At 46.1% G+C, this 281,452-nt stretch overlaps 2 protein-coding genes across 4 annotated transcripts; both read right to left on the minus strand.

Moving 5' to 3' along the window:
• Nucleotides 1-9,001: 9,001 nt before the first annotated feature.
• SFMBT2 (Scm like with four mbt domains 2) lies at nucleotides 9,002-211,656 on the minus strand. 3 transcript variants are annotated; one of them, XM_024106345.3, is made up of 21 exons: nucleotides 211,293-211,656; nucleotides 181,090-181,247; nucleotides 162,746-162,840; nucleotides 158,673-158,913; nucleotides 115,269-115,357; nucleotides 111,684-111,930; nucleotides 101,963-102,060; nucleotides 78,654-78,755; nucleotides 75,714-75,861; nucleotides 68,220-68,302; nucleotides 59,944-60,070; nucleotides 50,305-50,418; nucleotides 47,693-47,735; nucleotides 46,195-46,265; nucleotides 44,433-44,572; nucleotides 30,954-31,063; nucleotides 18,689-18,864; nucleotides 16,085-16,257; nucleotides 12,251-12,499; nucleotides 11,954-12,082; nucleotides 9,002-9,836 (listed from the first exon to the last, which is right to left on the minus strand). In XM_024106345.3, exons 2-21 carry the CDS (start codon nucleotides 181,193-181,195, stop codon nucleotides 9,696-9,698), a joined length of 2,682 nt encoding a protein of 893 aa, XP_023962113.2. In that variant the 5' UTR covers nucleotides 181,196-181,247; nucleotides 211,293-211,656; the 3' UTR covers nucleotides 9,002-9,695. The 3 variants fall into 3 exon arrangements, with proteins under 3 accessions (XP_023962113.2, XP_065409034.1, XP_023962112.2); XM_065552962.1 differs by lacking the exon at nucleotides 46,195-46,265 and adding an exon at nucleotides 46,049-46,152 and having other exon boundaries at nucleotides 211,293-211,431; XM_024106344.3 differs by having other exon boundaries at nucleotides 46,195-46,268; nucleotides 211,293-211,431.
• Nucleotides 98,020-100,315, minus strand: LOC135972845 (uncharacterized). The gene is made up of 2 exons (XM_065552970.1): nucleotides 99,593-100,315; nucleotides 98,020-98,598 (listed from the first exon to the last, which is right to left on the minus strand). The coding sequence occupies exons 1-2, from the start codon at nucleotides 100,167-100,169 to the stop codon at nucleotides 98,123-98,125; spliced, it is 1,053 nt and encodes a 350-aa protein (XP_065409042.1). The 5' UTR covers nucleotides 100,170-100,315; the 3' UTR covers nucleotides 98,020-98,122.
• Nucleotides 211,657-281,452: the final 69,796 nt, after the last annotated feature.

The following is a 281,452-nucleotide window of genomic DNA, read 5'->3' on the forward strand; positions in this document are numbered from 1 at the left end:
TCATTAGACTACAGAGTGTCTCTCTCTGGGCCAGTGCTCAGGGTACCCACCTGGGAGCTAGGAGACCTTTGGGCCAGTCCTCTTGCTCTGATCACTCTGACATTATTTAGCCACAGTGGAACAGCTTCAGTGGGAGAGTGAGGGAGCCCCACATCAGACTATCCCACAGCTCAGTGAGAGGTGGGCAATCCCTGTTCAAATGGGCTTAGCACATACCCTTCTCCCCGGCATCTCCCACTGGCTAGCTTAAGTGGCTCCCTGCTTTTGTGTGCGGACTTTTGTGGATTGCATGCTAATGTGCCTCTCTCCCCCCAGGCATTGTATAGGAGCCTGGGCACCAGCTCAGCTTTGTGGACAGCAGTGTCCTCCTTGTGATTTTCTAAACACCTAAAAGTTTGGTGTTCTGTCACCATGTCTGATTAAGAACATAAGACCAGCCATACTGGATCAGACCAAATGTCCATCTAGCCCAGTATTCTGTCTTCCGACAGTGGCCAATGCCAGGTGCCCCAGAGGGAATGAACAGAACAGGTAATCATCAAGTGATACATCCCTTGTCGCCCATTCCCAGCTTCTGGCAAATGGAGGCTAAGGACACCATCCCTGCCCATCCTGGCTAGCCATTGATGGACCCAACCTCCATGAAATTTTCTAGTTCTTTTTTTAATCTTGTTATGGTCTTGGCCTTCACAACATCCTCTGACAAGGAGTTCCACAGGTTGACTGAGTTGTGTGAAAAAATACTTCCTTTTGTTTGTTTTAAACCTGCTGCCTATTCATTTCATTTGGTGACACCTAGTTCTTGTGTTATGAGTAAATAACACTTCCTTATTTACTTTCTTCACACCAGTCATGAATTTATATACCTCTATCACATCCCCCCTTAATCATCTCTTTTCCAAGCTGAAAAGTTCCAGTCTTTTTAATCTCTCCTCATATGGCAGCAGTTCCATACCCCTAATCATTTTTGTTGCCCTTTTCCGAACCTTTTCCAATTCCAATATATCTTTTTTGAGATGGGGCGACCACATCTGCACTCAGTATTCAAGATGTGGTCTTACCACGGATTTATATAGAGGCAATATGATATTTTTGGTCTTATTATCTATCCCAACATGCTGACTGCCACTGCACATTGACTGGATGTTTTCAGAGAACTATCCACAATGACTCCAAGATCTCTTTCTTGAGTGGTAACAGCTAATTTAGACCCATCATTTTATATGTTTAGTTCCTTTTGTGCATTCAGGCCTAGGCACCTATCTGCCTCTTTGGGCTCCTAAATCTAGCCCTTCAGCACCTCAATCCCACTTTCAGGCATCTAAGGCACTTTGGAAAATGTTCCCCTAGTGGGAAGAGGAGTGATGTATGTTTCATGTGATCTTTGTACCACGTACTGCAGTATGGCTGCAATCTCAGGGCTGGTCCACACTAAGCCCCCAGTTCGAACTAAGATACGCAACTTCAGCGACGTGAATAACATAGCTGAAGTTGAAGTATCTTAGTTCGAACGTAAAGGTACTTACCGCGGGTTCACACACGGCAGGCAGGCTCCCCTGTCGACTTCGCCTACTCCTCTCACGGAGCAGGATTACCGGCGTCGATGGCGAGCACTTCCAGGATTGATTTATCGTGTCTAGACAAGACGCGATAAATCGATCCCAGAAGATCGATTGCTTGCCACTGAACCAGCGGGTAAGTATAGACGTACCCTCAGCCACCAGCTCTGAGTGTGTTGCCTCTTATGCCCCTTCCAGCCCTGCTCTGCCAGTGTTGGCGTCCTCTGCGTCCTCTCTAGTTCCTTCTCCTACTCCTTGCCCTTGTTCTATGCTGTCCTCATGTATCAAATGCTCTCCCAGCGACTTTTTGCCAAGCCACTACCCAACCCTCTTCCAGCCCTCTAAAAGCTCATTTCTTCCACTGCTCATGAGAAGTGAGGAATTTTAAACATACCCCCTCCCAACACAAAACAAAATGATGAAACCACTAAGACGCATACACATAAAGCTGACTAAGGGCACAACCCTATTGTCACAACCAACCTCCCTTCTGACCCTATCTCCTATTGTTACACTTATTCATTGTGTCATGTACAAAACCGGGCCATGATCCTGCAAACAGCTGTGAGAGGATTAACCCTCGAGCCTCGCCAGAGCCCTGTTGAAGTCAGCGAGGCTCTGCATGGGTGTAGAAGTCCCATTACAGGATCAGGGCCTTAGACTGCACAGTCTTTAGGCTGGGGGACCGTGTCTCTTTGAAGAGCACAGCAGCCTCTGGGGAATGGCATAAATAATGGGCCGTGTAACTGGAATGGCGCTAAGCTGATTTAGAGCAGCAGAGGGTCTGATCCAGTATCTTTTAGCATTACCTCCCCCAGAACGAACGAACTACATGAAAGTATCATCCCTCCCACAAAGACCAAAGAACAACCAGCCAAACAAGACCTAATTTATTATTACTTTATTAACAACGCGGCTTACAGTTCTTCAAGTAAAAAGGGGATTTCTTTCATTTCGAATAAAAATTAAAATATAACTCTGAATATAGATTTTCATTTATTTACATGAAAACATATATACAGAATACAATCTTACAGCAAACTAACAACATGCCCTTTGCCCTGTTGAATTTTAAAAAGTAAAAACACCAGTAAGTTGGGGGGAGGGGGGGGTTGTTACACACCAAAGGGGCTATATACATAAGATCTGAATCAAATCTGCGATATAAACTGGAATGCAAAACGGTCAAAGGACTTCCCACGGACACCACTACGAAGGGGTTATGCTGCTGGTCGCCATGCTATTTCCCATCGTTATTTGCTTTAAAGGGATGATCGGGTGTAATTGGTCATCTTTTTCTGATTTTCTTTTCGTTCTGAATTTACTAACTTAAGGGTTGGTCCTATCCAAACCGTACAGAAATGTCTTGCCTCCGTTGAACTGTTTTACTAGTGACACAGTCCAATGCCCGGAAGGACGACTAACCCTGCTTGTAGTCTCAATGGTGGCAGTTCTTAAATAGCCACACAAGCATTTTTCCGGCAATCAGGTCTATACAAAGGAGAGAACTTGGTTTATGTCCGTTAATATTTACCATTGAGAGCCAAGGGCCTGATCCAGCAAAACACTGAAGCACGTGCAGGGGAGCCATCACTTAGGTTTCCATGGAACTGCTCATATGTTTAAAGTTTAAGCACGTGCTTGAGGGCCTGATCCAATGTCTATTTAAGTCTTTCTATTGACTTCAATGGAAATTAGACCAAGTCCTAAAGGTGGGATACACAAAGGTATTTAGGCACCTAACTCCCTTTGAAATCACCTAAGGGCCCAAACTCAGACGTTCTCACCCTAGACCAGATCCCCCCGATCCCAAAGTTGGAGACTTGAAAATGCCATAAGCTTCCTCCCTGAGGGTTTCTTGGGAAGCATCCCCTCCGATGGAATGAGTTTGATGGGGAGAGGTGGTCTCCTGAACCCACAAATCCAGGGGGGGCCGCAGGAAATGGAATCCCAGAGGAAAGAACAATCTTATTCACTGGTCCCTCCTGCCCCATGAGTGCCCAAAGCTGTGCTGCTAGTGGCCAACTCCCTTGGCAGCCACGGAGAAAACTAAACTCCTATCTGCGAACATCTGAAAGCTACAGACAGAGGACCTAGCGTTGACTGTATTTCTATTTACTGGCATGTTTTTCTTTTTTGGCACTTGAGTTTTTAGCCACAAGGAACAATCTGAGCCACATCTATTTCAGAACACATTGCACGAGAAAAAGAAAGAACGTTCGAAACGACCTGACATTTCTGAACTCCAAGAAACTGTAATGGGAATTGGCTCAATTCTCAGAGACACTGAGCATCTGCAGTGCCCACTGAAGTCAATGAAAAGGCTCCAGAAACCATCGGGCCGCCTTTTTTAAGTGGGTAAAGACTGATTTAGTGGCCTGGCCTTGGCCAGCTGGGTTTGAAAGAGCTGGTGACTGGGTTTGCTAAGGAATGCACTGACTTTCCAATCAAGACGGGTTTCAGATTAAATTTAGGTGGTGACAGGACAGATTTACGGGGATTTAGGCACCTCGCTCCGGTTCACTTTCAATGGGAGTTAGGCGCCAAGCCTGAGGAGCTTTTGTAAACCTCACTAGGCACCTCTCTGAATCTTTAGGAACCTGTGGCCCTGTGTAAATGGACGTGCAGGTAGTAGTGTAGACAGTATATCACTCACCTTCTCAATAAGGGCCCCGTCCTGCAAAGCGCATCATTGGAAGTGCTGAGTGCCATCAATTTCCATTGGGTGTTGAGCGTACTCAGGGTATGTCTACACTTCCCGTGGATCGATGCTGCGGTGATCAATCCACTGGGGGTTGATTTAGTGGGTCTAGTGAAGACCCGCTATATCGACCACAGATCTCTCTCCCGTCAGCTCCGGGACTCCACCAGAACGAGAAGTGTAAGGTAAGTCGACAGAAGAGTTTCTCCAGTTGACCCAGCAGGGTGTAGACAATGCAATAAGTCAGCCTAAGCTACATTGACTCCAGCTTTGTTATTCGCGTAGCTGGAGTTGTGTAACTTAGCTTGACTTAACCCCGTAATATAGACCTGCCCTCAATGTCCCCAGGATTGGGTTCTAGGGCTCCAGCCTGCTTCTACCAAGGCAGAGCTGGGAAGGGGTGGAATGTCAGAAATGGAGGCCAAGTGTCAGAGGAAGTCTTTCTTTAAAACCAAACATCAGTGCCCAGAGGTTATTATGCCTCTGTCAGATGGCTTGCGGAGGTGACAGAGGCCAGGTGCAATGGCTTCTTGGCACAGAACTTGGGAGCAGCCTAGCGGTGTTAGGTGGGAGGAGGGAGCTCTCTACCTGCTGGGAGCATTGGGGGAATCTTCTAACACTTCTTGTAGAGAGGTGGGAGGAATAGTGTTCTGGAGCTGGAGTGGGAGTGAAGGGGCAGGGAAATTAGAAGGGAGAGGAACAGGAGCTGAGACTTTCCTCCCCACCCCCTTTGGGTTCTAAGGATAAATATATTTCTCCTTCAGGTTCTAAGGGGTGATCCAAGACGTCAGTGAGGAGAGGGGCTTATTAGCATGGGACCATGGATATTACTTTTGCATCACATTTTAAATGCTTTAATAAGACACCAGAGAGTAGAGCTTTGCGGCCTATAGGCCAGGAGCTGGATCCAGGCCAGGGTCTATGCCAAGGGGACACTGGAATATGGTGCAAAGCTGCTACCATCTTCCCTGCTCTAGGGGCATCAGAATGGGCCAAGCACAGACTCCAAAGTGGACCGTGCTGGCTTGGATGCACTGATTCAGCACATTCTCCTTCTGCCAGCGGGGCTTCTGCAGAGCTTTGACTGTTGTTTAGAGTTGACCATCCATGGTGGTAAAACCTAAGGGAGGTCAGCAGCAGGACCACCGCATGCTTCCTTCTTGGAGCATAGCTGCTCTCAGACCCAGCGGGCTGGGCTAGCACAGTGAGGCTTAACGTACGTCCTTCTCAGGGAAGGCAGTGGAACCAGAGTACTTGGTCTTAAGGAATGACCTGTCATGGACAATAATGTTCCCAGCCTTCGACCAGAGTAACGATGTTCAGGCCCTTTAGCTCTTCCATCTACATTGTAAACCTCAGTCCCCTGTCTAAGAGCCTAATTCAGAACTGGGATAACAACATGCAGCTTCATCAAGAGAGTCTGCACCTGACTATACCCATTCTGAATTTGACCCAATAGATATTAAGTAAAAATGTGTCTGTTTATAAGTATTTGACCTAGCAACTTTATCCACATTTCACCCTAGAGCAATCTTCGTTCCATATATGACCTTAGCAACACACTATTCTAAAACCTTGTTCGTTTTCTGGAACTTGAATTACATGCCGGAAAGAGACATCCGTCAATTCTGATGTCTGCTCAAATCTTTACGTGACAATCCGAGCACCTTGTACAATTAAACTGTGTTCAGAATGGGTTTTCTTTTACATACAAAAAATTGGTTAGGAAATTCAGCTCCACTTCTCTGCAAAGGCAGTTGGAACAACAGACTACGTACATCTGTTTGACACCTTCCCACTCACTATTCTAGGTGTCAGTATAACAACACACCTGCCACACAGGCCAATTCAAGGTAATTTCAGAATAACTAAGGACTGGAGGTCACAGCTATCAGCTGTCTCCAAAAGGAAGCGAGAAAATAAATGAAGACGGTTAAGAAAAACAAGCTGAAGGTGGAGAGTAGAAATATACAGCTTATATCGGCTAAAATTAAACTCTGCTTTTTTCATAGATGTGATTTAAATCTCACTGATTATTACCATAAAGAAACAACCAACAGTAAAAGCTCCTCTTGTAACTTTCATGAGACTACGTCGGTAGCCAAAGTACCGCCTCCCACACGTGCTGACTTTTGTTTTTGCCGGTGGGTGCTCCTCTCTGCCAACTCCCCCTCATGCAGGCCTCGGGTGGGAAGAGGCCAAGCAGAGGTGGGGCCTTGAGGGGGGGAAAAGGCTGAGAAGGGGCAGGGCTTTGGGGCGGAGCAGTGGGCAGGGCCTTGGGGGGAAGATGCTGAGTGGGGGTGGGGCCTCGGGGCAGAGCATGGATGGAGCAGGGGGCGGGGCCATGGTCCAGGTGCCGGGGCCCACAAAAGATTAATCCAGTCCTATGGGTGCTGAGCACCCCCTATTTTTTTTCGATGGGTGCTTGAGCCCTGGAGCACCCATGGAGTCGGTGCCTATGCTGCCACCCAACATCTGGACATAGCTTTCAAGACTGGATATTATCCTGTGTGCAAAGTATGCAGCCGTCCACCCCCCCGATTCATTCTTACAGGAGTATTTCACTGCCCCAGAAATAGCTACAGTTAGAGGGCTTTCACTCTATCAGCACTGTGAACGATCCTAAGTTCTTGCAGTAGGTAACAAGGAGCTCGGATGCATTAAACTCTCTGGGCCAGGTTCTCTGGTGAACTTCCAAATGAGGGGCTGAAAATTCACTAGTATCAGGCAGCCCTTAGCTAGGGCAGCTCAGGTTTGCTCAGCTCCTGTGCCACATACCTCCCTGCCTGGCCCAAGCGTGTGTGTGCGCACTCTGGCCTTCCTTTGATAAGATACAGTCTCTTGGGACGACTGCTGGCTGACAGGTTAGAGCAGCCCTGAGGTTGCTCTAACCTATGCCAGGGTGGGGAATAGTCTCAGCTAGACAGGAAGCGGGAATAGGCTCCCTGCTGCCCCTTTTGGTTGTCCCCTATGCAAACTAGGCACAGACTATAATCTGGGCCCTCTCTTTATATGAGTTTAATCATAGGAAATTTTAAAAGAGAGGGCGGATATTTAAAAAAAATGAGGACGTTATAAAGGGATCAAAAGCAATTATCAAAATGATTAGAGTGACATGGGCCGCTGCTCTATGTCCAGTAGAATTTCCACATCTCTGATGACTTGTAGGACAAATTAAGGGTTAATTCATTTAGTGATCAAACAAAAACCTCAGCACAGGAGCAGCCACTTTCTCCTCGTCCTCTAAATAAAGATAATTTAAACTTTAATACGAGGATCTGCAGGACAAAGCAGCTGAGGCGGATTCTGCCAGTCCCCCATGTATGAAACGTCTATCAAAATCAATAGGTGTCTGGCAGGATCCAGCCCCATTTGCAACAATTTCTTTGTATCCAAATTCCAGAAGAATGAAATTAATCAAGAGCAGAAATAATGGCACCAAAAGGCAAACTAGAAAGACTCCTTGAGAATCTATAGGGCCATCTATATAGAATCTATACTGAGTCAATAGTTCTTGCATAAAACATTCTCCTAAGCAAATTTTGATACAGTACGTAATGGATGTTTCCGAGTCATTACATTGCACCAAAAATCCATAGAATTTAAGGAGTCCTCAAGAAGGAATTTGTCTGATTGAACCCAATGGCAGTTAATGGTCAGTGGGCTTCTCTGAGCATACCTAGTCTTCAGGATAATCAGATCCAAGTCAGCTGCAGTGAGACAGTGTAAACCAGAGCTTTAAAGTAAACTCCAAAAAGAATTGAAACCAAAAGTCGATGTTGACGTGATAACGTTTGAGATCTGGGTCAAGAGGGCAAAAGCTCTGGCATTCAGAATGAAGACAAAGATGACATTTCTGTCTCCACCGGAGTGTGATTTGACATCACAACACCCTAACAGCGCTGTGCAAAATTTTCATAACAAACCCAAGATTCGGGCAGAGTTCCCTGAGCCTTGAGGACAATGGCTTGTTTGTGGCTTCAGAGGACACCATGTAAAAGTCTGTGGCTTCCCCGGAACCCAGGATAAATGTGATGGTTTGGGCTGAGTTTTGCCTTTTTGGGGAGATTCATTCGAACCTTAAACTCAAAGGAAAATACCCTCAATCTTGGTCCTGATTCTGATCCTGCTTTCGGCAGTTTTACAAATGGAGTGAATCCTGATTCACAACAGGCCCAACGGGGGGCAGGAGCACATGAGAAATGGAAAAAAGGTCACACGAACCCCAATGACCCAAACCCTAGGTGTTTCACACAACTCTTTATCCTCGTCACAAGGACACGCTGGGCCAGGTTCTCTGGTAGATTCCAGCTATTTTGCACCACTCCAGTGACACAAAGGAGTCCCACATCCAGTTGAACTGGCCAGATTGGCACAGAACAGCTGGTGTACACTGGTGAATCTGGACCTTGATACACATAGGCACAAAAGGATGGGTTGGGCCAGACCCTCAGCTGGTGTAAATCAACATCCCTCCTCGCTGAGGTTTTGGGCCAAAATTCTGATCTCACTTATCCCAGCATAAATCCAGGTGACACAGCTGACTTCAATAGATTTACGCAGGTGAAGATGAAATCAGAATTTGCTCCAAAACCTCATCCTTAAATCTGAATGTCCTTGTTTTTTGGGGGTTCAAAGTCAGACCTTGAATATTAAGTGACTATAACTTAATGGGCTTTAGAATAAAATACTTCATGCATGCTCCATGGCAAGAATGAAGGAAGTACTGTACAGACCCAACCACAGAGACAATCCGTTTACTATACATAGCTATATTGGGCTTGGGAAGAGTTCCTGGGTACTATGCACGCCTTTTAGATCATTGTATTTGTGACTAATACAACAGAGAGCATGGTTTGGATTTCCCATTTAAAAATCATTTGATAATGTGTTCCTTATTGCATCACTGTTATATCTCTTTCTTTGTAAGACTGAAAAGAAAAAAAAAACACATCAATCATTAAGATCAAAGTTGCAGGAAGCCATGGGTCACTTGAACAACGATCACTCACATTTCAATATGAAAGAAGTGTTTTGGAATCACCGAAGGGATCGTTTATGTCCAGCAATTGACCTCAAGACACCACAATCAGCGATAAATGCTTGAACATTTTCCCTATGGAATGTGTTTGCCGTTTGTAGGAAAGCTTGTTCTTTTTTTTAAAAAAAAGATAAAACCTTCTGCTATATTATGGCCTTGCTCCCCCACAATATAACACTCTTGTAGAGTTTCACAAGAAGAGACGGCAGCAATACTTCAATGTGCTTTACAAATACGGAAAGATTCATTCCACTTGGATTTTTGTTTGTTTTTTTAACAGGAGGTGTCTCCGAGCTTCCAATTCCACGTGTTTTGAGGAAAAACCCAAGTGAATTGTAACGTTAAAAATAAAAAAAAAGAGAGAGAGGAGAAGGAAATGCAAGGAGCAGTAGAGTCAGTTGGCGTATTGTGCATAGAAAGCAACTTTTACTCGCTCGATCTGGTGACACAACTTGATGGCTGGGCCAAGTTTCAGCTCCATGCATTCTTGCACTGTTGGGAGCGTCAGTAGCAGGAGTGCTTGGCCGTCAATGTCCTAGGGAAAGAAGAGAGAACGAGAAGTTGCTGTGTTCAGACCACTACGCAGAACTTGAAAACGTGGAACAGTCGGTTTTGCTTTAGGGCTGGTCAAAGCAGGATTGACGTTCTGGGAGAGGAAGGCGTCTAGCTACACGGCAGCAGCAGCATATTAGTATGTATGATTTATCTTACATCTAGAGGTTCCAACTGAGATCAGAGCCCCACAGAGCTCAGTGCTGTCGAGACAGTTCCTGCCCCATACAGCTTACACTCTAAATCGACGTGGATGAGAAAGAGGAAATACTATCCCCATTGTACAGGTGGGGAAGCAGGCCCCAGAGAGAGGCCTTAGGTCAGACAGGACATGTGAGGCAGAGCAGGGAACTGACTGCAGAATTTCAGAGTCCTATTCCTTAACCACAACGCCATACTTCCTCTCTATGCTGCGTTGGCCCCTGACCTGGAAGGAAAATCTCTAAGGAGTAGAGGGCAGTTCAAAGCATGCCCCGTTCAATCTTTGGCTTCCCTGCTACTAACAAAAGTGTTAATTTTGATCTCGCCACTGGAAACCAATTTAGGCCACTCGTGCACTGATACCACTGTTTATGATTGCTGATCACTACGTTCTCATTCCCTCATCGGTCTGTCTTATCCACCTGTTGTCTTTAGTCTTATACTTAGATTGTAAACTCTTTGGGGCAGGGACTGTATTTTTGCTCTGTGTTTGTACGGCTCTTAGCATATCCACTTCTGGTTCATGAGTAGGGCTCCCAGGCTCTCTGATATATATAATAATTAATAATAAAATAACTCATTTCACACAGGCCACTGAACCGCCATCAGATGGCAATCATTTTCAGACACAACCAATGGGGTTTGGCTTTGAACGGCAAGTGAAAGATTCCTATAGTTCTTCACTGGTTCCCTTAGCTACTCAGTGCCCCAGATGAAACAGATTTTATAACCATTATCTCCTGGTTTCCTCCTTGGTTCCGCTGGTTAATTAAGAGTTGAAGTCTTTAAGAAAAACAAAAACCGACCAGATTTAAAAGCCAACAAGCAGAATCTGAACATATGATCACAGGGGAAAAATAAAGGAGTCAAACTGCAGTCAAAGAAATTCACAATGTAGACAACACAGTAAAGGTCAGAAACAGCACAAACTAATTGTGTCCACAACTAGATTATTTACCATCCTCTGGACTCCTAAACACGGATGATACATATACATGGTAAGCACTCTTCTGATCACAAACACCTACTCATGTTTTTTTTATATTTCAACTCAATGAACAGGCACATTACTAGGGGCCCCCAGGTGCTGTCTTGCAGATAAGTAGAGCCAAACCATTGCTCACGTGCAGTTAGTTGAAGATCGATCCCATAGCACTTTAGGCAAGAGGAAAGGGGTTAGCTTTGGTGTCTTGACAACATTCCAGTCTGGTTAATATCTGATTTCATAGACTCGTAGGGCAGAAGGGACCATTGTGATCATCTAATCTGACCTGCAGAGAACCTCTCCAAAATAATTCCTAGAGCATATCTTGAGATATCATTGACTAGAGATTCCCCTCTTGAGCATGAATTCGATAGCAGTGGATGTTATTCATTAGTGGAGGAGGGACTATTTCTATCTATCTAGGGCCCATTGAAAGGCACTATTAGCTTGATGACAGCAGTGCTCAGCTCCTGCAGATTTAATTGCCTTTAATTGGAAGCGTTAAGAACATCTTAAAATCAGGACACGTTTTTAGGAGCCTGCCTATGGATTTTGGTGCCTAATGTCAGTCAGACAATTTCGACCTAGCCCGAAGCCATCCACTGATTCAGAATCTGGGTCTTCTGCGTCCTGGTCCAGTGCTTAATCTAATTATGGTAGCTAGGGTGACATTCACACTTGTGTCATCAGACATCCTACGTACCATTTAAGTGCCACCTAAGCCCGATTTTAGGGGTGCAAGTGATGCATGGGCCTCGTACTGACTCTGACAAGGGTGAATTTCACCCTTAATGAACAAGGAAGATCTGTTCTTCACCCTTTTCATAAAGGCTCAGTTGCACTTTCCTGTGCTGTGAATAAACACCATTAATACAGTGTCTGCACCCAGAGAGAGGTAAGATGCGGCAGCATACCTGTTCCTGAAATATTTTGGCTAGGGGAGCGCAGTCTGTCAATTTAATAAACCTCACAACGTCAGTCACTGTCCACTCCAATGGATTGCTGTCGAGGATGAGTTTCTCTTCCTCTTCTTGCTTTATTTCCTGCAAGAGCCAAAACACTTGTAAAGAAAAGGTTACAGTGCCCAGAATGACTCATCTGTAGATCATGTGGCACTCTCTGCAGATGATTAACACTTGATACAGAAGGTTACATCAATGGAAAAAATATTGCCATTAATTGGGAGCTAAGTAGTCCACCAATATACTCACTTCCTTGACTTGAGTGCACTTCTCTCCTTCAGGGTACGAGAGAGACTGTGTTTTGCGTCCCCTTCTAGCTCTCTCGATGGGAGCGGGTCTGTCTGACTCCGTGCTGCTCCGTAATGTCACTGATCTTCTTGGTCGGGCTGAAGGTACCTCAGCAGAGGAGGTGTCAGTCTGGTCATCACGTAGCTCTGAGCTTGTTTCTTCGCTCCCTGTCTCATCTTCCATAGCATCTGGCTCCTCCTCTTCGCTTTCCTAGAGCGAGATCGTCATGGAAACATTATGACATAGGGATTAACATGAGGTCACATCCTACTCTCATTTACACTAGTGTCAAACCAGAGTCACACCACTGACTTCAGCTGAATTACACCCCTATATATGCCACAGTGTCATACCATTTAGGCCCCCAAGTTTAGGTTCGGTTACAAAACCTAGTATTAAAATGATTTTGTAGTCCTATTTTTTTTTAAATGTCAATGAAAACAGGTTTTCGTTTCAGTGTGAATGTCCCTCTGCTGTGCTTGCAACTCTAACATTGCAATCTTGTGCTAAGGCATGAGAACTGGGAAGTGAAACTGACTAGAAAAAAAAAATGAAACTGACTAGTTTTGTTTTCATTGTCCAAGCTGAGAGACGGTAAAAAGCAAATTAGATGTTAAAGCATTCTTCTTTTGAAGTCCTCAAAGTGATGGAAAAATGTACCACATCCTTTGATAATCTACTCCAATGATTTATTACCCTGACTGTTAAAAAAAGAAGCACTAAAGCTTGTCAAAAAATGTTTCGTTTCAAGTTTTTTACTGGAAAATACCATTTTCACTGAAACGGAAACATTTAGAAAAATGTGTCAATTTTGATGAAATTTTGTTTAGGCAATAAAAACTGAAACAAAGCATTTTGATGATGTTGAAATGTCCCACTTTCATATTTTCAGAATGGAATATTTAGATTTTTCATTTCAAAATGGCGTTTCCAAATGATATTCATTGTTTTGATGTAAAAAAAAAAAGGTTAAAAAGTTTTTTACAAAGTGAAAAATTGGAAATGTTTTTATTTTATCCAAAGGAAACATTTTGATCGATCCGACACAGAGTTTTTTTCAGAATTTCCTTTAGTGGGAAATTGACATGTTCCGATTATCATTCCATTTTGGAATGGAAAAAAATTAAAATGTGGAGAATTTCCTGCAAAACAGAAAATCCAGCTCTGATAAGCACAGTATTTCCAAATTTGTAACTCTACAATGTCCCTCATAAACAAAAAATGCTGGACACTGAACACATATATGTAAATGCACACAACAGATGAAATGCTGCTCAGAATTTGAGCTTCAGTAAGTGTCAGTGCATCGTTTTGCCCACATTTGGGTTTTCTTAACGAGAAATCAGAATTTGACCAAGGATGATTATACTTTAATCCTGCCATCATTTGCAAACATTCAAGCCCATTAACTTGGAAGGGCTTGAGTGGGTATTAAGGCTGCCCAGTTTGTCTTGTCTTACATTTTATGGTTTTGTCTGTTACCAGAAATCATATTGCACACGTGAACTGAGTTAATAATGACTATTAACTGCACCATCCAGGGGCACACAAATCTTACCCCTCCAAGGGTAAATGTACACAGCAAAAACTGTGCATGGGCTAGCCTACCTGAGCGGGATTGAATCCAGCCATTGTGGGAACAATATCGGCGAAGACGGAGCCGCATGGGTCTCAGGGCACGTTGTACAACCCTGGCATGAACCCTGAGTACATACTTGCCTCACTAGCGCACACTGAAGCCTACGCTTTGCTGTCTTCATTACTATAGTTACCCATGCTAGCTGGAGTTAAGCTAGCTTGGGCAGGTTAGCCTGTGTGCAGCTTTTGCTGTGTAGACAAACCCTAAACATCACCCAGCCTCGCCACTTTCTTCCACTTCATAGAATCATAGACTTTAAAGTCAGAAGGGACCATTATGATCATCTAGTCCGACCTCCTGCACAACGCAGGCCACAGAATCTCACCCACCCACTCCTGTATCAAACCTGTGTCTGAGCCATTGAAGTCCTCAAATCATGGTTTAAAGACTTCAAGGTGCAGAGAATCTTCCATTTATCTCACTTGCTTAGGGTATGATCCAAAGGTCATTGGAGATAGTGTAAAGGCTCCCATTGACTTCAGTGTGTCTTGGATCCACACCTGATTTTGATGCGTGTATGATTTGGGCCCAAGTCCCACCAACACTTGCTCCTTGTCTACACTCAAAGGGTTTTCAGCTATAACTATACTGGTATAGCTATGCTGGCAAACCCTCCTAGTGGAGAAACAGCTTAGACGGCAAAAGAATGCTTTTGTAGATATCCAGTAGAACCTCAGAGTTACGAACCCCAGAGTTACAAACTGACCGGTCAACCTCACACCTCATTTGGAACTGGAAGTGTGCAATCAGGCAGCAGAGAGAAAAAAATAAAAGGCAAATACAGTACAGTACTACTAAAAATAATAAAGGGAAAGTAGAAACAAAGATTTGACAAGGTAAGGAAACTGTTTCTGTGCTTATTTCGTTTAAATTACGATGGTTAAAAGCAGCATTTTTCTTCTGCATAGTAAAGTCTCAAAGCGGTTTGACGTCAATGTTTAGTTGTAAACTTTTGAAAGAACAACCAGAACGATTTGTTCAGAGTTACGAACATTTCAGAGCTACGAAAAACCTCCCTTCCTGAGGTGTTCGTAACTCACAAGTTCTACTATAGCCTATAACAGTTACCTGAATGAAATGAGCAAAAGGCCTTTTTTGCCAGTATAACTATGTCTACACTAGGGGTTTTGCCAGCAAAGCTCTGCCGGTTAGAAGCGGGAATTTTTTTTCACACTCCTAACCACCATAGCTATGTCAGGAAAGCTTTTAAGTTTAGACCAGGCCTTAATAGATGCTTAACTTTACCCATGAATAATGCCATTGGATTCACATGGTCTACTCATGTGTGAAAAGTTAAGGATGTGGATAAGGGCTTGTCCACACGTGTTGTTGCATTGGTTTAACTGCAGGTGTTATTTCAAACAAACTTAGTTAAACTGGTTGCAAAGGTTGGGTGGACACTTATTTCTGTTCAAGAGTACTTTATCTGGGTTTAGGTTAAGTTGACTACACACGTTTAAGCTAAACCAAAATAAGTCACTTTTAAACAGAAATAAGAGTATCCACATGGGACCAGTTTAACAGCACCAGTTCACGCAAGTGTGTAAACAAGGCCTACATCTCTGTAGGATTGAGGCCACAGAATGTAGAGTCGTTGGGACAGTCTCGTCTTTCACTTGTTCTGTAAAGCACCTAGAACAATTTTAAGTGCTGTGAACTTAACATATTAAGCAATAAGTAATGAATAGAGTACTGGAACCCATGCTGACTCAAGTGTGACTTATAAATGTCCTTTCCGCATCTAGCACTTGTATTGCAGTACTGTCTCGGAGCGCTAGTCATGGCCCAGGACCCCACTGTGCTAGGAGCTGTACAAACACAAACAAAAAGACAGCCCTTGCTCCAAAAAGCTTACAATCTAAGTAGAAGACAAGAGACAACGCATGGATATGGACAGACAGATCACGGAGCACAAGGAAACAATGAACATGCCAGCTGCTTAACTAGTGTCAAACTTTTGTAGGCATCACAGCAAAGCAGAGCTTCAAGGAGAGATGTGAAGGAGGACAATGGCTTTCAGGATATTTATGGGGAGCTCCTCCCAAAGGTGAAGGGCAGCCCTAGGGTGCTTGTTGAAAATTTATATTTCCAAAAAGCAATGTCATGTGCTGAGCACCGTTCTATAGCATGGCGAATGAGCACAGTCCAAGGTGTACCTCTGCAGATCCCACAGCGTTAAAATCGACAGCTGACGACCTCCTTTTCTTCTGCACAAAAATGGATTTCCGCCTCTTTCTGCGTCTTGCTGGTTTGATGTGTCCACTCTTCATGTTGTTATTTTCCCCAATTGGAGGCTTAATGATTTTTTTCCTCTTCCCATAATAATAGGCTGGAGCAAAACATACAGTAAAAACATAACCACAAAGAAAATTAAGCTTTTGCTTGTTTTATGCTATCGATCCAATGTAAAACACCACTACTTCACAGCAGCTTTCATAGGGAACTATAAAGAAATCTTGATTGTCAGATAATATCCCAAGGAAGAATGAAATACCTGATGCTATCTTGGCCTATTGTCACAAAATGGGCAAAACTATTATAATTTAGATATCTATTCATACATATTTATTCACTATAGCTTAAATCCTGAAGTCCTTACTTAATACTTAGGCAAAACTTTTGCTGTACAGGCTGAGAATTTTGCCTGAGTAAGAACTGAGTAAGAATTCTGATCTGTTGCACCACAATAAATCCGGAGAGTATCTGCTAAAATCTATGGCGTTGCCCTGGATTTATATCTGGGTGGTGGAGGCTCCAGTTGGGTCAGATCTGAAGTTCATAGCATGAAAATTACAGGCCCAACTTTCAGAAGTGCGGAGAGTCTGCAGCTGCCATCTGCTTCAATGGGAGCTTTCGGCATTCAGCTAGGGTGACCAGACAGCAAGTGTGAAAAATCAGGACAGGGGTGGGGGGTAATAGGAGCCTATATAAGAAAAAGACCCAAAAATCGAGACTGTCCCTATAAAATCGGGACATCTGGTCACCCTACTCAGCTCTTCTGAATATCATGGCCAAAGTATCCGTTGAGTCAATGCAGCAAAGATCTGACTTCTGTTGACTGCAGTGGGCTTTGGCTCGGGTCCTAAAAGAATAAATATTTCTCTATATAACGACTAGTCCCAAACTGCATATTAACTGTATATAGAGACACAGGGCCTGATTCTCCCCTCACTGTGCTGTCAGTCAGGAGTGACTCATTTGAAATCAATAACATTATACTAGTGTAAAATTCGTGTGAGAGGAGGATGTAACCCAATTCTACCTTCAGGACCTGATTCAGCAGTCAATTGCTGTTCAGCAAACTTGACTTCAGGGAGGCGTCAGCATGTGCTTAACTTTAAGCGAGAGCCTTCCTGAATAAGGATGCACTTGAGTGCTCAGTTGGAGCGTCAGCTACCCAGATGTAAACCCAGGGCAGTGCCATAGATTTTGGCAGACACACTCCAGATTTCTAGTGGTGCAACAGATCAGAATTTGACTTATTAGCAATGAGTAATGTGGTCCAAAGAAGTTACTCCTTTAAAAGTTAAGCAAAATACAGCCTATGCAAGATCACCACCAACTAGATGTTGGTGCATATTAGTGAAAGTAAACACCTGATACTGCAGAGGTTAAAAGAACAAAGAATGGCAAATAGTGCAGTAACCAACCCAGATCATCTTCTAAGGATGCGTACCACAGGATTTTTCTGACAGCGTGGCGTGTACATGTACACACAGCACACGTATAAATAGCAGTGCAGATGATGAGGCTGTAAAGACACACCTAAGGGGTGTGGCTATGTACCTGGACCTGCACCATGTGTGCGAGATCACGCCAGCGGGGGTGGGGTGGCACACTCTTCAAAATGCCTCCCCCCCCGGGTGGTGTGACCTCACGTGATGTCATGCTGGTGGGGACAGGGTCATGCAGGCGGGGGGAGGCCCACGGCTTTTCACTGCAGCCTGTAGCTGTACATATACTCCACTCTGCCGAAAGTGGTGTGTTGTTTACACGTAGCCTTAATGTAACAGGTGGCCTGAGTTGGAAAATATTAGATCAGGGATCGGCAACTTTTGGCACACGGCCCGCCAGGATAAGCCCCCGGGCCAGGCCGGTTCATTTACCTGCTGCGTCTGCAGGTTCGGCCGGTTGTGGCTCCCACTGGCCAATGGGGGCTGTGGGAAGCGGTGGCTAGCACATCCCTCGGACCGCGGCCAGTGAGAGCTGCGATCAGACGAACCTGCGGACGCAGCAGGTAAACAAACAGGCCCGGCCCGCCACGGGGCTTACCCTGGTGGGCTGCAGGCCAAAGGTTGCCAATCCCTGTATTGGATACTCCAACTGGCATCCTTTTATAGACAGAGAAAACGTAAAGAGTCCATGGGAAAAAAGCGAACCCAATGGCAGGCCAAGCAAAGATCCTTGGGGCATGAAGTTGGAGGGAGGCTCTAAACTGGAGACCATGGAGGACTGGGTATGTGACCTCCCCTGCACATATTCCACTGTGGGTCTGTCTGGCTTGGTGCAGAGTGACCTGGTGAGTGCTCAGTTCCCTGTGCTAGAGAGAGGAGGCGTAGGGTGCTGAGCACCAATCAGAGAGCTCAGCCCAAAGGACACGCTGCATTTTGCTGCATTAGCGTTACTATCTGCAATATCTTATGCTACAGGTCAGAAAGAAAGGTATCAAATTAAGTTTATTTTTATAACTATATCATGAACATCCTCCCGCCGCTCTGATTCCTTTCTAGCGACAGAGCAATCCTTTAGCTGATACTCACTGTATTTCGTTTTGGTATGAACGGAGCAGTTCTCAGGGCAGACTTCGGCGACCAGCACAGGGCTAAACAAATTTGGACAGCACTCCAATTTTGCACAGACTCTTCTGCAGAAATCTGCCACTTGATCAGACGTTCGCACAATCTTGACTGTTGCCCTGTACGTTTTCCCTCTGTATCTAGGAAAGAATATTGCAAGATCACACATAACTAATGAAGTGAGAACAGGGGATGCTATAAACCCAGTCCTGCCCTCTATTACATAGATGCTCCTCTCACTAACTTCAAGGGGGGAGGGATAGATCAGTGGTTTGAGCATTGGCCTCCTAAATCCAGGGTTGTGAGTTCAATCCTTGAGGGGGCCACTTAGGGATCTGGGGCAAAATCAGTACTTGGTCCTACTAGTGAAGGCAGGGGGCTGGATTCAATGACCTTTCAAGGTCCCTTCCAGTTCTAGGAGATAGGATATCTCCATTAATTTTTGGGAGGGATAGCTCAGCGGTTTGCGCATTGGCCTGCTAAACCCAGGGTTGTGAGTTCAATCCTTGAGGATTTGGGGATTTAGTTGGTCCTACTTTGAGCAGGGGGTTGGACTAGATGACCTCCTGAGGTCCTTTCCAACCCTGATATTCTATGAATGTATTGAAGGGCAGAATTAAGAAATACCGGTTGTAACAACTGTATTTCAGATACACTAAAATGAGAATAGGCAGCATGCAGTAAAGCTGGCGGAGGAGGTTGCAGTACTCAAGGTCAGAGAGACCACAGGGTGGAAAAGGTTTTGAGCTGTGGGTTTAGGGAGGAAAGGGCATTGGAAGACTGGCTAGTTGGGGAGAAGGCAAGAGAGAAGAGAGTCCAAGATGACAGCAAGGTCACAACTGTGGGAGCTGTCAATGGGATGCTGTATTGCATTGCATTTTATTCTATGGTTCTGCACCTGCCCAGTCTGCAGACCCTTGGGCTCAGGATTACGATCTCTGCCTGGCATGCTGACCGGCCATAAAAAGCCGTGAGCACTACGGACTTACGATTGTACAGTTGCAAGCACAGGGTGGCTTGCTGAAGAAATGTCAATTCATGGGCCTAGCTGAGACCTGCTTCACAAGCCTCCTCCAAGTGGGTAGGTGCTCTCTGGGGTCACCTGTCTTTTAGGGGGGCCAGCACTGAACAAGATTCTAGAGTAGTAGCCACAGCATGCAGAGATTGCTCCTGCTGGACCTCTGTCTGAGACCATCCATTTCTGCTTTAACCTGGAAGCTCTATCTTCCAAGGGGTTTTCCCTCTGAGTCACCATTTGCCTGGGTGGTAGGTCCCCTGTTTAGTGACACCACATCATTTCTCTTTTTACTATGATGGGTTTGACTTTGTTTATTTTCTGGTGTTCTTCATTGTGCCGTAATTTAAACGGCTGGTTCAGCACCTGAGGGGCCTGTCCCAAAACCCACTAAAGTAAATGGGAATCTTTCCAATGACTTCACGAGCCTTAGGGTCAGGCCCCCAAAGATCTAGATCCTTGACGATATTTAGGCACCTAACTCCCATTGGAACCACTGGAGATGGGGACCTAAATCCCTTTGAGAATCTGGGCCTAGGCACTTTGCTGTGAGTGGAGAAAAGTAAATGTTAGAAGAAAAATTCAGCTCTCAGATCTGTGCAGTGGACTTTGACTCCAGTATTCTGCTCTTCTTCTCTAGGATCTGACCCAAAGCCCATTGAAGACCACGGGAGCCTTTCCATTCATTTCGTTGGGCTTTGGTTGAGGCCTAAGTGCCTGGAATTCCTAGGGGAATATTCGGAGCTCAGATTTATAAGGCAGTGGTTAGCCCAAAATCATGTGCTATTAAATCTTTTGTTATGGTGTTTTATACAGAGCATTTTTGAGAGAAAAATGGCTGAAGGAAGGTAGAGTTTCATACCTTGTGTGATATACCGGAGCGGTGAACTTTGAAAAACCACGTATCCACATAATTTATTAAATAGCAGCATAAAAGCTAGTGTAAACAGCGAGATACCGGTTTTTAAAGCACATCTTACACATTGTGCATAATGCCAGCAGGAGAGACACGTGAGCAGGGGTAGGCAACCTATGGCACGCGTGCCCAAGGCAGCACACGAGCTGATTTTCAGTGGCACTCACACTGCCTGGGTCCTAGCCACCAGTCCGGGGGGTCTCTGCATTAATTTTAATTTTAAATGAAGCTTCTTAAACATTTTAAAACCAGTATTTACTTCACATACAACAATAGTTTAGTTCTATATTATAGACTCATAGAAAAAGACCTTCTAAAAACGTTAAAATGTATGACTGGCACGCGAAACCTTAAATAAATGAAGACTTCTGAAAGGTTGCTGACCCCTGCACTTGAGCAAATGCATGGTAGAGCAGTGGTTTGGTACTATAAATATGCGCAGAGGAGAGAAAAGTAGAAAGAGCTCGCTGGACTGGAACTGAAGAAGAGCAAAGATACTGTAGCCAAGATGCATGGGAGAAGGGATGCAGGCAGCATGTGTGACAGCAGCACTGAGGCCAGGAGCTCTTGAACAGGAGGCAGATGCTACCAGACAGACTTGGACCAGGGCAAAGAAAGGAGAGTGGGATGTGGAACAAAGGAGAGATGACCAGACAGATGTGAGGAGAGGCATCCTTAAATGACCTGTCACTCTAAGACTGAAAGTTATGCCATAACTCAGAGGGTAACTGTTAAAGCTTAACTTCCTTCTTTAGTCCAACCATCACAATCCTGTTCTGCAAATGTGGAGGTGCTTTACAATGAGTATGGAGATATATACCCATCTCCTAGAACTGGAAGGGACGCTGAAAGGTCATTGAGTCTAGCCCCCTGCCTTCACTAGCAGGACCAAGTACTGATTTTGCCGCAGATCCCTAAGTAGCCCCCTTCAAGGATTGAACTCACAACCCTGGGTTTAGCAGGCCAATGCTCAAACCACTGAGCTATCCCTCCCCCCAATAGGAAGAGCTATCCCTCCCTGAGCCTCAGAACCATTGCAAGTTATCAGTGTCTGTGATGCTCAGAGGCCTTTATTCAATGGCAACTTAGGCGGAAAACTAAATATGATCTGAACTTTGTTTTTACAAAACCACAAGTGATCAAGGGTCAGCAAGGTGCAAATGATACTGCTCATTACCACGCTAACTGCAAACGGTGCTAGGGTATAATTAGCAATCACACAATGCTTTACAGTCACTGTACTTTAGGTACCTAATTCCCTCTGAATTCAATGGGAGTTAGTGCCTAAATACCTTTAAAAATCTGGTCCTATCTCATGAGTATTCCCATGTGTTTTCAAATGATCTGATTGTTTATGAGTCGAGAGAGACTCCAATAGGCGTGCTGTACAAAATGGAAAAAACGCTCCCTTTCCCCTCCCAAGAGATAAGAGAACATTACTGTCCCACTGCACAGATGGCATGACTGCCGGGAGAGCAGAGAAAGTCATAGTTAAAATGGGTTCTACAAAACCTAATATGAACAGAAATGATTATATAGGAAATAACACCAACAGAAACCAGTCCTGTCTAGGGGACAAATCCTTCCACCTTTAATTCATAGATGCATAGACTTTAAGGCCAGAAGGGACGATCAGATCATCTAGTCTGATCTTCTGTGTAACTCGGGCCAGAGAATTTCATCCAGTTACATCTGCACTGAGCTGCAATAACTTGTGCTTAGCTAAAGCATCTTTTCCGGAAAAGCGTGATTTGAAGACATCAAGTGATGGAGAATCCACCACTTCTCTTGGCACTTTGTTCCAATGGTTAATAACCCTGTTAAAAGGTTGTATCTTATTTTTAATTGGAATATATTTGGATTTAACTTCCAGCCATTGGTTCTTGTTGTACCTTTTCCCACTGGGTTAAATAGCCCTTTAGCATCTGGTATTTTCTCCTTGTGAAGGTACTTCTAGTGCTCAAACGAAGTTACCTCTTGATCAGTAGCATAGTCAAGGGTAAACATCAGATAAACTGAGTTAATCCACTTCTCACTGGGCGAATAGGGAGTTTAGGTTACTTCACCCACTTCTTTTTCTATTGCTACACCACTGCTCCACATCTTCTTTTTCACAAACTAAACAGTTTGAGCTCAAAGTCCTACATGCACCATTTAACGTGAGTAAGAATGGCAGAATCTCAACCTTAAATGTGTACTATGCCCTGTGGTGCTGTGATCCCGAAGAGGACAGCATTGTACTACAGGGCCTGCAAAAGCAAAAGGTGGAACTAACAAGAAGGGGAAAAAAAGCAGACCACATTGTTCAGGTGAGATACAAAGAATGAAGAACCAGCATGGATGGGGAAACACAAATGTGAGTTTTATAATTAAATCTGTCTCGGTGAATCAAGTTATTAGTGGCTACAGGTATGGAATATAATTTTAAACATGATTCTGGTCTTGGCAGTATCTCTGTAAGCTGTAAAACAAGATTTACTAATATTTTCCATACATACCACTCTTTAAACCTTTTAACTCTAAAGTCATTAATGTAATCTGAACTACTCTCTGACAGCCTCAGGAAAAGACCTACGCTGGCTACAATTAGAAAACCATTTTTCCATTAGTGTCATTAAAATATTACTGTTATTGATATTATATTTTCCATCATGATAAGAATCTCATTTTGCCAGCTACTTTTAAGTAATAAGCATCCTGCACTAATAACCTGTAAGACTTTAAAATTCAGCAATATCAACTGTAGCACAAAGCTCGGTTGAACAATCTTGCTTTTCTAATTACATGTTTTACATCTAAAGCCAAAGGAAAAAGAATCTTCAAAGATCCCCACAGTAATGACCCATATAGGAGAATTTACTAGGAAAAACAAGCTAAGGCATCCTCCAAGACATGAAAAGCCTAGTGCTAAATAGATATTTCAAACAGCAGGAGCTCTCAACAGTCCTCAAAGCACTTAACCGTTTCAGAATTCAGCCAATAGTCCCACTGGTCATTGGGGCTATTTTGAATAGTCAACTGACTAGCGAACTTGAATTTCCTTCAACAGTTCTTGGACTCTGCCCCTTTCCTCAGCAAGGAACTCACTGCTTACCTCACTGAAAAGAATAAACAATTGTATATGAGGGAGTGTCTTGCAGACACAAAGTATGCACCACAAACACCCCAGGCCAACCCCCACCATCCCTAAGAGAAACCGCAGCTCTCACAAATACAGTACTAGAGGCTCTGAAGAACATCTGAGGCCTGATCTACACTGGGGGGGGGGGGGGGAGGGGGAGGGATCGATCTAAGATACACAACTTCAGCTACGAGAATAGTGTAGCTGAAGTCGACGTATCTTAGATCGACTTAGAATCACTTACTTCGCGTCCTCGCAGCACGCTGCAGCTCCCCCGTCAATTTTGCTTCCACCTCTCGCTGAGCTGGAGTTCAGCAGTCGACGGGAGAGCGATCGGGAATCGATTTATCGCGTCTACACTACACGTGATAAATCGATCCCCAATAGATCGATCGCTATCCGCCGATCCGGAGGGTAGTGTAGACGTAGCTTGAGTCACAAAATATGAGCTGGACCCCGCCCTTCATGGCTGGTGAAATCCAATGCAGACTGGGACTGCTACTGATATAAACCCTCAATGTTTCTCTCCGAGATCCTGACTCCTTGAAGCATGTGGGTTTTTTTCTAGAAAATTCTCCAAAAATAAATAATCCTGGAAGCCAATGATCTCACAAATTACTGCCTCCCTTTCTAGGCAAAATCAATGAAAATGTGGCCATGACCTTACTCTAGCGGTATCTAATCTTCCACCAACATCTTAGACTCCTCATAATCAGGATTCAGTCTGGGCCTTGGGATTCAGTCTGGGAGCACCCCTGACATGGCCTCATCATGGTTATGGAGAGAGGTTACACTTCTGTGCCAGACCCATTTGATCGATCTGCAGCCTCAGATGACCAAACAATGCTACTCTGACCCGCACATGGGACATCACAGAGGTGGATGGTGTAGCTTGAAACTGACTTTAGTAATTTGAAAGTTATCTAACAACCTAAGCCGTTTCCAAATATGCACTTTACACACCCTGGTTCGTTTTAAAAATGGCCAAATGAAATGTTATCAAAAACTTCCCTGAAAAATATTCACCGTTGGGCTAAGAATGAGCATGAGACATTTTAACCAAAAGTAGCTGTAAGTATGTGGGTGAAATGAGACAATCGTCATGCTCCTGAATGAATTCACGCAGAAAAACAGTAGAAGACAACGACATCCTATCGCCCGTAAGTGAACATTTTCCACAAATCACTCTATAGCTGACCTCTCAGTCCTCATCCTCAAAGGAACCCTGCTCAACACTTTCAAAAGACGAGCTTGGGAGCTTAAATTCATAACTTTGCTAGACACTAAAAATCATGGACTGAACAGAGACACTGGATTTATGGCTCATTACAACAATCTATAACCGACTAACCCTCCTTTGTCCTACAATTACAGAGATATTTACTGCCCACTTCACCTTGAATGGCATCTTACCATGCGTCTTAACTCCTTATGCTAAACAATCTGTTCCACTTCGTATTTAGCTGCGACGCTCGGAGTACGTTTCCCAGGGCTGAAGAAGAACTCTGTTTAAGCTCAAAACCTTGTCTCCTTCACCAACAGAAGTTGACCCAATAAAAGCTATTAACTTACCTACTTTATCTCTCTAATATCCTGGAACCAACACGGCTACAACACCACTGCATACATCTTTAACCATAACATTATTATTGCTGAAATATTAATGGCCTGATTGTAGAACCGGTATGTACACTGGTGAGCACTTATTTGAGTTGGTAACTCCATGAGCACCAATGGGACTTTTCCAATAAGTAAGTGTTCACCAGGGTTAGTGGTCCACAATTGGGCCCTAAATTAGTATATTATGACAAAATTATAGATTATTTAAACAAAAGCAAATTATTTTAAGAATTGCTCTTCTAAAAACCCATGTTGATTAAATGTTAGAATAAAATCTTTTATCGATTCAGATATGCATGGAACCTAGAGACGGATATGATCTACTCGATCTGTCTAGTGCAGCGGTTCTCAAATATTTGTACTGGTGGCCCCTTTCACATAGCAAACCCCTGAGTGCGACCCCCCCTTATACATTAAAAACACTTTTTTATATATTTAACACCATTATAAATACTGCAAAGCAGGGTTTAGGGTGAAGGCTGACAGCTCGTGACCCCCCACACACACATAATAGCCTCGTGATTCTTTGAGGGATCCCGACCCCCAGTTTGAGAACCCCTGGTCTAGTGTACCCCCCTGCCAGGGCAGGGTTGTTGCTCATCGTAAATGTAAATTAGCATTTTGTCCACTCTGGCTTTAAATCTACCATGCAATGGGGCTTCTACTACATTCCTCAGGGGACAATTCCACAGATGAAATGTTTATTATTACTATGTTTTACCATCATATCTAGATGCCTCAATGGAGACCAGGTCCCACCCACCATGCACATAGTGAAACACAGTCCCTGACCTGAAGAGTTGGCAATGTAAATAGATGGGACAGAGAAATGAAGGATTGTTACTGCTATTTTACAGATGGGGAACTGACATACAGAGAGACTAAGTGACTTGACCAAGGTTACCCAAGAAAGTCTGTAGCACAGCAGGAATTTACCTCAGCCCATCTGCATTTCTGTCAAGTGGCATAACCCCAAGGCCATCCTTCCTCTCTGCTCAGGTTACTCAAAAGTTCTTCCTGACATTCACCCAGCTACTACAATGCTCCAAGGCCACCGGGGTGACCTAGGCTCAGGCTCAAGGATGTTTGTAAGAGGAACTTGAAAACTTTCAACAGTGTCACAAGCTAGGAAGATGGGGCTAGCAACAGGCTGCACTGAAGGGCTGCGCTGCACCTGGGAATCAAAGAGGCTGAAGAGAAGTGATTGAGAGAGAGGAAAGCAAAGGGCAGCAGGCCTCAAATGTCAATCGTGACCCGGCTTCATCTCCGGGCCCTGCTGCTTACGCCTGCATTATCTGTGGCAAGGACCGTCACTTGAGAATTGGACTTTTGAACCACTTGCGATGCAGCAGCACCATACCCAAGAACTAAATCGCTGTGGGGCGTACAGCATTGTCTTCTAACTTCAGTGCTGTGCATGAGGTAAGAACCTGTCCAGAGTAGAAAACACTTCCCCTTTCTCAGTTTCACCCCACGACTCCATGTTAGAGCTCTTCGTACCAAAGGCACGGGAGTACATGTGGAGCGTGCCCGGCTGACTGTTAACATAGCCTCCTCTTTGAAACTCAGCATAACCTACTTGTGCGGTATAAATGAGCAATGGATTCAGATTAGAGACAGATTAACAGAATCCTACAGCTGCGATTGGCTGCTAGAGCTGGGCAGGGCACATCTTTTCTCTGGTGTGGCTTCGCCACGGGTCATATTCTTGAGTTTCTAGTTTAAACAAGCCCCAGACAGGCGCGTATCTGTGCATTTTTCATCCATGGATCTCAAAGCACGGTATGAAGCATGATTAGCCCTATTTTACAGGTGTAGAAACTAGGGCACTGGGAAGGTTCAAAGGCCCAATCTTTCAAATCTAGGTGCCTAAAGTCAAGCCCATAAATCCAGATTTAGGCACTGAAATAAGTGTCCTGATGATCAGGGCGACTGAGCACCGGCAGCTCCCGTTGACCCCGGTAGGGATTCTGAGCATGGAGGACTCAGGGGATCAGGCATGACATCTCTAGCTCGTCACACCATTGTCAGGGAATACTGATGGGGCTGGGGGGTGACTGTGATCTCGCTGTGTGCATGCATCCTCTTGGACCCTCTCAATTCTCCGTCTTCTTTGCCAGGCTCTTGTAATTCATTCCGTGATGGTCGCTGCTGACAGCAGAGTAAACTGAATACAGGTTGCCCGGCTGCTGAGTTAATTTATTCCTGGTGGGCAGTGTTTCAGCTTTCAGGCTGGTGGGAAGGCACATCCCTCCCTTTGTCTCCCTCTCCCCCAAGACTAATAGCAACACCATCAAGATCGAAGGAGTTGTCACTTAACATCAGAGGGAAGGTGGTGACGGGCCGCATCACACTACAGCACGAACATTCCAGCTGTCATCGTTAGCAGTCTGCTAGAAGATGCCATTGCGGTCCAGTGTTCTTGAAACTTGGCTTAAACACACATATTCTCGCTCTGAGCAGCTCTTTAGGATTCAGAAGTGGCATGGGCTGTCATATCTGATGCGACGTGTCGTGCGTCGCCTTCAGAATTCTGAGGCCTTTGATTTCACGAGTCTGGTTTTGATTCTGTTCAGCCAGATTCAATAGAAACATCGGCAGAAGCCCAAGCAAACTCAAAATGAATAAGCCAAAATCAAATCAGTCTTGGGGCTTGTCTACGTTACCGCTTAAGTCATTGTAATGTGCGTCGCTCAGGGGTGTGGAAAAGCCACTCCCTGGAGCGACGCAAGTTACGTCGACTTAAATATCAAGTATTGGGGGTTGCCGTGTTAGACTGTATCCACAAAAACAAGGAGTCCGGTGGCACCTTAAAGACTTCATGCATCTGAAGAAGTGGGTTTTTACCCATGAAAGCTTATGTCCAAATAAACCTGTTAATCTTTAAGGTGCCACCGGACTCCTTGTTGTTTTTGTCGACTTAAAGTGTTCTCCACGCTGCGCTACGTCAGCAGGAAAGCATCTCCCGCTGACATAGCTTCCAGCTCTCGTTGAAGTGGAGTAATTACACTGACAGGAGAGTGCTCTTCAGCAGACGATGTTGTGCAGTAGTGTAGACTGGCCCTTAGTTTGCAGTTCTTGGGGCTTTAATCTGACTGTTTTTATGGGATCTGGACCATGGCATTCTGTACACTTCATGTATGGCTGGGTGTACAAGACACCACTGCTATCTTGTGGAAGGAATGTCAGTCCAGCTCAAATGTTTGATTATGTTACCCTCTGCTGGCTGAATTTCAAAGGGCCTATAAGTCCTACTAATCCTGTTTTAAGGATCTGATTGTGCACATATTTCTATATAGAAATCATAGAAGTGTAGGACTAGAAGGGACCTTGAAAGGTCATTGAGTCAAGTCCAGTCCCCTGCCTTCACAACAGGACCAAGTATCATCCCTGATAGATTTTTGCTCCAGATCCCTAAATGGCCCCTTCAAGGATTGAACTCACACCCCTGGGTTTAGCAGGCCAATGCTCAAACCACTGAGCTATCCCTCCCCCCCATACATGGGAGTAATTTTGCTCAAGCAAGTCATCCCAAATGGGACCATTCAGCAGCAAAGTCTCTTGCAGGCTTAAATGTTTACAGGATTGGACCCTAAAACTGGACAATTATACCCTGATTTGCAGATGTGCTGAGCACTCGCAGCACCCACTGACGTCAGGAGGAACTGCAGGAGCGACGCACCAATGAAAATCAGACTGCTTATATCTTTCTTTTTACTGAATTTAAAAAAAAAATCTGAAATTTTGCATCTGCCAAACTCCAGTTGATGCAAAATTTCCGGGAGATGGGAATGTTTTCCAGTGGAAAATATACAAAAAATGCCAATGTCCATGTTTCCAATGTGACGCAAGCGTCATTTGAAATAGGTTTCCTTTTTGCTCCATAAAAGAATCCTATTCCCTTAGTAAAATTGTGTGAGAAAACCACGTCTTTCTTGAATTCACAATGAAATACAAAAAGCTAAGACTTTTGAGTAGTTTTGCTTTTCTGACCCTGATTCCTCCTTGGGCCAAATGATACAAGTTCAACGACTTTAGAGTAAAAGGGTCCTAAATTCTGCACCTCACAATCTGAGTAGGAAATAGCTAACCGTGGAATCTGTATAGCCAAAGATTCAATACAATAGCCAACCATAGCACTGTATTTCAGAAACCAACTATTTCAATACATATAATGACAGTGTTCAATTATAATGGGGGAGAAACAGATGAGTACAAACAACTGTCTACTATTATATAAAAGAGGCATGAATGCATAGATTTTAAGGCCAAGAGAGTCCATTACATCATCTAGTCCAGGGGCGGGCCAGCTTTTTGGCCTGAGGGCCACATCAGGTTTCCGAAATTGTATGCCGGGCCGCTTAGGGGAGGCTGTGCCTCCCCAAACAGCCAGGCGTAGCCCAGCCCCCGCCCCCATCTGATCCCCCCTGCTTCTCGCCCCCTGACGGCCCCTCCTGCCCCATCCAATCCCTCCTCTCATTCCTGACTGCCCCCCCGGAACCTCTGCCCCATCCAACCACCCCTTCTCCCTGACCGCCCCCTCTACAGGCACGCCGCCCAGAGCACCAGGACAGGCAGCCGCGCCGCCCGGCTGGAGCCAGCCACGCCATCGCACAGCACAGAGCACTGGGTCAGGCTGCAGCTCTGCAGTTGTGCTGCCCAGAGCATTGCACCGGCAGCGCAGTGAGCGGAGCCTGCAGGGGAGCGGGGACAACACGGGAGGGGCCAGGGTCTAGCCTCCCGGGCCAGGAGCTCAGGGGCCGGGCAGGAGGGTCCCCCGGGCCAGATGTGGCCCGCGGGCCGTAGTTTGCCCACCCCTGATCTAGTCTGACCTCTTGTATAACACAGGCCTTAGAATTTCACCCAGTTATTACTGAGCCCAGTAACATATGTTTGGCTAAACATCATCTTCCAGAAAGGCATCTAGTCCTGATTTGAAAACTTCAAGACATGGAGAATCCACTACTTCCCTTTGTAGTTTGCTCCAATGGCTTATCACACTTACTGTTAAAAATGTGTGCCTACTTTCTAATCAGAATTTGTCTGGTTTAGCTTCCAACCATTGCTTCTTGTTATGGCTTTCTTTGCTAAAGGGCCCTTAAATTAGAGATTAAAAATAACAAATGTATTTTATTTTATGAGACCACAAATTGGATTAGTACCATTTAAGAATAGATAAAGTTTACATCAAAACAGCATTTCATAAAACTCAGCACTTTCTGAAGCGACACTTAGATCTGGTTTTCCCACTGCAAGTTATTTCTCAAAAGAGCTGGTTGAAAAGGATCAAAATTGGAAATTTTCATTACATTTTTTATCAAACGCTGCCCTGCTCCCCAAAATCCCCCAAACCAACCTGAAACGAAATATTCAAGAAAATTTTGTTTCAATGTTTAAACTGTTATAGAACTGGTAAAAAAATAATAAAAAAAAAAATTGGGGAAAAAAAACCCTAAATGAAAAATTTCATGAAAATATCCCTTGTTTTTTCCAACCAGCTCTGTTTATTCAAAATGGAAAATAAATGAATGAGTAGGTAACACATGGAAATACTGACTTTGCCTTGAGTGTTTCCTCCTGAAAATTCCAGTGCGGGTCTTCAACTAGCTGCAGTTCTCGGAGAACGCTGCCTGGTTTGTAAGCTGCGTTGATTACCATGCTAAGAACCTAATGAAAGACAAAAGTAAACACTGATAGCTTTAATAGAGTGACCACATAGTCACTATCCTCATATCTGCACTGAAGTAGCATCTGGAGGCAACAACTGACTCAGGGCCCCTTTGTGCTAGGCACTGTATATATTCACAATGACAGAGGTCCCCGCCTCCAGAGAGATTACAATCTAAGCAGTGCTTTAAGTGTAATGCAGGTGTTGTCAATGTGCATGTTAACATTCTATGGTATTTACACGATTCTATGGGGGGGGGAGGGTGAGCTGGTTTTAACACCCTATACTTAACTTGATCCTTCACAGATTTGCAACTGACTCTAAACACATCTACTCCCCACCCCCACTGCAGTCGCCTCCAGACGTTATTACAAGAGAGAAGCTGATTAGATCATAATAGCAGACAGTAGAGATGATCTCTTGCATCCTTTCCAGTCATGGGTAGGGCCCTACCAAATTCACGGCCGTGAAAAAATGTCACAGACCGTGAAATCTGTTTTTTTGTGTAATTTTGCCCTATAGTATACAGATTTATGGGGGAGACTAGTGTTTCTCAAACTAGGGGTCCTGACCCAAAAGGAGGTTGCAGGAGGGATCTCAAGGTTATTTTAGGGGGATCACGGTATTGTCACCCTTACTTCTGCGCTGCTGCCTTCAGAGCTAGGTGGCCAAAGAGTGGTGGCTGCTAACCGAGGGCTCAGCTCTGAAGGCAGCAGCGCAGAAGTAAGGTTGGCAATACTGTACCACGTCATCCTTACTTCTGCGCTGCTGCTGGCAGGGCGCTGCCTTCAAAGCTGGGCTCCTGGCCAGCAGCCGCCACTCTCCAGCTGCCCAGGTCTGAAGGCAGCGCTGCCACCAGCCGCTGCGCAGAAGTAAGGGTGGCAATACCACGACCTCTCTACAATAACCTTCAGACCCTCCCCCCCAAAAAAATCCATTTTGGATCAGGACCCCTACAGTTACAACACCATGAAATTTCAGGTTTAAATATCTGTAATCATGAAATTTATGATTTTTAAAATCCCATGACCATGAAATTGACCAAAATAGACTGTGAATTTGGTAGGACCCTAGTCTTGGGAGTTTGCCATCATTTTTGGAAACCAAGTTGGATAATTTTCAGTCATGAATTTCACTTAATGCTACAGATTACAATGTAAAGCAGGCATAATTTGAATAGCCTGATGGGTTTGCTTCTTAGTGGAAGCAAGATATTAATTCGTTATTAGACCTTTGTAGATTTCACAAGACCGCTCATTAAAAGAAATGAACTTTGAAATACTCAAAACAGTGTACAATAATAATACTCCCAGGTTCTTATACCATGCTTTTCACCTACAGATCTCAAAGCACTTCACAAAGGAAGATAGGGATCATTATCCCCATTTTACAGATGGGCAAACTGAGGCACAAATTTGCCCACAGTCACTTAGCAGGCTAGTGGCAGAGCAAAGAATAGAGCTCCAGTCTCCTGAGTCCTAGTCTAGCATCCTACCCAGTGGCTCACACTGCCTTCCAAAAAAAAAAAAAAAAAAGGACAAATCCGTATGTTCTCAGCCAATCAACGCTCATAACTGTTCCCCTCCCATCACCCACTGCAGAACTGACAGGGGCACTGGCCTGTGTGACTCACAGCCATAGGAGTTGAATGGCCTTTTGAGTGCTCCCACCCTCGCTGGCCTGCGTAGCTGCATCTATTACACTAGCCTCTTTTGGGAAAGTTCCCTCATTTCACTTCCAACAAGTACAGAAAACACAGCAATGTGAACACTGGTGCCCGGTCCACACTGACACTCCCATAATTGCGACCACCAGCACAACTGCACTGGTGGTCCTGAAACAACGCATGGTTTTCCCCAAAGACCTAATGTAGGCAAGGCCAACGGCAGAGAAAAGCCACTTGGGATGGCTGCGAGCAGTCCCCAGTATGGTTCAAGGATGCTCCTTCCAGATATGCTACCCTTGGCATCTAGGCTCCAATTCAGCAAAGCACTTAAGACTTGGATGTTTTGTTGAACTGGTGTCCTACCCAGCCTGTGTCTAAGATGCCCCATATCCCCTTCACATTAATGTGTCTTCTCAATCCAGCACCAGCTGGAAATAAACAATTGCCTGTTAGAGAGAGCTTGATCAATTGGAGTGTGACCTCCCTTACTTCCTAATGCTGCGGGCTACTGAATTGCAAAACAGGATCCTCAGGGTAGTGGTGGCAGCCAAACTGTTTGACATATTAAAAACTAGACTGGACACAGCACTAGGAAACGTAACACGGGGAAGTGAACAATCCTGCATTGACAGGGCGATGGCCTCTTCCACCTCTAATTCTTATGACAGCCTATAGGGAATGAGGCAAATCACCGGTAACAATTGTTTCTCCTGTATTTCTATCTGCAGGTCACCCACAAATGACCGCATGCTTGCTGTGCTGCAGCATTGTCTTCTCCTTTGCATGCACTTTGCTCTCATTTGCTTCATGAGGTGCTGCCCGCTCCTCACGTTTCATCGACTGTCTGATTGTGCCCCTGGGAGCTCTCTTGACGTTGCTGATTTCCATTGGGACCTGGAGCCTGCTTCTTTTGGCCCAGCTAGACACTACTCCATCCACGAATGTCACGAATTAAAGAATCTGACTTAGATCAAGAACCGTTCAGTCATACAGGTCCCATTCCTGCAATCTTTCCCCTCCATGCATTCACAAGGACCATGGAGCAGGTGAATAACACATCTCCGTTGTTCAGCAGTTGTAAGGGAAAGGACAGATCGTTCTTTAAATGGTTAGTTAATCCATAGATAATAAAACTTAGCACTCAAACATTAACTGAACAGCACACAACCCCTATTTATTTTCTCCATTTTGCAAATGGAGGCAGAGCCATTACAGGCCAGATCTTCAACAGGGCTAAGCTCATGAAAATCTGGCCACTCATTTTGATGTCTAAATGGAACCAGAGCTGTTTTGAAAATGTGTCCCTAAGTGACTTGCCCAGACCACGCAACCCGTCAATGGCAGAGCTGGAAATGAAGTATTTGATCACCAGAAACAACACGTCCTAGGAGTGAAAAGACATTCAGTCTGTAGTAGGGTAACCCGGTTAAATAGAGAACTCTGATGATTACATTGCGGCATAATGTTTCTCTAAACAAAAGCGCACTGTTGTGATGATTATTGTTTCATCTCCGATATGCACATGGCAATGATCTGTAAACCTGTTCAAAGCTTCCTACCTAAATAAAAAGATAAGAAAGAAAGACAGAAATCAGGCATTTGTGGCCTGACTGACTCACTTAGACACCATTGCCTTGATCACCTATTAAAGTGATATCTGTTCCAAGTACAGTTGGAGGGACAGAGTTCCACTGCTCAGTCTGTCTGGGTTTTACCTTAGACACCCAATTTATTTCAGTCCTGTACCGATGCTAACAATACCAGCGTTTTTCTCTGAATTGGCTTGTCTCCACCGTGACTCTTAGTCATCTAAGCTCACATTGGAAAATAATGTTTTGACGGGATAATAATTTCCCTTTGGGAGGGAAAAAAGCGTTAGCTTTGTCTCTGTGTTTATTTCCTATAAGTCCCTTGGCTTGTCACTAACCTTCCAGCAGGAGTCCATTACCATGTTAACAGTGTTCTCTTCCAATGACATTATCTCTTAATCTCACACACAGTTCAACACTACTTTACTTCTTGGGGGAAAGGGAACTGGGTTTTAAAAAGTTCCCTAAAAGGTATTTAGGCATCTAACTCCCATGATTTCAATAGGATCTGGGCCCAAATCCTGATCTCATTCAATTAAACTTCCACTGGTTTCAGCATAGCTAGATATGATCCAAGTAACTAATTTTGGGCAACTTTCTTGAATCCACATGTATTTCTCTTTTACTATGCTTTCCAATGCCAGTGAGGACGGATTCCATTTTTGGCCCATGATGTCATAAATACATAGTCTATGGCCTTGGCTACACTTGCAGATGTACAGCGCTGTGAGTTAAACCTGACTTTGTGCAGCTGAGTAGGGAAAGCGCTGCAGTCTGTCCATACTGACAGCTGCCCAGCGCACTGTCGTGGCCACATTTGTGGCAATTGCAGCGCTATTGGGAGCGGTGCATTATGGGCAGCTATCCCACAGAGCACCTCTTCCCATTCTGGTGCCATGGGTTGTGGGAAGAGGGCGGGGGTGCGGGGCATTCTGGGTCCTGTCCCAATGCCCCGTGATGCATCGCTTCGCATCCCAGAAATCCCTTTGTTTCCGTCCACCTTTGGCGCCATCTTTCAACGGTTTCTGTGCAGCGCGATCTGTCTGCGGGAAATGGAGCCCGAACTGCTGAGGCGTATGCTGACGAGTCTCGCCAGCACGTCACATTTGGCTGTCAAACTATTCCTTAAGATCCAAAGTGACAGTGAGAGTGAGGAGTCCGACGATGCTATCGAGCTGCGTAACACGTACAACACGAAATTGCTTGTGGCATTCATGGACATGCTCAGCACCGTGGAACGCTACTTTTGAGCTCGGGAAACAAGCACCGAGTGGTGGGATCACATCGTCATGGAAGTCTGGGATGACTAGCAGTGGCTGCAGAACTTCAGATGAGAAAAGCCACTTTCATGGGACTGTGTGAGGAGTTCGTCCCCACCCTGCAGCGCAAGGACTCGAGATTGAGAGCTGCCCTGCCAGTGGAGAAGCGGGTGACTATTGCAATCCGGAAGCTGGCAACTCCAGACAGCTATTGGTCGGTCACAAACCAGTTTGGAGTGGGAAAGTTGACCACTGGAATCGTGTTGATGCAAGTTTGCAAGGCCATTAATCACATCCTACTCAGAAGAACCGTGACTCTGGGTAAAGTGAAGGAAATAGTGGATGGCTTTGCACAAATGGGGTTCCCTAACTGTGGAGGGGCGATAGATGGGACGCACATTCCTATTCTGGCACCACCCCACCTAGGATCCGAGTATGTTAATCGGAAGGGGTATTTCTCTATGGTTCTCCAGGCGCTTGTGGATCACCGTGGGCGTTTCATTGACATTAACACAAGCTGGCCTGGAAAGGTGCATGACGCACGCATCTTTCGGAACACTTGGCTGTTCAGGAAGATGCAGGCCGGGACTTTTTTCCCAGAGCAGAAGATCACGGTAGGGGAAGTTGAAATGCCCATTGTGATCCCTGGAGATCCACTTACCCGTTAATGCCGTGGCTCATGAAACCCTGCACAGGGAGCCTTGACAGCAGCAAAGAACGGTTCAACTACAGGCTGAGCCAGTGCCGAATGACTGTGGAGTGTGCCTTTGGCCGTTTAAAGGCCCGCTGGCGATCTCTGTATGGGAAGCTGGACTTGGCCGAAAACAGCATCCCCGTGGTTATATCCGCGTGCTGTATCCTCCATAATATTTGTGAAGGGAAGGGTGAAAACTTCACTCAGGCATGGACCTCTGAGGTTCAACACCTGGCGGCTGAATTTGCACAGCCAGAGAGCAGGGCTATTACAGGGGCCCAGCGCGGGGCTGCAAGGATTAGGGATGCCTTGAGGGAGCAATTTGAGGCTGAAAACCAGCAGTGATATCTGGTGCCCTGCATGGGAGTGAAGTGCAGTAGTTCCAATCTTTAGGAATCAGTGTTTGCTAAGCAGACAAGCAGACTTGTAGTGCCTGTTTATTTCCTGGGCTAAGGAGTCTTTTACTTTATGCAATAATAAAGAATGTTTTCAAAGCCAAAAAATCCATTTATTGAAAAGAAAAAAAATTATTTATTGAAAAGAAACAAGAGGGTGGAGTGGGGAACGGTACAATCACCGATTCGCGTATGTCCTGTCTGGTGTGCTGTGCAGTGAGTGCTGCACTTCAGGGCAGCTATACTGCATGGTGATGGGGGTTGAGTGCAGAGGGTAAGGGTTGTGGTTTTCAGGGCTGGGTGGTGAAGATACTGGTGTTGGAGGCAGCGGGTGGCGTGAAGAACACGGAAGTTGGGGAAAGTGGGTTGGAGGTGGCAGTGGGGCACAACGGAAAGAGTTTTGGGACAAGGGGGGGGTGGCGTTTGCATTATTGCTCCTCTTTCTGCATGGCTACGAGCTCCTGGATAGCGTCTGCTTGGCGCTTCAGGATGCTTATGAGCCGATCCGTGCTTTGCTGCCGGTGCGCGGTGCTTTGCCGCCGGTGCGCTGCATTTTCCTGGCGGATCCTGCTTTCTCTCTCCCTCCAGTCCTGTGCTTTCTCATTCTCTTTAATAGATTGCCGCATCACTTCTTGCAGCATGTCTTCTTTGCTTTTTCGCGGTCTCTTCCTGAGTCTTTGTAGTCTCTGAGCAGGCGATAAGAGGGACGGCTGAGGTCTCAAGGTTGATGCAGCTGTATAAGCAAAATGCAACATTTAACAGAGGCAGCATTGTTTATACCAGACAGTAATGATTCCCCCCGCACTTAAGGAGTAGAAAACACACAGGGTCTACACAATAGCATAATTTTCCCGTCCGAAACAGAGCACACATATCCCACGGGAGCCTCAAAATGGTGAGTAAGGGGGACTGATTGTTTCAGGGCTGTACTGTCCTCTGGGTTTCTGTGTCTTGGGGAGAGCCAACAGCTGCAGGGGGCACCTACACTGAACACTGTCCCAACATTTTCCACAGGAATTCGTCCTGGACGATATCTCGCTGCTGAGGGTGACCTGGGAAGCAATGGAGGGTCTTCTACTGCAAAGCGGCTTCCGCCCTGGCCCATATGCAGCTTGCCTGTGTGCAGCAATGGTCCCCCCACCCCTCGCGGCACAGTGGCGTGGACACGTTAGCCTGGCTGGGACAAGGACCACGGTGGCTCTCCCTATAAACCTGCGCAAGCGCATTGCACACGTTCTGGATGAGACATTCGAAGAGATTACTGCGGCCGATTACCGCGATGTGATAAACCACATCGATGCACTATTCCACATCTAGGCATGCATGCCTAATCCTCCTCTCCCAAAGAATCCGCACCAAAAAAATTCCTTCCCGAAAAAAAAAAAAACGCTTACCGGGAACCTGCTCTTCTGTTTGTCCTCCACCAAGTACCGGCCACTGCGACTGGCTACCTTCCTCCTGGCTCGAGAAGAGCTCCTGGCTGCATGGCTCCAGGGATTCTGGGGTGTCTCCATCCGGCCCACCACCATCACTCCCGTTTTCCTCCTCCTCCTCCTCCCCCCTCCCCACACCGGCTCTGAAGTGTCCATGGTGGTGCTTGGAGTGGAGGTGGGGTTAACCCCAAGTATCGCATCCAGCTCTTTGTAGAATCGGCAGGTTGCGGGGGGGGAGCACCCGAGCGGCCGTTTGCGTCGCGGACTTTGCGGTAGGCACTCCGCAGCTCCTTCACTTTAATCCTGCACTGCAGGGCGTCCCGGTCATGGCCCCTTTCCATCATGTCCTTTGATACCTTCCCGAAGGTATCGCAATTTCTACGGCTGGAGCGCAGCTGGGACTGGACAGCTTCCTCCCCTCAAACACTGATGAGGTCCAGCAACTCGCCATTGCTCCATGCTGGGGCTCGCTTGGCGCATGGAGGCATGGTCACCTGGAAAGATTCGCTGATAGCACTCCACGCCACGCCGGGCTGAGCAAACAGGAAGGGGATTTTTAAAATTCCCGGGGAATGTAAAGGGTGGGTCACATGGTTGGTTACCTGAGGCCAGGGCAGTAGAGTTTGAACTGATGACCAGAGTGGCTAGAACAGGCATTGTGGGATACTGCCGAATAATTCTGGAGGCCATTCACAGCACATTGGGCGGCCACACTGGCGCCGCAGTGGCAGCGCAATACTCGTTATTCCTCTCGGGGAGGTGGAGGACATGCAGCGCTGCAACCACGGAGATACAGTGCTGCAAATGCCTTGCAAGTGTGGACGGGGAGTGAGTTACAGCGCTGGGGGCGGCTTTACAGCGCTGTAACTTGCAAGTGTAGCCAAGGCCTATGAGAACATAAAGCAACTGTGTAGACTGGAATAGCTCAGTTAAAGTCAGAGCTACAATGATTTATACCAGCTGAGGATGGAGCTCACACTTGCTCCTATTGAAGTCAATGGTAAAAATTGGCTTCACCTGGAGCACCATCAGATCCATAAAGCTTATACAGAGAGTACAAACACCATATCAGATAGCTCATGATAAATCCATCAGCCTTGCTCAATCAGGTTTAAAATTCAGTCTAAGCTGCTTCATTCTCTGAGCACCAAGACTGAGACATCTGATTGAATTATGCAACTTTCTCCATGCTCCTAAATTTTAAATGAAAAAATGAGTGCAATAGTTGAACATTTTTTTCCTCCTGTTTTTCAAATACTGGCTTATTCCCCTTTTGTGTGTCAGGAGAGGAGAGTCACCTTATGCCAAAGTCCAAAACCAACTAAACAACATGATTTTTTTTTTTAAGACAGTGAGGGTAATTAATCTCTGAAACAGATTATCAATGAACGTGGTCAATTATCCATCACTTGGAGTCTTAAAAGGAAATTGTCTGTCTCTTGGAAAGAGATGGCATAGTGCAAGAATCTCTTGGACTAGGTGTAAGGATCGTGGATGGAATTCTATGGTCTGTGTTATGCAGAAAGTCAGACTAGAGGATCATAATGATCCTTTGAGGCCTTAAAATTGACTAAATCTATGAATTGTTAAGCAGAGTTGCTGTGAAAACAGCTGTCATGTCCCACCCCAGAGGTAGCTGCATTGCCGTGATGGCTGAAGTCTTTGCCATTTGTCTCAGTCCTGAACCCCCCCCCCCTTTTTTTTTTTTGGCGGACAACACTCCCATCAAGGTTTTACAGGTGTGAAAGAGTTCGTTCTACAAGAAAATGTACCATTTATAATTTGCACAATATTGATATATTGTTTAACTAAATACAAATAAAATCAATGTTAATTAATATAAATAAAAGGGCAAGTTAAAGAGATTATTTGTTCTGCCTAGGGGAGCTATGTGTTAACCACTATCTGTAGCACCCTAAGAAATGTTAAATAAGGTAAAAATTCCCCAACATTAAGGATAAACAACTACTTTTACCTGATATTGACCACAGTGCATTTCTAAATTTGGTAAGGAAAGGAATCATTGTGTCAAACCCTGTAAAAAGTCCCTTTTTGCACTATTAGAAACTTGGGGTCAGGGACACCACGTTCAAATCAAGGCTCATGTAATTTTAAAAGGTCATGCACAGTATTGGCTTCCCTTACGTACCCTTGCAGTGCGTTTGCCCAGATGAGACCCTGACACTGCAGTATTCAATACACTGGCAGTGGTCTGTTCACTAAGTTTATCGCTAAGGGCTGATCTACACTGGGGAGGGGGGTCGATCTAAGATACGCAACTTCAGCTACGCTATTCGCGTAGCTGAAGTCGAAGTATCTTAGTTCGACTTACCTGGCCATCCTCATGGCGGCAAGTCGACCGCCGCGGCTCCCCCGTCGACTCCGCTTACTCCTCCTGCCGAGGTGGAGTATGGGCATCAATTCGGGGATCGATTTATCGCGTCTAGACGAGACACGATAAATCGATCCCCAATAGATCGATTACTACCTGCCTATCCGGCAGGTAGTATAGACGTGGCCTAAGACACCTCCGACAGGAATGCCTGGACCTGCCACAGTTACTGGTATATCCTAACAGCACACAGTCATTAAGGACTCCGCACATGGTTCATTCTGTGAAGGCAGTGGTTCTCAACCAGGGGTATGCAGGAGTCTCCCAGGGGGTACATCAACTCATCTAGATAGTTGCCTAGTTTTACAACAGGCTACATAAAAAGTACTAGTGAAGTCAGTACAAACTAAAATTTCATACAACGACTTGTTTATACTGCTCTATATACTAGACACTGAAATGTAAGTACAATATTTATATTCCCGTTGATTTGTTTTATAATTATATGGTAAAAATGAGAAAGTCAGCAATTGTTCAGTAACAGTGGGCTGTGACACTTTCGTATTTTGATGTCTGATTTTGAAACCAAGTACCTGTAGTTTTTAAGTGAGGTTTAACTGGGGGTGCGCAAGACAAGTCAGACTCCTGAAAGGGGTACAGTAGTCTGGAAAGGTTGAGAGCCACTGTGCTAAGGGATAGCGATACAAGTGTACGTGTGATGTCTTTGACATCGTCACTCCAGTGTGTAATCATCCTGGTCTAGACCAATTGAGTGAGCCTGGGAAGCTAGTTGCTACAGTCTCAAGTTGGTGAAGTGGAGAGGATGATCTATATGCCACTATTCCAAATTCTGTTGTATCCTACAAAAACGCACTGTGATTGGACAAACTGTTATACCCCCCAGTCCAGTTTTTAATGATGTGTCTACAACCCACAGTGAGCCTGACCGTCAGGATGAAATTGAGGCGATGGTACCCATTTTTGATGCATGCATTACCCCACTAACCTTGACTATGAAGATTTTGTTAAATCAGAAAGATACCCATGTTATGCAAATTAGCAACAGCCTGGGAAAAGCAAAGTGATCTCAATCAGTTCTTTCATGATGGGGATCTCAATATTCTATTGTCGCATACTTAAATAGAAGTAACCTTCAAGGGTTTGATTGTGTTACAAATAATTATCATTGTCATTATGTTAATTTTATTTTGCCACTTACGTCTGGTTAAAGAGCAAAAAATTTAAACAAATGCTTTACTTGCTAATCCTTTTGTAACTCTGAGGAAACAAGTTACTGTTACTGAATATCTTACTTACAGCTTTCTGCTTAAATAAGTGGCACCATAAATAAATTTAAAGTGACAAGGCAGGGCCTATGAACCTATGAACCAGACTTTTGTAAGACCTTTAGCTCACTCATGAACCAGACTCCCATAATCCTCTTTGGTCACGCTAAGAAAGGAAAATACAAGCTTGCTGAACTTGTTAAGAAAGAAATAGTGACCTTTTCCTGCTCTTTTGACTGTGCAAGCAATGTCTTCAACTGCAACAGACAGGAATATATATATAAATATAACGTACCAATCCTAAAATAATGAGTAAGAAGGGATAAGCAATTATCAGAACCGGGCCGGCTCTACCATTTTTACTGCCCCAAGCAAAAAAAAGTGCCGCTCAGACTGCCGCCCAAACTGCCGAAGCAAAAAAAACCAAACAAGCAAACGGCTCGGATTGTGCCGCCCCAAGAATGGACGGAATGCCGCCCCTTAGCATGTGCCGCCCCAGACATGTGCATCCTCCGCTGGTGCCTGGAGCCGGCCCTGTATCAGAACCAAGACAAGACTGGGATCCGCTTGTCATACTGCAGGGTCAGTTCTACGGATTGTGGTAACTATGATTGATACCTATTTCTGTCGGGCGCTGTTTTGATATCTAATCGTTTAATAAATTCAATCACTCTGACTTATCCAAGGTCTTTTAAAATTTCTTAATACATTCGAACTATATTAATGATAAGCTATTGATTAATTATTGACTATTGGTTATTGATTATTGGAAACCCGAAACCCGAACTTATATATATATATATATATATATCTAGTGGAGTTATTCCAGCTGCAGATCTGGAAATTCATATATATATATGACACACACATGTATATATGATACACACACATATATATATATGATACACACACACACACACACACACTATATATATACACCACATCTTCTATTTCATTCAAAACGTTGTGGGTTATGTAACTGACAAGCTGCGGAGTTTTCTTTGATAACAATCGGGCTCCTGCATGGGAATGAACTAGGACTTGAAGGCTGCAAAAGGCTTTTCTCCCCCTCGTCTCTCTGCTGCATGGATTTGGGCTGTGAGGACCGCAACGTGTCACCTCATGTCAACTGGTATCTCCATTCCTGCTCATTTCTCTGCCAAATCCACAAAAGATCATTTATTTATGGGAAGAAAGCTTTCTGGACAGCTGGGAATGGATGTTTCACACCTGAGTGCTTAGATAGAAATCAGTAAACCACGGATCTTCCCCTTAGACACTCGGGGTCTGACTCTCCCCTACCCTGCACTTTCTGAAGTCATTCACACCTGCGAGTGTAACATACGACTGTTCTAATTTGGTGCTTCCACTCTGCCCTTGTGTAAACGATGACACAAGGTGCAGAGCAATGGAAAAAATCAGGCCGTGTGTGACGGTATTAGAGGGCTGATCAGGATAGTGTCCTTGTATGGAGTAAGGTCCTCAGCTGGTGTAATCACTACTGACGTCAATGCCGCTATGTCGTTTTACACCGACTGAGGATCTGGCCTCTTTCAACTATCCTCTCTGCTTTAAAAAACCAAAATGTTCCACTGATCGAGGGGGAAGAGCATTAGTCTAAGTACAAGCTTGGTGCAACTCACGTTTCTCTTCCACTTACAAAACGGAAGCGGATGCTCTTTCTTTTGTCCCGTGCTCTCTTTCAGAAGAGCAGCAGACAGCCAGATCCACCGTCAGCACAAGGCTCGGGCCTTGCTTTCAGATCTGGCAACGGTCACCTTTTGCTTTGCAAACGCCGGATCCTGCTTTCTGCGGGGACTCTTCTGGATTCCGGAATTTCCACTCAAGCTATCGCCCCTGGAAACGCAGCTTGAGCTTGGGGCTTTTTGCAGTGCTGCCTCCCATACTGTGAGACAATAGGCTGCAGCCTTTCCAACAGCAACCGAGATTTTTAAAAAATGGGTAAAAGAGAGTCCCTTGTCAGTACTAAACGCAAACATGTCAACAGTGATCTGTGATTCTGGGCGTCTCCGATTTTAGTGCCCAATTTGAGACTGATTTTCCTGATCATCCAATGAAGCGGAAGTCAGTTAGAGAGAGCGCTGAAAGTGCAAGACCACTGCTTATCCTACAGTATCGTCTTAGGTCTTGTCAACACTACGGGGGTAAATTGATCTAAGCTACGCGATTTGAGTTATGTTAGTAGCTTAGATATACTCACTGCGGGGTCCGCACTACGCGATGTTGACGGGAGACGCTCTCCCGTCGACTCCCCTTACTCTTCTCGTTCCGATGGAGCACTGGAGTCGACGGGAGAGCGCTCTGCGGTTGATTTAGCGGGTCAGACCCGCTAAATCGACCCCCGGTGTATTGATTGCCACAGCGTCAATCCTCCGGTAAGTGTAGACAAGCCTTTGTTTCCTTGTGCTCCACTGTCTGTCTAACCTACCTGTTGTCTCTTGTTATAAACTTAAATTGTGAGCTCTTTGGAAGAGAGATCATTTTTGTTCTGTGTTTGTAAGGCGCCTAGCACAGTGAGTCCTGGTCCATGCTGCTCCTGGTTCTCTGTCATGGACACAGTTACTTGTGTCTGTCCCATGCCTGAATGCAAGTGAGGTGCCTGTTTTGAAATTCTGGTCCATATTCCCCACAATCCCTGTTTCCACATCGTTACACGGACATCCAGTCCCACATTGCAGACAGATGAACCGTACCTCTTTAAGCACTAGCACACACTTGCCAGGCCCAACAGACTGAGGTAGCTCTGCTATTCTCCCTTTGTTTAAATATGGACCTGAGAAGCAGCGATGATTGATGAAGAGCTGGGGGCAGCAGTATCGCCCATTGACGGTACCTGCAAGAAGAAAGCGATGTTACCAAGTCTGCAATTGTTTTCCTGCAGCAAACCTAAGAGTCTCTTCTTTCTGCTAGATGCTTGCAAAACTACCAGCAACTATCCTGGCGCTAGGATCGGGTCCCTGGTAAGCACAGCTCAGTGTCCAGAAAGATCTCATTCACGACACCATCAATAGTACTTATAAGGCCCACGTTACCAGAGTATCTGAGTGTCTCATAACTGTTAACCCTCCCCTGAAGTGTTATTACAGATGGGAAACTGAGGCATAGAGAGGATAAGTGACTTTTCCAAGGTCAAAGAGGAAGTCTCTGTCTGAGCAGGGAATTGAACTCAGGCCCCAAGAATCCCAAGGTAGCATGTTAACCACTGGGCATGCCTTCCTCTAAGCACATGTGCTTAAGCCTCCTTTCCAGCTACTATGAACAGTATAAACAAATGGTTAATTTCCTGGTACAGGCTTCTGTGCCTGGATTGAAAGGCCTGGATGGTGTTGGCATGTAACCATGTGGGTGAACTGTGGACCTGAACAACAACAGAGTGTTGGAGAGTTTAAGTGCCCCACAGCTTTGGCTGAGAGAGAGAGCCACTCAACTCTGTGGGGAATGGGGCAGTCCTCGTCATGTTAATTTGAGTCAGAGCCCATTGCTTCTTTAAATCATATCCAGATTTCCACATAGCTTTCCTGGCCCTTTTACCATTCTTGATGTCTTCCCCTATCCCTCTGTTGAGGAATGGGGCCTATTGTGATCTGACTATAATGCCAGGAGTGGAGACTTAGAGCTCTAATTGAGTCTCTGACACTACCTTCTTTTGTGGCCTACGGAATTTGCCTCAGTTTCCCCACCTGTAAAAGGGGAACGATAATATTTCGCTCCCTACTGTATCATTGTCACAGGGATGGTGTGAGGGCTAGTTAGTTCATGATTTTAAGTATTATTACTTCTATTATCTCTTCAAGCACCAGTCACAGCAAGAAAAGCTGGTGAACACCCTGTAATCTATACTTTCAAGAAACCAGGACAAAAGCAAATTTTAAAACGTGGCCTTCAAACAAAGGGGTAATCCCAATTTAGATTCCTGTGTAATGAACTGTCTAAATATTATGACCTAAAATGTGCGACCTTCATTAAGGGGGAAAACAGAAATCACTTTCGGTTGTAATAACGGTTGATGTGCTACGCAGCTAGGCACGCGGAGGGATAATGAGGCAAATTTAGTTCTGATGTAAACAAGTTCAACGCCGCTGACGCCAATAGAAAACGGCAGTATCGATTTACACCAGGACACTGCCTGGAATGGAGCGCTTCAAGGATCAGACTCTCAACACTTTTGACGCCCACCGGCAAACCCAGGTAACTTGAGACCGAGAGAGAGAGTGAAAGGGACAGACAGACCCACACAGGTGCACACAGAGCCTCCGCTGATGTAAATCAATAACATTCTATTGACGTCAGTGGAGCTATGTGGACTTACCCCAGCTGAGGATCTGGCCCTGGGAGTACGTGTAGGTCTGTGTATAACACACACACACACGTCTACACCTCTGGCTTTTCCACCACACTTTTGCCAGATGAAGTCTGAAATGATAAAGGAGCTTTCTGGTCGCTGAGCAGACTCACCTGTTGTGTCTGGCTGAGGGACTGGGCAAAGGTCATGAGGTATTTTCTCAACAGGCACTGCGGATGGCAACCTGCTTAACGACAATACGATGCACTTAATACCCGGAACCTGGGTGATGGATCAGAACCTGAGTAACTCAGGGTTTTGCATCAGTCTCATGAAAGTGTGGTCGTCATTTAGTACCCTGATATCTGCATGGAGATTATAATACTGACATTTTGCCTCAAACGGTATGTCTATACTTACCTCCGGGTCCAGCGGTAAGCAATCGATCTTCTGGGATCGATTTATCGCGTCTTGTCTAGACGCGATAAATCGATCCCGGAAGTGCTCGCCGTCGACGCCGGTACTCCTGCTCCGCGAGAGGAGTATGCGGAGTCGACGGGGGAGCCTGCCTGCCGCGTGTGGACCCGCGGTAAGTTCGAACTAAGATAGTTCGACTTCAGCTACGTGAATAACGTAGCTGAAGTTGCGTATCTTAGTTCAAAGTGGGGGGTTAGTGTGGACCAGCCCATAGCCTCAAAAGGATTTAGGTGACTGGCTCCTATTGAAATCAATGGGAGTTAGATAGCTAAACACCTTTGAGCACCTGGGTCTTTAAACACAACACTATTCCAACTAGAATGACTCTGCTATGTCTTACGGTCAGGGATCCGTGCATTTGGGTGCTTTCACTGAAATTCACGCTGGCTGCAAAATGGTGCTCCAGCATCTGAACTTTAATTTTTTTTTTTTAAATTAAGTTTCTGGCTTAAGGAGGCAAAGATAACGTTAAAAACATGAACCAAGTGTAAACGGATGCAGCATTGTCTGCAGGAAGCCAGAAACCGCTTGTAAAGGTATGAGCTACTCCGTCGATCCCAGTCAGGGCGCAGTGGGCAGCTCGATTTTGTGGATTCTGGAATTTTTTCCCACCTGCTGGAATTCAGCCTTTCTGGCATGAATTCGCAGAGTCAAATTACAGTGCAGACCCAACTGAGATAAGATTCTGAAATGTCCTGACTAGTTTAGACTAGTGACTGTTTTATTTTTGAAAGGAAGCCCTGCAAAAAGATTCAGCCGCAGGACTGACACTGTAGTTACGAATATGATGTACAGTAGAACCTCAGAGTTAAACACCGCGGTTACGAACTGACCCAATCAACCACACACCTCGTTTGGAATCAAAAGTACGCAATCAGGCAGCAGTAGAGACCAAAAAAAAGCAAATAGGGCACAGTACTGTGTTAAACGTAAACTATTAAAAAACTAAAGGGAAAGCAGCATTTTTCTTCTGCATAGTAAAGTTTCAAAGCTGTACTAAGTCAATGTTCAGTTGTAAACTTTTGAAAGAACAACCCGAACGTTTTGCTCAGACTTGCGAACATTTCGGTTATGAATCACCTCCATTCCCGAGGTGTTTGTAAGTCTGAGGTTCTACTGTAGCTGTTGTACACCATTCCCCATAGAGAACTGAATTAATCTACATAGTGAAACTGCTTTTAAACAGAAACCTACTGCTTTTCTGGTTGCACCACTGCGATCTTCCTCTTCTTTCGCACTGCAAAATGAGAGAGGAAGAGAGAAATATATGGTCTGTTGTATAAATGGCTGGAATATAAAATCACATTTAACACAACGAAAGGCTCTTCCACGCTCAGCCCCGCTTTCTATATTTTTTTTTTAATGAGCCGCCATACCATTAAAAAACGAGTGTTTTAAAGAGACTGTTGTACATTTAATCTTGCTACTGCAAAGCAGATATTGATTTTCTGGGATCTGTACTTAACAAATATTAAAATAAAAGTAACACAAATATTTTTCCGTGCAGAAACACACGTGCAAGATTGCATTTTGCAAGCGTGACTACCCCGGCATTGTTGCGCCCCATCTCTAAATTGTGACAAGGCTGCTCAATGTTGCCATAGCAGTAGTCTTCCACATTAGGTCTGGCTGCCTGATTTTTAACTCTGATATATTTAACTCTTCAAAAGGATTTGACACATTTAAAAAAAAAAAACCATTTGCCTTTCAAATGTTAATGAATATAAACAGACTGATGATAATTATTTCAGCTGGAGATGGGAGATTTGTGTCCATTACACCCCACGAATGGCTTGATGATACCCGTTCTTGGGATCTCAATCTGGGGTCATGACCAGGCCCCAGGGGAGGGCAGGATTGTGCCGACCTTCCCTTTCTGTATTGTTAACTGTTCTCAACTCGTTCTCCCTCCTTCCCTTGGGAGGCCGGTTTTCATCCTCCCTTTTTTCTCCTCCGCACCGAGGATTGCCGCATTCCCCCACTGATCAGATGTCTTCACCCTGTCATCAGGTGGAGTTGGGAAGGGTGAGCCTTCCAAAGAGCTTCCCGGCACCTCCTCCACTCGCAGGGCGGCGGTGGGAGTGCTTCTGCAAGAGGCGGTGAAAGCTAACACATCCTCCCGCTGTAGCTGCTCCTCGGCCCTGGCCTTGCCCGACCCCCGCCTTCTCCCCATCCCCTTCCTCTCTTCAGGTCAACCACACACCACAAGGGAGGGGCACTGCTTGGAGTCTGTTTTGGGCTCCGCTTCTCGGGCTGGGTCTCCATTCACCAGAAGGGCTGCAGCGGCGGTATATATGGCCCTGGATGGAACCCACCTTGACTCTGGGGAAGCTCAGACCCAGATCTCAGCTTTGTGCCTGGCATCTCTCTTTCGAAAGGGCACATGGGTCCATCCTTGGGGTTTAGGTCCCTCTCTTAATGGGACTAAGGAATTTGGGACCTGCTCCTGCACAAGAATCTCAATGGGGATTGTGCAAGCAGAAAGCTTGCAGGATCTGGGTCTTTGGACATAAACAGCATCTCTCCTCTCCGGTGTAAGGAAATAGAGAAGCTGGTCCTATAACATCCCCAGGACAATAACGTTTTTTAAATACATGGATACTTTAGATCAGCAATACAGAGGGTTGGCTTAGGGCCTGAGCGTAGGCTGATCCCTCGGGTCCGTACTTGCTTGCGCAGCCAGAGCTGAAGCCCCTGGGCCGTAGCATCCTCATTTCTATTTGTAGTGAGCAAGCTAGAGCCCAGCTAGCACCGGATCCGTCTACATGAACTGCCGTCCACACCCGCAGCTGCTATGTAGACGTACCCTTAGCGTTGGGAAATGGTGCTAGGCTGCCAGATCTGGAGAGCGAAGCCCTCGGTTTTATTGACCATCTGGGTACAGCACGGACAGTGGCAGTACTGGCTTCCCCACACGTGTTCCTCAATCCTGATCTGGAGAGTAAAAGCTCTGCGGTGGCATGCCCCTAAGTGAGTTAGGAGCATACATTCCATTGAAAGTCAACAGGTCTTGTGGTCCTAACTCACTTAGGTGCTTTGGCCTTGCTGTATCCCATGATCAGTTCCCTGTGCCATCCAGTTCCTGTCCCCTTTGTTATCATAGAATATATCAGGGCTGGAAGGGACCTCAGGAGATCATTTAGTCCATCCTCCTGCTCAAAGGAGGACCAATCCCCCAGGCAGATTTTTGCCCCTAGATCCCTAAATGGCCCCCTCAAGGATTGAACTCACAACCCTGGGTTTAGCAGGCCAATTCTCAAACCACTGAGCTATCCCTCCCCACGATGGCTCTCACTTCGGGTATGTCTACACTGCAATCATGGGGCATGACTGCCGCATGTGTCGACGTACTTGGGCCAGCTTTGATCTACCTAACTTGGGTACAAGAGCAGTGAAGCCATGGCACCACGTGGTTCAACGCAGGCTATACAGACCTGACCAGAATCCTGAGTAATTACTCACACATGCAACTACAGCTTCACAGCTCCGGCACCTGAGTTAGCGACATCAAAGCTAGCTTGGGTATGTCTACACAAGCTGCAATTGTGGCCCGGGATTGCAATGCACCCTTAGAGCCTTTGTCACGTATTCCTAAGGGACTGTGTTCTCCTTAAGGTCTTGGTCGGCTGAGAAATTAATTTCAGAGTGATAAACCCAGATACCACTGTTACTCCATCCAAGGGTCGCAGAGTCTGACCGCCATTTAAGCAGGTTGGTAGGTAGGAGGAGCAGATTAGGTATATGTGGCTGCTGACTAAGAAACCTATGTGTATGGTGTCTATTTGCTTGTGGTTTCATGTACTTACAAACTGCTTTGTGGGGCGGCGTGAGGTTGTAAGCATTTGCTTCACACCAGCCAACTGGGAAAATGTCCATCGACTCTACATCAACTATATACTCCGGAGCAGGCGTCTGTAAACCTAGAAACACAAATTTATACTGCAATTTACACACGGGATGCCTGAGGTCGGAGCGGTTCCGGCATTCGTCACAAACCAAGGCAAGGAAACGATGGCGCACGTACAAATAAATCGGCTTCCCTGCATCGAGATAAGGCATAGTTTTGTCTTCAGTTTCCTACAGGGAGCAACGACAAGGCTGTTGCATTTAAAGCGCATTGTGATTCCACAGCAAAACGGCAGCAAGAGACCATTAAAGATGTACGGTCGAGCAACTGAAAGTCAGCAAAATGGCAAGGTTAAGGCTGTGTGAGCCCTTCCCCATCCTGACACCACAGGGCGCGATGAAGTAAGCCCTTCGCCTACGGATTCATTGATTTTAAGGACACAAGGACTCATTATGATCATCAAGAGACCCCATGAAATCCACTAGGGACTTCGCTATTGCTATCAGTTTTACGTGGAAAGTGCTCAGAGAGTACAGTGGAAGTGACTGGCGGGGTTATCAAATGCTCACGTAAATGATCAGTAGACTTTGCTCTCCTGTATCCTTGCCTTTGCATCTGTTACAGCATCCTCGCCTCCTGCTTAAGGCAGCGCTATTTGACAGTGCCCAGCCAGGGAATTTTCCACTAATGAATGTTCACCAAGAGCCAGCGGCCAAACTGAAACAGTAATTGAACTTTGTGAGGGCAACACAGTCCTTCGGTGAGGAGGTGCCTGCAACAATGGACTCTCCAGCTGAGCCTGGGAGCAGAAGGTCTAGCGAATACGCAGTTGCAAAGGCATAAAAATACGCCCGGGAGCTCATAACACTGGAAGAAAGGGCAAAGAAAATGACGCTGTGTGTCTCTATGGCCCTCATTAGAGTAATAGCTGAGCACCTTGACATCATTAATGCATTGTATCCTTACCACTCTCTTTGCGGTACCATCCCAGTTTTACAGGTGGGGAACTGAGCCATATTGCAGATTGCAAGACTTGCCCACCAACACACAGGAGGTCTGTGGCTGAGCCAGGAATCGAATCCAAGTCTCTCGAGTCCAAGACCATCCTTCCTCCCTTGTAGGAACCTCACTAAAAATGTTGTCAATGAGGAACGGCCTGTTTTTAGGCATGTAGAATTTTAACTCCTTATACTGCAAAACATCTCATCCCAATTTCTGTGTTCGACTTCAGCTAAAGACCTGGTCCAAAGCCCAGTGACGTCAATGGAAAGATTCCTATAGAAGTCCATGGGCCTTGGATGAGGCCCTAAATGCACAGCAAGATGCAGGAAATCAACTCAACTCCAGCACCAGTGTCATGACCAGGACGTGGGCAGTCAGACCTAGTGGTCAGAGCAGGAGTCAGGAACCAGGAGATCAGAGTCTGAGACAGGCTTGTGGGCAGACTGAGAATCAGGCACCAGGAGGCAGGCAGCGTCAGGTGCCAGGTTACAGACAGCAATCAAATAGCAAAGTCAAGGACAAACCAGGATGGGACGTCAAAGTCTAGGGTCTATCACAAGCAGGGTCTGGAGCAGAGAGAGACAAGCAGTCTCTGCTGCTCAGATAGTGTCCCTTCATGGTGTCCTGATTTAAGTACTGGTACTGGCCAATCAGTGGGCTGCGAGGGGCCGCCACTCAAGTCCTGCTGGGCGGTACATCCTGCTGAGCCCAGCCTCACAGGATCCACCCATGGGAACTGACATAAGCCTCCTGCGGTGGTGCAGAGGTGCCAGCAGGCCAGAACCTCCATGGGCCCACATTCCAGGTTCTAATACAGTGACCAAAATGGCCCAGGACATCCTTTGCTTTCATTATTTCAACTGCTCTATGTTACTGTTCCGATCCAATGTTCTTTTCTTTTTTCTGCTTACAATGACAGGTGCAACATTAAAGTTTGAGCCTAAAATTTTACAACTGCAGCCACTCCGAATGGCAAGGATGCACCAAAATGTTTATTTTCTCATCCTGCCACACTGACTCAACAAAGAGATATACATCCAACCACGCTTACATGGTACTGTTTTTTACGCGAGCATCTGATAACCCCACCAGTCACTTCCCGCATCTGATTGCTGCACTTAGCTTGAGCCATATAACAAACTGGAAACAGCTGGTTTGCAATTTCTGTTTGCCTGATTTATGCATTTTACATCACTGTCTTCACGGCCCAAGAAATGGCCAGACGAATCGAGACATTAGGAATAAAAGTAGAATGCGTGAAGAATGAAAAATTCCATCTCCCATTAAATATATTACATTATTGCAACTTCAGCAGCAATTCTTGAAAATATAAACCCAATTCGTCCCTGGAAAATTACTAGGGTTTTTACTTCACCAAATTCCTAGCGTAGCCTTACATATTATGCAGAGGGTATACATTATTACTTATATAAATGCAAACCAGAAAGCTTCAGCGTTAAAACCTAAAATGAACTAGTAAAAATTTACAATGCAGATCCTGAGTAATAAAGTAGCAGAAAGCGATGGGATACACACACACACACACACACACACAATCTCATATCAGCCCTATGCATCTTTCCCGCTTTGGGTGAGCTATACTGCCAGTCATTAAATGCTCCCCGTGAAGTTTACAGAGTTTTGCTACTGCCTGAAACATGATTTATTCAGCAATGGTCCCTTATGTCTAACTCGACATGGCTTAACTACTGCAGCCTGTTTTACAGACAGTTTGTGTTGTCAAACTGCATAACTGGAATGGCACAATCTGCCTGCTGCTTGGACCCATTGCCTAGCGCTACAGACTCTGACCTGCCTAATGCCCGGTATCCTGACCTTGGCCTGACCCCCTCTAGGTTAGTTCGACTGGCTCCTGCCTGGTCACCTGAACACTGCTCTCCTGAACCAGGTCGCTAACCACTAGACCTGGCCGCCTATGTCCCAGCTCTGACAGCTGCTACCAAAATCTCACCTGAATCCCCAATGCTTACAGATTTAGCTGAAGCGTGAAGTTTTATGTCCCTTCCAAAACTTCCTTTAGCATTAGCTATTCTAAGGACGTAGCATTCACTATAACAGTAACTGTCACAGGGCCAGACTGTGATGCTATTGCTTACAATGAGTAGTACCATAATCTCCAATGGGACAATCCAGGGTGAAAGATGCTTTTTGAGGGGATAGCATAATCTTGCTCATAATTAGAGCCAGTCAGGAATTTGTTATGAACCTTTTTTTTTTTTTAAACCAAAACCCGATGAGTTATAGAAACCAAAACTGTTTGCAAAACAGCATCAGGGTTGACAAAACGCCTGACTCAAAAACTTTTGGGTAAAAAAATGCTTTAAGGCAGTTGAACTGAAAAATTTCGGTTCTTTGAATTGAAGTGACTTTTTATTTCAAAATTTTAATAAATGTACACTAAAAAGATAAAAGGCACCATGTTACTTTCGTTTTACACCTCTGGGAGGCTTCCACTATGTCACAGCTCAATGAGTTTCCTCACAAGGTACGTCTACACTGGAGCTGGAGCTATAATTCCCATGTACCTGTACAAACTCTGATCGAGCCAGTGCGCTAGAAATAGAATGCAGCCATGTTGGCAGGAAGGGCGAGCCGCCCCGAGGACATAGCCATCGGAGACGCTAGGCACGCTCTGAGTACATACCCATCGGAGACGCTAGGCACGCTCTGAGTACATACCCATCGGAGACACTAGGTACGCTCTGAGTACATACTCTTCGGAGACGCTAGGCACGCTCTGAGTACAGACCCATCGGAGACGCTAGGCATGCTCTGAGTACAGACCCATCGGAGACGCTAGGTATTCAGGAGGCTTGCCCCTCCCAACACTTGCACTGCTGAGCTACGCTGCTATTTTTAGCGCACTCGCTCAGTTAGAGCTAGAATGGGTATGTCTCCTCAAGCTGGCATTTACATCTCCATTTCTAGTGTAGACACACCCACCATGTGCTGGGTTGGTGGAGATTATTTTTATGAACACAACTGGAACATTTGATCTGTTTGGTGTTATGAAATATCTTGATTATATGCTTTGGTTGTCTTATATACTTAGGGTTTAAGCCAAGCCCTGAGTATTAGAAGACAGGGTGAGACCTCGTGTGAAGTATCTGGTACTGACCACGGTTGGAGAAAGGATAGTGGACTAGAACTAGTGGATTGGTTTTAGATCAAGGCTCTAGTGTGCAGATGAATTTCAGATAAAGCAGGATTCAAGGAAAACTGATTTCTGATTTGGATAAGCAGTTAGAAAGTCAGTCCAAAATGTTGCACCTCGAGGTGTATAACTTGAAACAATGCGTATGTTAGAATTCCTCACTGAACTTTGGCTTTAATACGAATCTATGCTACTTTTTATTTATACTACTGCAGCTCTTAAAGGGGCCAACTGAGACCAGTACGCCGTCAGGCTCAGGGTTGTACATAAACACAGGTTGTGGCTACGCCAAGGTTTTAAGCACAACCTTGGACCGAAGGTTTGTGGAGGGTCCAGATTAGCATGTACAATCATGTTAGCTAACTTGAGTTAAAGGCAAGTCAATTAATTTGAGTTAAAAAATTCCAGTGTGACAAAGCCATAGTGAGACAATCCCTGAACTAGAGCTTACCGGGGAAAAGGAAGGAAGCAAAGATGAAGTGAGTTGCTCAGGGTCACACAGTCAGTCAGTGGCACCGCTGGGAATAGCACCTGCGTCTCCCGAGTCCTGCTCTAGTGCCCTGTCCATTGCACCCCATTGCCTCTCATCTGCGTCATGCAGCTTTTGACTGTGCCACCTTGAGCTACGATTTCATCGGCTCTCACATGCTAAGCAGCATTTGGCATGGAGCAGGGATGTAGCAAGAACAGGGTACGTGCTGCCTATTTTACGTCTAGCTAAAACCTCCCTACCAGGGTTCTGGTCAAATGGAATTTCTATTTAGATACCAACTGAGTTATAAAACACTGACAATGGGATCAATCAGAGTGATACTGACATGGCCTTGACGCATGATGCTACTTTCTCTAAACTCCACACGGCCTCTGCCTTCACTGTCCCTTCTACAGCGAGCTGTCAGTGCAACGACAGAGGCACTTTGGGTTATGTGTCCGTGTTTTCGTCAACTTTAAGGGGTCTACCTGAGTCCATGAGGGCACTTCTCACCACACATCACAGGATGCCATGTGAAACAAAGTGGCAGGTAACCCACAGTGACAGGGTCAAACAACCAGGAAAAGGTTATGGGCCACCAGCGGGTCACATGACCCAGTCGAGGATTTAAAGAAGGGTGTATTCTCTTTCTGTAGGCTGCAGACCCCACAGGCTTTTTCCCATGCCTCCAGAAAGAGGGCACATCCTTCCCTTAAATCTCCTGCTGGGTCATGCGACTAGCCCTTAACCCTTTCCTGGCTGTTTTATCCTGTCACGCCCCCAACTGGCCAAAAGAGTTTGCATGAATTCATGAGACCTAGAAGAGCCCAGATTCATACAGCTCTAGCACAAACACAAGCTCACCTTTACTGTACTGGTACCTGTGTGATACTGTAACCCAGCTTTGAGAAATAAACCAGCCAGGCACTAAGAAGGATATTGATCCACCAGTGCATGTGAGGCTTTGGGGGTGAGGGGCAGATCCTTTCATCCTTCTCTCTTCTTACTTCTCCACCAGCTGAGCTCCTAGGCTCTGCAGCACAGAAGCAGATGCAGGTGTTCCTGAGCTCTGCAGGAGAAAGCTTCCTCCATTGCTCCTGATCTCTGCAAGACACATCCCACCCCCCTCCGTGCTTGAACCCAGCCAGAGATTGACTCCCATTTCTCCCCATCCCTACCTTCTGCTAGGAGGGGAGAAGCTCAGGACCCCACGACACTGAGCTCCTGTGATGCACCACTCACCATCCTTGGTTTTTAACTTGCGAAGTATGAGTAGGCCAGTGGAGTTCTTGAGGGTCACTGGAATAAACCTGTGGTTGCCTGTATCAAGTATCTGTGATTTTAAGCATCAGTTCGGGGATGCTGTACCATAGTGACATCATAGAGTCCTTCTGGGATTTACTTAATGCCTTGACACGCTGAATGGCACCTGACCACAGTCATAGAAAGGCACAGCTACACCATGACTGGGTGGTATTAACACAATCACAACACCAAGGAGTCTATCCTGAAAGCTCTCGGAACAAAGAGCTCCCAGTGATATCGAGCAGAGCACCTACCGGGTCAGACTTCAGGCCAGAATGCTCATGCTGTTGCTATTTCATAATATATTTACTGTTGCATTGCACGCTGTCTTTCAAATGCTACTTTTTTTTCCACCCTGACTGAATTGGCCTTGTCAGCACTGGTTCTCCACTTGTGAGGTAACTCCCTTCTCTTCATGTGCCAGTATTTATGCCTGTACCTGTAATTTTCACTCTATGCACCTGAAGTGGGCTTTTTACCCACGAAAGCTTATGCCCAAAAAATCTGTTAGTCTTTAAGGTGCCCCCGGACTCCTTGTTCTTTTTGTGGATACGGACTAACACGGCTACCCCCTGATACTTTATAAGACATTTACTCTGTATTGTACAGCACCTTTCAAATTGTGAACAGGACCTTCAGAATCAGACCCCCTGAGAAATCAGTTCTATGGAATCATGACACCTGGGACTCAGTTTGTATGTGCGGTTAGGGGCTGCCCTTTTGATTGTTTCAGTTCGGGCACCATAACTAACTGGCCACACCTTGGCCTCCTGGAATGTGCCAGTGGTGAGCTGCAGAAACATAAATCTAAGAGGAGCCGGTGAAGGCAGGCCCAATGGACCGTCAAAAGTGCCTTAGATGTTTTCAGGATTCTCAGAAAGCAAACAAAGGTGTAGATTCCACCCTTAAATACACTCACCCAATTCCCATTGCCTTCAGTGGGGGGCTGCACATGTCTCTGAGGGCAAAACCTGGCCATGAAATTAGTTCTTAAAGAGCCTTTTCCCTTCCCTTTGCCATGAAACACCACTAGGCACAGCTGATCTTACATGGGTTCTGCCATGACAACAAACCCAGTAGCTGTAAGTACAGCAGCTTCTGACTTCTCTTACACTAGCTTGGGCTTAGGTGGTGTCTGGGTGAGATACCTCCAAGGCAGGGCAGTTTTTATTCTGGAAGCGGCAATCTGTCGGTACTGAACAAACACCCCAGCCCAGTGTACGGGGGCTTAATACTGCACGAGGTGGCACCTTTCAGCTATGACATAAAACCAGGATCCTGGCCTTTTGTGATCAATAACGATCCTAGTACACTCTTTTGAGCTCCAGTGTCATGGCCAAATTCCAAGCTAGGGGCTTGATCCATGGCAAGATTCAAGGAGGGATGGGACACTTATATGGACAAGACAACGACCCAGAGTTATGATGATAAATAGTTTGGAAGGGATATTAAACCTCATGCTTCAGAGCTTAAACCAATCTCTATTAGAGATCAAGATGAGACCCATGTAGAGGGGAGATTATCCCTCATCTGCCTATTGCGGTGTTCTTACACCTTCCTCTGAAGCACCTGGTGCTGGCCACGGTCAGAGACAGAATTCTGGACTAGATGATCCAGTCTGGCAGTTCCTTTATTGCTGCGTGCAGAGGAGGGTGTGGCATGCATAAGGGTGCAGTGGGGAGATGCAGCAAACACAGATGGTGATGAAAAGTGCAAGATACTGAGCACAGCTCACTTTGCCTGCTCTGCTCCTATGGGTGCACAGCCCAGAAAGGAGTGGGTTGAGGCACGGAGACAGAGGGTGCTGGGCCCTAATCCAAAACATGTAAATGAATTGCTCAGCCGCCATTGGTTAGAATGCGGAGTTGCTTCTCTACCCATCTACCTGGATGGAGAAGCAACCCACCAAAGTGAGTGGCTCTTACACACCTGTCCTGTTTTTCCTCGCACCTTTGCCTCTGCTTCCATTCAGGATCAGGACCCAAGTGATTACATGGTATCAACCTCCCTTCCTCATGCACTTGTCAGTAGACATTGCATCTTTCTTTACTTCCTGTTCTACACCACTGTATAGGGTTGCTGTGCACTCGAATAATGGCCATGTTCCACCCCATCCTGACCACCAGTGCAGCACATTTTCAAACACTTTGAGATCTCGGAGTACAAAGGTGTTACTGAAGTACAAAGCGCTATTCACTGTCCAGAGCAAAAGCGCAGCAGAATAAGATCCCGTACAGTAATTAGCTAAACATTTCTCTTTCTTTTTGTCACATGGCTTTAACAAACGTCCTTGCTTGGTGCCCAAACTATGATTAACGTCCCACTCTGAAAAAATAGAGCTACGGCCTTTATTTTGGACTCCAGGCCTGCAGCTTCTATTTATAGGTGATCACTGAACCAACACCATGTGCAAACAATACAAAATGTTACACGCACCTAATGGAAACCCCAGATTATCTCAGCACCCATCAAGGCACATTTAATATATCCACTTCCCTTGTTTCAGTGACTCATTGACAATAATTTTAACAGCACATGGAAGACGAGCACTGGGTTCTGAACATCGGTCCTGCAAAGCTGTACTCATTCCAGGAGTCTGTATTCACCCAAGCGCTGCCCTGGAGAAAGAACTACTCAGGTAAGCGTTTGTATAAACACCAACGGACGCTGGTTGACAGTAGCCGGGATCAAACTTGGGACCTCTAGAGCTTAATGCATGAGCTTCTACTGCCTGAGCTAAAAAACACATGGCTGTAGCAGGCTCATCAAACTCTAGCTGCCACTAGAGGGGGACAGAGTGCCACACCAAGCCGGCATGGGTTACATAGGCATGATCCGGTCCATAATTATCTCATCAGCATCTCATTTCAGGAGAGGATTAGTGGAAAAGAAATTCTTTTGAGATGAATGTGAGCCCAATTAGTTATCCCTACTGCAGAGCCACTATTACTTGTAGGGTGGTGGTGCTTGCAACGGCAGAGTGCTTTCCAAAGGCTATAGACAGTCCCCGCAGGAAGAGCGTGTGGCCTAAAATGAGAAGTGGCAGACAAAGAGCGGGAGAAGGGGCTGCTATATGCATGCCGCTGGCCAGGGGGAAGGCTGGCACAAGCCTGGTTAGTTCCCGGGCGTTAGGTGGGTGGGTGCAGGGAGGAAATGGAGTGAAAGGGAAAGGCGAGGAAGAAATGAGGTTGATTGGGTCAAGCAAAGGGGTCAGGGAGGTGGAAAGGTGGGGGCTATGAGAGTGCATGGCGGGACTGGAGCAGAGTTCCAAGGCCAGTAGAAGTCTCATTATGTCATCAGCAGGCCAAAGCTCTGATGGCAGCTTCTGCGGTAGTGAGGAGACCTTTCAGAGGCTGCCTTGGAAGCTTCCCCCCACATCGTGTTCATTGTTACTGGCCATGTGGGTTTAGAGGACCCTGTGAGCTAGTGTCCTGGAGCCCTGTGGTCTGGGCCGGGGGGGAGCAGGGAGAAGGACAACATCGGATAATTTAGTCCTTATTGACTATATATAAAAAAGCAGGTGGTGGGGGGGAGGAGCTGCAAGGCATGCAGGGTGGGGGACAGCAATTGACAGGGCCGGAATAAACATACCCAATAACACAAAGGCATTAGGCCTCTATGACACTGCAGTCATTTCAACGTACCTTCCAGGTGAAGCCACATTAACCTTCCTTTAACTGAGGTGATAGAAGCAACGCATATTTCAGCAGGGTTCCTGGGGTTCACAGCCTCCAGCTTCATATTCTTAGTAAAGCCCCGGCTGAAGGATGTCTGAAAGAGGTCAAGCATCAACATTGAAACACAGCACCACAGCACAGAATGGCTTTAAATAGACTCTCCCTTAGTTTCCATGGAGAACACAGGAGATGTCTAGGACCGCCTAGGCCAAGAACTCACCAAGATTTGAAAAGGGATTTAGATGGGTATGAAGAATATCCAGCGTTATCATAAAGACAACTTCTGGAAGAGATATTCAAGCTTGTGCTTCAGGGCTTAAGTCAAATTTTGACCGTCAGAGACCAGAATGAGATGTGTGTGGGGGAGGCAGATTATCTCACATCTGCCTATTGCAGGTCTCTGCACCTTCTTCTGAAGCATCTAGTGCTAGCCACTGTCAGAGACAGGATACTGGACTAGAGGGTCTATGGGTCTGACCCAGTCTGGTAACTCCTGTGTTCCCAGAACCAAATTTCCAGAGCAAACCCTCCATCTGCATGTACAAATTAGAAAACCGTGTACGCATTTACTCACAGAGTTCCCCAGTTTGACTGTGAGCTTGTCTGCAAGAACAATTAGTTCACGGCAAACTGGGGTGTGAATCTACATTTTAGGTGTTTTTTTTTTTTTTTTTTTTTACAGATTTAAAAAATTTATTAAAGCTAATGTTTAAAATCAAGTTTACACAAGTTTAAGAAGGAAGATACTTTACATCTGAGGTCAGGCTTGAGTTATGGGAGATTACAAGTATTGGTTACAAGGTTCACAAGATACATACCTATTATGTAACCAGCATAGACCCAGATTGGGGTGTGGGAGTTTTAAAGCACCAGTGAATAAGTGTTCTCGGGTATGCTACCCATAGACTGTAGTTAGAGTCCAAGTCAGTATTGAGTACACTTTGAAATAGGACTAGATCAAAGCCCATTAACAGTCTGTTAATGTGCGTCAGCTGGGTCCATGTGGGCAGTTAGTCCACAGAGGCTACTGTAGGGTAGATTCACACCCCACTTGCCACAAACTAAAACATTCCTGTAGATAAGCCCTTAGTTCAGTATAGAGTGCCACATCCTCATCTGGTGGAAACGGATGTAGCTCCATTCACTTGAACACAGGTTGACTTCATGTCAAACTGTTGAGTTCTGTTGATGTACATCAGATAAGGATCTGGCCACAAGTTGTAACGGCTCATCTATACCACACAGTTCTGAGAACATGGCCCTTGCCAATTTTTCAGCCTTTTGCGAATAAGCATGTATCCGTCAATGCTAATTACCACCAAGATCTATCCTAGTGTATTACTAAGGTTTGGTTTATCCGGAGTGATATCATAAGTTTGAAGATTTTATTTTATGTGTACTTTATTATAGGTGGGGCTGGCAGCACGGCCGATTATTAAGGTTGCCCAACACTTCCATTAGAAGACCCTGTTTTCAGTTGTTTATAACTTTGCCGGACTTTAACCGCTTGGGCTGAAATTTTCCATGCTGGGTGTTTGCATCATGCTGAATATTTTGGAAAATTTCAGCCAAAATGATTCGGATGTTTCCGAGAACAAGACCATGTTAAACAATTCTGCTGGTCTTATCTTTGACAAGCTCTAGCTTCTCCATGATTTGGCGCAGAGAGCTGAAATTTAGCAGGCGGGCCTTTGTGTCAGGGATGTGCCTTTTGGCATCCCTGTAAAAATCTGCCCAAATTTAGCCAACTAATAAGCCTTTGAAAAGTCACAACGAGCACATGCTCAGTAGAGACTTGTTAGAGATTGGCAGATTAATTCCCCAAAGATTCCACCTGCACTGGGCGTGCTCCAGCTGGAGTTGCAGGGGGGCTAGAAGGACACTCCCTGCAGTTGCAGTTCACAGCTGCTCCAGGCCAGGCCAGGTCTGTGTCTCTGCCTGGGAACCGAAACTGAAGCAGGGAAAATGTCTCTCCTGTTCTGTCAATGACATTCCACCTCCCCACACCTTGCCCCACTTGCCCCAGGCACCAGGGAAGAGGAAGCCACCTAAACTGAATGCAGAGAGGACAAGAGCCAGACTTGGGATGGAGTGGGAGAAGAGGGAAACTGGGGCTGGGAGCTGAGTGGAGGAGACTGGGACTGACTGGGCAAGGAGACTGGGAGCCAGGAAGGAAATTGGGAGGACTGGAAGCCAATGAGTGGGGGACATACTGAGCTCAGACAAAGGGCTGGGGGGCAGGGGAGGGAATAGGATTGGCTAGGCAAGGAGACTGGGATTGGGAACCAGTAGGGAGGGGGAAAGCAGGAGAGAGATCTGGTGAAGAGCTGGAGCGGGGAAGAGAATTGGAACTGGCTGGGTAAACAGACTGGGACAAGAGGCTGGGTGCTGAGATTGGGCTAGAAGCCCAGAGAGGGAGACTAGCACTGGGAGTCTGTGGGGAACGTGGGTGACTGGAGGCGGGCGGGCGGTGGGGGGAGATGAGGGAGAGAAATAGAATGAGGAGTGCAGAGGGGAGAACTGGGACTGGCTGGGCAAGGAGACTGGGAGTAGGAGTGATATTGGAGAGACTTGGACAGGGAATCTTGAGAGGTGTGCTTATGACTGGCTGAGCAAGGAGACTGGGATGGGGATGAGAGGCCTGTGGAGCGGAGACTGAGATTGGCTAGGTGAGGAGAATGGGACTGGGACAAGGAGCCAAGGATGGGGAAGAGACAGGGCAGGGACTGGTTGGAAGACAGAGAGCAGATGGGATCTAGCTTGTAGGGAAACAGGTAGAAGAGTCTGTGCCCACTAGGGCACTCTCACCTCCACAGGATGACAACCTACTACTGCTATCAGTTTCTCTGTTAGGTTAAGTGGCAGAGGTCTGTGGCACAGATCTAAAGATTCCAACCCTGCTGATGACCCATGTGGGTGTCAATATGATGCCACATGATAGAATTCCTGGGGGGGATTCACTTTGCTTTTTTAAAAAGCTAGGAAATTACACACAAAAAACTATGTTAGAAGAATGTTATCATGGGTGCAAAATCAAGCCATCAAAATTTAGGAAATGCCAGAATTAAAGCTGCCTGGGGCAACCTAAATTTGGCCCCTTCGTGCATTTGCATGATGATACAATCTTTAATTACACAACCACACACTAGTTTTTCTGACTCAGTCAGTGTACAGGATGGACCTACTCGGGGATGAATCAGGTTTGAGTAGTGAAGGCCTGTCGTCTGTGGGACTCCTGCTTCATCTGTTGCCGAAGTTAAAAGGTGAAGTGAATAAGCAGGGGATTGCAGGAAGAGAAAAGATGGTCTCATGATTAAAGGCAGATGACTGCTGCCCTGGAGAATTGGATTCTATTCCTGTCTCTGCCACAGATTTCCTATGTGATACTAGGCAGACTCTGAGGTCTGATTTGCAGAAGTGCGGCGCACTCACAGCTGCAGCTGAAGTCAACAGGAACAAACATATAAAATGCTAGTGTAACCCACACACCTCCTGAGTGTGGTGCATCCGAAGAAGTGGGCTGTAGCCCACGAAAGCTTATGCTCTAATAAATTTGTTAGTCTCTAAGGTGCCACAAGTACTCCTGTTCTTCTTTTTGCGGATACAGACTAACACGGCTGCTACACTAAAAAACATGTGGCTCCAGAGGTCCCAGGTTTGATCCCAATGACCAGGTTTGTCGGTGTTACAAGCCGGGGCTTGTCTGGAATTTCAATTGGGAAGTCTCCAAAACTTGGGATGTGATTCCTCAGCTTGGGGAAGAATGTAACCCACGCACCTCTGGGGTGTGGTGACCTGTCCCCTCTAGTGACACTGAGACCACTTAGAGCAGGGGTTCTCAAACTGGGGATCAGGACCCCTTAGGGGGTCCTGAGGTTATTACAGGGGGGGTTGCGAGTTGTCAGCCTCTACCCAAACCCTGCTTTGCCTCCAGCATTTATAATGGTGTTAAATATATAAAAAAGTATTTTTAATTTATATGGGGGGTATCGCATTCAGAGGCTTGCTATGTGAAAGGGGGCACCAGTACAAAAGTTTGAGAACCACTGACTTAGAGCTTAATGAGTCTGCTATGGCCTTAGCTAAGAGCCATGTGGCTTTTAGCTCATGCAGTCAAAGCTCATGCATTTAGCTCCCGAGGTCCCAGGTTTGATACCGACTACCGGGGTCTCTCAGTATTGCAGTAGCCACTGCTGAGTACTCTGAAAAATCAAGTTGTTGATGTCTCAAATTGAGTACCCAAAATTAGTGGAATTTTGACCATTGTCTCTTGGTGTCTGTGTGTCCCATCTGTAAAACAGGGATAATACCCACTCATTTCACAGGGTTATTATGAAAATAAATCCATGAACGAAGCATACAGATACTATAGCGATGTGCACCATAGAAAGACCAGGAGGCAATTAATCATTCTGTCTTCAGATTAGGCATGAATTGCGTGCAGTAAATAAGGGATGGGGGCCACACATTGAACAATAAGAAAAACAGCTGCTCATTAAGTGAGCACCATCCATCCTGTGCACCAAACCAGGCAGTGGAAAAAATAGGATGCGATCACGTTATTAAAGAATGTATCAGAATCCATATGCACAAGGGAGGTGAATGAAGGTTGCATGGGCAACCTTCATTCTGGCATTTCCTAACTTTTGGGTGCTTAACATTGAAACCTGACTTTTTTTTTTTTAAACAAAGGGTTTTATGTGTAATTTTGATTTCAACCGATAAAAGACACTGAATCAAAGAGGTCTCACACACCCTTTGGGCCACATCCTCAGCTGGTGTGAATGAGTTCAGCTCTCTTCACATCAATGGCTGAAGCTATGTTCGCTTCAGTGGAGATTTACACCAGTTGAGGATCTGGTGGGTCATGATTTTGTGAGGCACTCATAGACCATAGCGACAGGGATCCATATAAGACCTTAGCTAGACAGACAGGCATGTGGGCAGAAAATTAAAATCACAATTTGCAACAATGCACACAACAGCGGCAGACCATTCGCCGATCCCCCGCACAACCCCAGCAACAAAACAGCCACTCACCTCACAGAGCAAAGAAGGATTCCCACTTTCGGTTCCCATCGAAGCCCCAGGACCCTATAAAACCTCCTCAGATTCCCAAACCCACACGCATCAGCCTTTCCCAATGCCCATCCCAAGAGTCTTCTGCTCACGCATGTACATTCCCCCCTGCCCTGGCCCCAGTGTTCCCTTTCCCTTCACTTTTTCCCCCCCATTTAGCTGACCCCCTTCCTAACTAACCCCCACTCCCTCCAAACGAATTATGGAACTAACCTAACATTTGCCTCCATCACACAGTTCACTCTACTTATGTGTTATACTCCTTTCCTCTACGATGTGTCTGCCTTGTCTATGTAGACTGTAAACTCTTTGGGGCAGGGACTGCCTGCTACTCCATGTTTGTACAGCACCAACTACAATGGGGCCTCGATCTTGGTGGGTCCCTATACATCACCCTAATAAACATGATTATTAATCATTGTCATTAATCCAAGATATTCTTGGGTTCTATCCGGCATGCCTTACACACGAGTCATGGAACAATGGCTTTCATCTTGACTAGGAAAAGTGGACACCTTTCGGTCAGGCGTAACCAATACATGCTAGCTAAGTCCAACCTAAACTCGACCTCTTTTCCTCATCAGGACAGAGCCAATGAGCGTTGTCATTAACTTCCCTGGGGCTACGCATGTGACTAAAGGCTGCAGGATGAGGCCTTTATTTCATTAAGATTTCTTGCAAAAATGAAAAAAATGAATTGCACACAGGAGCTTTTTCTTCCTCTCCTTATCGCTTAGACTATTCAAAGCCGTGCCCAACACTCAGACAGGCTTCCCGCTTCTAAAAGCAGCTAACGGGCCATGTTTACAAGACATCAGAGTGAGTTTGCTGAAATGTTTTTTATGCCAGCTAACAAGGAAACACCATCTATCATCAGTCTGGCTCCTTTTGTTGTGATGCCGCGCCGGAGGCTAATTTATAAAGAATCAATGGCAAACCAGTTAGCTGGGAGTTTATTTTCCTAAGCATTTGGCCACGTCAATCCATTTCATAACTACCTCTGCTTGCTAAATAGCCCCAAGGGAAATGGTTACAATGTATCCACTTCGCTGCCACCTCTCCTTGTGGTAGGTGGAAGATGTGTGATTAAAAAAAAACCAAGTTTGTAATAAACATTCCATCAAAGAGCCGCTCTTCGCGTGGTAACAAATGGACTAGCCTGGTAGGGATGTCAGGCAGATGACAATGGAGAGACGGCAGTTCTCTGTAGAGAACTGTTTTATCAGGAGTCAAATAATAACAGACACGCGTTCGTACAATGAATGTTTAAAAAAAAAAGTTATTAGAACTGATTTAATCTTTGAAGGACAATCTCGGGGTGGCTGGCATTGTGAGCACAGCTCCAGTGCCTAATGAAAAGGAAAAAAAAGGAAGGCAGATAAAAAGAAGGGAAGAAAGAAACAAACGGAAAGGAAATGTGACAATCATCACCAGGTTCATTTATTTGCACGTTATCATATCCCTGTCTCCCACTCTCCATCAGTTCCTGTGATTTAGATTATAAATTCTGCCAGGCAGGGCTTTCCTTTCATACAGGACAGTACAATGCAGGACAGTATGGGGACTCCCCGTCCTGAGGTGAGACGTGATCCAAATCCCACTGATGTCAATGGGTGTCTTTCCAGTGCCTTGAATGGGGTTTGGATCTGGCTTTGGGGCCCCGGAGCTCTACCCTAATAAGAAAGAAAGAAGGGTCACCTATAAGAATTCTAACATGAACGTCAGAGGACCTTTAAATCCAGTCACGCTGAAGGCATATAAGAAAAGCCACACTGTACAAAGGGTGATGTACGGTTCCCGACCCTGAGCATTCCATCGGCAGCACAATGCCGCTGCGCAACGCCAGTTTAACACGATGGAAGATGCACTGCAGACTCGGGAAAAGCGTGCAATGTACCTGAAACAGTAGCAGCATCGTGCTGCTCCTAGGATCACTCCTGCTCACCGGCAGCGCCCATCTCCAGTACACATCATGCCGGTAGCAGGGACAAAGCGGGACAGAGAACAGAAGAAAGTAGGTGTGGCCAAAGGGACACTGACCACAATGTATGCGCCTCACTACAACACTTGGGCTGTGACCCAGTTCCGTGCATCACAGCAGTTCCATGGTGGGTGGGACTGCAGAGAGGCTACCCAGGGGAAGCCAGGCCCACCCTGCACTTCGCTCTACAATTGTCCTCTCCCAGAATAGCATAGCAGGGGAATGACAGGTGGGGGAATAGCTTGTGCATCTTCTGGCCGATGAACGACTGCTCGTAAGTGACCACGAGGAATCAGCTGCCCTCCTGGTTCAAACAATGTATTATTTTGTACAGTTTCAAAGGAATGTTGGGCCCGAATTGCTGATGGGCTCCATGCTCCAATGAAGAAGGCAATCATTTTCTCATACGGACACCAGGCAAGAAGAGCGCTGAACGTTGAAGAGACAGAAGGTTAATGCTTTGCTTAATGAGTGGTGGACTCCTATACATCAAGATTCATAGACGCACAGCTCCTTTCCTAAGAACAGCCCAGCTAGGCATAGTGTCCAAAGCTTTTCTGAGCCTGCAGTGTCACGATGTATAGCACACTCACACACAACTCCTGCTGTATTAGGGAAATTCAAACACTCCCAAATGGTGGAGCTTCCACCTGGCTCAGTCAATGTCCTACTTACTTATACCTCAATGACTTCACTTAGCCTTTTAGTGCACTATATTAAAAACAAAACCCAGAAACAAGAGAAACACTCCAATGAGCAAATCATCCCCACAAAGTCAATAGGAGTCTTTCCATAGACCTCAATGGGCTTGTACAGTATTATTAATTATTTTAATCATGGTAGCACCTACAGTTCTCAACAAAGATCAGGGCCCATCGTGCTGGGTGCTGTACAAACATAGTAAGAGACCTCGAGAGCATGCAATCTAAATAAGCAAGACAGATAAAGAAAGTATTATTGCTCCCATTTTACAGATGGGGAAACTGAGGCATGGAACAATTAAGTGAGTTACTTAGGCTCAGACAGGACATCTGTGGCAGAGCTCTCATCTCCCAGCCCAGTGGTTTAACTACAAGAACATGCTTTCTCACAGAAGGCTTTGGATCAGGCCCTTAGTTCAGAGCAGTAAGTGGGCTTGTTCAAGCTTTGATCAACACCATCACAAAGGGAGAATAAGTCTTACGTTTCTAAAGCAAAAGTGAGGAGCTGCCTCTGCTCCACATTGCTTCTGATAATCTGCCCAGTCAAAGTCCTGGCCAGAGTAACCTGTAGGAGAAGAAAACAGGGAAACATGGTAAGTCATTATTCCATACGGAGGAGAGAAAGAAATGAATATTTCAATGTGACAATAATTTGCACTTCCGTACCGCCTCCTCCCATCTAAGGATCTCAAGGCACTTTACAAACACCAATGAGTTAAGCGCCATATGCCGTTGGGAGGCAGGTAATTATTATCATCCCAATTTAAAGATGGGGAAACTGAGGCCCAGACAGTTTAAGATTACACAGTGAGGGAATGGCAGTGCTAGGAACAAAGACCAGACCTCCCAGCTCCGTGTCAGACACTTAACCCACAAGATCAACCTTCCGGCTTCCCTGTAAATACTCAGGGACTGAAATATTGTATGTGTGGCATGGGTCCAGCACTCAAAGGAGAATAAACGTTGTCACGCTGCTCTGTGTAATGCTAGTTTTATTTGCTATAGTCTATGTGTCATCCAAAATTACTTCTTATTATTATTCTTTGTAGTGGGAGTACTTAGAGGCCCTCATCAAGGATTGTGGCCCCACTGTGAAAGTGCAGTGCACTCACATGTAACAAAAAGATGGCGCCCATCTCAAGGAACTTACAGTGCGTTTAGTTACAACTCTCTATACACACCCGGTGTTGCTGGAACACAGCTGCCTCTAGGGTGGAGGGCAGCCGCTCAGTGGCACATGGCAGTCTACTGGGGGAGAGGAAATTCTTGCCACGTACATCAGGGCAAACCCTCTGAGCTTAATGAAAAGTACCTTAGGATCTTTAATTCTACTCCATTCCAGTTCTAGATATCTTAGGTATTTCTAAGGCCTCCATCGCCATAATATCTCAGCACCTCACACTCGCTAATGTATTGATCCTCCCAACACCCCTGTGAAGTGTGAGTCCTGTTGTACAGATGGGAAACTGAGGCACACAGGATTGATGTGACTTGCCCACGGGCACTCAGGAAGTATAGGTGGAGCAGAGAAATTAACTCAGGGCTCTCAAGTCCTAGGTAGCACCCCAACTTCTGGATCCCTCCTTCCTCTCAGAATGGAGGTCACCTTCATTTATAGGGCCTTGTCTGAAATAGCCCCAGTCCTGAGACTGTATGGAACTCCATGTATCTATCTCGCATGAATGTCTTGTACAACTTGGCTCTTTATACTGTAAGCTCCTTAAGACAGGGCCTGGCTCTGTGTTTCTACAGTGACTAAGAAAATGGGATTCTTATCTTCACTGGGGGCCTGCAGGTGTTACTGTGATAATAACTGTAGAATCATGATCACTGGAAAGTTTCAAGGATGGTTTAAAGCCCAATTTCTCAGCCAGGTCTTCCTCTATGTGGACACAATTTGGGCCCAATCTTACAAGGTTCCGAACACCCTGTAACTTCCATTGTCACACATGGGAAATGAGGGCACTCAAGAACGTACAGGACCAAAATCTTTATACCAGTGAAAGTTATTTCTGTTTTTTCTTTTTTTCTCCTGCAAATGAATTGCAGGTGCAAAAATTGTGGGTGCGAATTACGTCTATAAAAAAAGAAGGGCAAGGTTTTAAAACACGTATCCCTAAGAATCCTGTAGAGAGGCCAGAATTTAGATTAGATGAGATGATCCAGAAGAGGTCCCTTCTACTGACGGTGTACACAACAAATAAAATAGTACAGCGCCGAGCACAGATGGTCACAAAAGGGTCAGCCTCTATGCTCTACAAAAATCAGGATAATGGACACAAGTCAGATATTAGGAATGGCAATATACAAAAACCTGTAGGAGAACACTTCAATCTCCCTGACACACAATAGCAGATGTAAAGGTAGCCATCCTGCAGCAAAAAAACTTCAGGACCAGGCTTCAAAGAGAAACTGCTGAGCTTCAGTTCATTTGCAAATTTGACACCATCAGCTCAGGATTAAACAAAGACTGTGAATGGCTAGCCAACTACAGAAGCAGTTTCTCCTCCCTTGGTGTCCATACCTCAGCTGCTAGAAGAGGGCCTCATCCTCCCTGATTGAACTAACCTCATTATCTCTAGACTGATTCTTGCCTGCATATTTATACCTGCCTCTGGAAACTTCCACTACATGCATCTGATGAAGTGGGTATTCACCCACGAAAGCTTATGCTCCAATACATCTGTTAGTCTATAAGGTGCCACAGGACCCTCTGTTGCTTTTTACAGATCCAGACTAACATGGCTACCCCTCTGATACAAAAATCAAAAAGTTAAAGTCCTATTAATAATTATATAATACCAATACCCGACCAAGAAGAAAGAAATGGAAATTCACGAGGAAACAATCAGAGTTTAGTCAAAAAATGGATATTGTTTTTCATGGAAAATTTTAATTTTCTCTGATATTTTATGTGAAACAGTTTTGGTTTTTCGACACAACACTGATGCCAAAAAATACTCAGATTTCAGAAGTGGAAACAGTTTTGTTTCCCACTCCTTCCAATCCCCTTTTCCCCAGTTTTTCATGCTTTCTTGGTTTTTCATGGAAAATGAGGAAAAAATACAATGAAACAAAACATTTTCTGCAAAAATGTCATTGAGGACGAAAGGCTGTTTTTCATCCAAACGCATTTTCGGCTGAAAAATCTCAACCAGTTCCAAGAAAAAAAAATAAAAATCATTATAGTCAAGTAAGTTTTCTGCGTGACACAGTGGAATGGAAAACAAAACAAATGGCATACGTAACTTCATGTGTTTGTCTTAACGAGAACATCCTACAGACCTAACACTCTCTAGCATTGCTACTAAGACTCTGCTAAAATGTGCTACATCTGTTGAACTTTAGCCCTGAAGCAACAATTCTACCATGGCTGAGGAACAGTAATAAACGATATGTGAAGACAGTTCTTTTGGACACCAGCTGCCAGAATACATTACTGTCAGAAGAAATAAAAAGCTGGATACATTCTAAAGGTTCCCCCATCTCCAATTAAAACCCAGCAGACAGTTTTTGGATCTTTTATTGTGAGCTACACTATAGCTTTGCGGTGAAGATGGGAAAGGCATGTGGCAGTGGATTCACCGGTGGGCCATCTAATTGTCATTCCACAATCATTTTGCGGCCTGATCCTGCACCATTGACATCAGTGGAAATTTTACTGACTTCAACAGTGGCAGGATTGAGCCCTTAGAGAAGAGCTACAAATGAGTATGCCGCAACTCACTAATATTAAGATTCAGTAGCAGAAGGGTGATTACTCCAAGAGCTGACACTCACTAATTCTGCCTGCAAAACACGTTTGAACCCAGGACCTTCTGATCCACATTGCAGACCTCACCTGCGTGAGCTAAATGAGTAGCTCCATTAGCAAGTTGCATTAGTAAACTGTTATCCTCTTGTGGCTCAATGTACATTGACTCGCTTTGCTAATGTGTTTGAAATGCTGCCGACAAAACGGGGGGGGGGGGAAGAATGTGCTATTATCTTGTCTGTACAACACTAGAAGAGCCTAGTGGCTTACTCAGAAGTGAATATAACAATCCAAATGTACTGAAAGTTTTAAAGGGAGTGTTCCCTTAGTAAACCTTACAAATGGTAACTCTACCGAAATGTTTCCCCCTCTCCTAATAGCTCATAAAAAGAAACAATGGCTGTTACTCGAAAGGGAAGTGGTCTATAAATCCAGTTCTAATAAATATAAACTGAGCCTGTTCAATGTTTACACAGAGGTAGGAACTGGGTATTCATTTTTGGCACTATATATAAAAATACTGCTCTATTTCTAGCAGCATATGTTTACAAGTCCAGCACATGACTCATCTACTGTACATTTTCTCTGTCGACCTCTGCTTTACAAAAGATGCGGTGGTGTACATGTAAAAGCGGGATAGATATTCTACATAAAAAAAGCACGGTGATGCCGAATAATCAGACAGGCCACACTATGCCTGATGGAACAAACTATTACTGTCCTAGGCAATGAAAGTAAGGGAACATTATAATCATGGAACCTTATCTCCATTTAAAGTTATCCAGAGAATAGAGTGTAAATATACAAGAACAAAGATTCCTTGTACAAAGAAGAAATTCTCAGCAGTGGCTTTGCTTTCTCATCTCCTCTTGCATATCGATTTGTGGACTTTTCCTACAGATGGGCATTTTGCTAGCAAGTATCTTCAGTGTCTTTTCTACATGGGAAAGATCCTGGCCAGAAACTTCTCAGCACAGTATCATATGAAAGAAGCTAAGGCTCTCCCACCCCCACAGCAGCAGGAGGAGTTTGGGTGTGGGTAGGGGGCTCAGGCCTGAGGGCTGGGGTGCAGGAGGGGGTGAGGGCTTTGGGGGTGCTTACCTTGGGAGGGTTCCCTGGAAGCAGCAACATGTTCCTCCCTCAGCTCCTAGCTCCGCCCACAGCCTCTGCCCACAGGCACCGCCCCCGCAGCACCCATTGGCCCTGGTTCCTGGCCAATGGTTGCTGCAGAGCTGGCAGCATGCGGAGCTAGGAGCTCAGGGAGGGACATGTTGCCGCTTCCGAGAAGCCGGGTAGGGAGCCTGCCAGCCCTGCCAACTCCCTTCCCCCACCACGAGCGGGGGTCCCGGGCTACTCCCACCCAAGCACCCTCAGCCCTTCCCCCCCCCCCAGAACACCCCCCCAGCACTTGCGGTGCCCCCCCCCATGCACCCATAGCACACCACCCCTGTGAACCCACAGCACCCCCCGGGCCACACCCCCGAGCACCCATGCCCCTCCCAGCACCCTTTGCTTCCTCCCCTCCCCCCCAGCACCTGTGGGCACTCCCAAGATTTAGTCAGGGGTACAGTATAAGTCATGGACAGGTCATGGGCTGCGAATTTTTGTTTACTGCCTGTGACCTATCCATGACTTTTACTAAAAATACCTGTGATTAAAACGTAGCCTTAAATATATTTCATCAGTTGCCTGTTCACACCATTGTTGTCTTTTGGAAACAACTAATTTCTGTAGCTCTCCACCCCTTTTATATTTGTCCTGTTTGTTTCTTTAATGTTCAAGGCTGATATTGTCCTGTTCAGAAAGGGCTAGAGAGACATGGGCTCACGTAAGTCCCCCCAGGACTCTTTGCCAGTTTGGTTACATTTTTATTTCCCAGACACTTTTTAAATCAGGCATTTAGAAGTGCTCAGACCTCTGATCACATTTGAGTGACAGACATAGCGCTTGTCAGATGAAAAGGCTTTCGACACCCTGGGTGTTAAGATGTATTTTGGGCATAGAGCCACCAAACACACCAGAAGTAATATGTTAATTTACTCTGTATGGATATCTCCCATCTTCCTCATGTCATTGCTTACACGTCCCCTTCAGGATCCTTGATTCAACAGCCCCACCTAGCAGACTGGAGATTTTCGGTGTGCTAATTTAGCACGGTTTCCATGCATGTCTGTTACTGGGGGACAAGAGGATTTCTAATGATTCCTCAAGAACCTTCAGGAACCCAGATCCCTGGAGGTGATACTATACATCTATTTTCTCCTTAAACATTTCTGGCTCAGGTACAGAAACAAGTACAGTAGTCACCAGAGGTGCAACTATGCTGCTGCCATGCCAAAAAAAATTGGCATCAAATGCAGAAGTCAAGGCAACCTGAATCATAAAATTCTGTATCGAAAGGCCTTTGTATCACCTTAAATTGAAAGTGCGTGGTATGGAACTTACGAAGCAATGGCCACTGTAGAGAGAAACATATGGTCTATCGTCTTAGTTAATTAACAGGCCCGTATGAGATGGATTCTGAATAGGCAGGTTACCTGGTCAAGTATGGGGTGGCTAGGGGCAAATACTAAGATTTATGAGCAATGAAGCTGATAATTGTGGTGCAGTGGAATCAGGGGACCTGGCTTCTAGCCCTGGTACCGCCAGTGACTAGTATGAGTCCTTGGGCAAGTTACTTTGCTGTTCTGTGCCTTGGTTTGCCTTATCTAATTAAACCATAGGCTTCTTGGGGGAAGGCCTAGCTATGTGTCTGTACAGTGCTTATGATGCTGGGTCCTGTTATGTAAACTGGAGACAATGGTTTTGACTCAGGCCCTATATGAAAAGGGATTCATTAGACCATTCTTTGAGGAAATAGTTTTCCTAACAAACATTTGTGAACAGTTAAGCAAGCACCTTGGTTTCAAGCAGTATTGAACTCAGTGTCAAGAGGCCACATTCATTTCTCTAGAACTAGCAGAATAAAAGAGGATAAATTCTGTCTGCAGATGTGAGTATACAGCTGCCACTGACTTCAGCATGGGCTTCAGATTAAGCATATGCTGGAGGGTTTTTGTTGGATATGTGCCCGATACCTTGTATGGGTGAACCCACTAGAAGCAGAGTTTTAATCCACTAACAGTATTAGCGTGACAATGGAATAATAGTTTACAGGCTAGCACGCAGCAGCATTTTATTTCCAATTTAAATAAACTCTCACTCACCAAATATTATTGGGGGGGGGGATTACAATTTTGTTTCAAGTGGCTTTGCTGACACCAGAATATCAATTTTAGCAAAAAAAAAAAAAAAAAAAAAAACAGTAGCATTATGGCTGATCTTGCACTGAAGTAGATGGAGTTTCAAAAATTACCTCCTTTTCAAGGTTTTCTAAAACTGGAACAATTTATCCGAATTGCTCCAAAATGAAAAAAACTCCAATTGGAAGTTCTCAGATTTTGTTGCAAGTGTTTCTTTTGGCTTCCAGTCCTAATTCTCCCACCAATGTATTGGGTGTTCTTGGGCAATAACTTCTTTGTGCCTCAGTACCCCCAGCCCCGCATCTGCAGAATGGCCCCTTTTATATCCATGGACTGCTCATTATCAATCTCCCTTAGCTACTTGCCATATTATCTGAGCACCTCACGTTGTTAAATATATCTTCACTACACCTGTGTAAGGGAGGGCAGTGCTATTAGACCCATTTTACAGATGGGGAATTAGTGCACAGAGATGCTAAATGACCTGCCCAAGTCCAAACAGGAAGTATGTGAGAGAGGCAAGATTTGAACTCCTATTTCCCAAGCTACTGCCCTAGCCACTGGACTATCCTTCCTCTCGGGATACAGTAATGAGAAGGGCACAATATGGCCTTCAATGTTCATACAGCGCCATGAAGGTGCTGAGTATTATAAAGATCCATATTACAAGAATTCATTATTTTCTGTTTTGTTGCTGTGTCAGTCCCAGGAAATTAGGATTTTTAATCAACTTCAGTACAGTACATAATGCACGTCAATAAATAAAACCATTTATAGGACCAGCTCATCAGCTACTCCAATTTATTCCAGCTGTGGATTTGGCCCATATCATTTAGTGTAATTTTTTCCAGACAATTAGCACTTCTATCTTCCCAGGTAAATTGAAACGTCGTTTTTAAAGGCATCAAGAGAGCCGGTTTGTCTTTTGGTAGGGGAAAAACAACAACAAAATACCGACCATCAAAACGCATAATACAGACCCTTGGGAGGTGTGAGATTGACTCCGTTTTTAAGGCACCATTGTACTGGTAAGATCCCTAAGGAATCAGCATGGCAGAGCATTGAGATTTTGCTGGGTTCGGGTCTCAGGTCATCAATGGTCACTTGTAAATAATGATTGTTAAAAACCTGAAGGGCAGAAAACAGGCCAACGTTAATTTATTGTAATGCACGCCACACTGGGGTCAAATAACGTATCTCTGCCTGGTTGTCAGCATAATTCTCCATAGTTCGATGTGCGGGTCTCAGCTAGGAGGGCTCATTTATCAGCTCAGACAGTCGAAATAGGCTCCTGAAACTCCATAGTGAGGAATGGAACTAGGAGTTGTATTGATCATGTCTGCCATGTGGGTGAAACTCATCTATAAGCAGAGAGCCAGCAAAGACTAGGCACCAGTTACCTCCCACTCAAAAGAGGGTGAAAGCAGGATTTAAAGCAGAGGTGGGCAAACTATGGCCCACAGGCCACATCTGGCCCACGGGACCCTCCTGCCTGGCCCCTGAGCTCCTGGCCCGGGAGGCTAGCCCCCGGCCCCTCCCCTGCTGTTCCCCTGCCCCTGCAGCCTCAGTTCACTGCACCGCCGGCACAATGCTGTGGGCAGCAGCGCAGCTACAGAGCCGGTTGACCCGGTGCTCTGTGCTGCGTGGTGGCGTGGCTGGCTCCAGCCGAGCGGCGCGGCTGCCTGTCCTGGTGCTCTGGGCAGCGCAGCTGTAGCGCCGCCAGCCACCGGTGCTCCAGGCAGTGTGGCAAGGGGGCAGAGAGCAGGGGCGGTTGGATAGAGGGCAGGGGAGTTAGGGGTGGTGGTCAGGGGGCGGGGGTGTGGATAGGGGTCAGGGTGGTCAGAGGGTGGGGAACAGGGGGGTTGAATGGGGAGGGGTCCCTGGGGGCAGTCAGGAAGGAGAGGGGGGTTTGGATGGGGCGGTGGGGGGCAGTCAGGGCAGGGGTTCCGGGGGTGGTCAGGGGACAGGGAGAAGGGATGGTTGGATGGGGCAGGAGTCCCAGGGGGGCAGTCAGGAATGAGAGGAGGGGTTGGATGTGGGGGCAGGGGGCAGTCAGGGGCGGAAGGTCCAGGGGCGGTCAGGGGACAGGGAGCGCGGGGAGAGGTGTATGGGGCAGGAGTCCCGGGGGGGCCATTAGGGGACGGGGGGGGGGGGGGGGGGGGTTGGATGGGGCAGGAGTCCTGGGGAGCCGTCAGGGGATGAGAAGCAGGGGGTGGTTGGATAGGGGCCGGGGGCTGGGCCACGCCTGGCTGTTTGGGGAGGCACAGTCTCCCCTACCCATCCCTCCATACAATTTCTGAAACCCGATGTGGCCCTCAGGCCAAAAAGTTTGCCCAACCCTGATTTAAAGGGCCCTGGACCTCGTGCTGTCCTTTGGCACGGGGTGAATTCCACCTGTTGTGTCACATCCTAGTTACAAAGGGACACACTCAGATTGAGAGGACATGCCTGGGACCTCAGTGAGAGTCACATGTGGGCAGAACCTGGCCTGAAGTGTGTTATCTGAAGCACTGTGGCAATGACTTTTACCAGACCAGTTAAGAGGGATGACAACGTACTTGCTAACATTTCTGATGGGGACTCCTGATTTGATGCCACATAAACATGCAGGGCACCACCTAAGCTTCTGGGGCTGCTCACCAATTGAATTTGCTAGAAACAAATCCTGGCTCATCCTGGGCTGGAGGTGAGAAGGGGCAAGGCGTCTCTTTCCCCTTCACGTGCGCCTGGGGGCTTGATCCTGCAGCCGCTGAAATCAATGGCACTGACTTCAAAGGTGCAGGATTGGGCCCTGCCGCACGTTGCCATTAGCTCTGCCTATGCAAAAGGAGTGAACTGGGTAAGGTAGCCGGAAGAGGGTGTGTCCAGTGTGGTTGTGGGCGGGGCTTTTATATCGGTAGGAGAGAGAGGGTAGACCGCTCATAAAGTGTAGTGAGTTCCCAAGCCAGCTCCTCTCGGCTGTTTACACTACCACACACCACCTCTAGCACAGCTCATGTGCAGACAGGCAAGGTTTAGCCCTTCTTTAATTACCAGGCGATGGTGGCCTTCTTGCCTGCTATAAGGGCCATCAGCTAGATAGTGCAGACAGCTGCTCAGCGGGCATGCCAGCTGTTCCTGGCACTGCACAGGTAGTGCAATATTCTTAGCTACCAGTGTGGGCCTTGGAGAACCTCAATGGTGACACAACTGAACCAGAAAAGGCAACGCGGGTGTGAGGTGCCATTTTAACAGATCAGTCCCTGGTCAGTAAGTTGGCCTGAAAAGCACCTGCTCACTGCTGAGATACCAAGGGACTGCAGAACGAATAGGGCCATCTGTTGTTCTGGGACTGTATGCAAGCATGAGGATGTGCTCCCTTTTCCGGGGTCAGAGGCGAATGGATGAAGAAAGAGGTTTTAGCATGATATAGGGGTGCAAGCCCCTACACCTCCCACTCCCTTTCCCTACGGAATGTGTGTGTTACCACCAATGCTGTACCCGCTTTATTGGGCAGGAGGGAGAAAACATGCATACTCCCTGTCCCCGCCCTATCCTGCCCCCTTGTCCCAGGTGGTTATTATGCAGAATAGCTTCTGTATAGCAAGGGAAGAGGAAGGTGAGATGGTGCTGAATGGGCAGCCCAGTCTCCCCTTCCTTGTAGTGGGGGGGAGATCTGCACACAAGATCCCCAGCATGTATAGGTCTAAGGAAGATATCATCCCGCGCCAACTAGCACAATAAAAATACACAGATGATCCACGAGGAGAGAGAGCAAGGTGACGGGCAAGGATTTTTTTTAATGCACATTTATTATTCTGATCTCCAGCTAATGAAATTCCACTGGACAGTCATTTAAACGTGATTATTAACCATGGGTGGTTATTCACCTATAGTTCGGGGCCAGCATGGTATTTTCAGTCCCACTTGCAAGAGCTCACCTTAGTCACTGATGCAGGACAGATATTAAAGGGTTCCCTCATGCCCACCACCTCCAGCTTCATCCCCACTGTGAAGAAGTGGCTCCTCAAATCAGCATGATCCTATGCATATATATGGGAAACAAGCAAATCTGCGTATCAGTGATACCGGCCACAAACTCAGCATTTATGAGAACCAAGTGCCCCAGCATTTTATTTTACAAGAGGTACATTTGCCTGCAGTAATGAATCTGCCTGTGTTGCCTAATTAATACGTTGCTCTGTGGCTTTGATTGTTTTCTCTGGGTGGACAGTTTTCCTAACAAAAGAAAGAAACCAAGTATAAACTTTTAAGCCAGACCAGGATAGGCGAGAGAATAAAGGATCCCATACTAATGCTTGGATCCTATAGGATGGATATTCGGGGCCAAATCTTTCATTCCTTAAACAGCAACAACTTCCACTGACTTCACCTGAAATTTCTCAGTGGATGTTGGCAGCTTGTGACCGTGAGCAGCTAGATTCTCATTTTCACAAAGGTGTTTCTGTGCTGGTCTGACAGCATCACGGGGTCTTAAATGGAACAGAAATGGATAACTTAGAATATCGCTTGTGTAGGGTCCCCTCATCTGGTGTAAGGGATCTACGTCAGCCCTGTTCCTAGCCCCTCAGCACGGGGGGCACACTGGGAGTTGTAACAGGGGAATGTCAGGGGTGTGGCCAGAGTGCACTGCCCTATAGCTATTCTCCATTTCCCAAGGCCCATGGGGCAGATGTGAAGGAGAGCAGCCCAAAGGCTGCTCTACATTTACACAACAGGCGAGGCAGGTTCCTACGTGACAAGAGAACACAGGAAACACAGACACAACTTTAAAGAGACCTTAACCCATCCCCCACTTTGACCCTGACCAAGCATAGGTAACTCAAAATTAGGTCCAGTGACGAAAATCAGGCTCTCTAGCTGTTGAGACAAGGGACAGCACTAGATGTCAGCCATTTATTTTAAAAGCCATGCAATGACACTGCACGTTACTGCCTTAGGGCTATGTTAAGCCTCACAAGGTGGGCGCGAAGGGATCGCACAGAAGTTAGGAGACTCTGGCTGACTCAGCAAAATTGCCTGTGGTCACCAGTGCCCATCCAGATCTCCTGGATGGTACAGAAGAGGGTAGGGGCCATGTCTCTGCCCCCTTGGCAAGCCTAGCTCTGGTGAAGGCATTCAGGGGATGCAGGCCCTGGGATTGTGGCTCACCCCTATGCAGCATCACAAGAGATGGAGGGATGGACGGATCCTTGGTCCCTCCCCCAGCTTGCAGACCTGCACGGGAGTGGCAACAACCTGGCCCTCCAGCCACACAGGATTTCAACAAGGTTTCCCAAAAGTCACCACTCCAGCTGGCCCCCCTCAGACGAGCAGAACAGGCCATGGAGACAGAACAAGTCCTCAGAACCCAAAAGGCAGGCAGCAAGGTTGCACATTTACAAGGCAGTGCGGGGAAGCCGGCCAGCACTAAACCTGGTCTGGGCATAAGTAAAGCGCCCTCCTCAAACGCTAAATCCACTAATGTAACAAAGGGCCAGAGTCTACCAGTCTACCAGGAAGGATGGCGCCAGTGGTTATGGCATTAGGCTGGGATTTGGAAGATCCACATTCAATTCCCTGCTCCGCCAAAGGCTTGCTATGTGATCCTTGGGGGGGAGAGGGTCACCTAGTGTCTCTGTACCGCTGTCCCCCATGTGCAAAATGGAGATATTAGTCCGCCCCTCCTTCACAGGGGTGGTGCGAGGTTTGTAAAGTCTGAGAAGTGATCAAATAACATTATCTTACTCAGGCTGAGCAGTACCTTACGCTGCAAGGAGAAGATTTCAGTGGAAAAAGAGACTATGTGAATATGGGTGGACGAATCTGGACCTAAACAGACACTTTGATCTGCTGGCCTGTGCATGCACGATTAAGGGAAAGGTTTGCCCAACTTTGTAGGGAATTAATTTGGGTGTTCAAATGCCTTACTTGGCTTTTAAACTCTCAGCCTCAGACTCCAAACTGGGACGGTGCTAGCCACGGATTTATCCTTTGCAAGGGGCAGGCAAGTCTTGTTCCCATTATTTAGACACCTGTTTCCTCAACAAAGGACATCACAGGTAGAAGCCCTAGGACCGCATTGCATTAAGGATCACATTTCAGTTTTATTAGCTCAAGAGTGATCTCCTTTCTGTGGTAAAAGAGTATTTCCAAACCATCAATCCATTAGCCAGTACATCTCCTGCGATAAGAGGTATTGTTTCACTTTAAAAAAAAATGCTCTGGACTCCAAATTGCATGGAGAAAACCTACTTCTATCTAATAGTACTTGGCAATGCCATTCCCTTCTACATTCACCGCTACATGTTATATTCCTGTCCTAAAGTGGTTTTATATTGATTCAAAGTAGTATGTCATTTTTCCCCCCTAGAACTGTCTTTACTTACGGATTTAACAGTTTCTATCTTGGGGAACTTCTGTTTCTAGTGACATTGAAGGAAGGGTTTTACAAGCTTTAGTAGAGACGGAGGAATCATTGTTTTAATCTTGCTTTGCACTTCCATTGTACCTTTCATCGGAGGATCTCAAAGCACTCTAAAAACATTAATGGATTTAGTCTCCCTGCAGGGTAGATATTATTTTCTCCATTTTGCAGCTAGGGAAACTGCCGAAGGTTAAGTTAATTGCCTAAAGCGACACAGTAAATTAATAGCAGGGAAAGGAACACAACTCAGGAATCCTAGCCTCTGGCTATATATTTTAACCATTAACAATAAAGCCTAGCGCTTATATAGCACTTTTCACCTGTAGATCTCAACGTGCTTTACAAAGGAGGACAGTATCATTACCCCCATTTTACAGATGGGGAAACTGAGACACTTACTCATGTTTGCTAGTTATCATCCCCTCCTGCTCAGTTCTAATGGCACAATCTAACCCACAAAGAGGGTGACATCTCATTTCTACTAGCCTTACGGTGAGCAGTACTTTATTCTGGGATCAGTCCCATTGCTTAAATGGGATTGCTCATGGAGTAAGGCAACTACTCGACAAGAGTCAGAGTAGCAGAATCTGGGCCTGTGTAAATAGTGCCTAGAGTGTATGATGGATGCTTCAGAAATGCCTATCGTCATCACCATCAAAATCATCAGCTTTGCCACGGAACGTTTCAATTAGAGATGGGGCATGGTTGCAAAATTCAGACCTGAGTCCAGATCTACATTTCAAACCCCCAAAGTTCGGAAGCATTTGGACTGAGGATTTTGATCTGGCTGTTACAGACACAGGGTCCAGCCATGAAGTTCGTTTCTACGTTTTGAATGCCCCAACCATTTGCTTCCAAGTATATAGACAGGGATCATTTGCAAAATGTGCACTTGGGAACTAGGTTTGGACTGCAACACCTTCCCCCAGATCTGGGATATGATCTAGTCTCAAGCGTCAATACATTTTAAAAACCTAGATCCAGCAAAGCACTTAAGCATGCACTTTACTTTAAATAAGTGAGTAGTCCCATTGGCCTCAAAGGGGGTTGCTCATATGCTTAAAGTTAAATCCATGTTTAAGTATTTTGCTGATTGGTGCCTAAATACCTAGACCATATTGCGAATCATTTTTATCTGCATCCATTTCTGGGGTTGAGTTTTCCATAGCTAGTGTTTGTTGTTACTTTCTTAAAGACAAAATTAATTCAACAGAAAGAACAAAACTCTGTAGAAGTCTAACAATACATAGCATGGTTTTGTTTCAAAAGCACATCCGTGTCTGCCTTCGGATCTTATTTTGCAGCCCAGCACCTTAATGTTTTGAGCACCTTGCATGTAAAATCAATACCAAGAGTGAAGTCCCTAGTGGACTTCATGGAGTCTCAGGTATTTCTTTCTTTTTGGGGTCAAAACTCTACACAGGGTAGAGGTTTTTTTGGGGGGGGGGGGAAGCGGGGGCTGATTTGTTTTGTTCAACAGTTGCGTAGGGATTTAGGAGTAAAAAGGGGTGTTACTGTGGAATGTCATTCTTATGACATTTGCTTCACCCCTAAAGCCCGTTAGACTCTGGATTCACCTATTTCTCCTGGAAGTTTGTTACACAATAATATTTATGAAAAACGTCTTAAACCACACTTTCACCTCAATAATGGGGGGGAGGGGGAGGGAAAGGAAGGATCCAAAAACCAGTCCCTCCAGTCCCAGTGGTCTGACTGCTTTGGGCCACTGGGAATTGGCGAGGCTACGGCATATGCTTCTCTTCAAAACTCCAATTAACTGACATCATTTCTAAGAATATGTTTCACTGAAGTGAAAGGAAAGCTTTTAATTAGTATTAGTCTCAAACTGATACACTGCATAATGAACTGCTCTCTCATTCCTGTATTCACACTGCTACATGATATGCCATGTTAAACAGGAAAAAAAGGACTTTCCTAGTCATTCCACATTGTGTTCTCTCTCCTGGTTTATTTCCTTCTATAAGGACGACCAAGTGTTTTAGGCACCTTTCTTATATTTAAATCCTCATTAGGCGCTCCTTGTTCCCCCAAAATGGATACCCTCTGCAGCGGGAGTTTTGGATGTACAAAGAAAGGGCTCGCTTCCTGGAAAGCAGTGGAGGCTAGCAGATCGGGCACTCTGCCGCAACTCAGGAGACTGGTTTTTAATTCCTGGCTCTGCTGGGTTACCTTGGGCAAGTGACTTCATGTCTCTGTTTCCTCTCCCGCCCTTTGTCTGGTTTCGCCTTTGGAGTCTGCCCCAAGTGAGAGATGGCCCATCGTTATGCTGTCCCAGGCGCACACCGGACACCAATGTGATGAAGGGTGGCAAAATCTGGCCCTTTATTATTATTTCACAAGGTTCAACAGTTAAGAATCCAAAGCACATGCTTGAGCTGAGGCGTGAGGGAAGCTGCCAGCAGTCCGGGGGAGCTGGCACACCTTACAAACTCTGGGCTAGTCAGATCCAGGGCTTTGATTCGGGGTCTGCTATAAAGGTAGGGGTCACTTGCAGAATTCAAACTGGGTGTGGATAATAAACACTTTCAAAGTGAGTGAGTGAGTGGATCCAGGATTATCTCCACAATGAACAGGTGGGGACACCAAGGAGAAAATTACGTAATTCCCAAAGAAGGGGACTGGGCATTTGGACTCCTGGGTTCTATTCCCAATTCAGTCAGTGACTTGGTGTGGGACAGGTGACTGGTCACTTCACCTCTCACAGCTATCTACTCAAGGTGACCACGGCTATCAGAACCTGGCCCAAGAAGAGGGGGGCGAAGATGTCTTTGGCAGTTTCCAACATTTTATTCCCCTCATTTAATGTCTGAGCCAGACTGTGAATCTTTACTCCTTGCGGCTGAGCAATTGCTCGCCCCACGGACTGTAATGGAACTAGATAGATGAGGATTTGGCCCACCAAGTTATATGGCCTGTATATAGGGCTTAGAACAGAAACGCCCCCTCAGCGTTAACCACAGAAGAGCGGTGCAGTGTGTGTGGGGGGGTGGAACCGCTAACCCACTAAGATGCTGCAAAGCTCTTTCCCGCCAAGCGCAATTTCTCCTCAGCAGTCTGAACCCAGAGAATTAACATGGTACAAGCACAGCAGTAGCTCATTCAAAGGGGCACGATCTCTAACGTAAGCGATTACGGCCTACAACAGCGTTCCTGAGTTATGAATGGCACATTACAGAACCTCTGCTGAACGAAAGAAAGCCTGTCATCTACAGTCTGGGCCACCTCGGGAGTAGCCAGAGCTGTAATGAATCTCACCGAGAATCTCAAGAAGCAATTAAACTGAACCGCGTTCTCGCTGGCGTCTAGGGCGAGCACAGCAGATGCAATTGCAGATCTTCCGACGTGCTTTTTGCGTTGTTGGAAAGATGGCAGTCGACAGCTACGTTTGAGTAATCATCATAACAGTGGGCTGCCCCTTACTATGAAACACGCTGCCGCAGCACCTCTCAGCGGAGGATCTCAGATTGCTTTGCAATCATTAGCTAACCAAGCCTCTCTGCATTCACATGCAGTATAATCCCTGGTTTACGTGCCCACAGAGCTGCAGGATTCGATGCTGTGAGAGGCGAAGAGATCAGTCACCTGTCCCACACCAAGTCACTGACTGAATTGGGAACAGAACCCAGGAGTCCAAACGCCCAGTCCCCTTCTTTAGGAATTAAGTCATTTGCTCCTTGGTGTCCCCACCTGTTCATTGTGGAGATAATCCTGGATCCAGTCACTCAGGCTGGGTCTACACTACCCGCCTGAATCGGCGGGTAGAAATCGACCTCTCGGGGATCGATTTATCGCATCCCGTCGGGACGCGACAATCGATCCCCGAATCGACGCTCTTACTCCACCAGCGGAGGTGGGAGTAAGCGCCGTCGACGGGAAGCCGCAGAGGTCGATTTTGCCGCCGTCCCTACAGCGGGGTAAGTCGGCTGCGATACGTCGAATTCAGCTACGCTATTCGACGTAGGGTTTATTACCACTCAGTTTGAATGCTGCAAGTAGCCCCTACCCTTATAACAGGAGCCTAAACGATTTAGTGCCTAAGTAAGTTAGACTCCTAATGCCCATTGGAAGTCACTGTCCAATGGGACCTCCAATGGGAATTAGGCACTTAACCTGCTAAAGCACTTTTGTAAACACTAAGTGCCTGACTCCCATTGAAAGCCAGTGACTTTCAATGGGTGTTAGAAGCCTAATTCACTTAGGCACTTTTGTAGATGCCTAAATACCTTTGGAAATCTAGCCATTAGGCACTTGAGTGTCTAATTCTTGTTGAAAGATGTAAGCTCCTAAATCACTTTTGGAACTGGGACTTAAGCACCTAAGCCACTTAGGCAGTTTTAAAATGTTACCCAAAGCCATATTTTGAGCTGGCTACTGTAGCTGCTCCCACAAATTTTGAGGAGTGCACCCATTCTGCAAATACACAACCACATTCACCGTCCTTTCTGCTGCTACCTGGATACAATTATAAACCACAGTTTGGCCTAGCGTTGGGAATAATGGATCCAGCAGTTTATAGAGCAAGCTAGAGATGAGTTCAAAATGCAAAATTCACCTTCTGATTTCAAACACTCCCAAGCTCTGGGCTATTCAAATCCAGGGCTTTGATTCAGGGTCCAGCATAAAGATGGGGCCAATTGCGGAACTCAGAACTGGGTTTTGCTATTGAACATCGCCAAAGTGATTGGATCCACGATGACCTCCACACTGAACAAAAATGAGTAAACAAATGATGAGCCTGATTCTTCTCTTCCCTTCCACCAGTTGCACTGGTGTAAAACACTAAAGACTTCAGCTGTGTCTATACTTTATTGCTACAGGGGCACAACTACAGCTGGACTAATGTAACACTTAAATAAATACCTATCTCAGAGAACTGGAAGGGACATTGAAAGGTCATTGAGGCCAGCCCCCTGCCTTCACTAGCAGAACCAAGTACTGATTTTGCCCCAGATCCCTAAGTGGCCCCCTCAAGGATTGAATTCATAACCCTGGGTTTAGAAGACCACTGCTCAAACCACTGAGCTATCCCTCCACTACCACAATAGCAGGGGTTCTCCCATCATTGTCGTTAATCCCCCTCCATGAGAGGCAGTACCTACGTCGACGAAAAAATTCTTCCATCAACCTACAGCTGTCTACACCGGGGGTAAACTCAGCTTAACTACGTCACTCGGGGGTGTGGCTTTTTCACACACCAGTGAAAGTTAGGTTGACCTAACTTTTTAGGCCTTCAATAAAACCTTGCCTTAGTTTATACTGCTTGGAGGGAGGGGCGGAATTAGATCACAAATTGTATTTTTTGATCACGGATTGTATTTTTTGTTCTGACTTTTCAATAATATGTTCCTCCCAATGTTTTCCTCAGTGCCCGTGGGAACTGGGGGTTTCCAATAGTCTAATTTTAAGCAGACAGTTCATGTGTGATGTTCAGTTCAGGACAGGAGGAAACGTGATAAGAAGGATCTCTAAGCTGTCTCCACAGGAATCATGCCTTTCTTTTTCATTAACAAAAAAGAGCCCTCCCAAATGCAGTTCCCTGCTTTATTTCCACATGAATTGGGCTTGTTTGCAATTCAACTTCCTTTTCTAAACGTGGAGAGATTTCTATGAGGACACACACAGGAGAAAGAGAGACAGCAGAAGCTGGGGCTTGCTGGTTGGACAGGCAGTGTTGGGAAGACACTAAAATTTAGTGTGGGAGGGGGAAATCATTCGAGATATTATGACCCCGCTCCCCAGCAGAAGTAACAGTTAAGCTGTCTGAACCCAATTCTGCCCTCTGATGTGTGACTCGAAATCCGTGGAAGCCCTATGCCAACATCTGAGGGCCGAATTTAGTCTTCGGTATTTTAGGCCTCCCCTGTTCAATAAAAAATAGTTACCATAGAAACAGCCACATTGCAGAGTAGCCATTCTAACTCTGAAATACAAAGCACCTTTGCCTTATCCCTCTGCCTGATGCAGATGGCATAAAATGCAGCCAGGCAAATATTCCCTCACTCCCAGGTTCTAGGATTCTTCTGGATGGTGGAAACGTAGAAAGTAGAGCAAGAGTTAAAAAGACTCTCACCTACGTACATGTTACTGCCTTCAAGCAAAAGTAGAGGGTTAGGAACCTCCAGCCAACCCAATCACTTTACAGCCATTCACTAATGAATCCTCGCTATGTAATACATATTATCCCCATTTTACAGATGGGAAAGTTGAGATGCACAGAAATTCCTGCCAAAGTTTTCTAACTAGAGTGTCTAAAACGAGGCCCCCAAATCCCTATTTAGGTATCTGGGTAAGTAGCAGGACTTTTAAAATGTATTGAGCTTTCACAGCTACTCATGTGGGCCAATTCTTCCCTCACCTCTAAAGGTGTAAATCAGGAGTAACTCTGCTGAAGTTAATGGGACACAGCAGAGTAAGTGAGGTCAGAAGCTAACATCAATGGGAGCTGTGGGTGTTCAGCATCATTGGCAATCAAGTCCCTTATTTAGATGATTACATCTATAGTTAAGGGCCAGAGTCTGCTCTCACTTCTCATAAATCAGAGTAATTCCACTGAAGTCAATGGCTTTACTCCAAATTTACACCACTGTAACTACGAGAAGAATCTGGTTCTAGGTGCACACTGTTAAGCATCCCAGTCAGAAAATGTGTGCACCAGTGACATGGCCAAGAACAAACGGCAAGTCAGTGTCAGAGACTGAACTCTGGAATTTCCCCTGGCCCAGTTCTATCAGCAGTACATTAGGCCATTCCACCCCACTAACCTCTGGCTGGCTGAGCAACCACTGATGTTCATTAGTAAAACAAAAGGGTGTGTGTTAAAAAGCAAAGCCAGGGGGAGGGGTATTTACATGGCTCCCATCCCCACTGCATCTGGGTGCCTCACAAATATTAATGCATTTTGGTAGGGACGTGTTATTATCCCCAGCTGTAAGAACTGAGCCACAGAGAGGTTAAGAGACTTGTCCAGGGTTCCACAAGAAGCCTATGGCAGACGCAGGAACTGAAACCCACATCTCTTGAGTCACAGTCCAGTGCCTTAGCTACAAAGCCGACCTTGCTCCTGGAAGGGATGAAGGGTTGCAAGTTCATAAGGCACTTTAAGATAGTGTGATTAGCCATATTTAAGGCCCTACACAATTCACAGCCATGAAAAAGGCATCGTGGACCATGAAATCTGGTCTTTTGTGTGCTTTTACCCTATACTATACAGATTTCATGGGGGAGACCAGTGTTTCTCAAACTGGGGGTCCTGACCCAAAAGGGAGTTGCAGGGGGGGTTTGTAAGGTTATTTTAGGGGGGGGGGTCACAGTATTGCCACCCTTACATCTGCACTGCCTTCAGAGCTGGGCGGCCAGAGAGCGGCAGCTGTTGGCCAGAGAGTAGCCGGAGAGCGGCAGCGCCCTGCCAGCAGCAGCACAAAAGTAAGGGTGGCAATACCATACTATGCCACACTTACTTTCCAGCTGCCCAGCTCTGAAGACAGCAGCGCAGGAGTGGCCGCCGCTGAATGAAGGCCCAGCTCTGCAGGCCACAGCAGAGAAGTAAGGGTGGCAATACCATACCATGCCATCCTTACTTCTGCGCTGCTAGTGGTGGCTCTGGGATACTCCTAAATCCCTTCAGAGCTAAGCTCCCAGCCAGCAGCCACTGCTCTCCAGCTGCCCAGCTCTGAAGGCAGCGCCGCGGCCAGCAGCGCAGAAGTAAGGGTAGGAGTACTGCAACACCCCCCCCCAATAACCTTGCAACCCCCCCACAACTCCTTTTTGGCTCAGGATCCCTACAATTTCAACACTGTGAAATTTCAGATTTACATAGCTGAAATCAGGAAATTTACCATTTTAAAATCCTATGACCATGAAATTGACCAAAATGGACCATGAATTTGGAAGGGCCCTAGCCAAATTACACACCAAGATAAAGAGATTGAAGGAGCTCAGACAGAAGCGGATCAAACGTAAGGGATTAGCAGGGTGAGTCTATGCAAAGCGTAGCGCAGCCATGCAAATAGCAGTCAGGAAGTTAAGGATCCCACCAGAAGGCGGATGAGAGTTATGGATGCGAAGGAACAGATGGAGTATAAACAACCTGGCAGGCTGTAGCAAAATGGCGACGAGCAGGTTATTAAAGCACAGCATGCATCGCAAACGCCAGCCAAGCAATCAGCGCTTGGGGAGCAGGGAAATGCTTACATTCAAGTTCAGCTTCTAAGTTAAACCAAAGCACGTCCGCTTTAACCAGCAGCGGCAACACATGCCCAGCTATTATGGGAGTCTGAGAAGGAAAAACCTATTAGGTCATCTAGTCCATCCCCTTCTTCCATCCAGGACTGTCCCCCTCCAGACCCTAAACTGGGTCTCGCTTACTTTTCAACTTCTCAAGAAGAGCTGGTCAAAAAAACAAATTGAAATGATCAGATCATCGTGACAAGTGTTGGGATAATTTTGCACCTTTTTTGGTCAAAATCTGGAAGAAAAATGCCATAAAGTTGGAAAAAGGGGAAAAAATATTAATTTTTTACCCATTTTAAAAACATTTAAATTCTAACTAAAAGTGACACTGAAATTCCAGATTTTGGATTTTTTTCAACCAGCTCTCATTATAAGGGGTGGTGCTTCCACTCCTGGCCTTAGGAGAGTCTGAAGCTTAAATGATCCTTTCTTAAAACTTCATCCCATTACCCAAAGTATTGATTATTACCATTGCTGGGACAGTGGTAGTGTCCGAAGACCCCAATCAGAATCAGGGACCCACTGTGCAAGGTGCTGCACATACACATAGAAGAGATGGTACCTGCCCCAGAGATATGACAATCTAACATGCAGCGAGTGAGTATAACCAACAATTGGAAGGTCTGGGGTAGAAGCCCAAGGGGAGCAGGAATAAGACCGTCCAGTTACTGTGGTCTAGCTATGTGCATAATTTGATTAATCCAAATAATTTAAAAGTTTTAAATAAATAAATTCCAGCAGCCTGCCCCAACCTAAATAATCTCTCTCTCCCCCATTTTTAAACACTTCTAGTACTTTGCATCTGATGCTCATCCATCATTTTTTCCAAACTGTACAGATTGGATGTGACTTTTAAAGGGGCTTCATTTTTAGCACTCATAGATTTTAAGGCCAGAAGGGACCTTTATGATCAACTAGCCTGACTTCCTGCATAACGCAGATGGTAAAATTTCACCCAGTAATTCCTGCATTAAACCCAGTAACTTCCAGTTGGGCTAATGCATCTCCGTTTAAAATATATCCCATCTTGATAAAAAGGGGCAGATCCTACAGTGGTATAAACTGTTGTAGTTGTAGTTGTGTGTGTGTGTGTGTGTGTGTGTTTTCCCCAAAGACTTTGAGAACCCAACATATCCCTAGGCAAAATGTTTCAGTGGCTAATTTGCATCACTGTTAATAACGTGTGAGTTATTTCTTGTCTGAATTTGTCTAGCTTCAGCTTCCAGCTGTTGGATCTTGTGTCTTTGTCTGCCAGATTAAGGAGCCAGCTAGCATCCAGAATCTCCTCTCCAGATAGGTACTCATAGACTATTTGCAGGCTCAGCTGTCAGCAAGCACGAATGCGGAAAGAGCAATACTGCTGCTACTGTCCCAAGTTACATGTGGAGAATCTGAGGCACAAGGGGGTTAGATCAGTGTTTCTCAAACTGGGGTCGCCACTTGTGTAGGGAAAGCCCCTGGCGGGCTGGGCCGGTTTGTTTACCTGCCCCGTCCGCAGGCCCGGCTGATCGCGGCTCCCACTGGCCGCGGTTCGCCTCTGCAGGCCAATGGGAGCTGCTGGAAGGGGTGGCCAGTACGTCCCTCGGCCCGCGCCGCTTCCAGCAGCTCCCATTGGCCCGGAGCAGCGAACCGCGGCCACTGGGAGCCGCGATTGGCCGGACCTGCGGACAGGGCAGGTAAACAAACCGGCCCGCCCAGCCAGGGGCTTTCCCTACACAAGCGGCGACCCCAGTTTGAGAAACACTGGGTTAGATTATTTATTATTATTTGTATTAGTGCAGTATAACTTCTTTATACAGCCTGTTCTAGGAGCTGTGGCTTGCCAAGCACTACATTTAGTACTAAAACACTCAGAATATTCACTAGCAGTTATATCTGTTTCCTCCCAAAGGATCCCATGGCATTTTACAAACCACATGCAACATCTGTTCCAAATGACAGTACAAGACGCATGTAAAACGTCACCAGATAGGAAAGGGTAATATTTTTCACCCTACTTGTAGCAGAGAGGCAGTGTTCCCTAGTGAATAGAATACTGCATAGGGATGCCTGAGTTCTGGTACTGGCTCTTCCATTGGCCTGCTGGGTGACCTGGGCAAGTCATTTCCCCCCTCTGTGCCTCAATTTCCCCAACAGTAAAATGGAGATAATGGCACTGCCCTCCTTTGTAAAGCAGTTTGGGAAACTGACGGACGGATGGAGTGTCGTATAAGAGCTAGTAGTTATTAATATTATTGTACTTGTGTGCACTGATGACACCAGGGGCAAGTCAATGGAGTATGAGGTCCCAATTACAGCCTGCTCCTGCCCCACTGAAGACAGAGGAAGTTTTGCCGTTGATTGTAATGGGAGTTGATCTGACCCATACATACAGGAGTCACTTTACCAACCACAGAATGGCACGCATCACTCTGGAATTAGGTTGCAAAGTGCAACAATGGCTCTAGTCTTCCTCTGGAGACTGACATGGGTGGCGGGTATCATAGGCTGGGGGAGATTCAGCCTCCCCAAACAGCCTGGTGTGGCCCAGCCCATGCTCCGCCCCCAGGTCTCTTCCTACCTGCTTCCAGTTCCCTTCCCGCTCTTCTGTAGCCCAGAGGCTGGGGCTGGCAGGCTGAGGCCAGTGCGCGCAAGGCCTGGTGCTCGGGGCACTGGGGCTGCCCCGCCCACCCAGTGCTCCAGGGCTGGGGGCGCTGCGGCTACGCCGCACATCTGGTGCTCCGGGGAAGGGATTGGGGGTGCTTTGGCCATACTGTTCACCCACCCGGCACTCTGGGGCTGAGGTTGGGGGCGCTGGGACCAAGCCGCCCACCTGGCGCTCCAGGGCTGGGGGCGCTTGGGTGGCCTGGGGGGCCAGCGGCTACTGTGGGGGTGCTCTGGGCTCCAGCAGGCAAGGTGGGGGTGATAGCGGAGGGACCTCGGGCAGCGGGTGGGGCAGGGGCTAGTCTCCCCCAACAGGTCATTCACCCACCGTCCATATGTGCGCAACTGAAACTGCAAAAGTAATTTAGACCCCAATCCTGCAAAACACTTAAGAATGCCCTTAACTTTAAGCATTGACTTCAACTGGATTACTTGTGTGCTTAAAGTTAAAGACATGCTTAAATGCTTTGCCGGATCAGAATCGATGGACTATAATTACCCAAACCGCAATTTACCGAGTACAGCAGAGTAGACACTTACACTTTTGCAAAAATGCCCCCGGATCGTTAACAATTGCATGATCTCTGTTTTACAGCTCATTTAAACAGATGACAGCTATAGCCCCCCGGAGCCCTGTTGCACCATGAGGAGGAATTAGTTCTCCTCTGACTTTCAGTGAAGACCACCACCTTCTGGATCACCACCACCACATTTTTGAGTATCTAAGGTTTTCCTTGGAGGTCTCTCATCTAAGGAGCAGCCAAGTCAGACACTGCTTAGCTCACAAGAGCAGATGAGCCCATCATCAGCTGGGGCGGCTGATGGCTTTTTTTAGTTCGTGCCCAAGTCCCCACCAGTGGCAGGACATTTTCAAACCGCACAAACGCTGAGGCCTTATTGCTTAATTAAAAGATTTTTGTGCCAGACATTTAGACAATGGGCCTGATCCGCCTCATTCTTATGCGGGCGTAAATCAGGAGTAATGCCGATGAAGTTAAGCCAGCATAAAAGCAACGTAGGAGAGGAGGATCAGGCTCGGTATGTTTTGAACGAAGGAGTTCTGGACCTATTGGCTGAGTAAATGAAATGCAAGCTTTTGTCAGCCAGGTTCATCTTGTCCTCATGCCCATGTGTCATGAAATCCCAGCTCCAATGAAGTGAATGGAAAAACTCCCCATTGAGTTCAGAGGGACCAGGATTTCAGCCACTATTTTAAAATAATACTAATCAAATAAAACCAAAGGAAAATAATGGGGGGGGGGGAAGAACCAAGATAGGCTTCAAAATACTGCTCCTGCTGAAATCAATGGGAGGTCTGCAATTGACTCACGGAAGCAGAAATGGACCCCAAATCAGAACCTAAACCAGATCATCAGCTGGTCACCAGTGGAGTAACTTCACTGACATAAGTGACTCAACAGAGCTACTCTGACCTGGCCCCTTGCAGTCAAATGTTGCCTCTCACCCCCAGTTTTGGAGACTGACATAAAATGAGACACAGACATGAGTCTCTCTGGTTTTGCAAAGCAGGTGCCTGACTGATGGTGACGTTTTCAAAGCAAAACAAAAATCACTCTGTGCTTTACTAATTTGCAATTGAAACAAGAAATGGGCCCGGAGCAGAAATATTTATCCAACCCCCCCACCATTTAGTGGGTGTTGGTCCTGCTTTGAGCAGGGGGTTGGGCTCGATGACCTCCTGGGGTCCCTTCCAACCCTGATATTCTACGATTCTATGAATAGATGCCCAGAATCAGGGGCTTGGAGAAGACAGGGCTGAGCTGAACCTCACCCCGGATTTGGTTTGACGAACCAAAAAGCACCTGTGCTTTTTGCCCTTCTTCGTGTTCAGTCCCAAAGTAATGCTCATCTTAGTCGATTCACAGTGCTTTGCGCTGCTCTTTCCTCGTAACAGATGAGCAGCCCAGCAATCTCCCACCACAAGGCACCTTAAAAGTGGGACTCACTGAGTCTAAAAACACAGTCCTGATGCCATCATGAAAGTAAGCGGACATAAGTTTGCACGCTGAGAAGAGAGGATCCCACAGCCAGAAGGAGTACATTCAAAAAAGCTTTTTTTATGCCTTGCCAGGAATATTCTGAACTCTTTCAAACATGGAATATGATCAGGAACAGAAATTAAGTATCAGCATCACCTCTTTGTGGGCTAATCCTAGCACCACCATGGTTTGACCTTGAAACAGATAATTGAAATAAAAAGTGTATACTCAGAATCATTAGTAATATGGGGACAGTGACTGGACATCACCTTTGTGCAGACAGCCAACGCGAGGCCTATGCATCCCTTACGTGCTGGTTATAGTCTCAAAATAGGGCATAAATGGGACTTCAATGAGCACGGGCTTTGCATTAGCCCTCTGCCAGACGTGGATTTCACCCAGAGAGTTTTGAAAAAAATTGTTCTAATTAAAGTGCTTCTTAGTTGGACCACAGAGCCCGGAACCCTTCCTAGGGAGTTGGCTACACCTGTCTTTGGAAAGTGAAAATAAAAGATGGGAGATTGGGCAGGGAGAGTGATCTAGTGGGTAGAGCCTGGGACTCACAAGATCTGGCTTCTATTCCTGGCTCTGTCACTGGCCTGCTGTGACATCTTTGGCAAGTCATATCCCCTCTCACTGCCTCAGTCTCTTGAGCTGTAAAATGGGGATAATTATACTGTCCTCCTTTGTAAAGTGCCTGGAGATCTACCGATGAAAAGTGCTATACAAGAGCTAGGTGTTATTGTCAGCAGAAAAGTAGAAAGTGGCTGTCTTTCCTAGCAAATAAATAAAATATAAACCAGGGGTTCCTTAAAGGACACAGAATTATAGAAATGAAGAATTGGAAGGGATCTTAAGAGGTCATCTAGTCCAGCCCTCTGCGCTGAGGCAGGACGCAATAAACCTAGATCATCCCCTGATAGGTTTGTCCAACTTGTTTTTAAAAACTTCCAGTGATGGGGATTCCACAGCCTCTCTGGGAAGCTTATTCCATTCCTTAACTACCCTTCCTAACATCACCAACAACAGAGTAAAAGTCAACCCTGTGTAAGGGGCCAGCACTAGACATCTGTAATTGCTTAGTGCCCATGTAATAGGATGCAGTAGGATGTGAGTGATGCAGTGGTCTTGTACTGACTTGCTGCACAGTGGTGAATTCCACCCCCATAGAGAGTAATGATGAAACCTATATTTAAAATGCTTGGCAAATAGGAAGCAGGGGACTATGCAATGATGAAGGAAGGGATTAATTTATTCATAGAGATATCCGATCTCCTAGAACTGGAAGGGACCTTGAAAGGTCATCAAGTCCAGCCTACTGCCTTCACTAGCAGGACCAAGTACTGATTTTGCCCCAGATCCCCAAGGGGCCCCCTCAAGGATTGAACTCATAACCCTTGGTTTAGCAGACCAATGCTCAAACCACTGAGCTATCCCTCCCCTGATGCAAAAGATTTGCTAGGAGATGCAGTGCACACCTGCTAACGGGCTCCATGAGACAGTCTGACAAAATTCACTCATCAAACGAGCAGGTTATCAGCTGAAGGAAGGCAGAATGAGAAGAGAGGTGACTGCGTGGTCTTGGCACAGGTATGGCAGCACAACCATCTGGACTCTAGCCTATATCTTTCAGGCCTTCTTATTGCACCTATCACCAGCATATCTCTTCCACAGACTTAGGCCTTGTCTACACTACGAGAGTAGTTCGATTTTACTTGCATCGAATTTTTGTAATCGATATTGCAAAGTCGAACGTGTGTGTCCACACTAAGGACAGTAATTCGACTTTGTGCGTCCACACTAACGGTGATAGCGTCGACATTCGAAGCGGTGCACTGTGGTCAGCTATCCCACAGTTCCCGCAGTCCCCTCTGCCCATTGGAATTCTGGGTGTAGCCGGCAATGCCTTCTGGGTAACAAAATGAGTCGAGGGTGCTTTTGGGAAACTGTCGTCATCCGTCCATCACTCCCGCCCTCCCTCCCTGAAAGCGCCGGCGGGAAAACAGTTCGCGCGCTTTTCCAGTCATTGACAGCGCGGACGCCACTGTACTCCGAGCATGGAGCCCGCTGCGACCATCGCTGCAGTTGTGGCCGCTCTCAACGTCTCGCAGCTTATCATAAAGGTTTCCCTGAGGCAGATGCAGAAAAGTCAGGCAAGGAGGCTACGGCACCGCGGTGATGTCCTGAAGTCTGAGAGTAGCACAGACCTGTCAGAAAGCAGGCGACCCAGCGCCGAGGACATCACAGTGGCAATGGGTCATGTTGATGCCGTGGAACGGCGATTCTGGGCACGGGAGACAAGCACTGAGTGGTGGGACCGCATAGTGCTGCAGGTCTGGGATGAATCCCAGTGGCTGCGAAACTTTCGCATGCGGAAGGGAACTTTCCTGGAACTTTGTGAGTTGCTGTCCCCTGCCCTGAAGCGCAGTGACACCCGGTTGCGAGCTGCACTGAGTGTACAGAAGCGAGTGGCCATAGCCCTGTGGAAGCTTGCAACGCCAGACAGCTACCGGTCAGTCGCGAACCAGTTTGGGGTGGGCAAATCTACCGTGGGGGTTGTTGTGATGCAAGTAGCGAAGGCAATCGTTGATGTACTGCTGCCAAAGGTAGTGACCCTGGGAAACGTGGAGGCGATCATAGATGGCTTCGCAGCGATGGGATTCCCAAACTGCGGTGGGGCCATAGATGGAACTCACATCCCTATCCTGGCACCGGACCACCAGGCCACCCAGTACATTAACCGAAAGGGATACTTTTCCATGGTGCTGCAAGCACTGGTGGACCACAGGGGACGTTTTACCAACATCTACGTGGGATGGCCGGGCAAGGTTCATGACGCTCGTGTTTTCAGGAACTCTGGTCTGTTTAGACGGCTGCAACAAGGTATTTACTTCCCGGACCGCAAAATAACTGTTGGGGATGTGGAGATGCCTATAGTCATCCTCGGGGACCCAGCCTACCCGCTAATGCCCTGGCTCATGAAGCCCTATACTGGCGCCCTGGACACTGAAAAAGAACTCTTCAACTACCGGCTGAGCAAGTGCAGAATGGTGGTGGAGTGTGCTTTTGGCCGTCTCAAGGGGAGATGGAGAAGCTTACTGACTCGCTGTGATCTCAGCGAAACCAATATCCCCATTGTTATAGCAGCTTGCTGTGTGCTCCACAATCTCTGTGAGAGCAAGGGGGAGACCTTTATGGCGGGGTGGGAGGTTGACGAAAATAGCCTGGCTGGTGATTACTCACAGCCAGACAGCCGGGCGATTAGAAGAGACCAGCGGGAAGCGCTGTGCATCCGGGAGGCTTTGAAAGCAAAGTTCCTGAGTGAGCAGGGTAACCTGTGATTTTATAGTTTGTGTACTGAGAAGCTAAACCTGCCCCCGTTTCTTTACCCAGGTAATGTTGACTATCCTATCCAGTTACATACCCCCTTCACCCCCCCTCCAACACACGTGTCGAAATAAAAATAGTTCTACTTTGTTAAAGCACACCGTTTTCTTTAATACTGTTTTCGCGGGAATTTTTTAAAACTGGGACGCAGACTGTGGTGCGGGGCGGGTCTAGTGTTGTGATGCGAATGCAGCTTCTAAACTCAAGGATTGACAGGCTCCGCTGCGGTGGGATGCTTGTTTCAACGGAGCCTGTCACCCCTCCTGATCGGGACTGTGTGTATGGGAGGTCTATTTGACTTTGTGGCAGGGGGAGGACGGTTACAGATCCCATGCTGTGTGGCTCTGTGATCCTGTCTAAGGACCGGCGCTTAAGATCTGTAACTGCCCTCCCCCGCCACAAAGTCACAGAGCAACCCACCCCCCCCAACATTACATCAAAACAACCTCCCAGACTAACCGGGGCAACTAGTCACTGCATCACTGCACTGTGTATGTGCCCTGCTGCTGTGCCTGCCCCCGACTATGTACCCTGCCAAAGGAGACTGTCCTGTCCAATTTCCAACCCCCTTTCCCCTCCTCCTCCAAAAGAACATGATTGAAACAGTAGTTAACAGAAACGAATTTTTTATTATCAACTACACATGGCATTGGGAGGTGAAACTTGGACGTGGGCTTGTGTCAGGCGGGAAGGAAAGAACTTTTCAAATTTTGGGAAATGAGAGCCTTCTGCTACTAGAGCTCTCTGCAGGGGTGGAGTGAGAGTTAGCAGGGACTCTGCCGCCTCTCCTTCTTTGCACTTTGGGTGAGGTGGGTATGGGACTTGGTGGCGGGGGAGGGCGGTTAGAGATGGACTGCAGCGGGGCTCTGTCCTCCTGCCTCCGTTCCTGCAGAACATCCACAAGGCGCCGGAGTGTGTCCGTTTGCTCCCTCAGTAGTCCAAGCAGCGTTAGAGTCGCCTGCTGGTCTTCCTGACGCCACCTCTCCTCCCGATCCATGTTGGCTTGGTGCATTCGGGTCAAGTTCTCCCGCCACTGGGTCTGCTGTGCTGCCTGGGCTTGGGAAGAGGCCATAAGCTCAGAGAACATGTCCTCCCGTGTCCTCTTCTTCCTACGCCTAATCCGCGCTAGCCTCTGGGAGTGTGATTCCAGGCTAGGTTGTGAGACAGTCGCAGACGGGGCTGTGGAAATGGGAAAAAGGGAGTGAATTCCTCTGAAAGATAAATGTAGTTGTGAACAAAGAACATAGTCTTTCTCTGTGAACAAGACCATGCACAGCACCTTTCACATGCGCACTCAGCACAAGGTCGAATTCTCGGCCTTCGCATTCTGTGCCTGGGGTCTTGAACAGCACATTTGAGAAGCGAGGCAGCACAACGGAATTTCTGTTGCAGGCAGACATGGTAAGCCGTACACTTGTGGCAGTTTAAAACTTTTATATTACCACTGGCCTCATTTCACATTTAAATCAATGTCAGTCCCTGCTGCCAGCAATCCGGCAAGCGGGAACTCTGCCCCTGTCCCACCCCCTCGCGGCTGTCCCCGGGAACGATCCCTTTCGGCTGCCCCTCTCCCGCCTCCACCGCGTGGCTGCAAACCAGCGGTTACAGTTCTGTAAAGGAACGGGAAAGCAGTCCCAACACTAACATTCCCCTACCTAATTAAAAGCAGGTCACCATGGCCGACATCACCCTGATGAGGATCTCCGAGAGCGACAAAGAGAGAATGCTCCGGGAAAGCCTCCAAAGACCAGGGCCGTATGCCGCCCTGCTGTGCAGAGCAATGATCCCCGAGTACCTGATAATCTCGTGGCGCGGCAACGTGTCGTACTTCGGAGGACCCAATAAGGCCGCTCTCCCCAAGAACCTCATGCAACGGCTTTCAAGTTACCTCCAGGAGAGCTTCATCGAGATGTCCCAGGAGGATTACTGCTCTATCCCCGCACATATAGACCGCATTTTACTGTAGCTGCAGTAGCAGGGAATACACAGTAGAGCGGCTTGTGCAGGACAATCACTGAAAACCGGACATTGCTAGATTTCTTTTCAAAACTTGCACTGCCCCTTACTAAACCGTTAAGCGCCTAGGGCACACTAATCATGAACAACCCATTCTTTTAATTGTTAATATTCCTGTTTTGTTAAAAATAAATGTTTAGATGTTTACAACACTTACTGGCTGATCCTTCACCAGATTCTGTGTCCGGGGTAATGGCTGGGGACGCTTCGTAGGGGATCTCTGTAAGGGTGATGAAGAGATCCTGGCTGTCGGGGAAATCAGCGTTGTGAGAGCTGCCAACTGCCTCGCCCTCCTCATCTCCTTCCTCATCTTCCCCGTCCCCTAACATGTCTGAGGAACCGGCCGTGGACAGTATCCCATCCTCAGAGTCCACGGTCACTGGTGGGGTAGTGGTGGCGGCAGCACCGAGGATGGAATGCAGTGCCTCGTAGAAACGGGATGTCTGGGGATGGGATCCGGAGCGTCCGTTTGCCTCTTTGGTCTTCTGGTAGCCTTGTCTCAGCTCCTTGATTTTCACGCGGCACTGCGTTGCATCCCGGCTGTATCCTCTCTCTGCCATGTCTTTAGAGATCTTCTCGTAGATCTTTGCATTCCTTCTTTTGGATCGCAGCTCGGAAAGCACGGACTCATCGCCCCACACAGCGATGAGATCCAAGACTTCACGATCAGTCCATGCTGGGGCTCTCTTTCTATTCACAGACTGCATGGCCATCACTGCTGGAGAGCTCTGCATCGTTGCCAGTGCTGCTGTGCTCGCCACGATGTCCAGACAGGAAATGAGATTCAAACTGGCCAGACAGGAAAAGGAATTCAAATTCAAATTTTCCCGGGGCTTTTCCTGTGTGGCTGGTCAGAGCATCCGAGCTCGCACTGCTGTCCAGAGCGTCAACAGAGTGGTGCACTGTGGGATAGCTCCCGGAGCTATTAGCGTCGATTTCCATCCACACCTAGCCTAATTCGACATGGCCATGTCGAATTTAGCGCTACTCCCCTCGTCGGGGAGGAGTACAGAAGTCGAATTAAAGAGACCTCTATGTCGAACTAAATAGCATCGCAGTGTGGACGGGTGCAGGGTTAATTCGATTTAACGGCGCTAACTTCGACATAAACGCCTAGTGTAGACCAGGCCTTAGAGCAGCATTTTATCGCTATGTTCCAGTTCTCCTAGCTGTGCAATGGAACTAGCAAGGCTTCCCTGAGTGTTTGTGACATACCTTTTGATCTTCAGACAGAAGATACTTTTGAAATCCAGAGTATTACAATAATGGCACTAATGGCCCCAGTTTAGATCACCAAAACAATTAACGCGGACTCAAGAGAGGGTGAGCACAAAATATTCTTTGCACGACACGTATGGCCAGCTATTATAATCTCTCTGCACGGTCTGATCTTGCTCTCATTGAAATCAATGGGATGTTGCCATTGACTTCTATGGGAGCTGGATTGGACCTGGAACGTGCAGCTTCTTGGGATAAACACAAAAAAAGAACTAAGAGTTTCTGAAAAGATTTTACCAACAATAGGGTGAAACCTACCATAGTGCAGAGGGCCAATGTAAGGACTTTGAAACACTGGTCCTACTGTGTGCTGTACTGGTCAACCCAACTTAAAAAATGGTATTGCAGAACTGGAAGGAGTTTAGAGACAAGTGATAAGAATGCTCCTGGGCTCCTACGAAGAGAAGCTGACAGACTGGGACAGTTCGCCTTAGAAAGACAATGGATAAGAGGGGACATGGTAAAAGTATATACAGTTATGAATGGTCTAGAGAAGGTAGATAGGGAGAACGAAGCATCCAGTCTCGTTACACAAGAATAATGGGATCTTCTATTAAAGTAAAAGGTGGGAAATTCAAAACTGATAAAAGGTGGAACTCTTTGCCACTGGAAGTAACTGAGGCCAAGAATTTAAGAGATTGGATATTTATATGGCAAAATCAAGAATATTCAGAGTTATCATAATCACTGACAACAGATTTTTGGAAGGGATTTTAAATCATGTGTTTTGGGGCTGAAACCAATCTCTGGCTATTACAGACCAAGATGAGACCTAAGTGGGGGTGGAGGCAGATTACCCCACGTCCGCTTATTGCAGGGTTCTTTCACCTTCCTTTGGTGCTGGAGACAGGATACTGGACTAGATGGACCTTGGGTCTGATCCAGTCTGGCAATTCCTATGTTCCTAAGTCCCACTTAAGCCCTACTTTGAAGACATAAGTGGTATCTTTTGCACAAGCCTTACATAGCAATGTGCTTTAAAAAATGATGTGGGAGAAAACAATGCCAAGCACCCCCTACTCCCATAATAATCTTTGACTCCAAGGAGTCAATTTTCCAAATGGAAAATCTGTAGAGCAACAAAACCCTTTTATTTCAGCTTATGCAAAAATCTCACGTGTGACTTTTCGCAGCATGACCTACTAGAGCATCACTCTCCTAGCAGAGTTAAATACAAGATGCTATTCACTCCCTGATGTATTTATTCATTGGTGGCTCTCTAATTAAAGAATAAATGGGTCTCTTTTACCTTGAATACTTCCATTGGAAGAGGAAACTTTGCTGCATCATTAAGGGATTTTTCCAGAGCGCATTTCCACTCAGATATATTCTTCAGAGAATAGATTTCTAAAACAACAACAAAAAAAATCACATAATTGTTTAAGGACCAAACACTCCTGTAGCATGTTAATCTCATACACTATGTAATGCTACAATCCCAGTAAAACCAACAATGCAGCGTATACCCGGACTGTGTAGTTCTGGTAAAAACAAAATAGAAGAATGACTCCACTAACACACAGAGCCGGAGAGTAATGTACTTAATTTCCTGCAGAAACACAAACAAGACAATGAACATTTTTCAGTTTTTTTTTGTCAAAAAGCCAAAACTTGAAGTTTGAAAACCAAAAACTGAACTGGTTTTATGTTTGGCTGCCAAAAACTGATATTTTTGCTGTTTGGGGTTTTACAACCAAAAGCCGAAACATTTTGACAAAAAAAGGGAAATGTTCTCATAAACACTGTTCTCATTGGTAGTAGAAAAGGCACTTTTTGTTATAAAACATAAAATAAAAATTTGCAACCAGCTCTATACACAGACATACTTGTCAATATAACAATCAGAGTACAATAGCAACCCAACAAATAGTCTTCACAACTGAAATCCAGTTACACTACAGAAGCTTCTTTAAATAGATTTAATATCGTTAGTTATATTACCAAATCCTTTAGTGATTCATCCCAGTAAAATGCCTATGAATCATCTACTGTAGGGACAATACAGTGATGGAGAATTTTATATTGGCTGTACTTCTTTTCTAGGAAACATATTGTTATCCAGCACACAACAAGTTATTGCAAAACATTCATCTCAAGCTCTTAAAGTTACGAGATCGACAGATAGAGTGCAACAATTATTAAAATGGAAATGAACAGAATAGGCTCGAATCCAGATAGGGAATAAACAGGGTGCAATTCCAATGGTGTCAGTGTAGTTATGTACACCAGTGCTGCGTTTGGCTCAATTTTCATTTGAAATTCTATGCTTATAACAGCCGCAAAGATTTACGGCTGCATCTTACAATTCTGAAGGAGAGAAGAAGAAAAAAGACGGAATTGGCAAGCACAGTTTTCACCTAGCATTGAAGCTACAAGGGAATGTTATGCTCTGATCTCAGCAGATTTAAGACCTTATCAAAACAGGATTTGCAGAATCACTCACTGGAAGTGAGTTTATACATCCACTATATCAAACTATCCAACTTCAGACAGACATCAAGGGTATGCATATGAATTTAAGCGCACTTAGAGGGACATGTTAACCTTTTAGGGCTATATTTTTAATTTCTTGCCTGTCTGGATTTCAGTGTGAACACCCATTTTGATCCTCTGTTTAGAACACAGATTGCGGACGGAGTCCTCTGTACCAAGAGCACCTTTTAAGCGATTGTTACTCAGGGTGCCTGTTATGGCAGGTGTCCCTTTCCCTTTGGAAGCACTGCTCACCCTCGGGTGTGTTAAGAAAGTGACCCAGTCCTACCACCCTTCCTAGCATGAACAGCCCCGTTGCCAAGGGGAATGCTCACATAGGTAAGATGTATTCACACAGGGTTCAGTCAAGCAAGGGCGAATGTGCTGTTGCATTGCCCCAGGAGCAGACCAGGAAGCAAACACTGTCTCAGACAGTCACAATCTGCCTCCAGGTCTCACCCTGCGCCAAGCCTATCCCTGGGGCAGCGTACTTCCCTGGCACAGCTGCTGCATTGAGTGGGGTGGAGCCATGACTCTGCCCCACTCCCTGCCCCATCCCACCCATGCGTGAGTCGGTGTGGCTGGGGGAATACACAGCAGCCCCACACAGGCTGCTTCCTGGTCTGCTGGTAGCATCCTGCCTGGGCTGTGATTCTGGCCGGCCCCTAGGTATGCTGTGCAAAGAGCAGGGAGTCTCCTTTAGTCTCTCCCCCGCACTCAACTCCCAGCGTGTGAGAGGCAGCTGGCACCCTGCAAGGACAACCCCGTGAGGATTCGAGGCTGGATCAAGGTCAGCCCCGTGCAGATGGGCCGTGTGCAGGAGAGAGACTTGCCTCTAGTGATGCAGCATCACTGAACCTTGGGACCTTCAGCCCTTCCCCACCCACCCACCGCCGCAGAGCCGGCGGGAATGAATGCTTCTCCGAAATGGAGTTGCTCGGAGAGTGCAAGGATGCCAAGGGACCTGGGCTCTGGTCTGGGGTTTAATGGTAAAAAGAAAGGCTCTCTGGGCAGCTCCATGCTTGGCCATTGTCCGACCATCCCCCTCCATTATTCCTTCCCTGTTTTCCATTTGTTAAGCTTCCGGCTAAGACGATTCTCCCTGCCCCTCTTCAGATTGATCTGCAAAAGACAGCTGTCAGCCAGGGGATAGCTCACTACCCAATTCAGCAGCCTCTGGCCCAGGGGAATGGGAGATTTCTCACTTGGCATAGGGATCAGCCTTCCAAGGCCAGCAGCCACTGATTCCTGAATTTCTGGATCCCGAAATCAGTGCTCTTCATCTTGCGGGATATACAGTTTGCAATCCGAGACCGGCACACGGCACACAACACTGTTACCATCTCGATTTTATTTTGAATCGTAGGATATTTCTTTCCTTACAGACCCCCATCCTGGAGGCATTTGATTACGTGGGAATTTCAGTTTTCATTAAGAAAAGAAAAAGTAATTTCTGGCTCCGATAGCTGCTGGAAAAAAAGCTTGAAAATGGGACCCCTAAAGGCTCAAAAAATCAGAAAACAAATAAAAAGAACCCAACGGTTATGATTTTTTTTTTTTAAATCTCAAGGTTTTTAAGCCAATCTTATGATTCTTGGGAGCCGGACTCTGATTTTTAAACACTTGGGGTTGGCAACATTGCAGATGCAGATTTATTGGGCCAGAACCTCGCTGGTGTAGGAGCAATGCCATTACACCAGCTGGTGTAGGAGCTATGCCATTACACCAGCTGAGGATCTGACCCCGGGTGTTTCCTTAGCTTCTTACTGTGTTTTATATTTCCTAATGGCCTGCAATGTTTTACGTTGGACTAGATGACCTCCCGAGGTCCCTTCCAACCCCGATAGTCTATGATTCTATGTTTCCTGCAGTGGCTGCAATGGAGCTAGGGGCGAGAGTAGGCGAGTGGCGTTTATTATTCTTGCATTTGAGTAGGTGAAAATCAGTTGCATGTTTTGGTGCATATTCAATGAGCCTCAAAAGATAAAGGCACATCTCCCAGTTGCAATAACCAGCGAGTGATATTATGAACGCATTTCATTAGATAGAGGCAGTTAAGTTATGTTGGCAAGTTTATGGACACTAAATCGCAGCGTTAAAAGAGCATAAAGCATTCTCTTTAAGTGATAGTGTTGCAGACAATTGAACAAAGTGTGCCGTGTCAATTTGTGTTGAGGGCAACAAGAAATAAGCAATTAAAATGTCTGCCGATTCATCTTTAACTACAAGTTCGCATGAAATGAGGCAATCTCTCTTTGTATCAAAAATTGGGGCCAGATTTTCGAGCGTGTGTCATTTCAATGGCGCTGCGCCAATTTACATCAGATGAGCATCTGATCCCAGGAATCCAAACTCATCTGGGGTCAGAGCCTCGCCCCATTCCAGCTCCTTTGTGCCAGATAAATGGACTTAAGGGGACCCTCAAACTCAGGGGTTCTCAAACTGGGGGTCGGGACCCCTCGGGGGGTTGAGAGGTTATTACATGGGGGAGCTCCACCCCAAACCCCACTTTGCCTCCAGCATTTATATTGGTGCTAAATATATAAAACCGTGTTTTTAATTTATAAGGGGGGGGTCGCACTCAGAGGCTCGCTATGTGGAAGCTTGAGAACCACTGCTCAAACTCCTGATTCCCGCTGGGGAAGGATACCACCCTAGTGCAGGCACTGTGGCAGACAGACAGAAGGGCTGCCTTCTGATGACACCCTTGCAAGTCTTGGCACAGGGAGCATGCCAGGGACGGGGGGGAGGAGGCGTGTTTTGGGGGTAGGCCTGTCTCGATCCTGAGCAATGCTGTGCTCCACAGGGCAGCCATCACTTAAGCAGGTCCCCAGGGCTATCCAAAGTTACGCTGGGGCCTTCTCCAGACCCAGGATAGCCCAGGCTTGGGAGGGCAGAAAGATGGCGTAAAGTCACCTTTGCCCACCTCCCCTGGGATGCGAGTTGTGCATTGCATTGCACAGAACAGACTCTCACTCCTGAAACGCAGTGTAATAAACAGCCTGCCTGCCTCTGAAATAGCCACCCAAGCTGAAACCCAAACCTGCAGTCTTCAGATTGATATTCAACTTAGAAAAAACATTCACACAAGGAAATGAAGTTCATAGCCTGGAGGGACTGACTGCAATGGTGCGACGTTGATTTACACCAGCTGAAGACAGGCCCTGAGGACTTGATCCTGTGAGGTGACAGGCACCCTCACTTCTCACTGGGAGATCAGAGTGGCTGGCATGTCACAGTATCAGGCCCAGAAAGGATACGCATAGATTGGCTAAGGTAGTTGGGGGTGCATACGTCCAACACACCCAGAGGGTGAAAAGAGCAAGGACAGATGGAATCCCTTGGGAAGGAACCAGGGAATAAAACTAGGAGTCACGTAACAGAATGACAATAAAGCGACCGTTGGGGTGAACGCGAGGGAAAACGCCCTGGCAATGATTTGGCTGTGGCACGATCTCCCAAGAAGATCCTCACTTCAGCCCATCTGCACCTTCACTACATTCTTCACATTAGTTAACTGCCTTCCTGGGCTTGCCATGGGCTTTGCTGAACCACCCAAGAGGTGCCGTAGAGGAGATGGCCTCTAGAGGACCACGGGCCGATGAGAAGAGGAATCCCTTAGAAGATCCTGAGGAAAGATGCTCTGATACTGTATGCCATAGGAAGCATGCAGGAGGGGAGCAATGCTATGCTAACTCCTAGGAACCTGGCACCTTGGAAAAATTCACATGCCCTGCATGCAGTGGGTGACATTCATCAGAGCATAGAGAGCTCTAATTGGGACTTAAGTAGCCCATACCTGATGGCCGGTATCTTGACCATTGCAAAGAGGATTGAACTGGGGACCGCCAAAGCTAAAACCATCAGTTACTACAGTATGAGCCAAAGCAGGAGCTGTAGAAGACTCCTATCTTCTGTGGCTCATAAGAGATAGGGACCAGTAACACACACTCACTAGTGGGTGACACAAACTTCGTGCTGGCCCTCTCTGCCCTTGGTGGAATTTCAGCCTGAACGTTTAAAGTTTTGTCTGTGGCCCGAAGCCTCCACTCGCTGAGTTGAGGATTGCTGCCCGCTGTGACGTTGCACTCCATAATGCATGGAGTTATGGAAATATGCTTATGAGTGTAAATATGAGGTAACTGGAATAGGCTTCATGCAAAAGGTCTCTTGTAAGGTATCATTACAAAGTTTATAATCTACTGAGTGTGTTCATCCTCTTTGTATGAATGTATCTTTCTTGTATCTGAAACTAGGAATATGAAGTATAACTCTGAGGTCCTATTGTAATTATGCAAAGTGTGGGCCATTAATGGTGGTTTAGAATCTTGATGGCTCCCATTGACTAGGACAATTGGTTATAAATGGCTCTGTTTACTTGCAAACCTTCCAGGGTACGTGCGGGCCAGCCCTGGAAGAACGGAGACTAAGGGTATGTCTTCACTACCGGCTGGATCGGCGGGCAACGGTCGATCCAGCGGGGATCGATTTATTGCATCTAGTCTAGATGCGATAAATCGATCCCCGAGCGCTCTCCCATCGACTCCTGTACTCCAGCTCAGCGAGAGGCACAGGCGGAGTCGACGGGGGAGTGGCAGCAGTCGACTCACCGTAGTGAAGACACCGTGGTAAGTTGATCTAAGTACGTCGACTTTGGCTACGTTATTCATGTAGCTGAAGTTGCGCAACTTAGATCAATCCCCACCTCTAGTGTAGATCAGGCCTAGGGGTCTCACAGGACATGTGAACATGTTACCTGATACTCAAATCCATCCTAAACCTGGTGCTTTTCCATTTAGAAGGAGGGGTGGGGATCCAGAGAGACAAAGGATTCCCGCCTTGTGCCAAAGCTATAAAAGGGGGTGGAGCAGGACAAAGAGGGTCCCAGTCATGAGAAAACCCCTAGTTTCCACCTAAAATGTCTGCTGGAACTGACAAGGATTGTACCAGGGGAAAAGATTGGGCCCGGACTAGGAAGGAGTCTAGTCTGTGAAAGAAGCTTATTGGAACATCTTTGAGGGTGAGATTTACCTGTAATCAGTTTCTTAATGTATTAGGCTTAGACTTGTGTGTTTTGTTTTATTCTGCTTGGTAACTTGCTTTGTTCTGCCTATTATTACTTGAAACCACTTAAATCCTACTTTTATACTTAATAAAATCACTTTTGTTTATTAGTAAACCCAAAGTAAGTGATTAATACCTAGGGGAGCAAACAGCTGTGCATCTCTCTCTATCAGTGTTATAGAGGGCGGACAATTTATGAGTTTACCCTGTATAAGCTTTATACAGAGTAAAACGGATTTATTTGGGGTTTGGATCCCATTGGGAGCTGGGTGTCTGGGGGCTGGAAATAGGTGACCTGCTGAGCAGTTTTTGGTTAAAGTCTGCAGCTTTGGGGGCATGAGCCAGACCTGGGTCTGTGTTGCAGCAGGCTAGCGTGTCTGGCTCAAGCACGCAAGGTTCTGGAGTCCCAAGCTGGCAGGGAAAACGGGCTCAGAGGTAATCTCAGCACATCAGGTGACGGTCTGTGACCGAACCCGTCACACCCACATCGCCATTTCTTGGCAGGGATCCATAGGAAATACTTGCCCGCATGGAACTGACTTCCTTCTCAGCTGAATGCCGATGCTCAGGGAGTACGAAATCAAATGTTGGGTGCGCTATCTGCAGGCATTTATCTCCAATCTAGGAAATAATTTAATGTGCGTAAAAGGAAATTATGCTGCCATTGGATGGATTAATAAGGAATTACTTACTGGAAATTATATTCAATTTGTGGCAGCCTACATTTTTCTCTCCCAGATTAATAGTGTCTATTTAGTAACAATACAATATATCTAATGGGTCTTGTAATCCTTTGTTTCTCAGCTGGACTTCGAGTGGCCAACAAACTGTACTGAGTATGAAGTGGGACTACCAGCACCTTTGTCTCTGCTCTGCTCCAGAAGCAGAGCAAACATAAGATAAGGGATCTTTAAGGGGCTGGTCCACAATGATAAGACTAGAAACCTAGTCAATTTCACATTGCCATTTGGCTTGTCAATAGAGTGGAGAGCTTGACAGCTGGCAAAACAACTGGGGAACAGTAGGGATTAGGAGGGAACTAATCAAGAAAGAGACGGACAGAGAGACAGGGGCAGAAGCAAGGGCTTTGATTCTCCTCTCCCACCAGTGTTACACTGGTGTAACTCCACTGGAACAGACCCTTAGCTGGTGTGAAGCAATGTACCTCCACTGAAGCCACTGGATGCTATAATGCAGAGCTGGCTTGAATAGTTATTTCAGATTTACACTAGTGTATCAGGGCCCCACGTAACAGTGGGAGGACGATGGGGAGAAAGCAAAGAGCAAGGCGAGAAGGAAAGAGGGCAGGAAGAGAGAGCGAGAGAGAGAGAGAATGAGAGAGAGAACAAGAACAGTGAAAGAAAGCCAAATAACCAAGTTAGAGAAAAGAAAAAGAAAAAAAAATAAAGAGACTAAAACGGAGCCAGAACAAAGGAAAGAGACAAACCCAAAAACAAATACAGTATGAGAATGGAAGCAAAAAGCAGAAAAGACAGAGGTAATCATAGCTGTGTTTACTGAAAATTAAGTTGGCCGGCGAGGTCGTCAGAGGGGAGCAATGAAACGGTGGGTTTTGGTGACCCACAGACTATTACACAACACAAGACTACTCTACCCAACACCAGCTCTGCTGACACAGCTAGACAGGCAGAGCCACACCGGCAGAGCCCCCTAGTAGAGGTGCAGCATATGCCGACAGAAGGAGGTTTTCTGTTGGCATAGCAATATTCCCCTCTCCCTCCCGCCCCCATGGTAGCACTCTTCTGTCAGTACAGCTACAGCTACATGGTGGGGACGCAGGTGGTTTCTGGCATAGCTATGTCAGCTGCAGGGGAGGGGAGGAGTTTAGATCTCTGACCAACATAGCTTTGCTGACAAAAATTTGTAACACTGACCTGCCTTAATGTGTTCACCCTGGTAACTGCTCTAATGATTTGCAACACAGGAGGAAAGCAGCATTAAAAACACCTTCCCAGGGATAATCCCGACTCTCCCACACTCAACATTTATTGAAATCAACAGAAAGACTCCTTCTGTTACACATGGGACAACTGAAGCCCAGAGAAGTTAAGTGACTTGCCCCCAGGGACAAAGGAAGAGTTAGGGATAGAAGCCAGGTCTCCTGTGCCTTAACTAAGAAATCATCCTTACTCCTCAAGGGGAATTTTGCCTGGTCTGGGGTTTCACTACAAGCCATAACTTGAGTTGAGGGAAACGTTTTGATGACGCTGAGTCAAGTTGCTTCGGGACTTGGGGTGGAAACGATAACGCTGAAAAACGTGCTGACTTTTTAATGCCAGGCAAAATGTGCCATTGGCTGAGTTTCGTTTTGAGTTGTCTTCGACTGAATCCATAACTCGGGGCAGCTCTCAGGGGTGCAAATGAAAGCAACTCTAACCCAAGAGGAAAAGCATCCAAAAAAAAAAAAATTCCTTCAAAATGAAACTGACAAGGTTTGCCCAGCCCAGCCCAACTTTATGGGGAAAATTCATCCCACAGGCATGTCCCCTGAAGTCAAATCTGGTCCTACTAACATAGCAACAACAGACACAATTGGTATAAAAATCACACATGCTTTAGGGGAATTGGAAAATATAATCGTGGACTTTCAACTCTAAAAAGTCAGACTTCTACCATTTGCACTAAAAGAGAGCTCCCTTAGCCAGCAGCAGCAGTAGGTACTTTAGCCTCTCTGTGAGTCCAGCCATTAGAGGGCACCACTCAGTTACTTACCTATACAAAGCCACTACACTGTGGGTCTAGTTTTCCGTCTTTTCACTCCAATTTTACACTGCAGTAGTGCCATTAACTTCAGTGGAATTATTTCTAGTTTACACCAGAATGAGACATTATGCTCCAAAACACATTTCTCAGGATATTTTCATTATATTATTGTTATTATTACAATACCACCTAGAAGTTCCAGTCAGGAATCAGGACTGTACAGGAATCAGGACCTACTGTAGTAGGGACTGTACAAACGTAGTAACAGACAGTCACTGCCCTGAAGAACTTCCAACCTATCATACCCAACTTAGACAAAGGGCTGATCTACACGACAAGTTACTACACTGCAAACAAGAGCTGAATCTACAGTGCCCCGGCTTGCCATAAAGCCCACAGGAAGCCACTTTATCCCCATTTCATAGATGAGGGGCAGAGCGCTTAGGGGTTTTGCCCTTAGATTAGATAGAAAATCTATGGTAGAGCGGGGAATTGAACTTAGGTCATCTAAGTCAGAGTCTGAGCCACAAAACCAGCCTCATGCCCTTAACCAAATCCACCAGCCTAATGGGTTTAAACTGAGTAACTCGTGGTCAAAAAAACATGACTGATAAACTAGAAGAAACAAACAGCAGATCCACACCATTCTCAGTAAATAAACAGGTTTCAAATGCAAATGATGAGAGCATATTTTTAACGAGCCATTTTACCTGCAGGTGGGTCCATTCTGTATTTATTCTCTTGACACCAACCGACTGGTCGAAGTCTGCAATCCAAGTAAAACAACCACTGGTCATAGGATTCAGTCTCCTCCAATCCCACATAGCGAAGGCGTAATCTTCCTCCAACATTTTCAACCACACTAACTATCCAGTACTGAAAAGGGTTCTGGGAATCCTGCAGCTCTATTAAGGAATCAACTGTAATGAGGTCTACAGGGTTTTTTCCTCGCAGAGGCTGTTTGAATAGAAGCAAAACTCCTTATTTTAAATTTTATTTGAAGACGTCTCAAGGAAACAGATGACAGCAGAAGATTATTTTTGTTTTTCACACCATCATCCAAGCTATCAGCAAACAGTCTGTTCTCCTCTTTTACCCAACGGCTTCCAAGTGCAAATTCAGAAGAAAACAGAAAACAACAGTTGTGCTAATTTCTCAACCAACAAAAAAATAAAATTGCTGTTGGACATTTTAGGATTCTTAGGAATCCACCTAGTAGGATTCTTCCAAAGGATTCAGGGCCCAGTCCTGCTAGGGGATTTCACCCCCACCGACTCTAACTGGAGTTTGGGGTGTATATCCATCATAGGACTGGGCCCTGAAATTAACCTAGAAGGCATGCTACTCAGAGCATGATCCTGAAAGCCCCCATGTGCACAGAGCTCTCATTCACCATGGACTTGATCCTGCCCCCACTGCCATCAGTGGCAAACCTCCCACTGATCTCAATGGGGGCAAGATTGGGCCATCCAGTGGGAATTTGAAGGCCACTACGTCCATGGAAGACTCCCATTGACTTCAAAGTGCATGAGATCAGGTGCTAAAAGAGAGCGGTTTTCTGGATCAGGCCCTCATAGCCGATTTAAAGTGAAACAAGACGTTCCAGTGACAGTGTGTATTTTCTTACACACAGAGTACGTGCTAAGGCCCCGATCCTGCAAACACATAAGCACAGACTCAGCTTTACTACTGCAGTACCGCCAACCTCAAGCACTCAAAACCACGAGTCAGGCTCTAAAAAGATCCTGTGATTGGGATAAAAAAAATCAAGAGGGTTTTTTTTTTCCACAAAATAATATATTTTGGATTCTTTTTATTTCCCTTCGGGTTTATGAGCTATTAGAGTGCACTTGCCTCACATTTTCAAGCTTTTCTCTGAAATTCATAAGGTCTAGAAACATACTTTTTTTTTTTTAAATGAAAGCGAAGATTCTCATGCACAAATCTCTTGATTCCAGGAGTTGGGGATTTAAGAAACACATTAAAAAAATCATTCGATTCACGATAAAATTCCGAGAGTTGGCAACCCTGTTTCTTCAAGCAGTCCCAATTGCTCACAGCAATGAAATTAAGCACATGCGTAAGTGTTTGAAGGATCAGGGCCTAAATTGTTAGCTGTTTGTGTACCAAGCCTGTTGAAGGAAACACACAGTAAAAACCAATAGCCTTTATAGGGATTTCTAAAACATTTTGAAAATCAGAGAGAGTTCGAAAATGGTTCATACTAGGGCTGGTTGGGAAAAAAAGGGAAGCCGGTATTTCAAAAAAATTGTCCCTTTTTTTCCTCTTTTTTCCCCATTCAAAAAACTGCAAAAATTTGAAATTCAAACTTCAGCCAGCATTAGGGTTGATCAACAAAATGGAGAGGAGGGTTGGAATCACAATATTTCTTTTGTAATTTGTTCCCTTATATTTTTAATATTTAAAAAAATAAGTTTGAAATTGTGTAACATGAAAATTTTCAACCAGCTCTGTGAATAGTTGATACATCTCAGTGCAATACATTTGCTTACAGTATTAGCAACTTTCTTATTGTATTTATTAAATGCATCCATACAATCTCTTAAAGGATCATGTCATGGCAAAATGCTGTTTCTAAATATATCTCTACCCCGATATAACGCTGTCCTCAGGAGCCAAAAAATCTTACCGCGGTATAGGTGAAACCGCGTTATATCGAACTTGCTTTGATCCACCGGAGTGCGCAGCCCCACCCCCCCACCCCCCGGAGCGCTGCTTTACCGCATTATATCCGAATTCGTGTTATATCGGGTCACGTTATATCGGGGTAGAGGTGTATAACAATATCACGGAATTCTGATTTAATGTCATTTTTCTTCCATACAATTGCTTCAGTGCAATAAAACATTCCTTAACATCAAAGGATATAGTAACACCGTAATGACTTAATTTATTATAATAGATGCCTGGCAATTATAAAGCTAATATTGCTTCTCTGATCTGCATGCTAGAAGCTAAGCCAAACAATCAGTTGTCATTTTTCCATGAGAGCAGAATGCTAACATTAACATTTGGATTGTATTGAGTATTCATTTTGAAAGTACAGCAAGAACCCTTTTATGAACAGCTCCAGTACAGAAAATTACCTTGTTAAATCAATATGCAATGATAACAATGATCTGCAGTGCTGATTAACAGTAATTCTATTTACCAGTGGGTTACAAACACAGCATGACGTACTGTATTACCCACATACCTCGCACATAACAGAGCATAACACCATTAAACACAAGATTGCAAACGGTTTCTATCCAAGCTGCTGTTTCCTCCCTCCACACTTCTGCCTTGTTGCCTGCCGGTTTCTTCTACCAACATCAAAGGAGGTAGGGTAGAGCCTACAAGCGACATGGGGGCTTATTCTGATCCCATTCACATGGTTTGGAATTGCACCAGTGTGAGATAGGAGTCAATCCCTTAGGCTTTCGGCATATTCTAGCCGGGAGCGTGAAAGTGACTGTGGATGATCATCTAAGGTTATGTCTACACTATACCTTATGTCGGCATAACTTAGGTCACGTAGGGGTGTGAATAAATCACCCGGAGTGGCATAAGTTACACCAACATAAGCGCCAGTGTGGACAGCGCTGAGCTTCTGCCGCCCACGGGGGCTGGAGTAGGTAAGCCGCTGGGAGAGCTCTCTCCACCTTAGAGCGGCTACATTAGAGACCTTACAGCTGCACCGCTGTAAACCTGCTAGTGTAGCCATGCCCTGTTTCTTTGAATGTTTAGGATTTTTGGCCTTGTGGACTGAAAAACCCTGGCGATATTCTACTAAGTCTACCCTGTGGCTAACTAGTGAAGTACCCGCACTCTTTAAAAATGAATGCATGTGTTTGTGACTTGCACGAGTGGGCAGAAACAAAGCGATCAAAGCGAGGAGTATCTTGAAATGCATCTGCATTGTTAAGCTAGCTAGCTCTCCTTAAGTTAGTGCGCTAAAAATAGCAGTGTAGATGTTGCGGCAAGGGTGGCGGCTCAGGTAGCAGCCCAAGACCATGCCCGCCTGGCCCCCGGGGTCCAAGCTGAGGTGGTTACCACAAGCCGCTGCCCCGCTGTGATAGCCTCACCTCTATTTTTAGCGCGCTAACTTAAGCAGAGCTAGTGCAAGTCTATCTACCTATGCCAGGATCACACCTCCCAAGTGTAGTGCAGACACACCCTAAAGGGATACACAGACATTGCAAGTACAGAGCCCTATATTTTCATGGTTGAACATCGCTATAATATAAATACAGTGCCACGTTATTAAATATAAACTGCAATCTAATACATACGCCTTCCAGTAAATTTGCAGGTGCCGTTCGGGAGCCTGTCAGATCGTGTATAAGAAACGCCGTCCAGTCGGTGTACTTCTCTTTGATTGCTGCGAGGGGGGGAATAAAAGAAACATTTAGCACTGCAGATGACGCCATGTATATTATAAAGCCACTTTCCATGGTCAGGACCAGCATGGCCCTGGGCTTATCGGCTCTGCGCTGTGGTTGTATCCAACAGAAAACAGAGCTAAGAGTTTCAAGTTTTAGATGCAAATACAGTTTGCACTATGAAAGAACAGACCCCAGAGAGTCTACACCACACACACTGAGTCAGATCCTCAGCTGATGGAAGTAGGCGTTGCTCCACTGAAGTCAAGGACATTGATTTACACCAAATGAGGAGGTGGATGACCAGCGCCAGCAGCATCTTCCCAATTACATGCTTCATGTTCCCCACTTAGCCTCACACTTGTATACAAGGTATCTTTGAATGTTTTATAAATCACCCCAGAGGACAAAAGCCACGATCACATCCAATTCATTGACAAGGCATTAATATGGAAACGCCACACAGCATTGTTCCCAGGTAACAGACAAAGCAGCCCTTAGGACAGCGGTAGGCAACCTATGGCACGCGTGCCGAAGGCGGCATGCGAGCTGATTTTCAGTGGCACTCACACTGCCCGGGTCCTGGCCACTGGTCCAGGGGGCTCTGCATTTTAATTTAATTTTAAATGAAGCTTCTTAAACATTTTAAAAACCTTATTTACTTTACATACAACAATAGTTTAGTTATATATTATAGACTTATAGAAACAGACCTTCTAAAAACGTTAAAATGTATGACTGGCATGTGAAACCTTAAATTAGAGTGAATAAATGAAGACTCGGCACACCACTTCTGAAAGATTGCCGACCCCTGCCTTAGGACCTCACTAACTAGCTAGTGAATAAATATGTTTCTGAAAAGCTAAGGAAGGATTGAACCAAATTCCCTGGAACTTCTATTCTGCTTCACAATATCCGAGCCACTATCTTCTAGCCAAACAAAACAAACCTGTATCTTCTTAGGATTCAGCATTAACTAATTTTTGTTACATTTAGGCTGGAATTTACAAAGTCGTCTGTGGGATTTAGATACCTAATTCCTTTTAAAAGGAGTAGAAACCGGGCACTCAAGAGCCTTCGGTAACTCAGAAAACCTCAGCCTTAGTACGAAAAACCTCCTGTAATTAATCTTGTGTGTCTGCAACTGAGGAGCTCTGAGGATACATTCTAATTTCATCTGCCTATAATTGGGAGTTAGAGATCAGATTTTTTTCTCAGACCTAATTTACACAAGGGTTAGATAATATATTGATAAACAGAAATACTGTTATAGTTCTAAACGTAGCAATGTTAGCTGCAAAAGAAAAAAAATTATTGTCAACGGAAAATTGGAAGCAACTGGATAGAGGATTTAGAGACCATGATCCCCTAGCGGCATGCAGTAACTACAGTGCTAAAAATACAGGGTCAGATCCTCAGTAACTGTTGGCTGGCATAGCTCTACTGACATCAATGAAGCTATGCCAGCTTACACCAGTGGAAGATCTGACCCAAACGATGTGGAATCCTTTTGTTTGCGGTTTCTCAGACTAGCCAAGATAGAGCTTAAAATCCCACTTATAAGTCTTGGAAATCATATCATATTCCTTTGCATTTCTGTACAGCACCTTCCACACTGGATTTTCTAAGTGCTTTGTAAATATTAATTAGATAGCACACCTGAGAGGTAGGTATAATCCTACAGAAACTGAGGCAGATAGCTGTTGCATGCTAAGTTTCCTGACAAGGTGCCTGCCCTTTTGCAGGTGCAATATATACCTGCAAAACTTCTACCTGCTTTTTTTTGCACCTGCAAAACATGTCGTGGCTGCAAATCTGAATGCTTACACCTCTAACAAGCCCATCTGCACTTGCGGTCGGGTAGCTAGAGCGGCAAGTATTCAAATTGGTACAGCATGTCAAGTGCAGACACAACAGTGCAAACGCAAACGTTGCAGGCTCAATTTTCATTTCAAGAGGAGGACTCCAGGCCTCAGCCCTTTTAAACAAGTACCCTTTAGTGACTTGCCCAGGAGTGCCAAGTCAGTCTATGCCACAGCTCGTACGAGAAATAACTCAGAACTTAAAGCACCATCTTGGGAGCTGATTTTCTCTTACCCTCCGAGGCTCCGCCCACTTTACGCTGCTCTGGTGGCAGAGAAGGCCCTTAAAGGCTGTTTCTGCAGCAATCACAGGGTACAAGTGCACCTCGCGGAGCTATACCCACACTAGCTTTCATCTAGCCAGCTCAGGTACCAGAACAGCAAAGCTGCAGCAACCCGGCCTTCAGGGGCAGCTCTACAAGCTCGCCTGGAACCCTGGGTAATCACTTGTGGGGCTAGCCTGTACTGAAGCCCATGGTGCCACAGCCTCACCCCTCTAGTACCTGAACTAGCTAGATTAAAGCTAGCTTGGCTAGGTCTCTGCAAGCTGCAATCACATCACAGAATATCAGGGCTGGAAGGGACCTCAGGAGGGCATCTAGTCCAACCCCCTGCTCAAAGCAGGACCAATCCCTGTGACTGCAATGTAGACATAGCCTAAGAGGGCAGAAGTGCTCTCAGGGAAATGCCCCCAGCATACGAAGGCTCCAATGCCCCACACCCAGTCCCAACACAGTGAGCATGTCAGGAGCAGGAAAAGGGTGTGGCCAGAGTTCATTGCAATGTGGCTCGTTTCTTCCTTCTCACGGCCCACAAGGCAGCATGGGTGTCAGAGGAGCTCAGAATCCTCTCTCGCGGAGAAGGCCCGCAGGCTTGTCTACACATAGAGCTATTCCGGACTTGATGCATGGGTGGACACGCTTATTCTAGAATAGGAATGTCCATACATGAAGCTGCTTAGGGATAGTTATTGTGCTTTAAATTCACACCCTACATTAATTCAAATTAGCTTTCAAATGTAGACAAGCCCCCCAAAGTCACCTGAAAGCAATTCTGGCTATTGGTGCCAGGTTCCACAGGAGAGTCAAAAGCAACGCATAGTGATGGGTATTGAAGGTGCTGATCGATTTCATTTTATTTGCATGGATGTACAACCTCTTTCCACTACCCGAAGGCAGTTACAACAATCAAGGCAGTTTCCATATCATATCCAGCTCGGAAGCCCGACTGACTAAGCTCCACAAAAAGGGAAAGAATACAGCTGCTGCAGGAGTTGGCCTGGCACTACCTTCTTCCTGACCTTCCCCACAAAGTGAAGGCTGGACCGTGTGAGATAATTTATGCCACTTCTCTTGAACAAGGGCTGGGCCACCCCCTATTTGAAGATTACTGGGCCCAGACTTTGCTCACAGGCTTTCACCAACAAAGGCAGCACAATCCCCAGCGGCCACCAAGAAGTAAATTTTTTACACAGATTCGCCACTTCCTGCTCCCTCCCAGGGGAAACCACATTGGGTCACCTGCATTCTGGGCCTTCCTCAACTAAAAGGATTTGCTTCTTTGTGATTAGGCTGCAGGATACCTGAACCAAAAGCTTCAGGCAGCCCCATAAGATACCAACCCATCATTTTACCCTGCGCTGTACGCAAGGGAAAGTCACCTGTTAATTCACTGAGAGGAGTGATAATGCTGTTAGCTGGCCTACAGCCAGACTGATGGGAATCCGAAACCTTCTGAGCACTTGCAAATCAGAGCCATTAATTTGCCGTCACGCTCATTTCTCCAGAAGTTATGGGGCTTGAGAAAGCAGCGAAATAGCTCCATAATCTGAAATATTAAGGCTATTGCCAGACTTAAATGTAGGACTAAATTCTGATATTTGGTGGGAACTGAAACGGTCTAGTCTGTTTATCCTGAGTATTTCTGAGACACCTAACGATGCTGCTGCGCTAGGTAAGGACCAACTACCAAGGACCTGATCTAGCTCCCATTGAAGTGCGTTGAATGCTCCGGCTGACTTTAGTGGGAACAGGACTGGACCTAAAAGGTGTCAAAAGATTAAATAATTCCACCAGAGATCCAAAAGCCATGGGCGAGATTGTGCCCTTAGGTACAACTCTGTGTAGGCCACAGCACCCGCAGACTAACCTCTTCTTCTTTCTTGCTCTGAAGGGGAAGTGATTTACTGCAGCCCTTCACAGATGCAACTTATTCCCCCTCCCCAGCCACCAGAGCATTGGGGAAGGAGGAGCGAGGAGCCCTGGCTCCACCAAATCTCCGTCCCTTTGCTAAAGGGAGCAGGTGGAATTCAGCCGCTGCACTCCACACAGCACATGAAGATCTGGGTAAGTCTAGCATGGTAGGCTAGGAAGGGCTAGGGCTACAGTCATGTTAGGGCTATTCACAAGCTGGCCCTAGATCAGTACCGGTTTTCAAGGGCATGGGGGTCAGTGGCATTTCTACCATTAGCAATACAGTGATCCATCTTTCGTAGCCGAGATAATACCTCCAGACGCTGTATTTTTCTAACGAGGGATGGCATTCATGATGTGCAGCATTTCACATATCCCAGGCACCGGCTGAACATTTACCTAACGACTCCTCTCCCCACCCCCATGAGGCAGAAAACATTTATTCTCCCCAGATGACCCGTCCGGAAACTGAGGCATAGAGAGATCAACTCCAAAGTGCCGAACGTGTGCATTCATTTCGAGTGCCCAACGTGAGCCTAATATCCAGAGGCGCTCAGCACCCACAACTCCAAGTGAAGTCAATGAGAGCTGCGGGTGCTCAGCGCCTCTGGGAAAAAATCAAGCCCAGAGGGTCTCAAGGAGGAGAGCCAAAACCAGAGGCTGCTTTTGTCCAAGGGGCCTGATCCCTTGGGGGGGGGGGGGGACGATAGCTCAGTGGTTTGAGCATTGGCCTGCTAAACCCAGGGTTGTGAGTTCAATCCCTGAGGGGGCCATTTAGGGATCTGGGGCAAAAATCTATCTGGGGATTGGTCCTGCTTTGAGCAGAGGGTTGGACTAGATGACCTTCTGATGGCCCTTCCAACCCTGATCTGCTAGGATTCTATAATCCGAAGCTCTTTGAAGCCAACGGGAGTCTATTAACTGATGAGTTTGGGGTTAGCTGCACCGAAGCACTGCCAGGGGAGTCGGCACCGTTTCACGGTCTGAGCCCCATTTCTCAAAGCCTTGGGCATTTGTCGTGGGGTAGCGCTTTGACCACTGACTCTTAAGCCCCGGGGCGCTGATGGGCAGGAAAGCAGGCGTATGGGGGGTGATGGCTGCTGAGCAGCATTGAAAAATGCCAGTGAAGCCTCTGTGGCAGACTTAGGCACCTATCTGCCTCTTTAGCCTGCTAAGGACCTTTCGAAATCTGGCCCCGACATGCCAAAGCCAGTGACAGAGACAGGAGCAAAATTCAGGATTCCCCACACTGGGCTCTTTCCTCTCCTACGCTCCTTTAAAAGCCCATTCTCTAATGGTATTTTTACTATGTAGTCAGTTTTACAGAGCCAAATAGGGTGACCAGATGTCCCGATGTTATAGGGGCAGTCCCGATTTTTGGGTCTTTTTCTTATATAGGCTCTAGAGTGACCAAATCAGGACACAGGGTAATAGAAGCCTATATAAGAAAAAGACACAAAAATCGGGGCTGTCCCTATAAAATCGGGACATCTGGTCACCCTAGCTCCTATTATCCCCCACCCCCATCCCGATTTTTCACATTTGCTGTCTGGTCACCCTAGAGCCAAAGATCTTCCAAATGTATTTAAATTAGCAAAATTAAAAGTACTAGTATAAAATAATGATTAAACTAGTCTCTAACTTCCCGATATCTTATGTAGCACCATTTTTGCATCAATTTCTCTGGCAGAACCAGGAGCTTTATGGCCTTTAAAATATTTAAAGCACAGCAATAACCGGAAAAGACACTACTTATAAATGCCTTCTTTTTTCACCATTCCTGATCTCTGTTCTATTCCTGCCTGCTTGCTTTAGTGTCAGAAACTCTGGTCTAATCTGCAACACCAGTGGGAACACAGGAATTGGCATACAGAATCAAATCAGAACAATGGTCCGGTTGGTCTAGTATCCTGTCTCTAATAACGGGTGAGTGGCAGATTCATCAAAGGAAGCTAGCCGATCTACGGGACAGCAAGCTGGAGTGTATTCTGGCTCACACGTCAAGCAAGTTGTCAGCCCAGTTCTGACTGTCGAAGCTTTGTACTTAGTGATGATGTGGGATGCAGAGAGAGCCCAGTTTGGAATTTTCAGAGCTGGCAGGCAGAAAAAAACCCCACCCAGCGTTTTCCAAATCACCTAGTGATTTTGGTTGCATCAATTTTCCGGTGCCCAGTTTTCAGAAAGTGCTGAACACCCACCCCCTTGTAAATCAAGCCCCTTTTAAGGTGTCTCAAAATCACAACTCGCTTTTTAAAATCTTGGCCTTTGTTTTTTTTACACTGATTCCTACCAACCCAACAGCAGTTACCTGTCTTCCTCACTGTCATCTCTTTTAGGCCTTTGTCCTAACTGCTCTCATTTTCTTTTTTCTAAATAGTGATCCATGGGACTGAGGTAACTTTTTGTGTCTCTTCCTTCGACAGGGACATGTTTATTGCAGACTCTTCTTAGGTTCTCCCATACAGGACCTGTCACGCTGAATCTATCTGTAGGCTCTAAGCCAACTTCTGCCATTTCACGGGAGTCAGATTGAACAAAGAAAGCCAGCTCATCAAATTCTTTCAAACAGCTTTATTTCATCCAGCCTGGTAGTTCTCTACTCATAATTCACTACAGAAGCAATGCATTACCAAGTGATCATTGAAGCCCTTAGACAGAGTCCCACGGATTTTTGGGGGGGGGAAGGGGAAGGAGAGTGTAGCCAACTGATTCAAAGCCACGCAGACAGCATTGCATGTTCACTTTGGTGGGGGGTTTTAATTAACTGCCCTAATCCAAACTCTGATCACAATGCATTTATAGTCTCATCGCCTCTTTGAAAGCCATTCAGCATTACTTCTGTCTGGACTGTGTGCGACTTAGACAGACAAGGTGGGCGAGGTAATATCTTTTATTGGATCAACAGCACTGTATAAGACTTATACCGACAGGAAACATCCTTTGCTTTGTAAATGCAATAGATTTCCGGTTCAGAGACTTTAAGATGGTTTTGTGGGGCTGGAGACTCTGATCCTGTGTTCAGTGTGTGAATTCACTCTAGGTAGGGATGAGCGCCCAAGGTCGTCTGCATCATTTAACCCTCTGCAGTGAAGCTGTGCCCGGGATCCCTCCCAAAGAGACCTATGCACAAAAATGGGGGGTGGATCTAAGTAGGCCAGCAGACAAGGTAGCATTCAAGGTGGGCTGGGGTGGACTACAATGGAACTATTCATGGTACTATGTGTTCTTCGAGTGCTTGCTCATGTCCATTCCAATAGGTGTGTGCACGATCGTCAGAAAGTGTTACCCTAGCGGTACCCATCAGGTCAGCTGTGGAGCCCCCTGGAGTGGCGCCTGCATGGCGGTGTATATAGGCCTCTGCCGACCCACCGCCTGCTCAGTTCCTTCTTGCTGGAATACTCTGACAGAGGGGGAGGCAGGCAGGATTTGGAATGGACATGAGCAACACATCTCGAAGAACAACAGTTACAAGATGGTAAGTAACCGTTTTTTCTTCTTCAAGTGCTTGCTCATGCCCATTCCAATAGGTGACTCCAAAGCAGTTTCCCCAGAGGGGGGGTTGGAGTTCAGAGTTGCTGAATGCAGGACTGCCCTGCCGAAGGCCGCATCGTTTCTCACCTGTTGAGCGATAGTGTAGATGGAAAACCACGCTGCTGCCTTGCATACCTCCTGAAGAGGGACTTGCATGTGGAATGCGGCGGAAGAAGCCTGCGCTTTTGTGGAGTGCGCCCTCAATGCCACAGCTGGGATCTTAGCCAGGTCGTAGCACGTTCTGATGCAGGACATGATCCACGATGATACAGAATCATAGTTACGAGATGGTAAGTAACCGTTTTATAGTCTCAGTGCAGGATCAGGCCCTGAGACGGAGGGTGTGTGCACCATTGCCCTCTACTGGATGGAATGTCAGATCTGTTCAAGCATATGTGGTTTCGTTGCCCATGAAACACAAGTCTACAGAGGATACAAACAGCTATACTAACAGATCTCCTGTAACTCACGTTGTACAACCCTGTGTTATTTGGAGAGGTTTAGCAGGTGACCTTGGAGCCACAGATTGGTTACACAGAGATAGGCTTGGAAGAATTAATTTTTTCTTGGTAAACGTTGATCAATGTCAATTTCACCATAAGCACACATACAAACTGTCGACCGTCATTAAATAATTATCATCTAACCCTCCTATTGTCTGGCATCCCCCCAGCTTCCCACCACTGTGAACATTTAAATTGATAAAAACAAAAACAAAAATGCTTAAAACCCACAATTTTTGCACAACTGAAAATTTAAGTCAATAAAAATTGGAAAAAATGCATAAAAATAAGCCAATATTATCCACTGAAATGATAAAATAAAAAATCTAATTCTGTCAAGTCTACACATAAGTGAATGTGCAAGTGCTTCTTTGGGGCCTTGTTTGCTGAATTCAGGAATCAGTGCAGATGTTCCTTCTTTCTCTTCTGGGGCTAGAAGGCCAGCCGTATTTTCACCTGCACTGAATCCTACATTAAAGCCTTTTTCTCCAATAAAAATGCAACTGAAGCAATTGCAGAAAAGTAAACTGGCTAGAAACATAGGGACAAGTTCTGCTCTTCTTTGCATCCACACACATCCACACTAGCTGGACTAATGGAACCACTCCAGATTTACACCGGTGTAACAGAGAGCAAAGTTCGAACCAAAAGCTTCATCTGCAGAATGCACTTCTTTACTGCATCACTCTTCTGCATGCATCTTCCATGTGTAAAATACAAAGCTCCACTACCCCCTTAAACCAGAGAACATTCATTTCAAACAGTAGCTCCCAATTTGGAAATAAAAAGAAAAGTGAGCAAATGCAATTTTTAAAACAGAGTAAAAATCAACCACTTGAATACGAAGGCTGCATTTATTCCTTGGACCTTACTGAGAGTCTTAGGAGGAATTTAAGGCTTACATAGGGTTCATAGCCACCAAAAATGTGTGCCACGCACAAAAATAATTTCAGAGCTCCTTTCAACTCTTGCCCCTATACAACCTCACCTCACCGTTACCTCTTGTCTTATGTCCGTCCTAATCCCCCACTTGCTCCCTGTACTCCTCTTGACTTCCTTATTCATTATCTCCTTTTCCTGGGCAAAGGATTGTGGGACACACTGGTGAATTAAAGGCTGCAGACAACCACACACAAATAGGGCAGGTGAGCTGCTGAGGGCGGGTTGCTGGGCTAAATGGTGCAGGAAGATGTACATGGTATCCCTAAAGCCAGTTACCACAGTAGCCTTTCTCCCGTCTTAACTGTCAGCTCTAACAAAGGGACTTTGTTAGTGCAGGTAAGACCTCAGCCGGAGTATTGTGTCCGGTTCTGGGTGCCACATTTCAGGAAAGATGTGGACAAATTGGAGAAAGTCCAGAGGAGAGCAACAAAAATGATTAAAGGTCTAGAAAATGTGACCTATTAGGAAAGATTGAGAAAATTGGGTTTGTTAAGTCTGCGGGGAAAAAAAGACTGAGGCGGGACATAACAACAGCTTTCAAGTACATAAAAAGCTGTCTCCAGGAGGAGGGTGAAAAATTGTTCTCCTTAACCTCAGAGGATAGGACAAGAAACAATGGGCTTAAACTGCAGCAAGGGAGGTTTAGGTTGGACATTAGGAAAAACTTCCTAATTGTCAGGGTAGTTAAGCACTTGAATAAATTGCCTAGGGAGTTATGGAATCTAAGTCACTGAAGGTTTTTAAGAACAGGTTAGACAAACACCTAACAGGAGTCCTGCCTTGAGTGCAGGGGAATGGACTAGATGACGTTTTGAGGTCCCTTCCAGTCCTACACTTCTATGATTCTATATAAACACACTAGAGAGCTGGTAGCTAATTGGAAACTGTCATTGCAGCAGTGATGATAAAATGATAACAACAGAGGAGAAAAGACACAAGTGCTCCCATTAAAGGAACAGACTGTAACTCTAGGGCTGAAGAGCAACACATGCTGTGGTCGAGTGGTTAGACCATGGGCCTACGAGCCCATGTTCTATTCGTGCCAGTGACTCACTCTGTAATACAGCGTCAACCTATTAACCTCTCCATGCCTTAGTTTAGCTATTTGTATGATGGGGATAATATTTATCTAGCTCACAAGGGAGTTACGAGACTATGTTTGCAATCCCATGAAATCCTTGTGTCGAAAGAGCTATATTCAGTAAGACCAGGTATTACTACAATATTGCCAGCTCTTGGGAGTTTCATGATCGTTGGTGCTTTTTTGAAAGCCATGGCTCCTGGAGTCATGGGAGTACATGAGGATCCTGGTTTTTTCTTTTTCTTAAAAATAATTGTCTAGCTCTAGAGAAAACCCCGAAGCCTACTGGCTCAAAAACTAGTGGGCCAATAAAAAGATTCCAAATGTTTGTTTAAAAACTCGTATTTCTTATGATTGGGGAGAGGCAGGGTGGGCTGTCTCAGTCTTTTTGAATGCTTGGGAGTGGCAATCTAAGTGATTATTATTCTCCTCCAACAGTCACAGGATCCATACTGTGCTGTTGGTTTCCAGTATCAGCATGTGGGTCAACAATAGCTTCTTTTGGCATCAGCAGTACTGTACAGGAGGCAAATCGACAATTTCTTCCATTAGACTCTCTTATCTGCCTAGGTTCCATTCCAAAGCTTTGTCCTTGAAAGAACAAAAACAACCAGCCTAGAGGCAATGATGATCAAAGCTCAGGTTAAGCGGATGGGTCATGTGATCAGAACGGGTGGTGATAGACTCCTGAAAAAAGTCCTCCAGGGTGAGCTGAAACTCGGAAAGCACAAGAAGAACAGTCAATGTAAACACTTCAAAGACACGCATAAGCAAAACTTCAGCTCATGTGGTGCACTGATAACTTGGAAGACACAGCCAAAGACAGATCTGAACGGAGGACCACTACCGATAACAGTTGTGTAACACTTTGAGAAAGACAGATGCGACAGATTGATTGAAAAAAGGATCAAGCGTCATGCCAAATCTTCAATGGAATCCTAAACTTTCATATATGACGCTTGTTTGCAGTCTTGCTCTGCACAGATTGGACAATACAGCCGCAAGAGAACACACACGATGCCGTGACATCATTGCTGGATACGATGGACAGCTGTAAGGGTACCTCTGTCCATTGCTTCCCTCCTCGATTCTCAAAAATACTTTCTGTGCCATAATAAATGGGGGAAACATTTCCATAAATATCGCGTGGGGTCATTGTATTAAACGGATGTGCAATTTACCAGCACGACAATCGTTCATTTGGAGGTTACTGTAAATCCCACTCTCTTTATTACACACACCGTTCATCTGCATCCCTGCACGAGGACACTCTTTCACAATAAAAGAAGTAATCCACTGAGGATGTGTAGTAGAGCTCCCAAATTTGCAAACGTCATTCACAAAGAAAGAGCACGTTGATATTTACATGGACAGACATTGCTGAAGGAGCAGGGAAATGTGTTATTTTTGCTTCAGCTGATAATCCGCTTTAGAGTAACTACAGCAGTAGCAAGTGAGGGGCTCCCCTGATGGCGGTGTGATGAGACACAAGCTGGATAGAAATGGGAAGGGAACCACGGAGAGGAAGAAAGTTGTAGCTATGTTACCTGCATAGTGCATATATTGTTCCCTGAGCCTGCACCAGGCCCTTAGTGTGACCTTCCTGGGAACAGAGCGGGTTGGAAGTTGGAAGGAAGGCAGCTCTATACAGCATGCCAGACTCAGCCAAGAGATTTCCTGGCATACCAAGAGATTTCCTGGCAGGAAGCAGTTGAATCAGCATTAGCTCCCTCCCACCCTTTATCATCCCTCAAAGTGGGGGTTGAGGCTCGGGAAGGGAAGCTGGGGAGCACGGCATAAGGACAGGCTTCCTATGTGAGCAGCCCAAGATCCACAAGGAGAGTGTGGTTTCCCCATAGAGCCTCAGGCTCATGAGATTTCCAGGATTCATCTCCTGTGCGAATCCAATGGCCCCGTTTGAGAAATCCAAGTTCCGCATTCAATAGGGTTCACACCAAGAGCAGAGCACTTAGCCACGATCTTTAACTATCTTAATAAAACAGCATCTTAAACTCTACCTATTCCAAGGAAGAAATGCTGTGGTCTAGTGATTAGAGCACAGGCTGTAGGCTGAGGCTATGTGGGATCTAATCCTAGCTCGGGGCAAGTCATTCCACCTGATCCAAACGCCAGTGAAGACAATGGATAGACTAGACCAGGCCCTAAGCTTCCTTGTGTCTCAGTCTCCCAGTCTGTGAAATGGTGATAGCAATATTGAAACACCTTTATAAAGTGCTTTGGGACCTGTGGATGAACTGTTTGTGTTACGATGCACTCAGGTCTCCAGTTAACTGTTCCGGTTTGAAACGGTCAACTGTCCCTGGGATTCTAACAACCCAAAGGGGCAATAACATAATTCAAGATGGTTGGGAACTGGAAAATTCTGTTCTGCAGGAAAATTGTAACATTTTGGAGGGGAAAAAAATATTCCCAATCAAAGTGAAAAGATGATATTTTGAAGTTTCTGGCAAAACAAAATATTCCAAAAAAATTCGATTCGGGATTCTTGAACTATTTCATTTTGATGGGGAAACGCATTGTTTCAATAAGGTAAAAATCTTTTTATTTCATCTTTGTCATTTTGATTCATTTTGTTTCCACTTTTAAATTATATTTATACATACATAAATACTATAATAAAATTAATCTTTTAACGTAAAGTCAAAAAGATAAAGTCAAAATGAAATGTTTGAATGTTCTCCAAACAAATGGATTTGTGTCCACTTTTTCCCCATCAAATGGTTCATTTCCACTTTTCCCTGTTGAAAATGTCAAATGCAACACCTTCCCACAAAACAATTAAATTTTGATGAAACAACAGTTTTTCTGTTGAAAAAAGGAAGAGTTGAAAAAACTTCAACTGGCTCTACAAATAATGCCCTTGTGAATTAAATCCCAGCTAGGGCATAACATTTTTTTATTTTAGTGTATTTATAAATCATCCCCTAGTGGTTGTGGTCTCAGCTGATGGCTTGATTTGGAGAAAGGGTGATTTTGTGGTTAAGAGATTGGACTGAGACTTGGATGATGCAAATTCAATTCACAACTCTGCCACCAACTTCCCTTAGTCTCAATTGTGACTCAGTTCTCCAGGTGAAAAACAGGGATCATTTGTCTAGCTTGTCTCTTTAGATTGTAAATTCGTCAGGGCAGGAAATGTGTCTTATGATATTTTTGTTCAACGCCTAACACAACAAGGCCTTGATCTTGGCTGGTGCCTTTAGGTGCTACTGCAACACAAATAATAAAAATAAAAAAAATTAAGTTTCAAAGATGGTCACTTTCAAACAAGAAAAAACTAAATTTATACAGAAGCGGTTTAATAACATTTTGCAAATGAAAAGGATTGTTCATTGTGGGTTCTTCAGTGGGAATCCTGAAAAAAAGCCAAATGCGCATTACTAAAGTACACATCTTGAAAATGGCCAAAATGGCTCGGTTAGTCCACAGATTAAGTTTTGAACTGAGTGGTTTTGTATTTTCACAAAATTCCAAAAGCGTGCTGTAAAAAAACAGCATGATTGCTTGTTTAACCAACTGCTTCATGATCTGGGCCATAAACAAAGAGGTGTGTGACTCAACTTCAGATCACACGATCAGCTCTTTCTACAGAACTCTCCTGAAGAAGGCAAAACACCTGACGAAAACATTAAATGCTGTATTTTCACTGAAAGCAAAGGTTTTAAATAAACGTACATCAAAGACTACGTGAGCATTCAAAAATATATATCTGAATTGGCCATACTTTATATTAAGGTTCCATAATATATGATTTATAAAGGATTAATAATAGTTGTTTGAAGCATATTATAAATGAGAATAATGTGTGTTATAGTTATAAACACATCGGTAGAAGGTGTTATATATCGGTGATTAGAGAACATGATTCTACTGAAGTATTGGACTCAATAATAATCTATAACAATTGATTACCCATTTATTAAAACACCGATTAATTATTAACCCTTTATAAATGAAACCTTAATATACAATATAAACCTCAAATTAATCTTCTTTTATTTAGACCATCAAAATAAAACAGATGTCATATAATAAGTATGTTGTGTGATTTTTATCATGTCTTCAAGATTGATAGCTGTATCTCTACCTTTTAGGCTACCACAAATACACTGATAAGGGGTTTGGGAAAGAAGTAGTCACACTGTCATTTTAAGTGATTAAATGGTTGACAATTTTCTGACAGAACATTTTTCCACTGCAAAATGCCTCGAAATTGACACATTTGGCGAGAGCTGCCCAGTTTCCTACCAGCCCGTGGGCAGTTGCAGAGACAGGACCATGGGGGTATGTCTACATTGCATTGTAAATACGGGTTTGCGGGACCCAAGCTCAGGGTTTCTTAGCCCATGCATGAGCATCCACACTGCATGGTAAACCTGGGTTTACAATTGCTGGACCTGCGTCTCACAACCGCGCTCACGCATCCATATTGCACTACACAGACCTTCTGACTCAGGTCTGCGGCATGAGCTGTGTCTACACTGCAGAATGACAGGGATTGGATCAGAGTCACAGTGGGACTTGGGCTTGGACCCCACCCCTCCCCAGGTTGGTCATAAGACCCAGGTCCTAAGTGCTTGCTGATCTGAGTCAGAAAGATTTGTGTCTGGACAGTAGTGGGGGTTGGGCTCAAACCTGAGACTGACCCTGGGTTTACAATGCAGTGTAGACATACTCTGAAAGACTTAGGACCCCTGGCTTGAGCAGGGGTTCTCTGGGTATGTCTAAACTGCCAACAAAATAAACTCCACAGCACCAAGTCTCAGAGCCTGGGTCAACTGATTCGGGCTTGTGATATGGGGCTAAAAATAGCCATGCAGACATCCCACTTGGGATCTGAAACCCGGCGAGGGAGTTGGGTCTCAGACCCAGAGCAGGAATATCTACAGTGCCATTTTTAGCCTCGGAGCGTGAGCCTGGGCTCTGAGACTTTCTGCTGCACGTTTGTTTTGGGGTTGTTGGTTTTTTTTGTTTGTTTGTTTTTTGCAGTGCAGATGTACCCTTAGGCTCACAGCTTCTAGGTAACCTTCCAGGCAGGTAGTCGGAACCCCGGCAGCTCAGGGAATCTTGTCCGTTTTGTTTCGAAAAATACTCAAAACAAAAAGGTCATTGCAATTTTTTTTTAAACAAAACTTTCAGACGCCTCCCATTCCATGGGAAATTTCAAAATTGTGAGTTTTTGTTCCAGTACACAACAAATCCTTGGTTTTAATTTCAGAATTTCCCACAGAATGGGAATTCTGGCTTTCAAGAGCCCTAATGAAGGCCCCAGTTCAGGAAAGCCCTGAGGCACATACTTAAGTCTATTTCTATTCAGAACATCACTTACACAAGTGCTAGAAGTCAGTCATGCTTAAGTGCTGTCTCCAACTGAGATGCTTTTTGAATCGGGGTTATAATTCTTATACTGACCAAGCTGGGCCTATGGCCTTGTTTGCAAAGCTGTAGAGGTAAATCCCCATGCATCTATCGCACTATAGATCTACGACACATTTATGACACTATGTGCATTAATAATAGATACCCTTTGAGCCAGATGAGATTCTGTCCTCTTTGTAATTGTGACAATATGCAATTACATAAACAGGTACACCTTGTTCTAATCCTAACAATTCTCAAAAAGTCTTACAATCTTACCATAAATGTTGTCATTAGAGCTGTTAAATAACTATCTGGCCAAATTGTCTCCTATGCCAAAAAGGACCCTCAAAGGAGCTGGATCACATAAGAGAATCTGGTCCATTGTTCACAAGAGATCTTATTTCTTAACACCCTTTAATTCACCCACTGTTACTTGCTGACAATTCTTCTCAGCCTTCTCTTCCTCTTTCTCCTGTCCTCAGTAACCTTGTGATTATTGTAATAAGATTGTTAGTGATTCTGAGGGTCCAACCACTCTTATTTCTTAATTGAGTCTCTGCACAGTGTACATGCATCTCTCTATGGCACATGTGAGAGCCATTAACTCCATGCTATACCCCTATGGAGCATAGCTGGAGAGTGTCTCACTTCATCTAACAAGAAACATCTTGTTCAAAGGTCACTGTCAGATATCACTGCTGTGTTTGCTCTTCCTAGGCTCAACGGTTAGCTGGAAAGATATCATAGAAGCAAACTCTTATTGAGCGGCCACTGCTATGGCTTTCTATTTACATCCAGGTTTGGAACAGCAATTCTGCTCATAAATCCATGGTATGGCTGAAATCCATGTGCCACTAACCCATATCCGTCTGTTTTGATTGGCTGAATGGGGATCAACCCACCCATCCCACCAATTCCTGAAGCACAAGCAGCAATAAATGGTCTGCCTTCCAATGGCGGTGCTGAATGACTTCCCCTCCATTAAAGTCCATCTCCTACTTCATTGTTTAAAAAAATAAATCAAATAAAATACAGAGGAGAGGAATTCAGCATGGAGAAAATAGCTTTGCTTTGTCTACGCTGCATTACATATACATCGCAATCAGATCGGGCAGATAAAATACAGACGCACATTTATCTGCTCTGTTTACGTTTGTCCCAGTCCCTTCCCCGAGCCTGTAAAAATTCACACAATAGCGAGTGGCGCTGGACAGCTGGAGAATTCCTGAAGTGAAACACCTGAAGCAGGGAAATCAGGAGACTTAAACAGCTATGAGCTACTGCTCTATTACATAAGCAAATTGGAGATAACTGTAGTGGCTAGACTGGACTGTCACACTAGGGAGAATATAGAGATGCCCACAGAGGACAAGTTTAGGCAGAGTGCCTCTGGGGCCTCTGTGACTGTGCCCAACTGCAGAGGGCACAGGGGTGCATAAGGTTACAAGGATCCCCTGGGTCTGGTATCCACATACTAGTTTGCCAAGGCCTGTCATGCAAGGTCTTTACTGAAAGCCTGTGTCCCTGGTCTCCACAATCATCGCGAACGTATGGATGCAGAATGTGCAAGGAGGGCTGCATATATACTGAAAAATTGTTCTTAAGGTTTATGGCTTGGGGCTGGTCACCAAAAGGTGTGAAGCAGGTTTCTTTCAGGCAAGAGACATCTATCGGTCTATCTATCTGTATACAGTAAAAGCTGTTTTATCTGGCATGTTGGGGGAATGGTGGGTGCTGGTAAGTGGAAAATGCCGGTTAACTAAGAGGGAGGGAGTTTGGGCGCAGGAGGGGTGAAGGGCTGGAAGTTGGGGTGCCGGATCTGGGGGGCACTCACCTCAGGCGGTTCCCCACAAGCAGTGACCTGTCCCGGCTGCTCCTAGGTGGAGGCACAGCAGGTGGCTCTGCGCGCTGCCCCTGCGGTTCCCAGCCAATGGGAACTGTGTTGCTAGCTCTCGGGGCAGGGGTAGCTCGCAGAGCCGCCTACTGTGTCTCGCCTAGGAGCAGCCGGGACAGGTCGCTGCTTGCGGGGAGATGCCTGAGGTGAGCGGCCCCGGATCCAGCACCCCAAACCCCCTCCTGCACTCAAACTCCCTCCCAGAGCCCACGCTCCACACTCCCTCCCGTACCCCAACCCCCTGCCAGCCCCGCACCAACCAGACTATACACCAGAATTTCAATGAAGATCAGAAATGCCGGTTTCTAGAGCTTTCTGGTTGGTGAAGTGCTGGATAAAACAGCTTTTACTGTACTGAGTATTGTATACTTCACTATGAATGCCTACTTCCAGTCTGAGCAAAATGCTAATCAAGTGATTGCAAAATCTCCGGGGGAGATTAGAGACAGGACAACACAAGCAATGGGGGTTCTCCTGTTTGCAAGTGAAGACAATGGGTTTGGGGGACTATAACTCTAGGTACAAAGCTCTAATCGGCATCTTTCACCTAGGCGTAAGCCGACAGCGGGCTTGCTTCATGAACAGAAGATCACAGCCAGGCCTGGCTGTAATACACTGGAAGGGTTTGGGGTGAGCTTTTGCTCTGCAGGACACGACAGTGTCTTGTTAATTAAGTTTAGACTCTAGTGTGCGTGTTGCGATTTTATTTTATAGGTCATAGAATATCAAGGTTGGAAGGGATCTCAAGAGGTCATCTAGTCCAACCCCCTGCTCAAAGCAGGACCAATCCCCAACTAAATCATCCCAGCCAGGGCTTTGTCAAGCCGGGCCTTAAAAACCTCCAAGGAAGGAGATTCCACCACCTCCCACGGTAACCCATTCCAGTGCTTCACTCTTGGTTTCCACTATTTCCGTGTGCTATTACTTAAATCTCTGTCCTTTGTTAAATAAACCGGCACGTGCTTTCTCTGCAAACAAATCTAAGTGCTGTGTGTGAAGTGGAGGTGGGTTCTCCGGTGTAACGGGGGAGCCGAGGACCTGGGAATTCTGTCAGCATCCAGTGGATCAGGGGCTGGGCATGCCACGGAAATGCACAGAGGACTCGGTGTGGCTGGGTGCCTATCATTAACCTGTAAAGAGGGGTCTAGAGGGCAATGCTTGTGTTACCAGAGGATGGTGGTGTTGGGGAGCTGACCCAGAGCAGCCTCAGACGAGGTTTCCTCCTGCCAAGGGCAGGGGGTAGCAAGGCGCCTCACAACCCTGGGCACCCCCAGTCACTGCCTAAAGGAGATGCCTTTAATGTCTTGCCAGATGGAGCCTAAGGGGAAGCTGGCTATGACCAAACCTCTACCACATCAATGATGCCTTTGGTTCTAGGGAACACTCTATGCCAGCTTTTCTGGAGGAGAAGGATAGCTATATGGCTAAGGCCCTAAACAAGGCCTTGTGAGATTGTGGGGTCAGTTCCAGGCTCTGTCCCAGGCTTCCTGAGCAAGTGACTTGTTCTCTCTGTGCCTCAACCCAGGGATAATAATCCTTTGTTTTCCCCACCCTTTGTCTGTGGGAATTGTGAGCTCCTCCGGGCAGGAGTGGTCTCTTATTATGTGTATGTCCAGTGCCTTGTACAACAGAGCCAGGATTGCCTTTACGTCAGGGGTTCTCAAACCGGGGTCGGGACCCCTCAGGGGGTCGCAAGGTTATTACATGGGGGGGTCACGAGCTGTCAATCTCCACCCCAAACCCCACTTTGCCTCCAGTATTTATAATGGTGTTAAATATATTAAAAAAGGTGGTTTTAATTTATAAGGGGGGGTCGCGCTCAGAGACTTGCTATGTGAAAGGGGTCACCCGTACAAAAAGTTTGAGAGCCACTGCCATATTACACCTCATCAGAAAGATACATTTGACACCATTGAGCCGAGCCACTCAGCGATTTCCTATTTTTGACACGCGCATGTAATTTTAAGTATGTCTGTTCCGATCAATAAAAAGTGCTAATTTTTAAGCAGTAAATGTACGATAAGCAGGCGCAGTCATACTTAGTGAGCACGCGTTCTGCAGCATTGCTTGTCCTTAACTCACGACGTGCATCACCAAGGGGTGGGAGTTGTCATGCTTGGGTTAAAAGTGGGCAAATTGATTGTGGGAGCAGATCTGATGACGCCTGGCCTATCCACCAGACCTCAGTCCTCCCCCTCCGAGGTTATAGAGGAAAGGAATAAACAGGGAAGCTAAAGTTAGAGGAGGCTCTCCAGACCCCTCTCCCTGGCTTGCAGGAAAACATTCCCCCACAGATTCCCCTCCTCCCTGGCTGTTGCTGTGAGAGCACCCCCTCCGGTTTCAATTGCCGGCCTACCATCGTACTGAACCTGGTCTCCACCAGGTGAAATAGCAGAAGCCACATAAAGTGGGACTTTTAAAATCAGATGGGGTGAAACCCAAGTAAAATATACTGGAGAGAACAATACTGCAATTGCAGGGAGATGGGCAGGATCCTCTAATGGGCCTTTACCAATTCTAATTTCTACAAACTCATCCGATCTTACCTGTAAACTGAGAGCGCACAGCGCCTCAAAGTGGCTGCAAGAGGAGACACCTAATGCACTGGCAGCGTGAAACTTTTACAGCAGTTACTATCCCCAGATGCATCAATGTTAATTTCATCATTTGGCAGACAATTTTTAATCATCATCATCCAGATTAGGTAACATTAAATAACAGCAACAGCTCCACTATACTGACCTTGCGTACTCAGCCATGAACACAGGAGAGCAGCCTCTCGGCAATTTACTCAGTGACACAAAAGATCTTCCCCAGGCATGAACATGCTGTCGTATTCTGGTTGATTACCTGTTCTCCTGTATTTGCAGACATAAGCCTGCTCTGTGAAAACTGCAGGCTGATTTTTCTGTTTGGGGTGTACGTGACGATATTGTGGTGTGCACACACAATAAAAGAGAAAGAAATCTGTCGCGCTAAAACAAAATCCCAAGTGCCAGATTCTGTTCCTGGTTACACCCTGTGTGAACCTAGAGTAGATCCAGTGAAGTAAAATGAGTTACACCAGGGTAAAACCTAGATTTGTAGGGTGAAATCGTGGCTTCAATGAAGCGAAAGAGTTTTGCCACTGACTTCAATAGAGTATAGTTTCAAACTTATAAAGCCAGAAGGGACCACTGTGATCTATTAATCTGACCTCCTGCGGGACACAGGCAAGAGGACTTCCCTGAATTAATTCCTGTTTGATCTACAGCAGATCTTTCAGAAAGACACCCAATATTTAAAAATTGCCAGTGATGGAGAACCCTTGATGTCAGTGGGGCCAGGATTTCCCCCCAGAGATTTTAAGGCCAGAAGGGACCATTATGATCAGCTACTCTGACCTTCTGCATAACACAGGCCAGAGAATTTCACCCAGGGATTGCTGCTTTGAGCCCAATGACTTGTGGTCACACTGGAGACGATTTAGAAAAGCATCCAATCTTCATTGAAACACTCCACGTGATAGAGAATTTACCACTTCCCTTGGAAGCTGTCCCATTGGTTAATTACCCTAGTAACCAATGTGAGTGAGAACAGACTCAGAGTGCAAATATCATGAAGAGCAAGGAAGACAGTCCCACTGAACTGCACTTATTTAAAAACCACAAGAACAGATGGTCACCTCATGGATAAGATACAATGTCTGGGATCCTGTAGCAAAGCTCCTGTTTTGGGGCCAGATCCTGATCTGTGTAAATCCAGAGCACCTCCACTGATGCACAATGGAGTTAATCCGGATTTACACCAGTGTAACGGAAATCAGAATTTGGCACTTGATTTGTTCGGGATCCTTTTTTATAATGTATAACTTGGATTTTTACCCAGCTTCGCTTTCAGAGCTGGAAAGTTAATTCACCATGTTAGAAAATAAACTCAGGCTCTCAAGGCATTCAGGGAACAAATTCATGGCTGGCATCACTCCAGTGAAGTGTGTTGGCTCATTGTGATCCAAGTCCCACTGAAGACTTTCCACTGCCTTCAACACAAGTTGGATCTGGCCCTAAATTCCATTCCCAAGTCAGAAGGGAGAGCTTGGTGGGTTTTCTTTTTACCATGTCTGGATCTGTAGACTCAGGTTCTATCTATACCATGTAAACCGAATGTGGCAGACACACTGGAGTTTAGTCAGGCATCAGAAGTATCTAAAAACACAACCCTATGGATTGAAATCAGAGGAGTCTCAGCAGACAAACCAAAGATGTGGATGAGACACATTCTGTTGGACATGTCTGATCATACAAAGGCACAACTTCTCCCAGTGTTCACACAGGGGCGGTAGGGCTCTGCATCACCCCCGACTTGGGGCTGAACACTGAAGGCATGATAGAGCCCTGAGCAAGAATTTCTGGATTTGGCCCATTACTGAAGTGTGGAGCCTAAACTTTTCATTGCTGTTTCTTCCATATTGTTTTTCCTTGAAGACCTAGGTGTGGAACATCTTTCAAACTCTGGTCCGCCAAGCCGTTACCCTCACTTCATTCAGATCCCTCTCTAAGACTCACTCATCCCACAACACTCACAAGAAGCAAGGCAAACATGAGTCGTACCATTTTTTAATGATGAATTGAACCACCAACCTTGAACACGCCTAAGTTGAGCAACTGTGCGACATAACTGCTGCAACACTCATTCTTCTACAACTTGAACCCACTAGGGCCAACAGCAGGGTTTGAACCTTCTGCACAAAAAGCCCAAGTCTCTTGAGCTAAAGGATGAATGTCATTAGTTAGAACCAGTAGCAGATTCCAATCCCTTATTTGAACCACCACCCACAAGAAGGCAACAGGGACCTACCTAGAGTGCACTATAGTAAGGAGGGGATGGGGGGAAGAAAGTGTTTGTGATCTTCACTCATTGTGTCTAAAATCAGATTTTAAGCTGTTTGGGGCAGGGACCACATCTCACCATTGGCTCAGCAAAGCCCTTTCAGGCACTGGGCAACTAGTTACAATGATTATTAGCAATAATAATTAATATTAAACTGAGCTGCTCACTTCGGAGGTCTCAAAATGATTTTCTTCTCTCTCTCTCTCTCTCTCACACACACACACACACACACACACACACACACACACACACACACCACACAAATGTTTTGAAAACAGTCAGATGGCGCCCAAAATCTGAAAGCGCTAAAGCAGCGATACTCAAACCTCAGTGGTTCAGAAGCCAAATTAGCGATCAACCTTACCCAAGAGTCACAGTCGTGTGAATTCATTTGTTTCACTTACTATTTTTACACACACACACACACACACACACCTCACAGCAAAATGACTGACCAAGTATTATTATTTTATCAACTACAATTGGTTAGTAACATAGTAAAAGCATCGTGATTGGTTAATAACTTAGATTGGTTAAGAATCAAATCACAGCGTGTTTTAAAAGCGGCAGGAGACACACTGAAGAGGCACTTGTGGCTTTCAAACCTCGACTGAGTATCACTGCTCTAAAGTGACCATTCCCGTAACTATAGGGGCGGCTTTGTCCCTGCAATCTGTCTCCTTTAGAATGGCAGCTCATTAGGAAAATGAACATTGCAAACTCCATTTCCTTTCTACACTTAACCCAAAATCTCAGTGTAAATCCCCTGGGCTTTTTGTCTGTATTATATAATGGTCCCCAAGATTTACCATTTGAGACAAGCCCTCAAAATCCTAAAGCGCAAGTTTGAATATTCCAACAGAGTGGGGCCTAAATCAGAACTTCCCTGAATTTTGAAAGGAAGAAGGGTTGTTTTTTTTATTAGAATTCCAAAACTATAAGGACTCCATTTTCCAGTCAAAATCAGTACCTTAAACCACACCCAGAAACTGACTGGCAGCAGATGCAGGTCACAGATGCTGTGGAGGTCAGTGTTATATGATACACCTGAGTTCCAGACAGCCAGGTATGCTGGGCTCTTTCTAAAAGGCAGATGGTCACATTCTGCACTACCTGGCGCATCTCAATAGTATTATGGGGACTTTGCAGGGGGGAGGTTCGCCTTCCTCTGTGGCATGGTGAGCACATCGCTTGCTAGGATCATCTGGGAATATCTCACCAAATCAATTCCCTGCCGCCACATGGCCCTCAGCCACTGGTGGCACATTAGTCCCTCTTGTGGCACACAATTGTCTCCTGAGGACTGAAATACTTGAGTCTAATACAGGTCATTGGGTATGGTTCAGTGGCCTGTGATATACAGATTAGATGATCCAGTGGCCCCTTCCGGCCTTAAACTCTATGCCTGTAAGATAAATGTAAGAAGGCGCTGAGCTCCTTTATGAAGCAACGAGGGCCTCCACCCAAAACAAAGCCACTTGCAAGACTGAAGTAGCAGTTAGCCATGCAGCCCCAATGGGGCTCCATATGGATCTGATAACAAACTAAGGGCCAGGGACTGTTTGGCTTGGAGCTGTGCATTTGGTGGGTGAGAGAGAGAAGCAATGGGAGACATCACCGTAAAAGACACAGTGAAAAGGAGCAGAAAGCCAAGGAGGTGGCAGAACAAGCAATGGGAGCGCAGCCCTGAGAAAAGCCTAGAGAGAGAGCTTTTGGGCTGAGTACTGGCTAAAAAAGGCTTGGAACTGTAAGCAAAGGAACTATCACCTGTCGTTTATTGCTCCTGTATTCAAGGAAACAAGACTTTGTACGTTCTTTCAGGGCTGTCGATTAATCACAGTTAACTCAAAAGATGTATTGTGATTAAAAATATTAATCACAATTAATCGCAGTTTTAATCGCATTAAACAATAGAATACCAATTGTAAATGTATTAAATATTTTTTGGATCTTTTTCTACATTTTTAAATATAATTGATTTCAATTACAACACAGAATACAAAGTGTACACTGCTCACTTTATTTTATTTTTTATTACAAATATTTGCACTGTAAAAATGATAAAGAAACAGTATTTTTCAATTCACCTCATAAAAGTACTGTAGTGCAATTTCTTTATTGTGAAAGTGCAACTTACAAATGTAGATTTTTTTTGTTACATAAGCGCACTCAAAAACAAAACTTTTGATCCTACAAGTCCACTCAGTCCTACTTCTTGTTCAGCCAATCGCCAGGAGAAACAAGTTTGTTTACATTTGCGGGAGATCACAATCTCTAGGGACGGCCCTGGTGTCCTACACAGCCTCCCTGTGGGGGACCGGCCCTGGGCCTCCATGTGGGGGCGGCATCCCAGGCCTCCATGGGGGAGGGGAGAGGGGGCTGCACCCAGGGGCATTGGGAGGCAGGAACAGCCAGTGCAGGAAGGCAGCAGGGATCGGGCCAGCCCCCGCACTCACAGGGCAGTGGGAAGTGGAGAAACACAACCTCAGCCTGCTCCACTCTGCTCCCCCGGCTCCCAGGCTTCGGGGAAGGGGACAAACCGTCCCCCAGCACTCACCGGCAGTGCGGCTGGGAGCCAGCGGAGCGGGGCGGGATTGGGTCGCTCCATTTCCCGCTGCCCAGTCAGTGCAGGGCAGGCCCGACCCCTGCTGCAATCCCCCGGGATGCATAGCTCAGGGGATGGGATTTGGGGGGGAAGGGACGGGGCTGGGGCGGAAGTTGAGGGGAAGGGGTGGGGCAGGGGCAGAGGCAGCTTTCCTGGGCCCTGCTGTGCACAGCCCACGAGGGGCCAGCTCAGCTGTCCAGGGAATCGGGCTGGCCACTGGAGCTAGATGAAGCATGCAGCTGCATAGGGCACCAGGAAATTTGGGGCAATTTGGTGCCCTACGCAGCTGTGTAGTTTGCGTCTGGATAGGGACAGCCTGCAGGAGATAATGCTGCCCACTTCTTATTTACAATGTCACCAGAAAGGGAGAACAGGCGTTCGCATGGGACTTTTGTAGCCGGTATTGCAAGGTATTTACGTGCCAGATATGCTATACATTTGGATGCCCCTTCATGCTTCGGCCACCATTCCAGAGGACATGCTTCCATGCTGATGATGCTCATTAAAAAAACAATGCGTTAATTAAATTTGTGACTGAACTCCTTGGGGGAGAATTGTATGTCCTCTGCTCTGTTTTACCCAAATTCTGCCATATATTTCATGTTATAGCAGTCTCGGATGATGACTCAGCACATGTTCATTTTAAGAACACTTTCACTGCAGATTTGACAAAACGCAAAGAGGGTACTAATGTGAGATTTCTAAAAATAACTACATCACTCGACCCAAGGTTTAAGAATCTGAAGTGCCTTCCAAAATCTGAGCGGGACGAGGTATGGAGAATGCTTTCAGAAGTCTTAAAAGAGCAACCCTCCGATGCGGAAACTACAGAACCTGAACTACCAAAAAAGAAAATCAACCTTCTGCTGGTGGGATCTGACTCAGATGATGAAAACGAACACGTCAGTCCGCACTGCTTCGGATTGTTATGGAGCAGAACCCGTCACCAGCATGGACGCATGTCCCCCGGAATGATGGTTGAAGCATGAAGGGACATATGAATCTTTAGCGCATCTGACATGTAAATATCTTGCGAAGCCGGCTACAACAGTGCCATGAGAACGCCTGTTCTCACTTTCAGGTGACATTGTGAACGAGAAGTGGGCAGCATTATCTCCTGCAAATGTAAACAAACTTCTTTGTCTGAGTGATTGGCTGAACAAGAAATAGGTCTGAGTGGACTTGTAGGCTCTAAAATTTTACACTGTTTTATTTTTGAATGCAGATTTTTTATACATAATTCTATATTTGTAAATTCAGCTTTCATGACAAAGATTGCATTACAGTACTTGTATTAGGTGCATTCAAAATACAATTTTTTTTATAGTGCAAATACTTGTAATAAAAAATAAATATAAAGTGAGCACTGTACACTTTGTATTCTGTGTTATAAATTGAATATATTAAAAAATGTCGAAAACATAAAAATATTTAAATAAATGGTATTCTATCATTGTTTAACAGTGCAATTAATCGTGATTAATACACCTCTACCCTGATAACGCGGCCCGATATAACAAGAATTCGGATATAACGCGGTAAAGCAGCGCTCTGGGGGAGTGGGGCTGCACACTCTGGCGGATCAAAGCAAGTTCGATATAACGTGGTTTCACCTATAACACAGTAAGATTTTTTGGCTCCCGAGGACAGCATTATATCGGGGGTAGAAGTGTATTTTAATCATTTGACAGCCCTAGATCTTTTTAAACAAACAAAATTGTCTTAAAAAAACATTCAGCTCAATCATCAATTTCTCCTAATGTAAACAACCAGCAAGACCCTGAATTTTAGCTAACCATTAGATCAAAAAGAGGTAACAGTTTGAAGGTGTAGCCTCTTGTAGAATGTGCTGCAGTCCTACAGCCTGTAGGCTCAGATAGCCCTGGGGCAGTTCTACAGGGCGTAACATCCTTCCCGTGTGCAAATGGTAAGAAGCATTTTGGGTGACTTTTGCTGCCTGAGAGGTGGAAGGATCCAAAAAAACAGTACCAGTCAACATCTGTAAAACTCTCAAACATCCCCAAATTATTTCTGTCAGACATGTGGCATATGTAAAATACACAGTGGTGTAGTATATTAAGGTTTTATGAACACTCATTTGGGGCAGATTCTGATAATCTACCTTGATTATTACCTATGGAGTTAGAATAAGTTCAATTTGAGAAAAAGGGTAGCAGAAGCTAACCCTTGGGGATGCCTTGCATAAGCCATTTGTGGCTGTCCCACTCATGAGTAATGTGACCATTCAATTGCAATAAAAGCTTATATCACATCAAATATTCCACATACATTTTATCCAGGAGGCTAGTGTCCGAGCACGAGTAGAAAGAGCTTGGCTGTGCTGGGTGATTTGAAGGGAGAGCTTAGCCAGAACCTAACCCAAATCTCGACGTGAATGCAAAAGCCTTGACTTATCTCAGCTTGTGAAAAAGAGTAACACATTTATGTCCTACCCATTCTATCAGGCCAGCCCCTTGTTGATTCTGCCCCAGAACAATATCTGAAAATTAGAGAACATTTGGTAAAGGAATGCCATTGAAGTACAAATACCATGCTCCAGGCACTGACCTCACCTCAGCAAACTCTATCCAATTATCTCTAACATCAAGTGCCTTTTCTCACTTCTAAATCCCATAGCCACATTCCGAAAGCCACTCTTTGGCAACGGCTCCCTAAAATGTACCAAATTTTCAGCTATGCAATGATCTAGTGCAAAAAAAATCCAACTATCTTGCTGCACAATTACTTTTTTTCCTGGCAATATCCAGTGCCTACAATGGAGAGCCACAAATAACATATATAATTTTAGAGAGTCAAGGTGGGTGAGGTAATGTCTTTTATTGGGTCAACTTCTGTTGGGGAGAGAGGCAAGCTTTGGAGTACACAGAGCTCTGCTTCATGTGTGGGAAAGGTACTCAGAGGGTCACAGATAAATACCAGGTTGAACAGATAGTTTAGCATAAGTACTTAGGACATATTCAACTCAAAGGTTCCCTTAAAATAGGTGCTAACTATTTATGCTAAGCTAAATTTAGCTGTGACACTCTGAATACCCTTCCCAGACCTGAAGAAGAGCTCCGTGTAGCTCGAAAGCTTGTCTCTCACTAAGAGAAGTTGGTCCAATAAAAGATATTACCTCACCCACCTTGTCTCCCTAATGCCCTGAGACCAACATGGCTACAACAACACTGCATACATATATACAAGTCTGACTTTTCAGAACGGTTCTATTCACTTTCATACTCCAGTTCCTACAGAAAAAAAAGAAACAAAAAACCACCAGAATGACTGACGAGAGGAAGCATATAGCACATTATATGCGAACAGATCATTTAAAAGAACACAGAAGAACAAATATGAAAACCAGAACAGGGATCAAAAGAAAAGCCTCCTGTCAGAGAACAGTCTCCGAGACTCTGAGTAGAACCCCACAAGGCAAAAAACAGCCTTGTCTAGTTGCTGAGGCACTGTACTCTGAGGCAGAATGCACAGGTTCCTGGCTCTGCTCCCAACTTGTTATGTGACCTGTGGTGCAAGTCACTTCAGCCTAATGCACACATGATTTTTAGGCACCTAGTCTGAGATACCTAGAGCCTAACTTTTACAGATGCAAGTGTGGTGACTGACCTCCTGGCTAACACATCAGCAACTGAAGCAGGGATCTCCTGAGCTAAAGCCATGGGTCGCTACAGGTTGTGCTCAAGACTCTGTTGGTGGGGGCTGTAACAACTCACATCCTCTGTGTATTGGCAGAACCTGTAACGCACACTCACAAGTGGGTTACACAAGCACCTGCACCTATTGGAGTGGTGGGGGCCTGGCATCTCTGAAAATTTGGCCCTAGTTGTCTCAGACTGGACACCCAAAACAGAGGAACCCAGAATTAGTGGAAACCCTTTGAAAAAATTTAAGCTTCAACTGCTCCATGACTCAGTTTCCCCATCTTTAAAAGGGAGATGATAAAAGCTAGCTACCTCACCGGGTTCACGCAGTAAATCACTAGCAGAGCCGGGAGCTGAATTTTTACTTCCTGATCCATGATCTAATCCTAAACCACAGCTCCTCCACATCATCATCGTTAAGCAAAATAACTAATGAGCCTGGTTTCATTTGTCACCTTCTCTCGACCCCTTGTACAATCAGACATATGTGGAAAAACCTCACCACATGTACTTCCCTCAGTTTGCAGCATATTCTGTGATTAATCTGAATTCTATTGCCTGGCATCTAATGATCCAATCCCATTTAAATCGTTTGAGTGTCCCATGGACGTGTGATGTAAGCAACACAAATCAGAACTTGGAGCGCCTTATGATCATTCATCACATGTCCTTTCTGAAACTAACGGCGCAGCCAGGCCCCAGGAGATGCCCTACATCCTATTTGCGGGATGTAAATCCACAATCATCATCATCATATCACCAAAGAAATATTCCAGCAAGTCACCTTTTACGCTAGTTAAATGTGCATTTTCCTCTCTTGAGACTAGAAATGGGCTTGAACTATAAATCCCAGGATCAAAAATCTCCCCCAAACTTTGGAAGAGTTCAGGTCTGCCTCTGGACCCCAAATTTACAGCTCAGCTCCATCCCTACAGAATACACTTTCTGCGCATAACCTTGAGACCTGGCTTCTATTCCCAGCTCTGCCACTAAATTCCTGGGTGACCTTGAGCAAGTCCCCTCTTTGTGCCTCAGTTCCCCATCTGTAAAAGAAGGCTAATGGTATTGACTTCCTTTTTAAAGCACTTTGAGATCTCCAGATGAAAAGTGCTATATAAGAGCTAGGTATGACTGTCATTATTAACTGTTATTTATTATTTGTGTTGCAGAAATACTTAGCACAATGCAGCCTTGATCTAGGTTGGTGTGTCTAGGTCAGGGGTTGGCAAACTTTTTGGCCCGAGGGCCACATCGGGGTTATGCAACTGTATGGCGGGCTGAGTAGAGAAAGCTGTGCCTCCCCAAACAGCCTGGCCCCTACCCCCTCCCACTTCCCGCCCCCTGATTGCCCCCTTCAGAACTCCCAACCCATCCCACCCCTCTGCTCCTTGTCCCCTGACCGCCCGCTCCTGGGAGCGTGGCTGCGGGGGAGGGCGGGATAGCGGGGGAGGGGCCGGGGACTAGGCTCCCCAGCCGGGAGCTCAGGGGCCGGGCAGGATGGTCCCGCAGGCCGGATGTGGCCTGCAGGCCGTAGTTTGCCCACCTCTGGTCTAGGTGCTGTACAGATAAGCTGTATCAAGATAGCCTCTTGCCCAAAAAGCTCACCATGGAGGTGATGACAAGTTACAAGAGGTGGATGAGGCAAACAAATGTGGAAGAGTGGGGAGAGGGAAGGAGCAGATAACAATAAGACTAATAAAGCCAGCAAATCACCATACAATAGTCCTAGAACAAGCACAAGGTCTCAGAGCACTTTGGGTCAGATTTTCCAAAGGAGCTCAGGAGTGTCCAGATTTTCAAAAGAGGGTTTTGGGTGCTAAACTCTGGCCCTTAGTGAGGTGAGTTCTTGCGAAAATCAGGTGCCAAGTATGGATGCTAAAAGTTTGCCCTAAGTGTCCAGCCATTGCCAACCGGAAACGCGGTTCCTGCTAGTTGCACCCCACCAATCCAGGCCTGCAGGCATTTTCTCAACCCTGGCCAGCAGAAAACAGAAGCAAAAAAAGAAAGATGGGAGTTTAGTGATGAGAGCAGGGGACTAGTATGCAGAACTCTGGTTTCTCTCTCAGCTCAGCTACAGGGACACTATGAGAATGAATATTGCCAAAAACAATCCCTACCAGAAATGGGGAGAGGTGAGAAAAAAAGATGGTAAAGCTGGCAGCCTTCCAGGAGAAGGGAGAGAGTCTCCATTCACCCTTCCTTGTTTCTATTCAGTCCCTAGTTGCTTTTTAAGTCAGGACAGTTAGGACTAGCCTACACTACACCGGCTTTGCCAATGCAGCTATACAAGTATAGCTATGCCGGCAGAGCCCCCTAGTGGAGAGGCTGCATATGCCAATAGAAGGAGGAGTTCACCCATCATAATAATAATATATGGAGATATACCTATCTCACAGAGCTGGAAGGGACCCTGAAAGGTCATCAAGTCCAGTCCCCTGCCTTCACTAGCAGGACCAAGTACTGATTTTTGCCCCAGATACCTAAGTGGCCCCCCTCAAGGAATGAACTCACAATCCTGGGTTTAGCAAGCCAATGCTCAAACCACTGAGCTATCCCTCCACCCTAACACCTTCACCTCCCTAACTTGCAGAGATGTACTGATTTACACCAGCTGAGGCTCTGGCCGAGTCTTTTATATCTCAGCAGGTAATATATTTAAGGATCAGTCACCGTCTTATTATTATAACATTGCATTAGCTACTGAAGTCTATCCTTAAGGCTGAGACGGCATCTCCAATCCAAAACTCCTACTTTGGGTCAGTTGTCATTTTCCCCTAAATTACCACTTAGAATTTCTCTGATTTTTTTTTTTCAAAGCGTGTTTTGTAAAAGTCCATCCAGCTCTGTGTTGGGTAAACTGCCCATGTAAAGGAAAAGCTTTTTGCACCAGTTAAAATATTATCCAATGCAATTTTTCTATTTATCTAGTTTAGGGTTTTGTGCCCATCACCATTGACTCTGAGCATACTCCACATCAGATGTAGGTCATTAGTATAAGAATTCAAAACAGGCTTTGCTTTAGAACATCATACTTGGCATATCCAAAGTCCTGAGTGAGGAAAGCCTGTTTTACCCTCTTTGGGATAAGATGTTGTTACTCCCCTATCCATCTCTACCCATTTGTTCCTCTTGTCTTATACCTAAATTGTAAGCTTCTTGGGACAGAGACCATCTTTTTGGTCAGTGTTTTTATACAGCACCTAACATAATGGGGTCCTGGTCCATGGCAAGTGCTACCGCAATACAAATAACATCTCTTTAAAAACTACTCCCTAAACATCCTTAAGCACACACATACTGGGCTGCTCCAACTTTGACATTCTTCATGTATTCAGAGCAAAACCAAAGGGCAACTTAAACATACAGACCTAAGGTCAAAGTGTTGAAAAAAACTGCTGCCTAAAGTTCGGCCCCAAAGTCCATATCTAGGCACCTAAATAATATTCCTGGGGGAATTCTGCTCCATTACACAGATGCAGAATTCACGTTGTTCACAGATTTCTTTGCTTCCCCGCAGAAAAATGACTTCTGAGGGGAAACAAAGGGAAGCCACAAGAGTGGTCATTTGCCCCTCGCTGGCAGCCCACAGCAGCTGGCAGAGACATAAATCAGCTCTGGGGGGCTGGGCGTGCATGCGTGGGGAGATATCAATCACCACTGGGGGGCGGGTTAGGCAGGTGTGTGAACGAGAGAGACTGTCCCTCTTGCTTGCTACTGCAGCATGCCCGCTGTGGAGGGACAGAGCTTCTGGGCGTTTGGAGGTAGGTGTTCCTATAATATGTTCCTATATACAACTTGAATCTTTAATTTATGGAGCAAGCTGTCTAGTCATACTAACTCCAGTGCCATTGCCCCCTTTCCTATGACTAGCATTGTTGGAAGCAGAAGTTGAAACTGCAGGGTTTCTACCGCTAATTTTAAACCCCATTATTCAATCCTGGAAAATAGTTAGTGTCTTATCCAGGGCTCTCCATTGAGTAATGTTCTTTAGTTGATTGGACTTGGGAATTTCAGGAAAGTCCACTTCTAGCCACTGTGACGGGGCAAGGCCAGATGGCTATAGTAAAGTAGTGGGAGACAGATATATTAGCCACAGGGTAAACAAATCCCTGCTACCAGGATAAGCAAATGGCAGCTGCTCCAGGTCAATTAAGACATCTGGGGCCAATTAAGATCTTTCTAGAAGGCAGGGCGGACAGCTATGTTGATTGGGACACCTGAAGCCAATCAGGAGCTGGCTGAAACTAGTTAAAAGCCTCCCAGTTAGTCAGGTGAGAGTGGGTGTCAGGAGCTGTAGGAGGAAGCCGTGCTGTTGGAGAGACTGAGTAGTATAAACCATATCAGACACACAGAAGGAGGCCCTGAGGTAAGGGTGAAGTAGATATTGAGGAAGTGGGGGACTGCTGTGGGAAAGTGGCCCAGGGAATTGTATGCGCCCTGTTCCTAAAAAGTCAGCTACCATAGCTGATACTATTAGGGTCCCTGGGCTGAAGCCCGGAGTAGAGGGTGGGCCCGGGCTCCCATCTTTGCTCCCCCCCACACCCCGATTAATCACTGAGACTGGGAGATAGACTGTGCAAGGGAGGGTAGCTTTTCCTCACCTCCCTTGCTGGCTTATGATGAAAATGGCTCAGTAGGCTGTGACCCTTGTCTCTAGAGAGAGAAGGGCTATGTGGAGGGTCACTAGCTCTGAGGCTAGTGAAATCTGCCAGGAAACGCGGGACCCACGGAGTCAAGGTCAGAGCTTTGTCACACCACACTTTGTAACTGTGCTATTCCCAGATATTAACATATTCAATACTGTTGCAGGGGACTTTCCTCTTGTCAAATAACAGCTAACAAACAATACATATGGATTTTTTTTTTTTTAAAGAAAATCTTTAGTTTTGATGAACTACAGAGAAATATACCACGATGATCTATAGTTCCCAACCAACTCTTTGGAGGCAACGTACCAAAAATATCAGCCTAACAGATGAACAGAGGAAAGATGGTCTTGAGGTTAAGAAGTTGGCCAGGCCCTACTTGAGGACAACTCCATGACTTTTATGGCAAGGGCAAATCTGGCCCATGTTATCTGTCTCGACAACAGTGGCTCAGATTATACTAACAGGATTAAAATGAATAATTTTACTGAAATCTTTCAAACACGAAAAAGAGTATCTGAAAGAAATAGGCAGATCAGAATACAGTGCTGTGTACAGAAATGAACTAATATCAAGCTTGACTGAAAAAGTTGATTAAATTAGTTTAATTTAAGAGCCTAAACAAACCCTGAAGGAGGTTCTTTGTTTATTGCTTTTTACCTAAACCATGCTCTGCTGAAAAAGCACCATGTGGGCATGAAATATTTATTCATTAAATCTTTCATAAAGGTGCACACTATTGTTTTCAACCATTATATATTTATAACTTGTCATATACCAGGAAAATTCTTTTTTTTTTTTTTTTTTTTTGTCCTCCTCCAGGCTGTTTATATGAGACTTGGTTCTTGTCAGGTTATCACACTGGGTCTGATTCTCATTTACACTGTGGCCTTCTCTACATACAGAAGTCATACTGGTTTAAGTACACAGGTATAGCTGTGTCCATAGTAGGGATCGTATCAATCAGTTAAAAAAAGTTACAGTTCTATCCTCAATAGGTTATACCGGTAGAAAATGCATGTTAGACCAAGTCCCCTTATACAACACTGGCAATATCAAGGTGCCACAAAATGGATGTAAACTTGGTGTCTCCCAGTGTAAAATGTCCCGCTGGTGTCCCCCCTGCATATATTGGGAGTGGGGAGAGGCAAGCAGGGGAGTAGCTGGAGTGTAATGTGCTCCAGCAATCCCCACCTGTTGTATGGTCCATTGGGGCCATAGAGACAGTTCACACTACAGTGAATTTCAGCCTTACCACACTGTGCTCTTCAGCAAAGTGGGTTTTTTTTCCCCCTTCACTTGAAATACACCAGATTTAGCAAAGAAGTGCTACATTTCAAAAGCTCGTTAAGAGTAATCTGCTAATCATTCTGTGCCAATGCATAAGGCTGCCTACTATGCTAATAGAATATTTAATTGATGTTTATTTGCTGACTAGTTATTTATGTTAACATCATTCCTGCATAATTAATACTCAGCTGAAGTCGATGCTAAGACCACATATAAATACATTTTACTAAGAGGGCCATTTACAGTGTTTAAAGAAAGAAATCCTGGAATCTATTAACATTAAGGGAATCTGAAATCAGCTTTAATAGGAGAAGCCGACAAGGATTTGGCAGGGAAGATAAAAGAATGTGTAATTCTTTAGCACTATCTCCCATACTGGGTGCTGTGATTTGCTAAATTTAGGTGTCTGAGTTTCATTTTACAATTCAATGGCCCAGTTAGCAGCTGGTGTAAATTGGCATAGATCCCTGCATCTCTGCTGATTTATACCAGCAACAGATCTGGCCCCAGTTCCTCAGCAAGTAATTTCAGCTTTGCACAAAAGTTAACATTTTACAAAACTGGGGCCAAATCCTGCTCTCAATCTTCCAAGCCACCTCAGTTACATTATTCCATTCCAGCATAACCAGGAGCAGAATTCCACTCTAAGCATCTGATCTCTATGGAACATTATCGACATCAACTTGCAAACGTAGTTAAAGTTTAATTTCCTTTGGGGGATGGCTTACAGGCTAGTAAGGGAGCTTGCTTTTGGTTTTAAACATCCAGGATTACACGTTCTGAGAGATGAGCTGGGAGGATGGTGGTGGCTCAGAACCACCACAATCTATGATGGAAATGATTTGTTTCAGAAGGTCACATGGTTACTCCTAGTGTGTGGAACAGAGGAGTGCTAAAGCTTGCTAATCTCATGGCAGGGCTTCCCCCAACCCATTGCCTCACTGTTGGCTATGCGTCTCCCTCTCCATGATGGCTGACCAAAATGTGGTGGTGCTAAGGAGAAATGACTCTATGCAACATATGCCTCTATCAATGACTCTTCCCGTACTCATCAAGATAAAATCTAAATTAATGCTGCCCACTGAGGCATTATCTCTTTTCATATACTTATGTGGGGCTTCAATTATCACTCCTTGCACACCCAAACCACCCACTGAAACCAATGGAGTATTGTTGGATCACCAGTTTGGCTATTAACGTGCACCCTGTTTGATGATGGGCCTAATTCTGACCTCAGACATGAAGACACAAACAACTCCAGCAGGAACATCCTAGTTCTGAATTTGTTATGATGCGGTTACCATGAGGCTAATAGGCCAGACTGTGTCACCAGTTGACACCAATGAAGTCAATGGATGTAACTGAAGCCAAAATATGGGGCCCTGCATTTTTACAAAATACAGAAATATCTGCGTGTCAGTCTCTCTGAAGGCCCTGATGATCATCTCTCTGGCCATGAATAACTTCTTAGAATGGACCAAATTCTCCCCTGACTTGTATCTCCAATAATCTCAAAGGGTAAAATGGGGTCCTAGGAATATCTTCTCAGAGATCAATCTTGACGGTCTTATTCAGTCAAAGTTCTCATCAAAATCAAAGTTTTTTTTCCTGAGCAAGGATGAAGTAAAGCTTTCTGTTTGTGCCTTAGCATCTTAAATAAGACCTTAGCACCAGTCCACTAGTAGGTAAGAGGTAGGATGTGTCAATGTACTTCAACTGAACTAGCAATAGCGTTTTGAATTACAAGGCAATCTATCTTGCTGCTGCATGAGTCCGATCCTGTTCTGCATGAATAAAGTGCTCGGGATCACGCCGTAATGGTGCCTTCACCATGGAGGGAAAGTCACAAATTAATCTAATGCAAGTAAAGTGGAAAAAGACCCACAAACAATCACTATTTTAATTATAGCCTTAGTGGCATGTTTGCCTGATAGGCCCAATCCTGCAGGATGCTGAGCATCCACAATGCCCACGGATGTATTTGGGGTTTGGTGGGACTCAGCACCACCCAGGATCAGGCCTTGGAGTTTTAACTCTACCCACACAAGTGCATCTTGCTAGAAAAGGCTGCGTGCTGAATCTAATCACAAGTGCAGGCTTATGAGTTAACAGGAGCACATTGATCCTACTAGAATTCTACGGGTGGGGGAGGGATTATTTCTCAAGTTTTACATCCCTATATCAACATATCCCAGTATCAGAAAACAGGCCTGGTTCTCTTCTTCGTTGACTCCTCTACAAGTCCCCTGATTTTACTGGTGCTACTTCCAATTTACATGGTTGTAACCGAGAACAGAATCAAGCTCGTCGCATGGATTTTACAATGGGGAAGGAGAATCCGGCCCTCCTTGAATTACTGTCTGTCAATAATGTTAAGGCAAAACTACCCCAGCAATTACAAGTGTACACAATAATCTTGTCCTCCAGTGTCTTCCGTGCATCCCAGAATGCATTAAGATAATGCCAGAGGAGACGCTGCTCTGTGGGCTCAGCTGCAAATCTGCAATCTGTACAAAAACCAGATGTCAATCAAAAGACGTTGCTGCTCTCTGCGCGTTTCACGATGCATAATTTAGCCACTACACTTGTCAAGTTCTGTGCGTGGCTCTTCTACCTGACGGTAAATGTGTTCAGGAACCCAACTGTCATCAAGAGGGAAACAGCACACCGAGACAAATGGCTAGGAGAGGGAGGAGGCCTATTTTCTTTCCCAATTAAAGACATTATTCATAATGAAAGTTCAGCAAGCCACAAATTATTTTTTTAACTCTTCAGAAAACAGTCCAGGATATGCTTGCAGCTATTACATTGTCGGACATAAAATTCACCTAGGGAGTCTAAGGCCAATCTTTAGTCAAATCAACAGCGTGCCATCGCTGGTAAATAGTATCGATGGCCAATGGGGGGTCTGGCTGGAGAGTCTTGCCTACATGCTCGGGGTTCTACTGATCGCCATATTTGGGGTCGGGAAGGAATTTTCCTCCAGGGTAGATTGGCAGAGGCCCTGGAGGTTTTTCTCCTTCCTCCGCAGCATGGGGCAGGGGTCGCTAGCTGGAGGATTCTCTGCAACTTGAAGTCTTTAAATCACAGAATTTGGGGACTTCAACAGCAGAGTCAAGGGAAAGGGGTTGGGTCAGCTTTTGTGGCCTGAATCATGCGGGGGGGGTCAGACTAGATGATCATAATGGTCCCTTCTGACCTTGAAGTCTATGAGTCTATGAGTCATTGGAAAACCCATGTCAGTTCTGTGGCAGAAAGGAAGGTGGTCCATGAGGAGCAGCTGAGTTCTGCACCAGTTCCACATACCCCAAACCTCCCCTTCGCTTTGGCCTATGTCTACACTGCAATGTAAGCCCAGGCTCTGACTCAGGCTTGAACCCAACCCCCTCTTCAGTCTACACACAAATCTCTCAGACTCAGACCCAGTGACTAACCATATTCATGGTCAAGGAGCTGTGATCATCCAGACCCACAGACCCGCTCCTAATGAGCGAGCCTGGGTTGTGGTCCCATTCCAATCTGGAGACAGGAACAGCAACTGCAGAACGGCCCTACAGTATGTCCTTCCCATGACTTGAGCCACCCACTTACGGTCTGAACCCACTCAAGTCAAAATCCCATTGTTTTCAATGGGCATTCAATTGTTCCCCATGCAAATCGTATTTGCTCAGGCTTTATGCAGAGGGGTAAAAACACAAGAGGTGAAATTTACCTGCATTAGGCAGCATTGGTTTATGCCAACGGTTAAACTGCAATAAAAAAAAACCCCACAATCTGTCCCAAGATGGGACTTTAGAGCCGATCAGCAATGTAGCCATAGACCATAAGGATGTCTTCACACTTTCTTCCGCAAGTTCATGAATAAACATCGGTTCATTCAAATGAGTTTTATATTAATTCATTTAAATAATTTTCATTTTGATTTGAATGGTAAACAGAGCTATTCTGCCAGGATAGTTGAGTTTGCAATTCAAATTACACACCAATTTGAAATGAGAAAAATATAATTAATGGCAAGAGTTGAAGTAACTAATTTTACTCCTTTGATTTTCTACCGTAAGGAGTGGGAAGGGCGGGGGACAGGGAGAGACATAGGTTATGTCTACATTGCAGCTGGAAGGATGCACGCCTCCCAGCCCTGGCAGACAGAAACGCCTGCTCGAACTTGTGCAGCAAAAACAGCATTGCAGATGTGGCAGTACAGGCAAGCTAGCAGCCTGCCAGAGCTCCTGGGTTCACACTTGGGTGGCTAGCCCAGGTCACCACATGTGCTGCAATGTCCACACTGCTCCAGCTAGTGTGCGAAAAACAGCAGTCTCGGCACATGTCCGGCTGCCACACATTCTGTTCCAGTGCATCACATCATAACGTCACTGCAGGACATAACACGACTTTGCATCATCGTGCCCGTGAGCATAATGTCAAGTTAACGTCTCCCAATACATAATAATGTAACAGTCAGTAAATTAAACTACTTCCTTATATTGGGATCATAAACAATAATTATTTGGCAGCTGCCCCTTGGAAGCACTGTATGTGCCGAAGATTAAATCAAGCTCTATTGATTTGCTAAGGTGAACAAGCCCGTTCTCTCCCCTCTAATGAAATTCATAATCTCCTTTTTCATTTTGTGGTGCTGTAATGTGGTATTACTTTTACATGTAAGACTAGCACTGATCAGTTCTTTCTGGTAAGCGGAACACAATACAGTCCCAGTGCAGCCGTTCTGCCAGTTTAACAAGTGTGTCTTTGCAGATTTGCTTATTAAACAGAGCCCATCGACTACGGAATGAAATCAAATCTTAATGGCTGGCCCACGGCCATGCTGCTTGCACTTCTCTTCGCAGTGACGGCCCAATCCTGCATTTCATAAGCAGCAGGAATTCCAACTCAGATCAAGGAGTGCATGACAAGGCCCTTAAAATACTGGCTGCTCTCATTAAAAATGGAGATTACATTATTTTTGTGAAGGCATGATAGTGAAATAGGGTGTGATGCTAAGAACACAAAACATTTTGGGGAACGTTGTATAAAACAGCAGTTTCTCGTGTACCCAATACAGGGGCTTATCTTGCAGCCCTTACCCAGCCAAAGCTCCCGCTGACTTCAATAGGAGTTTGACAAAGTAAGGACGGATGCACTCACTGATCCAGCAAAGCGTTGAAGCAGAAGCATGACTTTAAGCCTAGGAGTACATGCGTGAAGTTATGCACCCACTACCGGCCAGACCTTCAAAAGTGCTCCGCACCCAACAGCTCCCGGTATTCTCGATGGGAGGCATCGGGGGCTGCGTATTTTTTAAAATCCTGGCCACTTCATTAAGGTGCCTAAGCAACTGAGCACCTCTGAAAACCTGGCTTTTTATGTTCTTTCCAGGATCAGGGCTAGAGTAAAAAAAATGAGTAATGACCCCAGGACTTAATCCAATAGGCAACAGGTAAAATTTCAAAAGCACCTAAGTGATTTTGGAACCTGAGCCCCCACTGACTTAGGCACCTAGGAACCTAAAGTCCATTAACTTTTAAGTCTGCTGAGTGCCTAAGTCTAACAGTTACGTGCCCCAGAGATCTTCAGCTGCTGCCTCGCTTTGCAGGCACCTAAATTCCCTAGACACCTACATTTCCACCAATAAAGTCCCTATGGTGCCTATGTTTCTGCCAGTGGGCATCTGCAAAACTGCCCAAGTCCTGCAGCTGTTGAGCGGCTCAGCCTCCTAGCTCACTCCTCAGCCCTGGCAAGATTCACAAACTGGGCCTTCTCCACCCATCTCACCTGCAGGGCCTGATCTGAGAACGTGCCCTGAGCATGCCTACCCGGCACAAGACAACTGGGGATGCACAGAGCTGGTGAGAGTGTGACTATATCCAACAGCCCCGCAGTGAGGAGACTCACGTGGAAAACCCAGGTTTGCGTCCCCACTCTGATGGATTTGAAGCAGAGACTTGGCCCCAGGTCTCGCACCTCCCAACTGACCACCAGCTTACTGGCTATTCTGCGACGGTCTCCCCATCTATTCTGTTGAAGCTGTTCCACTTTGTATAATTAATAGTCATGTGGCCAGAGTGTGTGCGTATAACTTTACAGCCCAGTGGCTAAAGCACTCAGTTCTGAGACCCTAAGCAGGCAGAGCAGGGATTTGAACCCAGATTGCCCATGTAAGGGCTATTGGCTGGCTGGCTCTCAGTTTTCATGAGAAAGGGATGCCCTGGCTTAGCCACATAACTCCAGAAGATGGCTCACAGCCATGAATCCAAAGCAGAGGCAGGTGCCTAATTGGGCACCTAAGTACCTTTGAGGCTATGGGCCCTAAGCCCACCCCTCTCCTTAGCATTATTTACTGGCTAGCTTAGGCAGCTTCCTGATCAGCCTGCTGGCTTCTCAGAATCCTCTTCTTATGTCCCTAACTCTCCCCTATGCATTGTATAGGGAGCCTGGGGGCCTAGCTCAGAGCTGTAAATTCCACCGGGCACCTGAGAGGTAGATGTTGCACCACTTAGCACCGCAAAATGCCTAAGTCCCTTTGTGGGCCTAACCCTAAGTTACCGATGCTCAGATCCGCTAAAGTATTTCAGCTCCTAAGTTCCAAGGAAAATGAGACTTAGGCACTTTGGAAAGTTGTTATCCATCATCTGTGCATAAAAGTTTGTTCATTCGATGAAAAAATATGTATATACAATTTCCACTGCACTTTTTCAAGCGAGCAGCCTGAATTCAGCACCTACCCTGACCGATACCCTACGCAACCCCAATGGTTTCCTGGCACTGCACTGCACAGGGCACATGACATCCTGACAGTACAACTGCTGAACCCTGAACTGTACATCAGCGCAGAATTTGGCCCCCCAAGCTAAACAGTGCACAGGGAAGTAGCCAGGACCAGAAAAAGATTCCAACGCTTCCCTGAAGAGCAAATGCCTCCAGTTATAAAACAATCATTATTTTCTATTACAGCAGTCGATAAATCCTCTTACCCCTTGACCCTGGCATTTCATGATTTAGTTTACGGCACTGTATATTTTCTTACAACATTGATTATAAGCCACATAATAAAAGGAGTTTAAAAAAAAAAAAAAAGAAGCCACATAAAAAATTAGGAGACCAATAAAAATCTAACCCCTCTCAAATCAGCCTGATTTATTACAGCTTGGCTAACAAACCTTTCGATCACATTTGCGTTCAGGTATCAAGCTCTATTTTTTTTTTTTTTATAAATCCATCCTTTTTTATTCAAGGGACACAGTCAGGTCAAAGCGGGTCCAAAGACGTCTACAAACCAGATCGGTTTTCTGCCTACGCTAGGAAATGGGCCAAATTCATCCTTAGCTCAAGTGAGCATAGCTTCCATTGAAGAAAGCAACAGAGGGTCCTGTGGCACCTTTAAGACTAACAGAAGTATTGGGAGCATAAGCTTTCGTGGGTAAGAACCTCACTTCTTCAGATGCAAGTAATGGAAATCTCCAGAGGCAGGTATAAATCAGTATGGAGATAACGAGGTTATCTATACCTGCCTCTGGAGATTTCCATTACTTGCATCTGAAGAAGTGAAGTTCTTACCCACGAAAGCTTATGCTCCCAATACTTCTGTTAGTCTTAAAGGTGCCACAAGACCCTCTGTTGCTTTTTACAGATTCAGACTAACACGGCTACCCCTCTGATACTTGTTTCCATTGAAGAGACACCCCGGGTCAGTCTGATGCAGTATCTCTGCCATAATCACGTACAACATGCAAATGAAATGTCAACTTTGTGAATAGTCATTATAAATAGGAAGTAAACCTCGCCCCTCCCCACAAAAAACCCTCATATCTCAGAAGCAGGTTTTTAAATTTTCCTTCATTTGATTCCCAAATAACTCGAGTTTGGGACTAAATCTTCACCCCACAAAGACTGAATGAACTGGAATGGTGCAGCGAACATAAATGGAAGGGCGGTGAGAACAGCATCCTCTGCCCAAGTAGAGTAGATAGGTACCTATTCCATAGAAGCAACTACAGCCTACGGGCTACAGCAGACCACTATACGCCCTCTATGCAAGAGCATGGGGCCAACCTCTGTCACGGAGCCATTGGCCCTGCTTGCGTCTTTCCCTACCGCACTGTTGTCCAGGACCACCAGGATACACTGTTCCTCTGCCGGCAGGGAATATGGAGCTCCCCTGAGCCGACTGTCTCGCCTGCACAGCCAAACCACAGCCGTCACCCATCAGAATCTTGCGCATCTCCACAGCGGAGGAGCCATAGTTGCCTCTTAGTGAGCAAGGCCCAAATTCGGCAGTCCTTACTCAGGCAATGCTCCCATTGTCTTTAAAGGGCTGAGTAAAGACTGCAGGATTTGGCCCTGAATGGTTTCTGATCTTTCCCAAGCAAAGCCCATCAGGATTCTAGCATAGGGACAAAGGGGCCGGAAAGGTTTTTTGTAGGATTGTAGCACAGGGCCAAATTCTGACCTCAGTTACACTCAACCTACATGAGGGTGGACTGGAGTAAGTGAGATCAGAATTTGGTCTTTTCTTGCTAGAAGTACAAGCCCATTTTTCCCCCAATGGAAAACATTGGTTTTGCAATATAGGGACAAATTCCCTTCCCAACGCTTTCACCTACAAAACATTTATATTATTATTATTATTACTACAATTTGTTGCACAATTCCCTTCCTAGGATCTGATCCTACAAGTTCTTGGCAAGCAGGATCCATCAGTGACGTCTAGTGGCCAATTTCTCAGTTGGTATAAAGTGACTTCAATGGAGCTACATAGGTTTACACCAGCTGAGGACCCGATGCAGGTTGATTGTAGGCTTGGAATCGAACTAGATCTTATACTAGACCATGACCCCACCAGAAAGCACAGAACTCACCATCTGGAGGCATCAGCACCTTGTTGTTCTGCGTACACCAGCCCACTGGATGAAGGTCAGCTGTCATCACATCGCACCAGAAATCTGCCCTGCGATCATCTCCATAGCCACAGTAACGTAGCAACAAGAGCTGCCCACACGTTGTAATGATCGTAGCCACCCAGTAGGTGTCCGGATTGTTCTTGTTGGCCACTTCTAACTTCATCCCTGGTTGGAAACTGCTCTGAAGGCTGATTTCAACCTTGCAAAATTAGAAATAGGTATTATTTTTCCATATAACCAAAGGAAAATGAGGCATGATCTCTAGTTGAGCAATGCTAGCAGGCAACATTCTTAGGTGCATAGTGGCATGGCCTAGCAGACAGGGCACTAAACAACAGTTCAGGGGGCCACAGTTCTATCCTTAGCTCTGCCACTGACTGGTTGAGTGACCTTTGGCAAGTCACTTCACCTCTGACCCTCATCTATTCAGAATATAAGCTCTTTTGGGTAGAAACTGTCTATTATGATGTGCCTGTACATAGTAGCACCTTGATCTCAGTTGGGCCTCTAGGTGAGACTGTCATGCCAGTAATAATTTTAAGCACGGCCTCTGGGAATGGGTGAAACTCAGCCCCATGCAGAGGGCCAGCACAAGCCCTGTGTGCCACTACTAAGACTCACTTGAGCTGGAGAAAAAGCCCAGGTATGATCCAAAGAACTTGTTACCACACAGCTCCACCAGGTAAATAACAGGCCCAATTCTGGTTGCGTGTGAGGTGCTTTATAATTGAGGCCTGGTCCTCAGGGGTGCTCCATACCTGTAATTCTACCTCTCAGGTATAGAGCAACTCTGAGGACCAGGCCTCAATTATAATAATTTGTATAAAGCACCTCACATGCAACCATCTCAGAGCCTAATCCTGCCCCCACTGATGTCAGTAATAATGCTTCCATTGACGTCACTGGATGCAGGTCCATGCTCTAACTGATTAAAGCTCTTAATACCCTGGTGAAGAAGGCACAGGCAGCATCATCAGCCGCTATTACAGACGGCTAAAGACAAGAAGCTCCCACTGAAGTTTACAGTTCCCATTGATGTCAACAGAAGTGGGACTGGGTCCCAAGCAACTTGCCTGAGGAAATCTAGAGAATACAATACATATTCTGTAGGACAGTGGTTCTCAACTAGGGTTACATGTACCCCTGCGGGTACTAAGACATCTTCCAGGGGTACATCAACTCATCTAGATATTTGCCTAAAGCACTAGCGAAGTTAGCACAAACTAAAACTTCATACAATGACTTGTTTATACTGCTGTATATACTGTACACTGAAATGCAAGTATGGTATTTATATTCCAATTTATTTATGTTATAATTATATGGTAAAATGAGAAAATAAGCAATTTTTCAGTAATCGTGTGCTATGACACTTTTATATTTTATGTCTGATTTTGTAAGCAAGGAGATTTTAAGTGACGTGTAACTTGGGGGCAAGGAAGACAAATCAGACTCCTGAAAGGGGTACAGTTAGGATTACGGGGTACAGTTGGCAAAGGTTGAGACCCACTGCTGTAGGACATTCCTAACCAATGGAGTTAAAACTAAGGATATGCCTTATGCACTAACTTTCTGTATCAATTAAGAGTTCTTTTGATATCTCCAGTTTTCCCTCCCAAGCTTGGAAGAAAGTTAGTCCTCTGGTTAGGGTATCAGCCTAGAATTTAGGAGACCCTAGTTCAATTCCCTGCACCACTTCAGACTTCCTCTATGACCTTTGGCAAATTAGTCTCTTTGTGACTCAGTTCCCCTCTCTCAAATGGGGACTATAACACATCCCTACCTCACAGGGATGTTGTGAGGATACATATGATAAAAACTGCTGTTAATAGGTGACATATAAGTACCTAATATGGATACAGAAGAGGAATACAAGTCTGCCTAAATCCATTTCTTGTGTCTTGTCTTATACTTAGACTGTAGGCCCCTTGGGGCAGGACACCTTTCTGGTCTGTGTTTGTACAGTGCCGAGCACAATGGGGTCCTGGCCCATGACTAGAGCTCCTGGGTGCTACAGTAATACACATGAAAAAAGATTGCCTGGGGGCTTCAACCAAATGATCCAGTGGTTTGCTAGTCTAGGGGAACGCAGCTTCTCCGGAGTTCGGAAGACTCCTCCTTTACCAGCCTCACACATGATTACTGCAGTCTAAGCACTGACAAGTTGCATCATTGACTTATTTTCATACCACAAGTACATTTGTCCGGTATCTATGCACTCACGTTCCATCAACAAGAACTGTATGCATGGCTCGGGGCTGGTCTATGGCCCTTCTAGCTAGGCTCTTAGACAGTGACCAACTCCACAGAATCGGAGCACCCCGCAAAATGATCAAATACACACGTAAAGCTGTAATGATCTCTCTCGCTCCGCCTCTCAGCAATGACCAGACTGTGACATGCTGGGGAGTGGGGGATTTTTGTGTGTGTGGTATAACTATACAAAGGGTGGGTTGAAGACGTGGATTGTGTCTCTCTCCTTGCCTCACATAGGTGGAATTGGGAGCGTTTTGCAACCGTCGCTCTTTGAGCATCCAGAGGAAGAGGCCAGGTGGACACTCACGTTGAAGATTTTCCAAAGAGCATGCCTTTCCCCTCCAATGTCGATTCATTGTTTCCAGGGTTCAGCATCATCCAGGAGCTAGTCTCAGCCAGGCCCCTGTACAGGGAGCTGGGAGATGGTGCTGTTTGCATCTGAGGAGAAGATGTAGTAGCGCTGGTTGCATCTGTATCGAATGGGATGGGGAGAGACAGGAATGCTGTGGGGCTTCACAGGTGAGTACTGGGGAAATAGAGGAGCAGGTGCCCATCACGGATCTGAGAGTGGCCTGAGAGGGGCAGTTGAACTCACCTCTGAGCAAACCCACTAATCCCACCATTACTGTGAAGTGGGATGGCACCATTTTATAGCTGACTATATCAAATGCTATGGAAAGGTCTAGCAATAAGAGCATGGAGCATACAGCCCTGTCCATAGCCGAGAAGAGATCATCCCTCAGGGCCATCTCTGTTCCATGTCCTAACCTGAAGCCTACTTGGGAGGGATCCAGGATATTGGCAGTATCTAGGAGTTGAGCTTCCCAGTTAGTTTGCTTAGGAACTGGAGGTTAGATAATGGGTAGCAGCTGAAGAGGTCAGTCACGTCATGCAATGGTTTCTTAAGTACTGGCTGCATTGTGATGTGCTCTGGGACAGCAATAGATTTCCTTTCTCAAAGAAAGCGGCAACAATCCCAGTCCATAGGGATTCCAGGTGCTCTCAACGCTCTTCCACAAACCAAGAAGGGCATGGGGCCAGAGCTGCAGACGGTGGCTGCTTTGCCACAGTGCTTCCAGAATTCCATTGTGCGAACGAACCAACTTCACATGAGGGAAGGTACCATATTCTCAGGCCTATGACGGTGGTACGGCTTCAGGTGCCCCAAGAGGCCATTTCTGCTACCAGAGAGTTTCTCGGAGATGTAGGCTGATAGCTTGTCACTGCAAGAGACACCGTTTTCTGGAGCTGAGAGGAGGCATTCCACGGTAACCAGGCTATTTAACATTGACAGGCTTCTCAGAAGAGGCCTGTCTGAAGGAGGGCTTTGAAGGAACAATGTGCATGCAATTTCTGTGTGGTGGGGTAATATGGAAGAAATTAAAGGGATCAAAGAGGCGGGAGAAGCAAAGGATGCAGGATGCGGATTGGGAGGGAATGAGAGCTGAATGTAGGCAAGAGGAAAGCAGTACAGGGCCTTGAGAAGGGGTAAGGATGAGAAGCTTGAATCCAAAGTAGAGTGAGAAGCCAGTGGACCCAAAGAAAGGAATGAGAACAGGTGTTCAACAGGAGAAGGAAGAGGATTTCAGAAGGAGAGGGAAAGGATTCCAGCATTTTGGATTGGGAGGAAGAAATTTGAGACAGAGAGAAGAGTTTGGTGATGTTTCCTCAAGAGCCATTAGCCATGCCTTTAAATTTTCCAGGATGACCCTCTCTAATCAGAATGAAAAGAGGAAGGGCACAGAACTTTCTCAAGGCCCAAGTGAAGTACGTACGTGTCTGAACGAGGTGTGAGGAGCAGCGCTTGCTCCCGTTTCTTCCAAGTATTCATCCCAGTTGAAGTCGGTCTCCTCGATGCTAGAACCTTCATCTGTTTGGGGGGGAAAAGCAACATAAAATTAGAACATGGTTAATGCAGGCAATAAACTACACAATGGTATCAGCCAAAAGTGGGAAATTGGCAGGCAGTAAAACCTCCACACAAGATTTAAAAAACCCACCGTTTTAATAGTTATGCATATTTGGATTCCATGGGTTTTACCGCATTTCCAAGATATTCTTTGGTATGCTGGTTTTAGCAGTTACACCTTCAGAGACTCTGCCTTTGTGGGCCAGTTGGGTGAGCGAACAGAAACCACTGTACCCGGCAGTGCAAGAGAGTCCACACTATTTCACAACTCTTTTTGTAATGTTCTCATTAAACTTTCACGTCTCCTCCATCAGTCATCGTGAGTGTACGTTGTGCGGTACAGTGGATAAACATGCCAAACAAATAATAAAGTCTATGGCCCAATGCATTTCTGATCTAAGGGCCATAAGCCAGATCCTCAGCTGCCGTAAGTTACAGTACTGTCATTGAAGCCAATACAGGGATAGAGATTTACGCCACCTTAGCATCTGCCCCCCCTACTGGGTGCACTATTGCAAAGAGGTTAGTATCCATGTGCAACGCTGCCTTTTGCTGGATGGAATCAGAACTACTCAACTGCATATCATAGGCCCCATAATGCTAACGCTTTTATTTAATTAGTCAGAAGCTGAGCTTTGAAAGCAGAAGCCCTGTGTGGCTGTGAAGAGCCAGATGATGGCACTCAGGTGCCATCTCCCAGTTTCCCATTACAGCTACTTATAATTTTTTGTTTTTCTATAACACCTTTCATGGGAAGACCTGAAAACACTGTACAAACAATTAACTGATCCTCACAACATCCCGTGAGAGATGTAATGCTACCCCCATGTTATGGATGGGGAAACTGAGGCACAGATCATTTTCGTATCTAGCCTGAGATCACACAGGAAATCAGCTGCAGATTTAAGAACAGAATCTAGATCTTCTGACTCTCAGGCCTCTGGATTAACCCTTATATACTCCATCCCACAGCTAAAGATCCATAATTATTCACAGGTTTTGCTACCTATCTGTACAGCCCCTAGCACAATGGGACTAAGGTCTCAAAGTGCTGCTGAAATACAAATAATACAAATTACAAACAAATCTTCTTGCACTTACAGAAAATCAGCCAAATCTGATTGCTTTTATTTTACTTTAAAATAATGTTTCCAGGCAATCTTGGAAGAACGGTTTCAACCCAGAGCGAATATTTACAGTCTAATAGTGAGGCGTTGCAATAAGCATTTATCAGGCAAACTCTGAGAGACCCTTTTCCTTCCAAAGCATTCATCAGCATGGCCATGATGTAATTAAAGTGCCCCATGACAAACTGAATGAAGAAACCTCCCCAGACAGACAGTTTTATGAAGAAAACGGCAAGGTTAATTTATTGCAATTATTGCTACGGGTCTCCCATTTTCAAGATCTGAAAGTTAGATCATGTAAGAGGAATGTCTCATTATTAAAAAGAAAAGGAATAGGTTACATTTGCTGCCGATGTAGCCAGACACACATCTGAGGAAAAAAACAGATGACAGCAGAGTTGGGTTTTCTAAACGTAACCAGCATGGGAAAGGGGTTCAGAGATCAAATCACAGCCCTATTTACTGTTAAATACACTAGAACTTCTTTTGAACACTGGGTTATGAAGACAATGAGTCCTGGGACCAGTTTTGTTCAACATCTTCATTAATGATCTGGATGATCGGATGGATTGCACCCTCAGCACGTTCGCAGATGACACTAAGCTGGAGGGAGAGGTAGATGCGCTGGAGGGTAGGGAGGGGGTCCAGAGTGACCTAGATAAATTGGAGGATTGGGCCAAAAGAAATCTGAGGTTCAACAAGGACAGGTGCAGAGTCCTACACTTAGGATGGAATAATCCCATGCACTGCTACAGGCTGGGGACCGACTGGCTAAGTGGCAGTTCTGCAGAAAAGGACCTGGGGATTACAGTGAACGAGAAGCTGGATATGAGTCAGCAGTGTGCTCTTATTGCTAAGGCTAATGGCATATTGGGCTACATTAGTAGGAGCACTGCCAGCAGATCGAGGGAAGGGATTATTCCGCTCTATTCGGCACTGGTGAGGCCACATCTGGAGTATTGCATCCAGCTGGGCCTCCCCACTACAGAAGGGATATGGGCAAATTGGAGAGAGTCCAGCGGAGGGCAACGAAAATTATTAGAGGGCTGGAGCACATGACTTACGAGGAGAGGCTGAGGGAACTGGGCTTATTTAGTCTGCAGAAAAGAAGAGTGAGGTGGGATTTGATAGCAGCCTTCAACTACCTGAAGGGGGGTTCCAAAGAGGATGGAGCTCAGCTGTTTTCAGTGGTGGCAGATGACAGAACAAGGAGCAGTGGTCTCAAGTTGCAGTGGGGGAGGTCTCGGGTGGATATTAGGAAAAACTATTTACTAGGAAAGTGGTGAAGCACTGGAATGCGTTACCCAGGGAGGTGGTGGAATCTCCATCCTTAGAGGTCTTTAAGGCCCGGCTTGACAGAACCCTGGCTGGGATGATTTAGTTGGGGTTGGTCCTGCTTTAAGCAGGGGGTTGGACTAGATGACCTTCTGGGGTCTCCTTCAACTCTAATCTTCTATGATTCTATAATTCTCCCTCACCTGCACTGCTTCAACCTGGTGTAACTACATAGGTGTAAATCAGGAATAACTCAGTTGAGGAGATTTCGGAAAACAGGTGGCTCTTCAGTCTAGCAGGAAAAGGCATGACAAGATCCAATGGCCGGAAGCTGAAGCTAGACAAATTCAGAAGAGAAAGTAAGGTGCAGACTTTTTTTCAACAGTGGAGGGTAATGAACCATTGGACTAACTTATCTAAGAAGATGGGGAATCTCCAGCACTCAAGACCGGATGTCTCTCTAAAAGAGATGCTATAGCCCAAACAAAAGGGATGGGCTTGAGGCAGACGCTACTGGGTGAGGTTCCATCACCTGTGTTATGCAGGAGGTCAGGATGGATGATGATAGTGGTCTCTTCTAGCCTTAAAATCTAATGACTCTATGGTCATGTCTACACAAAACACTTACTGGGCAGCAAGCTGGGATATAAATCTACAATGCTCAAGGTCACATGTGTCAGTGACAGAGCCAGGAATTTAACCCAGATCTCCCATACCCTAAGCGTCACTAGACTGAGCTATGAAATCAAGCTCTCTTTGCATTCAGTAGTAAGATGGGTGCAGTTCAGTGACACACCTAAAAAGTACCTGTTTTAAAAATCAAAATGAAAAGTGCAAGGTTGAGCCAGATAGGGTGCTTGGAGGGCCAGGCAGCCTAGCAGTTATTGCACCAGACCTCCGGCTGCCATCAGGGTGGTAGAGGTGCCTGGTTCCTGACCCTAAGCCAGAAATCTTCTGGCCTCCACCCGCATTTGGGTGACAGCCCTTAAGGGGTTGTGGTAGGGAGGCACTCCTTCTCTACCAGGTCCCAGCCCAGGGCCCTGTGGGAAGCAACATTGGCAAGGTCCTCCCTGCAGAGAGTCTAAGTCTGGTGTCCTGGACCACTTCCTATCTATAGATCCCTTCAGTTTGGGGCACGACCCCTATAGTCCAAACAGTCAGTTACTTACAAAAAAATAAAATAAAAAAGCCCAAAGGACCAGGGTGCTGCTGGAGCTGCTGGTTCTCAAGGGGGTGGTGGCTGGAGAAGGCTCTGCCTGTGGGCCTGCCCTGTCCCGTGGTCCCCATCTCAGGCTCAACCTTCTGACTGGCTTCCCAGAGAAGGATTCCTCTCTCCTGCAGCCTGCCCAGCACCTGTGCCTGGGCTCCTGGAGCAGGCTCAGCAGGACTAGCGGGTGAGGACTAACAGGGCTCAGTACTGCCTTTGAACACCTTTGGCTCCACATTAGGTTTGTATACCCCACCACATTGAGATGGAGCGCCTCCAGGAGCGGAGCACCCGTCCTGCTGCAGAGACTTCCGGCCTTTACTCTCCGTTGTTCCATTTCATCCTGACCCAGCAGAAGGCTGATTTCTCTACAGGCTTTATCGGGAAATTACTTTTACTGTGTCTGTAAAACTAACATCAGGGAACCCGTTTATCATGGGCCCAGTGTCTTGTTTTGCTCAGTTTCATTACAGAGAAATGGACGGGACTGAAAATTCCCCCAAACCTCCTGTGTTGTTTCGGTTTCTTTCCTGAAGTTCTGCAATAGCGTCGGCTGTGACCACAGTCGGGTTGCCTAGGGGTTAGGCCAGGGACAGAGAGTCAGGACATTCTATTCCCAACTCTATCACTGATTTACTGTGTGCCCATGGGCAAGTCACGTAACCTTTTTCCGTGGCTGGGTTTCCAAATCGATTTTTGCTGATCTCTGTAAAATGCTTCAAATCCCTCAGATTGAAAGGAGCTATATCAATGAAAAGTATTTAATAATATTATAATTATTATTCTAAAGAGCGGTTTATTCTAAATTATTATTATTCTAAAGAGTGGTTTTCACAAAGCCATACCATTTACCAGTACTCAAATCAACATTCCAAGGGTAAAAACCTAGCTCCTGAAGTCACTGGCAAAACACCCATTCATTCCAAGGGGCGGGGCGGGGCGGGGCGTCAAGATTTCACCCCAGGTGTTCACTGGCTGATGGCTAATTTTATGATGTGCTTACATTGGTGGATTTCAATTATCGATCTTTTTGCTTTATGCTCTTTTTTGGTGAAACAGTCACACCTATCTAACCTACGATGCATTTCATGTTCCTGTGGGCCTGGGTATGCAAACAAAATAAATAATAATGAACGACTACCATCTCAATGGTTTTAAAGTGCTCTGGGATCGTCAATTGATAGATGCCATAGAAATTAAAGGTACTTCAATAAAACTGCAGCCATCTAGGACTTCACTGTTAACACTATAGATAGGGTTACCATATTTTGTGCCTCCAAATGGAAGACACTCCACGGGGCCCCGGCCCCGGCCCCAGCCCCGCCCATGCCCCCGCCCAACTCTGCCCCCTCCCCAAAGTCTCCGCCCCCTCCCCTGCTTCCCGCGAACATTTAATTCGCGGGAAGCCTGAAGCAGGTAAGGGGGGGTGTGGGGGGAGGAGGTGCTGCCCAGGCTGGCCCCTCCGGCGGCTCCAGCCTGGGTCGGCTCGGGCCCTGGGGTGCCGGCCCCGGCCGATCACCCCCGGCCCGCCCAGCACTACCGGCCCCCGGCGGCCCGGCCCCGCGACCCCCCGGCTTCCGGCCCCGCAGCCCAGCGCACCCCCCGGTTTCCGGCCCCGCAGCCCAGCGCACCCCCCGGTGGCCCGGCCCCGCGGCCCAGCGCACCCCCCGGCCCCGTGGCCCAGCGCACCCCCCGGCCCCGCGGCCCAGCGCACCCCCCGGCCCCGCGGCCCCGCGACCCCGGACCGGCCCCCCGGCCCCGCGACCCCGGACCGGCCCCCCGGCTCCCGGCCCCGCGGCCCAGCGCACCCCCCGGCGGGCCGGCCCCGCGGGCCCGGCCCGGCGCCCGGCCCGGCACTGCGCCCCTGGACCCCGGCCCGGCACCGCGCGCCCGGCCCGGCTCTCGGCCCGGCACCATGCCCCCGGCCCCGCGGCCCCGCGGCCCCGGCCCGGCCCCGCACCGGCCCCGGCCAAAGAGGCCCCGGCCGAGCCCTCCCTCCCTCCCGATTTTCCTGGACATGCCCGGCTTTTGGGGATTTCCCCCCGGACGGGGATTTGAGCCCCCAAAAGCCAGACATGTCCGGGAAAATCCGGACGTATGGTAACCCTACTATAGACCACGTGACTACGGGAAAAACCTCAGTGAAAAAAGAACCTGGATCTTTCATTCGGAAAGCCCAAATTCCCTACCAACTTATCTGTAGGATAATTCCCTTTAACTCTTAGCTGTATAGAGTCTTAAGGCACACAGCTAAGCAGTTCTGATTCTATCCTGTATCTATTCCTATGTTCTAGCTAGTTATGTTACTTTATCAATGAAAGAACATAAGAACGGCCATACTGGGTCAGACCAAAGGTCCATCTAGCCCAGTATCCTGTCTTCCGACAGTGGCCAATGCCAGATGCCCCAAAGGGAACGAACAGAACAGGCAACCACTAAGTGATCCATCCCCTGCCACCCACTCCCAGCCTCTGGCAAACTGAGGTTAGGGATACCACCCGTGCCCATCTTGGTTAATAGCCATTGATGGACCTGTCCTCCATTCGGGGCCGTCCCTAGACATTGTGGTGCCCTACACAGCCCCAGGCCTATGCCGGGGAGGGGGAGGCTGTGCCAAAGGTCTGTGGGGGGCAGGAGCAGGCTTGGGAGACAGGGGAGAACTGCCCCCCCAGCACGAGCCGGCAGCGTGGCTGGGAGTCGGCAGAACGGAGCAGGTTGGGGCCGGGTTGCTATACTTCCCGCCACCCAGTGAGTGCAGGGCGCGCCCGATCCCTGCTACAGTCCCTCAGGATGTAGTTCAGGCGAAGGGATGGAGTGGGGGTGGGGCTAGGGTGGAGCAGGGGTGGGGGCTCTACGGTAGGGGTGGAGTGGGCGCAGGGCAGGAGCGGGAGCAGCTTTTCTGGCTGCCTCAGCTGGCCGGGGGATCGGGCTGGCCACTGGAGCAGCATACAGCTGCATAGGGCACCAGGAAATTTTGTAGTTTGCGTATAGGTAAGGATGGCCCTGCCTCCATGAATTTATCTAGTTCTTTTTTTAAAAAACACTGTTATAGTCTTGGCCTTCACAACATCCTCTGGCAAAGAGTTCCACAGGCTGACTGTGTGACCTGTGAAGAAATACTTCCTTTTGTTTGTTTTAAAACTGCTGCCTATTAATTTCATTTGGTGACCCCTAGTTCTTGTGTTATGAGAAGGAGTAAATAACACGTCCTTATTTACTTTCTCCACACCATCATGATTTTATAGACCTCAAGCATATCCCCCTTTAGTTGTCTCGTTTCTAAGCTGAAAAGAGACAGTCTTATTAATCTCTCCTTATATGGAAGCTGCACCATACCCCTAATCATTTTTGCTGCCCTTTTCTGAACCTTTTCCAATTCTAATATATCTTTTTTGAGATGGGGCGACCACATCTGCACTCAGTTTTCCAGAGGTGGGCATAACATGGGTTTGTATAGAGGCAATATGTTATTTTCGGTTTTATTATCTATCCCTTTCTTAATGATTCCCAACATCCTGTTTGCTTTTTTGACTGCTGCTGCACATTGAATGGATATTTTCGGAGAACTATCCACAATGACTCCAAGATCTCTTTCTTGAGTGGTAACAGCTAATTTAGACCCCATCATTTTATATGTAGAGTTGGGATTATGTTTTCCAATGTGCATTCCTTTGCATTTATCACCACTGAATTTCATCTGCCATTTTTTTGCCGAGTTTTGTGAGATCCCTTTGTAACTCTTCGCAGTCTGCTTTGGACTTAAAAGATCGGTCTTGGATTCCAATCTGGAAATAGAAAACTGAGGGAAGGATGTGCCAGCATTTAGGGCACTAGTCTAGGACTTGAGAGGCCTTGCTTCAAGCCCCTGCTCTGTTACAGGCTTCTTGTGTGAGCTTGGGTAAGTCACTTAGCCTCAGTTCCACATCTGTAAAATCGGGATAATAGTACGTCACAAGGGTGTCATGAGGACAGCTACATTAAAGGTAGTGCGGCATTCAGATCCTGTGGTGATCGGAGCCGCGTAAGTACCTTAGTTAGACAGATAACCCAGTTCCTCATCTATAAAATGATCAGAATTTAAGTTTATGTGATGATTGGTGTAATAGCCAGTGAGCACTCAGAAGCCAGATTGACTGGTGAGAAGAGACAGCACTTTGATTATCTCCATAAGCATTCAGCTGAAACGGACTGTTCAGGTTTCTGGAAATCACTAGTTCATGCTCAGAGAATGTAATACACATTACATGAAGGGGAGGTACTATGCTAATCTGCTACCTGTCCTTCGAAGAGCGGGGAAGGGAAGGTGATGTTTCTATTCATTGCATGGGTTTTCTGCGTGCATACTTAAGAACAATGGTTCTATACCAGGACTCCTTGCTACATCCCTCCCCTCGACTCTGATCCCATCTAGACAGGATCTTCCCCACCCCACCATCACCACGACCACCACCTCTCCGTTAACAATATGGGAAGGGCAGCATGATCATGAGCCCATGACATCAGCTCATGTCACCAAGCTTGAAAAGAGATGCTTAGCAATTCAATAAAATTCACTGATTAGCTAGGACCATAGATGTGAACAATAACAACGTGGCCCGTGGTTGCTCACGACCTCAAAGTTATCATCCCTACCCGGCCCAGCAGGTTGCTTGGAACTTCACGACAGCAACAAGCAGAGAAAAAATACTTCTGTGGAGTCCAAGAGCTGCTCCAGATTGCAGTAAGCATTAGGTATATTCCCCTACCCAGTGTTCACCGCCTTGACTCTTCTCTACATCCCTCTCCTCTATCCCCCAGTCCCGTCTAGCCAGGATCTTTCTGGCCCTGCTACCCCGCAATCACCACCAACACCTGTGCTATGCTCAAATACATTTCTGCCTCCTATAACCCCCAGTAACGTGCACTTAACAAGCGGTGCTGCCTTCCCCCTTGCTTGTGGTTCTGAGAAAGCCTTTTAGCTTAAACAGGGGAAAAACTGAATTCCTCTCCCTGGAGCCCTCCTCAATATGAGCATGTGGGATTTCTCACAGGCTAAGGAAGGGAACAGAGTGGGAGCCGCTTGTTAAACGCTTGGCAGCTCATCATTGAAAGTGGTTTCTCAGATGTCTGCACCAGTGTTTCCTCAAACTGTGAGGCCTGTTTCTCCCTAAGGGAGACTGAGGCAAGGACAAGGAAAGTGAGCAAAACAACAAGACTGTTTTTCCTTTCCTGACTGGAGTGTTGTCACAACGGACTCCACGAAAACCAGGGCCAGCGACTGCATGAGGAATGGAAATACTTACTGCTTTCGACACGGGAAAGGATCCAGCGGGGAAGAATCATAGAAATGTAGGGCCGGAAGGGATCTCATCTACTCCATCCTCCCTCACGGAGGCTGCACAAATGAACCTACACCATCCTTGATAAGTCTTTGTCCAACCTGTTCTTCAAACCTCCAATGATGGGGTGCTACAGCAACTCTTGGTGATCTATTCTAGTGCTTAACTACCTGCAGATTAAACCCATTATTTCTTGTCCTACCTTCAGCCAAACATGGAGAATAATGGAGCACCCCTTCCCCCCACTTTATAACAGCCCTTAGCCTATTTGAAGACTTATCAGGTCCACCCTCATTCTTCTTTTCTCAAGACTAGCATGCCCAGTTTTTTCAACCTTTCCTTACAGATCAGGTTTTCTAAATCTTTTGTCATTTTTATTGCTCTTCTCTGGACTCTCTCCAATTGGCCACATCTTTCTTAACATGTGATGTCCTTAACTGGACACAATAATCCATCTGAGACTTCACCAGTGCCAAGCAGAGTAGAATAATTACTTCCAGTGTCTTACATATGGACACTCCTATTTATACACCCCAGAATGTTAGCCTTTTTCACAACTGCATCATAGTCTTGGCTCATATTCAATTTGGTATCTACTGTAACCCCAAGATCCTTTTCTGCAGTACTACTCACTAGCCAGTCATTCCCCATTTTGAAGCCGTGTATTTGATTTTTCCTTCCTACGTGCAGTACTTTGCACTTGTCTTTACTGAATTTCATCTGGTTGATTTCAGACCAATTCTCCAATTTGTCAAGGATGAATTGAATTTTAATCCTGTCCACCAAAATGCCTGCAACCAGCGTGGTATCATCCACAAATTTTATAAACTCTTATCTTTTATCCAAATTATTAATGAAAAACATTCAATAGTATCAGACCCAGGACCGACCCCTGTGGGACTTCACTTGGTGGGTCCTCCCAGTTTGACAGCAAACCGTTGATAACTACTTATTGGCCTTTCAACCAGTTGTGCATCCATCTGATAGTAATTTCATCTAAACCACATTTCCCTAGTTTGCTTATGAAAATGTCATGGGGGACTGTGTCAAAAGCCTTACTGAAATCAAGATATATCAGATCTACAGCTTCTGCCCCATCCAGTATGCCAGTAACCCTGTCAAAGAAGAAAATTAGGTTGGCGTGGCATGATTTGTTCTTGACAAATCCATGTTGACTATTTCTTATCACCCAATTATGCTCTTCGTGCTTACAAATTGATTGTTTGATCATTTGCTCCATTATCTTTTCAGGAATTGAGGTTAGGCTGACTGGTCCATAATTCCCTGGGTCCTCCTTTCCACCCCCCTCCCTCCACCTGTTGAAAATGGGTATTAAGTTTGCCCTTGATGAGTCCTCTGGAACCTCACCCATCCCCCATGAGTTCTCAGAGATAATCACTAAAATTCAGAGATTGCTTCTGCTAGTTCCCTAAGTCCCTCGGGTAAATTTTGTCCGACTCGGTCAACCTGAATACATCTAACTTATCTAAATATTCTTTAACCTGTTCTTTCTAGCTTACACTCCTTCCCCCTTGTTGTTTTCATTAATTGTGTTACACATCTGGTCACAATCAACCTTTTTAGTGAACACGGTAGCAAAACAGGCATTAAACACTTCCGTTTTCTTGGTGTCTTCCATTATTAGCTCATCTTCCCTGCTAAGTAGTGAACCTACACTTTCATGCCTCTTTCTCTTGCTCGTAATGTATTTGTAGAACCTCTTCTTACTGCCTTATGCCCCTTGCTAGGTGTATCTCATTTTGTGCCTTAGCCTTTCCTATTTTGTCCCTACATGCACGTGCTATTCTTTTATACTCATCTTTAACAATTTGTCCACGTTTCTACTTTTTGTAGGGCTCCTTTTTGATTTTCAGGTCATTAAAGAGCTCCTGATGGAGCCATATTGGTCTCCATTTCTCCCAGTAGTCCTCCTTCACAAAATAGCATCCGATGGTAAAGAAAGCCAAAGCCCTCCTGTTGACACCATCTGTGCAACCACACATTCTTCTCCAAGATGTATCCGTCCCTGCCTGGACTCTTACCTTCAGCTGGCACAATGGACAAGAACACATCCTGCAACCCCAACTCTTTAACCCTTGCTCCCAGAACTCACTGCTGATCCGCTTAGGGCCATACCTGGCAGTATCATTAGATGAGCAGCGTGGGGTAGTGGTCAGAGGGTCAGATGAGCCTCAGCAAGCTTTCCATGATGAATCGGATGCAGGCTCCAGGAAAGCAGCATGCCTCCTACAAGGTCAGGTCAGGTGGGCAGATAGATGCCTCCATCCCCGTCAGAAGTGAGTCCCCGACCACCACCACCCTACAACTTCTCCCCTTGGGTGCACTGGCCGTGAGTCTCCCAGCCTTGGGGGAAGGTGGCTCCTCTTCCCCAACCATTGGGATTTTCTCTTTTCTCCTGTTGCCAGCAGCACATACTGGGTCTTCACCTCAATGGACAGGGGACCTGGGAACATCCTGCTCACATAGGCTTCCCAAATCCAGCATTTCCCTGCACTTCTCATTCCGTGAATCCTTCCACCTGGGGATGCTGCTACATTCCCCTAACTCCCTACCCTAGGCATCGGGGGAGATCAAAGCTAAATGTGGATCCTTAGAAGATACAGGCACTGTCCCCAGGCACCCCCCCCACTCCCTGTGCCTACACTGCCCACAAGGGACTGATCTTTTCCTTCCTGCTTTCCCTGCATCTCCTCCTCCAACAGCCACATGGCTTTTCATTGACTCATGGTTCTACTAAGCCAGGACCCTTGAAGGCTTTAATCTGCCCATGTCCATTCCTTAGAGGAGGAACACAAGAGCAATGTTCGGGGAAAACCTTGTCTACTACTATCATCTAGAAAGTTAATCGGCTTGTCCTATATCGCAGGAGTGTTTCACATGAGGTGCAGCATCACTGTTCCTGTCCCACGGCTTTAAATAACGGTCACTATCACATGGAGACAGGCCCAATTCTCCTCTCACTCTGCTTTGGTAAATTACAACCAACGTTCTGGAGCTCCTGCAATTACACCAGTGTCTCCTCACTTACACCACTTTACAGCCAGGGCCCTCATGAAGCTGTGGTAACCTACTACCCCTGCTGTGAATGACTGGAGAATTCCGGCTTCAAGGCACTGCGCTACCCAGTGGAAAAGGTTTTCTCCTAAGATTTCTCACCATGGCTATTGTGAGTATCGTGGTACTCTAGTGGTACCAATGGTTGCGGGGCATGTGTATTATTAGTTTATTATTTGTATTGTGTTCATGCCCAGAAGCCCCAGTTATGGATCATTGCTTCAAAAAGAGGATTCCTGCCCCAAAGAGCTTATAATCTAAGTAATTGTGTGGACCAGCTGCCACCATGGTGTGATCTAACCCTGTTCCAAGCAGGTCTAGAGAACATAATGTTCAAAACATGAGGGGTTGCAGGTGCCTTGCCTAGGCTGGCACTGCTGCGGCTGTTACCGCCGCCGCCGCCACCACCGCCAGAGTGGAGCTGACCAATGGTGGCAGAAACTTTAGAAACAAAAAACACCAAAAGGGCCTAATCTTCATTCACATTTCTCTGGCAGTGCAAAGGGGCCTCCAAGCAGGTGTTAAATGAGCAGCTGCCAGGTGTAAAGGGACCTTTGTGTAAATGAGAATCAGGATCCATATGCAGACAAGGCCAAAGAGCTCAAGTTCCTAGAGTCCCCTGGGGACATCTGAAAAGGCATTGGCTCCCAAAGGTACAAGCGGACACACGATGTCAGGAAATTCAGCGTGTCTGCAGAAGACCTCCTGGTTGTGATTTGCTCTTCAACAGGTGACCAAAAGGAGGTGGAATTTAGGAAAAGATCCATGTGCGGTGTCCAGTCCTTCACACTCAAGTGCCTGTGACTGACTGCAGTGAGATGGGAGCCAACGTGTTGCTGGAACTCTCTGGTAGAACTGGGAGGAGCCTTGTGAGAAAGGAGGACTGAGTACAAGCAAGGTCCAACTATATACATACACACACACACACACACACACGAAATACTGGGAGAGAGGACGTGGTCTCTGGAGTAAGAAGTGTTCACAAGGAAATCATATTACTGTTTCTTTAAGGGCCCAGAGCCAAGAGCCTGCAGAGAGGGTGGGGGCAAGGTTTCCCTTCCCCACCCCAACCAATGGGGAATGAGCTGGGAGAAGGGGACCAGTATAAATGCTGCCTCCTACCACATAGCAGGGCAGATACCAGGAGACATCAGCGGGGAAAGGCTGGCCTGCTGCAGACCCTGAAGCCTGATGGCTAATTAGGAAAAGGGGCCCGCGAAGGGAGAAGCTGGCAAAAGCCTTGCAACTGGCTAACTCATAACCCAGTCCAAACAGGAGAACAGGGGAATCCTATTTAAAGAGACTATTTTGAAGGACAACCTCCAGCTCCAGGAAGGGAGCTGGGGGAGTCTCCTGAAACAGGACAAGAAGCTCAGAGGGCCCAGAAAAGGGCAGAAGATCCTTCAAGTGCTTAATTTTGTTTGTAGTTCTGAGCTCTGCTGAAGGGCCAGGGAGAAGCCCTGAGACCTGCTACTCCGGAGAGAGGAGTGTGATGTTTTGTTTTGTTTTCATTCACTCCCATGGTGACTTGGAAGGACTTTGTTGCCAGCCCAGGGGAAGCCAGGGGAAGGGACTTCAAAGTGGCCAGCTTGGGGTCGGACCATTTACAGCTAGACTTGGACACCCGAGAATTGGACTGAACTTTTAAGTGGCTGGGCCGGAGGGCTAGGCCGCAAAAGGCCCAGACAGAGATGGACAATAGGAAGAGATGACCAAGGGGAAGGTATGACAACCCCACACCTACCCACAAGGGGGCATGCCAGAGTGACCGCTACCATCACAAGGAGCCGTTCCCACTCTCAGTCTCCATCCCAGATCTGGCACAATTCACAGTGATAATAAATAAATAAATAAATAAAAATCATTCTCAACTGACTGCTGTTTGGGGTTCAGGTGTCCACAGAAGCTTCCTTCATAACTGGCAATCCCAGAAAAACTCCCTTCTCCCCCTGCAGAATGTGGATGGGGCACAAGGACCCAGGGCCGAACCAGGGACCTCCAGAGCTGAAAGGCTATGCCCCTACAGCTTGAGCTAAGACCCATATCCTCTGTGGAGTGGGCATAGGAAATGGGGAGACACATAACACATACTGAAGAGTGGCTTACATACCTCTTCTGAACAGAAGCATGTCCCAAACATTTGAGGCCCACAGCAGTTCACATCCCAAACAAGCTGCCACATACACAACCACCACCATCTTAGCCAAAACTGGAGATCACCAGAGCTATAAAGCTATGAGTTTAAGCTAAAGAGCCAGGCTGTCTACTAGATTCATATTCTCCAAGGACTGGGCATACTGCCTAATGGGTTATGCTTGTGCGGCTGCAACCTGTGTTCGGTGAATAAATAGAGAACTTCCGTCTGTAGGGCTGATGACCTGGTGCCTTTCATGATGAACCTTAAATTCACTTCCTTTTACAAGGCATCAGATGAGATTTTCTGGGTCAGGGACAAAGTGGCGGGAAGCAAAAAGCCTCCAAGGTGACAAATCTATTCAGTTCAGAGGTCACTGCCCATTTACATTGGCCTTGGATTCCTACCATGAAAACCGAGGTGAAATACGAGAGCCTAATATCAGCTTTCTAAAGAGCAAAATAAAATCCCTGTTGCCCATGGGATTAGAAGAATGGCTGGATGTTGTGGATGTGAATGTTGATGGTCAAGAGACAGAAACCTTGAGTGACTGAATTCCTATGGACAAGGGACAGCCTGAGAAGAGGCAAAGAGAGGATCAAATAAACCACTTGAGGAGAGCAACTGGTTGAATTTGAAACGCAAAGAAAAGCAGTTTGAAACTATTCAGTAGCTTCCAAAGAGCTCATGGGTCCAATTCTGCCAGTTCCCCAGTGCTTCCTGCAAGGTGCTGTGCCATGTTAGACGCTCCCAGCATCATGCCCTTAGAATCTTATTCTCCAGGGTGTTCTACACCCTCTACTAGGGGGGAGTGGAGGGGCACGGCCCTCGGCAGATTGGAGCCTTCAGGGATCTTATCTCTGATGCAAGCATTGTAGCAGAAGCCAGATGCTTTGGAGATATTCAAAGATGCGGAAGCTAGACGAGTTCAAAACCTAGCGAAATAACCCATCCACTGCAGCATCCCAGCTTAGAGAACCGTGAGGCTTTCACTTTTAAACAGAGGTTGGATGCATAAAGAAAAGACTTCCAAGGTTTTTCAGATGTGATTAAAAATATAAAGTTACGATTGGCAATTCTGTTTGAGTTCCTTTCAAATAGAATGCAGAGCTATCAATTCTTTTCTTCAAGAGGTTTATCAGGAAGGTGAACAACAGAACATTAACAGCATGGTCTGAAAGAAGAGATACAGTAAGTCCTGAAAAAGCATCGAAGGGGATTTTAAAAGCATTCACCACTGGCCTAACTCTGCTTTTCTTGAAGCCAATGGGATTTTAAACATTGACTTCAAAGGGAGCGATGGTTAAATGTCCATTGGCTTCCATGGGAGAAGAGTTAGGCCAACACTGAGCACTTCTGAAATTCCTCCTCTAATTCTTACTTACAGTATACAGGCTCAGGGGAATGGTCATTTCATTCACCAGGAGCGCAAGAGAGTGCAGAACCTTTAAACAACTGGGGCCAGAGTTGCAGAATTCTCGGCACCCAAACAGCCCACACTGAGAACACTCCAGGTTCTCAGTGCAAGCTACCGGGGCACTGAGCTCATTAGAAAATCTGACCCTCGATCTGACATTTATAACTCAGTTTCATTTTATCATCAGCAAGCCTCATGGAAATGTCCGATTGTTGAGAAAAGGATTTAGTGTTATCAGCCCCAGGATGAATAAGATAATGTAAGACACACATATCAATCTGATGAGCTGTACAATACTGGTTATTATTCATTGTGTGGATTGCAGAAGTCCTTACCATCAGCACCCCCAACTTCCCCTTAACAGAATCTGTCCATGCCTCCCCCTAACCCACCCACCCGTTACTGCACAGCCAAACCTTCCTCAGCAGCGGAGCTTGGGCTGAAGGCGGAGCTGGGGGCAGAACTGGGGATGGGGGAGGAGCTAGGGCTAGAGGCGGAGCTAGTGTGGGGGCAGAGAGGGAATGCGGGTAACACTGGGCTGGCAGAGCAGGGGGCGGAGTGGGGCTGATCTTGCCTGGAAGTGGAGCTGGGCTTGGAGGCAGAGTAGGACTGGGAGCGGAACAGGGCTGGAGGCAGAGCTGGGCTGGGGGCATGACGCTCCCTCCCTGCCCCTTCCTTGCGCTTCCCTCCCCTGCAACATTCCTCCATGCCCCCTACAGCTTGGGGACCACTGATATAAACACGTTGTTTTTGTTACACCCGGAGTAATAATTACATTACATTACAACCAGAGGCGTGACTGCAGCATGTGTAGACACACCTGAGCTAGCTTTTATCTAGCTAACTCAAGTTACAACAGCAACTAAGCCTCGGCAGCACCAGGCTGGGACCCAGAGTATTTACTTGACTGACTAAGCCCATGCTGCTGCTGCCCATCACTGCTTTTTTTAAATCAAAGCTAGCTTGGGGTATGTCTACACATGCTGCAGTCACCCCTCTGATTACAGTGTAGACATGTCCACAGTCCCTGCCCTGCAGCGCTTACAGCCTAAACAGGGTGGGAGAAAAGGATACAACATACAAGCAAAACACAGGGAACTGAGACGCTAATCGGTAGCAACTGGCCACGGTCACAGAGAAGAACCAGTGACCGAGCTGGCAACTGAACCCAGGAGTCCTGGGTCCCTGTCCAGAACCTTAATAGCAAGAGCATCATCACTCCTAAGGAAGAGCCTTCATCTTCCCAAGTTTGGAAAAATAAAGAGCTAGAAACCGTTGTACTAATAGTTCGGTGGCCGAGTATTAAATCGTTCCGGATGATTCACCCCTGTGCAGAGAGCCAGAACAAAGCCTACGTGCCACTTAAACCTTATTTGGAGTAGTCAAGTGGGACTGGAGTGCCGCACAGACTGCATGCTGGTGCTCTGCACACAGTGGAGTTTCACCCCGAACGAGGCGGGAGTCACAGATTCCCAGCTCACTTTGCAAAGCTTAATGAAAGATACTTCGAGAGAATTGAATCGAATCTGTAAGGCTAAGATTATGTCTCGGAGGTCGGGGAAGACATGGATTCTGTGACTTCCAGAGACCGCCATGACATTTTCTGCTTCGGCCCTGGGGCAGCAGGGCAGGAGCTGTAAGCCCCCACAGGCAGGGGCCCCCACAGCTCTCAGCCAACATGGGGGGACCTGGAGCTCTGAGCCACCACGGGTGTCGGGGGGACCCCTGCAGCCACAGGAGGACCCCAGAGCTCCAAGCCACTGCAGGCAGCAGGGGGGACCCCGAAACAATCAACCGCAGTGGCGGCAGGGGCTGGACGCCACCTCTTCCCTCCTATAGCAGGTCTCGGGCTCTCATCCCCGCATCAGACCCATTTTATCACACTTATTTTTAGTAAAAGTCATGGACAAGTCACGGGCTCCCACGAATTTTTGTTTATTGCCTATGACCTGTCCCTGACTTTTACTACAAATAACTGTGACAAAATGTTAACCTTATCTATAAGTCCTTGTGCCGCACTCATCATCAAAGTCTAGGAACACCTTCCAGTAGTGCATTAAACAATGCTGTCCTCGGGAGCCAAAAAAAAATCTTACCGCGTTATAGGTGAAACCGCGTTACATAGAACTTGCTTTGATCCGCCGGAGTGCACAGCCCCGCCCCCCCCGGAGCACTGCTTTACCGCGTTATATCTGAATTCGTGCTATATTGGGTTGCGTTATATCGGGGTAGAGGTGTACCTATCAGTCACACGTTTGTTCTCTCATCTTCTCCCCAGGGAGGGAAGCGCATGCAGTGGAGGTACACCCCTTAGCACCATTTGAGAAATGTACTGCACGCTCTGGTAGCTGGGATGTTTTTTGGGGGGGGGGGGGGGGGAATCTAAATAAAAACACACAGGACAAAAAAAATTTATAGAAAAAATTGATCAATCCAGCTGATTCAAATAAAGGAAAAACTTCCGAACATTTTTAAAATTTTGCTTTTCTTCCCCAAAAATTTACAAAAGGGTTGAAAAACAAAGGAAACGTTGTCAAAAGTTTTGCCAATTTTCCTCCAAATGTTGTGGGAGTTTGAAAAATTTCATCTTGCACAAGAAAATCTGTTTTATTTACTTAAACATAAAAGTGAAACGGACATGGAAAACAAGAGCTCACCTGAATCAAACTGTTCTCTGTTCCCATTGGCTGGACTCTGACCCTTCTCCTGGGATAGATGTTGAGTCTCTTGCGTGGCGGAAATCAAAGACATCCTAGTTTCCATTGCTCACAATAAGATTTCTTCCTTTCCTAATTCATCATGTAACAAAAATGTCCTGCAGGAGAGTAAAAGAGACTAAATGAGCAGCCTATTTTGACCAAGTAAACACACTTCCCTGCAAGTCACCCTGCATTTTGATTGCTGTAATTAATCTATGTACTTCTGTGGCTTTTATCATTACAATATCTGAGCACCAATGAAGTTATCCTTTGAGATGGGGATGATAATACTTCTCCATTTACAGATGAGTAACAGATTAGGGTCCAATCCAAAATCCACTGAAATCAATGGGATTCTTTCATTGATTTCAATGGGCTTTTCATCAGTCTATTGGTGACTTGTTCAAGGTTATATAGAGAGTCTATGGCTGAGCTAGGAATTTGGTTCAGTCCAGTGCCTTAGCCATAAAACCCATCGTTCCTCTGCTACATCTCTAATCTGTTCCTGAAGTTCTTCTGTATACTTGATCTTAACAGGGCCACGTGCTGAAAAGCAGCATGGTCTAGTACTGAGAGTAACAGGCTATAAATCTGGAAACCTGGCTTCTTTTAAACCAAAGTGCCACTGTGATGCTGAGCCATGGCTCTGTCTCCGCACAATGCACCATGCAGTGCAGCTCAACCAACCAGCTGATCTAAACCAGTGGTAAATCACTACAGCCCTGGAGCAAGGAGAATGCAGGGAAGGATTCTGTGACACGGGGGGTTTCTCTGAGTCACCAGGCCTACCAGGGATGATGCATCTTACATATCACCCTCTGCACAGGGCTGTGCCTTAGGGTATGTCTACACTACCCGCCAGATCGGCGGGTAGTGATCGATCGATCAGGGATCGATGTATCGCATCTCGTCTAGACACCATACATCGATCCCGAATGCACTCCCCGTCGACTCCAGAACTTCACCAGGGCGAGAGGCGGAAGCGGAGTTGACGGGGGAGCGGTGGCCGTTGATCCCACGCTGCGAGGACGTGAAGTAAGTCAATCTAAGTCGATCTAAGATATGTTGACTTCAGCTACGCTATTCTCGACCCCCCCCCCCCCCAGTGTAGACCAGGCCTTAGAGGTACAATCTAGCACTTGGACTGTAAATTCTTTGGGGCAGAGGCTGTCTAATTATAAGTTTGTACGGGGCCCAGCAGAGTGGGGCTTTGATCCTGATGGGAACTTTTGGGTATCACTGGAAGACAAATAGTAAATAATAGATTGTTATTGGAGAAATGTCCTTGTTGGCCTCTTTGTCTATAAAACGCCTAGTGCACTTTGGGCTCTATATAAATAATGATCATTTCGCCACTTCATCTTTATTTCTCCTGACATGCATTATACACCATGACTATTTCAAACTCAGCTAAACTCAGAATGGGTATATCTGTCATCCCCAGTGTACATTCTCTTTCAATTAAGTATGAAACTAGAAGCAATCAGTCCACTGGAAGTCAAAAAACACTAATCCTTCAGTAGAGAAGCGCTGGAATATTTCCGTAAATATCATTAATAAGGAATAGGTTATGTATCAGCTTTTTACATGAAACTTATTTCAAGGGGAGGGGGAAAAATGGTAGTTAAAGCTTTTATTTTTCCCTTGGTAGGTTCAGATATTTTTACATTCACCCTAACCAGACAGTAAGGGAAGGTAATCTGGGATTGGAAAAGCAATCAATTTAAAGGTGCCAAATCAGTCATTTTAAATAGAACTCAAGGGTAACCATATAAATACGAAGCAGAAAGATAAGTTACTCAGTAGTATAGTTAAATCTTGAGAAGTTCCCATTATTTTGACAGGACAAAGATATGAGCTAATGTGAAGTTTAAGGTGTCTGCTCAGACAGCTGTAGTGTTTATACTGGCACATAGCAAATCACAGTTTCTGTTAAAGAAATATTGTTAAGGAAGGTTAGGCTCTGATCCATTAAAAGGGCCCATCTGCATCCCAACCAAGTCAGCAGAGTTCTGCATCAGTGCAGAATTGGCTTACGCGTTTATAAATAAGAGATGTTGAACAAAGCAACAGAGGAAGAAAAATGTTTTCGCTATTATGTTTAAAAAAAAAAAGTCAGTAAAAACAGTCTTGATCTGGAGTTAAACAGTAGTTGCTGCAGCAGTGGGAATAAGAAATCTGGTCCAAAGCCCACTGAAATCAGTGGGAGACTTTCCATTGAATGCGCTTTGGAGCATCCCCAAGAAACAGAAAGTGAAACGTCCATGAAACTGACGAGTACATTTTCATTGTCCAAGAGGAGGAAATGAACAGAGGCAAAGTAAATGGTCACCAACGGCAAAGTTTGACTGTGAACGTCCCTAAACTCTGGAGAGGTGGACACAGCATTTGTGTTTCGGGCTCATCAGGTCAACACATAAATGGTCAAGAGAAATTCAAAGGGATTTTGTTTAAACACATTATTTATGTATTTTTAACATTACTAAGGAACACAGTTTTAAAAAAATTAAAAAAAAGATTATACTGTGCCATCTACCTCTAAGAAGATTCTTGTAAAGTGTGACCTGGTAATGGCCTATGGCCAATCTTTTCTTGTTGGGAATGGTTACAAGATCATAATTTATTATAAAAGAACATTTAAAGCCTCTTCCCAGTATGATCTGAAAAGAAGCCCCAAACTTCCTCTTCAGCAAACCAAAGATGCTCAGGTATTGCTCTGAGCATTCGCGTTTACATAACTGGCTTTCAGTGAACGCTGATTTAGGCTGTTGATTAATAAATAATAAAATAAAATAGTAGTAATAATAATAAATAGAGAAAAATTATTTGGATCACAATAGAGTCTCCAGATCAGGGACTCATTGCACTAGGCACAATGGTATTTAAAAACCCCAAACACAGTACCTTCCCTAACGAGCTTACAGTCTAGATAGACAAGACAAACAGGGTATGTCTCCGCAGTGACTAGACACCTGGGCCAGCCGACTTGGGCTCACGGGGCTGAGGCTACGGAGACGTTTCATCGTTGTGCTGGCTCCTGGGCTCAGGCTGGGGTTGGGGCTCTAGGACCCTGCCAGGTCGGAGGGTCCCAGAGCTCAGGCTGCAGTTTGGAAGCCTACACAGCAATGAAACGGTCCTGCAGACAGAGCCCAAGTCAGCTGCCACAGACTAACCGCAGGTTTTTCTTTGCTGTGTAGACAGACCCACAAAGGCTTAGATGGGAAAAAGAGGCACAGAAACTTGCCCAATGTCACTCCGCAGGTCCATGGTAGAACCCAGATCACCCTAATCCGGTGCCCTATATACTGACCACACTGCTTCACAGTGATTGCGGTTAATTATTATTAAGATGTATTAATACTAGACCCTTGACAGGAGAGATAGAAACACACAACCCCTGCCCCGAAGGAGCTTACAATCTAACGCCCCAATCCTTCAAAGTGACATGCATCGTCAGGACCCCCAAACTCTTACAAAGCTGAAGTCAAAGAAATTTTGCACAGCTCTAGGGGTCCAGCTGTGCAGAGCTGAATCCATGATCAGGGTTAAATTGCAGCTGAGATGCTCCAAGTAACAAACAGCAGGGAATGGACAGGTTTGGAAAGACAATAAGATCGCTCAGTGATTCTACCTAGGTACTTGTCTGACACCCCATCCCCATAATATCGATGCACATCTCAGGGATTCAGTTAAAGAGGAGATTCATAGGTAATGAAGATGCTAACAGGCTAGCCTGTTCCATCTCCCCGTTTGAAGGGCCCTCCATGGGACCTGGGGTTTAGGAAGTAGGGAATACTGCTGTAGAGGTGTCTAGCTGTCCCCCACCCCATGGGGAGGCAGAGACCCACATGTGAAGGGCATGATCAGACCCACAAGACTGAATTAGTCTGACAAAAACACATGCCCAGATTCTTCAGTGTTCCCAGCGCTTGCAATCTTTGGCACTACACTTGATGCCCTAGCTCCTGGAGTGATGTGAATAAGTGAAAATCTCAGCTTTCATTGAAAAAAAAAATTGCCTCAGAGTTGCCGAGACTCAAGCACTCCATAAAAATTAAAAAACCAGAAGAAAAAAATATCTGAAGGTTTTTAAACCAATCTGATGATTTGGGGGTAGGGGGGCTCACTCCTAATTTTTGGACAGTGCAGTTGGCAATACTGATTCTTCTACCGTTCAAAGTCAATGATACGCTTCCCCTCCTAGCGAACACCTGCTCATGCTTAATTTGGCATCTAATCCCATTCACAGGCAGCAAAAGAATTCTAATAAAAAATAATCTATTCTCCTTGGTTGTTTCTTCCCACTGCTGGCAGACCCACAACTAGACTTGTCGTCTCTAATCTTCTGTGTCGTCGTCTCTATCAATATTGGCTCTTTACATAAAAGACGACAGCACCTAGAGTTTCACCATTTTAAATTCCTCCTCTTTTGTCAACTCCAGCTCATTTTTCCTTTTTATAATTCACATTGAGAGGAGAACCCTGTCCTGATACCCAAACGCGACTCCCTTCACACCTCACACAGGACCCTCATTCCCCCACGTTCCTTTGGTGACCTCCTGTCCTTGATCCTTGAAAATTATTTACATCAGAAATGCAGGACCATGGAACTGAGGTCACAGAAAGAGTCCTTCACAATGGACGAAAGACTCCTACAGCATGGTAAACTTCCTGCAGAAGTCATTGCTGGGGGTCATCACACCGGTGTACCTCTCAACTGGGCCTTGGGGCAGCTTGAGAAGTAACACTCCCACTGACTCCACAGAACCTGGTTACTTTGGCAACCGACAGGGACCTTAGAGGGGATGGAACCAGCCCCCGCCCTCCAATAATATCCCTGTTCAGGGGATCTCCCCAGCTAATGTAAAGACTTTATGCCAGCCTCGCTCCCAGGTCCTGTTGTAGGGGGGCTGATCGGGGGCATGCCAGGAGAGGTAGGGAGTGAGTCAGGGATGGATCGGGGGCATGATCATATGGCTGTTCTCTCTGGAGAAGACTATGGGACCTTTTCCTTTCTCCCTGCCACACCCGTTTTTGCCTCAAGTGCGTGAACAGAGTAACTGAGTTCCGATCCCTTGGATTTCTAATCCCGTGACTTTTTTTGGGGGGGGGGGGGAGAGAAGGGGTGGAATTGAACAGTGGAAAATGGTACCACCTATCATATGGAAAACAAATTGGGATCCACCAGAGTGCGTTGCGGCATAGAGCTGTAGTTTCGGTTCAAGCCCATATCTAATGCGTAATTTATAATCTGTAACTTTTAGATGTAAGCTTGACAAGCTTTAAACCTTTCGAACTCCAAGTGCTAAAGCCTCATGTCAAAGCGAGAGAGGAAACTGCTTTGGGCTACGTAGCGATGTGGTTACCCCGCTCCTGCCCTGAAGGGCTTAAAACATCCCTGGGAGAGGGCTGTGGCAGGGAAAACAGCTAATAGGCGGATTGGGGAGGCAGCCGCACCTGGGCCACGTCCCAGTCAGGCCTCAGCTGGCCCTATATAGGAGGCTGGGAGCCAGGAGCTCAGGAGTCTCTCTCTAGTGGTAGAGGGAGATGGACCTGGCTGCAGGGACCTGAGCAGAGTACCGGAGTGGAGCAGGGCTGGGGAAAGGCAGAGGAGCTGGGGAAGCTCCAGCCTGGAGAGCCCCAGGCTGCGGCCTAGCAGAAGGCCAACGGGTACTGGGGGTTGCAGAGGGCAGTGCAGGGGTAGGCAAAGGCAGCAGGTCCAAACCCAACCTTGCCTATGATGAGCGGCTTTTACACTGCAGTCTGCCCCAATGAGTGGGGGCTAGATGGTGACTGGCAGTAGCCCACGACTGAGGCAACGTGGGGATTAGAGGGTCGGAGGTTCCCCAGAGAGGGGATGCCCTGAGAGAAAGGGGTTCCTGCCAGGGGACAGCACCCCAGATAACAGGGCACCGGGTCGGGGAGGGACATGGGGGCCAAACAGTAGCGGGACACTGGCCTGCAGAGGGTGCTCCAACGGCTGGAGAGCTAATTCCCGGAGACGACCAGCAGGAGGCGCCGGAGGGGTGAGTCTTGCATCGTTACAGGCTAGTTGGCCAAACAATTACCTAACTGTGAAATTAGGTGTGGCAGCCCTCAAGGGACAAAGAGGCAGAACCGGGCATCCAGCACAGGTCTACATGCAGATGTGCCTTTTTAAATACCACTGCAGAGCTGGCACGGTCACGCCAGCTGACTCCTGCCATTCCAGAATACATCCTTCTATGACTTCACAGCTACCAAGGACCTCACTGCTCTATGGAACTAGTCTAGAAGGCCTCCAAACTACACGGGGCAGGGCTTTTTAGTCTTATGCACGACGGGAGCAGCTGTGGTTGAGTAGCCTAAGCACACAACTGGAAGTGGGTTTGAGTCCTGACTCTACCACTGACTTGCCACGGGACTTGGTGCAACTCATTAAATCACTAGGTGCCTCACTTTCCCCATCTGTAACATGGGCATAATGGTGTTCTCCCATCTTTATAAAGCCATTTAGAACAAGTGTAAAGGGATGTAAGTCCATTACTTTGAAAGATTTTATATCCCAAAAGGTATTAAGATGTATAAAAACCTCTTTGGTGGCTGTGATGAGATGGAGAATTCTGGGGTTTGACAGCAGGATAGGAGCGGCTCTGAATTTTCTTGGATGCAGTCACAGGATGAGCTGGCCTCTTAACATTAGGCAGGGTCTCAGTCCCAGCTGTAGAGCCCAAGGGTCACATGACAGGGACAACATGTGACTAAGAACAGACCTGCTGGGAGCCACCTGGGTGGGAGGGAATTTTTAGGAGAGGCGGGAGTTAGGGTGCTTGGCCCAGAAAGGATCAATGCCACTCCACAGTCTGTTTCTGGCACTTGTCTCCGAGAATAACTTGATTAAACCTAAAGCCTTGGCAAGACACCATAATACCACCTAGCTCTTAAGTGCTTTTCACTATTAGATCTCAAAGTGCTTTACAACAGAGTATCACAATCTTCATTTTACACAGGGGGAAACTGTGGCACATAGATGTGAAGAGATTTACCCAAGGGCATCCAGGAGACTCGCCGCAGAGCGAGGAACAGACCCTTGGTCTCCTGGGCCCCAGTTCAGTGCACTCACCACTAGGCCACACCACCTCCCACCCAAAAAAAAAAAAAAAAAAATTCTCTGCCGAGCATGGGCTACAATTCCCATAGGCTTTTTCCCCTCACTTTTCTCAGTCCTTATGGGACCTTGTCCTGACACAGGAGTCTCTCTACTCCCTGCAGTGCTCCTGCTGGTCTTTATAAGGACCAGGTGCTCCTCAGGCAATCACCCAGCCTCACAGCCTTCACTGGGAGGCAGCTGTTTAGTCACAGGTGGGGCTGGAGCCCCTCTCCTTAAGAGCCAGTCACCCTGTGACAGACAGGTGCTATTAATTACATGGCTTTATGGAGCTCTTGGACATGGCAGTTTCAAAGGCTAAGTGCAGGTACACAATGGGCTTGTGTCAAGTATCAGAGGGGTAGCCATGTTAGTCTGGATCTGTAAAAGCAGCAAAGAGTCTTGTGGCACCTTATAGGCTAGCAGACGTATTGGAGCATGAGCTTTCGTGGGTGAATACCCACTTCGTCGGATGCATCTGACGAAGTGGGTCTTCACCCATGAAAGCTCATGCTCCAATACGTCTGCTAGCCTATAAGGTGCCACAGGACTAATGGGCTTGTGGAACATGTTCCGCTGAACATGCTAAAACACTATCTGGACTAGACATGCTGAAACAATCAGCTCCCAACACGCAGTGACCCACACAGCCCAGCTGGGAGAAAGGGCAGCTCCCAGTATGCGATGCTCCTTGTTGATCCAAGCCCACAGAGAGAGCAGGTTCCAATAGAGGATACTTGATCATTATGTAAGCCTCCTAGCCCACGCAGATGACAGCTCTCAGGAGGCATCATTGCCCTATGAACTGAGTGACAGGGCAGCACGCAGCATGCAATGGTCTGTCATGGGCTAAGCAACCTACTCCACAGATCTGGCAGATCATACACAGCACCATAGCCGGCCCCTTGGAGACCCCAGGTCCTCAAATGTAACACGACAGCTTGAGCAGAGCAGCCTGGCTCGGAGACAACAGGCTAGTTCTAGTACAAAATCCACAAGACCCTTTCCAAGCGCCCTGGAAAGCTTTCAGCGCTACACGGCACTGAAACCGGTTGCTTGTGAGCACCAAGCTGCTCAGCTCAAGATGGCACCTTGCATGCTTGAACTTGTCTTCTCTGCTGGCCGCACATCACAGCAAGTGCAATCTGCTGGGTTTTGTGAGGATCACGTGTTTTCCCCCCTCCACCGGCTGGGGTCAAGGGACCAATGTTCCCTTTGCACTCCGTCTCAAAGAGTATGTCCGCACTGCACACTAAGCCCAGGCGCTGACTCAGGTTTGAGCCCAAGCCCTACTTCTGTGTGCACACAAATCAGTCTGACTCAGGTCAGCAAGCAACCAGGGCCCTGGTCCTAGGACTTACTAGCGGAGTAGGTCAGAGCCTGAGTCCTGCTGCGGATGCAGCTCAAGCCACACTCCTCAGTCAGAAGGTCTGCATGGCGCAATATGGACCTGTTAGCGCAGCTGTGAGACCCGGATCCAGCAATTGTAAACGCAGGTTTACATTGCAGTAAAGATGCTCGAGCACCAAGTCCACCAGCCCAGGTCCCACACACCTAAGCTTAGTGTACAGTGTAGACATACCCTAAGTCTGGGCATGGTCCTTCTCTTAACTCTTCAGATTACTCCAACGCAGTGAACATGTCTATCAGGGAAGTCCCATCAAATGGGTCACGTTCGCCCCACCTTTGGCCAGTCATCCCACCGAGTATTAATGGGACGACGTGCACGAATAAGGCAAGCGGTTTGCAGCTCAGAGTGAAATCTGACAATCTAGGTTGAGGCAGTTTCTCAATAACCCCACACTTTTAAAGGATCTGCATGGTATAGTACTTACCCCCTCTCTAAGCCTCTGCACTATGCAAATGGAGCATCATTCAGAAGCACTACTGCACGCATTAAAAGCCAGCCTCCCACCTTCGAGAGAAGGAGCCTGGCTCTCTTTTTAGACAAAGTACCAGTTGGAAACCTCTCAAGGATCATTTCTTCAACATTTCCGTCCTTTTCAAAATTAAAGGCTCTATGCAGAGCCCTTCAACAACTGTTCTCGTTTATATCCAGTGATAGTTTCCTTGTGACATTGAACACTCTGCAAGATTTTATTAAGGGCAAATAACTACTTGGAAAGTGCTGCGATGGTTCAAAAATTTTCCAAGAAGATAACCATTTTGATCCGGAGAACTAGAAGTGCTCCCCCAATTACAGGGCTGATCCTGCCCCCATTGATAGAAATGGCATTGTGTATACAATGTACAAATAAATCTATATGGGGTTTGATGACACCCACAGCCTTGACTTCAATGGGAACAGATCTATCCCACTATGCTTAACGCCATAGTACGGTACTGAATACAATATAAATATAGAGAGTCGATCAGTGATACTCAGACTGAGGCGTGCGAGCTGCAAGTGGCTCTTTAACGTGTCACTCTTTGCAGCACATGGTATTAAAACCCGGTGTGATTTAAGTTATTAACCAATCAGGATGCTTTTACTATGTTATTAACCAATTGTAGTTGATAAAATAATAATACTCAGTCAGTCATTTTGCTGTGAGAATAATGTATATATAGTAAATGAAACAATGAATTCCCACGACTGTGGCTCTTTTGGGTAATGTTGATCGCTAATTTGGCTCCTGAACCCCACTGAGGTCTGAGTATCAGTGGATGAGATAACAATGAGACAGATAAAATTAGATACAATAATATCTCTAATTAGTTCAACTAACTTGTTTACAAAGAGAAAGCTGCACACTATTAGAAAAAGTTAGATAGCTTGGATAATCTAATTGGAACTGGTCTATGTATTTATGCTGGACTGTTCCCCTTGGTGAGCATGACACAAGCACCTAGAATGATAGGTCCTGCCCCTCCACCCCCGAAGCCAGGGGCAAAGCCATACAAATTCAATTGCAAATTATGAACTTAATGCCAAAAAGCTGCCACTGACATCACTGAGGGTAGGATAAGGTCTGGCATGTGCAGTAGTTTATAGTTCCCCAGACTGATCTAGATGTTTTAGATTAGTGAGATTCAGGACTAGTGTGATTGCTCCCTGGCCGTTTCCAAGTATTTTCTAAGGCAGTGGTTCTCAGCCAGGGGTCCAGGGCCCGCGAGCAGGTTTCAGGAGATCCACCAAGCATTACCGATGTTAGACTCGCTGGGGCCCAGGGCAGAAAGCCAAAGCCCTACCATGCACGGCTGCAGCCCAAAGCCCCGAGTTCTGCCACACAGGGCTGAAGCCTGAGTAACTTAGCTTTGCGAGGCACCCTGTGATGTGAGGCCCTGCGCAATTGCCTTCCTTGCTATCAGCTCCCTAAGGCCAGCCCTGGCTTTTATATGCAGAAGAACAGTTGTGGCACAGCTGGGCAGTGGTGTTTTTATAGCATGTTGGGGGGAGCCTCCGAAAGAAAAAGGTTGAGAACCCCTGTTCTAAGGGACCAGTCCTGCACTGCTTGCAAAATCACAAAGGCCTGGATCCACAAAATACCAAACTTTGGCACCTAAGGCCCATTTCTAGGCACCACTGCGAGCCACAAAACTCCCACCTGGCTGCCAACTATCCTTCTAGGTGCCAAAAGTCACTCGCCTTCGAAGTTTTTGCAGTAAACGTCCTCTCGGTGCCTACGTTTCTGCCTCTAAGCACACACACTGCTGCTTCCCTCTAGGTGCCCGGATGCCTACGTCCCGCCTAAACCCCAAAGTGAGCCACAAACCAGGGGAAGACCGGCGTTTGCAAGCCTAGGTCACCTGTGGGGCCCAATCCCGTAGGTGTGCCTAACTCCACGCAAAACAGCTGGGTAGGAGGGAGAATTCCCTCACAACTTTTAGCCTAGTGGTTCGGATATTCACTCTGGCCGTGGGAGACCCTGGTCCACGTCCCCCTGCTGAAAAAGGATTTGAACACCATTCTGCCACCTCTCAGGCGAGTGCCCTAATCACTGGGCTATGAGGCATTCCAATGTTGGCCTTCCGCAATCTCTCCTACTGAATTTATTCCACTTTAAGTAATTGAATCTTTAAATAATCATTGAGCCAGAGAAAAAGTGAGAAGGGCTCTCCAGCCCTGTACACGAGTTAGGCGGAGAAGCGCCTATTTTCCCTGCTTTCTAGATTGCTAGCAGAGCTGGGTGCCTCTCTGCAACTCAGACTTCAGTACCTGTCTCGGAGAGGGGAGGGGCTCAGCACACACCCCTCTTAATAGCATCTCCCATTGGCAGCTCCCCGCCTAATGTGCTGGCTTAGTGAATCGCGTTCCAAGGCGCCTATCTCTCCCCATTCATTGTATAGGCACCTATGCTCCCTAACTCAGACTTTGAGGATCACAGTGTGGTTCCAATGATCTAGGAGGCACCTAAGTCCCTTCTGTGGACCCAGGCCAAACTGACTTCAGTGGGTCTTCCTGGCGTGCAAGGAGAGCTTGATTCTGCCCTCCGTGCCCACTGCCGGCTCGGAAGGATCACTGCCTTTCAGAATGCAGGCCTGGGCCCTAAAATGGCAAAGGATGATTCTCTTATTATTAACTGACAGCAGGGTGGATTTGATTTATATCAAATTGATTTGATTTAAATCACTAGTCAGGAAGACTCGATTTAATCATGGATTTCTACATACAAGTGCATTCTTGTTAGTTGTTATAACCTTAATACATATTCTTCACAACTCAGAGATAGATGTAGGTTTCATTTTTAGAAGGTACACACTATACATTTTTAAAGTGGTTCCTTTTGAAAACTTTTCAGATTAGTTTTACAGCTATATCAGAACATGAATGATCGTTTGGTTATTTCATTTACCAAAGATAATTGAAGCAGATATTTATTAAGTTATTGGGAGATGAACGATCTCCAATTCAACAGGTTAATCATTAATATTTGGAGGATTTCTTGCCATGCTGTATTAGGAGGAGAACATCATCGGACAGACATTTAAATTGTTTTATTTAACTAAAACAACGTTATGTATTCTGGATGTTTTTTCCTTCAACAGCAAACATAATATTTTAACAAAACAAGCATATTTAAACAAACATTCAGGTTTTTTTAAAATCAGGTTTGTTTTTGCTAAAATTGTTTTTAACTAAGATAGTTAAATGAATTAAACAAATTTAAAATCGACAACGTCATCCAGGTCAATATGAGAAACTTAAAATATTGGCTTCTGCAGCTAACTCAGTCGTCTTCACCTTCATTTTCCTGTGTGTTCATAATCTGGAAAAAAAGAAGCTTTCCTGCTTTTTCGGGTCCCAAACGATTTCTCAATTTGGAATGAATTAGTCCAAAGGAAGAAAATATTCTTTCTACACCGGCAGAAGAAGCTACTGCTGTTAAAAGTGAGATTATCACTTCAACAGTCTCTGAATCCAAGTGCTTAAGTGACTTCCACCAGTTCACTGGTGTGACTTTCTTTAAAACATCAGAAAACATATTTCTTGAATTGGTTCTTATTACCAAGCTGGGTCTCTTTTATGGCCTGCTGCCATAGGTTTTCCCTTCTACTGAAAGAATGGTATGGTAGATCTCAAATCAATGAAGGCTACACTCAGAAAGACCTCAAGGCTTCTGGAATATGCAGCTCAAACAGTTTCACTTTTGTTTCTACAGCCTGTCCCTCCCTTCTCACATTTATCTCCAGACTTCTTCTCCGTGTCCAGATCTATTCTGCTCCCAACAATCTTCTGTTCATTGAACTTTTTGAAACTCTTCACTTTTAGAGAGAGGTAAGGGATTGACTCTGTGTACACAAATTTGCAGAGGGACAATAGGGTTGTGGTCTGTTATTTCTCACCCCTATATATTATTTTAAAACGTTTTTGCTGTTAACAAGCATGTTATCTCTGGAGATACAAATCCAGTTTGACAACTGCAAAACTAAGCATCTCTGATAGTATCTTCTAGACTGAGCACTGAGTCCCATTGGGTAGATAGAAAGATTATTTAGGTTAATCTATACAGAAGCCCTTGGAATCCCATAAAATTGGGTCCCTAATCCGTCAACTATTGGAACTCATTTACAAAACTTTTCTTAAACATTACATGAATATATTGTCTCATACTGTAGAATTAGAATTTATAATCCCTATTCCATGATGAGATATCTTTGAGCTATAATGTATCTTAATTAAAACTATCTTTAGATAGGTTTCCTCAAAAAGCATTTTATCAAAAAAATCTGTTTTAAATTAAAAAAAAATCCACCCTGACTGACAGTTAAATAGACTGTGATTCTCCACTGCCTTCCTCCTGAATTAACGAGACAGGGTTGGTCATATATTTTATTGGACAAATCTCTCTTGGTGAGAGGCACAAGCTTTCGAGCCACACAGAGCTCTTCTTCAGGTTTGGGGAAAGTATTCCCAGCGTTATGGCAAAATGCAAGGTGGAACAGTTTGTTTAGCATAAGTAATTAGCATATATTGTAAGGGACCATTCAAGACAGCATGGCCCGTTAACACTTTTGCAGTCAGAGGACAAAAAGAGGGGGGTTGTGGGTTATGGATTGTTGTAATAAACCATAAAGCCAGTGACTCTGTGAAGTCCATGAGTTTTAGTGTCTAGTAGAGTTAGGGTGACCAGACAGCAAGTATGAAAAATCGGGACGGGGGTTGGGGGTAATAGGAGCCTATATAAGGCCGGGTCTACACTACCCGCCTGAATCGGCGGGTAGAAATCGACCTCTCGGGGATCGATTTATCGCGTCCCATTGGGACGCGACAATCAATCCCCGAATCGGCGCTCTTACTCCACCAGCGGAGGTGGGAGTAAGCGCCGTCGACGGGAAGCCGCAGAGGTCGATTTTGCCGCCGTCCCTACAGCGGGGTAAGTCGGCTGCGATACGTCGAATTCAGCTATGCTATTCACGTAGCTGAATTTGCGTATCTTAAATTGACACCCACCCCCCCCCCGTAGTGTAGATGTAGCCTAAGAAAAAGACCCTAAAATCAGGACTGTCCCTATAAAATTGGAACATCTGGTCACCCTAAGTAGAGTTATGAATTTACACTCCCAGCCTCGTCTTTTTCTCTCTGCAGACCAGGACACACCCACTTGAAGCAGCACCAAATTCTGCCAGAACAACAGATGCAAAATCTGCAGACACATCTACACTGATCAAAACTCTCCCAAAACACACCTGTCAAGGTCCATGGATACTACACATGCCTATCACAGTATGTGATATACTTTGTCCAGTGCAATAAATGACAACTATGTGAGTGAAACCAGACAATCATTATGCTCTTGAAGGAACGCACACAGGAAAATGATAAGACAAAAACACCGTATCACCTTTGGGCGAACACTTTTCACAAAGCGATCACTCCGTATCTGACCTCTCAGGCCTCATCCTCAAAGGAAACCCGCACACATTCAAAAGATGAGCCTGGGAGCTTACATTCATAACTGCTATATACGAAGGCTTTGTCTACACGATCCCTTTTGTTGGCAAAACTTTTATCAGTCGGGGTGTGGAAAAAAAACCCACCCCCCGATTGACATAAGTTTCACCGACAAAAGCACCGGTGTGGACAGCACTATGTCAGCGGAAGACGGTCTCCCACCAACATAGCTACCACCGCTCGTTGGGGGTGGTTTCATTATGCTGGCGGGAGAGCTTTCTCATCAGCATAGAGCAGCTCCACAGGAGACCTTACAGCTGTGCCACTGTAGGATCCATAGTACAGACAGAGCCTACAACTCATGGGCTGCACAGGGTCACTGGATTTATGGCTTAGTATGACCATCTATAACCCCCCTTTTTGTCCTATGACTGCTGAGGTGTTAACAGGCCATTCTATCTTTGATGGTCCCATACAATACGTGCTAACTACTTATGCGAAATAATCTGTTCCACTTTGCAATGAAGCTGGGACTACCTTTCCAAGACCTCAAGAAGAGTTCTATAGAACAACAGAATCATAGAACAGGAAGGGACCTCGAGAGGTCCTCTAGGCCAGTCCCCCTGCACTCAAGGCAGGACCAAGTATTATCTAGACTATTCCTGACAGGCGTTTGTCCAACCTACTCTTAAAAATCCCCAATGATGGAAATTCCACAATCTCCCTAGGCAATTTATTCTAGTGCTTAGCCACCCTGACAGTTAGGAAGTTTTTCCTAATGCCCAACCTAAACTGCCCTTGCTGCAATTTAAGCCCATTGCTTCTTGTCCTATCCTCAGAGGTTAAGAACAACATTTTTCTCCCTCCTCCTTGTAACAACCTTTTATGTACTCGAAAACTGTTATGTCCCCTCTCAGTCTTCTCTTCTCTAGACTAAACAAACCCAATTCTTTCAATCTTCCCTCATAGGTCATGTTTTCTAGACCTTTAATCATTTTTGCTGCTCTTTTCTGGATTTTCTCCAATTTGTCCACATCTTTCCTGAAATGTGGCGCCCAGAACTGGACACGATACTCCAGCTGAGACCTAATCAGAACAGAGTAGAGCAGAAGAATTACTTCTCGTGTCTTGCTTAATACACTCCTGCTAATACATCCCAGAATTATGTTTGCTTTTTTTGCAACAGCGCTACACTGTTGACTCATATTTAGCTTGTGATCCACTATGACCCCCAGATCCCTTTCCGCAGTACTCCTTCCTAGGCAGTCATTTCCCATGTTGTATATCTGCAACTGATTGTTCCTTCCTAAGTGGAGTACTTTGCATTTGTCCTGTGGCATAGGGGCTGACTTCCTCTCTACCCAGGGGGTGCTCGACCCCCCGCCCCCAGCCCACCCCCACTCCATCCCTTCCTCCAAGCCCCACCCCCACCTCTTCCTACCCCGTTCTGTCCCTTCCAAGGCCCCACCTCTTCCCACCCTCTCCCTCATGTGCCCCATCCCTGCTTCTCCCCCTCTCTCTCCTTCCACAGCATGCAGGATGCGCTGGGAGGGAGGAGGGAGCTTGACTGCCAGTGGGTGCTAAGCATCCATTATTTTTTTTCCAGGGGTGCTCCAGAGCTGGATCACCCACGGAGTCGGCGCCTATGCTATGTGGCTTGTAAGCTTGTCTCTCTCACCAACAGAAGTTGGTCCAGTAAAAGCTATTACCACACTTCAGTGGTCCCTCGCTCTCCAGTGGAGAGGGGGGCCACTCTGTCTCGCTGTACTGGGCGGTAACCCTCGGGTTCGGGTCACGCTGGCAGGGCCGAGCCGTAAATAGTCTATAGTTCTGTGCCCATCTAACAGGCAAACAAACAATAATAGTCTGGTGCTCTTGTGTCCCCTGCCCCCCAGGTATTGCAGAGCACTGAGTAGTCTTTAGCTCACAGCCCCTCAGCTGGGGCTGGCAGCACTTAACAGTCTGGAGCTCTAGCCCTTGCGGGCAGGGCCAAGCAGCAGCTAAGGGAGCCAGCAAACACACACAGTCTAAGTGTTCAGGTAGGGGTGAGCATCCACACCGTCTGGTGGGGGGGGGAGGGCACCACCACAGCCTAGGGGCTCCAGTAGGGGTGAGCACCAACCAGGCCTAGCGTCCAAGCTTGATGGACGATAGATTCACACAGGCCTCCTGGCCTAGGGTGGGGAGTCTGCCACCCCCAGGGTGGTGTGGCAGGAGGTAGGGGGACACGGGCCGGCCCAACTCCACTGCATCCCAGCCCAGGCCCCTAACAGTGTCAGAGTGGTCCACCACTGGGTGAGCGGGGATCCAGCCGCAACACGCTGACCTAGAGTCAGTCAGCAAGGTAGCCGGACAGTCAGTGCATGGTGGATGGCAGTCCCGGCAAGGCCTCTTCGGGCCCAGTCTCCTCTGTGGGCAGGATACTGCAGGGCGCAGGTTCAGCTGCAGGGTGCCGCAGCAGAGTGGAGGAGTCCATCTCCTTTCCTGGCTCCTGCTCAACTGAGCTACTGAGCCCTCCCTTTATACGGCCTGTCCCACCCTGGTACTTCCGGCAAGGGGGGTAGGGCGGGTTCAGCTCCGCCCACCAGGAGGAGTGTAGTGGTCCCTCGTTCTCCAGTGGAGGGAGGCTACTCTGTCTTGCTACACTCACCCACCTTGTCTCTCTAACATCCTGGGACCGACACAGCTACAACTACCCGGCTTACACCTGTGCATAGTGCTTGTAACGTGCTACTATATCAAAATGCTAATGTTCTACTTAGAATCATAGAATCATAGAATATCAGAGTTGGAAGGGACCTCAAGAGGTCATCTAGTCCAACCCCCTGCTCAAAGCAGGACCAATTCCCAGCTAAATCATCCCAGCCAGGGCTTTGTCAAGCCGGGCCTTAAAAACCTCCAAGGAAGGAGACTCCACCACCTCCCTAGGTAACGCATTCCAGTGTTTCACCACCCTCCTAGTGAAATAGTTTTTCCTGATATCCAACCTGGACTTCCCCCACCGCAACTTGAGACCATTGCTCCTTGTTCTGTCATCTGCCACCACTGAGAACAGCCGAACTCCATCCTCTTTGGAACCCCCCTTCTCCTCTTTGGAACCCCCCTTCCGCTTTGCACAGGCATAAAGGGACAACCCAAGCCCCAGGAAGCAGAGAAGCAATATCACCAGCTAGTAAACTTGTTTCCCATCATTTTCTCACAGAGCTGGTTGTCACTGCTATAACCACACTGTGTGCGAGGCAATCTACATAACTTGGGCTCAGCATGGCAACACCTACTGTTTAGTGCCCAGCTGCCTAGTGGAATCCACAGCTGTGAGTTAGGCACCCAGACTTCCTAGACAATGCATGGGCAGAGTTAAGCGCCGAAGAATGGGCGCCAGAGAAGCCAGCAAGCAGATAAGGGAACTACCTCATCTATTCAGTAGGAAATGCTGAGGGGTGTGGCCTAGTTAGGCTCCTCCCTCTAGCCCAAAGTTAAGCACCTATCTCTGTTCAGGATTCACAGTCACAAAGCCTTTCCTGGAGTTAGGTGCCCACCCAAGCCAGGTCAGTCCTTTCTCACAAAGAACAACCAGGAGGAAGAGGTGATGGTTGCCTCTTTTTGCTCAGTAGCCCAGTGTTTAGCACACTCACCTGGGCATGGGAGGCTCTGCTTCAAATCCCCACTCTGCCTGATTCAGAGCAGAGACTTGACTCCAGGTTTCCTACCTCCTAGGAGAGTGCCCCAACCACTAAGCTACATGGTATTCACAGGGGAGGGGTCTCTCAATCTCTCCTATTGAAACCATTCTGCTTCCTATGAAATACTTAAATATTCATTGGATCAGCAACATAATGACTCTACAGCCTGGTAGTTAGTGCAGGCACCAGGGGGGGACCTAGGTTCCAGTCCCTGCTGCAATTAATATTTAATTATTTATACGTAAGCAGGGTCTGAATGAATTCTTCCCTGACAGGTAGCTGGGAGGGGGAAAGACTTCAAGTGCAAACTGTATTTACATGAACTCACCTACTCTTCTTAGAGATCCAGCAGATAGAGCAGTGTGTTGCTCAAAGTAATCAACTTTGACTGATGTTGGGTTACAAATCACTTTAGTACTGAATGCATGGGTAGTGAAATGCTGTTACCAATGTTGTCATTATTGTATGAATAAAGAGGAGCAGAACTGTGCTTAACCTGTCCCAAATGAGGGGGTTACCCTCTGCTGAAAGGACCTGGGTAAGCCAGGGGCTCGAATGCCAGACTCCTGTGAAAGTAAGAGGGGGTGGGAACAAGTATTTCAGCCAGGAGATGTGGACCCTCACCAAACGTCCTCCCTGGATTGATTTAACCTGTTCCCCCCACTGTTCAAAGAAATAGCTAAATAGGCTTTATTAGGAGCCTCTGTTATTTTAAATACTCAATGAAAGCTGAAATCAGTTGTGGTGGGGCAGAGAGCTAAAAATTACTATGAGACTGATGTGTAGAGGTCACAGACAATCAGCTGGCTGGCAAGGCAAAGCAAGTGCTCAGATACCAGAGCAAGCAAGGTGTCTTCTTCCCCAGGTGGGAGTTGAACTCACACAGATGCACCTCTGAACGCTGGATCCTCTCTGACCAAGGACAACCACTGTGAGTGGGGTATGGTGAGGGAGCAGAGAGGGGCACAGAAAAGGAACTTTTGGTTATAGAACTCAAGAACATGAGTGCCCCACGTACTCTGGGGTGGGTGTCCTGCTCAGTTTTAGGATTATGAATCCCACTTGTGGCATTTTCCCTAATTAATGTCGAGTGACTTCCCTCCTTTCATTAAAAGTTTCTTTTCTACACTCAGACTCTGGGCTTGCGAGTGGGGAAGTGTTGCCTCTCAGAGGTGCCCAAGGGTGGTGTGTAATTTTCCCAGGTCACTGGGTGGGGGCTCGATCCAGGTCTGTGTTGTATCGATGGAGAGGAACCCCTAGATATTGAACCTGGCCCTCCTTGCTGCTGGCTCCACCTGGCAGAAGGGTTACATCTCCAACGTAGAACAGCTTCAATCAGAGAGATTGAGTGAAATTTAAGTGGGAATTTGAGTACCAAGGGAATTTAGGCACCTAGAGGGGTAGGCAGCAGCTGAGCGGGGTTTCTGAGGATCTGAATTTTGGACTTAGGCACCTAAGGTTATGTCTACACAGCAAGCAGGGTCCTGCAGCAAAAAGTCTCAGAGCCCGGCTCTACAGACTCAGGGTCACTGGGCTCACACTCCGGTGCTAAAAACAGCCATGTAGTCATTCAGACTCATGCTGGAGCTCGGCCTCTGAAGCCCATCCCCCTAGGCCTGAGCCCAAGTCTACACAGCAATTTTTATCCGTAGTCTGTAGACGCAGGCTCTGAGACTTGCTGCCGTGGGATCCTGCTTGCTGCAGACGACCCTACGTCCCCCTTGCGAATCTAACCCTAAGGGTTTTGCTGAACAGGGATGGGATTATGCTGTGCCTAAAGTTAAATATGGATTCTAGTGTTTGTCGTCTTCAGGGGACTGATTCAGCAAATCAGGACCCCAAAGACCTTGCAATTTAAACAAAACAGGAAGCAAAGAGAGACAGGAAAAACCACGGGACATGCTTTGTGAGGGAAAGGAGCATAAAAGTTATAGCCACAAGATCATGTGGCTGCTTCAAATCCACCCCAGTGTTTTAAATTGACACAGATAATTTTCAACTCTAAGTGTTGTTAATTTAACACACCCAGCTGTTTATCAGCCCAAGACATCTTATTTGGCACCAACCACGTTGACTGAAGTCAATCATGTCCTGTGAACAGGGCTGATTGGTGACTCCTCGCATTTAACTAAAGGGAACACAAAACACTGTTTTAGTGACTCTAATACAGGGACCAATCCAGAACTGCTTAATCAGACAAAGCTCCCATTGCTCAGGGTAATTAATTCTGGCTTTTATATTGTTGAATTTCTCGCTAAATCAGAAAGGCTTTCCAAAAAGAGAAGCAAATTAGAATCCAGAAAACATCTGCCATTCGCTTGTAATACTTTTTAGAAAGATCACATGCCAGGTCTTGGCAGTGCCCAATTTATTTTACTCTTTCCACCTCATCAGCATTTAGGCCCTGATCCCACAACACTTAGACGCTTCTCATAAATTTACAATCCATGAATAGTCCCATTGTCTACAAGGGATTACACGAGTATAAGTGTGCATAGGGATCACGGCCTTGTCCTGTGTCATAATCACAGTTATTTGCCGCTATGCCTCAAAACAATATAAAGGCAAGTAAAAAAAAGCACTTCTTCTATTCTTTAATGACAAGCAAGTGTAGCCTGTGGTGTATTTCCTGGCTCAGTTTATTCAGAATCAGTTTTTACCATACATTTTAGTTCAGAGCGTCCTACAATTCCACCCCTTTTCTCTCAAGGAAAACAAATTGGATTCCATTTCATTCTGCAAATGGCCTCTAAAGATGTAATTGTGAACATCTAAACTACTCCAGATCATGCAATATTAATGTGTCATCATACCCAACGTACTCACATATTGCGGGCTCAACGCTAACATCTGCCTGACCTACATTCAAGAAGCAGCATTCCCAAATGCCTTACCCTTGATTTAAGAATTAAATTGTTAACTCATCAAAACTCTTTCCTGGATGAAAAAAAATATATAGTTCATTTATCTACACTTTTTTTTGTATGGGATATTTTAGCAATAATTTCCCCAGAAACATCAGCTTCAGTTCATTTCAGTGGAAGAAGACTAGATTCACAGACTAGAAGGGTCATGGTTATCTTGTCTAACCTCCTGCATTACACAGGCCACAGAATTTTACCCAGTGATTTCTACTGGAGGGAATTATTCTTCTCTATTGAGTAAATATACACTATCCAGACCAATAACCTGTGCTTGAACTAGATCTTGTAACTTTTATTCATGTGAGTAGTCCTTTCCTATGCCAGTCACTCCACTGATACTAGTGGGACTAATCATGTGACCAAGGATTACTTGTCTGAATAAGGACTGCCAAGTTCAGGCGCTTGGCTCATTTTTTAGTAACTTCACATTCAGTCTAAGTTGTCATTTTAATGTCTTTTTTTTTGCTACTGGTTAATTTTATAAGTTTCATTTTTTATTAATAAAAATATGAGATGGTATAAATACACTCTTCAAAATTGTCCTTGAAGGGATATTTTGTTAACACCCCAAATTTGGGTTTTGTAAAAGCCCAGTATTAGTAGAAATATTTCTGTGATTTTTTAGAGGTCAGTGAAACAGTCTTTTGTTTGCATTTCTACATTCCCCTGCAGGGTATGCCAGAACCAGCGCTAGCCCATTTGGGGCCCTTAGCAGGAATATTTTGTCCCCCCCACACAACAACAACAAGTAAATACTGAGCCCCCCTGAGCCGCTCGGGGCCCTAAGCAATGGCTTAGTCTGCTTATGCCGAGTGCCTGCTTTGGGGTCGGCCACCCAAACACTTGTACCATTGAGCCAGTAATACATGAGACCTGGAAAATGAAATGGACTAGAAACCTTCTGTAGAGCAAAGTGAAACTGACTAGCCTATTTGCATTGCCCAAGTTTGAGTAAAGTGCAAAGAGTAAACATGCAGCCTTAAGTGCAGAAACCTGGGCGAGGTTTTAAAATTATTTAAATAATAATGTACAGAATGTTACCCTAAGAAATGTGACAATATGTCATAGCAATGGACAATTATACTACAGCAATGCAATCACCACAAGGTTTGAAAATTGTATTACTATTGTAAGCTGCAGCATTTAGGCCCTTGCCGCCTCAGCGTAGGTTTTTGTTGGGTTTAAAGCATAACATGAGTAATGAACATTTTATTTTTAAAATGGCCTCTCTGACACACACCTCATCATCTCTTCACTTCAACTAGAACATAGCTGTTAAGATCACCTTCCATGCCTGTCATTTTTGACACACCCCACTCTTTGAATCGCTCCCCTGGCTTCTCCTCCTCCACTTCATCAAGTTTCAACTTCTGCTCCTCCTCTTCCAACCCTGCCCTTGTCATGTCCTCCCCAATGCTCTGCCCCACCAGCAATATCAGCCTCAATATCTCATTCATCTGCCTCTCTCACTAAAATATCTTCAAACACCAGCCTGCATACCCCTCCTCAGCTGCTCTACCAGGCCCTCTCTTAATTCCATTCACTTCTGCTGTGACACCTACATGAAATTAACCAACTAAGATAGTCATTGAAAAAATACTGTCTAGTATATCATGCCATTGACTCATTCTCACTGACCAACCACATAATCCTACTTATGCTACCTATCTTCCATCCTCATCCCCTCCCTGCTGCAGTTTCCTTCTCATTACATAGTGTCTAATGTTAGTTTGTAAGCTCTTCGAGGCAAAGGTCACGATTGCTTTCTGCTTTAGGAGGCACCCGACAGTTTTGGGCTGACTAACCGATTGAAATAGTACTAATGAGAGTTTTGACTGTCTAGATACTTGTGTGGCCCCTGAGCATTGTATCCGAGTGCCAAAAGGCATTCACTTTTCTAGCCGCAAGACAGGGATCGTGATGTTTAAAACATTACTTTGAGTGCCAACAGTGTGCTTCGCACTATACAAGCCATGGAATGAAAACTGCCCAGGGTCTGAAGAGCTTACAGTCTCACTGAGGGAAGAAAGAAGATGGGATGCTCAGAATAAGGAATAGCTTAGCTTCAGATAGATGTTATCCTTTCAGTGGTATTGGACCTAGTGCTTACTACTGGTGCAGCAGCGGTAGAAGATTACTGCGTCGTCCTTAATGCCTCCTCTTGGTATCAAGTTTTAAAGAAGAACAATATTATATGATGCCTTTGGAAATAGATGTCAACAAAAGAATCCTCCTAGTTTGCATTTTCCCTTAGAGGAAGTGACTGAAGGTTAAAGATACAGCTCAGTCCCACATGCTCTTGAAATCTCTATGTCCTTTCAGTAGCTAGCAACATTGATCGCCTATGATGCAGAACTCTTCTGGGACTCAATTACATCTGATTAGATAACAATGGGTTGTCATTACTTTTTTCCTCCCATCTCTGCAGGCTTTGTATTTTCATACAAAATACACAGATATCACCATTTTCTATCCTTTTGCAGGTGCTAACACGATATACAGCCAACAAAGGCTTGGAAAGTGACATGAAATAATATTGTCCTAGGATTACATTATTTCTAGCACAGCAGTCATATATATTCTATTGGTACTATTTTAACTAAGAGTACTTTAAAGGTTTAATAAATGATATTGTAATAAAAAGCTGTTAGTCCAACAGATCAATAGGTGCTTACAACCATGGCCTGCCTATACAATCATCTATAATGCCTTCTACGGATGTTCTTGCATCCATCTGTAACATATACTAGTCATGCGTGCAACATGCTTATAACATCTATCATTTATATATGTATTCTTAATATTAAAGTGTGATCATTTGTTTATTTACTCTAATATCAAATGTACCCTCTACAAAACAGCAAATGAATATTGTCTTGTTTATAACAAATTCATCTCTAAATATCATTTGTTCAAATCTATTTAAATGCATTTTCTAATTTCATTTACTAAGTGTTCACACTGAGAATCCATCTTATCATAAAAGTTATTAAACTACTCTCTTATTAGCATAAAAGTTATTAGCTTTGTTAGAACAGTCACTCTACCTCCTTCAATTCAGGGTACATGATCTATTAAAAAAAAGTCTCTTCAGATATGTCAAGTCTCACTCATTGGGTGAGAGATTCACTCATTAGCATGCCATCTCACTTTCACACATATTCCTAAACTTATCTCATGCCTTTTGAGTAAATAGCTAAAGATTGAAAAGATTTTTACTCAGGTGCTGAAAGAGACAAACAGTGTTTGTAGATTTGGTCACAAAACAGGTAGTACAGAAGATGGAAGCGCAAAGGGAATATTAGTCCTCTTGCAAAACAGAAGTTCTTTTGCACAGCCAGAGCATTCTATGCTAGATTGGAATGATGAAATGTTAACGATGGCAGCATTTGTGAATGTTGATATTAGGCAAAACTGCACTTGAGCACTTTGTTGGCAGATACCAGCACATGTTCAATCTCTCTCCACCTTGCAGCTTCTCTATCTCAGAGGAGTTTGTTGATTACCAGTTGAGGCAGAAGTCAGGTCTGTATGGGATGAGGCATCCCTACAGACTGACACAGATAACACTACTGTGCAATACAGGATGGACATTGTGTGGGCATATCTTAGCAATGTCAAAAGCTCTGGTGGTCTTATGTTCCTATTCCAGGGTTGTCAGGCTTGGCTTAGTTTTACTCCCTCAAATGCAGGAGATGAGAGAGTGTTGAGTCTTGTTCACAAGACGACGACACCATTCAGACCACACCTCAGACTAGCCAGGACACTGCCCTCTATTATCTAATTGAAGCTGGAAATCCTGAGCCATATTTCAAGTTTGAGCCACCAAAAGAAGTTATAAAAACAGCAAAAGGGCCAATTGGCAATAAATCTAAGCACATGACTACAATGTGAAACCAAATTACATATTAAAAGAAATGTGGAATCTGAATCCTTTATCTATGGTTTGTTAGTTTCAAATTAATTACATTTAATTACTTTATTTTTACATTCACTTCATGTACTGTTTGAATTATTTAATTTTAATTAATACATTTTGCATTTATTTATTTTGGAATCTGTTTATTTTAGTTTGCTGTAAATGTAATATGAGCAATAATATACAAACCAAATATTTGTACTGTATTTTTCAAATGGATGATCACTATGACAAGATGATATGCAAACCAAACATATTGTTATATTGATAAAACAGTTTTCTTTTTTTAGGTTTATATGACAAGTTTATTTTTGAATATTTCTCTTGTCCTGTCCGCTGACTGTGTGCCTCAACAAGCGGTTATTATCTCTGATCCTCAGGGATCTCCAACCATCCAGGTTTTTGTTCCAACTAGCAAATCATTTTTAGTAAAATCCACTTGTTTGCATTGCATGTAGAATTCTCACATGCCCTAGACTTTAGTATGAATTAGGATATTTAAGAGTTTCATATGCAGTATTAAGCAGTGTACATTTTAAAACAAACTATTAAATGCTGGTTGGATTAAAAACCTGGACTATTGGATGTCACCAATGAACAAAGATGAGAAAGTCTCACTCTTTAGCCTTGAATCTCACTCTCTGGAGCTGTAAATCTCACTCTTAAGGACGGCCAACCCTTGGCATCACTGATCGTATAACTACCCACATTCCTGTTCATCTGAGCAGCATCCCAATTCATTCACCTATAGAAAGCAAACCACAGTGAAGCAATCAAACAACAGCAACAAAGACATCCCCTGAATGGAAACAGAGAATCCTCCTCTAGCCCTATTATATTCAAGCTCTCTTTGCCTAATGCAGAGGTGACAATTGCCAAGATAGGATTAAAAATGCTACTTGATTCTGTTTGCTCACTGTATCTTAGCTTCTGCTCGAAAAAGATGGCTTAGTTAATAACGATCACATTATACAGATGTCCACAGCTGCTTATAAAAAAAGTCACCCTATAATCTATTTCTCTTTGCTGCTGAAGGGAGTTGGCATCAGTGCTCTGCCTCCTTTAGGTGAAAAGAGATCAGCTTTATATGAATGTTTGCTAGAGCCACCTGGGTCATTAGAGTGCCATTGCCTCGGCTCTATATTTCATTTTGCTCCTCTCTGCAGTAAACCTCCCAAGAACCCACCTGCAGCCTGACAATCTCCATACAGACATTTGTGGTGTTGCACTTCTGTTCCCCTCCCACCCCCTTGTCAGTGTCTTGGAGTACAATAGGGCGTGATGGACACAGACCTAATAAACCTCACATCCGAGGCTAGAAAACTGAAAGGCTACGTACAGAACAAACACAAACCCACAATAGGGGTCAGCATGGGGGGGGGGGGCCGCGGGGTGTGTGTGTGTGTATGTGTGTTCATATGGACAGGATCAAAGAGCATATCACACCATAGTGAGGCCCTCTATTCTGCAGTCCTTACTCAGACAAAGCTCCCAAACAAATCAATGGGCGTTTTACCTTAGCAAGTGGTACCTGCGCCTCTGTATCTATCCACCCAGCAGGATACTTGTCAGGAAGTAACTCATGAGGCTGTCAAACAACATTTTGACTAGATCAGGGGTTCTCAAACTAAGGGTCGGGAGGTTATTACATGGGAGGGTCACGAGCTGTCAGCCTCCACCCCAAACCCTGCTTTTCTCCAGCATTTATAATGGTGTTAAATATATAAACAAGTGTTTTTAATGTATAATGGGGGGGGTCACACTCAGAGGCTTGCTGTGTGAAAGGGGTCACCAGTACAAAAGACGGAGAACCCCTGGACTAGATGGAGGAAACAATACACTGACAGTGTGTTTCACGGTTACCATCTACTGCACTAGAACAGAAGAACACAGGCACCTGCTGGTATTTCCCCCACGCCCACTTGGGGACGCTTTCAGAACCTAAAGCTGCAAGCAGGCAAAATGCAACAGAGAGAGAATTTGCATGAGCGCGTTTATTCTAACCAAATGGAATAAGAGGAGAGCTCAGATAAAGGGCAAGGACATTTCTGGAGAAATTAAATCTTAAAGAAAAGTCTTACACTTTTTCTTCCAATCCAATTACCACTGAAGGCAATTCCCTCCCTTCCTCCCTCTCTCTCTCCAGCATCCCAGTTCAGAGCTTATCCTTGCAAGGAAGAATGTGTGAGGCTCTTACAGTCCCAAGAAATACTTCCGAGATCTCCCTCCCGCCCCCCTTCTCTCTTGGGAACCCATTAGCTGAGGGAACTGAACCAGTAGCCAAGCAAAGCTCATCCTCTATCCAAAGCATAAAGCACCATGCAATGTTTGGGGGGGAAGCGGTCCCTTTAAATGAAGAACCTCTTGATGTGTTTCTTTATTGCCTCAGCAGAAAGAGATGGATTTTGCACAGAAGACTCAGCTTGCATGGCAGATCGGTCGGTGCAGGCAGGGTCTGGAGCTTGTAATGCCTCCAGGCTCAGTCCTTTCCTCCTCCTACACAACACACACACTCAGGGGGCTACACCTCGGCTGCGATCACTGAATCTCCTTGCACGGTCCAGTTGCATCCACGACACAATATAGATACATAAAACTCGAAATCCCCCCCAGGCTGCGATCTTCTATAGATCGCAGTCTCGGGGATTTAGAGTTAATTCTCAAACGTGTCATGAGCCACGTGAGTCCAAGGGAGGTGGTCCCCTCTGAATTCGCAGTTTGCAAGGAACGAGCCATTTTAGGCCGGTTTTAGAGTCTTTGGTGGGATTCTCTGAAGCCAAAGGGGAAGGGAGACCCGCACTGTCCTGGGTGATCTGCGATCCCGCACAGACCTCCCTCCCTGTTTGCTCTTAGCTCGTTTATCAGGAGACACCGTCGAGGGGGGGGAAGTTGCTTTTCTGCGGAGCTACCAGCTCTCGCCGCTCACAGGCGTTTCCAGGGTGCCACACGGAGGCAAAGCGGATTGGGAAGGGCAGATCTTCAAAGCCGCAGCATCGGGCCGGGCTGGGGGGGCTTGTCAATGCCTCGATCTCTTTCCACGCCGTCCAAACCGGAGTGGATTCATTCCGGCGGCGCCTCCCCTGGGCACCCTTCATCCAGCAGCTGTTTCATTGGACATCAGCCCGCAACGCCGCGCCAGTGAAGTTGGCCAGAGATCGCGGGTCCAGCTCGCCTGGTCCCCAACTCTGGGAGTCGAAGCAAAACTTGTGTGGACGCGGGAGCGGGCCGGGGGGAGAAGCAGTGGTTTGCAAAAGGCGACCTCTGTTGGCGTCGCAGCACAGAAGACACCGTCTCCCATTAATCACGGGTGCTGTCCTGCTAGCAAGCATCGTGGTTTGCAAATCGCATCTCTAAGGCATAGAGCAAAATTAGACCCCCAGTTCTCTCTCCTCCCCCCCCTGCCCCGCTCTTAAAAAGATGATCGCTTCTCACTAGTGTCCACGCGGATAGGGGGAGGTTCACACTTGTGGTTCTGCTTTCCTTTCCCCCAGTGGCCTCAACCACGCCGCAGACGGTTGGCCGAAAAAAAAAGTTGATCATCAAACAACAGTAACCAAAAAACATTGCCTGAACTGAAACAAGGAAGTTTATCTGGTATTTCAACCAGCCTGCCCCCTCCACTCCCCCTGTCCTCCTGGAAATGCATTTCAAATTAGGAACTCCTTCCGCCAAACCACTTCTCTGCCCCCCTCCAAAGTCTCGGATTTGCATGCTCTGTAGACGACAGGTTCACGTTTTGCTCCTTGCTTTTTAAAGGCTCCCTGGGCAAAGAGAATTTGTATTGCAACGTGCCTCGTCCTCTGATGATAAAGGATTAAACAGCCTGTTTTGCAGGACAAATCTCCACGCAGCTAGAGGTAGAGAGCTTTTTCACCCTCTATTATTATTATTTTTTAAACAAAACCAACAGAAAAACACATCACCGGTTCACTGCATCTAACTGATCCGAAAAGGCTTGGCAGCGGAGATACCAGGCGCTCCAAAAGAATGTCTCATCCTAGGACTCGCCTCGTTTTAATGTAAAATAAATTATTGTTGTGTCTCTCCGCATTTATTTTTCATAACCTGTCTGCGGTTTTGGGCATTTAAAGCAACCTCATTTGGTGCCAGAGTCCAGGTCCCCTTTTGATGGTTTCTCCCGAGCGCTCTTTCTCTCTCTCTCTCTCTCACACACACACACACCCCACACACACTTCGGTTGCTCTGCCTTGTGTGATGTACTTTTCACACCAATAAGTCTGCCAGTGGAAAAAACTGGGGCATGATCCCCACTCTTCCATTTCCCATGGAATTCACTAAAGCACCTCCCTGGGCAACAAAGCAGAGTTGAACCAAACATGCAGCACCCCAAGTTTTATTCCCCCCTCCCCATCTCTAAATGTTTATTTTCAGTTTTTAAAGGTACCTTAACCCGCCATGTTGAAACTGACAAGCTTTATAAATATTCATTTACCGCAGTTCTCTAGCTCTATAGAAAAATGTATATGCATCAGGGCTGGGAATTTGGCATCTCATCCTCTTTCAAGCTTTAAAAAAAATACACACATGTTGTATTTTCTGCCGATTTAAAAACACCCCCACACACACACACACACACAAAATAACTCTCTCAAGAGATACAGCCGTCTAGTAAATTCGAAAGGAGGTCACATGAGCTTATATCAGGAAAGCAGCAAATGACAGGATATTACTTTAAAACAAGAGAGAGGGGATGCATGTCTCTAAAATGTGGCACGCTCCAAAAGAAAAAAAAAACCACCCGCAATCTCCCCCCAAAACTACATGCGATGAATGGCACATGCATCGCAAAGCCTGCCCACGACAACTCTCCAATGCATTGCAAAAGAAAGGCAATCACACTCTTTAAAAAAAAAAAAAGCCACCCTGAGTGCAGGTATCTAGAATCGAGTCTCTAGATCTGTATAGTCAAGCGCTGCCACGGACATGCAGAGCCAACCACTTTGCAACAACTTGCTCGCTTACATTTTTAAGCAAAACACGCCAGCTTTTTTTTTTTCCCACCCTCTGTCCAAGCTTTTTTTTTCTTCCCCTCCGCCTTTTAATAAACCTGAACATAAAGCTCCCCTGTCCACCCCAGCGGCGCAAACACGATCGCCCCAGGCAGATGAAAGCTTCGGCCACTCAAGGAAATACGCCTGGCGCGCTGCCTTACCTGGGTGAAGTTTTTCCCCCCCAGTGTCTAAAATGGCAAAGACCCTTCAGCTCAGTTCAGAAGAGGCGATCCGTCTCTCTCTCTCTCTCACTTACTACAGACTCATTCCAATATGGCATCCTCGCACTGCGCATGCCTGCCACTCTTTTTAGATTATATTTTTGCAGCCAACTCCTTCAATGACCTTTTCCAGCCGTTGCAAGATTTTCTTTGCCAATTATAGTTGGTTGCAATCCCGCCTCCCACCTCCCCCAATGATTGCCATCATAGGGTGCAAGAAGTTTAAGTAGCAGGGGTGGGGGCTAGACTTAAGAGAAACGCTACATGAGCGGCAATTGACGAGGGAAGAAATTAACTAGCTTCTAGTCCACCCTTCCCCCCTCCCCCAATGTGTCCCGTTTAGTTTAGATTATTTCACACTTGTCTGCAACTGAAGTGGGCTGTGCTGCACAGGATGAATTCTGTGCAGGGCACTGCCAAGACAGCAAATGAACTAGATCTGTGTTACCCTCCCGCTTCTTTCCCACCCTCGCCCCTTTATTTTAGGATTGCTTGCTCCATTATTCCTTGCAATGAAACTTGCATCCAGATATAGGACAGATGCGTGCCCAGCTGCATGGATAAAAGGGAATTGAATCAGATGGCCGCGCGTCCACGTGTCTCCCAGGCTTTGACATGATCCTATGTAGGATCCGTTGCAAAAACAGCACGCTATGCGCCCGGAGAGCTTCGTTAGAGGAGGCGACAGGCACCGGCCAGCCCCCTCTCCGCGCGCACACAACTTTCAAGTCCTTTGCAATTGGGCACATGTCGTTGCAACCAGGAGTGACCCCGGTGGACTTTCCCGGTCGGTTCTCTAGCTACCTCCATCGCAGCGAGCGGGAATCCAACCTTGCGTTAAAAGAGGAGCGGGGCTCCTAGGGCAGGATTTCGGGAGGGGGTTTGGGGGGAGGCTACTAGCAAATTCTCCATCCCCCAAAGCGGGGGTGGAAAGACAAGCCGCGCACCGTTTCTGAACGGCACTGGTGGCCCGTGTCATTTGATTCGGATTCTTCTGGAGGTACCAGGAGGTGGATAGGGACACAGAGTCGCGGGTGCTTCTGGAGCGACAGCGGTGGCCCGCTTTGGGGGGTTGGACGGGTCCGGACTCTTCCAAGGAAGCCGAGCTGCGCTGCGCTGTCGCTTGTCCCCCTGGCTGGGCTTTCCCAGCGCTGCACCATGCGGTCTAGTCTGCGGGAGGGCGGTGGGGAGTTGCGGGCGCAGTGGGACACGGCGATTTATCTTAACTGGGGTCCTTGGGGGGTGCAAAGCACAAACCGCAGCGGGGTTTTGATCCGTGTGGGGAGAGGGGTGGTCATCAAAGGGGAAGCGAGACCCCCTCGCCCTATCCCATCAGCCAGGAGAGAGCTGGTTTCGTGGCTGTGGTTAGACCTTCACGCTGGTGACCACGTTCCAGAAGAGGGGGTTAGAAAGCCTGCTGGCTGGAGGAACAGTGCTTAACAAACACCCAGTTCCCCGGCCAGACTAGTCAGAGGGAGAGGAAATTGCCAGAGATGGTTGTTCTTGGACATTCAACAAGTCACGAGCAGAAGCCCCCGGCTTTTCACCCCCAGGGTCTCCGGCGCTGCACACGCCGAGGAAAAAAAGCAAAGGTTGCGTCTGAGCCTTCTGCCTTTGCACAAGCATTTTATACACAGATCCCTGGGGTGGGGGAAGCCGACACCTCGCCCAGCAAACGAAACCCCCCAAATTACAACGGATCTCTGTCAACAAAACAACGCCAGCTGCTTCCGGGCTGTAACGATCGGGTTCTTTACAGCCAGGATCCTCTTTGTAAATTACCTAAACTCACAAGGGACCACACCCTGGGCTGGGTCCCCCCCCCCCCCTTCTAAAGTTTAGATTTGATCTGGTGTTTTCCTGCTTCACAGACGCAAATCGTCAGCCCGGGACTTCACATCCCGCTTTCGGCTCTCTCCCAGCCACTTCAACTGCAGTTTCGCTGAATTTGCCTTGAAAAGCAGCAGGATTTAGTCATCATCTCGCTACAGGACATGTCACTTGTTCTTGATGAGAATGCCTAGGTGCTCGACTCTTAAAGCTTTGTCACCCGCGTCTCATGGAGTCATTATTACACTGTGAGGTGTCTATGGAGAAGAGAGCTTGCCCACTCAGATACTTAATTACACGTTTGTATAATTAATCATGTAAAAAAAAAGTTTGCAGGGGATAATGAAGATCGTGACTTTCTCTGGGGTAGATTATAACCGGACTGATCTACACCTGATGATTTAGTGTTATAAGGTGTTCATATTGCTACACCATCACCCTACTTATGCATCTCTTTATCATTAATACAGAAATGTAGCTCCCTGTCGTGAGACAGGACACAGGACACCTAGACTATCCTTAACAGGTGTTTGTCTAAACTATTCATAAAAATCTCCAGTGATGGGCATTCCATAAGTGCTCTTGGTAACCTATTTCAGAGCTTAACTCTCCCTGTCCTTAGAAAGTTTTTCCTAATATCGAACCAAGATCTCCCTTGTGCAGATTAAGCCTGTTACATTTTGTCTTCCCTTCAGTGAACATGGGCAGCAATTGATCAACAGTCGTCAAATATGTTGAGGATGGTAACAGGTCCCCTTCCCCCCCCTCCCCCATCAGCCTTCTTTTCTCAAGCAAGAGGGGAGACTTTGGGAAAACAAGGAGTAGATGCCAGGTGCAAATAAGGTGGCTGAAATTTTTCAAATTTTTGACAGAACATTTACATTATAAAGAAATAAGGACCGTGTGCATGAATTTTTCATGATTTCCTCGCCCCTGTTTTTCAAGTAGCTATAAAACTGGGCAAGATTGTCGGACTTCTGACATTTCAGATTTTCAAAATTCTGAAAAAGGGTGGAAATTTTGAAAAAAAAAATCACATAATTCCCCCTTTTTTGGATCAGCTCAACTACCAACTACTGCAGTTTTCCTGATTTGCATACATAATGGCATAAGGATGGCAAGAAAGCATACATGGATAGGAATACACCAAGTCTTAAGGATGTAAGTATACATACTGAATTCTGGAGATACCATAATATTCCAAGTTGGGGAAGTGACAATGGTTTGTACCTTCAATGTAGCAGATGTTTCCATAGTTTCTCTCCGTAATACACGGATTATTTGATACTTCCTTTTCTGCACACTTGTCCTCTTTGCAGGGGTCATATATGCCTCTAATCTCCTTGGAACTCCCTCTTTACTCTCAAGAACAGCAATACTGGGTCAGACCAAAGGTCCATCTAGCCCAGTATCCTGTCTTCCGACAGTGGCCAATGCCAGTTGCCCCAGAGGGAATGAACAGAACAGGTAATCATCAAGTGATCCATCCCTTATCGCCCATTCCCAGCTTCTGACAAACAGAGGCTAAGGATACCATCCCTGTTCATCCTGGCTAATAGCCATTGATGGACCTATCCTCCATGAATTTATCTAGTTCTCTTTGAACTCCATTATAATCTTGGCCTTCACAACATCCTCTGGCAAGGAGATCCACAGGTTAACTGTGTGTTATGCAAAAAAAATACTTCCTTTTGTTTGTTTTAAACCATCTGCCTATTAATTTCATTTGGTGGCCCCTAGTTCTTGTGTTATGAGAAGGAATAAATAGCACTTCCTTATTTATTTTCTCCACACTAGTCATGATTTTTAGACTTCTATCATATCCCCCCTTAGTCCTCTCTTTTTCAAGCTGAAAAGTCCCAGTTTTATTAATCTCTCCTCATACGGCAGCCGTTCCATACCCCTAATCATTTTTGTTGCCCTTTTCTGTACCTTTTCCTAGTCCAATATATCCTTTTTGAGATAGGGCGACTACATCTGCACGCAGTATTCAAGATGTGGGCATACCATGGATTTATATAGAGGTAATACAATATCTTCTGTCTTATTATCTCTCTCTTTCTTAACGATTCCCAACATTCTGTTTACTTTTTTGACTGCCGCTGCACATTGAGTGGATGTTTTCAGAGAGCTCTCCACAAAGACTCCAAGATCTCTTTCTTGAGTGGTAACAGCTAATTTAGACCCCATCATTTTATATGTAGAGTTGGGATTATGTTTTCCAATGTGCATTACTTTGCATTTATCACCATTGAATTTCATCTGCCATTTTGTTGCCCAGTTACCCAGTTTTGAGAGATCTTTTTGTAGCTCTTCGCAGTCTGCCTGGGACTTAACTATCTTGAGTAGTTTTGTATCATCTGCAAATTTTGCCATCTCACTGTTCACCCCTTTTCCCAGATTATTTATGAATATGTTGAAAAGGACTGGTCCCACTACCGACCCCTGGGGGTCACCACTATTTACCTCTCTCCATTCTGAAAACTGACCATTTATCTTGATCTTGTCCCGCTTGCTTCTTTTATTAATTATTGTTTTACTGACTTAAGTTCTGATGCTGTGCTTGGCCCTGTACATAAAGGAAAGCATACATGATCCATGTCCCAAAGAATTTACAATCTACCTTAGCTCTTTGGAAGGCAGCTAAGAATACCAATAAAGAAAAACAAGATTAAAAAAAAAATTCCTCTGGAACTTCTCAGTTCTTCCTAAGTTCAAATACGGATAAAATGGTCCAGACATAGATCCCAGGTTCACAGATGTCAGTGAAAAAACTCCCATTGACTTTAATGGACTTTGGATCTAGCCAATAGTATTCAAGCTGGTTTAGTGGCGATATCTTTAAAATGGTCGTTTTTGAAAGGCTTCGTGATATTTTAGAGGCGCAATGCAAAAAACGAACTCAGGGTATGCAGAATGCTGCTCATATAATATCTTCCATAAAAAAATTAGATCGAAAACCAGCATTGCCAAGGGCTTAGCCGCTGCTGAAAAAAATCACGGTGATGCTAATTTCATGGAAGGGAGCACTACTATTGTTATATTAAGAAATACATCTTCAGGGCAAAGAAAATTTAGCTGTGTTTGTTTTACTGCCACTAATGTTGCTAAATCCTCATATACGATATTGGCCAAATGTCTGACCTTGAGTTTCAAATTGGGAATAAATGTTCCATGTCCCGAATTAATTTGAAATAAAATAATTTATATGCAAATATGTACAGAGGAGGAGATTTTCAAAAGGTACAAATAGGAGTTTGGTGGCCCATTTCTACTGACTTTCAGTGAGAGTTGGACAACTAGCTGCCCTTTGCCCCTTTCAGTGTGTATCAGTTCCTAATCCAAGTGTGATCATGGCTATTTTACTTCAACAAGATAGTAGCACCCAGACACTGAAACGCTAGCAGTGCCCATTAGCTTAGATTACCAAACATTCCATTGTTCCAGGCTGTCACTTTCAAGTGTTTCATTTTTGGAGGAAAGCAGAAGGAAAACACATATCCCCTATATACAGAAAATAATACACAATGACTGGTTCTCTATGACATTAATCTTCACTCCAGAGAAGAGGTCAAGAAAACTCACTCCTGGCTATAAATTACTCACTCATAAGTTATCTTTCTTCCCCTCACTCAGGAAGACAGTGTCATGGGGCAGATCAATCATGTATTATATGGGTATATATACACCCATATACCTGGCCCTGATTCTGCTAAGCACTGTAAGTACATGGACAGTCACTGAAAGCCATGTGCTTAAAGTTAGGCACAAGCTAAAAATACAGGGCTGTACTGGGGGGCTATATTTGTACATAATACATACATATCAGCAAATTGTCAGATCTTCCAGCTGCTTTAAATTATGGATCTAGCCCATAATTTTTATAGATGTAATCTTAAAGGGCCAGTTCTTGCAGCTTTGCCCAAGTAAGACTACAGAATCAAGACCAAACTATTTGCAAGGAGCCAAATTTATACCTGGAGTAACTCCCTTACATCCTTTTAAAGCAGGCCCAGATTTTATGTAACTCGTAACATAGTCAGCAGGTCACATCAGCAAAAAGTTGTAAGTGGCAAGGGCGTGTAACTTGCTCCCGTTTGTTAGTCGGTGAGCGGGAACAATCAAAGGGGCAGAATTCAATTGGCTGAAGCAGGAAAAGCTGCTAACAGGAGCAGGAGAGGTCACTGAAATCAGAAGGCAGAGATTTATTAGATCATTCAGTCCAATCTCCCATAGCCAGTTGCTCTCTGCAGTAGTGTTTTATAAGACGCTGTCAGCCCATCCCTATTTTATCACACATACTTTTGGTAGTTGGTTTTCCTGCCCTTTCCCTCTCTTGGGACCAGTATCTGAGTTGACTCTGGATTTATGCCAGCGTAACTGAATATAATTTAGCCTTGGTTTGTAAATTACACTTGTTTTGACCACATCAATCGTGATCCTCCACTTGTTTCCATCTGTGCAAAGTGGGAGTAAAAATGCAACTAAAATCAGAACAGTTGCAGATCACACCCACTTTGGGCTCTGATTGCTCAAGTGTCAATGACTGAACAAGGTGAACAGCAGAGGAGAATTAGGCCCCTACTTACTGCCAAGGTTGTGCAGTGTAAAGTGTATTACCATTCACACCTGCTTTCTGATCATTTGCATCCGTCATGGAATTACATCCCGACGGACATCACTACCTGTACCTAGAAGGCCAGATCTTCCACAGGTGCAGATCACCGATTTACCTTGTTGAAGATCCAGGCACTGATTTTTAAATGGCATCCTATTCAACTTTATTATCCTAAAGTAACCAGAATGATGGTGAGAAGTTAGGTGCTCTGCACGTTAATGTCGGGATGTTTAAAGGATAGTTTCACAGCACCATCTATTGGAGAGAAACAGTCACACAGCATTTTCAGCCAGCTAAGTCTGATTGTGTGCAACGTCTGGGTTTCTTTGAAGACAGGTGCTTAGGACATAATATTTGTTACTTCTTTAGATTATAAAGTAACAATATAGAATTTTTAGAAGTCCATAACATTCACGATCAGAGTCCAATACCTAGGCAGTGTTGCTTACTGGCTAGAGCACTGGACTGGAACTCAGGAGACCAGTTTTCTAGTCTCAGCTCTGCTACTGGCCTGCTGGGTGACCTTGGGCAAGTCACTTCACTGGGCCTCATTTCCTGCCACCTCATCCATAATATAGGGACAACGACACTGGTCTTCCTGATGCAACACTGAAATCTACAGATGCAGAGAGCTATATAAGAGCTAAGGATTACTATTCATCATTATCATGAAGATTCTATTTCCTAGGAGGCCACACCCTTACCTAGGAACCAATCATGTTCCAGAGATCCACGTGCAGAGGGTTCTCTTTGTGCACCATCCATGTGGAAAAGAGACTCAGCTACCTCCATAACAGTTTCCTCCCTCCTTCCAGACCTGCACGGGACCTTGCCACAGGACTGGGCAGTAGGTGGGTCAAGGACATACATTCTCTCCCCCCACACATATACAGGTATTAGCCCCACAGGTAATAGGCTATATTACATTTCTGTGCCTTCTTGCGCCATATTGGGCACTCCTTTCCAGCACAGACGCCAAATCAATTGGCCAGAGAGGATTCTGCCAATGCTATGCAGTTTTGACTTGTGCTCTCTGTCTGTCAGGGCCAGGCCATGGACAGCAGTCAGTTACCAAGTTGCCGTCAGGAGACACATAGCAGAGTTAGGCTGGGTCAGGATACCAAGAACTCAGGGTCAGGCACTAGGTTGCAGGCAGGAGGTGAGTAGCAGAGTTGGAGTCAAGGCAGGTCAGGATATTAGGAAGTCAAGGTCAGGCACCGTTTACAGACAGAAGGCAAGTAGCAGCAGCAGGGATGAAATGGGGTCAGGATCCAGCGTGTCAGGTTCACAGTAAGGTAAAGTCTGGAGCAGAAGCAAACAGGCATATTGCGTCATTGCTCAGACAGCTCGCTGTAATGGCTTCCTGATTTATATACCTGCCTGGGCCAATCAGTCGGCTGCGGGGGGCCGCCACTCAGGCCCCATTGGGCGGTACTTCCTGCACTGTGTAGCTTGACAGGGTCTGCCAGCAGAAAGCCAGCCCGCGCTCCTGCTGGCAATGCAGAAGCATCAGTGGCCTAGAACCTCCAGGTTCTGGTCCTAGTGAAAGCACCTCTGTCTAAAAGCCAACAGGGGTTTCCTGGTACATGGAATCAGGCCTTCTTAAATGTTAGTTCAACACTACAGCTCCAGCAAACAGGCAGGCTTTTGCACAGCTCATCTTCCAACTTTGTCTGCCTTGTATAACAAGGACTGTGACTGGTCTGAGTCTCCACACAGAGCCAGCTAGTAGTTGAATAATATAACAGCAAGTAAACATATCACTACATGGAATGGCAGATAGTCCTCAGCTCAGAAAATCAGGACACTAAGGGCTTATCTACACAAGGGAGTAATTTCAGAATAATTATTCTTGAAAATCTCCATGGATGGACATTCTTATTCCAGAATAAGAGTGCCCTGTTCTAAAATGGATTAAGCTAAACAGGAACAAGGCATTTTTCATCTGGAATAAGAGTGCCCAAACACACTAGTGTTATTCAGAAATAGCTACTGTGCTTTAAATTCACACCCTGCCTTAATCTGAATTAACTTTCAAGTGTAGACAAGCCATTATTTATGTGTCTAAATATGGATTTAGGAGTAGAGCTGTGCAATAACTGATTTTTCAGTTTGCTGGCAATTCCAAAAAGTCAAAAAAATATTTCTGGTTGATCCAAAAATGAAGTTTTAAAAAAAATCTGCATATTGAAAAGAAGAAAAAAAATAAAGCCCCCAAAAATTCTTCCAGCTCTACTTAGGAGCCTACCTTCAGGATTCCTGGTTTGAAAATTTTGGTCATTATATCACACATAGAATCATAGGACTGGAAAGACCTCAAGAGGTCATCTAGTCCAGTTCCCTGCACTCATGGAAGGACTAAGCATTATCTAGACCATCCCTCACAGGTGTTTGTCTAACCTGCTCTCAAAAATCTCCAATGATGGAGATTCCACAATCTCCCTGGGCAATTTATTCCAGTGCTTAACCACTCTGACAGTTAGAAAGTTTTTCCTAATGTCCATCCTAAACCTCCCTTGCTGCAGTGTAAGCCCATTGCTTCTTGTCCTGTCCTCAGAGGTTAACAAAAACAAATTTTCTCCTTCTTTGTAACGACCTTTTATGTACTTGAAAACTGTTATCATGTCTCCTCTCAGTCTTCTGCAGCCCTTAGAATCCTTAGAAGGGATGGTCCAGAATCCAAACAGCTCCTCTACATCAGCAGTAAATGAAAGAGGGGTACATATTATTTAATATAAATCAAGGCACTGAGACTCAGTACTGAGGTTCATATTTATTACTTTTATTGATCATGTCTGCACTAAGGAAGAAATTCATCTGGTACAGAAGGCTTGGTAAGCCCATTTGCACCACTTATTAACTGGTTTTTTATTTATTTTTATTATTTATAGTCTTCTCTATGGCACTTATCTTTGTAATATCTAAGTGCTTCTCAGACCCTGATAGCTTTATCCTCACAATGCCCCTGCTAGGAAGGGAAGGCTTATCCCTGTTTTACAGAGGGGGAGACTGAGGCACAGAGAGATTAGCACACCTGGCTGAGGTCACACAGGAAGACATCTGCCAAGAATTGAACCCAGATATCCATCCAGCCACTCAACACTAAGACCACCCAGCCTCTTTAAACGTAGGACTTCAATGGCCAGAAGGGACCACTGTGATCAGCTAGGCTGACCTCCTGTAGAACACAGGTCAGAGAACTTCCCCAAAATAATTCCCAGAGCAGATCTGTTAAAAAAACAACCAATCTTGATTTAAATATTGCCAGTGATGGAGAATCCACCACGACCCTTGGTAAATAGCTTCAATGGTTAATCACCCTCACTATTAAACATGTACACCTCTTTTCCAATCTGAATATTTATAGCTTCAACTTCCAGTCATGTGTTATACTGAAGAGCCTGTTATCAAATATTTGTTCCCCAGGTAGGTACTTTTAGACTGATCAGATCACCCCTAATCTTCTCTTTGGTAAGCTAAATAAATTGACTCCTGGAGTCTGTCATTATAAGGCACGTTTTCTAATCAGAGAATCATAGAAGATTAGGCTTGGAAAAGACCTCAGGAGGACATCTAGTCTAACCCCCTGTTCAAAGCAGGACCAACACCAACTAAATCATCCCGGCCAGGGCTTTGTCAAGCCAGGCCTTAAAAACCTCTAAGGATGGAGATTCCACCACCTCCTTAGGTAACCCATTCCAGTGCCTCACCACCCTCCTAGTGAAATAGTGTTTCCTAATATCCTACCTAGACCTCCCCCACTGCAACTTGAGACCATTGCTCCTTGTTCTGTCACCTGCCACCACTGAGAACAGCCGAGCTCCATCCTTCAGGTAGTTAAAAGCTGCTATCAAATCTCCCCTCCCTCTTCTCTTCTGCAGACTAAACAAGCCCCATTCCCTCAGCCTCTCCTCGTAAGTCATGTGCCCCAGCCACCTAATAATTTCTGTTGCCCTCCGGTGGACTCTCTCCAATTTGTCCACATCCTTTCTGTAGTGGGGGGACCAAAACTGGATGCAATACTCAGATGTGGCCTCACCAGTGCCAAATAGAGGGGAATAATCACTTCCCTTGATCTGCTGGCAATGCTCCTACTAATGCAGCCCAATATGCCGTTAGTCTTCTTGGCAACAAGGGCACACTGCTGACTCATATCCAGCTTCTCGTCCACTGTAATCCCCAGATCCTTTTCTTCAGAACTGCTGCTTAACCAGTCGGTCCCCAGCCTATAGCCATGCATGGGATTCTTCCGTCCTAAGTGCAGGACTCTGCACTTGTCCTTGTTGAACCGCATCAGATTTCTTTTGGCCCATTCCTCCAATTTGTCTAGGTCACTCTGGACCCTATCCCTACCCTCCAGCATATCTACCTCTCCCACCTGTTTAGTGTCATCCATGAACATGTTGAGGGTGCAATTTATCCCATCGTCCAGATCATTAATAAAGAATAATCCTTCAATCATTCTCATGGCTCTTCAGTGAACCCTCACCAATATATCAAGACCTTCCTTGACTTGTGGGAACCAGAACTGGACGTAATATTCCAGCAGCCAGTTCCAAATACAGAGGTAAAATAACCTCTCTGCTCTTCAAGTTGCATTAGCTCTTTTAGCCACAGCATCACATTGGGAGCTCACGTTCAACTGATTATCCACCATGACCACAAAATCTTTTTCTGAGTCACTGCTTCCCATGATAAAGTCTGCCATCCGGTATGTATGGCCTACATTCTTTGTTGCTAGATGCATACATGTACATTTAGCAGTATTAAAACAGATATCGTTGGCTTGTGCCTAGTTTACTAAGCGATCCAGATCACTCTGAATCAGTGGCCTGTCCTCTTTGATATTTACCACAGGCCCAGTTTTGGTGTCACCTGCAAATTTTATCAGTGATGGTTTTATGTTTTCTTCCAGGACCCTGACAAAAAAGAAGACAGTGATGTCTAATGGCTAGAGCACTAGACCAAGGCCCAGGAATCTATAGTTCTAGCTCCTGCTCCACTAGCTGACCTGCTATGTGAAGTCTGACAAGTCACTTCACCTCTCCTTTTCCCCTTCATCTGTCATGTCTGTTTGGATTATAAGCATGTCAGGGCAGGGACGGTGTCTTATTATATGTTGTACAATATAGCACAATAAGGCCCTGACCTTGGCCTGTAGGCACTCGGGCAATACAAATAATAAGGGCTGTGTGGGATTTCTACACAGTGGTGCATTGCACTGTATGTATTCTCACACCACTGACTAAATTCTGAAAGCACCATCCCAGTATGCATTGGACCAAATGTAAAAAAACCTGGGGCTGGTTCTCCGGGGCAGCCTCTCTTTGTTCTTTCCAATGATCTGGTCAAAAATCTGGAGGAGAAAGTATAATCCTCTACCAATTTAATGAGATCCTTGAAAATTAATTCTTCTTTTACATTTAGCTCCTTACCCTTAGCTTGCTGCAAAGTATAACTCTTCCGACAAGATTGGCCCCTCTTCCCCCGTCCCCAAATAATAGTAATAGTCTGGGTGCCTATAATTAATTCTTTTGATCTGCTACAAAAATATAAAATAAAGCAGTTGAAGGAATCTATCTAAAGGAAACGGTGAAACAGGCATGTGGATTTACTTTTCATTGTTTTAATGGCTCCTGCTGTATTAAGGAGGAAGATTAAGAATGAAATGCCACTAACTGCACCTAAAGGCTTTGGTCTCCACAATACTGTAAATGTGCATTATATGCAGCTTAATCTCTCTCTGCCCTTAAAAGCATAATTGATTTTTATTTTCATTCGAGGAGCCTGACATTTGTGTTACTTCAGCGCCAGGTTGCTAAGCGCTTTTAATAAGAATGCTTATGAGTTACTAGTAGATGAGCCCGCAATATGCCATTAAATGTAATAGGTAACATATTTAAGGCTGTAATGAGCTCAGAACTGATAAACTATCCCAGTCCAAGGGATCAAAAGGGAGGATATATAAATAGTTTTTTATTAGGATTCTGTCCAGCTAGAAAAGCTGTTGGGTTAATAAATAAAGAACGAATTTCTTGAGAAAGCTTTTGAAAACGAAGCCGATTTCTCAGTATTCTTGGATTGGTTTGACCTGACAAGTAGACAGGTTGTGGGCGGCATTTTAAGACATTGTACCTCCCAAGTCAAGAAAAAAATAGTCCTTGTGTAGTAAAAATCCTTTTCACTATTATGAAACAATTTCTACTATAAAAGACAGGCTTGCCTAGTGGATAGTGTAATGGACTAGGACTCAGGAAACAAGGGTTAGAGACTCATAGACTTTAAGGTCAGAAAGGACCATTATGATATTCTAGTCTGACCTCCTGCACAATGCAGGCCACAGAATCTCGCCCACTCACTCCTGTAACAAACCCCTGACCTATGTCTGAACTACTGAAGTCCTCAACTTGTGGTTTAAAGACTTGAAGGTACAGAGAATCCTCCAGCAAGTGACCCATGCCCCACGCTTCAGAGGAAGGCGAAAACCGCCCAGGACTTCTGACAATCTGCCCTGGAGGAAAATTCCTTCCCAACCCCAAATATGGCAATCAGCTAAACCCTGAGCATGTGTGCAAGACTCACCAGCCAGACACCCAAGAAAGAATTCTCTGTAGTAACTCAGATCCCACCCCATCTAGTGTCCCATACAGGCCATTGGGTTCTCTTCCTGGCTTGGCAACTGGCCTGCTGCATGTCTTTTGGCAAGTCATTTTACCTTGCTGTGCCTCAGTTTCCTCATCTGTAAAAAGGGGATAATGATACCAACGTGCTTTATAAAGCACTTTGGCCCAGATCCTCCAAGATGTTTAGGTGCCTGACTCCAATTGATTTCAATGGAAGTTAGATACCTAAATTCCTTTGAGGATCTGGGTCTTTGAGATATACTGATAAAAGCACTAGATGAGCTAAGTATATTAGTGGAATTTAGGATCCAGTCCTGCTCCTGTTGAAGTCAATTTCAAAACTCCCATTGACTTCAGTGGGGGCAGGATCAGATCCATTATTCTCTGGGCACACAAATATTACCAATTCAGCAATCATTGTTACTTGGCTGTAATGCTTTTTAGTACTTAATTCCTCTATATTTATGTCACGGACACTACCCAGGTGACCAGTCCGAGTCGGCAGAGGGACTTCTTCCCAGACTTTCAAATGAGCTAGCTCATCACAACACCAGAGAGAGATGGAGGATAAAAAAAAATAAACCATCCAGACATGCAATACAGAGGAGAGACAGAGAGCAGCAAAGGATCGAGGGATCGGACAGAGGGGCACAAGAGAGCAGTTCAGCGTGAGTGTGACACTGTAGCCAAGCCAGGGGGTACATTTCCCATCTGAGCCAAGTTGTTAGAGGCTACTTTACAGGAGACTTGTGAAGTTTTAATCATCATCAGCAGCCACCCACCAGGTCATCAGACTTGTTAGGCTGGGTATTAGAAAAATTGCACCCATGTACCCAAATCAATTTAAAAATTGATCAAGTTTCATGGATGCAAACCCTTGAAGTTGACGCATTTAGACCTGGCCTGCACTTGTAAACTGCACAGGTATAACTATGCCAATAAGGGCTGTTTTACTAAAATAGTTATACTAGTAAAAGCCCTAGCATGGGTGCACTTATACTGAATTAATGGAGATATCCTATCTCCTAGAACTGGAAGGAACCTTGAAAGGTTGAGTCCAGCCCCCAAATACTGATTTTGCCCCAGATCCCTAAGTGGCCCCCTCAAAGATTAAACTCACAACTCTGAATTTAGGAGGCCAATGCTCAAACCACTGAGCTATCCCTCCTCCCTAGGGCTTCCCTACATTTGGAAGTTAATCCAGAATAAGGTATGTGAATTTAGAGCTATTTCAAAATAGCGCTCCATGTGAACACTCATTCTCGAATAAGAGTATTTTTTCTGGTTTAGCTTAATCCACTTTGAAAGCCTCGTCTCCGTTAGGACTTGTCTACACTACAGAGTTTTGTCAATGCAAGTTAAGCCAACAATCAAAACCCGGGGTTATTGCATCGCTTGTGCCTGTTCACACAATGCTCCTTCTGTCGGCAGAGCGTGTCCACTGTTGGTGCTCTAGCATCGACAGTGAAAGCAGTGCACTGTGGGTAGCTATCCCACTGTGCTACTCGCCACCTTCTGCAGCTAGGAGTTGTGGGAAAGTGGAGTGGATCGCAGTGCACCATGGATGCAGGCTTAATGTCCCATGATGCAGTTCTTTCCGTCCCAGCACTCCATGGGTTTTCAACTGTGTTTCACGGCATTTTTCCATGGCTCCTGTTTATTGTGCGCCCGCCATCTCTGCCTGAAAGGATGGATCCTGCACTGCTCCCTACTGTGGTGTTCACTGATATGAACGCATTGCAGATGGTCATGCAGTAGATCATGAACTCCCAATCTGAACAGGAATCAGAGTTGCCTGACCTGCTGCGTGCCGTGGAAAGAAACAACACCAAATTGCTTTTGGCATTCACGGCAGCTGAACACAGTGGACTGTCGCTTGTGGGCTCAGGAAACAAACACTGAGTGGTGGGATTGAATTGTAATGCAGGTCGGGGATAATAAACAGTGGCTGCAGAAGGATGCAGGTAGCCACCTTCCAGGAACTGCGTGCAGAGCTTGCCCCAGCACTGAGGTGCAAGGACACCAAGATGAGAGCTGCACTCCCAGTGGAGAAGCATGTGGCGATCGTTCTGTGGAAACTGGCAACTCCAGACAGCTACCGATCAGTTGCAAATCAGTTTGGAGTCAGGAAGTCCACCGCTGGGGCTGCAGTAACACAAGTCTGCAGGGCCATTAATCGCATCCTGCTATGAAGGATTGTGACTCTTGGCAATGTGTGTGAAATAGTGGATAGTTTTGCGGCAATGGGATTCCCTAACTGCAGTGGGGTGATAGAAGGTATGCGTATTCCAATTTTGGAACCATCTAGTGATGGAGTACATCAGTACAAAGGGGTACTTCGCTATGGTATTGCAGGCACTTGTGGATCACTATGGGAGTTTCACTGACATCAACATGGGGTGGTCCGAGAAGGTGCATGACGCACGTATCTTCAGAAACGCCAGCCTGTACAGAAAGCTACAAGCAGGGACTTTCTTTCCAGACCACAAGATTCCAGTGGGGGATGTTGAAATGCCCATAGTGATCCTGGGAGACCCAGAGTACCCCTTATTCCCATGGATCATGAAGACTTACACGGAAAACCTGGACAGCAGCAAGGAGCACTTCAACAATAGACTGAGCAGGTACAAAATGACCGAGGAATGTGCCTTTGGCAGATTAAAAGCGCGCTGGTGATGCCTTTATGGCAGGTTAGACCTAAACGAGGTAAATTTTCCCGTGGTCATAGCAGCCTGCTGCGCGCTCCATAATATTTGTTAGCCTAAGGGTAAAAAGTTTCCCTTGGGGTGGAACACAAAGGCAGAGGGCCTGGCTGCTGAATTTGAGCTGCCAGATACCAGGGTTAGTAGAGGGGCAAAACGGGGGCTATTTGAATCAGGAAGACTTTGAGGCAACATTTTGACAATAAGCACCAGTAATGTGTCTTTTTGTACAGCACTCTACCATGCTTTGTTAACTTGCCACCTTGCATGGAAATTGTGATGATTCCCGACTGGGATTTCTAGTCAGCCAATGAGCAAACTGCCACTATGTATTACTACCAGAAGCAACCATCACGTGTTGGAGACTGTAAGCATGTGGACTCACCCCTGCGGTGCCTCCTGCTGGTCTCTCAGGGAACTAGCTCGATTGCCTGCCCGAAGCGCCCTCTACAGGCCAGTGATCTGACATAGCTGGGCCCCGGGTCCTCCCCCGGACCCCAGTGCCCATTTTCTGGGGTGCTGCTGCCTGGCAATACCTCAACAATCTCTGTGGGTCTCCCTTCCCCGGGGAGCCCCCACCCACTACCTCCACCTCGCCTCAGTCTGGGCTACTGCCAGTCTCACCTAGCCCGTCCACTGGGGCAGACTGCAGTATAAAAGCCACTCATCACAGGCAAGGGGGTTTGACCTGCTGCCTTCTTCTGCCACCCAGTACCTCTATGGGCCTGGAACCAGGCCCTGCAGCCTGGGGAGTTGCCAGCCTGGAGCTCCCCTGCTCCTCTGGCTCTTCCTAGCCCTGCCTCACTCCCAGGTACCTTCTTACTCCCCTGCAGCCAGGCCGGTCTCCCTCCACAGCTAGAGGAGAGACTCTGCTCAGCTTCTGGCTGTCCTGGCCTTCTTATAAGGCCCAGTTGCCCTGATTAGGGCATGGCCCAGGTATAGCTCCTTCCCCAATCAGCTTGGGCTTTTTCTCCTAGCCCTCTCCCAGGGCTGGCTTCTCCCCTGTCAGGGCTGGAGCGGGTAACCACCCTGCTACAGAGACAAATACAGATTGGTTAGCTTTCAGAGAGTTTTATTTATACATACCAATTAACAACACACCCAAAAGGCTTGGTGGGAAGGGAGGTAAGAGTGCAGGGCAGTGTAGGCTCTCATAGCTGTGTGTAAGTGAACGGGGTACCGAGACATTCCGGGAAGTTGGGAGGGCATGGAAAACAGCTCTGTATCGGCTGCGGGGGCGTGCATGTGTTCTGCCTGGAGCACGATTAGGGACTTCAGCATCTCTCTTTGTTCCTCCATTACTTTTATCATCTGCTACTGGCCCTTTACAATATGCTCCTCACTTTCCTTTCTGTCCTGCCTTTCTATTTTAACTTTTTCCTTCAGGGTCTCTCTCCACTCCCTGGGTTCTCTTTTTTTGGCCTCTGAGGATTGGAGCACCTCTTGGAACATGTCCTCCTTGCTCCACCTTGGTTGCTTGCTTATCTGGCAGAGGCACTCTGCCGGTGTGTAGGGGGTTCCCCTAAAGACCACATCTGCAGAAGCACAAGAAACAATACACAGAAGCATGATTGTTAGTTCACACACAGCATTGAATCATTACAGTTCAATACACCTCTTTTAACAGACTAATCACTTTCTCGCTATCCCTTGGCAAGCACACACCTCGGCAAACACCCGAAACATGGTGAATTCAGCCTGGGATGGGGGGATGGGCACTCAAGATGGGGCAAAGGGTCTAGGTGGTTTTTGAGGGGATCACTGCAGGCAACTAGGGACAATATTGTAAATTCTGCCACCATTTTCCACAAGCGGGGATCATTGAAGCTGATATCCTGAGGGTATGCAAGGGTGCATCTCCTGCACGCACGCAGCTTCAGACCCGGTCCCTATGCTGCTCACCTGGGTGCCGCTTTGGTCGCTGCACAAGTGATTGCCAAGTGGTGCGGGAAATTTCCTACAACGGGGGAAGGAATAATGGCTCGGCACGGAACCTTTGGCAGAGGATTAGCGAGTACTTCCAGGAAAGTTTCCTAGAGATCTCTCTGGAGGATTCCCATGAAATCTCGATGTGCATTAACACACTGTTCTGCTGCACTGCTTAGCTGCACGGGGGAATGTGGAGCACACGCACACACAGCTGGTCTTGTACATTTCTATCTCTTCACCCTCTTCTAGAATATACAGAGCAAAGGACAGCTCGACCTTACATAACCGAGCAGCATCAACTCAAAAAGATCACTTACCAGGGCTTTCCTCTCCTGCATCACGGACGCCAGAGATGGATTACTGGGACTGGCTAGACCTTTCCAGAGTGGAAAAGAGGTCTTGACTCATCGTGCCACCAGACGACCCTGCCGTGTGCTCCACATCGTCCTCCAACTCAACCTCCTCGTCTATGACTTCATCCTTGGGGTTGAGTCCACTGTTCACTGTCTCCAGCCCTGCCGAAGCATCCACGGGGCTCTTGGTGATGGAGGTGGGGTTGCCACCACCAAGGATAGCATTTAGCTCCTTATAGAAGTGGTAGGTCTTCGGTGAAGCACCAGAGCGATGGTTTGCCTCCCTTGCCTTTTAGTATACTTGCCTCAGCTCCTTTATTTTCGCATGGCACTGATGCGTGTCCCATTCGTAGCCCTTATCCAACATGCCACAAGAAATCTGACCTAAGAATCCAGGCCTCTCATGAATTTTGGCTAGCACCATCTAGTGGAACAGAGGTTAGATAAGAACGGCCATACTGGATCAGACCAATGGTCCATCTAGCTCAATATCCTGTCTTCTGACAGTAGCCAATACTGCACAGTAAAATAAAATCAGCGTGTATTGTACAACGAAGCTACTGTTTGCAAGTGCCCTTATTTCATTAAATTATTCTGCACCCCACCTCCAGGATTAATACAGTTGGACACAGACATTTTTAAAATGGGCACACCCAAGTGGCGTTCGTACAATGCCTGAGGCACGTGGGCGAGACAGGGTTTCATGCACACAAAGCTCCAGTTTGCATTTGCAATACCGTGCCTTTGGGTGAGTCTTAAAGCATGAGCCTCTACTGCAGAAGCTAAAAGCAGTGGCTGTAGGGGGCTCAACCACGTATATATAATCATCCAGCCCCCATTTGAGGGGAACAGAGTGCCATACAAATTCTGGGCATTGCACGTATGCAGAAGTATATATGGCCATAACCTACATTCACACAGGAAGGCTCTGTTACCCTCTAGTACCTGGAACACATAAAGGTTCATGAGTCTGCGACTGGCTTTGAGCTAAGAAAGCTGGTTCTCATGGTGTTAGAGCCAGGGGTCCTGGATTCAATATCTCCCCTCCTCCCGCAACAACCCATCAAGAGACATCACATTACAGGTGGATGAAGGGCAGTATCATCTTAACTTCCCTAAGGACACTAACACATAAACAAATCCCACGTTCCCAATTCTTGCCTTCCCACAGCGGTGACTGCGTCAGCTTCAGACAGGCTTGTCTGAGATACTGAAAAATCACTGAGTTGTGTAAGAAGCAATCCATTCCTAAAAATATATCCCCATTAAACACACCCTCAGAGTTACTGATTATCACTTAGTTCAATTTTCCAATTGATTTCCCAACAGAATTCAGATCAGCAAAGCATCTTTTAAAAGCTTTAGTTACAGGGATCTATTTCAGGCTGGGTTTTTGATAGGAAAATTCAATGGGAGTTGAGTGCCTAACTCCCTTAGGCTTCTTTGAAAACCCCAGCACGAAGCTCTGAGTCTATAATTTACCCCCATATTCAATTCAGACACTTGGAGAATAAAGCCAGATAAATATTATATTACAGTAGCACCTCGAGCACAGAGTCCCACTGTCCCAGGTGCTGCCCAGACACAGTCATTGGCCTCAAACAGCTTATCTGCCTTGTCTATTTAGACTATATCGGATGAGAAAAGGAAGTATGATCATCCTCATTTTACATATGGGGAGGTGAGGCCCAGAGAAATTAAATTATTTATCTATGATTACACAGGAAATTTGTAACAGGACTGAAAATTGACCCCAGATTTTTTGTGCTCCAGGCATATGCCTTCACCGCAAGACCATCCTTCTTCTTTAAAAGTCTCTATCTTGAACATTACATGCACATCTTTTGTTCAAATTACTGACTCCCAATAAACATGTCAAGGACACATTTGGGTAAGTCCGAGGCCACTCTGGGCTGAGGTTTACAGAGCAGCAATAAGATTTGGTCGAGTCAGAGGCATCTGGCATATTTTAAATTCATATTGGCTCGTAAATCATGCCTACAACTTCAGCTACTACATCTGTCACAAAGTCACTGTCAAAAAATAAAAATTAAGGCAACAAAATCAAGCTAGCCCCACACATAGCTGCAGGATGGGAAAGGGAGTCACCCAAAAAGGTGAAAATGCATTGCCCCAATTCTGACTGCCCTGAAATAATGCCCAGAAGCTGTTCCAAGGATGCAATTCTTCCCCATGCAGAGGGCCTATGCACCACTTCGGTCTCATATAAATCCCCTTATATCACTTAAGTGATGCCTAGCCGTAGTGTTGGTCCCCTACACAGGAGTAAATTTCACCCTAAAGGCCACTGTAGATCTTCCCAACATCTTCCTTGCCTCCTCTCCTTTTTTACCTGCTTGGGTGAACAATGGAATAGTTACCAATGTTGACATTTAAAGTTTAAGTAGATAACACCATTTGGAATGACTAGTGCAGTTCATGTCTCAGAGCTATTGGTTCAGGCTCTCTGCACATTCAGGCTGACATTGTTGTACCAGTTATACTTGTGCCACATCCAACTATCTTACTGATTCTTTCTGCATAACATCTCTAAAATACGGCCTTTTCTATCCAGCCACACAGCTAAGACTCTCACTAACACTCTCATTATCTCGCATCTCAGTTACTGCAGCATCAGTGTCTCTGGTCATGACAAATGCAATCTCACCCTGGTCACATCCTTTCAAAATGCTGCTGCTAAGGTCATTTTCGTAGCCCATTGCTTTGACCCTGTCACCCCTCTCTTTGTATTCCTCCAGTGCTCCCCCTTTTCTATTGCATCACTCATAAGCAGCTTGTCTTCATCTTCAAGGCCTTTCACAGCATATCCCAACCATCTCTCTCTCAGCTCTCATTCGCTATCAATCTGTCAGCGCTCACCTCTGATTGGCCCATGATGCCAGCCGCCATCACCCACTTATTAAGTTTTCAAGCAAGCACCTTCATACTCTCCCCCATGCTGCCATGTATGCCTGGGAGATGCTCCCTCTAATCAGCTGCAAAAATAACTCACTAGGCTTTTTCAAAACCCTTCTCAAAGCTCTCCTTTTGCCGTGATGACTACAAAAAAACTCGACAACGGGTAGGCTGCTGGTGCACTGAGATCGCTGCCTATCTGCTACCAATATTGTCTCTTTGTTTCCTGGTACTCCCCCATCTGTCTGCCTCCACCTGTGATTGTAAGCTGTAAACTCCTTAGGGCAGACCTGTCCTTTTATTGGAGTTCTGTGTTTGTACAGCGCCTAGCACACAAGGGTCTCGGTCCATGACTAGGGCTCCTAGGTCCTATAATACAAATAATAATTGAGAGTTTTCTTCACCACCATAACAGCTAGCTAATAATTTAAAAAAGAAGGGAATGCTGTCCATGCACACAACCCCCGGACCCCACAGAGGCAGGCCACTGCGCTCTCTGTAGGGGACGTGGCCCACTCTTTGGGAAAACACTGACCCAGTGTGACAAAGAGGAGTGGTGGGGCGTGGTCAGAATATTTATTGTTGCTCTTTCCCTGGACTCAGCAATGATCTTTGCTCAAATGCCCCAAAACAGATGATTCCTTCTGTTAGGAAAGTCAGATTGCGTGAGGGAAGATGGTCTGAGCTAGAATCCAGGCCCGCAGTAAATATAAGGTTGTAGGACAGGTGGGACATTTTTTGTGGAAAAAAAACCCAACACCCTCACAACGCTTTTCGACCAGCTCTTGTTACAAGTATAAAGTATCTCTATTCCTATAAAATCTCCAATAACTGGCATGATGTTACAAATCAGGACTGGTTTCGAAATCACGACCTAGCTGCCCAATGAAGGCATGGGGGTTCCTCTCGATGGAGGCAGCCTTCTCTTTGCCTGGCTTCCGTTTTCACTCCAAGGTTGTTGTACGGTTTCATATTGTAAAACACGAGATGGTTTTACACTGCAAAGACTGAAGTGTCCTGACAGATCTTTCTTAGCTGACGTCTTAATGTGCATCTGTTCCATGTAATGTGCCTCTTAGGAACATTTGCAGATACTGTCACAAATAAGTGCTCTGTGGAAAGTACTGCACTTCAAACAGCATTTCAGTAAATAAATCATACCTGATGGAATAATATTAATTGAATGTGTTACTATTAGATATTCTGCTTAGCCAGGACTCCCGGGAGACAGCTTACTACATTAGCATAAACAAAGAGAGAGCAAAGCAGGCTGAACTGCAAGTGGTACTTTGGAAGTGAAGCAAACAAGACCACACCAGGCCAACCATTTGTTGTTTGCAAGGCGAGAAGTTCAAAGTGTCGAGGATGAGGACTAGCTCAGTGGTTTGGGATAGCTCAGTGGTTTGAGCATTGGCCTGCTAAACCAAGGGTTTTGAGTTCAATCCTTGAGGGGGCCATCTAGGGAACTGGGGTAAAAATCTGTCTGGGGATTGGTCCTGCTTTGAGCAGGGGGTTGGACTAAATGACCTCCTGAGGTCCCTTCCAACCCTCACATTCTATGATGGAAGCTAATGTTATAATTTCTTGTGAGACTGACAAGTGTAATGTCACTATCACATTATAATGACAGCACAACTTTGCCATTTGCAGGGAACTGAAAGGTTCTCATGGACGGGCAAACATACGCTGTAGTACATACAGCTCCTGCAAAGTTCTCGATTGCCAGTTTGCTTCATGAGCAGCAGACCGCCTTCCTCTGAAGCATCAGTGATGGCTGAGGTTAAGATTTCGTAACAGTTATTTTTAGCAAAAGTCAGGAACAGCTCGCGGGCAATAAACAAAAATTCACAGGAGCTGTGATCTGTCCTGACTTTTACTAAAAATAACAGGGGGAGAGAAGGTTGGGGTCAGGGGGAAGGAATGACAGCTGGAGCCCCATGGTGGGGACTGACAGACCTCTGGCTCCGGCCCTGGCTGAAGCCACGGGTTTGGGGTGCACAGCCGGGGCGGGCGAGTGGGCTGGGACAGGGTGGCACAAAGCCATCTATATGTCCACTGGGGATTTCCCAGGCAAGGCAGCGTTCTGTCTGCTTTGTGCAGCTGGAGTGACACAAAGGAGATGGGGGACAGGGCGGGTTCTGGTGTAGTGAGTTGTTTAAGCCACAGAGTAGGTCAGTGGCAGAGTGCAGTAGACGTGCTTTGTAGATTCAGATTAATAGAATTTAAGGTTAAAATGGACAATTCGATGATCTAGTCTGACATCCTGTATAACACAGGCCAGAGAATTCAAGCTAGTCTGTACTGGGTACAAGGAAAACATGCGGTGGGGGGAGCATAGTTGGCCAACCCTCAGCCACGGTTCAGCTGTTATCTTGTTGAGTCTCTTGCCCCTGGGTTGTGACCTGGCACACAGGGTCACAGCACCACTCAGGTTTGGCCTGCCATGAGGGGAAACCGACTGGGCCAAAATTGAGTGAAGGGGGTACAATTTCCACAGTGTACAGGGCCCAAAATTCTTTAATCCAGCAGTAAACTAGGTAGCCCTGAGAGTCACAAAGGCTCTGCTCCTTGGTACAGATGACCGTTATTTGTACTATCGTAGCACCTAGCAGCCCCAGTCATGGATCAGCACCCCATTGTGCTAGGTGCGGTACAAACAAAACAAAACAAAACAAAACAAAAAAGACAGTCCCTGCCCCTCCCTTTGGCCTCCATCGGTCTGACAAGCCATGAGGAGATCTTTGAGTTTGTGATGAACCATCTATGCCATACAGATGTAAATCCAAGTCAGGCCCCTGACGAGACAGCTTGGAGGAAACACTGCAAGCTGAAACTAGTGATGTTCCCCAACCCCTGGGCAGGTTTTCCCCCTATGTATGAAAATGCACACAGCCCACAGAGATACTCTCTTCAGTGGATACCTCTGGGAGTACAAAGTGTTGATGTGCTAGGCATGAGGTTCCCAAATTGTGGGCCGCGACACAGTTCTTGGTGGTCCACCTGCAGGAGGGTTGCCCCCACTAACTGTATACATTGGTGGAGGGGCGACCGGGGATAGCCCCCACCCAGGGCTGGAGGAGCCCAGTGCCCCCGGCGGGTAGCAGAGGGTGAAGCGGAGTTGCCGGGCGGTGGGTGAGGAGAAGGGGCCAGCCCTGAGAGGCGGCAGCTTGAGAAGGCTGGAGGGTTCGTGGCTGTTCCCACTCTGAGCCACCACACCTCGTGATCTGTGGCTGTCGGTCCCCCTGGAGTATCAGCCCCACAGCCCGCCCATGGACCAGGCCTTGGCGGTGCTGCTGTTTCCACCTGGACAACACTGTGATTAGGACTGTCATAGGTAATGGTTGGGCCTGGCCTATGCACCTGCCTCTGCCCGGCACTGGTTGACCCTGAACCCTTTCCTGGCTCCTGGCAGAGGGTTCCTGTGAGGGAAGTGTGCCAGGGTGCTGGCTGGGTGACTGGGACAGAGCTACCAAGTGACAAGAACAAGGCTGCTGAGGTGGAGGGTGTCAGCGGGGGCAGGCTGTTACACCTGCCTGGCCCCTTCGCTCTCTCGCTGGCCCTGGTCCCTGCTGAGACAAGGGGCCGCGGTGCCCCTCTCCCTGATGGACGCGTGTTAACAGTAGACCGCAGTGCCTATTGAAACTGCACAGGTGGGCCTCAGGGAAAAATGTTTGGGAACCCCTGTACTAGGCAACACAGGTTTGTTAAAGGAGACATATGGGCCCATTCAGCTCTCAGAAATTTTTAAATTAAGGTTGGATGTTTTTCTATTACATTTGCTCTAGTTCAAACAGGAATTAATTCAAGGAAGTCCCGTGTTATGCAGGAGGTTAGAGCAGATGATAACAACGGTCCCCCCTCTGCCTTGGAATCTACAAATCTATTCATGCAGTTCTCATTAGCTTCATATTGCCATTGCATGCATGCAAAGGGCAGAATTTAGGCCATAAAGCTCAAATACTTTGGGGTATGGGAGGGGGATCCAAATTAGTCTTTATATTAGCTTTGTTGGCCCAATCCTGGTCCCATGGAGGTTTTGCTAATAACTTTAACAGGAATAAGATCAGGTTCCTGATGGTTTATCCTTCTTCTCCTCGCTAGAAAAAAAATACTACAGCTGTGTGGAGGGCAGGAGTTCCATTTTACAAACGACTTCCAGATTTCAAAACTTGGCTTCATTTCAAACAGGTTGGAAAAAATCAAAAATGGCAAAATTCTCTGCAAAGGAAAATTGAGGGGGGAAAATGAATGCGGGGTCCTTTGACATGTTTCACTTTGACAACAATCAAAATAGTTTTGTCAGTTTCAGGGGGGTTGGTTTATATATCCCACAATACAAAATTGAAAATGAAAAATAAAAACGCATTTCAAAATGAAATATCAAAAGGTGTCATTCCTAAAATGTTTGGAACTCCCCCCTCCCATCCCCCAGTGTCCTTCCAAAACATAATTCTAGCAAAATCAATCCCATTTCACAAAGCATTTCGATGTTGACAGACATGCATATTCTGACAGAATATGGTTCCGTCAAAATTTCTCTGACCAGCTCTAAACAATACAATAGGGAAGATGGTGAAAAGCCAGCCAATGCAGCTATGGCAGAAAGAAAAGTAACTGGCCACAGTGAGGTAATGTAAAGTCATTTGCACATGCAGAGAATGATTTTCAAAGGAACTAATGGGAGTTTAGGTCCAATGGGCACCCCTGTTGCTTCCTTTCAGAACAGCCAGGACTGGGCTTTAGAAAGGTGATCTCTGTACCTATACTTAATCTCATATAGCACTTTTTATCAGTAGATCTCTTTATGAGAGAAGCTAGTCACATCAGCCCCACTTGACAGGTGGGGAAAGATAGCTGAATGGACTTGTCCACGGTCACCTTGCTGGGCCAGTGGCAAAGCCAAGAATAGAACCCAGGTCTCCTGAAACCCCAGTCCAATACTCTAGCCATTAGACCACACTGCCTCCACCACAGCACCCCCTGTTTTTTAATTGCAGTCACTGGGTAATTTTAATGATAACCTGCTTAATGAATCTTTATAATTGGTGGGTGGAGGCTAGTTGAGTCAAAGAAACTCTGTATGTCGTATTTTTAAGACTATATATATTAGGTATGAAGCTTTAGAACAACTGGCCAAAACTGAGCTGATGGAAAACACCTGAAAATAATAAAACAAAGCTACTTTACATAGTCATCCTTTAGAGAATGACAATAAATAACCAATCCCAAATATTGAATATAACTGGTAGTAGGATATGCCTTTTCTATGCCATATTCGACTACAGCTTTTGCGACAACTGTGATGGTTCTTAAAGAATATAGAGTGTAAATACGGCTACAAATGTGACTATGAAACAGTGGTCCCTTCCTAATCAATAGGGCCCCAATCCAGTGAAACATATAAGCATGTGCATAAGTGCCATTGTAATCAATGGGTGAAAGGGGAGTTTTGCCATTGACTTCAATAGGCACCCAATGGCACTACTCACATGAGTAAAGTTAAAGTGTTCTGCTGGAGGGGGGCTGGTGTACGCACTACCTTCCAGGACTGAGCCCTAAGTGAGTGGAAAACCAGAATTATTATATTTTGAATAAATAATATTCAGTATCTGGAGTTTTTTCCCTCTGACTTCCTCCTGGATGATGAACTTATGTGAATAACCTGAAAATCTACAAGAGATTCAGTACTGGCATTATCCATCCAAATGCATAAGAAGTTAAAAAACAAAACAAAACTTGAAACCTTCCAATACTGATTCTAAACAAAACATTCCCATTTGGCTGGAATTCAGAACGGTTTTGCTTTCTTGCTGCATGGGAACAACACTCCTAAGCTTTCTTCTTTCCGCATTAGAGGACTAGAGAGTCAGATCCTCAGGCATAGCTGTGACGGGATTCCCGGGGTCCAGCCTGGGACTGTGGGACCGCTGTGCCCCCTGAACTCTCTCCAGCCTGGGCTGTCTCTCACAATGCCTTGCTAGTGACCAGCAGCAAACCCCTCCAGGTGCTGTTATCACTCAGCACAACTGCACGTAAAGCCCCACACCCAGCTCTATTGCGCGAATGCTCCCAGAGCCACTCATGAATCACACAGAGAAAGGCACCAAAGCCAAATCCCCCCTAGCTCCCAGCACTGTACCTCAGGAATATACTGTTTTGCACTGCTCAAGACGAGCAGTGCAAATTTATTAATTGGTTCACCCCTTCATCAATGGAAAGTGGATATACACCAGCCTTTGCGAAACCTAAGCACATTTGCCACACACTTCAGGCAAACTCACTGGTAAAGATCAACAGTAAAAGAAGTTTATTGACTACAGAAAATTGATTTTAGGTGATAGGCAAAAAGTCAGAGTTAGTTACCAAAATAAAAATAAAATAAAATATAACCACGTAGTCTAAACTCTCAACCCTATTAGACTGGGCAACATCTAGATTAAGCAGTTTTTCTCACCCCACTGGATACTGCAGTCCATAGTATACAGAGTTCACCCTTGAAATCTGGACCAGTCCCCACAGTTGGGGTCTTCAGAGCGTCCTTGTTGCTTGTAGCATAGGCGGGTGAAGGAGAAAGGCCCAGCATTGGTCTGTTTACCCTCAGTCCATGTGTGTGGAGAACACAAGTCCAGGCATGTCTGGGGGGCATTGCTGAGTCCCCAGGCAAGGCTGAGCAATTCCCCTGGTGTGGCCTCACGCAGGTGAGTCATTGCATTGTAGCCTCCTTGCCGGACGATGGCTGTTGATGGGCTGTTTCACACCCTGCCCGGGCGTTGGTTACTTTCCTTGCTGTTGCCTCTGGGGAACTAATATCTGGCTGAATCCCCAACTTACAGCATGTTTTAGTGACCACCATGCAACACAATTCTCATCACTTCATATGCATTAATGATACACATATATGGATAAAGAAATGACTTTCAGCAGATCATAATCTTTCCGCTGATACCTTGCAAGGTACGCTTTATATGTAAGGTCTCGGCTATATAAATATAAGGAATATGGGGGTAACAGGATGCTCCCCCAAGGTACAGAATGTCGCAGTAGCGACATTGAAGTCACCCCATTTAGGGCTTGTCTACATGGCACAGCAAAGCACACCAGACGGGTGTGATTTTTAAAGCACGCTAATGTGTTGTGCTCCAACTGCCCCGTGTGGACCCTGCTGGCGCACTTTAAAAAGTAGGTAGTTCACATTAACGTAGGCCAGATCCACACTACAGACCTATGTCGGTATAACTAAGTCGCTCAGGGGTGTGAAAAATCCACACCCCTGAGCGACGTAGTTATATTGACCATAACCCTCCCGTACAGACAGAGCTATAGCAATGGGAGAGGTGGATTAACAACACCAACAGGAGAGAGCCCGTCAGCGTAGGAGCGACTTCACTTATGCGCTACAACGACACAGCTGCACCAATGCAGTGTTTTAAGTGTAGACCTGCCCATCGTCCTGTCTGAAACTAGCTGAGGTATCAACTGATGACGGTTATTTTTTTTTAACTGTACGGGTATAAAGGTCTCTTAACGGAGCCTGTGGATACGGTGAACTCACACGAAAGCAACGTGATCTTTGAGAGTACGCACAGTGTCATGATATTAGGGAATAAATGTGATGAAAGTGTCGAGGGACTCGAGAGAAAAAGTGGTCTCTTAGCTAAGTGTGATCATGAATTGTGCTAGGATAATGTATTGGTAACTGAGGGCTAATGTCCACTTTAAGCAGTATCAGGAGCTGTAGCAAATGAAAGATAATAAGAGGAAAATGAGTCATGAATCAATTTTATTGTGTGCTGTAAAAGAGCCATCACTGAAAGAGTCTGTATTTAGGCCGAGCACTAAAAGTGATGGATGGGGGCAGAGAGAGAGTATGGGAATTGGCCCAAGCAGGGAACAGATTTTCTGGTGTAAATAAATTAATGCGTTTTTTCTTTTAAATAACCTCTGCAAATAACTCCTATCAAAGAAATTCCTTCCCAAGAAATGGGAGTTTTCGGAAGACTCACTTTAGACAAAACAGCCAAATGCTGGGATAGTTATTTAATGAGACATCACACCAGGCCATCTGAGAGATGGACCCAAGCCACAAGATTCTTGGCTGTGTCTGCACAGACTTCCACATAAAGTTTACGCTCTTCCTTTTCAGAGCTCTCCATAGCATGCCTCTCTGCTCCTACACCCATCCTGCTCCTTGTGACACCCTCAGACACCAGTCCTTTCACATCACCCTTTCTTCTTGGCACAGCCACCCAATTCATATGTGTGTGACCACCGCCATCTTGGTAGACAGACCCACTGGGTACCAAACTGGGGCCCTATAGAGCTGAAAATATAAACCTTTGCAGTTTGAGCAAAAGAGCCGGGATCTGAAGCAGACAGTTACAACAGCTCTCTAGCCTCTTGAGCAGGCACAGAAGGGGACATAACACGTATTGACAAGTGGGTTACATTTGCACAGTTTCAAAAATCTTCTGAAACCACACCCGCTCTGTGACGGACTCCAGCTATCACCGCACCGTGTGTCAGTTCTGTTTGGCACCATCCTGTGTCTTTAGAAAGTGAGCTCTTCAGACAGAGACTTTCTTACTAGCTTGGGACAGTTTACATGAAAAGGCTTGATTCAGAACTGGAGTTCACAGCTCCAGCCTTTCTTAATGGCTGAATCAAAACACCAAATCCAGATACCCCAATTCAGGGGTGCTGGAACTAGACGTGCTGGGGGGGGGGGTGGTAGCACCCCTGGTTTGAAGTGGTTTCCATCATATACAGGTGTTACAGTTCTGTTCAGTGGCTTTCAGCACCCCCACTATACAAATTGTTCCAACTTCACTGCTCCAAATTCAAGGGAAGTTTGCCTTTGGCCCACAGGTTGAACCCCCAGTATCAGGAGGGATCAGATCCCAGGTTTATTTTATCCCATTTAGGGGGTTATAAAGTTCAAATGTGGGCTTCTCTCTACTGTCACCTATTGTACAGCCCCCCTTACTAAGGGGGCGGAGGGATGGTGCATCACCATCCACACACATCTCCACCCTACACGGAATGGAGAGAGGTCAGCTGCCTTCATGACACCATCCCTCCCTCCTTCCATAAAAGGGAGCTCTGTGAAGCCAAGGTTCACAAGTGGGGAGAATGTGAGCAGAGGCAAGGGTGTCAAGGTGATATGCATGTGTGACCCGCTTGGAAGTGCATGTTACAGGTCTTGCTCCGTGCCCATTTCAAAAGAAAGAGTCTGTCGCAGCCCCAGCTAAAATGTTCTTTAGCTCAAGTTCTAGCGGCTAATGCGGTGAGGTCCCCAGTTCAGTCTCTGGTGTGTTAGCCAAGACTTTGACAATCATACATGCATCATCCCTTCGAGCACGGCAGAAAATCCACTGACTAGCTAAGGCAGTAGAAGAAACTGCATGGAAATGAATTGCAGCCCTTGAACTTGTAGGTGGCCCTTGTACACGCCAGCAACAGACCGAGCCCTTTGTAGATATATTTGCTAAAAATTGACCAAATTCCCAGCAATCTCTGCCCCTTACAGCTTGGAGACACTTTCCTCCTCTATTTCCTCTACCTCTTTTTAATATCAGCACTAGAGATGATGGGAAAATGCCGGCTGGTTTTCCCACTGTAAATTTAAAACAAACAAAAAAGGTTTCCTCAATTTTCTGGGAACTGTTTTGTTGTTTGAAAATAACCCAAGAACCCCTCCCAACCCCCAAATAACCAAGAATGGATTCTTCCCCCAGTTTTTGATGCCCAACCTTTATTCTTTTTTTTAAGAGAGAGAGAGAGAGCGAGAGAGAGAGGTGGGAGGGAAGGATCTGTATTGGGTTTGGGTTTGTTTCTTTAAAGAAAAAGGTTTTTGAAAGACATGAACCTGTGTGGAAAATTTTTTGCTTTGCAGGGAGGAAAGAAAAGGCTTTTCCCGTCGACAAAAAGTGTTTTGAAGAGAAGCTTTTCACCTACCTCTATTGAACGCCTAAATTCTATTCCCCCTTTCAAGCGTTACCCACACAAGCGCTTCTGCTCGTGATGCTTATTGCTGTTTGGTGAGTGAAATAACCTCTACTGGCAAAGGCACTTTTTTTTTTGGCCGGCATAACAGTAACTACACTAGGGATTTGGCTGATATAACTATATTGTAAAAAAAAAAAAATCACTCTCCTAACTGACATAGCTATGCCAGTGAGACTTTTAAGTATAAAGCTAGCTTCAAACACACGTATCTGCTGAAGACTTGTAAATCGGGCTGATGTATGCCAATTTTCTATAACGTCTTGCTGGAGAGAAGCACGTGATGTTTTCCTTCTGGGTAAATGACAGGAAAATCCCAGTGTAAATACTGCTTTTGTGGTTTATGAAGAAGGCACCGAGTGTATGTGTCTGTTCACTTAATTGCGCTTCTGTAGGATTCGTTCTGGCGAGGAGTCCTGTTTTACCTGCAGTTTAGTCGCTCTCTAGCCTCCGGCTCCGCAGGCCAAGTCAATCCCTAAATAGAACGACTGTTTATCTCAGCTCAGCTCCCCACGGACTGAATAGCACGCCAGGAAAATCGATGCGTGTTTGCCACAAATTGGCAAAGCGCGGGAGCATTTGCTGGGACCTCGTGAACATGGAGACAGACTTGCTTACTTACTATGTGGTTGTCTTCAAACAAGGTTCCCTGTAGGCGCTGCTGGAGCATTAAGGAGCTCAATGTACATTAGAAGTTACAACTTCCTTCACTGCACAGAAAAAAGACCCCCCTATCTGTGTTCAGTGCAGCCCTCTCAGGTTGCAAAAATAAACACTCCCTTTGCGTTAGCAAGAGATTTTTCTTCTTCTCTTACATTTAAAAAAAAGAAAAAGGATGCCCCAAATCCTGTCATGGAGCGTTGATGATCTAACTATTCTAGGAAGCCATGTACATCTCTAGGCGCTATATAATTGTATACAGAAATGCAGGACTCTCTCCCTTCGTGAAGGTCTGCAGGAGTGGGCTCCCCTTATTCTGGAAGCACTGCACTTTGGATCTGAATTCTAATATCACACACCTCCCTGTAACAGACACAGAACTAAGAGCAGCTTATGGAAGAGGAAGTAACTGATATGCACAGATATTCTAGCAGGAGCAGCAGTGACCGCTACAGTTCAAGTTGCAAAATGGTTCCATTCTGAATCCCTGTTTTCAAGGGAGCTAAACTTTGTCAAACATTCCCTGCTGGGCCTAAAAGGTTTCCTACTTGGTGTCTGCCCAAGGGTGATAAATGTGGGGCTTTTTAATAGAAAGCTGGAGCATGAACAGTTCACTGAGTTTTGAATGAGAGAAGAGTGAAAAAGATTCTTCCCTATCACAAAAAATATTGAGGCTTCTTTTTGAGTTGTGTGCTAAAGTCGGCATGCCACCAAGTTAACAACATAATGCAGCATGTGAGAGGCAGGGTGGCCAAGTGGATGGAGCACTAGTGGCGTGCTCAGGAAACCTGGGATCAAATCCCAACTCTGCCCCTAGCCTGCTGTGTGACTTTAGCTAAATCACCCTACATCTCCATGCTTCTGTTTCCCCTCTCACCCTTTGTCTATTCAGATTGTAAACTCTTCACTGCAGGAACCGTCTCTTACTAGGTGTCCGTACAGCACCTAGCACAATGGGATCCTGATCTCAACCGGGGCCTCCAGGTGTCACTGCAGTTACCATAAATAATAATAAAAGTAAACAGCCCAGCCTACATAAAAGACATAGTTAAGGTAGCATGGGCAACTTGGCATTTCTGACTTTTCAGTGGTTAACGTTGCAGGAAGATCAATTTTTGCATTTAATGGAAGAATCATCACTGAGATTCATAGTCCATCTCCAGTCCGTCCTTGGCCTCTTGCTGTTTTGTGGTGCTCAGAGGTACATTAGGTGCTTCACAGAAACCAAAGAGAGACATGAATCCTACGCCGGGGCTTGGGGTCGGTCCCATTGAAGTCAATGGCAAAGCACCTATTTACTCCAATGGTGTAGGCTCAAACCTCCCAAAAGCCTCTCTGTGAGACAGCGCCTGTGCAGGATAATCAGAGCCAAATGTAGTGGTGGCTTTCGTGATGTGGGCATCAAGATAAGAACTAAACACATTTCACAAAGGCCACCAAAGAGCCTTCAGATGCTCACAACTTTCAGTCGCTACCTATGACCTTGATTCTGCAAACTCTTACACGCATGCTTAAATTTACTACCATGAGCCGTCCCGTTGAAGTCACCAGGGCTATAAGCTGTGGTAAAATTAACCATGTTCATAAGCATTTGCAGGATCAGAGTCTATGGCACTGAACCTGTAACCTACAGGCGAAATACTCTCTCCCCCCCTTACCAATCGTTTGACCCATCCAATCTCTGTTGAGTATTCTCTGTCCTTAACAAATGGGTATTCACTTTATCATGGCCTCCATCATACCAGATGGATTATATACTGCCTGCACATATACTAAGCACTGCTTGCACATATACTAAATGTCAGTTTGCCAGCTTTTTCTCCTGCTGTGATACGCAGACAGGCAGCATATATCTGACAAGGCAGCTTTTCAACTCTGTTTAAATTTTCCTCACTCGTCTGATGTTTTGTTGTAATTCTCTCAGACTGACACTGATGATTTTGTGTTTCATGCAGATTTCAGGGAAGAGATGGATGGAACAGAGGCAGCTTGCCCATATCCCTGGGAGTCAATCAGGCTGAGCTATTGAAAGAGCTATGTATTTCTAGGACAGCCCCATTACCACAGCGTTTGAGCACCTTGCAAATATCATTGAATTTATCCTCACAGCACTTCTATCCCATAAGTCAGTATTATTATCTCTAATGCACCGATGGGGAAACTGCAGCACGGGGTCTTGCATAAGCTCATGGAATAAGTCTGTGAATCAAACCCAGATCTCCTGAGTACCAGTCCAATGGGTTATCTGCAAGATCATCCTTTTCCCTACCTATTCCAACAAAAAAGAGAACATTAAGATGGCACAGCTTTAATCCATCGAAAGCCATGCCACCATAACCCTGACACCTTGTCCGTGTTCATTACGTTCTCTTAAAGTAGCATTTTTAATGGAATTCTCTAGCGTGTTTTTTTTAAGCAAAAGAGCCGGAAGAACAAAAGTAATGCTATATGTGGAAATATCTGGCTAGACACAAGCAGAACATTCTGTCTCACCAACCGTATGAGTTGTGCAAGAGGGAGCTCCGGTCCAGCTAACTTTAGGGAAAAGGCCACCTCCTGAGGTGTTGGGAAACACAAAATCAAAGGGAGAATGTTTTTATAATGGAAAAAGTGGATATTTTCCCCACCATCCTCCTCCAGCTGAGAAATGACTGAACTAGTTTTGTTCAAACTTTGAAAACACTTCTGGTCAGACACCGAATGTGGAAGATTTCTGCCAATTTGGGGCAAACAAAAACAGGAGCTTAGAATGGGAAGAGTTTGTCAGCCTTAATCAGAGCAGCTGCTGCCACTCCTGCCAATTCAAATTGTTTCTCTTCTACTATTTCAGGATGTGAAACGTCCAAATTTATGAGCCATGAAGGAAACCTGGCATCCCAGGGAGTCATATTCCATGAACAGCTGATGAACATTCCCATCGGCTTTTCATTAACACAGTCCAGTGCTTGGTAACTGAACAGAGAAATACGATTTGGGATTAGGAGCTGGTCAGTCATCTGAGCTCTGGGGTTATTTAGTTCACCTGAACTGCAAAGCTATCAGTGTAAAACTGTCAAATTATCATTTTGTTTCACCGAGAGACTAACAGATCAATTCTGACACAGGGTAAGAATGAGGTACAATTAACTCAAAGTTTAACCCAGCACTGAATTTGTCCTCAAGTTAAACGGGTCCTTCAATAGCCGTTCATATAAAGGAGCATATAAACATGTCTGTCTGCTGTTAGAGGACATAAGAGGCCAGATTTTTGAAAGAGCTCATCTTCCATTTAGGTGCCAACATTAGCACCCAATTTTCAAGAGAGATTATTTTGTTGGGTGCTAAGATCTTGAAAATCTGGCCATATGGGTCACCATGACAGCTGAGTGCTTTTGAAAATCTAGCCCTAAAGACCCAGCTTCCAAGCAGGCCCCAAACTAGCCATCATGTTTATTGTGATGTCCTGTCCCTTTAAATGTTTGAGCACTCCCCCCTCCTGGTGCAAAACCTCACGTTTGCATTGGTTGCCGTTTTGCTGCGAGAACAACAAAGCCAACATGGCAGATGGCTGTTTCTGTCCTCAAAATCTTCAGGAAATACTGAACAGACACTCCAAAGTTTTTGAAAAAGAACTTGGACAGATGAGCAATGTGTCAGTGAAGCTCACTGGTAAGTCTGACATCCAGCCAAATATTGCCAGCCCAGAATTGTGTCTCATGCTCTGAAGCTCTGGTAGATTTGGATCATTTAGTGAACACTGGAGTCCTATCACTGGTTTCACACAGGGAGGGGCCTACACCCATCGTACCAATGATCAAGAAGGATGGCTCAGTCCAAATTCATGGAGATTTCAAAGTGACACTGAATCCAGTTTTATGTGCAGACTAGTATCCACTACCTCATACTGAAGATTTGTTTGTTACCTTTAGTGGTGGACAGTGTTTCAGTAAACTGGATTTGCCCAATGCATACCTCCAAGTGGAGATCGATCAGGCATCTCACAAATATCTCACAATCACACAAAAAGGCTTATTTTGTTACAACTGGCTGCCTTTCGGTATCACATCAGCACCTGTCCTGTTCCAGAAAGCCATGGATGAGATTCTGAAAAGACTGAATGGAGTTCAGTGCTATTTGAATTACATGCTTGTTACAGGAAAGTATCAAGAGGATCATCTTCAAAATTTGGATGCTGTCTTGCAACGTTTGAAAGACCATGGATGGAGAGCACATTGAGACCAATAAAAGCAGCAAAGAGTCCTGTGGCACCTTATAGACTAACAGACGTATTGGAGCATGAGCTTTCGTGGGTGAATACCCACTTCTTCGGATGCAACATTGAGACCAATGTGAGTTTTTAGAACCCTAAGTTGAATGCCTTGGACACGTAATTGATGCCACGGGTTTAAGAAAATCACCAGAGAAAAAGATGGCAGTTCTTGAAGTGCCCTGCTAGAGAATGTGTAACAGTAATGTTCATTCTTAGGAGTGCTTCACTACTATGGTAAATTTCTGACTAATCAGGTGACAGTATTGGCACCTTGACAGGAATTCTTACAAGCAAAGAAAAAATGGAAATTTTGGGTCAGTTCTTTCCTACCTTTTTCCTAATGGCATGAAGAAACCAATTACTTTCACGTCACGAACACTCAAGACTCCTGAGAAAACTATGTGCAAATAGAGCGAGAAGCTCCGAGCATTATCTTCAGAATTTGGAAGTTCCATACCTATTTGTAAGGTAGACATACCTTGCTGACGGAGCATCACCCATTACTTTCAATTTTTGGATTGAAACATGGAATTCCATCATTAGCTGCTGCTCTTATGCAATGATGGGCATTCCTACTTTCAGCTCATTGCTATACTATTCAATTCCACAAAGGCATTCATCACAGCAATGTTGATGGACTATCACACCTGCCATGACCAAGCTCTGGTAAAACCAAAGGAACTTCAGTTGAAAAGTTCTCTCTCAGTTCGATGGACAGGTTACCCATCACCAGCTCAGACATCAACAAATAAACCACCAAGGATGATGTGCTTTCTCTTGTGAAGGGAATGGTACTACAAGGTACAGTGTTGGCTCAAAAGAATCTCCAGTTTACACAATTTGTGTCACATCCGTGTGAATTATCTGTGAATCACAGTTGGATCTTATGAGGACTGCAAGAGATCATTCAGAAATCACTTCAATCTCAGGTTTTGGATGATCTTCACAAATGTCATTTTGGCATTGTACGGATGAAGGTTGTAGCCCAGAGTCATGTCTGGTACTAAGGATTGACAAAGATTTTGAGAGGAAGGTGAAGTGCTGTATTATGTGTCAGCAAATTCAGCAAGATCCTGACCCAGCTCATCTACACCCTTGGTCATGGCCTCAGCCTCCTTGGACACGTATTCACGTGCTGGACCTTTAGACGGTTATATGTTTTCGGTTGTAGTCAATGCCCATTCGAAATAGCCAGGAGTTTTCAGACTGACTTCTACTACAGCTACAAACATCACGGGATATCTTCGTACCTTGTTTAGCCAGTTTGGTTTACCATTACAGTTGGTAAGTAACAATGGACCTCAATTCTGTTCTGAAGAACTTCAGAGGTTCCTAGCTCCAAATGGAATTCAGCACATACACTCACTCCAACCATTCTGCTACAAACAGACTAGAGGAATGCTTTGTACAAACACATAAGCATGCCTTACACGCTAACTAGTCTATTTTGAGTCATCAGCAGAAATCGGACAATTTCCTGCTTGTCTTCAGGAGCACGCAACGTGCTACGAACCAGGAGTCACAGGCAACTCTGTCCTTGAAGTGATCTTTGCGTACCTGCCGGGACCTGCCGCGTCCTTACATTGCCTCGTGTGCAGCCAAATCACAAGCTATGCAAATTGTTCGACATCGTGAGATACAGCATCATTCTTTTCAAGTAGGGGACGTGGTGTGGACTCAGAATACGATTGTGGGGTGAAACGCGGACCTGGAGAACTTGTAAAATGCACAGGACCTGATTTGTTTGTAGTGTATGGAAATGGCATATGGACCAGATGCAGCCTCAACAAATGCCAGAGCCAAGGGATGTTCCAGTAGGATTTTCTCTGAGTGAACCTCCTTCCATTACAACTCCTAATTTCGATGACTTGTTGGGAGAAACTTTGGTACCAGATCAATTGATTCCACACCAGAGCCATTTGATTCCTTAGCACCAACTGTTCCTGTTGTTCAAGACAATGCTGCACTACCATCACCACGTTATCCCATGCTACTGCAAAAACTCATGGTACAGCTGAATTTGTAATTTGTTTACTTAGTGAGTTGCTATTCCAGGGCAGAATAATGCCTTGCAATCTGAGAGTCTGTGGTTGTCCACCCTCAACTTTTAGTTAGGTTACATAGCGTTTATGTCAGCCCTGTAAATGATGATGTATGTATATTTGGGAAATTGTTTTAAGTAGGGTGGAGGAATGAGAGGTGACTCCTGTCCCTTTAAATGTTTGAGCGTTTCCCCCTCTGATGCACAAAGCCTCCTTTTTGAGGTGGTTTTTGTTTTTGTGCAACAATACAGCGAGCACAGCAGACAGCTGTTTCTGTCAGCTCCCTCCATGTCTGTGTCAATCTCCTTCCCTGCTGGGTCCAAAGATACCATTTACGGCCTCAGTTTTACACCAGTGATGAACTGTGGGCAGAAAGTCTACCAGTTTAGACATCTGACTGCTGGATATGCAGCAGCCTACATCCACTAAACCTGTGCTGCACACACGTCTGGACCAGAGTGAATGACTCACTCAAGTCTGGTTATTTTTTAGATTGAGGGGCCGGATCCAAATCTCACTGAAGTCAGTAGAAAGGCTCCCACTGACTCCAGATCAGGTCTTATCTGAGCCGTCTCATCTGTGCGTCGGAAGCCTCTGAAAAACATTGGATTTAATAATGTGCAAAATGGCTGCTCTGCAGAATGTTAGAGACATTACATAATACCACGTCCTCCTGACAAGCAGTAGCAGATTTCAGGCCCTTGCAGGTCAACTTCTTGTTAGAGGAGAACTCAGCGATTAAGAGTTAGGGAATTTTCTTAGTGTAATTTGTTTATTTACAGCAGAGGCACCGACTTTCTACTGTGCTGGGGGGTGCTCAACCCCCTCTCTTCCCCAGGCCCTGCCCCCACTCCATCCCTTCCCCTAAGGCCCCACCCCCACCCTGCCTCTTCCCACCCCACTCCTGTCCCGCCTCTTCCCTTCCCTGCCCTGCCCCGTTCCACTCCCCCGAGCATGCCCCACTCTCGCTCCTCCCACTTCCCCAGCACCTCCTGCACACCGCGGAACAGCTGATCTGCAGCGGGTGGGAGGCACTGGGGGGAGGGGGAAGCATTGATTGGGGAGGCTGCCGGTGGGTGCTCAGCACCCACCATTTTTTCCCGGTGTATGCTCCAACCACGGAGCACCCACAGAGTCAGCGCCTATGATTTAACCCAATCCACAAATCAGGATCTCGGTCCAACCACCACTGCCCAGGTACCAGGAAGCAACTCCACACCAAGAATATGCTCTGGCTAGAGAGATTAAGGCAGAGAGCAAATGCTCTTGCTGTTTGTAACAGCTGTCCCCCAAAAGAGTCTGCATCACACAACTAACAACAGTGTAGTTGTTAATGCACTGGACTGGGACTCAGGAGATCTGGGTACCACTCTTGGTCTATTCTTGGAATCCTAAAACATCCAATACAAGTCAGCCCTGCTTTTGCTTCATTCCACCTAATTTGGCACTGAATGTAATTGTTTAGGGCTATCTCCTGCCTCTCCTTGCTACTGAAGGGCAGTACCCAGCATATTATATAGCTAGGAAAACCTCAGCCGGTGTCTGTATTCTTCTTGCAGATCCAGTGCTTATTAATTAATTGCACCTCTTAAACCTCACTTTAGTCTCACTGAAGCATTTATTGGTAGAAAAGCTTTAAACATGTTTCAGCCAGGAAGTGGAACAGTCAATGGATACTTCTTGTATTAAGCTCTAGTCATCAAACTATGCAGTGCTGTGCTAACCTGATATTGAATGAAGAGCATACATCTGCTGGGGGAAGGGAGAGAGACTTCTGACTTTTAAAATACTTTTAATAAAATCATCACAGAAACACAGTAAAAACAAGAAAGTAAGTTACAAATTCAAAAATAATTGCCTATCCCAAACAGATCAAAGTGCATTTCCAATAGCCCACTGCTGAATAAATTAATGCAAATCACTTAAGAGTGTAATATCTAAGCTCCAAAAGAAGGCGTAAAACCACTAAAAATCTTAAAAAACAAAGGACATTGGCCACCCCAGCACCAAATAATTCACAAAGTCTACTTTTTAAAATGGCCATCTTTGCTTGACCCAAAACAAAGTTTGCCGGGCGTATCACAGATCTATTGGTGAACCGATACTTAACAGGAAAAATAAATATAGTAGGAGAAAAATCAAGGCACAGTAACCAAAAAATACTCGGACATAAAACAAATAATGGCTGTAACCTAGAATAAGTAAGAAACATACGAAAAAGTGTCTCCTCTGCGTCACAAAGAGGACACGACACAGACACCTCTGGAGTCGAACGATGCACAGACACATTCGTGGCAATAGCCCCATGACGAATTCTCCATAGGAGATCACCCATCCTCTTTGCAATCAGAGGCTTGTATATAGTTCACCAGGCTGGCTGGCGGGTGGGAGTCTATCATCAGAAGCTGTCTTCTCCGTTCTGTATTGGGATAAATCAACAAGTGTTCGGAAATGATGAATCTTTGCCACAAGCGCGTACAATGACTTATGGTCGAAGCTGTTAAATGTAAATTCAGAAGACCCACTGAAGGCAAGCAAGCTGCCCGGCTTGTCAATGTCCCAGTTGCAAGCAGTAGTAACAGTAATATAATCAGGAATGACTGGCTCCAGGAGTCAACTGGCTAGCCTGGCAATTCTGCCCCTAGGAAGGGATGATTCCAGCTCTGATAACAAAAACCCAGAAACCTAGTGAATGGAATGAAAACCAAGCCAGATATCTGCTGAGACCCATGGAAAATTGGTAAAAATCAATAAAATGAATCAGTTTTGTTACACCTGCTGCCATCCAGAAAGAGGTAAGGCTCTTAGAAACACGAGTAGGAATCCTCATGGCAGGATTATAAACAAAGGGTTTAGTGAGCAGGCCTGGGAACTCCAGCTGCCCCAATCCTAAGCCCTCTGCTTTAACCCCCCCTCTAACTTTTCCATAACTCCCTCCAAATTCCAACCCAAAATAGCATTTGGTCCCAGCATGACTCTCTCTCTCTCTTTCTCTCTCTCTCTCTCTATATATATATATGTATCATTATACAGTAACTGAATGCAGGAGACAAACCTGGTCCCAAAACTAAAAGCACAAAGGGTGCGAAACAAATATCCATGATTTACCCAATCAAAAGCCTTCCCTTGATCAAGGGAAATCAACCCAACATGAAAATCAAACATTTTTAGGCTGAAATTACATTGTTTGATAATAGGAAAAGGTTATCAAACAATGGACCTGTTGGGGACGCAATAGGGCTGATCAGGATGCATGACTGAACCAATCCTAATTTTTAGTCTATTTGCCAAGGCCTTTGAAAATATTTTATGGTTGGAGCAAAGCAGGAACACAGGTCTCCATTTCTTTCCCTCCCCAAGTTTGCTCTTCTTCAGCATCAGGGTAAGAACCACTCTAAGACAACTGAGTGGCAATATCTTCTCTTTGATGCTCCTCTGAAAAACCTGCAGAAAGTCAGGCCCAAGAAGGGTCCAATAAGTTTTATAAGGCCTTATAAAACTTCACAGGTGCCTTCCTTGGAGCAAAGCCACTTAGGGCAGAAGTCAATTCTGAGAGTGTCAGGTTCTGCTCAAGTCTGTCGACATCCAATGCTGAGATCCTAGGAAGATCCTCAAGGAGCCACTGAGTCTCAGACGGACACACAGGCTCCGTGACATACAGGTCTGAGAAAAAATTCACAGCAAAGTCCCTAATCCCCCAGGGCATGAAAGCACTAGGCCTGATGATGTCTTGAAATGTTCAATCATCTTCCACGCTGCATGTTTCTTTTCCGGACCAAATAGGGAAGGCCCTGAAATTGGACCCCACCAGTGCACCCTGTACTTTGGTATCCAACATGTCCCTCAAGAGCTGTTTATTATATTTCAAGCTCTTATGCAACCCAGCATCATTACTTCCATGAAAGTCTTTTCAAGTTCCACAGTCCCCAACCCTAACTCACTCCACCATACTCGGGTCAAGGCCCAGGGTTGTCCGCTGTGTGTATTGCTGACAAAAAACATTGAATATTAACTGTACCCACCTCCCACCGTTGCTTCAAGGAGGGGGAAATGTCCTTTGAGGCAATGCAGGCTTCTCAGAGATAATTGAAAGAGCCATGAAAGTGAACATCTTGTTAAAGGCGAGTGTTAAAATGCCAGTATGGATGACAGTCTTGACAAGAAAGAAGAGGCAATACAAATAAGATAAAACCATGATCTGAAATTCCAGTAGGGACAATACAACCAGAAAGCAAATGAGATAAATTAAGAGTAAAAATATAGGCCAACAGGCCACAGAGAAAGAGCTGGCACTAGCCCTCGACCAGGTGTAAAGGTGCATAAGGTCCCTACAGTGGGAGCGTAGACATGAGTCAAGAAAAGATGGCATTGCTCAAAAGTAGCTTGAACCATCAATAAAAGGTCTGGGACACATTCCTGCACAGCCACGGAATCCGGCTTCACCTGGTCTGCAAAGAGAATGGCAACCCCTGCCCTTGTAGTGGACCCATGACTCAGAAAAACCTCCCCTCTTCAAACAGGCAGCCAATCGGTTTGGTTACCTGCAGCTGGGTGCGTCTCTTGCAAAAATGAAATGCCCACCCTTTTCTGGGACAGGTCCTCAGAAAGAGCCATATGTGTTTTAATGTCCCTGCACCCATTCACATGCAGAGAGCCACATACACAATTATCCATCAGACCAGTACACATCAGAAAAAATAAAACCAGACAGCCACAAAAAAAGCCTCTAAAACCTCAAACAAAAACACCAAATTCACCTCTATCCCTTAATCCCCATCACTTCCATCGGTCAAAGAGACATGGACTTTCACCATCAGTTTTGTCAATCTGTACCGCTTCTGTTTATCAAACTCAGACACAAAGACAAGTCTGAGCAGACAACAAAACAGATTAAGGTCATAAGAACAAAGAATGGCCGTACTGGGTCAGACCAGAGGTCCATTTAGCCCAGTATCCTGTCTACCGACAGTGGCCAATGCCAGGTGCCCCAGAGGGAGTGGACCTAACAGGCAATTATCAAGTGATCTCTCTCCTGCCATCCATCTCCATCCTCTGACAAACAGAGGCTAGGGACACCATTCCTTACCCATCCTGGCTAATAGCCATTAATGGACTTAACCACCATGAATTTATCCAGTTCTCTTTTAAACGCTGTTATAGTCCTCGCCTTCACAATCTCCTCAGGTAAGGAGTTCCACTAGTTGACTGTGCGAAGAAGAACTTACTTGTATTTGTTTTAAACCTGCTGCCTATTAATTTCATTTGGTGACCCCTTGTTCTTGTATTATGGGAATAAGTAAATAACTTTTCCTTATCCACATCACTCATGATTTTATATACCTCTATCATATCCCCCCTTAGTCTCCTCTTTTCCAAGCTGAAGAGTCCTAGCCTCTTTAATCTCTCCTCATATGGGACCCGTTCCAAACCCCTAATCATTTTAGTTGCCCTTTTATGAACCTTTTCTAGTGTCAGTATATCTTTTTTGAGATGAGGAGACCACATCTGTACGCAGTATTCGAGATGTGGGTGTACTATCAATTTATATAAGGGCAATAATATATTCTCTGCCTTATTCTCTATCCCCTTTTTAATGATTCCTAACATCCTGTTTGCTTTTTTGACCGCCTCTGCACACTGCTTGGACATCTTCAGAGAACTATCCACAATGACTCCAAGATCTTTTTCCTGACTTTTTGTAGTTAAATTAGCCCCCATCATATTGTATGTATAGTTGGGATTATTTTTTCCAATGTGCATTACTTTACATTTATCCACATTAAACTTCATTTTCCATTTTGTTGCCCAGTCACTTAGTTTTGTGAGATCTTTTTGAAGTTCGTCACAGTCTGCTTTGGTCTTAACTATCTTGAGCAGTTTAGTATCATCTGCAAACTTTGCCACCTCACTGTTTACCCCTTTCTCCAGATCATTTATGAATAAGTTGAATAGAATTGGTCCTAGGACTGACCCTTGGGGAACACCACTAGTTACCCCTCTCCATTCTGAGAATTTACCATTAATTCCTACCCTTTGTTCCCTGTCTTTTAACCAGTTCTCAGTCCATGAAAGGATCTTCCCTTTTATCCCATGACAGCTTAATTTACGTAAGAGCCTTTGGTGAAGGACCTTGTCAAAGGCTTTCTGGAAATCTGAGTACACTATGTCCACTGGATCCCCCTTGTCCACATGTTTGTTGACCCCTTCAAAGAATTCTAATAGATTAGTAAGACATGATTTCCCTTTACAGAAACCGTATTGACTATTGCTCAACAGTTTATGTTTTTCTATGTGTCTGACAATTTTATTCTTAACTATTGTTTTGACTAATTTGCCCGGTACCGACATTAGACTTACCAGTCTGTAATTGCCGGGATCACCTCTAGAGCCCTTTTTAAATATTGGTGTTACATTAGCTAACTTCCAGTCATTGGGTACAGAAGCCGATTTAAAGGACAGGTTACAAACCACTCAGCCACCTTTACCCCAGGTTTCCCTTTAGTCTCACCCAGAACCCTACCATTAGCGTCCACGGTATATCCCCACCTAGGGAGTTCAGGACCCAAAGTATCAGTGAGTTCATCATCCCCCACATTCTCAGACTCAGAGTCGCTACAGACCTTGAGCGGGGGAGCCTCAGTGAGACCCAGGGAGGGGGCTGCTGGGACCGAGGGGGGTGAAACTAATACCTGAGACTTTTCCATGTCCGCAACCAAAGAACCTCAGCAGCGTGCTCCCCAACGGCACTAACCAAGCTAGCCCTCTTCTCACCCTCAAAAACTAGAGCCCCCTTTGCCTTGAGTGGCTGTTTTTTTGCCTGAGGGCTTTGCCAGCAAACCAGAATCCTCCATCAAGGCCGCAGATTCCATAGCAACAAGCTCAGCCTCCATTTTGCAGTCAGGTTCAGGCCAAGAAGCCACCAAACAAGTAATGCCATCTTCTCCATTTTGTAAAGGGGCCATTATTCCCCCTCCCGAACCAACATCCCCAGAGACATCTGAAGCCTATTGGGACTCACTATCTGACATAGCCACTCACTCTGTGCTTTAGTCTCAGAAACAATCACATTCCCAGGCCCAGGGTCACCATTCCCAGTGGCAGGCTGCCTCTTCTAAGGGCACTGATTGACTAAATGTGTCAGACGCCCCCAACGAAAATAGGCCATGTCCTCAGAGGCAACAAACAGAGTGTAATCACATTCCCCAAGCCTGTACTTCAGAGACACTTTTAACACTTTGGAAGCATTGGTTGATATCATATAAACCTGCCTCTGAAAGGACCAAACCTCTGGGGTTTTCCAGCCAAAGGATTCCTCCTAGTGATCTTATCATAATGCACCAGGTCTTTACCTGGTGCTCTAAAGAGGGGCATTAGAGATAGTGACTTAACAGCAGGCGTTAAGAGGGGCCCTACTGGGACAAAAACACCCCACACAACAATCCTCTCCTCAATGAGGCTGAGCGTGGCACCAAACACAACACCCACATAAGCACATTTTTAAACCCCATCACTTTCCCACAGGTAGACCAAACCCCTCCTCAGAGGCAGAGTATGGAGGGAAAACCCACAACCCTAGGCCATGGGTTCAACCCTCAGAAGCTGTAACAAACCAAGGCCGGGTTGCCTAGTGGATAGAGCACTAGACTAGTGTTCAGGAGATCTGAGTTCTGTTCTTGGCTTTGGCCCTGCCCTGCTGGGTGAGTCACTTCACTTCTTTGTTCCTCAGTCTCCCTGCTTGCAAAATGGGCATAATGATGTGTCCTTTGTAAAGTGCTTTGAGAGCTATTGATGAAAAGCATTAGGTGTCATAACATCATTAGTGAACTGGGAGGCTGGAACGCTTGGTTATTCTTATAAGCTAAGCTGCAACAGAGGGATTCAGTGTCTGGATGGGAGACAGGTTAAGGCCAGCTGAGCTACTGTGTGGCATGAATAACTCAGTCTAGGGAGCGCTCTCCTCCCTGAAACAGCCTCCCCTCCATGCCCCAATGTGTATTGTGTCTGGTTCTGGGCACCACACTTTGGGAGAGATATGAACAAATTGGAAAAAAGTCCAGAGGAGAGCAACAAAAATGATTAAAGGTCTAGATCTAGGAGGAAAGACGGGGGGTGGGGGGAAAGGGTTTGTTTAGGTGGAGAAGAGAAGATCAGGGGTGGGCATAACAGTCTTTAAGTATGTAAAAGGTTGTTATAGAGAGGAGGGTGATAAATTGTTCTCCTTAACCACTGGGGACAGGACAAGAAGCAATTGGCCTAAACTGCAGCAAGGGAGGTCTAGGTTGGACATTAGAAAAAGCTTCCTAACTGTCAGGGTGATTAAGCTCTGGAACAAATTGCCTAGGGAGGTTGTGGAAAATCCATCATTGGAGGTTTTTAAGAACAGGTTAGCTTCCCGCAGTACCCATTGGCCGAGAACAAAATGTCTCACGGCCCACCAGAGGATTACCCTGATGGGCCGCATGCCGAAGGTTGCTGACCCCTGGGTTAGACAAACTTGTCAGGAATGATCTACATAATACTTAGTGCTGCCTCAGTGCAGGGGATTGGACTAGATGACCTCTTGAGGTCCCTTCCCATCCTACATTTCTATGATTCTATAAACAGGTCTCTGTTCCTCAGAGCTGGCCAAAAGAAATCCTGAAATTAAACCCACAAGGACCACAAAACTAAACAAACCCAATCAGGAGATGGCTAATTAGCTCTTCTGGGCTCAATCCCTGCCAACCTGACACACGGGCAGAGTTTGTGCCAGCTGGAGGAAGCAAGCTTAAAAAGGAGAGCTGGTCACAGCAAGGGGTAGCAACCAGGAGGAAAGCAACTGTGCCTTAGAAGCAGCTGTCTCTTGTTACAGAACAGCTGAGAGGGGAAACAGCTGATAAGCTTCCCCCGCCCTCAAAGACTTACCAAACCCCTGAGAGACCTTTGAAAGGGGGAAAGGCTCTGAAACTGCCTAAGTGTGACCCCGAGAAAGGCCCTGCCTATCACACCTGGATAATGTTCGCCCGCCTACTTCCTGGCTACCAATAAGACACCGAGGTAATGTTGCTGCTTGAAAGTGTCCTGGGAGATATATCTGAGGTCTTGTCTCCCATTCATAGATTCATAGATTCATAGATTCTAGGACTGGAAGGGACCTCGAGAGGTCATCGAGTCCAGTCCCCTGCCCGCATGGCAGGACCAAATACTGTCTAGACCATCCCTGATAGACATTTATCTAACCTACTCTTAAATATCTCCAGAGACGGAGATTCCACAACTTCCCTAGGCAATTTGTTCCAGTGTTTAACCACCCTGACAGTTAGGAACTTTTTCCTAATGTCCAACCTAGACCTCCCTTGCTGCAGTTTAAACCCATTGTTTCTGGTTCTATCCTTAGAGGCTAAGGTGAACAAGTTCTCTCCCTCCTCCTTATGATACCCTTTTAGATACCTGAAAACTGCTATCATGTCCCCTCTCAGTCTTCTCTTTTCCAAACTAAACAAACCCAATTCTTTCAGCCTTCCTTCATAGGTCATGTTCTCAAGACCTTTAATCATTCCTGTTGCTCTTCTTTGGACCCTTTCCAATTTCTCCACATCTTTTTTAAAATGCGGCGCCCAGAACTGGACACAATACTCCAGCTGAGGCCTAACCAGAGCAGAGTAGAGCGGAAGAATGACTTCTCGTGTCTTGCTCACAACACACCTGTTAATGCATCCCAGAATCATGTTTGCTTTTTTTGCAACAGCATCACACTGTTGACTCATATTTAGCTTGTGGTCCACTATAACCCCTAGATCCCTTTCTGCCGTACTCCTACCTAGACAGTCTTTTCCCATTCTGTATGTGTGAAATTGATTTTTCCTTCCTAAGTGGAGCACTTTGCATTTGTCTTTGTTAAACTTCATCCTGTTTAACTCAGACCATTTCTCCAATTTGTCCAGATCATTTTGAATTATGACCCTGTCCTCCAAAGTAGTTGCAATCCCTCCCAGTTTGGTTTCATCCGCAAACTTAATAAGCGTACTTTCTATGCCAATATCTAAGTCGTTGATGAAGATATTGAACAGAGCCGGTCCCAAAACAGACCCCTGCGGTACCCCACTCGTTACGCCTTTCCAGCAGGATTGGGAACCATTAATAATAACTCTCTGAGTACGGTTATCCAGCCAGTTATGCACCCACCTTATAGTAGCCCCATCTAAATTGTATTTGCCTAGTTTATCGATAAGAATATCATGCGAGACCGTATCAAATGCCTTACTAAAGTCTAGGTATACCACATCCACCGCTTCACCCTTATCCACAAGGCTCGTTATCCTATCAAAGAAAGCTATCAGATTGGTTTGACATGATTTGTTCTTCACAAATCCATGCTGGCTGTTCCCTATCACCTTACCACCTTCCAAGTGTTTGCAGATGATTTCCTTAATTACTTGCTCCATTATCTTCCCTGGCACAGAAGTTAAACTAACTGGTCTGTAGTTTCCTGGGTTGTTTTTATTTCCCTTTTTATAGATGGGCACTATATTTGCCCTTTTCCAGTCTTCTGGAATCTCTCCCGTCTCCCATGACTTTCCAAAGATAATAGCTAGAGGCTCAGATACCTCCTCTATTAGCTCCTTGAGTATTCTAGGATGCATTTCATCAGGCCCGGGTGACTTGCAGGCATCTAACTTTTCTACGTGATTTTTAACTTGTTCTTTTTTTATTTTATCCGCTAAACCTACCCCCTTCCCATTAGTATTCACTACGTTAGGCATTCCTTCAGACTTCTCAGTGAAGACCGAAACAAAGAAGTCATTAAGCATCTCTGCCATTTCCAAGTTTCCTGTTACTGTTTCTCCCTCTTCACTAAGCAGTGGGCCTACCCTGTCTTTGGTCTTCCTCTTGCTTCTAATGTATTGATAAAAAGTCTTCTTGTTTCCTTTTATTCCCGTAGCTAGTTTGAGCTCATTTTGTGCCTTTGCCTTTCTAATCTTGCCCCTGCATTCCTGTGTTGTTTGCCTATATTCATCCTTTGTAATCTGTCCTAGTTTCCATTTTTTATATGACTCCTTTTTATTTTTTAGATCGTGCAAGATCTCGTGGTTAAGCTAAGGTGGTCTTTTGCCACATTTTCTATCTTTCCTAACCAGCGGAATAGCTTGCTTTTGGGCCCTTAATAGTGTCCCTTTGAAAAACTGCCAACTCTCCTCAGTTGTTTTTCCCCTCAGTCTTGATTCCCATGGGACCTTACCTATTAGCTCTCTGAGCTTCCCAAAATCTGCCTTCCTGAAATCCATTGTCTCTATTTTGCTGTCTCTATTTTGCAGTCTGAGCCATTGACAAGCTGCAGTCTGAATCCAAATGGCTTGTCTGCTGCCGCTGTAAAAAAAACCAACCCCATTAAAGGAACTAAAAGATATCAGAGCCATAACGTCTATAAACAAGGACTGAATGTGAAGCAATGTATGATTTCCGTACTCCAGGGCAAGGGAGGGTTAGAAGCAGTGGGAATTCTTCAGGTCACAGCAAATTAGCATTTCATTTCAAGATTCCCAACAAGAGACATAGGAATCAAGCTCCTCTCTGGTTCAGATTACATGAACTCTGATCATATGTATCATTTCCCAGCTGTGTCATAGCCATCTTCTATCTAAGGAGCCTTTACCATAAATATTTATAGTGGTATCAAAATCTCATCTTTAGCAAGGGTGTGATAAAATGTTTTTAGCAGAGGTGTGATAAGATGATCTCTCGAGGTCCTTTCCCTTTGAGGGGAGGGATAGCTCAGTGGTTTGAGTATTACTAAACCCAGGGGTTGTGAGTTCAATCCTTAAGGGGGCCACTTAGGGATCTGGAGCAAAATCCATACTTGGTCCTGCTAGTGAAGGTAGGGGGCTGAACTCAATGGGTCTGTTCTAGGAGATAGGATATCTCTATTTATTTTAAGACTCAGCAAAGGTCACAGAACAGAGAAAGATTCCGAAGGGAGCAGGGAACCTTAGATTAGCTAGAGGTTCAGAAGTGCTGTATTGCACTTCTTTGGGTTTTCCTTTATCCTCTGTGCATGTGTGTCAGTCTGAGCCTCATGAAATTGAAGGACAAGGGGCGCTGTTGACAGTTGTGTGCTGAGGAAGCTTGTCCCAGCACAGTTCAATCCTCATCTGGAATTATTCCACCTCTGGTCTATTTCCTCAACCGAGAATAACAACAGAGTGGTTTTTTGATATGCACTAATGTCCATTTGGGGTGGGAATGGTTAATGAGCCACCAGTATCTTTTGAACCCAGAGCTCAAAAGGTAAAAGACTAGACTACCAACTACACAACATCCATAATGCTACTTCACTAATGTTACTTCCCCCCCCCCCCCCCCCAAGGCTGAGCTGCGAAGTTCAGATCCATCTCCAAACTTCTCTCCAGTTTGATGGAATTCTGATACACCGTTGTGATTCTTGCAGAGACAGGCCCACAGTGTGAATCAGAACATGGAACTCCACTTCCCCAAAGCTTGGATGCAGTGTTCCCGCTCCAGATGTTTGAAAAATGGGATGAAACTTTATAGAAATTTCTCATTGACTAGTTTTTGGATGAAATTTCAATAAAGAAATCTATTATTATCTAAATAGCCACACACTCAGTGCTCTTCATACATCCACAAACACAATGAGAAATCACTACCTAGGAGTTGTCTACTTAGGGGATATTGGCCAACATAGCTGTTCCAAAATAACTACTCTGTGATACCGATTACAGAATAGCTCCCTATCTGAATGCTCTATTTTTAAATAAAAGTGTCATCAAATCACTGTTATTCTGGATTAGAGTATCCACTCAGGGAATTTTCCAGAATATTTAAGTTATAGTGGAATGGTTATTCAAGACTAGCTATGCTGATCAATTTCCCTCATGTAGACAAGGCTTTCATCAATGCCACTCTATGAGCCAGCAGGCAAGACGCACTAAGCAAGCTATCCCACCCCAAGCATGTCACGGTACAAATGTATCTGAATTCAACTGGCTCAGTTGGTAGAAGCCCATGGACAGCACCTTAACTCAGATAACTGCACAGCACTGCCTCCTTGGTGCCCAGGTATCTGAAGCAGAATGGATGGCACTGGGATGTACATTGGGCAATTAAGAGAAGGCAGTGTGGTTTAGTGGATGGGGCACTGGGCTGGGAGTCAGGAGATCTGGGTTGTGATTTTGGCTCAGCCACTGACTTGATTTGTGACCCTGGGCAAGCTGCTTTGTACTTCTCAATACCTTCCCCCTCCCCTAACCTCGGAGGCTGATCTAAAGCCTGCTGAGTACTTACAATCTGTCTGATGTATTTAGACTGTAAACTCTTTGGGGGAAGTGGCTGACTCTTATGGTGTGTTTGCACAGCCTCTCTCATCTCAGCTGAGACTTCTACAAGTAACGACCACTACTAATTAATTACTAATTCTGTCTGATCAAAAAGAACAGGAGTACTTGTGGCACCTTAGAGACTAACAAATTTATTTGTGGATACAGAGTAACACGGCTGCGACTCTGAAATCTGTCTGATCAGAATTCAGACAGACCAGAGATCTACATCTCTTTGTTTCATGCAAACAAAACAGCATTGAGCAAGTACAGAAAGAACAAGGACATGAAACTGATTGGGACAAGAGAGTGAAACTGACCAGTGTGTTTTCACACCTTAATAATTATGACTCCTGTCACCATTGTACCTGAGTGCCTCCCAAGTGTTTATGGCTATTCCCTATGATTAAAGAGAGTATTTTGATCGTCCCTAGGTTACAGATGGGGAAAGCAAGGCATAGAGAGATTAAATGACTTACCCAAGGGCACAGGAAGAGGGTGGCAGAACCAACATTTGAATTCACATCACCTGAGTCCCAGTCCTGTACTTTAACTAGACAACCATCCTTCCTCTAAGCCGGGGTAGTCAATCATAGAATCATAGATTCATAGAATCATAGAATCATAGATTATAGGACTGGAAGGGACCTCGAGAGGTCATCGAGTCCAGTCCCCTGCCCGCATGGCAGGACCAAATACTGTCTAGACCATCCCTGATAGACATTTATCTAACCTACTCTTAAATATCTCCAGAGACGGAGATTCCACAACCTCCCTAGGCAATTTGTTCCAGTGTTTAGCCACCCTGACAGTTAGGAACTTTTTCCTAATGTCCAACCTAGACCTCCCTTGCTGCAGTTTAAACCCATTGTTTCTGGTTCTATCCTTAGAGGCTAAGGTGAACAAGTTCTCTCCCTCCTCCTCATGACACCCTTTTAGATACCTGAAAAATGCTATCATGTCCCCTCTCAGTCTTCTCTTCTCCAAACTAAACAAACCCAGTTCTTTCAGCCTTCCTTCATAGGTCATGTTCTCAAGACCTTTAATCATTCTTGTTGCTCTTCTTTGGACCCTTTCCAATTTCTCCACATCTTTTTTAAAATGCGGCGCCCAGAACTGGACACAATACTCCAGCTGAGGCCTAACCAGAGCAGAGTAGAGTGGAAGAATGACTTCTCGTGTCTTGCTCACAACACACCTGTTAATGCATCCCAGAATCATGTTTGCTTTTTTTGCAACAGCATCACACTGTTGACTCATATTTAGCTTGTGGTCCACTATAACCCCTAGATCCCTTTCTGCCGTACTCCTTCCTAGACAGTCTTTTCCCATTCTGTATGTGTGAAATTGATTTTTCCTTCCTAAGTGGAGCACTTTGCATTTGTCTTTGTTAAACTTCATCCTGTTTAACTCAGACCATTTCTCCATAGGCAGACCGTGGGCTAAATCCGGACTGCCAGATGCTTTTCAATGAACTGCGTGGGCTGAAGCAGAGCCGGGGCTGGAGCTGTGCAGAGCCAGGCCTGCTCCTTAGCGCACCCCCCCCCCAGCAGGGGGCGGGCTGCTGGGCCAGGCTGCAGGGTGCAGTCGAGTTCCCGGGCAGCTGCTTGTCCAGCCTCAGCCCCACCAGCAGCAGCACAGGAATGGGGAGTGGCAAGCGGTGACATTTGTGGACGGGCATCTCCAAACCCGCCATCCTGTGGGCAGCCCAATGTGTCTCTGCTACACCCTGCCCCTCCAGGCAGGGAGCGATGGGGTGTCACATGCTCACTCTGCAGCTCAGTTAGAGGGCAGCACTGTAGGGGACCTAATTCAAACTCTCTTCTACTTTCTATGGGGCGGGCGGGGCTGGCCGGGCCATGGAGTCACGACTCATGGGCTCCAGGCCCTACTGGGCAACCTGGCTGATAAATCCCTGACAGGGTCCCGCAGCATCCGTTTGTGCTGGGGGCACCAAGCACAGTGCAGCTTCCTACCTCCCAGCCAGTCCTCAGCCTCGTGCCCCCTGACCCCGAGCGCTCCCCGGAGGCTCCCCCCGCCCCCGGCCTCGTGCCCCCTGCTCCCGAGCGATCCCTGGAGGCTCCCCCCCGCCCCCGGCCTCGTGCTCCCTGCCCCCGAGCAATCCCCGGAGGCTCCCCCCGCCCCCGGCCTTGTGCCCCCTGTCCCCGAGTGGTCCACAGAGCCCCCACCCACCCCAGCCAGGTGTCCCTCACCCCAAATCTGTCCCCGGAGCCCCCATCCTGGCTTTGTGTCCTCCCCACCCCCTGTCCTTTGGGGCCAGTCCCCAGAGCCCTCTCCAGCCTTCCCCTCACCCCAGCTGGCCTCTTTCCCTCCCCAGTCCAACTCCAATTGCCCACTCCTGCCACATCCTGGCCTCCCCCCACCTCCCCAGGGCTGTTATCTGGAGTTTCCTTGGTCCCTCCCATGACCCAGAGCCTCCTTGCTGCCCCTCTGCTATCCCAGCCCCCAAAGAGGCATCTCACCGCTAGTTGGATCATAGTCCAATAGCTTCACTTGCTGACTCCGAGGCCAAAAGTACTCACACATACTCACACATACATCTGCTTTGCTGCTGAGATTCCAGCCCATACCCATTCCTCTTTCCACCTGCCCCCATCTCTGCTACTTGGCTCAACTGGGGGCACAGAGGAACATGTTTTGGGGGGGTGAGCAGCAACGCCAGGTGGCTCAGGCCAGCCACCAGTACATCCCGTTTTCAGTATAGGGAAATATGGTCAGCCTACTCTCTGGACAGGGCGAGCGGGGAGGTTTTTTGAGGGGAGACGGGGGCAATCAGGGGGTTAGGGAAGGTGAGCTGTGCGGGGGACAATCGGGGGGTTAGGGAAGGTGAGATATGCAGGGGACAATCGGGGGGTTAGGGAAGGTGAGATGTGCGGGGGACAATCGGAGGGTTAGGGAAGGTGAACTGTGTGGGAGACAATCGGGGGGTTAGGGAAGGTGAGCTGTGCGGGGGACAATCGGGGGTTAGGGAAGGTGAGCTGTGCGGGGGACAATCGGGGGGTTAGGGAAGGTGAACTGTGTGGGAGACAATCGGGGGGTTAGGGAAGGTGAGCTGTGCGGGGGACAATCGGGGGGTTAGGGAAGGTGAACTGTGTGGGAGACAATCGGGGGGTTAGGGAAGGTGAGCTGTGCGGGGGACAATCGGGGGGTTAGGGAAGGTGAGATGTGCAGGGGACAATCGGAGGGTTAGGGAAGGTGAACTGTGTGGGAGACAATCGGGGGGTTAGGGAAGGTGAGATGTGGGGGGGACAATCGGGGGGTTAGGGAAGGTGAGCTGTGCGGGAGACAATTGGGGGGTTAGGGAAGGTGAGCTGTGCGGGGAACAATCGGGGGGTCATATGCCTACAATAATTGTATTTGACAAAAACCAAAGTTAATTCTCTTTGTAAACTCATAACAAATTCAAAACTTAAAACAGTTGTCTGAAAGTGTTTTGATGCTAATATTTGCATCTATTTGACATTTTTATCTGTGTACTTTCTCAAAGTCTCAGATTCATTACATCTTTCTTGGGGGTTATTTTTAGGTTATTCAGTGGTTTGATTTTATTTTGCACTAAAAATATAAGCAACAGACCCTGGCGGTATTACACAGCACTGTCTGTGTTCGGTGAATGGGGCATTAGCGGTTTGAACAATGTTTCTCTGGAATCTGGACCTTGAGCAAGAATTCTGGACCTTGACAAGAAATAATTGACTACCCCGCTCTAAGCCAAATGAAGTGTGCCAAGGATACCTTTTGTACCCTAACTTCTCACCCAAATTGGTGAAAAGTGAACAAAATCATGCAAATTCTTTCACTTTTAATCATCGATCGTGTTGCTGTAAGACATTTCTTGGAAATATATGAACTTTATTCTGTCACTACCCCTTCATGCGTATTGAACTAGAAAGTCTTGGATGAAAGAAAATTGTATTGGCTGATTGCATATTAATATACACCAAAAATGAATGTTAAATACGTCATCCTTTGTAAAAAAAAAAACGTAATTAACAAGAATAACGATTGTTTTACTCTTTTAATCAGCCAGCTTTATTGCTAGTGGCATATTGAATGGAATCCATTTCAAGTGTCCGTTAAAAGACGTTTTGTCAAGGGGAGCTTATTTCCACAGGCAATTTCTCCTGGAGAAAAATTAGTACAATAATGTCATATAAAAAAAGCAAATATTCTGTTTCCCTGCACACCCCATAATGTAATCATTGCAGCCTGTAGATGTACTACGATTGTTTCCTTAGTGCCACTCCATAACACAGTAGAGATCTGGGATCAGGCAGACTAGGAGGAGAATGGGTCTGGGGACCAGGGTATGTCAGGGCTGGAGTCTCCAGGGCGCTCACCCCACTCGCTCCACTATCTCCACACTCAACACCGCCACCTGCACTCTGCCCTGCTGGCACTGGCCTCACACTTTGGCCAAGTGCAGTTCCGCCTCCACCAGATGGCGCAGGCCAGGCCCACCCAGAAACAGGTAGTTCCTGCATGTTCCTTGAGGACTTTGCCTTCCACCGCTGCCCAGCTGCATTGGAGGACGGGCTCAGGGAGGCCCCGGTGAGTGTGGCCAGGTGGAGGTGGGGCCTTATGCATCCTGCAGGGCACAGGGCTGGGACTTGGGAGTCCTGGCAATGCCAGCTCTGCACAGGGCCTCAAGAGGTCTGAGTGGGGGTGTGGCAGGGTGTGTATACCCCGCATTGGGCAAGAGAGGGTTAATCCCACACTATGGGCTGTAGAACTCCAACTGCTGCCTTAGTATAAAAGAGAGGAGCCCGGCTCATTCTAGGCTGACCGCCAGAGAGGAAGGACCTTTGGAAATGGCTCCAGCTGAAGAGATGCCACAGCCCTTGCCTGCGGGAGCTGGAGATCCTGAGATAGGAGCCCCAGGGAATCGCTCGTGCTGAGGAGCTTGGAGACCCTGATATCGCATGGACTACAGCTTCAGGAAGAGCAGTAGGAAGTGACACAGGGAGGGTGAGCGAGTGGTATCTCCGACCCATGTGAAGTCAGCGTGTTTTGGTGGGACTCCGCCACTGTTAGGGCCCTGGGTTGGGGCCCAGTGGAGTCGGGTGGGCCTAGGTCCCCCTACCTGGCCTGACACTCCACCTTGTGGCGGCCCCTCGGATACTGGCCGCTAGGCTGCACTGCCTTGTGCCTGATGGCTGTTATATTGACTCGAGCCACTGCCCTGAACACAAGGGCTGCCATATTGACTCGGGCCTCTGGGCCTAAGGACAGTCTGGTAGACTGTACCTGCGGTGGTATCACAACCTTGCCCTGCCCCAAAGGAGGATGGGATGCGCATACCACATGACAAGAGGCCAGCTCTGGGTCACAGGGGCTCAGAGACCTCCTACCCCCCTGCCCTAGGGATTGCAGGAATGTGTGTGTGTGTGTAGGTGTGTGTGTGTGTGGAGGGGGGAATAATCTAGCCTCTGTTGGAGGGTAAAGACCCTGCTGTAAACTTGACATCTAGTCAGTTAGCAGCTGCACACACACACCCCAGGACTCCCCACACCTCTGCCCTTAGGGGCCCCCACACCTCTGTCCTGAAGGCCCCGCTGCCCTGCAACCCCATCACAACTCCGCCTGGAGTGCACTTCTGCATATACCTGCACCTGCACATCAGGATGGAGGGGCAGCCAGACCAGATCTGAGCGGGGCTGTGACCCTGTGCGCCGTTCCGAACTGATTGCACCAAAACCGCAGCTTTATCAAGCTGTGGCCATACATTTTGAACCAAAAGAATCACAACTTTCTTACAGCTTTACGCGTCGTGTCTACTGATTGCGATCGCAAAAGGAATGTGAAATTATACAACGGTCACATGAATGTAAGCTTTCTTTTCTGACCTATGCAATTACGGAAAACCATGATTTTACTGTAGTCTCTCCACTGGAATAGGAATAGGTGGAGTTTCTTGGCAGAATTTCTGTTTTTAGGAATCCTCACGAGTAAGGATATGCGGGATCAGGCCCATAAAAGCCATGGTTGGAATAATATTAAAAGGTAGAGGGCCAGATCCTTAGCCATTTGGCTCAAGTTATCTAGGCAGTGCACCTGGACTGGCTACTTGGGCTGGGTGCTAGGCATATGATTTGGTCCGTGTCCAGGGTGCAAAGTGTTCATGGCACTAGGGGGCTCATTGACAATGGAATGATTTTTCCCCTTCAAATTCTTTTCGTGTGTTGCTGGGCAACGGCCCTCGCGAATGGGACAGCCGCATGTCACCAGACCACGGGAAACGGTCTTGTCTGTAACTGGGTAATGCTGCTCCTGCTCTGGGCAAAGGAGTCTGCTTACTGACTGCTCTCCTCCAGCGAAAAGAATGTACTGGGTTTATAATCCTGGACCTAATTCCTGGATAGCCTTTTCATTCCAGCTACTGACAACGGCTCTTCAGAAAACCCCCAGGCAGCTACTGGCTAATGTATCTATTAAGCTAGCGATCCAGCTAGCCAGGTGGCTGTCAGTCTAGCCCATTTGCATCATATAATAACTCAGGCCAGGTCTATGCTATAGACCTATATCCACATAACTATGTTGCTCCGGGGTGTGAAAAAACCACACCCCCGAGCAACGTAGTTATACCAACCTAGCCCCCTGCATAGACCGCGCTGTCAATGGGAGAGCTCTGAGGGAGATGGAATAACTACGCCGACAGGAGAAGTTCTCCCGCTGGTGTAGTAGCGTCTTCACTAAAGCGCTACAGCGAGGCAGCTGCCTGGTGCCGTACATGAAGACAAGCCCTCAACGTGTCACAGCTAAATACAAGATTGGAACAGATCGTTTAACACAAGTAGTTAACCCACATTCAAGGGGCCATTCAAGGTGAAGTGGCCCGTTAACACCCCTCCAGGCTTGGGGGGGAAGGAAATGTGGGAGCTAGTTTCCCAGACCTGAAGAAGAGCTCTGTGTAAGCACGAAAGCTTGTCTCTCTCACCAACAGAAGTTGGTCCAAAAATGGATTCGCTCACCCACCTTGTCTCTCTGCAAAGAAATTGACAATGATTCAGCCACTGGTGTGCTGAGAACACTGTCTATCACGTTGACCAATATTGTCTGCTTGTTTCCTTGTACTCCCCAGTCACTCTGTCTGTATCCACCTGTTGTCTCTTGTCTTATACTTACATTGTAAGCTCTTTGGGGGCAGGGAACATCTTTTTGTTCTGTGTTTGTACAGCCCCTAGCACTAGGGGGGCCTGATCCGGGAGCGGGGCTCCAATGCATGACAGTAATACAATAATAAATAATAAGAATGGTTGCAAAGCAGCCCAGCTGTGCTAGAAGGAAGGACCTGGCCTTATTCATGGCTGATTCCTTGTTTGGTCTCTTTAGGAATCATAGAATATCAGGGTTCGAAGGGACCTCAAGAGGTCATCTAGTCAAACCCCCTGCTCAAAGCAGGACCAATCCCCCACTAAGTCCCCAAACAGCCCCCTCAAGGATTGAACTCACAATGCTAGGTTTAGCAGGCCAATGCTCAAACCACTGAGCTATCCCTCCCTTAAAGAAAGAGGGGCTGCTGGTTCTTTCTTTGGGATCTGTGGGGTCTGAGGGCCCATGTCCCTCACAAAATTCTATTGTGACTGTGTACGAAGAGTCAAGTTAGCTAATGCAATGATGATCAGTCGAATCAGGACAAAGTCCTGTTCCACATCATGGCAGGTAGGCGAGGTCTAACCCTGCGAGCGTGGGTTAACCGCGCCTAGCTGACCCAAAGCTGACCATGACTTGCTGCAAAGTCGGGGTCAGCATCATATTAGTCAGCTCCACTCGCCACACTTGTGATCCAGCCCAATAACATTTTATAGGGAAAGGGCGAAAGGATTGAGCGTTATTTTGTGCCAGACTCAAGCCGCGATAGTCAGATTTGATTTTTCTGTTGCCTGGTCTAGATCCAAATTTTGCAGGTTGGGGCTCACCTTATCTAGTGATATCAACTGGGTAATTCAGAAGCTCAGATCTCAGTGAGTAAAATAGCCATTTAGTTTACCACTCATTTTTGGCAGTAGACTTTGGGCCAGATCCTAAGCTAGCGTAAATCAGAATCACTCCATTGAAGGCTGTAGAGTCATGCCAATTTACACCATCTGAGAATCTGGCCCTTTTTAAAAGAGTCACACATAATGCACTTCACTAGGAAAGTGTTTTATTTTCTTATTTACAGGAACCTCTGATTGCCACTACCTAGTACAATGGGTTTTGTTGGACACTAAGTTCACACTAGTTAGACACTAGTTCACAAAGGTATTTAGGCTCCAACTTCTATTGCTTTCAGTAAAGCTGGGCCTAAGATCCTCAGGGCAAGGTCTGTCTTTTTGTTCTGTGTTTGTACAGCACCTAGCACAACAGCCCATAACTGGGGTCCCTAGGCACTACCAGAATACTAATAGATAATAAATAATAAGTACTGGGGGCTTTTAAATGGATGAAAACGGGAAAATGTTAGTCAGTTACATAAAACCATTTGCTTCAGTAAGGGTGCTCTCTTGGCTTCCGAGCTAGGGGTGGTGAATGTCAACACGTTAAAGCCCCTGGCGAGGCTACTAATATCCTGTCTGACACAGAGCCAAAAAATTCTCAGAATTACATGCCTTGAACTGAGGAAATCCTGTAAAACATGGTCTCTGATGCGATTGTTTTGAAATCTGAGCTAGCGAGAGGGTAACCCAGATGGCAGGGCTGAACGAAGGCGCGAGATGTCGGCAGGAAGAACAAGCCATATCAGATATGAGTGCAAGCTGGCGTGTGAAAAGAGGCGATGTACAGCGAGTTGTCATTAACCACCTGTGGCCCCAGTGAAACCCCAACTTTCCAAGCGCTATAAGAACGATTTACAAGGGAGGCTGCTTTTGAAATTGCTTGCTATTGGAAGCAAGGAGAAAAAGCTTATTATCTTCTAAGAATACAGGAAGCCCTTTGCAGTGAAAGATAAGTACAGAAGCTTTGGAAGACAACGAACATGGGGCCAGAACAGCAAAATATATAATAGGACAGGAGCACTGAGAACACAATGCTCTATCTAACACAATGCCACTCCTTTATTTTGCACAGATGCCTCCAGCCACCACTTCTGGTGTTTCAGATCAGATCTGGGCAAGCCTAAACCTTTGGCCCAATCCTAGTGCTAAGCATTATTCTTTCTACTGCTGCTACTCAGATATAATTCTCCCTGGGTGTGCAAGTGAGGATGCAGGATCGAGTCCACTGTGTATATTCAGTGGCGGTTGGATGAGCAGACATACAATCCATTGCATGGAACATGAGGTTACGGCATGTAGGCAAATGAGGGATGTCACTCCTCAATTTATACTTTTTAGGTGTAAATATTTCCAAACCATGGAATCCTGCTCCAATGGAAGTGAATGGGAAAACTCTTATTAGGCCGCAAATGAACAACTGGTTTTCTCACTCACTGCTTTCTCGGTCACCAAAGGTGTGTAAACAATGCCAGGTCCACGGGAGCTCTTTGGAAATACCAAGCAGAAGAATAAATATGAATTTAGGAATCTACCTTTAGGCTTCCATCCTTGACGATCTTGAACCTTTTGCCCCTGGTTGTGATCTTATAGCCCCAATCACCGCACCACTTTACCAGGGGACTAACTCTGGCCCTAGTGCTCCTGTGCTACTTCCAGAGGAGATCGCCAAATGCTTGTGAAAAGTGGGTGTGTGTCATTATCCCCATTTTCCAGATGGGGAAAGTGAGGCACAGAAAATTACTTTCAGTCATGGGTGCCTAAAATTCCATGTTCAGGCAATTAAATAAGTGGCCTGTTTTTTCAGAAATGTGGAACAGTCCTAACTCTAAATGAACTTAGCAGGGACTGAAAATATAGGCATACGTGTCTACAGAATCTGCCAGGGACCAGAACACTAGAGGGACAGGCTGACTGGCCCAGACAGAGGCTAGGCCTCAGAGCTGGGGTCAGGAACCAAGCAGGCGAACGAGGATGGGAACAGGCGTGACTGCAGCTGCAGGCATAAGCATTGAGCAGCCGCTGGCTTGGCCCTGCTGCTGGGCTTAAGATCAGGTCTGGTGATGCCTCTCAGCCAATCCAGGGGTACTGGTCAGAGTGTTCAACTGTAGGTCAGCTAGCTGGTCCCAGGTTCGACCGCAGGCCCTGACTCCTGACAGGGGCCTTGGACTGTGAGATCCCTTGGGAAGGGATGGTCTGTTGTCATGTGTATGTCCAGCGCCTAGCACAATGGGGCCCAGCTCTTGGGTAAGGACCCTAGGTGCTACAAATCTTAATACCTGAGCACTCCCAGGATTGATACCAACAACAGAACTGAACCAGTGGTGAAAACTGTAGAAAATCTGTGGCCTAGTATAGACACCCCATAACATCTTCCAGGGCAGATCAAACTTCCATTACTAACAAACCCATTTTTCCCACTTTTGCTGGTCACTTTTACATCTTTCCCATTGTCTGCTGCAAGAGATGCTGCCCTCACGATGTAGACAGACCTACTGCGGCTTAGTTTGTCCGGCTAAACTGGGACTCATTCCTCCTTTAATCCCATTCGCTTCAGCAAGGTGTGAGCTGGAGATAAGGTTGCAGGTGTCCGGTTTTCAACATGGTAGCTCCAGTCAGCACCGCTAACTGGGCCATTAAAAGTCCAGTTGGGGCGGGGCTGGCAGGGAAGCAGCCAGCGTGTTCCTCCATCTCCTCAGTGTAGGGGGGGTCACGGGGGCTCCATGCACTGCCCCTGCCCTGAGTGCCGGATCCACAGCTCCCATTGGTCAGGAACCATGGCCAATGGGAGTAGTCGGGGCGGCACCTGCAGTCAAGGGCAGTGCGCAGAGCCACCTGGCTGTGCCTACACCTAGGAGCCAGAGGGACATGCCAGTTGCTTCCCTGGACCCGCCTGATGTCAGCACTGCCCGGAGTCTGCACCCTGAACCCTCTCCTGCACCCCAACCCCCTTCCCCAGCCCTGAGCCCCCTCCCGCACCCAAACTCCCTCCCAGATCCTGAACCCCATCCCACACCCCAACCCCCTGCCTCGGCCCAGAGCCCCATCCCACACCCCGAATCCCTCAGCTCCATCCCCCAGCTTGGAGCCCCCTCCTGCACCCCAAACCCCTCATCCTTGTACCCACACCAGAGCCTGTACCCCCAGCTGGAGCCCTCACCCCCTCCTATACCCCAACCCCCTGCCCCAGCCCGGTGAAAATGAGCAAGTGAGTGAGGGTGGGGGAGAGTGAGCAATGGAAAGAGGGGGGATGGAGTGAATGTGGGGCGGGGCCTTGGAGAAGGGGCAGGGCAGGGGCGTGGCCTCAGAGAAGGAGTGGGGCAGGGGCGGGGCCTCAGGGAAGAGGCAGGAGGCGAGGCAAGGATGTTCGGTTTTGTGCGATTAGAGAGTTGGCAACCCTCGATGGAGATGATTTATTATTTGCTTTTCGGAAACAGCCACAATGTGCTCAGTGTTTTCCAAACTAAAAAGCCACCATCCTGCTCCAGGGCTTCCACTGTAAAGACAGACAGAAGTTAGAAGGAAAGAGGACAACATGTAAGTCAAGTGCTCAAGGTGGAGCTTGGCCACATCTTGACAATTGAGGTCAACTTTAAAAAAAAATCCTTTTTTACTGTTAGTTATTTATCAGCTGATAAATATGCCTTCGTAGGCATCAGAGCAGACCTGAATCTCCAGGTAGGACCTAAATGCAGAAAGGGAAGGAGCCTTGTTGGTGTGATGTGGAAAGAAGTGATGATAGGGGGCATTTGGGGTCACATCCCCTCCCCGATTGCTCGGTCACATGGTGTGGCCAGAACCCCTCCTATGGGGCAGCTGAACCAGTGAGCTGCACCAGGCAAGGAGAGGCAGAGGTGGGAGGAACAGATGGGAACTGCAGGGAGGAGCTGCAACTTTCCGGGGGGGCATCGCTTTCTGGGAGGGGGTCTGATCGAGCTATTCCAGAGTTGTCCTCTCCCCCCGCGTATGAGCAGGCATGGGTCACCTCTGGCTGCAGAAAGATATTCGGTGCAAAGAGGGCAGCATGGAGATCGTGTGAGAAAGTGACAAATGGGTGTGTAACACTGACAGAGGCCAGTTGTCATTGGGTGGGATTGAACCTGGGGCTACTGGAGCTTAGTGCATGAGTCTCTACTTCATGAGCTAAAAGCCACATGCCTCTTAGCTAAGGCCAGGACCAGCTCCTGGGTTTTTGCAGCCTCAAGTGGCGGAGGGGGGAAAGCCGCGATCGCAATCGGCAGCACTCCAGTGGCAGCTCCATCGCGCCGCTTTCTTCTTCGGCGGGAATTCGGCAGCAGGTGCTTCCCTCCGAGTGGGACCCACCGCCGAATTGCCGCCGAACAGCCTGACGTGCCGCCCCTTCCCCTTGGCCGCCGCAAGCACCTGCTTGCTGGGCTGGTGCCTGGAGCCGGCCCTGGCTAAGGCTGAAGCAGACTCATTAATCGCTAAGTGGTCTCGGTGCCACTAGATGGGCCAGAGCACCATACCCAGGAGGTGTGTGGGTTACAGGTGCATGAGGCTGGCATCGCTGAAGTGGAAAGGCTAGACAAGGGTGGATAATTGAAAGGGGCAGAGGGTTGAAGGCAATGCAGGAAGCTTGTGTGATGCTGGCAGGCCAGGTGCCAACTCAGGCCAACATCCCACAGGCCTCAATGAAATATTGACAAATACGTAGCTGAAATCAGTCTGGCTTGCCTGCGTGTTACTATTGTTAAACTAGGTATTAGAATTGTAAGGATGTGTTTAGACTTTATTGTATGCTTGTGAGTTGCTGCCTGCATTAATCTCACTTATGGCCTCTGCATCCCATATTGTAAGGCAATATTGAGTGTTTGCATTGTAAGCCTCTGTAACTGTTAATCACCAGACAGGAGAGAGACATTAAGTAGTGTTCAGAGTAGCAGCCGTGTTAGTCTGTATCCGCAAAAAGAAGAACAGGAGGACTTGTGGCACCTTAGAGACTAACAAATTTATTAGAGCATAAGCTTTCGTGGACTATAGCCCACTTCTTCGGATGCATATAGAATGGAACATATATTGAGGAGATATATATACACACATACAGAGAGCATAAACAGGTGGGAGTTGTCTTACCACCTCTGAGAGGCCAATTAATTAAGAGAAAAAAACTTTTGAAGTGATAATCAAGCTAGCCCAGCACAGACAGACAGATAACAAGTGTGAGAATACTTACAAGGGGAGATAGATTTCAATGTTTGTAATGGCCCAACCATTCCCAGTCCTTATTTAAACCGGAGTTGATTGTGTCTAGTTTGCATATCAATTCTAGCTCAGCAGTTTCCGCATTTGCTCCAATCCCTCGGATAGAGACAAGCACCTACAAGATCTCTATCAAGCATTCTTAAAACTACAATACCCACCTGCTGAAGTGAAAAAACAGATTGACAGAGCCAGACGAGTACCCAGAAGTCACCTCCTACAAGACAGGCCCAACAAAGAAAATAACAGAACACCACTAGCTGTCACCTTCAGCCCCCAACTAAAACCTCTCCAGCGCATCATCAGAGATCTACAACCTATCCTGAAAGATGATCCTTTACTCTCACAGATCTTGGGAGACAGACCTGTCCTCGCTTACAGACAACCCCCCAACCTAAAGCAAATACTCACCAGCAACCACACATCACTGAACAAAACCACTAACCCAGGAACCTATCCTTGTAACAAACCCCGATGTCAACTCTGTCCACATATCTATTCCAGTGACATCATCATAGGTCCTAATCACATCAGCCATACCATCAGGGGCTCGTTCACCTGCACATCTACCAATGTGATATATGCCATCATGTGCCAGCAATGCCCCTCTGCCATGTACATTGGCCAAACCGGACAGTCTCTACGCAAAAGAATTAATGGACACAAATCTGACATCAGGAATCAAAATACTCAAAAACCAGTGGGAGAACACTTTAACCTGTCTGGTCATTCAGTGACAGACCTGCGGGTGGCTATATTACAACAGAAAAACTTCAAAAACAGACTCCAACGAGAAACTGCTGAGCTAGAATTGATATGCAAACTAGACACAATCAACTCCGGTTTAAATAAGGACTGGGAATGGTTGGGCCATTACAAACATTGAAATCTATCTCCCCTTGTAAGTATTCTCACACTTGTTATCTGTCTGTCTGTGCTGGGCTAGCTTGATTATCACTTCAAAAGTTTTTTTCTCTTAATTAATTGGCCTCTCAGAGGTGGTAAGACAACTCCCACCTGTTTATGCTCTCTGTATGTGTGTATATATATCTCCTCAATATATGTTCCATTCTATATGCATCCGAAGAAGTGGGCTATAGTCCACGAAAGCTTATGCTCTAATAAATTTGTTAGTCTCTAAGGTGCCACAAGTCCTCCTGTTCTTCTTTTTATTAAGTAGTGTGAAATGTTGGTCTCCAACAGGTGTTACGTCCTGCCTGACAAGGAAGGCCCATCGACACCAGACAGACTAGAGCAGGGGTGGGCAAACTTTTTGGCCTGAGGGCCGCATCAGGTTTCGGAAAATGTATGGAGGGCCGGTTAGGGGAGGGGGTCGTGGCCTGGCCCCCACCCCCTATCTGCCCCCCCCCCCCCGGACTCCTGCCCAATCCACCACCACCCCTGCTCCCTGTCCCCTGACCGCCCCCAGAACCCCTGCCCCTGACTGCCCCTCACTGCCCCATCCAACCCCTCCTCTCATTCCTGACGGCCCCCCCCGGGACCCCTGCTCCGTCCAACTACCCCTTCTCCCTGACCGCCCCTGAAGCCCCTGCCCCCCACCACCCCATCCAATCCCTCCTCTCATTCCTGACGGCCCCCCCGGGACCCCTGCCCCATTCAACCACCCCTTCTCCCTGTCCCCTGACTGCCCCCAGAACCCCTGCCCCTCACTGCTCCATCCAACCCCTCCTCTCATTCCTTGCTTATCATAGAAGCTTCTATTACTTTTTGAAACTTAAGACTGGAACATATTTGGGCGTATATGTTTACCCGCTTAAAACTGTAAATAACTCATTTCCTTTTCCTATATAACAAATCTTTAGATAGCTTATTATAGGATTGGCTACAAACATTGTCTTTGGTGTGAGATCTAAAGTGCAATTGACTTGTCTTTTGCAACTGAATATTGCTGTGATACCTGGAGTAAGGGATCATCTATCACAAAGGCAGGCTTCCTTGGGCGACAAGACTGATTGAAATACCCCAGGGGTCTCTCTGTTATAGCGCCTGAGGAGTTTACACTTGATAATTAGTTGGTGAAAGCTCAGTATAGAGCTCACAAGCAGTTTGGGGCTTGTGCCCTGGTTCTTAACAGCCTGCTCATGGTCTTGAGCCACTACATGACAGCTTAACTCTGGGGAAGGGGGGGGGGGTGCAGAGAAATTCGAGGCGTGCAACTCAGAAGACCTGGGTTTTATTTCCAGCTCTGCCTCTGGCCTGCTGGGTGACATTGGGAAAGTCACTTCCCCTCTCTGTGCCTCAGTTTCTCCACCTGTAAAATGGGGATGATGACAGGGACTTCCTTTGTAAAGTGCGGTCAGATCTCCTGATGAAAAGCCACTGTATACGATCTAGGTAGCAGTGGTATATTATTTATTATTATGGTCGAAATGATGAGCAAGCAAGATGATCTTAGTTGCTGGTTTTTGCATGGGCCATGTGCCTGGCAGGGCAGCCAGACAGAAGGCTGCTGCAGTGGGCTGAGTCAGGAAACGTCTGAATGAGAGAACTGCAGGTGGGGATGGAAAGAGACGTAGAGACCTGATATATGTTGTGATGAAGGAGCAGGCTTTGGAGATAGCCTGGATGTGTTGGGCAAAGGAAAGGGAGGAGTGAAACATAATCACAGACTTGAGTGAAGCAGAGGACGGCGCAGCTGACATTATTACGCACAGACTTCTTGTTTAAAAGAAACAAACAGGCAAGGAAACTGAAAGCAAAAAGGAATCCTGTCTCTCGGCCATGGGCTCTAACCCCTAGCTAGGCCACACCTCCTAGCCTAGTGAAAAGCCTTGAGGCTCAACGACTCTGAGGGGCCGACAGCTTTCTGTGCCCAAGAAACCATTGCTTTTGGTTGGGGGATTTCTGCCTATGAAGGACTCATCACTGGGACATAAGCTGCCCTCAGTGCAGAAAAAGACAGCAGTCCATCTGCTCCACACTAGAAAGTTTTACTGGCAAATTTTTCCTTCCGTCGGCACTGCCATGCGTGCATCCACACTCCGTTTGGATTCCTGCCCACACACCCCTCAGCTTTTGCTGGCACGGTGAAACCAGCTTGCCGAGTGACCGAAATCCTGTAGCCGGCCTCTATAGTCCGACCAGCATATGAAAGGGCCATCTCAGGGCTCCCCCTTGTGGCATGACACAGCCCTCAGCTCCCTCTTCCAGCTCTTGCATGAACTCATCTTGGTGTCTGTGAGCTACGGGGCTGGGGTGAGCTTGGCGCACAACTCTAGGAATGTGGCTTTCTGCATCCAGAAGTTCCGGAGCCGCTGCTGAGCATCCCAGGTTTGCACCAGGACCCGGTCCCGCTACCCAATGCTCATACAGGCCCCAAACCACTGCTTCACTGTGGTTTCTCAGTGATTCCTTGCAGCAAGCGGGTCAGTTTTGTTCACGTCATCCTCCTCAGCATCCTCGCTGTATGTCCGGTTGGTGCTGTGCTTCCACAAATACAAGAGAGCGACTTGCCCTGTCCTTAAAATGGGCAAGAGACCTCTGATCCCTTTCCTCTCTGGCACCCAGGAGATAGCACAGTTCAGGAACCTGGTACAACAAGTTTCTGCCCCCTCTTCCCTACCCCATACTATGTTTTAACTGTGCCAGAGAACTGTGACAGCGGCTAGGCAGCTCCGCTGAGACCGCTGCTGATGACCAGTAGTTTCCACGTACTCCCCTGTCTGTCTGCCCATCTATTGTCTTGTCTTTTACTTAGATTGTCAGCTCTTCTGGGGCAGCGACTGTCTTTTTTTGTCCTGTGTTTGTACAGTGCCTAGCACACTGGGGGCCTAGGAGCTGAACTGGGGCTCCTAGTTCAGCTATAGTAATACAAATAATAAATAATTGCTAATGTTTTGAGGGGGAAGATTGAAAAATGGCACAAAAAAGAGTAGATTATGGGATGGAACAGAGGGATTTGTGGGTATTTGCCCCCAAACTCCCACAGTTCCCTGCGAGCGGTGTCCTGTAACACATGGCAGCAGCCGCACGATACATCGCAAACATTTCCCAGGAGGCAGTGCATCAGAGGGTGGCGAGGGGACCCTGGGATGCCTGCTCACAGTGCCCTATGTCTTTGGCTGAGGCCAAGCTAATGCTGTGAGGACACATGGTCCATGCAAAAGCAGCCAGATGTGAACGCGTTCTGCTGAAATGCAGAACTTTTGCTGGTAAAACTGTCTAGTGTAGACAAGGCCTGGAAGTCTCTTCTTTTGTGTGTAAGAGCTGGTTTCTCTTTGGTGAGCATGGCTTACTGGCACATTTCAAAGGCAGAGGACCCCCAAGCAGAAGTCAGTGGCATCACTCCTAGCTCTGAATTCTTCAAAGGAACGTCAGGAGCTGCTCTCAGCAAAGAGAAACTGGTACTGAAAAAAAAAAAAACTAATTCTAACACCTTCGATTTAGGTTCCCCCTATACTGTACTAATGACCTATTTCCAACAGGACAGTTAAAACATGAATCACTCTTGCAGGATAGATTGGACTGAACAGTTTTTTAACTGGTTTTGAACCATGCCAATTCCTGTGCTTTCATCACGAGTCTTGCAATCGTTGTGGTTTTTCTGAAAGCCCCAGCTCCAGGAGTCATGTGATTATATGAGATTGTAAGTGTGAAAGGGGGGCAATTTTATGAATTTGGCAAGGTGCCAGTTAGATTGTGAAACTGAAATCCAACAAACTAGATTTCCCAGTTTGAGGCGTGTTAGACCCAATATTAGAATAGAATCTGATAGAATAACCGCACTTTTAGTGACTCCAGGGAGGGTCAGCCTATTCATTTAACACTAGGTTCTTTTCAGGTCAGCTTTTATTTTGCACTACATTTCTCAGATCAGGACAGTTTGGTATACTGTTGATTGTATATTGAGGTGGGTCGGGGTGAACACGTAGTTAATTATCAGTTTTCTTTTTCAAAAATCATACGTTTCTAGCCCTCTAGAGATAAGCTTAATGGGACCTTAGTGAACCCTAAAGGCTCAGAAACCCAAACCCAAACCCAAACCAAATAAACCCCAAGTGTATTTTTATCACTATTTTTAAGCCAGTCTCATGGTTTTGGAAAGCCTGGGGTTGGCTGCAGCTGCAAGGTCGGTAGGATCTAAACGGGATCGACGTTAAGTGTTTAGTTAAAGGAGAGATCAGTGTAGATTAGGCTGGTGCAAAGGTACTGGCATTTGTGTCCCCTGAATCCCACCCTGCACCCGTTCAGTCACATTGGGGCACATCACAGCCAACTAGTCTGTAATATGTGGCAGCTGCCAATGGCCTCCTATGCTCATTACCAGGGCATAGGAAAGTCCCAGCTTCCCCCCTATGCTGGCTGCAGCAGGAGGGTGGAGTCTGAGCTCCACCACTCTTCTATGGCCTCTACACAGGGGAGATCTTCCTGGGGCCAAATCTGCTTGGCTTAGCGCTGATTTGCACCAGTTGAGGGGTGCAAATCTGCTGGAGTGCAGCACAGCCTGTGGGGCCAAAATCCCTTTCCTCTCTGGCACCCAGGAGATAGCACAGTTCAGGAACCTGGTACAACAAGTTTCTGCCCCCTCTTCCCTACCCCATACTATGTTTTAACTGTGCCAGAGAACTGTCTTGTTGTAGCCACATCCCAACCACAGCGCTGGTTATGGTGTAGACGGGACCAGAG

This window comes from Chrysemys picta, chromosome 1 (genome assembly GCF_011386835.1).
Source record: "Chrysemys picta bellii isolate R12L10 chromosome 1, ASM1138683v2, whole genome shotgun sequence".
NCBI classification, from domain to species: domain Eukaryota; kingdom Metazoa; phylum Chordata; order Testudines; family Emydidae; genus Chrysemys; species Chrysemys picta.

What these genes read in the sequence shown, in the direction of transcription:
- LOC135972845 (XM_065552970.1), bottom strand. Translation starts at nt 100,169, where the DNA reads ATGCAGAGCTCTCCAGCAGTGATGGCCATGCAGTCTGTGAATAGAAAG. An exon ending in ATCTGGTGAAGGATCAGCCA is followed by an intron (nt 98,599 to 99,592) that starts GTAAGTGTTGTA and finishes CCATTTCCACAG; the next exon opens with CCCCGTCTGCGACTGTCTCA.
- SFMBT2 (XM_065552962.1), bottom strand. Translation starts at nt 181,195, where the DNA reads ATGGAAACTAGGATGTCTTTGATTTCCGCCACGCAAGAGACTCAACAT. An exon ending in CAGAGAACAGTTTGATTCAG is followed by an intron (nt 162,841 to 181,089) that starts GTGAGCTCTTGT and finishes CCCCCCAAACAG; the next exon opens with ATGAAGGTTCTAGCATCGAG. An exon ending in TTCCAATGGAAGTATTCAAG is followed by an intron (nt 78,756 to 101,962) that starts GTAAAAGAGACC and finishes ATATATGCATAG; the next exon opens with GATCATGCTGATTTGAGGAG.